We start from the raw sequence: 243,793 nt of genomic DNA on the forward strand, positions 1-243,793 counted from the left end.
GTTGTGCAGGATGCCGAGTTTGTGCAAATCTGGGATGTTTTTTTAAGTGAAAATAGATCGACGCGCACATGGGCAAAGCCAATGTGGTGCGCAAGGCCGAGTTTGTGCGCGATGCCAAGTTTGTGGAATTCTGGGATTTTTTTTAAGTGAAAATAGTTCGATGTGCACATGAGCAAAGACAGTGTGGTGCGCAATGCCGCGTTTGCGCGCGATGGCGAATTTGTGCAATTCTGGGATGTTTTTTTATGTGAAAAGAGATCAATGTGCACATGGGCAAAGCCAATGTGGTGCGCAAAGCCAATGTGGTGCGCACTGCCGAGTTTGTGCAATTCTGGGATGTTTTCTTAAGTGAAAATAGATCGATGTGCACATGGGCAAAGCCAATGTGGTACGCTATGCCGAGTTTGAGCAACTCTGGGATGTTTTCTTTAAGTGAAAATAGATAAATGAACACATGGACACCGAGTTTGTGGAATTCTTTGATGTTTTTCGACCGAATACTGATCGTTGTGTAAAAGGCAAAACAAGGTTGTGCGTAATGCCGAGCAGTAATGTAACTTTATTTATGTGCAATGTTTAACATATCCTTTGTGTATTTTAAATTTGTATTGTTGTTTTAATTGTGAATTATATTTAAGACATCATTTTTCATTTAAATTGTATTTTTAATTTTTTGGTTTTTATACGTTTATAACGCTTTCCGACTTACGACATATATCGATAGTCCGACGATCTACTCAACAGTAGCAAAACTGTAAACTTTAACACTTGAAGTAACGTTTAGCTCATATTTTAATACGTAGTGTTTGGTATCGTAATTGCACTTGATAATATGAGTTCATTGATAATATGTGTGTGTGTGCGTATGTGAAGCATTGCTTAGTGTTTCAAGTTTGTAGTATTTATTTTATTATATTATTTTCTTTCATTCTGAGAATTTAGATTTATTTATTTATTAATGCGTAGAATTCTAGTATGCTTACACAGAATAAGGCGTGATTTAGGAATTTTAGAAACTGATATGAAAGCTGTGTAATGATGTTCATATGCAATAAAAAATATTTTTCTTTTTTTTTATTAATGTAAAGTTTAAAATTTTTAGAAAATAATGAAAATTGTTTAATTATTGGTATGTAAGGAATTATGTCGTTACGTAGCAAGAAGGTTATTTCTAAAAATGATAAAATTGAAATGTTCCACAATATGAATTTAAATTAAAATATTTTTTTATTTGTATAAATGCTTTAGTAAAAATCTTTGAAAATATTGAATCTCTACAAGTATTAGAGACGGCGACGTTATTTGTCGTTTTAATAACTGGTAGAATTCGCTTACTGTTTCATCGTAATTTTAAATGTAAACAAATTATTATACTTATTATCAGTAACGCCTAAGCTTAAATGTTATAAATGTAAATTAAAAGTAAAGAATTTGATATTAATTTACAATAATAAACAATTTATTGTTGTTATTTTTAAGAGAAAATAGAATGTGTGCGTAGTGTAAATGCGAGACTACATTGTGACGTCACATGCTTAGTCCCACCCATTTATGGACGTCACACTGCTCCGCCTACTGAACTTTGTTGATGCAGCCTATTCTGCCAAACGTACTAACATTGAAACATCCTATATTTGAAGAAGTCAGTTGCAACTATTGTTGTCATCTTTTTTTAATTAGATTGCAGTTTCTAAATATCCGTACTCTGTATTGTAACGTCACTGAACTTCCGGAATGGAAGACATTAAGACAGGTTGTCTTTTCAGATTTATTTTAAAACTTAGGTGAATTTTAGGTTATAATCAGGTCTGAATTAGTATGCAAAAACAATGTTACAGTAATATTGCTTCAAAAGGGAAAGACAAAGTTCCCGTACACAAGACTCGCCTTACTTCAACGGCATCGTTAGACGATACTTCATTCTTCTTTTGCAAAGCGAGAAATGGATACACCCAGCAGGAATGCGATCCAAACAAGCCTCCTTCGAATACTTTCACATACCCAGCCTCGAGAAAGCTGGAAGGGTTTGGTTTATGTGATTACAGCAAAACCTCGAGAGCTATCTACCCTAAGGGAAGGGATACCTTTATAGAGGATTTTTCAGGGAACTAGCTACACAAACACGTTACACATGGGGAAAACCATTAAAACGCCCATGCAGCTAGTCGCGTTTGCAGGATTCGAACCTCGGATCGAACTACCAGTATTCAGCGACGAAATTCCGCTCGGCCGCTGGACTCTACCCCGATGAGAATAAGAAATTTGCTAATTTCGAACACGATATTTATCATTACTGACTTATTACTGAATTGCTACCATAAGTCAGTAATTTCTAAACCATATGCTGAAAAACTAATGGAAATGCAAATAAAAAGGATTTGTAAAAACGCAGAATAGGCTGCACCAATAAAGTTCAGTAGGCGGAGCAGTGTGACGTCCATAAATGGGTGGGACTAAGCATGTGACGTCACAATGTAGTCTCGCATTTACACTACGCATACATTCTATTTTCTCTTAAAAATAACAACAATAAATTGTTTATTATTGTAAATTAATATCAAATTCTTTACTTTTAATTTACATTTATAACATTTAAGCTTAGGCGTTACTGATAATAAGTATAATAATTTGTTTACATTTAAAATTACGATGAAACAGTAAGCGAATTCTACCAGTTATTAAAACGACAAATAACGTCGCCGTCTCTAATACTTGTAGAGATTCAATATTTTCAAAGATTTTTACTAAAGCATTTATACAAATAAAAAAATATTTTAATTTAAATTCATATTGTGGAACATTTCAATTTTATCATTTTTAGAAATAACCTTCTTGCTACGTAACGACATAATTCCTTACATACCAATAATTAAACAATTTTCATTATTTTCTAAAAATTTTAAACTTTACATTAATAAAAAAAAAGAAAAATATTTTTTATTGCATATGAACATCATTACACAGCTTTCATATCAGTTTCTAAAATTCCTAAATCACGCCTTATTTTGTGTAAGCATACTAGAATTCTACGCATTAATAAATAAATAAATCTAAATTCTCAGAATGAAAGAAAATAATATAATAAAATAAATACTACAAACTTGAAACACTAAGCAATGCTTCACATACGCACACACACACATATTATCAATGAACTCATATTATCAAGTGCAATTACGATACCAAACACTACGTATTAAAATATGAGCTAAACGTTACTTCAAGGGATAAAGTTTACAGTTTTGCTACTGTTGAGTAGATCGTCGTCGTCGGACTATCGATATACAGTGTCACAAAAGTGATGGGACACTTGTGCTTTACAAAAGGAAACTGCAATAAAATAAATTTAAAAAACATGTAAAATTTTTTGTGGGTGTGTTTCATACTTAAATTTAGTAACAATTATTACATAACATACATTTTCTCAAAATATTAAAATATTAGTTTAATAAAAATACAATTGTTTAGAACGGAGCAGAAAATGGCTCACTTAAGTGATGGGACACTTACTTTTCCATCAAATATTTATCGAAAAATTTTACTTTTTAAAAGGTTTTAATATTTTGTTGGATTTCCTTTACTTTTAAAACATGATTTAATCTTCTTGGTATGGATTCAATTAATGTTTTTGTGATTTCTGGAGTGATTTTACCCCATTCTTCTTGAAGCACCGATTTTAATTGTTGTTTTGAAGAAATGGTGTGTTTGCGAATTCTTGATTCCAATTCTTGCCAAATATTCTCTATGGGATTTAATTGTGGAGATTGGGGGGGGGGTGTTTTTATTATTTCAGGACAGTTATACAACAGCCAGAGTCTAACGTTCAAAGCACTGTGTTTGGGGTCATTGTCCTGGTAGAATTTAAAATCGTTATGAAGGTTCAATTTTCGTGCTGAAGATTTCAAATTTTGATTTAAAATGTCAATATAGTTGTACTGATCCATTATACTGTCAATAAAAACAAGATTACCAACTCCAGCGAACGGCATACACCCCCATACCATAACTCCTCCTCCACCATGTTTTACTGTTGGCACCAAGTTCTGTTTGTGAAATTCTTCCCTGGGTTTTCTCCACACCAAGATTCTACCGTCAGAACCAAATATATTAAATTTACTCTCATCAGCAAATATAACTTCATTCCAGTAATCTGAATTCTTATTTATGTTGGATTTTGCGAAAGCCAGTCTGAGTTTACTATTCTTTTCACTTACAAAGAATTTTTTCCTGGCTGCACTACCGTGATATCCAGTAGATCGAATTACTCTTCTAATAGTCTCAGAATTAACAATTACTCCATATAATGCTTGTAAATCAGCAGCAACTTTAGGAGCACTCATTCTTGGATTTTTTTTTAAATATTTCGAACGATAATTCGCTTTATTCCATTGGATAGCTTTGATGGTCGGCAATGTCTTCTTTTATCCTGAATCATATGATTCTTTTTATATCGTTTAATGATATTGAAAACTATTGAATGACTGAAGTTAACTGTTTCAGTAGTTTCTCTAATAGACTTTCCACGTTTAATATGCAAATTCATAACTAATTTTCGAATTCCAGGCAAAGTTTCTTTTCGTTTAGCATTTATGGCTGCACAGAACTAAAAAACACAAAAATTCCAAAACAAACTGGAGAGAAATACTGTAGACGATTTTATAAATTATTGGCAATTGCTTTTGAGTAAAAATAAATACCCCAAAAGATATTTTTATTGCTTACTTCAGACGATTTTTGTTGCATAGTACGTAGTGTCCCATCACTTAAGTGAGCCATTTTCTGCTCCGTTCTAAACACTTTTATTTTTATTAAATTAATATTTTAATATTTTGAGAAAATGTATGTTATGTAATAATTGTTACTAAATTTAAGTATGAAACACACCCACAAAAAATTTTACATGTTTTTTAAATTTATTTTATTGCAGTTCCCTTTTGTAAAGCACAAGTGTCCCATCACTTTTTTGAGACACTGTATATCGTAAGTCGGAAAGCGTTATAAACCTATCAAAACCAAAAAATTAAAAATACAATTTAAATGAAAAATGTCTTAAATATAATTCACAATTAAAACAACAATACAAATTTAAAATACACAAAGGATATGTTAAACATTGCACATAAATAAAGTTACATTACTGCTCGGCATTACGCACAACCTTGTTTTGCCTTTTACACAAGGATAAGTATTCGCTCGAAAAACATCAAAGAATTCCACAAACTCGGTGTCCATGTGTTCATTTATCTATTTTCACTTAAAGAAAAATCAGAGAATTGCTCAAACTCGGCATTGCGCAACACATTGGCTTTGCCCATGTGCACATCGACCTATTTTCACTTAAAAAAACATCCCAGAATTGCACAAACTCGGCATTGCGCACCACATTGGCTTTGCCCATGTGCACATCAATCTATTTTCACTAAAAAAAATCCCAGAATTGCACAAACTCGGCATTGCGCACCACATTGGCTTTGCCCATGTGCACATCGAACTATTTTCACTTAAAAAAAAATCCCAGAATTGCACAAACTTGGCATCGCGCAGAAACTCGGCATTGCGTACCACATTGGCTTTATCCATGTGCACATCGATCTATTTTCACTTAAAAAACATGCCAGAGTTGCACACACTCGGCATTGCGCACCACACTGGCTTTGCCCATGTGCACATCGATTTATTTCCACTTAAAAAATCATCCCAGAATTGCACAAACTCGGCATCGCGCACAACCTCAGCATTGCGCACCACATTGGCTTTGCCCATGTGAACATCGATCTATTTTACTTAAAAAAATATGACATTAAATAAATTCTTCATTGCTTATATACTCAGAAATCTGCTTCCACTTAAAGAAATCAGTGAATTGCACAAACTCGCGCGGAACCAACTCCATTGATTCGAGTTGCAAAAAATGTTACCAGAAAAATGATACAAAACAAAAATAAAACTGCCAGAATAAAGCAACTACCGAACCTCCAAACTGCCATATTAAGAAAAGCACCCAATATTTTACTCAAGTCAATATTAATAAATGAAACTTACCTTCAGTCCCTTCCTTTTGCAGAATATATGGCTGTGATCTCACTGAGAAATATTCGCCTCAGTTGGCTGGCGTCGGATTTCTTGTGTTTCTCCAAATATATTCCTCAAGATAGGAATCAAACTGTTATTTTGCCTTACTAGAGCCACGGGAACTTCTTTTGATTGCCGCCCAAGTTCCTTGAATACTATTTGTATGCGCACCTGTTTCTGTATCTTTAAAACTCAAACTATGATTGACTTAAACCGCGGATACCCTTCGAACTCGAGACAGTCGTAAGCTTTCCAACAATCGGATATAACATTCGATCCTGGTAAAACATTCTCTTTAATGATTTCTAGCAATGTTTCGGCACCTCTGTTTTCAACAACTCTAAAGACTCATTTATCTGTGCCTCTCTCAACCAAACCCAAAACCCATCTTCCTTCTACTCTTTTCCCTCTATAATACTTTTGCTTCCCAAACTTGCTTTCGTCGAATTCGACAATGACACCTTCCCCACCCAACATCACATTCTCCTTCAAACATAACTCCATGCATACTTCCCTACAAAAACGTTTCCAATCTGTCACCGTTACGTAATTCCGTTCGTATACTATCATTCCCGCACTTACCCAACCACATATAGGTAACTCGCAAAACATCACACATCAAACATGCTCAACACATGCTCAATTTACTCTTCGCAAACCAGGAGTTCTTTCGAACAGACCTTGAAATTCGATGCCTACATTCGCCTCCAGTTACTCTGCACATCCACTCAAAACTGTCTATACGGTTTTTTCGCTCTACTAGTTTCATATTTGTTCCACAAATCTGGCACTTATACGATATTGCAATCAAACCTTTGTCCATACACCACTCAATAACGCTTTTTTTATCTCTTCGCTCCAACTGATAAAAAAAATCCAGATTCAGCTACTCATCCATTCTGCAGTAAGCACCGAATTAGACACACTCGTCAATAATCAAAACATTCTTTAAGCAAAAAAATTCTTTTCTATATTTTCAGAAGATACGATTATAATTTTTAATTCATGCATTCAATATTTTCAATCGTTTCCTAATGATCGTTTTCAATCGTTTGGTATCTTAATAATACATTTGTGAGAGATAATTCGTTGCATTAAATGCTAACATTACCACACAACACACAAAAGTAGATTTGTAATTTAAAAAATCTCGCGCAGAACATTATAAACCTACCATTTCAACTCAGTTAAAATATAATTCAAGTTTTCTTTAAATACGAAGCTATAGCATACTTATACAGTGTCTCAAAAAAGTGATGGGACACTTGTGCTTTACAAAAGGAAACTGCAATAAAATAAATTTAAAAGACATGTAAAAATTTTTGTGGGTGTGTTTCATACTTAAATTTAGTAACAATTGTTACATAACATACATTTTCTCAAAATATTAAAATATTAATTTAATAAAAATAAAATTGTTTAGAACGGTGCAGAAAATGGCTCACTTAAGTGGTGGGACACTTACTTTTCCATCAAATATTTATCCAAAAATTTTACTTTTTAAAAGGTTTTAATATTTTTTGGATTTCCTTTTACTTTTAAAACATGATTTAATCTTCTTGGGATGGATTCGACTAATTTTTTTTTGTGATTTCTGGAGTGATTTTACACTATTCTTCTTGAAGCACCGATTTTAATTGTTGTTTTGAAGAAATGGTGTGTTTGCGAATTCTTGATTCCAATTCTTGCCAAATTATTCTCTATGAGATTTAATTGTGGAGATTGGGGGGGGGGGTGTTTTTATTATTTCAGGACAGTTATACAGCAGCCAGAGTCAAACGTTCAAAGCACTGTGCTTGGGGTCATTGTCCTGGTAGAATTTAAAATCGTTATGAAGGTTTAATTTTCGTGCTGAAGATTTCAAATTTTGATTTAAAATGTCAATATACTTGTACTGATCCATTATACTGTCAATAAAAACAAGATTACCAACTCCAGCGGACGACATACACCCCCATACCATAACTGCTCCTCCACCATGTTTTACTGTTGGCACCAAGTTCTGTTTGCGAAATTCTTCTCTGGGTTTTCTCCACACCAAGATTCTACCGTCAGAACCAAATATAACTTCATTCCAGTAATCAGAATTCTTATTTATGTTGGATTTTGCGAAAGCCAGTCTGAGTTTTCTATTCTTTTCACTTACGAAGAATTTTTTCCTGGCTGCTCTACCGTGATATCCAGTAGATCGAATTACTCTTCTAATAGTCTCAGAATTAACAATTACTCCATATAATGCTTGTAAATCAGCAGCAACTTTAGGAGCACTCATTCTTGGATTTTTTTTAAATATTTCGAACGATAATTCGCTTTATTCCATTGGATAGCTTTGATGGTCGGCAATGTCTTCTTTTATCCTGAATCATATGATTCTTTTTATATCGTTTAATGATATTGAAAACTATTGAATGACTGAAGTTAACTGTTTCAGTAGTTTCTCTAATAGACTTTCCACGTTTAATATGCAAATTCATAACTAATTTTCGAATTCCAGGCAAAGTTTCTTTTCGTTTAGCATTTATGGCTGCACAGAACTAAAAAACACAAAAATTCCAAAACAAACTGGAGAGAAATACTGTAGACGATTTTATAAATTATTGGCAATTGCTTTTGAGTAAAAATAAATACCCCAAAAGATATTTTTATTGCTTACTTCAGACGATTTTTGTTGCATAATACGTAGTGTCCCATCACTTAAGTGAGCCATTTTCTGCTCCGTTCTAAACACTTTTATTTTTATTAAATTAATATTTTAATATTTTGAGAAAATGTATGTTATGTAATAATTGTTACTAAATTTAAGTATGAAACACACCCACAAAAAATTTTACATGTTTTTTAAATTTATTTTATTGCAGTTCCCTTTTGTAAAGCACAAGTGTCCCATCACTTTTTTGAGACACTGTATATCGTAAGTCGGAAAGCGTTATAAACCTATCAAAACCAAAAAATTAAAAATACAATTTAAATGAAAAATGTCTTAAATATAATTCACAATTAAAACAACAATACAAATTTAAAATACACAAAGGATATGTTAAACATTGCACATAAATAAAGTTACATTACTGCTCGGCATTACGCACAACCTTGTTTTGCCTTTTACACAAGGATAAGTATTCGCTCGAAAAACATCAAAGAATTCCACAAACTCGGTGTCCATGTGTTCATTTATCTATTTTCACTTAAAGAAAAATCAGAGAATTGCTCAAACTCGGCATTGCGCAACACATTGGCTTTGCCCATGTGCACATCGACCTATTTTCACTTAAAAAAACATCCCAGAATTGCACAAACTCGGCATTGCGCACCACATTGGCTTTGCCCATGTGCACATCAATCTATTTTCACTAAAAAAAATCCCAGAATTGCACAAACTCGGCATTGCGCACCACATTGGCTTTGCCCATGTGCACATCGAACTATTTTCACTTAAAAAAAAATCCCAGAATTGCACAAACTTGGCATCGCGCAGAAACTCGGCATTGCGTACCACATTGGCTTTATCCATGTGCACATCGATCTATTTTCACTTAAAAAACATGCCAGAGTTGCACACACTCGGCATTGCGCACCACACTGGCTTTGCCCATGTGCACATCGATTTATTTCCACTTAAAAAATCATCCCAGAATTGCACAAACTCGGCATCGCGCACAACCTCAGCATTGCGCACCACATTGGCTTTGCCCATGTGAACATCGATCTATTTTACTTAAAAAAATATGACATTAAATAAATTCTTCATTGCTTATATACTCAGAAATCTGCTTCCACTTAAAGAAATCAGTGAATTGCACAAACTCGCGCGGAACCAACTCCATTGATTCGAGTTGCAAAAAATGTTACCAGAAAAATGATACAAAACAAAAATAAAACTGCCAGAATAAAGCAACTACCGAACCTCCAAACTGCCATATTAAGAAAAGCACCCAGTATTTTACTCAAGTCAATATTAATAAATGAAACTTACCTTCAGTCCCTTCCTTTTGCAGAATATATGGCTGTGATCTCACTGAGAAATATTCGCCTCAGTTGGCTGGCGTCGGATTTCTTGTGTTTCTCCAAATATATTCCTCAAGATAGGAATCAAACTGTTATTTTGCCTTATTAGAGCCACGGGAACTTCTTTTGATTGCCGCCCAAGTTCCTTGAATACTATTTGTATGCGCACCTGTTTCTGTATCTTTAAAACTCAAACTATGATTGACTTAAACCGCGGATACCCTTCGAACTCGAGACAGTCGTAAGCTTTCCAACAATCGGATATAACATTCGATCCTGGTAAAACATTCTCTTTAATGATTTCTAGCAATGTTTCGGCACCTCTGTTTTCAACAACTCTAAAGACTCATTTATCTGTGCCTCTCTCAACCAAACCCAAAACCCATCTTCCTTCTACTCTTTTCCCTCTATAATACTTTTGCTTCCCAAACTTGCTTTCGTCGAATTCGACAATGACACCTTCCCCACCCAACATCACATTCTCCTTCAAACATAACTCCATGCATACTTCCCTACAAAAACGTTTCCAATCTGTCACCGTTACGTAATTCCGTTCGTATACTATCATTCCCGCACTTACCCAACCACATATAGGTAACTCGCAAAACATCACACATCAAACATGCTCAACACATGCTCAATTTACTCTTCGCAAACCAGGAGTTCTTTCGAACAGACCTTGAAATTCGATGCCTACATTCGCCTCCAGTTACTCTGCACATCCACTCAAAACTGTCTATACGGTTTTTTCGCTCTACTAGTTTCATATTTGTTCCACAAATCTGGCACTTATACGATATTGCAATCAAACCTTTGTCCATACACCACTCAATAACGCTTTTTTTATCTCTTCGCTCCAACTGATAAAAAAAATCCAGATTCAGCTACTCATCCATTCTGCAGTAAGCACCGAATTAGACACACTCGTCAATAATCAAAACATTCTTTAAGCAAAAAAATTCTTTTCTGTATTTTCAGAAGATACGGTTATAATTTTTAATTCATGCATTCAATATTTTCAATCGTTTCCTAATGATCGTTTTCAATCGTTTGGTATCTTAATAATACATTTGTGAGAGATAATTCGTTGCATTAAATGCTAACATTACCACACAACACACAAAAGTAGATTTGTAATTTAAAAAATCTCGCGCAGAACATTATAAACCTACCATTTCAACTCAGTTAAAATATAATTCAAGTTTTCTTTAAATACGAAGCTATAGCATACTTATACAGTGTCTCAAAAAAGTGATGGGACACTTGTGCTTTACAAAAGGAAACTGCAATAAAATAAATTTAAATGACATGTAAAAATTTTTGTGGGTGTGTTTCATACTTAAATTTAGTAACAATTGTTACATAACATACATTTTCTCAAAATATTAAAATATTAATTTAATAAAAATAAAATTGTTTAGAACGGTGCAGAAAATGGCTCACTTAAGTGGTGGGACACTTACTTTTCCATCAAATATTTATCCAAAAATTTTACTTTTTAAAAGGTTTTAATATATTTTGGATTTCCTTTTACTTTTAAAACATGATTTAATCTTCTTGGGATGGATTCGACTAATTTTTTTTTTGTGATTTCTGGAGTGATTTTACACTATTCTTCTTGAAGCACCGATTTTAATTGTTGTTTTGAAGAAATGGTGTGTTTGCGAATTCTTGATTCCAATTCTTGCCAAATTATTCTCTATGAGATTTAATTGTGGAGATTGGGGGGGGGTGTTTTTATTATTTCAGGACAGTTATACAGCAGCCAGAGTCAAACGTTCAAAGCACTGTGCTTGGGGTCATTGTCCTGGTAGAATTTAAAATCGTTATGAAGGTTTAATTTTCGTGCTGAAGATTTCAAATTTTGATTTAAAATGTCAATATACTTGTACTGATCCATTATACTGTCAATAAAAACAAGATTACCAACTCCAGCGGACGACATACACCCCCATACCATAACTCCTCCTCCACCATGTTTTACTGTTGGCACCAAGTTCTGTTTGCGAAATTCTTCTCTGGGTTTTCTCCACACCAAGATTCTACCGTCAGAACCAAATATAACTTCATTCCAGTAATCAGAATTCTTATTTATGTTGGATTTTGCGAAAGCCAGTCTGAGTTTTCTATTCTTTTCACTTACGAAGAATTTTTTCCTGGCTGCTCTACCGTGATATCCAGTAGATCGAATTACTCTTCTAATAGTCTCAGAATTAACAATTACTCCATATAATGCTTGTAAATCAGCAGCAACTTTAGGAGCACTCATTCTTGGATTTTTTTTAAATATTTCGAACGATAATTCGCTTTATTCCATTGGATAGCTTTGATGGTCGGCAATGTCTTCTTTTATCCTGAATCATATGATTCTTTTTATATCGTTTAATGATATTGAAAACTATTGAATGACTGAAGTTAACTGTTTCAGTAGTTTCTCTAATAGACTTTCCACGTTTAATATGCAAATTCATAACTAATTTTCGAATTCCAGGCAAAGTTTCTTTTCGTTTAGCATTTATGGCTGCACAGAACTAAAAAACACAAAAATTCCAAAACAAACTGGAGAGAAATACTGTAGACGATTTTATAAATTATTGGCAATTGCTTTTGAGTAAAAATAAATACCCCAAAAGATATTTTTATTGCTTACTTCAGACGACTTTTGTTGCATAATACGTAGTGTCCCATCACTTAAGTGAGCCATTTTCTGTTCCGTTCTAAACACTTTTATTTTTATTAAATTAATATTTTAATATTTTGAGAAAATGTATGTTATGTAATAATTGTTACTAAATTTAAGTATGAAACACACCCACAAAAAATTTTACATGTTTTTTAAATTTATTTTATTGCAGTTCCCTTTTGTAAAGCACAAGTGTCCCATCACTTTTTTGAGACACTGTATATCGTAAGTCGGAAAGCGTTATAAACCTATCAAAACCAAAAAATTAAAAATACAATTTAAATGAAAAATGTCTTAAATATAATTCACAATTAAAACAACAATACAAATTTAAAATACACAAAGGATATGTTAAACATTGCACATAAATAAAGTTACATTACTGCTCGGCATTACGCACAACCTTGTTTTGCCTTTTACACAAGGATAAGTATTCGCTCGAAAAACATCAAAGAATTCCACAAACTCGGTGTCCATGTGTTCATTTATCTATTTTCACTTAAAGAAAAATCAGAGAATTGCTCAAACTCGGCATTGCGCAACACATTGGCTTTGCCCATGTGCACATCGACCTATTTTCACTTAAAAAAACATCCCAGAATTGCACAAACTCGGCATTGCGCACCACATTGGCTTTGCCCATGTGCACATCAATCTATTTTCACTAAAAAAAATCCCAGAATTGCACAAACTCGGCATTGCGCACCACATTGGCTTTGCCCATGTGCACATCGAACTATTTTCACTTAAAAAAAAATCCCAGAATTGCACAAACTTGGCATCGCGCAGAAACTCGGCATTGCGTACCACATTGGCTTTATCCATGTGCACATCGATCTATTTTCACTTAAAACACATGCCAGAGTTGCACACACTCGGCATTGCGCACCACACTGGCTTTGCCCATGTGCACATCGATTTATTTCCACTTAAAAAATCATCCCAGAATTGCACAAACTCGGCATCGCGCACAACCTCAGCATTGCGCACCACATTGGCTTTGCCCATGTGAACATCGATCTATTTTACTTAAAAAAATATGACATTAAATAAATTCTTCATTGCTTATATACTCAGAAATCTGCTTCCACTTAAAGAAATCAGTGAATTGCACAAACTCGCGCGGAACCAACTCCATTGATTCGAGTTGCAAAAAATGTTACCAGAAAAATGATACAAAACAAAAATAAAACTGCCAGAATAAAGCAACTACCGAACCTCCAAACTGCCATATTAAGAAAAGCACCCAGTATTTTACTCAAGTCAATATTAATAAATGAAACTTACCTTCAGTCCCTTCCTTTTGCAGAATATATGGCTGTGATCTCACTGAGAAATATTCGCCTCAGTTGGCTGGCGTCGGATTTCTTGTGTTTCTCCAAATATATTCCTCAAGATAGGAATCAAACTGTTATTTTGCCTTATTAGAGCCACGGGAACTTCTTTTGATTGCCGCCCAAGTTCCTTGAATACTATTTGTATGCGCACCTGTTTCTGTATCTTTAAAACTCAAACTATGATTGACTTAAACCGCGGATACCCTTCGAACTCGAGACAGTCGTAAGCTTTCCAACAATCGGATATAACATTCGATCCTGGTAAAACATTCTCTTTAATGATTTCTAGCAATGTTTCGGCACCTCTGTTTTCAACAACTCTAAAGACTCATTTATCTGTGCCTCTCTCAACCAAACCCAAAACCCATCTTCCTTCTACTCTTTTCCCTCTATAATACTTTTGCTTCCCAAACTTGCTTTCGTCGAATTCGACAATGACACCTTCCCCACCCAACATCACATTCTCCTTCAAACATAACTCCATGCATACTTCCCTACAAAAACGTTTCCAATCTGTCACCGTTACGTAATTCCGTTCGTATACTATCATTCCCGCACTTACCCAACCACATATAGGTAACTCGCAAAACATCACACATCAAACATGCTCAACACATGCTCAATTTACTCTTCGCAAACCAGGAGTTCTTTCGAACAGACCTTGAAATTCGATGCCTACATTCGCCTCCAGTTACTCTGCACATCCACTCAAAACTGTCTATACGGTTTTTTCGCTCTACTAGTTTCATATTTGTTCCACAAATCTGGCACTTATACGATATTGCAATCAAACCTTTGTCCATACACCACTCAATAACGCTTTTTTTATCTCTTCGCTCCAACTGATAAAAAAAATCCAGATTCAGCTACTCATCCATTCTGCAGTAAGCACCGAATTAGACACACTCGTCAATAATCAAAACATTCTTTAAGCAAAAAAATTCTTTTCTGTATTTTCAGAAGATACGGTTATAATTTTTAATTCATGCATTCAATATTTTCAATCGTTTCCTAATGATCGTTTTCAATCGTTTGGTATCTTAATAATACATTTGTGAGAGATAATTCGTTGCATTAAATGCTAACATTACCACACAACACACAAAAGTAGATTTGTAATTTAAAAAATCTCGCGCAGAACATTATAAACCTACCATTTCAACTCAGTTAAAATATAATTCAAGTTTTCTTTAAATACGAAGCTATAGCATACTTATACAGTGTCTCAAAAAAGTGATGGGACACTTGTGCTTTACAAAAGGAAACTGCAATAAAATAAATTTAAATGACATGTAAAAATTTTTGTGGGTGTGTTTCATACTTAAATTTAGTAACAATTGTTACATAACATACATTTTCTCAAAATATTAAAATATTAATTTAATAAAAATAAAATTGTTTAGAACGGTGCAGAAAATGGCTCACTTAAGTGGTGGGACACTTACTTTTCCATCAAATATTTATCCAAAAATTTTACTTTTTAAAAGGTTTTAATATATTTTGGATTTCCTTTTACTTTTAAAACATGATTTAATCTTCTTGGGATGGATTCGACTAATTTTTTTTTTGTGATTTCTGGAGTGATTTTACACTATTCTTCTTGAAGCACCGATTTTAATTGTTGTTTTGAAGAAATGGTGTGTTTGCGAATTCTTGATTCCAATTCTTGCCAAATTATTCTCTATGAGATTTAATTGTGGAGATTGGGGGGGGGTGTTTTTATTATTTCAGGACAGTTATACAGCAGCCAGAGTCAAACGTTCAAAGCACTGTGCTTGGGGTCATTGTCCTGGTAGAATTTAAAATCGTTATGAAGGTTTAATTTTCGTGCTGAAGATTTCAAATTTTGATTTAAAATGTCAATATACTTGTACTGATCCATTATACTGTCAATAAAAACAAGATTACCAACTCCAGCGGACGACATACACCCCCATACCATAACTCCTCCTCCACCATGTTTTACTGTTGGCACCAAGTTCTGTTTGCGAAATTCTTCTCTGGGTTTTCTCCACACCAAGATTCTACCGTCAGAACCAAATATAACTTCATTCCAGTAATCAGAATTCTTATTTATGTTGGATTTTGCGAAAGCCAGTCTGAGTTTTCTATTCTTTTCACTTACGAAGAATTTTTTCCTGGCTGCTCTACCGTGATATCCAGTAGATCGAATTACTCTTCTAATAGTCTCAGAATTAACAATTACTCCATATAATGCTTGTAAATCAGCAGCAACTTTAGGAGCACTCATTCTTGGATTTTTTTTAAATATTTCGAACGATAATTCGCTTTATTCCATTGGATAGCTTTGATGGTCGGCAATGTCTTCTTTTATCCTGAATCATATGATTCTTTTTATATCGTTTAATGATATTGAAAACTATTGAATGACTGAAGTTAACTGTTTCAGTAGTTTCTCTAATAGACTTTCCACGTTTAATATGCAAATTCATAACTAATTTTCGAATTCCAGGCAAAGTTTCTTTTCGTTTAGCATTTATGGCTGCACAGAACTAAAAAACACAAAAATTCCAAAACAAACTGGAGAGAAATACTGTAGACGATTTTATAAATTATTGGCAATTGCTTTTGAGTAAAAATAAATACCCCAAAAGATATTTTTATTGCTTACTTCAGACGACTTTTGTTGCATAATACGTAGTGTCCCATCACTTAAGTGAGCCATTTTCTGTTCCGTTCTAAACACTTTTATTTTTATTAAATTAATATTTTAATATTTTGAGAAAATGTATGTTATGTAATAATTGTTACTAAATTTAAGTATGAAACACACCCACAAAAAATTTTACATGTTTTTTAAATTTATTTTATTGCAGTTCCCTTTTGTAAAGCACAAGTGTCCCATCACTTTTTTGAGACACTGTATATCGTAAGTCGGAAAGCGTTATAAACCTATCAAAACCAAAAAATTAAAAATACAATTTAAATGAAAAATGTCTTAAATATAATTCACAATTAAAACAACAATACAAATTTAAAATACACAAAGGATATGTTAAACATTGCACATAAATAAAGTTACATTACTGCTCGGCATTACGCACAACCTTGTTTTGCCTTTTACACAAGGATAAGTATTCGCTCGAAAAACATCAAAGAATTCCACAAACTCGGTGTCCATGTGTTCATTTATCTATTTTCACTTAAAGAAAAATCAGAGAATTGCTCAAACTCGGCATTGCGCAACACATTGGCTTTGCCCATGTGCACATCGACCTATTTTCACTTAAAAAAACATCCCAGAATTGCACAAACTCGGCATTGCGCACCACATTGGCTTTGCCCATGTGCACATCAATCTATTTTCACTAAAAAAAATCCCAGAATTGCACAAACTCGGCATTGCGCACCACATTGGCTTTGCCCATGTGCACATCGAACTATTTTCACTTAAAAAAAAATCCCAGAATTGCACAAACTTGGCATCGCGCAGAAACTCGGCATTGCGTACCACATTGGCTTTATCCATGTGCACATCGATCTATTTTCACTTAAAACACATGCCAGAGTTGCACACACTCGGCATTGCGCACCACACTGGCTTTGCCCATGTGCACATCGATTTATTTCCACTTAAAAAATCATCCCAGAATTGCACAAACTCGGCATCGCGCACAACCTCAGCATTGCGCACCACATTGGCTTTGCCCATGTGAACATCGATCTATTTTACTTAAAAAAATATGACATTAAATAAATTCTTCATTGCTTATATACTCAGAAATCTGCTTCCACTTAAAGAAATCAGTGAATTGCACAAACTCGCGCGGAACCAACTCCATTGATTCGAGTTGCAAAAAATGTTACCAGAAAAATGATACAAAACAAAAATAAAACTGCCAGAATAAAGCAACTACCGAACCTCCAAACTGCCATATTAAGAAAAGCACCCAGTATTTTACTCAAGTCAATATTAATGAATGAAACTTACCTTCAGTCCCTTCCTTTTGCAGAATATATGGCTGTGATCTCACTGAGAAATATTCGCCTCAGTTGGCTGGCGTCGGATTTCTTGTGTTTCTCCAAATATATTCCTCAAGATAGGAATCAAACTGTTATTTTGCCTTATTAGAGCCACGGGAACTTCTTTTGATTGCCGCCCAAGTTCCTTGAATACTATTTGTATGCGCACCTGTTTCTGTATCTTTAAAACTCAAACTATGATTGACTTAAACCGCGGATACCCTTCGAACTCGAGACAGTCGTAAGCTTTCCAACAATCGGATATAACATTCGATCCTGGTAAAACATTCTCTTTAATGATTTCTAGCAATGTTTCGGCACCTCTGTTTTCAACAACTCTAAAGACTCATTTATCTGTGCCTCTCTCAACCAAACCCAAAACCCATCTTCCTTCTACTCTTTTCCCTCTATAATACTTTTGCTTCCCAAACTTGCTTTCGTCGAATTCGACAATGACACCTTCCCCACCCAACATCACATTCTCCTTCAAACATAACTCCATGCATACTTCCCTACAAAAACGTTTCCAATCTGTCACCGTTACGTAATTCCGTTCGTATACTATCATTCCCGCACTTACCCAACCACATATAGGTAACTCGCAAAACATCACACATCAAACATGCTCAACACATGCTCAATTTACTCTTCGCAAACCAGGAGTTCTTTCGAACAGACCTTGAAATTCGATGCCTACATTCGCCTCCAGTTACTCTGCACATCCACTCAAAACTGTCTATACGGTTTTTTCGCTCTACTAGTTTCATATTTGTTCCACAAATCTGGCACTTATACGATATTGCAATCAAACCTTTGTCCATACACCACTCAATAACGCTTTTTTTATCTCTTCGCTCCAACTGATAAAAAAAATCCAGATTCAGCTACTCATCCATTCTGCAGTAAGCACCGAATTAGACACACTCGTCAATAATCAAAACATTCTTTAAGCAAAAAAATTCTTTTCTGTATTTTCAGAAGATACGGTTATAATTTTTAATTCATGCATTCAATATTTTCAATCGTTTCCTAATGATCGTTTTCAATCGTTTGGTATCTTAATAATACATTTGTGAGAGATAATTCGTTGCATTAAATGCTAACATTACCACACAACACACAAAAGTAGATTTGTAATTTAAAAAATCTCGCGCAGAACATTATAAACCTACCATTTCAACTCAGTTAAAATATAATTCAAGTTTTCTTTAAATACGAAGCTATAGCATACTTATACAGTGTCTCAAAAAAGTGATGGGACACTTGTGCTTTACAAAAGGAAACTGCAATAAAATAAATTTAAAAGACATGTAAAAATTTTTGTGGGTGTGTTTCATACTTAAATTTAGTAACAATTGTTACATAACATACATTTTCTCAAAATATTAAAATATTAATTTAATAAAAATAAAATTGTTTAGAACGGTGCAGAAAATGGCTCACTTAAGTGGTGGGACACTTACTTTTCCATCAAATATTTATCCAAAAATTTTACTTTTTAAAAGGTTTTAATATATTTTGGATTTCCTTTTACTTTTAAAACATGATTTAATCTTCTTGGGATGGATTCGACTAATTTTTTTTTTGTGATTTCTGGAGTGATTTTACACTATTCTTCTTGAAGCACCGATTTTAATTGTTGTTTTGAAGAAATGGTGTGTTTGCGAATTCTTGATTCCAATTCTTGCCAAATTATTCTCTATGAGATTTAATTGTGGAGATTGGGGGGGGGTGTTTTTATTATTTCAGGACAGTTATACAGCAGCCAGAGTCAAACGTTCAAAGCACTGTGCTTGGGGTCATTGTCCTGGTAGAATTTAAAATCGTTATGAAGGTTTAATTTTCGTGCTGAAGATTTCAAATTTTGATTTAAAATGTCAATATACTTGTACTGATCCATTATACTGTCAATAAAAACAAGATTACCAACTCCAGCGGACGACATACACCCCCATACCATAACTCCTCCTCCACCATGTTTTACTGTTGGCACCAAGTTCTGTTTGCGAAATTCTTCTCTGGGTTTTCTCCACACCAAGATTCTACCGTCAGAACCAAATATAACTTCATTCCAGTAATCAGAATTCTTATTTATGTTGGATTTTGCGAAAGCCAGTCTGAGTTTTCTATTCTTTTCACTTACGAAGAATTTTTTCCTGGCTGCTCTACCGTGATATCCAGTAGATCGAATTACTCTTCTAATAGTCTCAGAATTAACAATTACTCCATATAATGCTTGTAAATCAGCAGCAACTTTAGGAGCACTCATTCTTGGATTTTTTTTTAAATATTTCGAACGATAATTCGCTTTATTCCATTGGATAGCTTTGATGGTCGGCAATGTCTTCTTTTATCCTGAATCATATGATTCTTTTTATATCGTTTAATGATATTGAAAACTATTGAATGACTGAAGTTAACTGTTTCAGTAGTTTCTCTAATAGACTTTCCACGTTTAATATGCAAATTCATAACTAATTTTCGAATTCCAGGCAAAGTTTCTTTTCGTTTAGCATTTATGGCTGCACAGAACTAAAAAACACAAAAATTCCAAAACAAACTGGAGAGAAATACTGTAGACGATTTTATAAATTATTGGCAATTGCTTTTGAGTAAAAATAAATACCCCAAAAGATATTTTTATTGCTTACTTCAGACGATTTTTGTTGCATAGTACGTAGCGTCCCATCACTTAAGTGAGCCATTTTCTGCTCCGTTCTAAACACTTTTATTTTTATTAAATTAATATTTTAATATTTTGAGAAAATGTATGTTATGTAATAATTGTTACTAAATTTAAGTATGAAACACACCCACAAAAAAGTTTACATGTTTTTTAAATTTATTTAATTGCAGTTTCCTTTTGTAAAGCACAAGTGTCCCATCACTTTTTTGAGACACTGTAACTTGCTTTGAAGAAGAGGCGTAAGCAATATTACGTCATAAAAAGGCGTGTCCAAGCATAAGAGAAGTAAACACAGCATCGACTGATGCAGCCTATTCTGCGATTTAGCCGTACTTTTATTTAGACGTAAACTTCTTAACCGATCAAGTTCTTCCTTTAACCTCTACCTTCAGATACAGAATACACTTCGTGCTCTCTACCTTCAGATACAGCATACATGATTTTCTCTTGTCACTTTTCCAGAGAAGAAAAAAAAAAGGGTTAAAATAAATGAACAAACAAACAGGAAGAACGCTAAAACAATAATCGTATCGTATTCCGAAAAATCTGTTTCATACTGTCCGCTGCAGTTGCAGTCAAACTGCCAGCAAAATAAGTACACGTAATCAAAAAATTTCTTAAATATAAATGCTTTATTTTAAAAAACCTCAAAAATTACTTTAAAATTTATTTTGTGAAAAAAGGTGTTCCGAAATACCAGAAGGAACTAAACGAAGATTCATCATTTCGCTTTTAATCATGAAACAGTAATTTGCGTTTTAACGCTAAGAACATATTCAACCAATTGCAAATACGTTTTCCAACCATGAAAAAAAATTTAAGCACGCTAAATTGAGAGATGCCACTATGTGCAAAATAAGACTTGAAAATAAATAAATGAATATAAGGCTATTTATGCAAATTAAAAATATTCTGCTTGATTACCACACTGTCAAAATTTTAACATATCGCTCTTTCCGTGTTCCTATAAGAAAATATCCATGTTTATTGAAGAGAAATGCATCATTACATACCACGTGACCCATTACTTAGAACATAATTTAAGCGAGATGAAAATTAAACAAACTTGTTAAATCTCGTGCACTTAAAGTGTAAACAAAGCGATATTATTTTCTAAAGTATCAGAAACTATTTAGCGGGCAACTCTGAAGCATTAATTATCGAAGTCTTGAATGAAATTCCGTGATACAACTTGCGAAACGAAGAGAAGTAAAGACATTAGTAATTTCCAAACTTAAATTAGACTATAGATATTAATTAAGCTTGCAAATCTTCCCATGCAGATAAATGAATTTCACCTTTCTTTTGGTTCTTATTTTGTCCGGGTTGGCGTTTTACTATGTGCGTAAAAAGTATATTCAGATCAAGAAAAAATGGCAACAATCTACTCAGTGTAATAATTGTGAAATGATTGAGACTGCGCCGGAAGTTTCAAAAGGGCAAGAAAAGAAACTTCCAGTTATGGATTTTCAAATGCTTAAGACACATAAGAAAGAGAATATTAAATGCATTCCTTAATTCTAAACAATCTAAAAGAAGAAAAAAAACAGCGTGCAATTTTACAGAGGAGGACTTATGATACTGCAGATTACTTTAAAATGGATTTCAAATTACAATGTTTTTGAAACTCAAGAAATACCTAAGTACGACATGGATTTTATATTTAACTAGTACTCAAAACGGATATTAAGATTCAATAAGATAAGTAATTAAAAACTGAAGGTGGACAAATTCCATACCAAGAACAGTATTAGAATGCTTTGTTAAGTTAGCATTAACCAAGTTTAAATAAATAAAAAAAGGAATACTAGTGAATATTTTTATAGCTAAATTTAGATTTTAAATTATATTTAATTTGCAATATTCAGATAAGATAAAAAAAATCTACGTCTACTACTGCTCATTATTTAATACTATTAAGAATATTTATAAAGAATGTATTCATTATTCGAAGAATTTGGTTAATATTTTGTTCAATAAATGACATAAAATTCTGAAAAATGTGAAGTTTAAATATCTGTAAGACATAGCTTGTAATACACAGATCTTTAATATTTTGTCATGTTATTCTATATAATACAAAATTAAGTTGATTTAGAAAGAATTACATATAGAATTGATAAAGATTACACTTCATATACTTTAGCTTCAATGGCATTTTTCATGATTTTAAAAATCACTGAAACTTTCTGTGTGAAATGAAGGACAGAATTACAGTTTTCTACAATAATACAGATGGTACCAAACGCATTGCTTGCAAAATTTGGCGATTTTTTGTCTGGCACTATCAAATAGGCGATTTGGGGACATTTTGTTTCGTATGGCAACCCAATCAGCTTAGACCGTTTTTATTTGTATTTTGTTTGTTTATTTTTCTTATTTCTGCCATGCTTTTCGTCAAAGTTTTTTTTTTACATTTTCACTAAATTTTTTAACGTTGCTTCCCTTGTTTCGAACGGTAAGCGCACTTGTTTTTATATTGTTTTGATTATTTAGGTTTTTTTTTTTTTTTTTTTTTTTTTTTTTTGTTTACATTTCGCATTTTAAGAAGTCTGCGAAAACAGGGTTTTCTCGTTTTTTCCCAAAAATTTGGCGGTAACTCTTCGTCAATGCAGTGCCTCTCGCACATTTGTTCCTCTGCAATTTATTACAGCGATCTGATAACTATTCCATCTTTCTCTTAGGAAAAACCTTAGTAATCTCCAAATGTACGTATAAAAGGATACTTTTGCCGATAGCTGGTGACATCTGGACATGAAGAACAAGAAGTTTCCTATTTCTTTATTGAAGCAAATTATCATATTTCATTAACTATTATGTTTATAGCTTCGCCATATACGTATTTAATCAGAAATACGTATTTCATCAGAAATTAACCTAGTATTCCCAAACTGAAAATTATCCAAAATAATGAGAAAAATGGCACTTGTGTACTATCGCAATTATCTTAGTAGAAGTATTCAAATTTTCAGAAACTGTCAAACTCTAGCAACCATGCGCATAACCATTTTTCCGACAACCATGCTCATAACAATCGTTTCACTCAAGCAAAGCCGCTATCTTTGTATGAGCTCTATTTTGTTGTATTTCCACCTTCCAACGTTGATATTTTTTGCCTTAAACTTATTTTTAAAATGTGAGTTTGTGGATTTCGCCAGCAATGGAAGATACTCTAGTAAAATTTCGGCACTAACACAGAATTTTGCTGGAAATGAGTTTTCTAGATAGCCGATGTTGTCGAAGATTGCATAAAACCGAGTCTGCAATTCTGTGATTTTTTTTAATGAAAACAGATCGCTGTGTACTTCGGGAGAAGAATAACGAAAAAAAAAAGTTTTGGAGAAGAATGTAAGTTTTTTTATTTTTTTTTAATGTATGACATAATCCTTATTTAATAATTCAAATCTGTATTCTAAATTGTTCAAGTTCGTTTCCTTTTCCTATGCTGATATTGTTTACCATACTTCCATAAATATCGATAGTTTGGAAATCTCTAAAAAAGGCGCGAAAACCACTAGCTTGCACATGCAAAGTAACTTTTATATTTTCATCCTTAAAAATCGCCGAATTGCGCCAAGATGGTTGTGATAGTACGTAAATACCACAAAACCTCCCAGAAGCCATAGCAGCTGCAATTTCAGACCCAAAATATTAACCCCTTACTAGCAAATAAACTAACCATTCCATTTAAATTACAAATAATCCTCATCCTTTATCACATGAAGTTGAATAAAAAATTAAAAATGATTTATTAATTTTAGTTTTTCCGTGGTAATAATACTATCAAATATAGTTTATAACACAAAAAATGAAACTGTATTAGTGGTATTCTATACTAATTAGGGTACTTATGTATTATCGCAATTACCTTAGCAGAAGCCGCCAAAGTTTCAGAATACGCCAAAGTCTGTTAATTACGCGCATAATAATTATTCAAACCATGTGCCTGACAATTATTCAGTTTTCAATATCGCCATTTCCTTATGCGTTCTTTTTGCTGTATTGCAAGGTTCCAACGTCTTTTATAGAAAAATTGTAATTATTGTTTGTCACGATTTTAAAATTCGGGCTTTTGGAATTTTCCTATAATAGAAGAAATAGAAAAGAATTTTATGCGATAAAATTCGAATATTTTCTCAAAATGATCACTACGAAATTTCTGCCACAATAGAAACAAAACCCCGTTTGCAGCTATATTTACTGCCTGTTTCGAGGAGATAAATATTAGGTGAAACGTAAAATATTTATGTATGTAATATATATTTTTTTACAATAGAAGTAATTGTTCTTTTTCTTCCGAAAATTCGCCAAACTGCGCGAAGTTAACCAACTTTGACAATAAGTACCTTAATTAGTTTGTTATAATTGTGATGAATGATACATATTTGAAATACCAGATATTAAAAAAAAGTCACTGTTCACTGTCATGACAGAAAATGCTTTTGAAAAATGTAAATAGGTTTGTTCCAAGTGAGATAACATTAATGAAAAAAATTAATAAATCTTAAGTTATTATATTATGTTTATACGGAATTTTTCCGTATTGCCGGCGCAGGCGATAAAGTTGCAAAAAATGGTACAACCGATGCCAAACGGAATATCCTCGCTCGTAACCTTTTACGCCTCATTTTCAAAACAAATCGCAGCCATTTCTTATCAGACTGATTTTTTCTATCAATACTGGCATACAATTACATACCAGATAGTCCCATTTTATACCCTAAGGTTATTCGCGGTAATTAAGTCACTTAGGATGCAATTACTATGATGGGGAAAATATAGAAAAGGCAAAGTTAAATTTATCAATTCTAATGAGAATGCACTAGTGAAGTAAAGCACTGCGGTTCACACATAATTTCAGAGTAAGCAATTTGTACGAATTCAAATAATTTTTGTAGTTAAACTTGTATTCCAAATTAAGATTTAACTTGAAGTTAATGTGGTACATAATTTGGAACTTTGCGGTTATACTGGCTTTCAGCAGGAAATTAAAGTCCTGCTCTTGCCAGTTCCTGATGTGATCCCATATGGGGCCTGACAGAGTTGAAACCTTAAAGAAATTTTCTCTCGTGGAAGTAGAAGTGTGCTGGAGAGAGAAAAAGAAGCACTTTGCTCCTATACTGCTACATCTTGGATGGAATCCGCCAAGCAGAGGCTTGAGAAAGAAACTTCGGATGACCTGTGTAGGATAGCCCGAATACTAACTGTTCATTCGTCGGAGCCAGTCACGTGGGAAGTCACCCTCCCAGAAACTGACCCCGATCGATGCTGATTAAAAACCCGAAAATTGGAACATAGAATTCTGAACTCAAGAGGTGGGCGGCAAATGGGCGGAGGTTTTTGTCTTCAGCCAGGATTTCGTAGATAAGAATGTCCGTGAAATTAGCGGGATTCACATTGATAATATTATTTAAAAAGTTCTTGTTTATTCTGCTGAGGTAATCCTGAATAGTATCTATTTTCAAGTCGGTGTGGAGAGTCCTATTCCGAACATAGTAAGGAGCTTTTGTGATGATTCTTAGCACCTTATTTTGAAGCACTTGGAGTTTGCTAATTTCGTTTGCTTTGTAGTTTGCCCAGGCTGGGGAAGCATACGTGAGAATGGGTCGGATTACTGTTTCATAAATCCTCTTTTTCCGTCTGAGGGTGAGGTTTTCATTCTTTAGGAGAGGGAAAAGCCTGAAAATGATCCCGTGTGCTTTTCCGCTTACTCTAAGCATATGATCCTTCCAATTGTAGTTCTTGTTAAGGGTAACTCCCAGGTAATTAGCTTTATCAACTGTAGGGATGATTTTTCCAAAAAGTATAACCTCAGTTCTGACCCGCTTCCTCTGTCTGCGATTTCGAATGAGTAGAATCTTGGACTTTTCTCGCTGAATGCACGTTTTCCAGCGACTGCACCACCCCTCAATAGCAGGGATTTTCGCCTGAATTCTTGACAAGGCATACTCTGGGTTTAGAGACTTGGTGGCTATCGCTGTATCATCAGCGTAGCTGGCTGCGAGAACATTTGTATCCTCGGAAAAGCAAGGGAAATCTTTCGTATAGATGATGTAAAAAAGCTGGCCTAAAATTGACCCTTGAGGAATACCTGCGTAAATATTTTTGACACATGAAGTTGCATTTCCAACTCCAACGGTGCAAGTTCTATTTTCAAGGAAGGACTTGATAATGAGTATCAGATTTCTGGGGAAACCGAGATGAATTAGCTTATAGATTAGCCCTGGATGCCAGACGCAGTCAAAAGCCTTTGCCACGTCTAGCATCAGGATAGCAACACTCATTCTGTTCTGCATAGCGCCGATGAATTCCGTGAGCCTGACTAACTGCGTTGTGGTCGAAAGTCCTTTCCGGAAACCGTGCTGGTGATCAACGAGAAAGTCCAAGTTTTCTTGCATTCTGAGATAAATAATACGTTCCAGGATCTTGCTTATGGAGGACAGCAGGCTGATGGGTCTAAAGTTTGCCGGGTAATTCTGTGTTTTTCCTGGCTTAGGAATCATCAGGATGCTTGCTTGCTTCCAGAAAAGCGGGAAATAATTTTGATACAAACATGCATTGAGAATGTCTGTTAATTTGCATACGGTCTTAAAAGGCATGTTTTTCAGCATCTGGTTCGTGATCTTGTCCTTTCCTGGAGCTTTCTTTAATTTAAGTCCCTTAATATTGTTCTGCACTTCGTGCGTCGTGGTTAGTTTGATAGAAGGTTCCATAGAAGGGGAGTGCAGCCATTGATCGTTAAGGTAATGAACTTGAATGTCCGAACTATGATCTGAGGGGAAGGAATTTGGAATGAACTGTTTAGAAAGGTGTTCCGCAAAAAGTTCCGCTTTGTCTTGATCGGAGTAAGAAAATCCGTTATCGCATTTAAGCGGTTTTCTGGCAGAGCAGGGGCGTTTTAGTGTCCTTGTATGACGCCAGATGGCGCCAGGTTCGTCGTTGATCTTTTCCATCTGATCCTGCCATAAGCTAGAACGATGGTCGTGAATCTTTTGCTTGATTTTCCTATTAAGCCTGTTAATTTGAGTTTTGATAGCAGGATCCCAGGTGAGATTAAATACGCGAATATTGGCAGGAAGAGTGTGCTCATGTCTGACGCGGTCAACCTCAGTCGTAGCTAGGGACTTAGCAGAATGCAGGTACGAAGTAAAGTCTGTTTTAGCACGTTTAATATCCGAAGTGCTTTGTAACGAGTCACAATTAAAATCAGTGGTCATCAAAGTATTATGATAAAGATTCCAATCAGTATGCTTGGTAGGTTCTTAGCATTTTCCACTCCAAGGTAAGCAAGCACAGGTACATGATCAGAAGACATGTCACATGTTACCGTAATAGCCATAGGAATATTGAACGTCGTAATAAAAATATCCAGAATGTCAGGCCGATGGTTGAGTATACGAGTATTTGGCCTATAGGTAGGCTCATCCGGCACATGCAGAAAGACAGGGTAATTACACACAAAATCATGCACTATGCGTCCATTATAATTCGAGTTGCGGCATCCCCAGTCGAGATGCTTGGCGTTTAAATCGCCACCTAGAAAGGTGGGGGAGTCTGAGTTAATAAGTCTATCCAGAATTTCAGCACTGAGCTTGTTCCCAGGGCGGTTATACACCGCACAGAAAGTGACATCCCCAATGTTGGGTAGATTGACCATCACTTTAACACTTTCCATTCCATCACAATTTTCTGCACTTTTCAGATATGAATCAAATGTCCTTTTAATATAAATGAGCACTCCGCCACCACGGTGGTGGAGTCTGTCACTACGGTAGCTGAAATAATTGGCTATCCTTAAGGAGTGCGAAGGGTTAGCATGGGTTTCTGTAATTAAGCAGATGTCTACGTCATTTTGCTGGATAAATTCATGAAGTTCCGGTATCTTGAAGGTAGCGTTCTGCGCGTTCCAAAGCAGGATCTTAACAGGAGAACTTTGCCGGGAGGTGGGATTATCCATGGTTGGGGGAAGCTGGCCTGACTGTGTCCTCTATCATAGAGGCGGTAGGAAGTGCCTTCGCTACATCAGCAAAAATAGAGATGGTTGTTGTGAGCTTTTGAATTACCGCATTAGCTTCGTCGAGCTTTGCTTGAAGCTCACTGAATTGTGGGAAGGTTGCTTGTGGCGCCATCTGTGGGGGAGTAGCATTACTATTGTTGACTACTCTATCTGCATATGATATGCCTTTTTGCACAAAGGATGAGCGAGGCTTGGGGTAGAACGAACAACCTTTAAAACTGGCAGTATGAGGAAGTCCGCAATGACAGCACTTTGGTGGCACATCCTTGGGCTTCGTGCAGTCACGAGACTCATGCCCCTGACCACATTTGACACACCGCGGTGCGTGACGGCATTGGCTTGTTTCGTGAGCGTGGTAAAAGTCTTGGCATCGGAAGCACTGCGTGATACCGCGTCTAACTCTGTATCTTTCAACTGTTATCTTTAGCCTCATAAGATACTTTAGATTATTAAAAATGTCCTTGGTTTTCTCATTCCTTTCTAGCAAGATCAGGAATAGAGGCATGGGGGCAATTTCAAGACCTTTTCGGCGAGACATTTGTACAACCTTTTTAACAGCGTATCCTTCTGCAATGAGAGCATCTTGGATATCCGTAACTGGGATGTCAATCGGAAGGCTACGAATGACGACTTTGATGTTTTTGTCTTCAGCAAGCTGATATGAATGAAATTTAATCTTTTTGTCGTCAAGGAGGTCCTTGATGTTACGATAAGTCTCACTGGAATTGACTTTGATTTCAAATTCATCTACGGCTTTCATCTTTGCATTAAATTCACTGTAGCCGGAGTTATCCAATAGATCAGTAATATCCTTCCATTTCCAGTTTGAATCCTTAATGACAATCGGCGGAAGCTTCGAACTTCTTTTCGGAAACTTAAATTCTTCAGATACATCAGCATCACTTATTTGCCCAGCCGGGCACGTGACGTCATCTGTATTTCCGATAGGCCGCACCATGCTTTCCGTCAGGGACGTACTTGCAGCCGGCTTCTCGGAGGATTCACTAGATGGCGCCACTTTAGCGTGGCTACTGGTCGCTACTTTAGATGGGTTTGTGGAGAAGATTTCATTCGGCTTTTTGGATGAATCATCAGCTTTTGCAGCCCTCGTTTTCATCCTGCGTTTTACTGCAACATCGCCTTGGGTAGTTGAGTGAGTACTGCGTTCAGTACCATGGGTATGAGCTTTTTCGGGAGGAAGCTGAGTTAGCACATGGTATTTGTTTTTCAAATCCAATTCGGCTGACTTTTCAGGGCTGAGCGGCCGTTTAACACTGTGGCTGGGGGAAATCCATTCCATGCTTGAATCCACATCGTTAAAATGGTTAGACTCAGATTGAGAGGCCAAATCTCTTTTCGTGTTATGTATTATATCCATAAATCTGTTCAGGAATGCCAATTCAACTTGCTCATAGGAAATCAGACTATCATTCCTGGAAGTCAGTGCATGAAAGCGATCCACAATTTGCTGAATAATTGACATTTTCCAGATCAAGTCCAAGTCAAAAAAATTAGAGCTAGGCAAGAAATAGGGCACGCAAAGACCTTTTACAGTCCCCAGAACACAAGGTTCAACGGGAATAAACCTTCTGTATGTGCCAACAAGTGCAGAAATATGCGAGCAGTTAACAGAGTAACGGCAATCAAGAGCGAGGAAAAACTCACCACCGAATCAAATAGCCCCCTAACTACCAGTACATAATTACTGAGAGAATAGACTTCTATAGCGTGGTTTACGTGACATGAGATCACTTGGGGTCACGTGATACGAACCGGCGAATCAGGATGTTGAACCATAAAAGCATAGTAAATTCTCAAATTAATGTCTTTTTACAAATTTATTGTCTTTATTTACTGGCTTTATACAAAATTTCAAACGATATTAAAATGTTTATGCCTTCAAAATAAACAATTCTTAAGAACTAACATTTGTTAACATTTTTTATGTGTATACTGTATGGTGTCGCCAATAAAGTCTGCTTGGCGAGATTTACGCCGGCGAAACGGAAAAGTACCGTACCATTTGAAGTTATTACACTAAAATTCAAGAGAATTAGGCAAATCTAAAAAGATGTCGAGATATTTTGTTCTCATGAATATGTGTTTGTTCTCATAATATGTGTTTAAGAGTGTATATAAATAGCTATATTTCAACTGAAACTAATCACTAATAAAAGATTAACTGGTACTTATGCTCTAATTAGTTGAATAGTAATTGACTCATCAGATCTTTTGTATTCAAAAGTTAACTAGTCACGCATTTGTTAAAAATTAAATAAAAACTAATACTGTATAATTATATCTCACAGCATTGTGCTTGCATACTGAAACAACGCTTATAAACAAAAATAAAAATAGGAGTTTGCGCAGACGATCCGCCTGCTTCAACAGCTGGATCTACGTTGCTTTTACTTCCAAGATAATAGATCTTTTTATATGTGTCTGGAACATATTTCATTTAAAAGCAACTGTGTAAAACATTTCCCATAATATTTACTGCATTTACCATGAATTTTCAGCATTTGCAAAAATTCCCCTTAGATTTATTTAATTGCAAAAATTTTGTAATTATTGAATTATTTGTATTTAGAAAATTAAAAAAAGAGAAATGTTTATGCAAAAGATGTTATGAAACATAGTAGTATAGTAAAGAGCAAAAAGTAGCTTTTAAAAGAATTATATGATATATTATTTTTTAAATTTTACACAACAAAGGTTACTATACAACTTCTATTTCTTGCATATTTTTCGCCCTATATATTAATGCTGGTAACTTTAACATACCATTAAGAATGCCATTAAGAACTTCTGCCCAAATATTGCTTGCACTCTCTATCATTAAATACTTTTTATGTATAATGAATGTAATATCACTGTTCAATTTTCTTCAAACTAATCTTTTTTTTTTTTTTTTTTTTTTTTAATATTATTCCGTGTGTTAGCCGATCAATGTGTCCAACTTTATTTTCAGCTGCGTCAATTTTGCTTTCTATAACCTCGAATTTGTTTTCTATTACGCAGGTAATTTCTCTTTTCATTTTCTCTTGACTTGCTTCAATCGTTTCTTAAACAGCCTTCATTTCTTTTTTAACGGAAATCTTCCACCATTCCTGACCTGATTCCATCTCTTCTTTAAGCGGTTTCATCTTTGCTTTAATAGAATCTTTCATGTCTTCTTTAAATGATGCTTGGTCAGCTGCTAACTTTTCTTGGAATGCAGCAAAAGCAACGATGAGCTGCCTCAATTGTTCTTCCATCGCTCTAGGCATTCAAATCCCACTTCTTACACCAAAAAGTGTAGCGTACGTGCAGGTTCGTTATAAATCGAATGCACAAGTCCGATGAAAAATAAATAAAATTTATTATTACTACAACAAATAAAACAAAATGCTTAAATTTCCTCAGATATTCGTACAATACTGCAATATTTCACAGTAGTTATATTTTAAATTCCTAAAGTGATCAACAGAACTTAATCAAAACAGAGAAAGCTAATCCGCGAACTCCCTATAATCATTATCAGCAATAAGTAAACAACTGAACTGAGATGTTTTCCTTCCGCTTTTTATAAGCTTTTTAAATGTGCATGAGAATATTCTGGTATTTTCTCGATTTTCCCCGAAAAGCAAAAGCGCGCAATTACGAGCTATTTATTTATTAAGTGCGCGTGCTCTTGTATTTTTAATTTTTACCGCGTAGCTTTCTCTTCAAATGAGTCTCGTGCTGCATTGTATGGTAATATAAAAAAATTTTAATTAATTCTACTTAAAAACAGCTAATTCAATACAGAAACTGTAACGATACATATTTTAAAAAAGGATGCCTAGTAAAAGTTTATTTTGCTTTGAATAAAATGTCACCTTTAGTATTCTGAATTCCTCTGTACCAATTAATTTTGATTCTTGTCACTCAGATCATTCATTATAATTTATATCAATTCAAATAATTTTCCTGTTTTACTAGATGTTCCAAATGGGAAACGAATTCTCATGACTCAACAATTTTGGAATGATGGCATATTTAAAAAAACAACCAGATTTCATGATACAGTGACTTAAAATTATCATCATTATGAATATTATCCTGATACACCTCTAAGGTGAAGTCTAAACCAACTTCCCATGGGGTGGGAAGGCATTTCTTCCATAGTTTATTAATTTTATCTATAGTCTAATAGTATTAATTTTATCTAAGCCTGTCGTCCGTATATTTTTAAAATAAAAGGACGGATAATGAGATCATAATAAATGATAAATTTAACTTTATTCTTTCCATAATAAATGATAAATTTAACTTTATTACTAGTAAATCAAACCAAAAAAGTAGCTAAAACTGCTACAGCTGTTTACATTTTGATGTAATTTACCTCATAAAAAAAAAAAAAAAAAAGGGAATTCTGTTTTAATGACAGAGCTATGTCTAGATATTTTTTTCATTTGAAACAATGAGGTGAATAAGCAGCCCTATATGCAATGTAAGATGTCCAGCCATTCAGGAGCACCGAGAGAAAAGAAATATATATACACAGTGCAAATTACTATACCCATGCATTCCTACATTCATTAAATGTAGCTATTTCAAACTAAAATACCGTAGGTGTTAGCAGCAGATCTCAAACTTTTCTCCCATATACACACCTTTTACCACTGCTAGATACTCATTTCCTCCTCCCCTGCTTTCCACAGCTTGAAAAATACATATACATTTATCTAAATCCAGATAACTTTTTCAAAAACCATTTTTTGTGGTTTTTTTCAAAAAAAGATTAATTATGCCGTAGTAAACAGCAATCATCGTTTGATCAAGTAGAGTTCGACAGAGGAAGAATAGTGGCGTACCGAGGGTGTGGATTATCTTTCAAGGAAATTGGTAGTCGTGTTGGACGAAACCAAACAACTGTAATGCGGATATGTGACTGTTGGATGCAGGAGGGTAGGGCGGACAGACGTGTTCGATCGCATCCACCTCAGTGCACCACTTCCCGTGATGACAGGAGCATTGTGCGCATAGCAGTGGCGGATCGCTCAGTCACATCACGAACCATATCACAGCACATTCTGTCTGTAACGCATCATCCGGGTGGAACGCGAAGCTGTGTGGTAAATTCTTCGACTCGCGTTTGTTTACTTCGGCGAAGTGCTACGTGTTAAAGTGCGGGTTTGGTGTTTAGTTTGAGCTTGGTAAAAGTATAGTTTAAGCAAGTAGTTTAAGCAAGGAGGTTAGAATAGAAGGAGGGAGGGTTCGCGGTTTCCTCCACTATCGGGGAATGAAACTCCGCCGAACAAGCGGCGTCCATGTTTGTGAATTCAAAACATTGCATTACGGCAGTGACATGTACGTGTTTCTAACTTGTTCCGTGCATTTATTTTCCAGTAAAAATATGTTAAATTTATAATGAAATCCCTCGCTATTGTTGAATTTTTGTTTTAAAGTAATAAAGATGATATCCATAATTTACTATGTATAGCAAATTATTAAGAAATAGTTCGAAATCTAAATGCATGCGCATAACATTAAAGCCTTTAAAAAATGATGTTTCTGTATATTTCACGGATTTTCTTAGGTTAGAAAATAAATCTTAATAAAATAAAACAGATTTATGTGAATTCATTGATTTCAGTTTATACGCATTTCATATTTATTAATCTCAAAGAAACTGCCTTTAATTAAGTTGAATTACAGAAATACACCTATATAAGTTTTTGGATACATCTTTCCACATGTTCAATTGTGTAAATATTTTACTTAATTTTATCACTATACTGCCCAGAAATTTGTAAGTTTATGCAAATAATTTTTAACAACAGAACAGTTTATCTTAACTTAAAAAAATGAATAATAATTAATATATAAAGAAAAGCATTGCTTTATTTAACAACTTTACAATTAATAAAAATAGTAGCAATTGATTTCTTACTTTTCATGAAAGTTATAAAACGAATTAACTAAAACGTTCAAATTATACAATTTAAATCCTACCATATAGCATTGTATCTTAAGGAACGAAGATACCAGCTATAAACAGAAACATTAAAATGTATTTAATATATTTTGATTATAGTTATATTAAATAACCTATTTTAAGTCCTTTTTTTTCACATCTGGAAAGAAAACCACATGACATTGTGATATTTTTTGACATAGTTGTCATATTACATAAAAAAAGAAAATTAATACTTACGTGTGAAAAATAATGCCCGGAATTTTTTTCGAGAATCTAAATGTGCATCCATATGCAATACAAGCTGACATGTTTCAAAAAGAAAAGAAAAAAAATGTTGCAATGACAGACTTCCTTGCACAAGTCACGGTGATAACAGGAAGATGGCCGCCAAGCTTCACCGTTTGAGTTGAACCTTCCCTCCTTCTATTCTAACCTCCTTGAGTTTAAGGTACCCCTTGGCGAAACTTGGCGATTTTTGGCGGTACATGGATACCGATTTTGTGCAATTCTTTGACTTGCTATTTTGGCTTGCGAAGCGCCGATTTTTGCTACACAAAGCTAAAATAACAAGACAAACAATTGCACAAACTCGGTATCCATGTACACATCGACTTATTTTCACTTTTAAAAAAAACCCCGAATTGCACAAAAATGGCATTACGCACTCCTTTATCCATGTACACGTTGACCTATTTTCCTATTTTCAATTTTAAAAAAATCCCCGAATTGCACAAAAATGGCATTGCGCACTCTTTTAACTTTATCCATGTACACGTCGACCTGCTTTCCCTTAAAAAAATATCAGAATTGCACAAACTTGCATTGCGCCCTCCCTTTACTTTGTCCATGCACACATCGATATATTTTTACTTAAAAAGTCAAAGGAGCACCAAATTCTACAATATAGGCAAACAAAAAATACATAATCTCAATAAAATACATTTTAAACCAAACAATAAAATAACATAAAAAAGGAAAAACATGTCATACATTTAAGCACTACCAAAAGCAAATATTCACTTACCATGATTTTCGAGTTCGCTTCATACACCTAGAGCCACGTAAAAACCAAAATATCAATCATACTCAAATGACTTTTTTCAAACCAGGTACTCTTTCTGATCAAACGCTTCACATAGTGACCATCTGATTTACAAACCCATTCAAATCCATCTAATCGGTTTTTTACGTTCGACTAGACGCATATCCTTCCTACATACAGGACACTTATAATGGCTACTAAGTAAACCTTCATTTACACACCAGTCAATTAAGGCTCTTTGACAATTAAAGCTCTTTTAACTTTATCCATGTACACGTCGACCTGTTTTCCCTTAAAAAAATATCAGAATTGCACAAACTTGCATTGCGCCCTCCCTTTACTTTGTCCATGCACATATCGATATATTTTTACTTAAAAAGTCAAAGGAGCACCAAATTCTACAATATAGGCAAACAAAAAATACATAATCTCAATAAAATACATTTTAAACCAAACAATAAAATAACATAAAAAAGGAAAAACATGTCATACATTTAAGCACTACCAAAAGCAAATATTCACTTACCATGATTTTCGAGTTCGCTTCATACACCTAGAGCCACGTAAAAACCAAAATATCAATCATACTCAAATGACTTTTTTCAAACCAGGTACTCTTTCTGATCAAACGCTTCACATAGTGACCATCTGATTTACAAACCCATTCAAATCCATCTAATCGGTTTTTTACGTTCGACTAGACGCATATCCTTCCTACATACAGGACACTTATAATGGCTACTAAGTAAACCTTCATTTACACACCAGTCAATTAAAGCTCTTTTTCCCTTTCGCTCCAAATCGTACAGAAACTTCAAATTAATCTTACTACATTCGGCCATTCTACCGTCTAAAGAATCAAACCAACACACACCACAAAAACGTTTACAAAACATCCCATGGTTCAAAATTTCCCAGAATCATGCATCCTATTACGTTACAATTACCATAAATGAAACAACAACTTGGCGATAAATCAAACAACAACTTCGCCATAATACAAGGGTACCTTAAAATCTACTCTACCCTTGCGCTTTAAATAAAGCTAAAAACAGATTTTTTGTTCTCCTGGTTTGGTGTTTTCAGAGAAGATTCAGATAGGAGAATTTTCCTTTTTATTTTTTTTCGCTCAGACGCAATTGTGATGAAGAAAGATGGAATAGAGCTCTGACCTGGACTGTCAGTACAAACCGCCCATATCGTCAGAACGTTTATTAAAAATTTGTCATAAAAAGGAGTAAGAAATTACACTGTTTTTCTTAAAGGTATAGAGAAAAATATTAAGGTAAACAACGCTAAAATTTTGAAAGATGAAATACCCAGCAAAGTGGCTTTAGTTAAAAATATTGACTTCATTAAAATTATAAGAGATGGAAGGCTTCTAATAAATACCTCAGTGGCAGAATGTGCATGGCAAATTTTAAACATATCTGAATTGCATAATGTAAAGGTCTCACCGATGCTTGCCATGTCTGAACTGACAAGCAAATTTCTTCTATCATCCATTCCAGTAGAAGTTGAGCTCTCGGAGCTAGCTAACGAGCTGAATCATAATAACGAGATTTAAGTATTAAATTTAAGAAGATTTTTAGCGAAACGTTCAGACAGTAATAAGAAATCTTCAGAAAGAGTACTCGTTACTATTGCAGGATACCACTTACCAGAATATGTAAAAATATGGCTGACAAGACATAGGATCACAAGGTCCTACGATAATCCAAGGCAATATCCTCAATGTCTGAGGTTTGGTCACGGGATAAGAAGCTGTAGAGGATTAGTAAGATGCAGCAAATGTAGCGAAAATCACACCAGGGCACAGTGCCAGAGTGTGCAGATCAAGTGCGCGTTGTGCAGTAACTCACATGAAGCATCCTCGAAGAATTGTCCCAAATACATCGAAGAGGGCAATATTCTCAAATATAGTGCTGACCATTAATGTTACCGTAGTAGAAGCAAGGCAGGCTGTAGCAAACAAAAGTTCTTATGCGAAGGTGGCAGGAACTCAGGTGTCAATTCCTGCAAAGGAAGATTTCCTGAAAATCATGACTCCAATAATAGCTGCGCTGCAAGGATCTTTTGAAAGTGCGTTAAAACAGCAGGCTGACTACTTCGAAAAAATCTTAGCAGGATTGGATCAAAAGTATGAAAGCATGTTCAACAAGCTCGATACAAATGTGAGCGAGATATCAGAATGCACTAGAGATAAGCATATTGGGAAAAGAGCTCTTGAGTCCGACAGTGACCTGGACTTGGATGAGCATAATACGAAAGTAGTAAGAAGTAAGGACAGGTGACGGAGGACGGGGACGCCTGATGTTTAACAGAGGTAAACAGGCATATGTCCCGCGCCCTTCCCTATCTAGTGGCAGCAACTCCCAGGAGCCTCATGAGGCCACCTCGGGAGTTTATTGAAGAATTTTACGTAATTGTACATGGCCATACAGAGGCGTCTTAAGAATACATTAGTTTTGATCGATAGGCGAATGATTTGTTACATCTTAGTTTGTTAGACACTGTTAGACACTAATTACAGCATATACATACACATACAAGTACATACACTTGCACATATAAAGATACATACAAAACACTTGTAAAACACATATAACAGCACATATATAACACATATAAAAGCACATATATAACACATATAAAACATGTAAGCACATTATAGAATAATAGAAATTAGATACTAGTTTGCACACATTTATACAAGTAAAACACATACTTATAATGAAACATAATTAAGCTAATATATAGTATACACTTACACTAAAGACACATACAGATCACATGTAAAATGCACATATAAACATACATAAAACATGCAGGCACACTGTAGAATATTAAATTTTGTTATTAGATGGTATAGTAATTACAGATGAAACTTTACGCTGTAGAATACATTATGCAATACATTATATCAGGTACACAATACTTATTTAATTTGAATAGATATGCAGTGCTTTTTATATACATAATGCTTACAGAATTGATACACAATGTAAAAACAGATGCACTATGCTTGTAAAGCATTAGTAATTAGAAATTATACTGCGCATAATTGTACAAACGAAATAAGACACTATACTACTATATACAACACAGTTATGGTGTACAATTATGCAAACACAATTATACTAACGTATTAAAACACAGAATAAAACACCATACTACGATACATAGCACAATTGTGCACAATTATATAAACACAATTTTACTAACAGATTTAAAAAAAAACTATATTGTATACACACAATTATAGTACGCAGCACCATGCATGCTATGTTGCCAAGCTATATATTTCTATGCGAAGCTATGAGATTATACAGGTAATGCAGATACAATATTGATAGATATAGATGAATTATACATTATGCATATGTCAGATACAGTGCAGATATAATACACATAGTTTGAGTAATACAGATATGATGTGCAGGCAATAACTGTAGTGGAGACACTATGTTATAGAATGCGCGGAGCTTATTTTATATTATATTAGATTCACAGTTTTTATTGGATTAAAGTAGGTACACAATACTTCTTATATACACATTGCTCACAGAACAAATGCACAGTGCAAAGTCAGATACACAACAGGTTGTAAGGTATTGCAGGTAATGCACACGCAATGTAGATAGTTGCATAGTAATTATATGCTTTATATACAGCAGATACTGTGCAGAATTTGACAAATTCAGTGCAGAATAAGGTGCATATATATTGCAGATAATTTGTATAACGCGTTTATGTAATACAGTACTGGCAATGACTGTAGGAGAAACACTATGTTGTAGAATACACAGTGCATATTAGTATTGTAATAGATACATGATGCTTGTTGTATACACAATACTTACAGAATGGTTACACAATGCAAAGTCGGATACACATTTGTTTTACACTGTTCAGTTAAGCATGGACTAGCATGGACATACAAATAGTAGCCTGTGATTAGTCAGTGTTGAGCTCTGTACACTGTTGATAAGTTCTGTACACGATTTGTAAGGGCGTTTCACTTACTCTGCGCACAGTACCTTATACACTGATATATAACTTGCAGTTGTTGTAATAACTGTGGTTATTCCAGTAAATACTTCTATAGATATTTCAGTGGTTGTAACTACTACAGAGACACAATGCAGGTAGCAGTCTGTTCATAGTCAGTAGTTTGCTCTATACGCCGTAAGTGAGTACTGTACGCAGTAAGCAGCTATGTCTGCAGTTATGTTACAGTGCAGTTATGTTACAGTGGAGTTATGTTATAAGCGCAGCACATAATTTAAACATATCGTAAGTTGCATTCAGCTGATTGTCAGTGTAAGAGACTGTCAGAATTCTGTTGATGATTTGGTAGTAAAAGCTGACTGTAGTTGCTTTATGAGACGCTATAATTGACGCTAGTTTGGTTAGCAGATATCTTGCCCTAGGGCGTTGACCTGCCTAATTATTTGGCAGATCTTTTTGACCGCTGGTGGGTGCTTAATGATGAATCGTTTATATGATTCTATATTTGTGGCTGGGAGTGGTAGGTGAAAGCTGGACGTAAGGCTGCATTCAAATATGTAGTGGTCGGGGGAGCCAGTTGCCCCACAGACGCATATATCTGTCATCGAAATTGCATGTCTCTGAAAATAGGATGGAAATGGGCCGTGCCCCGTGATATAGTTTGTCAAGGGTGCAATGGCCTGGAGACGTTCGTTATCTACTATTGGGTAGAATCCATGTGTCCTTCTTCCTATATCACAGTTATCCCACTCCTGTTGCCCCTGTTCTTCTTAGTTCTCTTAGCGTTCGCTTTAAATACGAAGTCGGAATTGGAGTTGTCACCTCTTGCGCATCGTTGTTGAGTGCCGCCTCGTTTGCTAACTGGTCGGCCATCTCGTTACCCTCTATGCCATCGTGTCCTTTCACCCACATTAGTTTGATCTGTGTTTGTATATTGTTACGCAGGAGCTGTTGTATTGCTATAATTGTGGGTGAGGAATGGTGGTGATTCATGATTGCCTGTAGCACTGACATGCTGTCTGTGTGAATTTCGGTTGCTGCTAGATTAATGTCCTGAGCATACTGAATTGCAGCTGCTATTGCCACAGCTTCTGCTTGGAAAATGCTGTTGTGGGTAGCGAGATGGCCTTTCCATTTGCTTTCCACTCGGTCATTTTTGAAGTGAACGAAGGCGCATCCCACTCCATTGTCATGCTTTGATCCGTCGGTGTAGAATCGTGAGTTCACATGTGGAGTTTCTCTGAGAGGCGTTGGATGTTGTGCTGTCACAACATGGATGCCTTTACTTTTGTGTGCCGAATGCACATACTGCACATTCCTCCCTGGTAATTCATACTGTGTTGTATAGAAGGCGGTGCCAGCAAAGTTGGCATCTTGTTTTATCACCTTGTTTTAGGCGCTCATATGCAGCTTCTATGCTGGCCTTTATGTGCAGGGGTGTTAGTCCTGCAAGGACCGTTATTGCACTTGATGCCGTTGTCCTATATGCCCTACTTATGTTTAGAGAAAATGGCCGTTGTATTGTTGTCAGGAGTTTGATCTTGCGACTGCTCATTTGTTGCACCTGTATAGCCGATGCGTAAAGAACAATTCTCTCCGCTACCGTTAGATATAGCAGTTTCTGGATGTGAGGGTTTTGCCCCCAGTTGCTTCCCTGGAATTGTCTGGCTTTCTTAGCTATATTTGTTGTCTTGACTCTGATGTCTTGAAGGTGGGGCAGCCATGTGAGACCCTGATCCCATGTAACTCCGAGATACTTTATGGTTTTTGAGATCTTTAGATTTCGTCCCAGCAATTTTATACACGGCCGTCGCGTTGGATTAGTTCTTGGTCGTGAAGAAGTAAGGACAAGAAGACCCATTCTAAATCAGAACCTATAACAAGGGAATCCTGCATTCAAAGCAAGTATGACATGAGCAAACCAAAAACGTCTGGCCAAGGTTAGAAACCGGGATTTTATTCATAAAATGAGTTTTTTCCCCTGCTTCTTTCTTTGTTTTTCTCATCTAGTTCTATGGGACTTACGTTTTGTTCATAGAATGCAAGAAGCATCTTTAACAAAAGAAACTTTATCATTAGCAGGAAAGAATTCTTCTGCGATGTTTTAATTATTCAGGAGACCTGGCTTTCTAGTTTAGACGATTTTTGCTTATCCGATAAAGTTATTTTTCGCAAAGATAGATTAAGCTCCAACCAAGGCGGGGGCCTGATGATTGCCATCAAGAAACAATGGGCAAGCTTATTTGTACAAGATAGCAGTTATGATTTAGCGGGAGGAGAAATTATGAGAGTAGATCTTCGAGCAAATAATTCCGATATTCCAGTGATCAATGTCTACCTTCCCAATGGCCATTTCAGCGTGAAAGAGTGGGATAAAGTTCTGGCTACGTTGCCCGGCAAGTTTATTATCTTAGAAGACTTCAACTGTCACAACCCGGCTTGGGGTCAAGCAGGCTTTCAGCAGGGGTAGAGTGCTTTTGGAGTGGTGTAATAACAACATCCTTTGCATTTTAAATACAGGGAAGCCCACTCATGTAAGTCCTGGAGGAATTGAATCCTGCATTGACATCGCTTCGTGCTCAGCCGAGCTTCATGGTCAATTAAAATGGGAAGTTTCTTCTGATCCCTTCAGCAGTGACCACTACCCTATAAAAATTAAGTTCGCAAATGATAACAACGCCTTTGCTGCTGGCAACCAGAGAATAATCGTTCACTGTGACTACAGAAAGCAATGACAGAATCAGGGCTTTACACCCAAAAGAAAGGAACCTGGAAAATTTCAACCGCATCTTGAGCGCCACGAAAAAGGAGAACCTAAAAAAATTGCGATTCAACACAAAAACAGCCCATGGTGGGACACAGAATGAAACTTCAATCTTGGCCAGAAAAGGAAATGTCTAAGATTCGCTAAAGCTCATCTTTCAAGAGGTTACTGGATCTCTTACAAGAAATGGAATGCTTACCTTCAGAGGGTCATTAAAATCAAGAGAAGGCTGTATTGGGAAAAATTTGTAGTCATACCAGAAAGGATGGCAATTTATTTAGGATAGTTAAAAATATTCAAAATAAAAAAAATCAGGTTCAGTTCTCAAACAATATCTTAAAGTACCAGAACGGCTACGCCTGGTCAGCTGAAGAGCAAAGTGTAGTATTTGCTAAGTACTATTCAAGTTTCACTATTCAAAAGTTCATTCCCCTGGATTTTAGTGACGAAGAGAGTAGCCGTATTAATAACCCCTTCTCAGGTTCTGAACTCGATAAAGCTATCAGCTATAGAGGAGCCTCAAAAACTCAGCTCCGGGACAAGATCACTTTACAAGATATGCTATCACTGTTTTAGCTGATGATTGCAAGCAAGCGCTCCTTGAGGCCTGCAACAAGTCATGGAATTCGGGTCTGATCCCTAAGAATTGGAAAGAAGCTATTGTTATTCCGTTTTTGAAACTTGGGGGCGACAGTGCGCTGGTTTCCAGTTACAGACCAATTTCTTTAACGCAAATTCTTGCCAAATGTGGAGATATTTGTAATCGCATTCTTACTGGTTAAAAGGAATATAGCTTTCTGTCACGTCCGAAACATTCGTTAGCTTTCTGCCAGGTCCGAGTTATTCTGAAACTTAATCCCATTCTATATGTTTCTTTTGATTGGTTATTTATTGTTTCTTGTTTATGATTTGTTAAACCATGATCTGTTATAAAGTTATATATATGACCTCTGTAACCGCTTATGGCTGCTAGTGCTTGTACTTACTTATTTCTGCTTGCATGTTTATCTCTGAATATCTCGGTAATAAATATTTGCTTTGCGAACCACGGCATTTTCTATGTTTAACAGCAGAGCGTGGTTCCTTCAAAAGTTAGAATTCGCTGATAGTTCCCTAATTGAACCTTCAGTGTAATAATTTATCGTTCGCGTGATTTTGATTTGGTGTTTCGTGAATGATGGCTTTCTCCGGAGGTGAAAGGGGAAACTTTTGGTGTAGCGCCATTTGACGGTGTTAATAACTTTACTGTTTGATGTCGAAGAGTTCGAGCAGTATTTACGGCAAGGGAATTGGATACATTTTTGGAAACAGAAGCAGTTGCGGACAGAGTTGCAGATGTTTTGAAATCAAAAAAGGCTTATGCCTTAATACTTCCGCTTCTAAGTGACAATGTTATTGCTTCTGTTCAACGTGAAGACACGGCATGTAAAATATGGAAGAAACTACAAGCTACGTATAGCGCTAAAGGTGCAGTGAGTCAAATTTTAACGCGTAAACGTCTAGCTACCATAAAGGAAATCCAAGGATGTGTCAATGAGACAGCATATTGACAGCATAATGAACCTGGTGAGTAGTCTACGCGTCTCTGGCTCTGAAGTTAGTGACTTTGATATTATTATTTACATTTTAATGTCTTTGTCAAAAGAATATGAAAATATTAAGGCAGCTCTAGAGAATCAGCCAAGCAATAATTTGAGTTTAGATTTTGTTACAGGTAGACTTATTGATTGTGAATCTCTTATGTTTGATTATAAAAATGAAAATAAGTATTCTAAAACAAATACAGATAACTCTGTTTTTATTAGTGCTCGTAAAGACTTGTTTTGTACTTATTGTAAAAGAAAAGGACATTCTGTTAAATTTTGTAGGAAAAAGAACTGCGTCTGTCATAACTGTGGGAAAACTGGTCATTTTAAAAGTGAATGTTTTGATAATTCTAAAACGCAGGCAAATTCAAATAGTAATAAGTATGCATCCCCTGCAATATCTTTTATGGCTGGAAATCTTGTGCATGATCAATTTATTATTGATTCTGGTGAAACTTCTCATATGTCTTCGCACAAGGAATTGTTTACCTCAATTAAGCCTAAGACTGGACCTGTTAAGTGCGCGTCGGTTTTAGAAATGGAAGGCATTGGTGATATTTGCTGTAAAACTAAGAATGGTGTTGAAATAATGTTAAAAGATGTTCTTTACGTTCCCAAATTAAACGGACAATTACAATAATTTCTGTTAAAAATATTGAAGCAGCAGGTTTGAGTGTAATTTTTAAAAATGAAATAGTTTATATTGAAAATAAAAACAAGAGTTTTCGTTTTGGAGACTTAGACAAATGCGGACAATATTTTAGTGATTTTTCACCAAATTTATTTACAGCTTTAGCAGTAAAGAATGATGATTTATGGCACAGAAGGTTAGGACACTGCTGTGATCAAAAATTAAAACTAATGAATCTTCCTGTAAAAGAATCCTTTTGTGAAGTATGTGTTCGTGCCAAACAAAGTTCTTTGCCTATAGGAAAGGGTCCTCGCATAAAAGAATCCAAACCGCTTATAACTATACACACTGATATATGTGGTCCAATAGAACCTCAAACACTCCATGGAGAAAGGTATTTCATGACTATAATTGATGACTATTCGAGATTTATGGAAATCAGACTGCTCAAATGAAAAAGTGACATTGCTAATGAACTCAAGCTATTCTTTAAATTGAATCCAACTGTTACAAAACTGCGCTGTGACAATGCGAAAGAATATGTCAGTGGAGAATTGCATGAAGTTGCTAAAAGAGCAGGTGTAAAAATAGATCCTGAACCTCCCTATACACCTTTTCTAAATGGTGTTGCTGAACGAGCAAATAGAACTGTACTGGAAAAGGCTAGAGCAATGATACTTGAGGCAAAATTACCAAAATTCCTTTGGGGTGAAGCAGTACTTACGGCTGCTTACATAAATAATCGACTCCCAAATAGTTCAATTGACAATCGTGTTCCTTATTTTTTGAAGTATGGTGAAGATCCTGATTTAACAAACATTCGTGCATTTGTGTATTTGGCTGTGATGCTTATACTCTAGTGCCACCATCGCAAAGAAAGAAACTAGATGAATATTCTGTCAGAATGATATTTGTAGGTTATTCCACAATGGGATATCGTTTAATGATTCCGGAAACAAGACGCATCATTGTTTCCAGAAATGTTAAATTTAACGAAGAAAAGAAGAAAGTAGAAAATCAAAAATATATTCCCGAGAGTTCTGATTTGAGTGAAAATGACAATGATGACATTAAAAATGAAGACAAATCAATTTCAGACACTGATAACGGCGAATGAAATCCTGCAAATAAGAAGGAGGAACAAAGAAAATCTTCAAGAGAAAAGAAACAGCCAGTTAGGTATCCTGATCCTGAGATTTACCAAGTAATGTTTGCACAAGACACTCTGACATTTGAAGATACTGTAAATCTACCACAAGTAGAACAAGAACCATGGAAAACAGCTATGGATGAGGAAAAGAAATCTATGGAAGATAACGACGTCTGGGATCTACAAAGTTTACCCCCTGATAAAAGAGCTATTGTGGTGATGGCGATAAAGAGCGCGCCTTGCGCCCTCCGATAAGTGTGGCAACCCTAGAGGAGAAGTTTCTTACGAGTAGCGAGCAGAGCGAAACAGGCAGGCTGTCGGGGAATGTGCGCGAAGTTCCGAAATAAAGCTTAATTTTTATTGTGCACCATGTCTTGTTAATATTTATATTAATGCAGCAAGAACATAATCTGTGATATGGAATTCGAGGATTGGTGGTAAAACATATAGGAAAACACCATAATGGTAACCCGGACTGTGTTAAATCAAGCCGTATGAACAGTTCTCAAGCACTTTCGGTTTTGACTACAAGCCATCACTCAAGATCTCCAAACCAGAAGTAATGGATTACATTGGTTTTCATCCTCCGAATCACAGATGAGTAGTAATTATAGATCATTTTATAATTCTGTTTTCTACTTATCATTTAATTTCATTTTCTTTAGTTAAATTTTTGCTTTTATTTTGGCTTAAAAACCTTGCACAATGTCTGATGTTCATGCCGTCCAAATTCCGGTTTATAACCGATCAGACCCATCTTTATGGTTTATTATGTGTGAAAGAACCTTTGCTCTTGCCACCCCCAAACCTATCACAGATCCATTACTAAATATAATTATGTAGTTGCTCATCTTCCTCCAGATATTGCATCAATAGTACGGGATTTACTTATGAAACCAGACCCTATTGATCCATATACAAAGCTCAAAACTGAGTTAATAAATCGTTCAGGAGAATCTTCTCAGCAAGAAATTCGCCAATTATTATCTGGAGAAGAATTAGGCTCTCGAAAACCTTCCGATTTGCTTAGAAATATGAAACGTCGAGCAGAATCTTTAAATGTTCCTGATAACTTAATGTTAGAATTATTCCTTCAACGTTTGCCTTCGACTGTTCAGTCTATTTTGGCTGCGGTTTCCAATTTAACTGTAGATAAAGCCGCAGAAATTGCCGACAGAATTTTAGAAGTAAATCCAACCCCAGGGACTTGCGCCGTTTCTCGCACAGTCGCTCAGTCTCTTGAGGATAAATTATTTAAACAAATAGAAAAATGAAACAAACGTATTGATCGCATTTCTCTTTCTCGTGGTCGCTCGCCAAATCGCGGAGATCGCAATAAGGAAAGAAGCAATTCCAAAAGGAGAGATTATTCTGTTTGCTGGTATCATAGACGTTTTGGGAAAAAGTGTAGAGATGACAAATGTACAAAACCTTGTTCATGGCAGGAAAACGAAACCAGCAAAGAATAGAGGCGACTTATTCTTTGCCTCAAGTTTCACGTCGCCTGTTCGTTCGTGACCGTAGAACAAACCTTTCATTCTTGGTCGATACCGGCTCTGACGTGTCCTTACTTCCAGCAAATAATTCTCAAAAACGGAATTCGTCCCAACAAACACTTTTCGCTGCTAATTCTTCTACTATTCATGTTTATGGTCAAAAAGCACTTTCTTTGGATTTCAAATTAAGACGACAGTTTACATGGACTTTTCTTATAGCAAATGTTAGTACACCCATTCTTGGAGCAGATTTTCTCCATTTCTTTGAATTGGTGCCTGATCTCAGAAACAAATGTCTCAAAGATTTAAAAACGCATTTTAAAACCGTCGGTTGCGTGAAAAATGCAAGCATTTATTCAGTAAAAACTGTATTTAGTGATACACGATATCACAAAATTTTAAAAGAATTTCCTTCAGTTACTAGATTACCAGATCCTAACCAACCTGTTAAACATAACACCGTTCATTATATCATAACTAAAGGTCCACCTGTGGTTGCAAAACCTCGTCGGTTAGCTCCAGATCGCTTAAAAATAGCAAAACAAGAATTTCAAACTATGATGCAATTGGGGCATTTGAGACCTTCGAGCAGCAATTATGCATCCCCACTTCACATGGTTCCAAAAAAGGGAAGTCTGGAATGCAGACCTGTAGGAGATTATCGAGCATTGAACGCTCAAGCAATAAAAGACAAATACCCTATTCCATGCTTAGCCGATTTTACTGCTGCATTGCACGGTAGTAAAATTTTTAGTCATGTTGACCTGATTAAGGCATACCATCAAATACCAATTAACCCAGCCGACATCCACAAAAACCGCCATATGCACACCATTCGGTTTATTCGAAAGTACCCGTATGCAATTCGGCTTATGCAATGCATCCGCGACTTTTCAACGTTTGATAGATGAAGTCACGCGGGATTTAGAAGGTGTTTACGCTTTCGTCGATGACTTGCTCATAGCCTCTAAAGATTCTGAGAAACATTGCAGGCATTTGAAAGCTTTATTTTCCAAACTTAAACATATTATAAGGAATATGGACTTTGCATAAATGTTTCAAAATGCACCTCTGGTCAAACGTCTATTGATTTCTTAGGTTTTCACCTTAGTGAAAACGGAATTGAACCTCTTCCTGACAAAGTCAAATGTATTTTAGATTTTGCTCAACCTACCACTCTCACTCAGCTTTGCCGATTTTTAGGCATGTTTAACTTTTACAGATGTTTCATACCTAAAGCAGCACATATTCTTTCTGTTAGAATTGTTAGAAGGCTATATGAATAAAAAGAAATCTCGTTCGCATGTTCAGGATTCATCCCCACAATTAAATTGTAACGAGAATGCTGAACAAGCCTTTATTGCTGCAAAAAATGCCATTGCTCAGGCTACCCTTTTGAGACACCCTATTCCCGGAGCCCAGCTAAGCATCTGGGTAGATGCCTCAGACGTCGCAATAGGCGGCACACTTATGCAGTTGTCTCAACAAACATGGGAACCTATAGCATTTTTCTCTATGAAACTCAATAAAAGTCAACAGAAATGGTCCGCGTACGATAGGGAATTATTTTCTATTTATTCTGCAATTAAGAAATTCCGACACATGTTAGAGGGCAGAAATTTTATAATTTATACGGATCAAAAACCGTTAATATACGCTTTTAAACAGAACCCTCATAAATGTTCACCTCGACAATTGCGACATTTAGATTTTATTTCTCAGTACTCTACTGATATTAGGCATGTGCAAGGTTCAAAAAACGTCGTTGCTGACGCTCTTTCAAGAATCGAAATTGATTCCATAACAAAATCTCCATTTTTGGATTTAAAAAAATTTTCGGAAGCTCAAGGGCATGATCCGGAGGTACAAGACATTCTCAAAAACAACACATCATCTTTGAAACTGGAATTTAAACCGTGCCAGTATTCTGATGGTAATATTCTTTGTGATATATCAACGGACATTCCCCGCCCATTTGTTCCGAATTCCTTTCGCAGACTTATCTTTAATCATCTGCATAATCTGTCACATCCAGGAATTGCAGCTACTACGAAGCTTATTTGTCCTCATTATGTGTGGCCCGATATGAAACGTCATATCAAAAATTGGGTGAAATCCTGTGAATCTTGCCAAAAATCGAAAATTACTAGGCATACTAAAGCACCACTGGGCACATTCTCTCTTCCTGATGCTCGTTTTTCAGAAATCCATATGGATATCTCCATCAGAAGGAAACGTGTACCTTTTGACTCTAATAGATAGATTCTCCAGATGGCCTGAAGCTATTTCCATCCCGGATATGAAAACGGAAACCATTTGCAGAGCCGTCTTCAACTCGTTTTGGCTGCCCATCGATCATAACAACAGACCAAGGCTCTTAAATGAGATCCGCACTTTTTTCAGAATTTACGCGCATTTTGGGTACGAACAGAATCACAACAGCCTATCATCCAATGTCCAACGGCATTGTTGAACGATTTCATCGACATTTAAAATCTTCACTCAAGGCTCACGAGACCAATAACTGGACTGAAACACTACCAGTTGTTATGCTTGGTATTCGGACAGCCGTAAAGGAAGATCTACAGTCATCTTGTGCTGAACTGGTGTACGGCACAACTCTCAAGCTGCCTAGTGATATGATAACGTCATCTAAGTTATCTCCGTATGACACACAATTTATCACGAATCTTCGGCATAGAATGCAACAATTGAATCCAATAGCAACATCTGCACATTGCCGAGAAAAATGTTACGTAAGTGCTACCTTAAAGTCGTGTACGCATGTATACTTACGTGTCGATCGAGTAAAGCCACCTCTGTGCCAACCATATACAGGTCCGCATAAAGTCCTTTCTAGAACGAACAAAACTTTCACAGTTGATATTAACGGTCTGAAATCTACTGTGTCTATAGACCGTGTGAAACCAGCCTATTTGCTTTCGGACTCTAATTTGCCTGAACTGAAAACAAATAAAGACTTAAAGACAGTTCAGCAGAATAAATCTGCAAACGAACTCTCTAAGACACAAACTGTCACCAGATCGGGAAGACATGTTCACTTCCCTAAGAAACTTGCTTCTTACATAACAATTTAAAACATTTTTTTTTTTAAATTCATATCTTAACATATTTCTTGTTATTTCATGTTTATTATATGTGTCAGTACCTTGTTATATATTGAATTGCATTTTGATCTTTTTCAATTTTATATTCTAATTTTGTAATCATGTAAAAAATACCTGACAGTACGGATCCTCTGAGATAATTTCATAACCTATGTCGTTCCTTTGAATAGCCATTAAAGGAACTCAGGGGAAATTCTGTGGTGATGGCGATAAGGAGCGCGCCTTGCGCCCTCCGATAAGTGTGGCAACCCTAGAGGAGAAGTTTCTTACGAGTAGCGAGCAGAGCGAAGCAGGCAGGCTGTCGGAGAATGTGCGCGAAGTTCCGAAATAAAGCTTAATTTTTATTGTGCACTATGTCTTGTTAATATTTATATTAATGCAGCAAGAACATAATCTGTGATATCGAATTCGAGGATTGGTGGTAAAACATATAGGAAAACACCATACTATTTCCTGCAAATGGGTTCTACGTAAAAAACGAGAGGGAACTTACAAAGCGAGGCTTGTTGCTCGTGGCTTTATGCAAAAGGAAGGCGTAGAATATACAGAGACGTTTTCTCCAGTGATTAGTATGTGCTCTTTACGTTTAATCCTGGTAATTATCAATAATGAAGGTCTGCAAACCTTTACTTTAGATGTCAATACAGCTTTCTTAAACGGTAAGTTAGATGAGGTCATCTACATGGACCAGCCAAAAGGATATGATGATATGAGTGATAAGAAATGTTAACTTGAAAAGAGTTTATATGGTCTTAAACAGTCTCCTCGACAATGGTATGAGAAATTTCTTAATTTTGTTATTAAATTAGATTTTAAGCAATTGGACTCTGAACCATGTATTTTTATCAGAAATTTAAATTGTAAGAAAGTAATTATGGCTCTTTATGTGGATGACTTATTAATTGCAGGTTTAGATGTAAAAGAAACAAATATTATAATATCATTGTTGTCTAGTGAATTTCAAATGTCAAAATCTGAAATTGTCTCAGAATTTTTGATTAGACTAAAATCTGAGTCTGGTTGTTTATATTTAGATCAGAAACCATATATTGAAAAATTACTTGATAAATTTAAAATGTCTGATTGTGAAACAGCCCAAACTCCCATTGAACCAAAATCTACAGCAGCTGATTTTCAGAAAGGAAATGCATTTCATGGCCCATACAAAGAATTAATTGGATCTTTACTTTACTTAGCATATATCACAAGGCCAGATATTATTTTTGCTGTAAATTGCTTAAGCCAACTGCAGGAGCATCCTACTGATGTTGCCTGTTGTGCTCTAAAAAGAATTCTTAAGTACTTAAAAACACCTTAAATTTAAAATTGATATACAAAAAGGGTGATTTGGAAAGGGCAAACTTGTGTTTGTATGTAGATGCAGATTGGGGGGGGAGATACTCAAGATAGGAAATCAATTACTGGTTACTTTATAATGTTTTCAAACTGTTCTATTATGTGGTGCTGTAACAAACAAAAGTGTATTGCACTTTCATCAACAGAAGCTGAAATAATTGCTTTATGTAAAGGTATTCAAGTTGTTTTATGGATAAAAAAATGTAGTAAATAAAATTTCCAGTGTTAAAAATGTTTATATTTTTGAGGATAACCAGTCATGTATCAAAAGTATTGTTAATAAAAACTTTTCAGGTAGGTTGAAACATATAGATATAAAATTAAAGTTCACTCGTAAGACTGTTAATGAAAATAATATTCGAATTGAATATGTACAGTCAGGTTTACAAATTGCAGATATGTTAACTAAGGCTTTGTCCAAAACAAAATTTTATGAACTGTTATCATTGAGCTGTTTAAAAATTGTGTAATTCTTTTATGTTTTGTATAATGTGCGATTAAGAGGGAGTGTTGAGATATTTGTAATCGCATTCTTACTGGTTAAAAGGAATATAGCTTTCTGTCACGTCCGAAACATTCATTAGCTTTCTGCCAGGTCCGAGTTATTCTGAAACTTAATCCCATTCTGTATGTTTCTTTTGATTGGTTATTTATTGTGTCTTGTTTATGATTTGTTAAACCATGATCTGTTATAAAGTTATATATATGACCTCTGCAACCGCTTATGGCTGCTAGTGCTTGTACTTACTTGTTTCTGCTTGCATGTCTATCTCTGCATATCTCGGTAATAAATATTTGCTTTGCGAACCACGGCATTTTCTATGTTTAACACCAAAGTAATGGAAAGGATGATTCTCAATAGATTACTTTAGTACTTCCGAGGATCCAGCAAAGTAAAACTCTCAAATATGCATTACGGCTTTATTCCGAATAGAAGTTGTCTGGTCCTGCTTAATAAATTGTTCAGTAGTATCCTGCACCACAGGAAGCAATGGAAAGTTGTTCAGCTGGTGGCCCTTGATCTCAAAGCTGCATTTGATTCAGTTTGGCATGATGGCCTGCTCTATAAAATCGTGCAATTCGGTGTTAAAGGGAATAGTATCCTGTGGATTGCCAATTTCTTAAACCAGAGAACTATTTGAGTAAAGTGGAAAGGGGTCCTTTCAAGAAGCTGTGAACTAATCAGCGGTGTCCCTCAGGGCTGCATTTTGTCTCCTATTTTCTTCACAATTTTCATGCAAGATATCTATGAAATTATGCCGGCTGATGTCGATTGCTACGTGTATGCGGACGACATACTCCTCTACAGTGCAGATACCTCGTCTCTCAAGGTAGTTGGTAATTTGCAGCGTGCTCTGTTCAAAGAGCATAGATGGGCTAAAGAGTGGAACTTATGCATTTCCCCAGAGAAAAGTAAATCGATTATTTTCGGCGGGACAAGGAGTAGTGAAGAGAATCTATTGAACCTTGATGGTGTTAGCATCCCTACGGAAGATCACATTAAAATTTTGGGCATGTGGTTTGATAGTAAATTGAGCTGGAACGTCCAAGTTAATAAAATAGTACCGAAACTGGAAAGAATGATGAATGCTTTTAAATTCATCGCGAGCCCAAGGTGGGGTGCCAGAAAAGTGGATCTCGTTAATATTGCAAATGCTACATAAAGAGGAAGAATAGAATATGGCAGCTGTCTCCTCATGTCTACCTCTCAACAAAATAAGAAAAAGCTCGAAATAGTTTATAATTACCCCTTAAGACTGGCAATAGGGTCGCCTATCAGCACCCCTCTCCCGTTGTCATATGTTGAAGCAGAGGTTTTCGCCTTAGATACGAGAAGATGCATCTCCGCTATGAAGTTCCTAATAAAGAATATCCCTCTGTCAGCAGCCTCTCCCATTGCGGAAAATCTGAAAAATTGTTTGAAAAAATGCAAGTATAAATAGAGCATAATACGTAAGCCCATTAGCCAGTGTGTTAAAGATAAGCTAGGCAATCTCGATCTAGATTTCAGTAAGTGTATTACTTTTAACAATGAACTAGATTTTTCTGAAGAAGTTAAGTGTTGTTTCAAAACTAATGAGTATGAGTTCCAGAATAAAAATCTTTCAGATGTGGAGATACAGCAATTTTTCCGTTCCATTATTAATGATTACGTGAATCAAGGTTTTAAAATCTACGCTACAGATGCTTCCAAGTCCGATACAGGAGTTGGCATTGCGGCTGTATATCGTACCGCGGCAATTGTCAGTCAGCGCATAGACAATAGAAGCTCCATCTTTTCAGCTGAGGCTTGGGCCATTTGTAAGTTCCTTCAGATACTGAATCCTAACGATAAGATTGCTGTCCTTACAGATAGCAAATCTGTAGTCAGCGCGTTGAGCAGTGTTCATAGGAGATCCAACTCTCTCATTCATAAGCTCTTCGAACGGATTAAGTCTTTCCATCACCTCACAGTCATCTGGGTTCCTGGCCATAAGGGTATAGGGTTCAATGAAAGAGCGGATAAAGTTGCGAAAAGAAGAAATATGAATAACTCTGGGGATATTTCAGCAGAGGATGCGTGTAGGTTCATCGAGAATACTATTAAGGAAGAGCAAGTCGACAGCTGGCGAACTTCTTACACCGGCCGCAGATTCAGCTACTGTGATGTTCACTGTGAGTGGAGTAAAGGTTTAAACATCGATAGGAAAATGGAAGTTGTAATTAGTAAAATAAGATTGCAAAATGTTGGACACGACTCAACTGTTGTACAGGTATCGTAGAGCGAATTCGCCATTTTGTGACTCATGTTATACGATTGACAGTACAGAACATGCAGTCATTCACTGCAGAAAGTACGATAGCACCAGAAACATTATGCTCAAGAAGATGAAAATCAGCAATATTGACCTCTTAGCTGATCTTTGAAATCATTGTAATAAAAAACCTTGGAGATATTATTTCCTAGGCAAATTTGTCATCATATACATCTTAAAGAATTCTTAAGCACTTTTAGTGTAAGGGTTTGGTTTTCTGACCGACGTTCCCCCCCCTGGAATTGGAGGGAATGCGTCCTTGTGGTTTAACTTGTAAATAACTTTATTTTGAGTTGGAGCAGAAGGCGCCAAAGGGAAGCCAAGCTTCAAGAAGAAGAACGCATCATCCAGTGTCTGCGCGTACCATTCGACGCCGTTTACAGCAGAGGGGTCTGTCCGCGAGACGTCCATTGCTTCGTCTACCCTTGACGCAGAACCACAGACGTCTTCACCACCAATGGTGCGATGAAAGAAGGATGTGGAGGGTAGAATGGAAAGAAATTGTCTTTACTGACGAGTCACGCTTCTGTCTGCAACACCAAGATGGTCGGATTCTAGTCTCGAAACACCGTAGAGAGAAGGATGCTGAACAGCTGCGTTATGCACCGCCACACTGGTCCTGCACCGGGTATTATAGGATGAGGTGATATTGGATATCACTCTCGCACTCCTGTAATACGCATTGCCGGTATTTTAAACAGCCAGCGCTACATCTCCGAGGTGTTTGAGCCAGTTGTCTTTCCTTATCTTCAGGGCTTGCCCACAGCCATATTTCAACAGAATAATGCACGACCACACGTGGCACGCATTGTCCAAGGGTTCTTCGTCAATCACCAGATTGAATTGCTTCCCTGGCCGTCTCGCTCTCCGGATCTTTCACCGATAGAAAACATGTGATCCATGGTTGCTGAACAATTGACCCAGATTACATTCCAAGCTGCCACACCAGATCAACTTTGGAAACGTGTGGAAGCTGCTTGGTCTGCTGTACCCCAACAACAAAGTCTTCTTGAATCAATGCCGAGGAATGTGGCTGCGGTGATCTCCAACAATGGCGGCTACTCTAGCTACTGATTCCGGAAGGAATCACATTTCACAAAAGTCTATAAACTTAATCATTTGATACTTGGTCAACATGTTATCTACTAAATAAATTTTGTTGTGATATCTCTTGTCTTTCTTGGTGTTGCAATTTGGGTGGCCAGCAGTATAAATTTTTAATTGATTTGTTTCAAAATGCTCTTATTTTTAACTTTACTGATTTTTCATTTGATGTCTTATCTTTCAATATCTTTTCAGTTATTTGTCAATCCAGTTCTTTAGATGCTTATCATGTTTTAAACTGAGTTAAAGAAGGAATATAATTAGCTTGATCATTTCATCAAATAATGTCTTCTCACCTTTGTGCAGTCCAGGTATACTGGCCATTTTATCATGTCCTTGATCTTGAACATAAATGTTAAAGTCATCTTTCTCTAACTTACAAACAATTTCACTTGCTAAATTATTATTTGTTTTCTCTTTTATTTCTATAAAACGAATAAAATTTCCTTCAAGTGTAGAGGATTTTTTTTTATGTAGCCATATTTAATAAACTGATATAGTTGTTCCAGATATAGAACATGGTGTACAATCAAAAATGAAAAAAAAAATATTTAGTTTTTTTTCACATTAAAAAAATCGAATCAAATGTGGCTAATTAATGTTGACCGAGATAAAATTTTCCTAAACATAAATAGGCACTATTTCGTTTTGAGGACCGTAAAAAAAACTGCAGCAAAAATGTATGCGCAAAAGCGCCAAATCTAGCGTATACGCTGATTAGATAGTTCCATATTTCTTAGGCCGCCGTTGAAATACTACTTTAATTTTTAAATTCTTTTTTGATAACGCTGTGGATTTAATAATTTGGGAATTGCCCAGTGACGAAAAGTTTGCAACAGAATTTTTTCAAAGGCATCATTCATCATAGAAAATTATGTTTGAACCACCAACGACATGAAATAATGCTTTAGCGATAACTGGGTAGCCACTCAGTTATGTGTTATATATGTTGACTCGTCAAACATAGATAAATTACTGTTTATTTATAAGATTAAATAAGATTACTTATACATAAGAGAGACATTGATGCTAAATGGTTGGCGGCAAGTGACGAGAATGTCACGCAGCGCAAATACCGTGCACTTGCCTAGCTAGTCAGGTTAGAGGCACTGCCATCTATCGGCAAGCAAAGTAATTAATATCTAACATGCCCTTTTTATTTATAGAACAAGACTAGTGCATGTTGTACAATAATTATTTTACATCATTACTTACTTAGCAGTTAACTTAACAAAACATTTTGACATTAAATTATTACTTGACAGTTGACTTAACAGAGAACATAGCAAAATTACATACCTGGATGACTCACTTAAATCTTTAAAATTGTGACTTACTAATTAAACTGATATTTTAGAGTTCTGAACAGTTCATTATATTCCATAATTAGTCTATAAATAAAGTATAAGTTTTTAACATCAATAAGTTCTAATTGTCTCTATATCGAAGAGGTTTTATTCTATTTCTACTTGATCGTCTTAGTCCAGGAAATGTTAAGACGATCTGGTTCAGTTGACACATTTCCTGGAATTTGAGAATGTTTAGTAGAATCACTTTTCTGTTCCTTAGGTGGATCATGCCTATCATTACCTACAGCAACAGGTTGATCCAGTGTTGATTTATCAAGTCCAAACAAATCTTCTGCTGTTCTGTTCCACTCTGTCATTTCACACGTAGACTGGTCTTTACGAATGTGATGTCGGTTTCTCCTATACACAGTTCCATCATTTGCTTTTATGACATAAGATCTTGGTCACACGTCACACACGTAACGTTCTGGTCACACGTAACACATCCAACTTCAGTACTACAGTTTACCGTTAACCTTCATCGGTTTGCCTTCCACCACACTTTAAATCATGTCATCCGACTAAACAAAAGTTAGCTTCATTTTATTCCTATGTTTTCCGTGCTCTTCAAGTTTGCTCCTCCAAACTAGCCCTTGATGAAGAACTAAATCATTTAAAAGCAATAGCTATTGACAGGGGCTTTTCACCCAACATTATTAATCAAGCAGTTAAAAAATTCTCATCTCAACACACTAAAAGCCACACTCTTATTTTAGGAGATTATAAAATTCTGTTGTCATTCCCTTCTTTCCATCAATTAGCTATAAAGTTGCACATATTTTGCAGAAATTTAACTTTCGGGTTGTTTATTCTCCCATCAATAAAATTCCAACTTCTATACTCAAGGACCCCATTCCGGATATGAATTCCTGGGGTATTTATAGGATTCCTTGCCAGTGTGGTTTAATTTACATTGGCCAAACTAAGAGGAGCCTTAAAATTTCGCGTCAAAGAACATGAGGCATATGTTAGAAAAAAGGAAACACAGAAGTCTTCTGTTGCTCAACATTGTTGGTCCGAAAACCACACTTTCAATTTTTCTGCTGCCAAAATTATTCAAAAAACATCTTCCATTGGAGAACTGGATTTTCTAGAGGCATTTCACATTCATAAAAATCTTTCTGTTCTAGTTAATGATCCTAATTCCAATCCAAATTTGCCTTCGGCTTTTAGAGAAATTATGTTTTAGTTCTGGTTTCGCCAACAGATGGCGCCACTTGCTTATTCTTGTCCAGGCTTTCTTATCTTATCTAATCATTATTTCCTATCTTGTTCATTTGCGGTTTTGCAGCTGAAGATGATGGTTCGGTATAACGATCGAAACTAGTCCTGTGAAAGTTTTGCGGGTATAACGCTGATTTTTGTTGTTTGACTTCTGAATTAGTATTTATTCGGCGTGTTATTGTGTATTAATTATAAGATCTTGGTTGAGGACCTGTCTTCATGATCATACCCTGTTTCCAAGGCTCTAATTTTCCATTTAAACCACACTTTATCATTTTCATGAAGTTTTGGAAGCTGGGTTGCGTGTTTATTGGCATATTTCTTTCGCACCATCTGCCTTTTTTTTAATGCTCTACTTGCATCTTTTATTTGAAATTTTGGTTGCAATGCTTTAGGATGTGATGGCAGAAAAGATCTCAATCTTCTTCCCATTAATAATTCAGCCGGGGATGGCAAATCTTTGCAGGTTGAATTCTATAATCTAGCAAAACAAATCCAGTAAACCAAGCTGCAGCTTTGCTCAGAGACTTCTTGAGAGTTTGGACAGATTTTTCAATCTGCCCATTTGCTCTAGGAAAATGTTGTGATGTTATGTTATGCATAACACCCCATTCTTCAAAAAATTTCCGCAATGCTTCCGAGTTGTATGGTGGTCCCCCATCAGTGATGAGCTTCTCTGGTATTCCATGTGTTGCAAAAATGGACTTCATAACGGTCATTACAGCTTGTGCAGTTATACTTTTAAGTGGTTTCAGCTCTACATATTTTGAAAAGTAGTCTATCATTAACAGATAATGTTGTCCTTTCAGGTAAAAGAAATCACAGGCAACTTTTTGCCAGGGTCTCTCTGGTAGATCACAGTCTAAAAGGACTTCTTTCTGATTAGCCTGTTGATATTTCTGACATATCGCACATTTAGAAACATATTCTTCCACATCTTTGTTGATGTTCGTCCAGTAAAAATATTCTCTAGCTTTACTAGAAACTATACCTTTGTGAGACACAGTTTTTTCATAATATCTTTTCTAAGATATGCTGGCACAACTAGTCGTTGTCCTCGACAAATTATCCCATCCTTTGTTGTATAAAGCTCTTCTTTGCAATGCCAGTAAGGTTGTGCTGCTGGCCTTGTTTTGCTTCTTTCTGGCCATCCATTTTTGATATGAAATAAAACATCTTGCAATTCAGGGTCCTTTCCCGCCATTTTGTTGGAGAGGCTTGTGTTAATAGACTTACATTAACAGTAGGTTCTTGACTGAAGGTATCAACACTTGACTGCTCTGGACAGGGCATTAGCTATTAGCAATTCTTTTCCTGGGACATATTCCAGTTTCAAATCATACCTGTTCAGTTTGAGGAGCATGCGCTGAAGACGAGGTGAGATTGTATCATAAGGTTTCTTACTAAGGCCTAGTAATGGTTTGTGATCAGTCTGCACAGTTATATGTCTTCCGTACGTATAGTAGTTGAAATGTTCTAACCTATATACAACTGCTAAGAGTTCTTTTTCAATCTGCGCATACCTTTGCTGCGTTTCTGTCAATGATGCTGATCCAAAAGCCACAGGTTGGTTATTTTGTAGGAGAACCGCTCCAATTCCATATTTACTGGCGTCTACTGACACAGTTACAGGTTTGCTTCATCAAAATACTGTAAACATGGGGCTTGCACAATCATCTGTTTTAGGTGCTCATAGTCTCTTTGGATGTTTTCATCCCATAACCATTCGCTATCTTTTCTCAAAAGTTGCCTTAACGAATGAATTAGACTTGACAACTGAGGAGTGAATTTTGCTAAGTATGTCACTATTCCTAGAAATCATTGCAAGTCTTCCCGACCTTTTGGTTCTGCAAACTTTTCAATTGCTTGGACCTTCTTTGGATCAGGTGCAATGCCTTTATCAGACAGTACATGTCCTAAATAAGTCAGAGGTCCGAAATAGCTGTGTCTTCTCGATGTTAAATTCTAGATTAGCACTTCTGGCTATCGTCAGTGTCTTCCGCAACAACTTGCAATGTTCTTCGACAGACGACAATCCTAGGGCTAAATCATCAAAATATGGATCTATCTCGTTTTCATTGCTAAAAATCTCCTCCATGGCCCGTTGAAATTCCTCAGGTGCATTGCTCAGACCAAAATGAAGAACCACAAATCTGAATCTTCTTCTAAATGTTGTCAAGTATGATGACTCCTCATCAAGCGGTAGTTGCCAAAATCCATTCTTGGCATCCAAAATGGTAAATATTTTACATCCTTGGAGTTTTGTCATAAGGGCTTCTGCTGTAGGGATTGGATAATGAGGTCTTTGAATAGCCTTTGATCTTTTTTTAGCTGCCTTGGATCTAAACAAATTCTCAATTTCTTTGGCGTATTTATCACAATTATGTTGCTCACCCATTCTGTAGGCTCATCAACTTTTGCTATGATGCCAGATTCAACCATTCTGTTTAGCTCCTGCTTTACTTTTTCATGCAAAGCAAGTGGCACTTTACGTGGTGCTGCAACATGGGGTGCGACATTTTCTTTTATTTTTATCTTTACTGTGCGATTTAGTTTTCCCACACCGGTAAACACATCTGCAAATCCCTGCATCACTTGCTTTGGTGTCTCTTCATTTTGTTTCTTTTCCTGCTTGATTTGATACACTCTGTTGTGTAGTTTGAAGAAAAAGGCTAGAGGGCGCTGTTGCTCGCTTAGTTGTAAGAGAATAAAGTTTGTTCATGTTGAAGGCGGCGGCCTAAGAATACGCTCTGTATATAGTAATTAAAATATTGTCAAAAATGAAAAAGTGTTAAAATTAATGAACTCACTGAACCACCATCATCTGACGTTGGAGATGCACATAATTATTAAATGGTGCATCGGCGTAAGGAATTAAGGCTTTGTGAAGATTTTAGGTGTTCGATCCAAGTGTTTCGATTTCAATGGATATTTCATACTCGAGGGACAATGGAATTCCAAATAAAGGTAGGGAAAGCTTAAATTAATTATTTAGTGATTATTTGTAGTAAATTAGTAAGTATTTATTATTGCTGTCGTGGGTGTATTTAAATTAAATAAAATGGAAGAAAAGTTAGATAGATTGAAACGTAAACGTTCCACATTGAGATCGTCTGTTACTAGGTTAATTAAAGTGATTGAAGATAAATTAAAAGTTGAAGGGGAGGAAAATTCGATTAAAGAATTACGAGAATTGTTTGAATTATTAACCGAAAAGAAAAATAATTTGAGAACGCTTGATGATGAAATACAAGAGTTAATTGATGTTAACTTAATTGAAGAAGATTGTAGTATAAGCGAAGAATACAATGACAAATGTATAATTGCTTGTAGTCAAATTAAGCAGTTTCTAGGTGCGGTTACCGCAGTACCGCCAGCGAGGAATCCCCAAAGTTCTGATTTAAACCAGTCGAGTGGTAATGGAATTTTGCATGTAAGTTCCAGTTCTAGTGGGAGTAGTACGCTGAAATTACCATAATTAATGATTGATAAATTTTGGGGAGACCCCAAACAATGGAATGAATTTTGGAATAGTTTCGAAAATTCGATACATAAAAACGAAACGCTTTCAAAAATACAAAAATTTGTATACTTAAAAACATTCTTAACGGGACAAGCTTCGAATGTTGTGCCAGGCTTTGAGTTAACAGAAAGTAATTATGATAGTTGTGTAGCATTACTAAAGGACAGATATGGTCGAAAAGACCTGATCATTAATTCATTCATGAATAAAATTCTAAATTTAGAAGCCGTTAAAAATTCTGCTAACGTAAAGGCTTTACGTAAATTATATGACGAATTAGAAGTTTCGATTCGTAATTTGGAAACTTTAGAAGTAACTTCTGGCTCATATGGACATTTATTAATTCCAATATTATTAAAATTAATTCCGGACGATTTAGTTTTGGAATTTAATCGGCAAAGAGGATCGAAAGATAAAGTTGAAGTTTCTGAATTAACACAATTTATTAAAACGGAAATAGAATGCAGGGAAGTTTCAAATCTAGTATTAAGCGAAAGGAAAAATCCTGTGCCTCCGCGAGTCGATCAATCAAAATATGAAACTAGAAAATATGTAAAAAATACACCCACGGCTGCATTTCATACTGCAGTTAACCGAAAATGCATCTTTTGTGATAATTTGCACGAGTCATTTAAACGCGAAGTGAATGTTTCTGATAAATTAAAGAAACTAAGATCCGAAAACCGCTGCTTTTCTTGTTTTAAAAAATTCCATAGATCAGAAAGGTGCAGAAATAAAACTAAATGTAATAAATGTGGCGGTATATATCACAATGAATCGATTTGTACTAATAAATCCCTTGTAAACAAAAAGTTGGAACAAGGTTATTCCAAAAATGAAACTTAATCTCTGACTTTGAATTCTGAGGAAAGAAATAAAGTTCAAAACTTAAAATTGATTGCTTCTGTTCCTCAATGTGATAATAATAATGACTGTAATGGCAGGGAAATATTATTACAAACTTGTACAGTTTATGCTTGTTCTAAGTATAAATCAAAATTAACTAGATTAATTCTTGATCAAGGCAGTCACAGATCCTTTATAACGAAAAAATTGGCCGACCATTTAAAACTTACTCCAATCCGTTATGAAAGACTTTCTGTTTATTCATTTGGTGCGACGAAGGCAATGAATCATTCCTATCCGGTCGTTGAAATCGAAATTCAGAATTGGAAACAAAATAATAAAATAAAAATTGAATGTTTGAACTCGGATGTTATTTCCTCGGCGTCCATCAGTGTGCCTAGTAAACAAATTGCAGACTTCATGGAGCATATGGGGTTGCAGATCGCCGATTGCGCAAGAAAAAATAACATAGATGTTGAGATATTAATTGGAGGGGATGAATTCTGGAATGTAGTTTATTCTGAAAGAATTAAAATATCTGAAGGGTTGTACGCAGTCAGTTCTGTGTTTGGTTGGGTTGCCGCAGGAATCGAGAAAAATAAAACAAACAAAAATTGTTCTGAAAATTTAGCGGTAATGACAAACACTGTTGTGTTGAAAGATTTAAAAGGTTTTTGGGAATTAGAACATATGGGAATTAATGATTCTGATGATTATTCCGATATTGACTGCGAAATAGTATACCAGTTTGACAGAAATTTGCAGTTAAAAAACGGAAGATATCAGGCAAATTTAATCTGGAAATACAGTCCGAATAATTTAGGAAATAATTTTGAGGTAGCTAAGAAACGATTCGCAAACCTTCACAATAAACTAAGTAAAACTCCGGAGATTTTTCGGGAATATAAAAATATAATTGAGAACCAGATATTAGAAGGAATTGTGGAGGAATGTCCAAATAATGATACAAATTTGGGATATTTTATGCCGCACCGAGCAGTGACCTAGTGAAACTACTAAGGTAAGAATTGTGTACGATGCTAGCTCAAGGACAGAGGACAGGAATTCGTTAAATGACTGCCTTGAATCGGGACCTAATCTAAATCCAAATATACTAGACATTATGTTAAATTTTCGTAAGTTTAAGATAGCGTTTTGTGGAGACGTTGAAAAAGCCTTTTTGATGATAGGAATTGCTGAAGGTGATAGAAAATTTCTAAAATTTCTTTGGTTTAATGAAAATAATGACTCCTTTAAGATTATGCAAATGTGTCGCGTAGTTTTCGGTTTGACTATATCTCCTTTCATTTTGGCCGCCACTATAAAATATCACATTCGAAAATATAAAGATAAAATGCCGGACAGTTTCCAAATGTTAAATTCTTCTGTCTATGTCGATGACCTATATTTTGGAGCAGGAACGGTTGACGATGCATATCGGTTATCTGTAGATGCGGTTAATATATTTAAGGATGCTGGGATGAATTTCAGAAAATTAAGAACTAATTCTAAAGCATTAAACGATTTATGGGTCTCAGATGGGATTAAGGAATCAGACAACAAATTAACTAGTGAATCGAATTTCTTAGGCATGATTTGGAATTCCATTGAAGACGATATAAAGTTAAATTTAAAAAATTTAATTGACTTTTCTACTGGAAACGATTTTGCTACAAAAAGGAAACTTTTGCAAAGCATCGCCCAAATATACGATCCATTTGGATTTATTGCACCCTTTGTTATTCGGGCAAAAATTATTATGCAAGAAATCTAGTGTTCCGGTTCTGACTGGGATGAGGTCCTTCCTGCAGAGATTAAGGACAAATTCAACATTTGGCGGGAGGAACTTAATGATTTAACTGAAATATCGATACAGAGAAATTTCTTTGATGACGATCCAATCAATATAAGCCTTCACCTATTTTCGGACGCTAGTCCTAAAGCATATGGGGCCATCTCATATTTCAGATATTGTACGAGTGATTCTAAAATTAAAACTTCCTTTATCATGTCGAAATGCAGAGTTGCACCTTTAAGAGCAATCACGCTTCCTCGTTTAGAGTTAATGGGAGCACTCATGGCTGCTCGAATGTATAAATATTTGAAAAAATTGTTTGGTGATTTAATTGAGGATGTTTATTTTTGGAGTGATTCCGAAATCGCCATTACTTGGTTTAAAGGTTCGCCAAATAATTGGAAACCATTTATCGCCAATCGTGTTACAGAAATACAGAGTATATGCAACAAAAAATTGTGGAACCATTGCGAAGGGAAACAAAATCCTTCCGATTTACTAACTCGAGGAATTAGTGCTCAGTCACTAATTAAGAATGATTTGTGGTGGCATGGGCCACACTGGTTACGTTTTCCTATTGAAAACTTTCCAAAACAAAAGAAATTAAAACCAAATTCAGAATCGTTGGAGTTAAGAAAAAGTATTATTTTGACTGCACCTGTAATTAACAATGAATCCCCAATTTTGCATATAGAAAAATTCAGTTCTTTAGGAAAATTACTTCGAATTACTGCCTATGTATTTAGATTTATTGGCAGGCTTCGGAAAAGGTCTACAGAGAATGGACCTTTAAGTGCTTTTGAGATTAAAGCAGCTGAACATTATTGGGTAAAAATTACGCAACGAGAATCGTATCAAGCGGAAATAATTAAGTTATCAAATAAAAAATCAATTCTCGATTCTTCCATCTACTCCCTTAATCCAAGGCTTGATGAGGAGGGAATTCTTCGGTTGAAAGGTCGCATTCAATTTACAGACTGTCACGAGAATTTAAAACATCCTATTCTATTACCCTCAAAATGCAAGTTTACCGAGTTGATCATCATGGACTCGCATGAAAGGGTATTCCATGCTGGAGTTAATTCGACACTAACTCAGATCAGAGACAAATATTGGATCATTAAGGGAAGACAGCGTGTTAAGACTATCATCAGAAAATGTGTGATATGCAAACGATATAGTGCTCGTCCTGGGGTACAGGATATCGCTTCACTTCCTCCAGACAGAATTCAAGAGTCGCCTCCATTTGCTGTGACCGGGTTGGACTTCGCCGGTCCATTTTTTACGAAAGACAGGCAAGGTAAAGTTTACATGCTGTTGTTAACGTGTGCGGTCACTCGTGCCTTACATATAGAGATAGTAACTGATCTCAGCACTGAAAGTTTTTTGCTAGCTTTCCGAAGATTTTTAGCTCGCCGAGGACTGTGTACCACCGTGTACTCCGATAATGCCAAGACTTTTAAAAGAGCTGATAAAGAACTAAAATATATTTTTAAAACTTTGAGTGACTCATCTGTGAAAGAATTATTTTCTGCTAGAGGCATAAATTGGAAATTTATTATTGAGAGGGGTCCATGGTGGGGAGGGTTTTGGGAGCGTATGGTACGAACCATAAAATCCAGCTTGCGAAAAATTATTGGTCGATCATCCCTTACTGTGAAAGAGCTTGAAACAGTGCTCATTGAAATCGAGGCAATGATTAATTGTAGACCAATTACCTACGTATTTACCGATCCCAATGAACCTTCTCCACTAACACCCTCTCATTTTCTGGTTGGTAGACGATTGTTATCCCTGCCTGCTAATAAAATAACATCAAATAATTTGATTGGGTCAAGAAATTCAATTATTAAACGATATAAATACCATCAAGATATTTTAAATCATTTTTGGAAGCGTTGGAGATCAGAGTATCTTTTTAATCTGAGATCTGCCAATATTTGTCCTCCACACTCTAACGCATCTCAGTTTAAAATCAACGATATTGTCTTGATTCATGACGACAAACATCCCAGAAATCTTTGGACAATAGGTAAAATTTTGGAATTAATGCCAGGCAGAGATGGTAAAATAAGATCTTGCATAATTAAAACACCTACTGATACCTTAAAAAGGCCTATACAATTGTTATATAATATGGAACTTAACTAATGTTTGTATTTTGTATTTTTAGGTTTTATTCTCCTGACCTTGCTGATAGGTATCACTTAATGTTTTGTAAAATTTTATGTGCTTATAATTATGTATGCATGTGTTATATTTAACCATTTCCCCAGGATTTATTGTCGAAATATTAATTGAATATTCTAGAATATATTATTGAAAGATGAACTCTCCACCGAATTCAGGTGGGGAGTGTTGTGTAATTTGAAGAAAAAGGCTAGAGGGCGCTGTTGCTCGCTTAGTTGTAAGAGAATAAAGTTTGTTCATGTTGAAGGCGGCGGCCTAAGAATACGCTCTGTATATAGTAATTAAAATATTGTCAAAAATGAAAAAGTGTTAAAATTAGTGAACTCACTGAACCACCATCATCTGACGTTGGAGATGCACATAATTATTATACACTCTTTCAATCAGACCCAAGTCTTGGCAAGCCTGATCACCCAAAATAGGAGATGATTCCAGTGTGGTTACCAGAAATTTGAGAGTTTTTGTCAATTTTTTAGTTTTACATGTAAGGTAGCACTCACCTAATATCAGTACTTGGTTGTCACTATAATCCAGTACTGTTTGTTTACTTTTTTAATTATTGGTTTCTCACTCCACTTTAACAATTCACTCTTGGGTATAATGTTAACATGAGCTCCAGTATCTAATTTGAAGTTCACTTCGTTCTTATTTACAGTGATCTTTTGGTACCAGACTGATGCTTTATTTGAATCCACCGCGTCAACAGTTTTTACTTTCCCTAGGTAAATAAAATCCGAATTGCTATCTTCCGTACGTTCAACGGCGTGCACTCTCTGTTTTGGATTGGCGCGACACATTTTCGCACAGTGAGTTTTCCCACCGCACTTTCGGCAGACCGTTCCGAACGCGGCGCACTTCTTTAGCTCATGTTTTCTTCCACATCACTTGCACTCTTTTACTTGCGTTATCTGTATGGGATTTGATCGATGTTTGTTTTTCTGAGGGCGTCTACGGATATTTTCTTCTCGTTCATTTGAGTGGCTTGTGCTTTGCTATGTTCCGCTGTCTTGCATTCACTGATGATATTCTGCAGCGTCTTTTTCGCTCTATTTGTCTCTCGTATTAGCCGTTTTTGTAACGCTTTATCTGGGATGCCTTGCACTATTTTATCACGAAGCATTCTATCTTGCGCTTGCCCATAGTTGCAATCTACTATTGCACATCGTAGCCTTGAGTAAAAGTACGTGAATTTCTCTCCTTTCTCTTGCTTTATTTCGAGAAACTTGAATGATACATAAACCTCATTCTGATAATCTGCAAAATATTTGTCGAATTCTTGTAGCACTTGTTTCAAGGACACTTCACTACTGTCCGCTTCTGGCTTCAAATCTAACGATCGATTGCTTTTTTATTTCGTCACCACAAACATGTCGAAAAAGCGCAGTTTCTGGGCTTTCCGACTCTTGGCTATACCTTAATGCCTCGATATAGTCCTTGAAGTCTTCCTTCCAGTGTCTCCAAGCTTCAGAAGGGTTCGATCCAGCGTCAAACGGTGACAACGTGGGCAGGTTATGCGCCATTTTTGATTCCAAGTTTTTCAAATGCACGTAACCCTTAAAATATTAATTTATGCATTAAATTCGTGAACATGGTTTACTCTGACACCATGTTATATATGTTTACTCGTCAAACATAGATAAATTACTGTTTATTTATAAGATTAAATAAGATTAGTTATACATAAGAGAGACATTGATGCTACATGGTTGGCGGCAAGTGACGAGAATGTCACGCAGCGCAAATACCGTGCACTTGCCTAGCTAGTCAGGTTAGAGGCACTGCCATCTATCGGCAAGCAAAGTAATTAATATCTAACATTATGTTTAGCCTTTTTTTTTATATAAATTATAATAATGATTTGAAATAGTTACTTACTCTTATGCTTCCATTAAGTTACGTTTATCCTTTCTTATATAAATAAATTATAATCATAAAAAAGTATTATATGAAATTAACCTTTTATCTAAATTAAAACAATAATCTTGGATACTTATTTACTATTAGTATACTTTTCTTGCGTTAGGGTTGCCGCAATTATTTTTGGCAGCACTGGCATCAACAATAGTCTGGCGATTTTTTAGGGTTCTCAAAACGGAATAGTACCCATAAATATATATCTTAGTTTAATTATAAAAATTAAAAAATAAAGAAATATAATGATTCACTTTTAAAAACTTTTAGTAATAATACTTACTGTAAAAACAACATTGTTATGAGAAATAAAGTAACAAAACTAATCTGTCAAAGCCTAACAAGCATATATATCTTTTTGCAGAAAATTTTCTAGTGCATATTGTCTCTAAAAGATATTGTCCTTTACTTTAATAATTATGGTTGCTATATGATATTTGGAATAATTTACTGCCACAGCTAATTTATTAATGTCCTAAAATTCATAATAACTCTTAATTTACACTAATAATCCCATGTAGATATCACAGCACTAATGCAAACTGAACATGATTTTTATACTGAAACTATTTGTCTTCCTTAAAATTATCCAAGTATGTTTCTATTGTGATTTCAAATTCATTTAAATGCAATGAATTTTACAGCTTCTTCATTTTCCTTTTTTCCATTTTTAATATTGATCAACAAATAATCTTTCTCAATATGATTAAATCCAACTTTAAATTTTCATTTTAAGAGACCATGTAACAAGCTGACTCCAAAAGTTTTGTTTAGTGACTGCTAAATAATAAGTTCTATGGTCCTTTTTTTCCCATTAATATCCTCTTCACAAGTGGCAGACTAGTTAATACTGGCCACTTACCATGGTACAGTTCATAACAAATGTACAGGCTGTGTATTTTTCGTTAATATTTCCTAAATGTAACTTGAATATGAAACTGCTAAGAATATCATGAAAACATGTCTCAAAAAGCTGGCCCCCACCAATGTCAGAGTGATAAAATCTGCTAAATGCTGGAGTTCAACCTGGGTTCAATTCTAGGCGAATGGCTTATTATGTGGCTGGTTTCCATGGTTTCTTCCATGTAACAAGTTTATAAGTCAGTTTTTCTCAGCAAGTCCTTTACAAAAACATCTCACACCCTTAAGCAGATAGCCCTCATGTGCTTTATTCAGATAATCTAACCAACCTAACCTTCCTAAAGCAGACAGCCTCGTGTATTTTACTATAATTGGTTTATTGACCAATCTTTAACATTCATAACCTTTTTATCAGTCAAATGAATTTTTATTGAAAGAAAGGCTTATCTGAGTTTGAACAGAAATGTATATGCCAACTACCTTTAATTTAAACAGGCAAACATACTGGTTGACAGATAAAAAAAATCATAGGTTATGGTCAGTGGCGTAATTAGAACTCTTGGACCTCTATGCAAAAATTTTTCCTGGGCCCCCCTCAATAAATTTAATGTGCTTAAAAATAAAAATTAAAATTTTTAAAAAGTTAAAAAAAATCAAGGATTTCATGAGCCAGTGTTTTTATGATGAATTTTATTACATCTGGATTATTTGTTAAAAAATAAAAGCACATCCTTAGGGAGCCAGTTGAAAGGTACGTAACATGAAGAAAGAATAAAAAGGAAAATATTTTCCCTTGATCAACTGTGAAATTTGCTTTAGTCTGGTTATTTGATATCAGATGATTTTAATCCGTCATTTAAGACTTTTTGTGTGCGTGCGAGAGACAGATTTTTCTCTCCTTTCACTGAGATACATACTGATAATAAATGAATAAGTCTATATAAAAAAAAGGAACATGTCACGTAAGGTATAGCATTAAGAAAAGTAAGAAAGCTTAGTTTTACGGAGATTTTTTATATAAAATCCAATAGGTTTTACATACAAATATGTCTTGAATTTTTATATAAAATCTGCACCAATCTAAGTTTTTTCGCTTAATTTAGCAAACTGAAATAACTGGTTATGTTATAAAACATTGAAAATAATATATTCTGCGAAAATAGAAGAGAAACACGCCGAGTGAAACAAAATTAGTAACACAATAACCTTAAGTTTGGTGTAGATTTATGTTAGGATCTCAAACAATTTCTAGGGCAAGCAGGTTTAGGTCCCTCTTCGTCAGAAGTAAAGAAATCTATAAGATTGAAGAATACTCATATTTTTCAATTACGCCAAAATATGTGTAAATATTTATTTTTGAATGATTTTTTTTACCAGGGTAACAACTTTTATTTTATAATATTAGCTTTAATTTTATGAAAGCTCCTTGCCTTCATTTCCGAAAACTCTCGAACATAGTCAGAAAGATTAATTTCTTTAGGTGTATCTTGCTCTATAGAAATTAGAGCAAGATTTGTCAGCCTAGTCTCCGTCATAGAAGATCTTAAACAAGTTTGTATGTATTTTAATTTTGAAAAATACTCTCCACTTGCAACTGTTATAGGAAAGGACAGCAAAATTCGAAGTTCCACTCCAGTATATTTGGAAAACATTCAAGATTTTATACATATTCTAAAATAACAAGGGGCTCCGCTCCAGGAACGATGTATTTTGACAGATCTTCCAGTTCATCACAAAGTTCCGAAGCGTTCAGATTACTCGAATGTTTATTTGTGAGTTTCAATTTCTAGTCTTTGCGTCTATTCAAAAGTTCTCTGAAAGATGTTTGAGGGTTCCTACGTCGTACAGGAAACTGTACCGTATTATGCTCTGTATTCCCGAGTAAGTTCAAATCTTTCTTCTACAGAACGAATAGCAATGTCTAACGTGTAGAAATACAGTTCTACTTTAAATTCCTCTTCCAACACTTAGTATGTTTTCATATGAAGCCTCGTACCCAAACAATCTACGTCGCCTTAGGGTATGATGGACGGGCTAAAGGAAGGGTAGATTCCTAATGTTTCTGCCATTTAATTTTCTTCGGAGATGAAATCTATTAAATTATTATTATCACTTCTACAACTTTCTAAATATGTTTTCTCATTCTGCAGAGCTCCGACAGCTGACTGCAGATTCGTCTTTATACTTTGCAGAATTTACTCGCGTGGTTTACATGAATATCATGCCAAATAGCAACTGAGACGAGAAATTTTAAATTTTGTCTGCCAAGGATGACGCCGAATGCCATAAGAAACTAGAATAAATATTTTTAGCAAGCTATAATAGTACAGAATAAATTTCCTTCACAAATAAAAAAAAGTAAAATGTAAACAATGATTTGTGTTAATCTTTATTTACTTTTTGTTAATGCCTTTAAAAAATTTTTCAGAATTTGTAAAAATTAGCTCTTTCTGTAACATTATTTTATTGGCAATAAAACACTGAATAAGATGAAAATAAAAGAATAAGAGCAAGTAACTTAAAAAATTTCTACTTAATTAACCAAACAGACAAAATATTCTGCTTCTGTGCTATGATTCGGGGGAGGAAGCGCTATATAAGTTATCCATGAAATAAATAAATAATGAAAAGAAAATGAATAATCAAGCCAGAAAAGAGACAAGTGTAAAGCCAGTGAGAAACTTACTGCAAGTAAACGGCTAGAGGGGCAAATTTAGTTCATACGAAATTTACAAAAAAATCTGAAAGCCTTCAGGTTTTACGTTACGCCCAAAGGGGCATTTTTTTAAAGTTTCGTTTGCTACTTTTATTTATTAAATATCATGTTCTTCCCGCTTAAACCATTAAATTAAATTCAACAGCAATATCGCATGAGCATATCTTTAGAATTTCCGATACACAGTCTTGCGCACTAGCGATATTTTTTTTTTTTCTCTTTTGCACAAAATTTCCATTGCTTCCTTTGAAATCGTTGAGTTTCTTAATCAAAAACACGTTAAAGAGTTATAAAATATGAAATCGATAATAAAACAAATTTCAAATTCCAAGTTCGGGCTTCCAGATGCCCATATTTGGTGCAAGATTACATGATTCAAAATTGGATGGCTCTAGGTACCGTTGTTTTACCCCAATTCGAGAAATATAGATACGTTTATACAGATTTTTCATTATTTAATTTCTTTAAATATAACACAGGGCTGTAATATTTAGTGGCAACAATTTGAAAAGTGACACGATATTTATAGTGAACCAACGCAAAATGCCAAAACGAAATTAATAGCCTTTTTGGGCTAAAAATTTAGAACTTTTAGTGTGAAAAATCTAGCGCAAATGTAGCTAAGATTGATCAAATTTAAATTTTTACAATTTATTGTTTATACTATCAGGAGAGAGTAATATGCTTGTGAAAAAGATTATTGCAACCAGTATAAATATTCAACGAATAAAAATTAAGCAAAATAAATTCATTTTTTAGTCCAAAAAAGGTGCAATTTACTCCGTCGGACTATTATTTTCGTTTCGGCATTTTGCGTTGGTTCACCATAAATGTCCGATTTACTTTTCAAATTGTTGCCACCCAATATTATCGCCCTGTGTTATATTTAATGAAATTAAATAAGGAAGAATCTGCCTAAACGTATCTATATTTCTTGCATTGGGATAAAACAACGGTACCTAGAGCCATTCAATTTTGAATAACGTACGTTTCCACCCGAATATGGGCATCTGGAAGCCCAAATTTGGAATTTGTTTTATTATCTATTTCATATTGTGTAAAACTTTAACGAATTTTTGATTAACAAACTCACCGATTTAAAAGTGAGCAGTGACAACACTCTACGAGGAAAAAAAATCGCGTGGTACTGTGTATCGGAAATTCTAAAGATATGCTGATTTTAAAATTATTTTTCGACACTGCTGTTAAACTGAGTTTTATGGTTTAAGTGTAAAAAACATGATATTTAATAAATAAAGGTAACTCACAAAACGTTAAAAAAATGCCCCTTTAAACGTAATTTAAAATCTGAAACCTTTCAGATTTTTATCTGAATTAATGCTATATAAAATTTTTAACTCATTTTATTTTTTAAATGTTTTTATTATATTAATTTCCTGAACTAAAATCTGGAAGGATTAATGTAAAAATTCATTATAATAAGTTTCTGATTAACTAGCTTCTGTAATGTATGTAGTTTCTGTGTGATTAATCTTTGCCGAGATAATCCGAAAAACATACAATTATTTAGAGGTTAAAATTATGCACATTGATATTTATTAAACCTGGGCTTAATTTAAGAACTAAAGGTGTCAGAGTCCTACTGTAAGCCATCAAGAACAGTGAATGAAAAATGATTATAAATTAAACAAATAAAACAAGGAATAATTAAAATCAAATAAAATGTAAAATTAAAAGGTATGTTTTAATTTTAAAACTTATGGTATATAAAGAAATAATAAGCAAATCGTAAAACTTATATGAATATTGAAACAAATGAAAAGTAAGAAAATTAGTAAGATAGGATGCGAAAGACGAAAGAAAGATATTGAATACACACATATACATGCAAATACACACATTTACATAATATACACACATATACAAGCAAAAACATATCTCGGGCAATTTGGAATTTATATTTTGTTGACTTTTACGCCTGTTATCGAATTTAATATTGCTTAATATTTAGAGTTTAGTTTTTCTAATCATTTTAAAATTCAAGGATAATGCAAATTTAGAGTATACAAAAAAAAAAAAAAAACACTTTAATTTAATGATAAAAGAATGGATTGGATTGGATTATTTAATTATGGCAAAGCACACGAGGGCTATCTGCCTAAAGGAAGGGATGCCTTCGTGGAGGACGTTTTAAGGGAAACTGGCTCGTATACAGTATACATGTTACACATGGGGAAAACCACGAAAACGCCCATGCAGCCAGCCCGTTTGCGGGATTCGAACCTCGGACCGAACTACCAGTGTTCAGCGTCTTTACCGCTCGGCCGTTGGTGGGCAATAAAAGAATGAAAGGACATAAGAAAAATTTGTATTTTAGGCAGAATTACAGCTATAAAAACCGAAGATAATGGAATTACAGATATTTAAACATACATAAGCACAAAAATTGACAATTAATAATAATCTTAATATTAATGTATTGCATTACTTTCCTGTCAATTACAATTTAAGTGCAGTATAGTTTTCATTGTTTCTAAGCCGTATAATTAAATTCTCAAATAAGAATGTTTCAAAAATATTTTAAATGTATGCAATAAAACACGAAAAGCATTAATATCAATAAAGTTTTCAATAATTTTAGGCACTTATTTCGTTTGTTAAATGCATTGTTTATGTTTGGATTATTGGAGTTCAGATTTCCCGATGAATTTGCAGTTCGAAGACATTAGACGTTAGAAATACATATCAAGAACTTTAAAAAAAAATTCATGTTTGCATCATCTCTTAGACAATATACACAGAATATGTGAACTATTTCATCTGCAATCTTTACTCCTGAAAAACAACTTCTGTTTCGAATTCATACATATCCTTATCAGAATACCTTTATTCAAGCCAAGAGTAATTCGTTTAACAGATGTTTTGTAAAATTAAGCCACAGGACAATAAATGATATTATTGCATATCAATCGACATAATGGACATCATTTTAAAATTCAAGGATAGTGCAAATTTAGAGTATACAGAAAAAAACACTTTAATTTAATGATAAAAGAATGGATTGGATTGGATTATTTAATTATGGCAAAGCACACGAGGGCTATCTGCCTAAAGGAAGGGATGCCTTCGTGGAGGACGTTTTAAGGAAAACTGGCTCGTATACATGTTAAATTAAAGTTACGTTATTCAAATGTTAAACACATTAAATTAAAGTTTAACACTATTTAGTTTCTATGAATTATCATGATTATTCTTTTTATTCATATGTTTTATTGTTTTTTCCAAGTGTTTCGAAAGCGTGTAGAGAAAATTCTCGTACATTTCAGATTCAATTTTTTGATTTTATATGAATTTTAATGTCTTAAATGAAAATTTAATTGATTCTTTTTACGGTTTTATATCTCAAATGAATTAGGACAACGAAATATGATTTCAAAACGTATTAATCGACTATGTATTATGAAGCTTTAATTCATTTTCTCCTGATGAGTTCTGAATTAGAGTTTCAGTAAAAGGAGAATAATTTTTATAATTTTGTATGTTTTCCCTTTAGCATTTTTATTTTTCGAGTTTGTGCTACTATGAATTCTTATTTTAAATTTGTTTAGATATTGTGTTAAACCTTTTATACACGGTTGCAGTTATTTATAGCGTCAAGGAATTGCCTTCCTTTGATTCCAATTTAATTTTAACTTTAGATGCTTTAAGTTTATTTTACTTCAATCCTGCAGCTATAGCGCAGGACAAGTTTAAAAAAATTTGTTTTTTATTGTTAGCCTGTCATCATGTTTCTTAATGTATGGAAACATATATTTATATTTCATATTTATCATAAAAATATTTCATGTTAATATAACAATACATTATTAATATTGGAAGACATTTGCATTGTTAATAGTGATAAGTTTGGATTTTTAGGTAAATGGATTAAAAGTTTAGTTAAATTTAATTTTTAGTAAATTTGAAATTATAAGAATTTAGTTTATGTAATATTACAAATCAATAACTTACCTTTATAATGAAGAATTATATTTGAGATCCCTTTCAAATTTAATTTTAAAGAAAACTTCTTTATGCTCTCGATGTAGTGATGTAGACCAGAGAAATGTCATTAGAATACGAGCAAGTTCAGTTTATTGTTCTGAGTCATCAGCCAATTACAAGTATACTGAAGATAGCATTTCACACTTCAACGCAGCTGTTTAGCAAAGAAAGGGTTTTCAGTTTAGCACTGAAAATCTCCACCATAAATTTCCAGTGTCTTCCCAAGTTGCTTCTGTTTCGACAGTAAAACTTTCATCTAAGATTTTACTGTAAAGATGCCCACTTTCCTTTCTAAAAAGCTGAAACATCTGTCTTTTTTTTTTTTTTTTTTTTTTTCAGTCAAATTCTACTATTATTATTGTCATATTCCAATGACACATAATAATGACCTGCAATATCTTTTAGCATTTCCTCTGTACTATAAATGTATTTCAGTTAATGTATAATTATTAAATATTTAACAGTAAAAATTATGGATATTCTAATAATTTTAGGAAATTCTTCCACAAGTTTAGGATGAAATAATAAACAAATTTTATTGACCTGTATCCAAAGAGCTTTCAAGATGACTGTGTAATGTGTGAAATGGAAATTTTAAAATTAAGCCTTCCAAGTTTCAAGTTCCCAAAAATGTTTAATAATTTGTAGTTAAACTTATTGACACTAAAGTATATTTGAAGATGAGTACTCTGTCGCATAGATTCTAAAATTAGCATAAATAAATACTTGTTTAGGAAACAAGTATAAAGTTTCTTCATAATTACTAAAAATAAAGTTGTATGAAACAAGTTTTGCACACTTCTTAGAGAAATGCGAAAAACATCATTTAATGAAAATAGTTTTTTTTTTTACCCCAGATGGATCAAAAAGCAAAAATCAGTCAGGAAAGCAAAAATCACGATATATTTTAGGAGCATTAATATTTTTGATTATTGTTATCTTTTTTATTTACATCTTAAAACAACTATTTCTGGCTCAGAAATTAATTACATCAGATTTCCAGTTTTTATATTGCTTATAAATTAAGCCGTATCATTTTTATCTTAAAAATTAATTTATTAATGACAAAAATATGAAAAATACATATAATGTATGGGAACATATATTAACGGAATCTATTTATGTCTTAGAAAAGCTATGCAGTGGTGCCAAAATGAAAGAGAATAATGCGAAAAGGGATTTCATGAGTGAAAATCGCATCATTTTCCACTAAAACGTTTTAACTAATTTTTTTTAATTGCAAAAATTATTGAAATATTGCAATAAAAGTGGGAGAATTCTTTTCCATTCGTCTGTGTAGTGAAAAATGTATTGAAATTTGTGTTCTTTCAGATGTTGAAATGCAACTTAAAACTATTAGGTCCAACGCTGCCATTGATATGCTTAATATTTTCAGTAATTAATTTATCGAAATTTACGAAGTAGTATATACTTTTAGTTGTACGATGTCATTTTGATTATCATTATTATATTATTATTGATGATTTCACGTACTGAATGCTCTGTACAAAGTAAAAGTAGAATAAAAATTAAAATAAATTAAAAGCAAAAGTGTAAATTTTAAAGTTTCATTTCAAATAACAGCCCACTAGCGGCTGAGCGGTAAAGTCGCTGAACACTGGTAGTTCGGTCCGAGGTTCGAATCCCACGAACGGACTGGCTGCATGGGCGTTTTCATGGTTTTCTCCATGTGTAATGTGTATACGAGCCAGTTTCCCTTAGAAAGTTCTCCACGAAGGCATTCCTTTCCTTAGGTAGATAGGTAGATACAATCAGACACACACACACTTTTTAATTTCAAATAACGATTAGAAAGTACTCCACGAAGGCGTTCTTCCCCTTGGGCAAATATTCCTCGAGTGCTTTATTATTATATAATAATTCAATTCAGTTCCGTTTAAATAACATACAAATTATTGTGCATTACTGAATTCTAGGCTTAAATGTTTCACGTTGTTAAAATGAATTGTAATTTATTATATTTTTCAAACGAAGGGAAATTAAAATATTTCTTTCAAAACAAATTTAATATCTTCAGAATTATCTTTTACATATTAGTGTGAATTTTTGGTAGCTGAGTAATTTACAGGCTAAGAAACACCACAGCTATTCTCTTTCCTAAAGCAAATCAATTTACGAGTTCTATGCCTTCAGATTTTATTCTCATTTAGGAATTCTAAAGAATTCTTAACCTGCACTTTATATGCAATGTGAGAATATTTTGTAAATTTTGATATGAAAAATAGGATAAATATTGATTTACTCATTATTTCAAGTAAAAATATTCATCCATTCCATTTCCTCTCCCCATAAGTGAAGAAGTCATGAATTTCGATAAATTTAAGGAAAAAAAATTAACTGGAATATTTGCCACTTAATGTTTAAGCAACCAGAATGAAACTGTGTTCTTTGTTGAAACACAGCAAAACCCATTGAATTGGGATTGCAAAGGGAGTTGTTAGTTTTGTCGCATAAAACATGCCCCTTTTTCTTTGACTTTGAATTCATTCAAAGATTCCTAAGAAAATGGAAATCTCTCTTTTCTAAATGTGGTGTCATAAATTCTTTGCATTTCCTGGACGAGGACACCATTTCGACATGTGGGTGGGGCAAAGTCCTTTCATGCCACGACTGCTCAACTTACGTCAATGATTTCGTGTCCTTAAGAAATGAAAGCACACATTCTGGAGTTAGCAACTGATACTTACGAATGATTTTCCCCTCCAGATTATTAGTCTAAAATAGAGAAAAAAATTGATCCGCCTTTAACTTTGCCATTTTGGAATGTTTCATACTTCTAAAACCAAAATTTTCCCGTCCTTATACCCCGCCTTCTGCTGCAACTGCACCGTCGTTTTTTACATTGTGAGAACCATACATTCAAACATTCTAGGTAACATTGTTTCGTCATAGTGCGAGAAATATACATACATGTATGCAGATTCTTCCTTATTTAATTTTTTAAAAAATAGTACAGGGTGAAATTATTTGGTGGCAACAATTTGAAAAGTGATACGCCGTTTATAGTGAATGAACGCAATACATGTTATATTAAATTGTAAAAATCATTCACATTAATAAATTCAATTTAAAGCTTAATATTAGTCCTGATTTTTGAACTTGGGTTTAATGGAAGTGCTAGTAACAGATTCAATATATGAACAAAATTAAACGCTTCGGAATGACATATTATGAAAATTTCGAACTGCAAATAATATACCATGTTTCCTCTTAATTTGCAAAGGTCATTCGAAATTAAGTACAAGAATCCTGTTTAGTTACTTCTTTATTTATACTTAGAAAATGTGTCTATTAATTATTCAATCATAATAACAAAGTATATAGAAATAAATTAATATACAAAATAATTATACTATAATAAATTGTTACAAATAATTTCCACTTCCACCCCCTGTTGAATTGGGATTGCAAAGGGAGAAACCTTTCCTTCAGGGGGTTGCCTTTAAAAATTTTCAGGTAAGAAACTAAGAAATACAAAGGAACTTTTCCTATTTTCTGCTGACTCCTATGCCTGAACTGAGGTAGGTCACAAAGTTGCTATTTCATAGTCGAATGACGGAATATTAACTTTTGCAAACACTGAATTTAACTGTTTCATGTGCTTCCAAGGGCCCCTTTTCTGCGTCTTATACGGAGCTGCATTACTGCACCATATAGGAAGAGGGCCCTTAGCATTACCTTAAAATTACTCATTTTAATTTAATTGTAATCTAATTTTAAAAACTTAAAAGAAGACGAATTCTATTATGTTAAAATAAGAATTCATAGTAGTACAACCTCTAAAAATAAAAATGAAAAGCGAAAAAGAAAAAAATACTTTTAAGTTTAAATATGTAAATGTAGTTCAGCAGGACATTTAAGGGCCCCCTAAACCTTCGGGCCCCTATGCGACGGCATTCCTTGCATACCCTTATTTACGCCACTGGTTATGGTTCTCATCATATGTGTATAATACAATTTTAAAATGAATCAGATTTAATGAAGTTTCATTTGTTATCTTTACTTTTAGCTGGTCTCATCACTTAGCTTTTGCAAATATAATATGTCTTTGTAACTCAATTTTATTCACAGCAATAAAGTAATTTGTCACACTTGTTCTGGCTACTTTTAATGTTTTAATTCTCCCCTTCCCTTTTTTTAAATCAACAACTTTAACAAACTGGTTTGATTGCCTTTCTTCATGTTTCAATCTTTCAAAAACTGTGCTTCTTAAAATTTCTTTACAAGAATCATATTTTTTATATGCATTATCTTCAACGGATTGAATCTACCACTTATAAACATGTTATTTTACATCATTATCAGTTATATTAAAAAAAGGCAGAATGATTTTTCTTAAAAATTTAAACCACCTTATTTCTTAGATACTAAACAATTCATTTTATTGTTTCGTTATAAACAGCAAAACAATTCAAAAACCAGAAGTCATATCTTACCTTATATGCATATCTTTCAGCCTTTACGAAGAATGATGCGGATTGCTGATTCATTTAATTCATTCCATAATGTGTGTAATTGCTTCAGAAATAACTGTAAGGCCAACAGTACAGTTCTGGTGCAGATTAAAGATGAATAGAAGAAGATAAAACTTCGAACTGTGCATCTTGCTAAACGGCAAATTTTGCACAGAAAATGAGGTGTTTACATTTCATTTTCAAATAACTTTGTTTAGACTTTCAGTTCTATTACAAGGGCCTTTGAGTATTAGGTCTTCAAAAACTGCAAGGGGTTACATCACCACCTATTTTCAGTTAGTGCACTTTGAAAAGCTTACTATGGTGATGCAGTAAGAGCTATATTAGAAATTAAAGAAAGATGGTCAAAAATTACTAATATCATTAGCAAGGCCTTTTTTAGATAAGTTTAGTCTTGGCAGCTTAATATGTTAGCATAAACAAGTGTAAATTAATTTCAATGAGGTATTCCAACAATAAATTTTAATGTAGCACTGCAATGTGAAAGCTAAACACTTTTGAGAATAAATTATTATTATTAATTCCTTTCTTAATTCATCTGCAGTTTTATAACATAAAATTCTTTTGCTACTTCTTGATGTGTTCCAAAACTGAAAGTTAATAATCATAATTTCTTTTTTAAAATGAATTTTGAAATTTTCATAGCTAATTCGGCATCTTTTCTAGCTATTCACCTGAGGCTGATGAAGCAGAATGGTTGTCCATCTCATTTTAGCCATTCTTTAACATATGACAGGACTTTATGTAAATCTAAATGATATAAAATTTACTTTTAAATTTAAAATTGCTGCAGCATATGGGTTGGGAAACACTGATGCAAGAGATATTTCAAAATGGTAAATAATTATCCCTTTCAAAAATTAACATTTTCCAGTGCCTTTATTATTGAAACTGCATCCTCATTATGCTTAAACATTTCTTTTCCAAATTTTTAGTACAGAGAAATAACAAATTTTTAGTAATTTTCAATGCACAGAGGACATTCATGGGACCACTTTTTAAGCATTAGCGAAGATCAGACTGTACTTTAACACAGTATATAATTTAACAGTAAGTGTTAAATCAGATATACTACGGAATATGACTGTACTGTAATATAGCATCTAATTTAACAGTAAGCATTAAATCAGATATATTACAGAAGTATGACTGTACTGTAATACAGCATCTAATTTATCAGTAAGTGTTAAATCAGATATATTGCAACAGGGTTTCTTAAACTTTTTGGTATGGGGAACCCACAAAATTTATGTAAATTTTGGGGACCCCCCCCCATAAACATTGCACAAGTCCAACACACGTGTGAGTAAATCTGTCAGTTTCTTCACTTGTAATGTAACATATTGTTGCAATTTTAGGTCATTTACTTTAATTTTTAAAGTAAAATGAATGTTTCTATTGTATAAAAATGCATCGAAACATTTTCGTTTCTTATTCGTCTGTATTGTCTTTATCTATTTTCAGATGCATTATGTGAAAATATTGTGAAAGTAATGTTGCATCGCAGTAACTCAAATTTAAATTAATAAACATTAAAAATACAACATTTGTGAGTGGAATGTAAATCTTGAACTTTTATTCAGCGGTTTCAACTTCAGAACACAATACAGCAAAAGGCAAAGTGTGAAATTTACAGTTAGCATTTACAAGAATACAAAAAATCAAAATGTGAGCTGCGCAATGTGAAATAAGATTTCACAAACAAGCAGATGATCTGATGGTCAAAATAATCTGTATTGTCTTATCTTTATCTATTTTCAGATACATTATGAGAAAATATTTGGTAATCGTAAAATTATTATTATAAGTCAAATATCAAAATTGCTAGAATTTTTGGCGAGCTCCCGCTACAGGTGCAGCGATCCCTAGTGCAACCCACAATTTAAGAAACTCTGTACTACGATAATGCATTTATATAGCTGTTCAACGAGGACAGTTATATATATATGTTCAACAATACCTACAATAATATCTTTAATTAAGTACATATATATGCATCTTGAAATGTGTCTAAATTATAGAGCTAATATATGAGAAGGAAGGAAGTCCAGACAAAATGGCCGTGGCATTTTAGAATTATAGTTAAAAAAAATTGCTTCCGTTTTCATTTCTTTCTGCCCACCAGCAGCTGAGCAATAAAGTCACTGAACACAGGCACTTCATTCCAAGGTTCAAATCCCATAAAGGAGCTGGCTGCAAGAGCATTCTCGTAGTTTTCCCATGTGTAACGTGTATACGAGCTAGTTTCCCTCAGAAAATCCTTCACGAAGGCATCCCTCAACTTAGGCAGATAGCTCTCAAGACTTTGCCGTAATAACATAAACAAACATTTCTTTCTGTTTTCAAAAGCAGGGGGATAGGGTCTGGATTCAGGACCAAATCTTTGACCACTTGGCAGGGTAAAGTGTTTATTATGCCAAATCATAAACTTCATTAAAAAATTTAGGATGACAGCAGTAGCATGTAATGAAATGGGGAAAAAACAAATTTTGACATAATCTTTATATTTTTTTAATAAATTTCATATCACTGTGAATATAAATCAATTCTGAGGAAAAAAAAATGTAATGCAAAAATTTATTTTTACATAACATATTACATAATCTTCTGTATATATTATAAGGCAAATTATTTTAAAATTACAAATGCGATACACATTTATTTGCAAAATCAACCACTTATTACATTTTTTTTTTTTTTCCCCCTGTTAAGGAGGCTTGGCCCTCTATGCTAAAGTTTGCCTTTTTGCTATTTTTCTAATATTTTCTGCTATAGAAGCTGATGAATCTCCACTTAAACTGTTACTGAAGTTTTTGAATCTAAACAGAAAAATAGATAAATAATGCAAAAGTAATTAAAAGTTTAGAGTTTTATATATATCTGCACTGTAGTAACAATTTTATTCTTTAATAATGAAGAACATGCAATAAAATGTTTTAGAACACATATAACATCCAAAATTCTGTTTAACCAAAATCAGTTTCTTTTATTTTTAATTCTAATCTAACATTAGTAATTACAAGTTAGTTCACAGAAAAGAACAGTAAATGATAAATGAAATAATATGAATTAATTTGTTCCACTATTATCAACAAGACTGAATGTTATTTAATATGCTGTTATATTTTTTAAAATCATAAATTTTGTTTATAAGGAATAAGATTTAACTATATTTTTAACAGAAATATGAATTTACATTTGTTTAAATTGAAAAAATTATTTTAAGTTATTTTCCTTACTTTTTATTATATTTCAAAAGATTTAATTTAATGCTAAAGTTTACTACTTTAATAACTATGAAATTTTTTAGGTTAAAATAACTCACAGAATAATGATTATTGAAATTATGATTTATTATGGAGTTCTGTAGATAAACTATCGAAACTAGTCCTGCAAAATTTACAAATATTATACTGATTCTTGTTGTTTGACCTTCTCCAATAATTATGCATTAATTAGAGGTAAAACTCATTATCCTCTAAATAAAATGTATAAAAGTTTGAGTTAAATATGAGTTAAAATAACACATCAAATAATTATTATTCAGGTACTGTCAAAATGCTGGAAGTTATGCCATAATTAAAATAGACCTCACTGACAAAGAATTTATGAACTTAAAATTTTTAGGAATGTGTATTCCTTTTTACTGTTAGAATTGGAACATTTATATCTGATAAATTTTACTATTTCTGTATCAAAGCTTTTTTAATTTGAAGCTAGCCTGCACTTTAAAATGAAAAAATTTAGTTACTTTTAAATCTGATATATATATATATAAGTTTAAGTTATTTGTAGATAATCTTGAGAACAAAAGGAATAAAGAAATAAAGGATTAAAAAAAACTTACATAGTTTCATAACGTTTCATTTCTTCTTCAGAAACTGAAGGCTTCATTTCACTTGCTGCATCATCAAGATGTCTCTGACTAATATGAACATTTAACATAGCACTGTGCCTGCGTGGCTGTTGCTTCATTATACCTAAATAATTCTCTTTTATAATATCGACCTAAAAGGGGACATAGAACATTTATGCTTCATGAATTATATCACAGATATGTTTCAATAAATAAAATTTAAATGCTCATTAAAATAAATAACATTTACTAAGATACACAATTAAAATTTACATACAAAATATATTTTGCTAACCATTTAAAAGACATACAAAAAAAGAGTACAGTCAAAAGTCGTTAATCCGGACTCATCGGGACTTCGGCGATTTCGGATTATAGATCATCAGTTTAAATCTGGTAAGATGGCATGCAGAAATTACAAAATTAAAAATATGAAACCATAATTTATGAAATAAAGAACAATTATGATCTAAAGGGTATCAAAATTTACAAAAAGAAAAAGCTTAATATTTATTTGTTTACTTTATTAAACATTTCTTTCAATGTAAGTTGTTTCATTTCATGTGATAATACTTTCTCTTTAATTCTATTAAACAGACATAATTTCTTGTTTAGTTACAAAGTTCCACTGTTCAAGTCCTATAATTGCTGTGTCGAGAATACCGACTAATTTGTCAATAAAAATTTTTTCGTTTTCAATAACCTCTGTTACTTTCTTCACTATCGGAAGCGAATTATAATGACGAGGAACTTGTTTTAAATCATATCAAAGACGGAGTACATCGAGATGAAATATTACATTTAGTAAGGAATTATGAGCCAAATAAAATAAAAACATCTGCCCTGAAGATAAGGATAGTGCTGACAGATCAACTTCCAATTCATTGCGTGCCGCGGCATTCCCCCCGCCGAGCAGCGTGAAATTGATAAACAGATTTCGGATTTCGAAACATACTTTCGCTTTAGATCCTTTACATATTAGCAAATATATATCGGAAATTCTATTTGATATAATTGAAAGTTCAAGTTTACTTTTAAAAAATTGCTCTAACAGTCTGCAAAAAATAATAAGCCGGATCCAATTCGAAGATTAAGAAACAACGCAATCTGCAACATTAACTGAATTAGATATTTTTAGCTTAGCTTATACCGTCCATTATACATTAAACGCGCATGCGTAAACGTTTTATGCGCACGCGCACACACATATGCGCAGCCGTAAAGGACTGAATGTTATTTGAATGTTATTTGAATGACTGAATGTTATTCAATACGACGCATGCGCAGAAAGTTTGTAGCTTTGAGGTCCGGATTATAGATCACTCCGGATTATGGGTGTCCGAATTAACGACATTTGACTGTACACATTAGATGACTTTTCATTTATTTCAACAAAAGGAGTTTAAAGGCATATTAAAAAAGCAAATTTATATTATTATGATTATTAAGTTCAACACTTAATTGATATATTGGACTACATAGAATTAAAAAAAATATTTTTACAGAGAATTTTAAAACAATTCTATATTCATAAAATTTTGTCAACCTAAGCAAAATTAAAGGTATTAGTTGTTCAAACTGTGAGCAAAGAACCAATAACAAAAAATTAAAATGATGGAAATACAATTTATTATCGTAAATTGAAAATAAATTGTATTTCATTGAAAATAATTTTTTTGCATTTATTCATGCATAATAAACACATTACAAATCAAGAAATAAATTTGTGTTTGGATAAAATTAAAGTCTTTCTGATAACTAATTATATTTGGCACCATCGGATTATCCACCCAACCCTGCAACAAAGTACCAATCATTGGTGACTAATTTTTGTCAAACTCATTTGTGAAAAATAGTAGCCATTTTAAAAAATAACAGTGCACTGAAAATTACATAAAACAGCAACAAATTAACAAAAATTTAAAATTCAAGAAAAGCTTGTAATAAAACACTGAAAATTGCATACAGCAGAAATAAATTAGCTAAATTAAAAAAAAAAAAAAAAAAAAAAACCACCCATAATGAAACACTGAAAATTACATAAAATAGCAGCAAATTAATTAAATTAAAAATGGAAAAAAAATCTATAACAAAAGCTTAACTTTTTCTCCTGCTTCTCTCCCACTGACTTGTTTTAACTTAAAAAATATCGAAGAATTTGCACAAATTTGAAAAAAGTTACTATTACAAAAAAAAAGGGGGAAGAGAAGGAATGGCACAAAATGAAAAAAAGCTATTATCACAACCACCTGAGAGCAGTTGATAAACTACCTTCCCACTCTTCTCCCATGTATATATCAGCCTATTTTAGCCATCTGGCAACCATTCATGAATTGCCAGATGAAAACATTTTCATAGCATTTCTTGGCTGCCTACTTTTGGACACAGTGCACTGCCCAGTAATTCAGAGAGTACCACTAATTTCTTCAGCAATTTACTGGTAAACAAAAATCCATTCTTCTTCCCTTGTTATTAAATAGACACAACTATACTCATTTTATAAAAGTTTCGCAATGGCAAAAACAAGAAGAAATTTTACCTTTTTCTGACATAAATTGGAAAAACTTTAAATTAAAAAAAATTCCTCGCTTTTGTTTATAAAGAGTTGATTTCTAATCTAATTTATATACTATGTACCTAATTTCCTTTGAGCAGGTTATACCTTCAAAACTGCAGCAATATATATATTCATCATCATATTATCAAAAAAAATTAATTTCAAAGTTTTCATAAACTTTAATTTTGTAATAATATATTCTCATTTTATTAACTTTTTTTAAATTATTTTTGTAATTCATTGAAATATACTTCAGAAATATGGCTCTGTTGATCATGTTTTCAACTGCTTTTTAAAGACAAAAAAATTATCAAATATTCTTTAATATTATGAGAATTTTGTTTATTTTTGTACTAAATTTACTTCTGTTTCAACTTGCTTTCTAAATTATGATTCAATTGCTTTTAAGCATTTCAAATGTTTCCCAAGGTATCATTCAGTTGCTTTTAATTTGTGCCTCCAGTAAGAACATTTTTCAAATTTGGTTGATAATTATTCTTTATATATTATCTCTTTATCAATGATTTAATTTTCACAGCATTTTGCATAACATATATATATACATATACGCGTGTTATAAAAGATATTATCTGAAAAGCAAACACTGGACAACATGATGTTTTCTACCATAATAAACATCGATGCATTCCTGGGCATTGAGTGGCTACCAGACACGTCGGCAGGTTGGACGTCCTGTATTATTGGACAGGTTTCACTGGCTCAAAATTTACTTAAAAATTCATTAATATTCTGATTGCAATATTGAACAAAACATCAATATCGAGACAGCAAATGGTGTAAAACTGTTTTGTGACAAAGAAATACAGTTATATATGGAAACTAAATAATTTGTTCATACACGTGAAGGGAAAAAATATAATTTTGTAGAACTTAAATTTCTGACATAATGGATAACAGGTGCTTGAAATGAAACACAAATACAAATAATAATAATAATAAAACTGCAGCTTAATCTAAATGGCATACATCCTGCACAATCTTTTTTCCTTCTTCTTGAGATGGTGCTGTCAATCCTGCTTCTACAGTGTGCATGTATATAATTTTACCACTAGAAACAGAATATTCTCTTTCAGCAGCACCTCTTGAATATCGTCCTGGGAAAAAAAAAAAAAAAAAAAAAAAAAAAAAAACAGTAAAGTTACCGCAGTTCATTCATTTTGAATGATTTGGTATTAAATCGTTACTAGATAATTAGATAAATTATAATTATGAGAACCGTTATCTATTTTTATATTAACTTGAACAAAGAAAATTAAAACAAATAACTATGACATTTATGCAAATAAATTAAAAAAATACAAACATGATAAGTGCCAAAAAAAAAAGTTAAAATTATAAAAAATTGATAATCTTACTTGTTGCAAAACTCTCAGTTTCATGCAATGCCTTTAAATGAGCAGTATAAAGTAATGCTTGTAAATCCGCACCAGAAAAATGTTCAGTTTTAGATGCAATGCACTTAAAATCAACTTCTTCCAAAGGTAGTTTTGATGATAAACATAATAATATTTCCTCTCTTTCTTCCTGTAAATATATGCAACCTTAGTAATGCGAAATTAAATAGCAAAACATGGAAATAATGAAACAAAAAAAATTATGACTGAATTAATAACAAAATATTTGTATTATAAACATTATTCCAACAATGAAAAATTTCTACAACAGAAGCTGAAATCTTATTATAAATCAGATGCTGCAGAGAGTTACATATAGATACATACATTAATATTGAAGAATCAGAATAATATAAACAGCAGTAATGGGAAGTACAAACTATAGCAGAATACATCCAAACTAAATACAGTACAAAGTCTGTAATCCAGACTTGTCAGGACTTCGGCGATTACAGATTATAGATGATCAATTTAAATCTGGTAAGATGGCATGCAGAAATTATACAATTAAAAATATAAAACCTTAATTTATGAAATAAAGAGCATTTACGATCTAAAGGGTATCAAAATAAAAAAATAAAAAAAAAAAAAAACAACTTAATATTTATTTGTTTACTTTATTAAACATTTCTTTCAATATAGGTTGTTTAAGTTGCTTCGTTTTTTGCGCTAATACTTTCTCTTTAATTCTATAAACAAACATAATTTCTTTTTCAGTTACAAAGTTCCACTGTTCAAGTCCTGTAATTGCTGTGTTGAGAGTACTGACTAACTTGTCAATCGAAATTTTTTCGATTTCAATAACCTCTCTGTCACTTTCTTCATTATTGGAAGCGGTATTTTCTGGATCTAGAACTATACTACAGATTTCGCCGTACGTTAATTGACTGCTGATTGGGGCATCGTCGTCGCAATGAAAAACTTCTGTTATATCATCTTCATTTATTACCACTTCTCCACATTTCTTTACAAAATCCAATAACTGCCAAATTTCACCTTTAATTTGCGATGCCCGTAAACATCAAATTCGTGGCTATCATCTTCATCGTCCTCACCATGACATATGGTAGCTGGCCATAAATTATGCCAAGCATTTTTTAACGTATCTGGAGACACATCCTCCCGTGATCTTGCGATGCTCCACACAGAAGATTTTATAGTCTTTCCGTTGTTCAAGAAATTTAACATAGATTTTAAAAATGCTACTTTATATTTTCATTTCAGCATGTGCATTATTCCCATATCTATAGGCTATATCTGAGAGATTGGTTGATTATTTGCATTGCATTGATTGTTACATATTTGCTTTGGTTGATTATTTGCATTTGGCAATGCAATTTCTGCCTCCTATGTAAACTGCACATTTTAATTCCCCTTTTATATTTGTACCTTTTCTTTCAGCATTTGTTGCTTATTTTTTTAAGCTCAAGTGTATTAAAATCAGTTCAAGACATATGAAGTTATTTATTCTAAATCTCATACATGATGATATAATGAATGCAGAAAATATCAATTATTACCACTTAGATAAAAAAAAATAAATGAAAAAATTAATTTAATTCTAATAATCAAGATATAAACTTTATGTGAATAAACTTATTACTTCATTTGGAAGAGGGCAAAGTAAACATTTATCCAATCGACCAGGCCTAAGCAGAGCAGGATCAATTAATTCTGGACGATTTGTAGCTGCAATAACATGGACACCTGGTAGTAAAAACAAAGTAAAAATTAAATATCTCTGAAGAACAATTATTTGTTAATAAATAATTATGGAGTCACCCTGCTTAGTATGGTAGCTAATGAAATTAACTACCATATTACTGGGTCTAGCTTTGAACTCCAGATAAGGTATGGATATCTACTAATGTATACTGTTTCATCAGTATGGGGGCACTTAAAAGACAATGAAACAAAAGTCCACTCGAAAAGCTGATAGTTGGGGAAATGGAATACAGGGCCCTTTCCTTGAAATTTCCATCCCCAAAATGTTTTTGATAAAAATAGGGACAGAGATGACTAAGTCATACCTCACCAATCAGGACTTTGGCCAAAAACATAACACTCTTTTGTATCATCCATGAGATTCATCCCTCGTTATATATTCACTGGAAGGTGGCTTAATAACTGTGTATGGGTACTAATTACGAAAGAACTGAATTATCTATAAATTTCAATACTCAATTACAATTACAGTAGAAGTCCAGAAATCCACAAAGCTTGGGACCAGAGGTTCTTCGGATTTCAGGACAGAAAAGATAAAGCATAATATTCGGACTAAAAGTGCAAAATAAAAAAGGCGTATTAGATACATTTAATCAAATTATATACATTATTGCAATAATTTATTATATCCATTAAATTATTATTACATATATTAATTGATTATATGTATACAGCATCAAGGTTTGTCGATTTCGCCTCATGCAAAGATTTCCGGTTTCGGATTCCGGTGTTAGAATCACTGTTGCTGTAAAATTTCAACAGCTTTTCTTTATTTTTTCGCATATCATACACAATCATGTCGCAATTCCATACGATTCTGCTATAAACCGAGGAGTAGCACCTGCCTCCATCTTTTGCAGAGTTTGCACTTTTTGCGTTACCGTCAATGCAACGTGTTTATGTTTTTCAACGTTTCAAGCAGTAAAATCATGAGTGCATTTCTTATCTGTAATTGTATTAAAAAGGGCTGAAATTTAAAATATTCTTAATTTATCAACAAAATATCCGGATAAAAAAAAGGTAGCACTAAACAATCTCGTGAAATAACAAAGCTTAGAAAATACAATGTGAATCGTGAACTTGAACGAAGAGTTGAGTGAATTGTCTGCTTTTTTACTTCGATGCAGATTAGAGGAAAAAAACTTTTATCTTATTTTTTTAAACTTTTTTTATGCCAATAATTTGGTATTTCCGTTATGACTCATTGTTATTCAATTATGACGTCATTATTCAGTAAGTACTTTTTCTTCGATATTTCGTACTCAATGTTGCGGTTTCTGGAACCTATGAACTGAATGTTCATACTCTGAGAGGAAATGCGGATTTTTGATATTTGACTGTACCTGTTTTTCTCATAAATCATATTAGATTTGAAAGTTACAGAAATGCTATAAATTTTGCAGTTAGTATTTTTCAGATGAAAATCAGATAAAAAGCTATGAGTTCTGAAAAGCTTTTTCCTTCCTTTTACGAAGTGAAAAGGAAGTACTGTAATTGCAAAAAATTTCGAGTATCATATTTCAACGAAAATATTCATTTTGACTGCTACTGACACTCTGTTACATGGCTCAGTGATCTCAGTTTTTTTATTCTTATATGTTTGTAAATTGTGCATTTTTTGCTTCAAAAATGATTGAATTATATTGTTCTTATCTTCCATTAAGGTTTTTATACCCTTTAGTAAATCTGCATGCAATAATTGTAGAATTATCAACAATTTAAAAGTTGTTTAAGTGTGGCTAATCCTAACAGGGTTCATAGCCACACTTTAGTTTAAAAAATAAGCACCTATAAGCACTTTTCAAGCACATTTTAAGAAAAAAATAAGCACCTGTCTAATTACATTAGACACAACTGCATAACCTTAAAAATTAGACTTGTAAATTAAAATATGGGAAATGCAGTATTTATTAAGAGAGAAAAAGCATTACCTCAACCATGGAAAATAATTACTTTTTTTTTTTAATTTTAAATAACAGTTCAATTTACAAAACTAGTTTACAATGAGAGAAAAAAAACTATGCAGAACTAAACTATATTACAAAATTTAATGATGAAATTTCAGTTCAAAATAGAGAAAATAAGTAATAATAAGGCATATTTATTGTATTCGCTTGGAACCTAATAATAAATACAAATTATTTTTCCACTCATGGATATTTAAATAATTTAAATCTAAATTCTGAACATTTTCTAAATTTTCATTGTATATCAGTTTTATCTTAACAGATATTGCAAGCAAAGTAATTTAAGTAAACAAGAGAGACATTTCTGAAATCAGAAGACAGAAATTTGCTTCATGCAGTCATCCTTTAACAGTAAAAGCTTAACTAACCCGTATACTTGGAAATTAACGAATATTCGGACAGTCGAGCGTAACTTGAAAAAGAGGAGCGGAGGGGTAGACTGTAGCCGCTCTTTAGATTTTTCCGCTAAATAAATGCTTTTGACATTTCAATATGTGCATCATATAAAAATAAAACAATGGAACTGAAAAATATTCTGCTTAGCAAGCACAGTAAAACTCTTTTAAGTGTTCGTAAACAAATCTCGGACAGAACATCAAAATTAATTATCTCTGCAAAATATTGCAAACGTTATTGTGCAATACGTGCGCAGTAATTCTTCCCTACGTGATATTACGCAATCAGAATTAACAGCTACCGGTATTGGGAGAATAAAGAACTAAATAACTGGGGTGTTTTTCATTCTAATTTTCAACAGACGGCGTTAAATTTCCGGAACAGAATCATTCTTTGCTTGGGTTGGTAGACCGCAAAACTTTTAGTCCTATTCAATCCAGATTGGAAAGTGACAAAAAAAAAAAAAAAAAAAAAAAGAAGGTTCGTTGCTTGTTTTGCAGCGAACTGTAACAATTTCAATATTCGAGATTTTGCGGAGAAAGGGGAGAACCTCCCAATTTTCATACTGTATAATGTATTGGCCAAAAAAATGAAATTATTTCGACTATTCGATTACTTTCCTTTTATTTAAGCCATTCCTAATATTATTCCTTAGAAAGCTAATCTGTGTTAAAACACAACCATTTTTGGAAATTTACTATACTTCAGCAGTTACTGCAACTATGTTATTATAAACATTCATACATATGCTCATAATATAAGCATAACGATCATAATAAACACGAATATGAACTGACCAAGCGGAACGAGAATGCAAATTATTAAGATCTTGATAGAAATTCAAACGTGTGTAGTATTTGGGTGGGAGGAAAAGAATGCTGAATGTACCGGAATTTTCTACTGCTTTCGCAATTCTTTGACCAATAGAACGACGGGCACCTGTCTGTACTCTTCGTGCACACCAAAGGTTATGTTAATGCAGAAAAAGGGGGAAAAGCTATTTTCGGGAATATGATTCACCATTTGACATTCCATATTAAGAAGAAAGGTTGTTTATTTAGTTTTGGCTTTGGTACGGGAAAAATAGCACATTCATTAAAAAAAAAAAGCACTAAAAACAAAAAATAAGGGCTTTAAAGAAAAAGTAAGCACCTATAAGGGCCTTTATATTTTATTTTCAAATATAAGGACTTATAAGCACTTATAAGGACCGCTACGAACCCTGCCTAATTATTTTTACTATCCTAATTATTTTAATTTCAAAGCTGTTTAAGTGCGGTTAAGTTTTTAAATAACATGGCGGCCATATTTGTTTACATTTGAAACTTAGCAGAATAGTGGATTTGTTGCCAATCTAGAGAAAGTAAGCTTTGCAACAACAAAGATATAAGGCCTTTTTTTATTATTATGAATTAAATAATGCTTAATCCATTCTGGAATTTATTTGAGAAAATAAGTGTTTAAGATTCAGTTCATAATTTTTTTATAGATATTTTGAATTTTTATGTATTTTTGCCTTGTCGTGAGGTGAGAACTGAATTAATCGAATGAGAAATACTGAATCATCTGTGAAAATCTGTTTCTTTTCTCTCTCTCTTCTTTTTTAAATTTCTTTTATACATTATTTTAGATTTATTATAGTATTGATTAGAACATGTGGCAACGATTAGATAATTCTTCAGATGATATAAATTTTGTGCATTCTGAGTTAAAAAATGATTTAAATGTAGTGCTACTAAATGAACCTAGGTCCAGAGTTTTGCTATGTTAAACAAATATAGTTATTAAATGAGTGTGAACTGTCTGTGACTCAACTGTCTGTGAAAAACTGTTTCTTTTTTGTTTTGTTTGCTTAATTTCTTTTATACATCATACTAGCTTTATTATAGTATTTGAACAGAACATGTGGCAATGATTAGATAATTCTTTAAATGATATAAATTTTGTGCATTGAGTTATAATATGAACGAAATATAATACTGTTAAGTGAACCTAGTGCCAGAGTGTTGCTATGGTATTCTATTGTGGTTTATGCGCTGTCGGCGAAGTAGATTTAATTCAATCCAATATGTTTAAATGAAATGAAAAAAAAAAAAAAAAAGTGTATAATTTAATGTTCTATACAAGGAAGTCATGTGGTGCACATATCAGATTTTTTTAAAAAAGTACTTAGCCAAAAATAATTAATAAAATATGGACTTAGACATAAAAAATTAAATTATAATTAAATCACAGATTTTTCACACTGTTTACAGCATCAAAATAGGTCTAACGCTACATTCATATAAAATGGAAATTATCAAAAGAACTGTAAAGTTATACTTAATTTCAATCAAATGAATTTTTAATCAATCGCAGTTTAAATGTGAAATAATAGATACGAGATGCCCATTAATCTAAACTCAAGTTGCCCATTAATATTGGTAAAATTTGATATTTGGTGCAATTTACGAAAAGACATTTGGATAATTTTATGAGAATATAAACTGAAAGAACAATCAAGATAAAAATTATTAGCAGTGGGAAATTTATTAGCTGCAAATTTTTTGACAAAATTTATGTTCCTTAATAGGAAATGTCAAACCCTTTTTAATCAGACAATGATTTTTTAACAAAACAAAGAATGCTATTTATCTATGAGAAAGAAATAGAGGATTTGTGTGAGAATTGCATACCGCAGAAATAGATAGGTCTAATGCTACAAAATTTGGCATGCCATCTAGACAGTGAAATTATGCACTTCACAATTATTACTATCATTACATTTTTTTTTAATTTCCAAAATTTCCTTTAGGTTTTTTTTTTCTTCTTTTTGTTAATTTATTATTATTTAAAAGCGATTTTTCACTCATATATTACTGCCTAATGAAAAAATTACTAACCTTATAAATAAAATTTCATTGTTTGCACGATAAAATAAAGTGAAAAAAAGTCTGATATGTACACCACATGACTCCCTTGTATGGAATGTTAAATTACATGCATTTTTCCTGCATTTCATTTAAACTTATTGAATTGAATTAAATCTACTTTGTTGATAGCACATAAGCCACAACAGAATAAATGTGCTTTTTAAAATTCACTATATTTATTTACCATTGCAATACTCTGGTGTTAGGTTCACTTAAAGGCATTATTACACTCATTCATTTTGTAACTCAAAATGCACAAAAACTATATCATCTGAAGAATTATCTTATTGTTGCCACATGCTCTATTCAAATACTATGATAAATCTAAAACAATGTATAAAAGAAATTAAACAAATAAAATATAAACAGTTTTCCACAGACAACTCAGCACTGATTACCTAATGCGCATGCACTAATCATAAACATTTACAAGCATGCATTTTATTACAAAAATTAGGCTTACCTGCACTTAAACAACTTTTAAATTATTGATAATTCTACAACTATAACATGCAGGTTAACTAAAAGCATAAAAACCTTAACAGGAAGATAAGAACAATGTAATTCAATTATTTTTAAAGCAAAAAATGCACAATTTACAAACATATACTAAGAAACTGAGCTCACTGAGCTGAGTAACACAGCAGATATATATATATATATACTTTTAGTGCGGCCGATTGCAACCAAAAAAGGAGGTTCACATCTACATGTTATAGCAGTCCCACAAACAAAATTTCAATGTTCTGAGGCTATTCGTTTTCGAGTTATGGGAGATACATATATAAATACATATGTGCATATGTACATACATACAGACGCCAGAAAAAAGTCCATTTTAAATCAGTTTTATAATTTGTTTGGGGAAAAAGAGTCTTTTTGTGTCCTTATGCAGAGATGTCATCCAAGAACATCGTTAAATTGCATTCGATAGCGACCAAAATAGATATTTTTGTTGAAATATGGTACCCGGAATTTTTTGTGATTACAATACTTCTTTTACTTTGTACAAGGATGTAAAAAGTGAAAAAAAAATCATTTAAGCGTAGATCATTCGCAATCTCAATTGCGATTTACTGATATTTGGAAGTGTTTTTATTATTATTATTATTATTATTAACAACTATTACACATCTACTACTGTAAACATAAAAAAATTATATTCTTTAAATCTTTGGCAGATTTAAAACAAACTCTACACCTACCTTAACAAGAATAATGATATATATCTAGCATTTTTTAAAATCCTCCTCTTTCCCAAAAATATCACCATTAATACCTTAAACAAGGGAATCGTTCTTCATAATCTAATTTACATAATATGTAATCTATGCCTGGAAGCTGTTTCCACGTATAGTTATATGGTTTTGGTAATATTCATGACCACAACAATATATATTAACTCTTTTCCCTTGCAATGAAAAGTTACTTACAAAATATTAAGCTTACCATTTATATGCCATTTTATATATATATAATTTTACTGTTACATATAGCATTATTTTTCCATAAACAGATTTTTCTGTTTAGAACCTCATTTCTTTTTATTAATTTCAGTTAGCAAGGTTCAACAACCTGATAAATATTTAAAAAAATATAATTTTTATCCATTAGAAATTTAAATTGTTGCATTTTTGTATATAGTTCAAAGATGTAGGCCGCAGGAATGCAAGAGCACATCTCCTGGCTAATGGCCGTGATTAACGAAAGACTTGAATGTAAGTGCACATATAATGATTTCAACATCATCTTGCTTTAACAAAGTTGTTGATTGTCTTAGACAGTCACTGAAAAGAAGCCTTCCACTTAAAAACATGAAGCTTTGAATTCTTCTGGAGATATGTCTAATCGTGGTGTAAGAACAAATATTTAAATATCAGCCTTGCTCCCTCACACACACACACACACACACACACACACACACACAAAAAAAAAAAAAAAAAAAAAAAAAAAAAAAAAAAAAAAAACCACATTCTTCACTCTTCTATCAGAAATCCATTTACATATGATGGCTTCTAGTTCTTCTGCTTCTTAGGATTCCTTTAATCTATCTGCTGATAGAGATTATTGTATTTTCAAATTATTCAGAGAACTAACTTGTCTTTGCAGAAAGGTGTAAAATTCTTGCATAAGGAGTCCTCTATCATTATTTTATTGACTTGATGGCACAGCTCCTTTTTTATTCTCTCCTTGTTTAGGTTTCAAGATACTACTCCCTTTAAATCTATCATTAAATCAAGTGTTAATTAAAGATTTACAACACAGAATGGAAAGAAAAAAAAAAAAAAACTCTTAAGACTGACGAACCACACACAAGTAATAAAAAACTGCAGGCACAAAATTCCAAAAATGTTTTATTATTTCACATAAGTGTATTCAATATATACATTACAACACACAAAGATTCTAAACACTCAAAACTATGTTTGTTCTTTATCAAATGTGCCTGCATTCTGATTGGTAATTTGGCATTAAGTCTGATTGACAATCTTAACTAGAGTTTATCTTACAAGCATCTTGGAAAATCTTGCTAGACCTTATTTCCAGAAAACACAGCACCACTGTAAAACAGGGGTGGTCAATCAGCAGCCATCAATCAGCCTGCCCAGCTGCAAAATGCACTAAATTTTTTTCAAAAATGAAATTCACAAAAATCACAGTCAGTCTTAACTGACAAAAAACTGTAACATCAATTACGATGTGCAAATACAAGTACTGAGATCAACCAACTTGGGAAAAAAAATGGAAGAAAAGAGAAACAAATAGCACACTAATTATAGTTAAACATAGATAACTGACTGACTGATAAACATAAAATGACCGATTGATTTATGTATAGTTATAAATGCTTAACTGAATAATGAATGTTTAACCAAAACAATAATATATATTGTTTTGAATTTTTCAACTAAAAAATTTATATATATATACAGATACAGTCTGAGATCCAGACTCACCGGTACTTCCACGATTCCAGACTTTTCTGGTTATTAGATCACCAGTTTATATCTAGTACGATGGCACGTGGAAATAATAAAATTAAAAATATGAAATCGTGATGTGGCCCACCAGAATGTGGCCCACCAGAATAAAATACATTTCCAAAGTGACCACAGTCTTTTGGGTTGGAAAGGCTTGCTATAAAATATGTTTCAACTGTACTTTTAATTAATTTACATCTTATTTTTTATATTATATTTCTCCTAAGCTAACAGCTTGAAATCTATTATCTAATTACTTGAAAATTAATTTAAAAAAATCAGTTCTGTACTGTTACAGTATTATAAAAATAAAGTACAAACTATTTTTATTCCTACTAAAAAATTTACAACTAGAAAATTAACAAAATTAAATAATTTGAACTCCTATTCTTACCTTCTAAAGTTTCCACACCATCTAACTGTGTTAGAAGCTGATTTACAACACGGTCTGTAACTCCAGTACTATCATGTCCACGCCTATGAAAAAATTAGTCCAATATGTAAAAATACAATATTTTGCAAGATGTAAAATAATCAAAAAGTAGTTTACATATTCAAGTTTTTTCTTTGTGATACGGGTAGCACTGAGATCAATTATGAGAGTTCATTGTAAATAAATGAAAAGTTCATTATATATAAAAGGCATTCAAAATCTGGTACCTTTCTACTTTATAAGTTGTAACAGGCATCAAAATTATGTTAGGTAAATGGATGATTAGAGCACATAATCTTTTGGGTATACACCTTATGACTATAATCTTTAATTTTGCTTAAGTTTTCAAATCAGATGAATATGTGATACATTGTAGCTAAAATTTTCTCTCAAAAATTATCTTGATATATTCAGATTTTTGGCCACCTTTACTCTTTAAGCAGCTCTAATGTGTGATGTCGATACAAATACATTGCTTATAGATGATTATTTCTCTATTCTAGGAAATCTGAATTGGCAGTTGCAGCTCAAAAATGAACTACGATGGTCATTATAAGTGGTAGAAGAAATTTCAGACCAAAATTTGGGCATAAAAGTTTGTAGAGATCTGTTGATGGTAGATTCAAATCACAGCAATATCTCTGGTTTTATGTGCCAATTTTGCACTTTTCCATTAAAGCAATACCATGCATTTGTGCCATATATTGGGACATTATTTTGGTACTCAGTGTCTGGAATAATAAAATGATAACAGTGATTTACTCTGATATATTCCAAATTCCAAACAGTGAAATTTATTGCAGTTTTTTTTATTTTTTTCCCTATCAGGATCAACTTTATTAAGTTACATAAAAGGAGAATCTTATATGAACACCATACTTTCTTATCTCCCACCAACCGATATACATAGATAAGGGACATAATGTTATTGGTCAAAAAAATTTAAGAGTTTTCCACAAATAATGAATTAGGGTCCCCACAACACATTTTTACTATTTTTAGAATGATGTCTGTCTGTGCATGACAATTTTTTCATCCAATTTAACTCTTATATAAAACTTTCAATTTTCTGTATTTAAGCTTTCTATTTTCACAAAGAGTATTATTAGATTTTTGATAAAATTGGATAACTGGAAGTGTCACTTTTACTTGAAGCCTCAAAGCTAAAAAAAACATGTATGAATCTGATGGCAGCACTCTGCATTATTACCTTCTGCCAGCCTAAATATATAGATAAGGGATATTATGTCCAAAAATTCAACAGTGATTCATGTTTGTTGATGATGAATCATATTTGTTTTGGGTCCAAATATAAATTGCCGAGTTTTCAGTCACTAAGCATAAATTTTAGTGAATTCATGAATCAATAAATAAGTACGACTTTTAGAAAATGATTTTTCAGTATATAAGGCCAGGACACACTTTTACTATTATCTCCAAAATATATTTAGCCCCAAAAATCTTTCTACACTGATGTCTGTGTGCCTATATTTATGTGATGATTTTTTCAGCCATAATTAGTACTTCACGAAACTTTCAAAAATTTTCATTTTCTGTATTTAAGCTTTCTGCATTCATATATAGAGTTAATTTTCTGTTAAATTGGACAAACTGGAAGTAGTACTTTACTCAAAGCCCATAACATTTTTTAATGAATGAATGAAAAACTATATTAAAATATATTATAAAACTTTTCTATTTTAATATTTAAGGTTTTATATTAATGGAAACAACATATTAGATTTTGGCTCAAACTGATAAATTGGAAGTGATACTTTACTTGAAGCTCTGAACTCTCTCAAATTTGGTATTTAAAATAGGCATGACATTGAGATATATCAGATTTATAATCATTAAATGTAGTTTTGGAATTATGCTGAATGCAATGAGAAAAACTTATTATGAAGAAAAGCTCTCGATATGAAACAATTAAATGTAATAGCCTCAATCCTCAACTTTTTGTTTGTTTCACTTTTATGTCGAATCACTTTTCAAATAACAGAATACTGCCATTAAATAATACTACTAATATTATTACTCTAATTTTAAAGAAATAATATAGCAAATATAAATGATATAGTAAATATAAAAAGAAATGTATGGCTACATCTAACACTCTATCAAGAATTCTAAAGATATGTTGTTTTTAAAAATTTTGTGTTTCTTTCTTAAATCACAGATTTGTAAATCCAAAACACTATATGACCTGAGGATATGCTACGACTGATGCGATATTTTCAAATTAAAGCATGAGAACTGATGTGCACATGAGCATATACAGTTATCATTATCCACTGCAGGAGAGAAGTGAATGATAAAAAATTAGTAGTGTTGTTCATAATTAACTTTATGCTGTAAAGTTTATTAACAAATTAGATTTAATTTACTAAACAGAAGTGGTAGTTTACTTAAAGCTTATTGTTCTTCTGCTGGTGGAAAGTTATGTGCTGGCTACATTAGATTTTTTTTCGGGGGAGTAACAATTAAAGAATGTAACTTTTCCCCACACTGCATTGCAGACATTTTACAACACTAACAACAGCTACAATGGTTCTTGCTTCATTTGCTGCAGTTTTTTGGACATGAATGCTTACTATTCATTAATGTTTTTTATAACTTGACCACAGCATTAGTATATAGTAAAGTTTTTAACAACCTTTTATCTTACTATAGTATTGTGAGGGATGTTAGTTAAGATGAAAACCGATAAAATAACATGGAAGCTTTACCTATAAGGATATTCTGGGGCTATTATTGCCATGCTTTATCATATAGAATAAAGAAATAAGAAGGCATTAACAGTTCACTTATATCAGTTTAATAGGTTATTATTTTTTTAATGAAAGAATAAAGTTTAGGTAAAATATATCTTGATCAATCATGATATTCAAAATTCCCCAACAAATAGGATTTTCTACGCATCATCCACCTATATAAATTTTTAATACTGTAACATATTTCAAAATATTCTGTTCTCCCAATTTTGGAATTACAGTGTCATTCAGTGTCCTAAATTATGCTCGATATATATTACCCTAAAGTCTAAAATTAAAGAATGTTGGCTCTCAATGGATAGCCATCAGGAATAAATAAAAATAGATAAACAAATTAATGATTAATGAAGTTACAAGCAAAGAATAATAAAAACTAAATTAAATGTTAAAGAATACATAACAACAATATGCTAAGTTGGAGATTAATAAATAAATTATAAATTAAAATAATGTTTCATACAAGCTATTGGGTGCACAAATAGGTTTTGAGTCTTTTTTTTTTTTTTTTTTGTTTTTTTGGTAACTTTGAAGCTTTATTCAAAGAAGTTGGAAGAATGTATTTTATTCAAAGCATCGTCCATCATTAGCTACAACTTTTCCCTCATCTTTCAGGTAGCATACAGATTCCACATTAAAAAAATTTCTTGTCTTTTGAGGCAATCCAAGAACCGACCCAATTTTTGGCTTCTTCGTATGAAGTGAATTGCTGCTTGGCCAAGTCATGAGTCATCGACCGGAACAAGTGGAAGTCAGAAGGAGCAATGTCTGGTGAATATGACGGGTAAGGTAGGACATCCCACTAAAGACCCTCTAAAGGGGAGGTTTTCTTGACAACTTCTGCAGCATGTGGGCAAGTGTTGTCATGCTGAAAGATCACTTTATCATGTATTTTGGCATATTGGAGGCATTTGAGCTTCAATGCTCAGCTCATTTGCAGCAACTGTTGTTTGTAATGTTTCCCAGTGATGTTTCCGTAAGGCTGGAGGTTTTCATAACAGATCACTCCGAGCTGATTCCACTAGATGCACAACATTAGCTTCTTGCTATGAATATTTGGATTGGCCATTTGAAGTTGATGCATGGCTGGGCTTACCACAAGATTTTCTGTGGTTTGGGTTGTCGCAGTAGGTCTATTTTTTGTCCTAAGTCCCAATTCGATGGAAAACCCCCTTCCAATTTTACCTTTGGAGCAGTTGTTTGCACATTAAAAAATGTGGTTTGATGTCTCTTGGGTTGAGTTCATACGGAACTCAATTTCCTTGTTTTTGCACCATACCCATGGCCTAAGACACTTTGAAATCACTTTGGAGTCACTCCCAAGGTTTTGGCGAGCTCCTCTTGAGTTTGGCATGAATTTTGATCCAATAACCCCTCTAACTCAGCACCTTCAAACTTTACTGGTTGCATGTTTTTATTGGTGGAGCATGTGCCCCATATGCTTCACACAACAATCGATGTCCATCAGCTGCACTTTTCTTTAAACTAAAACAAAAAAGAATCATTTCCTGCAAATTTTGTTTTGTTGGTACAAAGGTTGACATAGGTAAAACACAAAAAACATTTGTTGTTTACACTTCAGCGAAATGAAACACACTGATTTTTAGATGGAAATGTTGACGTTTTAACATGATTATAGTTACAAGATTGTCCAATAAGATTTAATACTAGTAACGCCATCTCATGTAAATCCCTCAATGCTTATTTGTTCGCCCAATATATATATGAAACACTGAAACAACTGAAAAGAAAAGAAATTAATGAGATAAGGAGAATAAAAGAAATGAATACAGTTTTAAGAGCACTTTTCCATGGGTGGATAAAACTGCTTCTTTATTTTAACTTCTAATCCATGAAACACTAGAAAAATAATTACTATCATTTTGGCAGTTTTAGATTTATTTTGAGCCTTGCAACTTTTATTTGTGGGCTCAGGCTGCTGAAGTTTATATATATATATATATATATATATTACTTTCGAACTTAAGATGATATATACACACACACTTTTACAAAACTTTATTTAACTGGAAATAGGGATTAAAATGCATCCTATACCTATTTAGTCTAAAGCTGTCATTTTGGTAGAATTGTGGAAAGCAGCTTATATGTTTAAAACAAAACCCATAAATATTTTACTGTGTAAATAAATACTTCACAATATGAAGAAGTTGCAAAGGATGGCATGTTACACACATCTACAATTGGCTAATATATTTTTAGCATCAAATATACATTATTGAAATCTGGTAGAATAATGCCAAAAAGAAAACTGAAATGTTACAAATTTATTACAGCTTTTTATAAATGAACCAATGGGAATAATAACAAAAAAAAAATTATTGACATAGAAGCTCGTCATCAACTTCAAAATTACAATATCACTAGATCAGATCAAAACATTTTTAGTAGTTTGTACACTCTAAGAGTATGTTTTATCAAACTCTTGAATAGACAATGCTAAGAAACTGCCCAAAAAAGGGCATTTCCTAAATCTACAAAAAATGCCGCCGATATTCATTATAAAACAGCTAGAAACTATTCAATAATAGCAGGAAATCACAGATGACCAGTTCATGCATTCTATATTTTAAATTTGCCTGAAATCAATATCTGGATTGTGTACAAATAAGGTTATGGGAAGCACATTTCCTAAGAGAGCATTTTTTACTGCAAACTTCCAAAAAATTTTCATGAAAACATATAACTAATAAGTGAATTCTATGGTGCATGTTACAAGTTTCTGGTTTGGACTCAAAATAAAATTTTCATGCACAATGCTAAGTTAAAAATGCAGTAAAAACAGTGAAGAATCATTCTTCTAAATTTAAAATACAAAACCATTATTTGCAAAAATATGTTATTATATTGCATTCTTGATTTTAACCCTTTGTTGCTCAGTGTTCCACTACATAAAACACCCAAATTGAATCGCTTATGAGACCATTATATTCAACCGTAAATGGATAAAAATGCCTTTATAATATACTTCAAACTTCTCTTTTTAAATAGTAGATGGCAGCATATCGCAAGGAGACCCAGAATTTTCATTTATGATGTGTTATTAAAATCCACTTATTTTCTAGTAATTCTCTATATTTTTTGTGACATAAAAAAAAATTTGTTTGAAAAAAAAAAATTCCGTATAATTTTGATGGCTGTACTCTATATTATTTGTTATATATTTTTTACATTTTTCATACAAAAAGCATGTGCAGAATCATTAAATAACATGGGGTGTTCCATTAGCGGGAACACTGCGCCTTTAGCGATCTCATGCTATTACGCATCAGAACATCTGTCTTAGGAGAAAACATCTGTTGTATATGTTTTCTATTTACATTGTTTTGGGAAAATGAATTCAAACAAAGCAGTCTTGAGGGGTGAGGTGTATTTTGTGCTATGAAAGCCCTAATACGGGTATCTTGAAATTTTTGTGATTAGTTTTCAGGCGGGAATTTTATCAGTAGCTTGAGTCATCTTTATTTAGCGGAGCTGCGCGAATTATTTTGCTATCACTTTTTAGTCTCATTCCCGTTTATTTACAATAATAGTGTAGATATTTTTTGTATATATATCTTAAAGCTTATTTTGCTTTATTGTTAATATTAATTGCAGTTAATTTTGTATTATTAAATTTCCATAAATTTCTCTTTTTTCTTTCTTTTTACTTGGAATTCTAAACATATTGTTGCACGGAACAGAAGCCGCACAAAACAAGTTTTTTGTTCAAAACTTGCAAAGTTGGTTTGTGCTTCCATCAAAAAGATGTGACACGCTTTGAAAATTTCATGAAGCTATGAAATCGAAAAATTTGTAAATATTTTTGTATATAGGGCTTGTGTATATACATATATTTATCTCATTTATCCATATATATTCAAGAATATTGTATATATCCAGAAAACCATGTATACAGCCATAATACATTGTTTTTTCATTACTATACATAAACTTCTACTAATTTCCGTGCTTCACTGCAATGCTCGCTTAGTCGCGCTTTTAAGAGCTCTGGTGGTGCAGTGTTCCACCTCATGGAACACCCACGAAATTGAAACGGTAATTTCAATTTTTACAAAATTTTATCTGTACACTCCTTTAGGACTAGATAGACTGCATACAACTTTTCTTGTTGAAATACCGACTTTAAAGTGTAGTGCACCACAAAGGGTTAATTCAATCTGTTAAAATCATGGCTTTAGACCTTTTAGTAATGGAAAAAATCCAATCTTTCTAAGGTTAAATCCTTCTTGACTTGCTCCTCTTCCAGAAATGATTGCATTTAAACAGGTTCCTTCCACCTTTCTGCAAAGTCCGTAATCTGGACTTGTCAGGACTTCAGCAATTAGGGTTTTTTCCAGATTATAGATCATGAATTTAAATCTGGTAAGATGGCATGCAGAAATTATACAATTAAAAATATGAAACCGTAATTTATGAAATAAAGAGCAATTATGATCTAAAGGGTATCAAAATTTACAAAAAGCTTAATATTTATTTGTTTACTTTATTAAACATTTCTTTCAATGTAAGTTGTTTAAGTTGCTTTATTTTTTTGTGCTAATACTTTCTCTTTAATTCTATAAACAGACATAATTTCTTGTTCAGTTGCAAAGTTCCACTGTTCAAGTCCTGTAATTGCTGTGTCGAGAATACAGACTAACTTGTCAATTGAAATTTTTTCGTTTTCAATAACCTCTCTGTCACTTTCTTCACTATCAGAAGCAGTATTTTCTGGATCTAGAATCATACTACAGATTTCGCCGTCCATTAATTGATTGATGATTGGGGCATTATCATCACAATGAAAAACATCTGTTATAGCATCTTCATTTATTACCGCTTCTCCACATTTCTTCACAAAATCCAATAACTGGAAAATTTTAACTTTAGTTTGCGATGTCCAAAAACCTTCAAATTCGTGGCTATCATCTTCATCGTCCTCACCATGAAATATGGCAGCTGGCTATAAATGATGCTAAGCATTTTTTTTAATGTATCTGGAGACACATCCTCCCAATGTGCATGCACATGCGTAAATGTGCATTAACGCGCATGCATAAAGCATACAAAAAAAAAAAAAAGTTTGTGGCTTTGAGGTCCGGATTATAGATCATTCCGGATAATGGACATCCGAATTACGGACTTTTTACTGTATACTGTTCATTTCAAAGTTAGGTTTGGTTTAATTTGGCAAAGCACATGGGGGCTATCTGCCTTACAGAAGAGATGCCATCATAGAGGATTTTCTAAGGGAAATTGACTCATATTGACATAAAACATGGGAAAAACCATGAAAACACTCATGCAGCCTTACTGTTCACTGGGATTCAAGTCCTGGTTGAATTAACAGTGTTCAGATAATTTGCACTCAGCCACTAGTGGGCCTGATTTTCTCAAGGAAAGTGAAGCATGTATTCAGTAGCCAGTATCGATATGAGCTTTACTACTTTCAAAAAGAAATGTTGCACCATGAACAGAATTTTCTAATAATAATAATATGATTCAATGCAACAAACCACAGGGATTCATCTCATTCAGAGCTTTGGTTGGAATTCATCAGGGGCATCCCCCCCCCAAAAAAGAGGCAGAGAGACGGAGTTTCATAAATGCAGTCATTGCATATAGAAAGCAATACACAGAGTAAAGCGAAAACAAACATAACCCCATCTGTGGAGGAAAATATTACTGATATGTAAAAAAGTAAGATATAAAAATTTTGAAAGCAATTTTAAAAACTGGAGTGAAATTCCTTCATTTAAAGAAGAAAATTTGTGAAAGTCTTCAGAGGAAATTCAATTTACCAGCTGAAGAAGAATTTTAGATAACTTTTATAGAAAGAAAATAAATTGTTATTAAGTGCTCAGCTAGGACTAGCTATTGGAGATTAAACAGCAAGGAATTAATTCCTCAATTCCAGCAAGTGTAAATTGGAATTTTCAAAGTTCTCTCCTGAACTGGAGCAATAGTAAACAGTGATTTAATATCAGAAGAAATGATAATTGAGCACTGGGGAGAAATACTATTTCCCATTACTTTCTAATGTTCCAAAATGTTCTAATGCAATCAAAAGTTCACTTTAATCACATTATGACACTCTTTTATTTTTAAAAAGTAAAAAATGTTAGTCAGACTGCATGTAAAATTTGAGCTACGTATGGACAAAGTGCTGTTTCTGATGACATAGTTTGAAGGTGATTTGAGAAACTTAAGGGCGGAAATTTCCTACTCGAAAATGATACTCACTTCAGACAAGCATCCTCAGTAAACAAGAATGTATGAAAAATCCATGTTATACAGGTCATGAACTATCAGAAAGATTAAATGATTAAAAAAGTACAGCACATAATCATTTGAAGAAGACTGGGTACGTAAGCTGCTACAATATAAAGATACCCTTTACTTTATTCAAGTAAGAATAGCAGAATATGCTTGCTCAGAATTGGCATCTGATTCTTTGCTCAAAAGAAATAAAGAAGCTCTTTTATCAAAAAGGCTCATTGCTGGAGATCACGAGTGAATACTATATACTATTGTTATATGAAAAATATGATTAGATAAGACAAAACAACATTCTTTAATAATATCAGAAGGGTTGCATTCAAAAAACAAAAGTAATGCTTTGTATATAGTAGGGCTATACAGGAATTGTACACTATGAATTTTTGTCACTAAATCAGACAATAAATTCAAAAAGATACTGTTCCCAAATTGCAGTTTTAAATGCAAAAGCTGAAGCAAAGTAGCCATAACTGAGCCGTCAGTGTTGTTTTCCACCATGACAATCATCAACCCCACATTTTGATTAATATCAGATAAAGCCTTATTGGATATGGATGGGATATTTTGTGTCGCCCCCCCCCATATTCACTAGACCTTACCCTCTTCAGATTTTCATCTCTTCATGTCACTTTTAAATTCTCTGAACAGTTCAGAATTTACTTCTTTACAGACTGTAAAACAGCGCCTCGATAACTTCTTTATGAATAAACCTAATGACCAGAAATTTTACAACTTTTGCACAGCTTCATTTGTATTTATCACAAAAAGAAAAAAGCAGAACTTTACAGATGAATCAATACATTACAAATTTTAAAAAATCATTTAATTTTTATGTCGAGGAATGCATATCTTGCATTAAAAATAAATAAATAAAAATAAAAGGTGGGGAGATCTCCTGCAGATAATCTAACTATCAAATTTTTAGTTAGAAACCTAATTACAATTCTGACTGTGGTTCTGCAAACATTATTCACAAATCTTATTAATTTAGTGAACTGTATTTCCTTGAAAGCTTTTCAAATAAATTTATCTTCTTAAGTTAATGGCACTAATTCTAATCCAATTCTTCCTACCATTTTCAAAATTCTAACATTTAACTTAGCTTTTTCGCATTCCGAAATTATTTTTCTCAATGATTGGTCCTATATTCATTTTTGCTCAGCTCAACAATTGCTTTCCATAGAAAATGGTTGCTACTATTTCCACCACTGCAAAATTATAATTCCTCAAAAAGCAAAGCCTATGTCTAAACTCACTCAAAATCAATACAATCTCAAGACCTACATCAAACTGTTACATTTTTGGCTAATTTTATATCATGGTTTCATTTACTTCTCCAGAACTCTAGGTTATATCATTTCATTAACATTTACAGTAGTTTTTTTTCTATGCTTAAAATAGCTTAATTTCAAAAACGTTCTACGAATTTCTGGCTTGTGTAATATTTCAATATTACACAAGCCAGAAACAAATTTATTGCTTAAAACTTCATTTAAATCATTCCAAACTCATTAAATTATAATTCCTTCATTAGTTTCAATGCAAACTCGAAATTTTCATCAATATATACCTGTTTTGGTGTTGTTATTTTTTTTTTTGTTATTAGTAACTTTTCCAATTTACAGTTATTTTTTTAAGACGCATTTTATCTTATTATGTAATTTCAAAAAAGATTTTATGGAAAACATTCTTAGAAGAAAAAAGTGATAATTTCAATTCTGTGAAAAATTTATCCTTAGACTACACTTAAGCCAGTTCAGTGTAACGCTGGATTCTGCCCAAATTAACATATAAAATTTCTTAAAAATTTACACCTTTTCAGACCATTTAGGTTTAAAAATATTTGCTGTCAGTTTTTCTGTATATAAAAATGCTCATAGTGAATAAACTTTAGAGTTTTTAGCAAATGATCATCACTTATAATACTCAATACACTGACTACACATTATACACAAGAGAATTTAACATAAAGATGTGATACAAAGAATCTCCAGGCATGCTTCTGACACTGAAGTAACACTGCAGTTTGAAATATAAAATCAAAATTGAAAAAAAATTGAAAATAGCAAGTATTAGGAAATATAAGCATATTTAATAAATAAAAACTCCAAACATAAAATATGATTAAACTGATATATAAATCGTATTTAAGAATTATAAAAAAGGGGGGAAGACACTCTTGATCAAAATCACGGTTAACTTTAAATATGTCCATTAAAAAATGAAATCGGAACATAATTTAAATGCTTATAAATTAATTAAATATGATTTAAATGATATTTATAATATTAAAGCTAATAATAAAATGTACTTGTTAAACACAATGAGCAAAATATTAAAAGATTTTGTCTGATTTCATTTAATTTTTCTCTAAAATATTTAAAAATGCTTTATAAATTCAGCAAGTTCTTTACAATTAAAAAAAGCCTCGACATCAAGTCGCAAGACTGCATTTTAGCCTATTAATCTTTAGTATTAAAAACGTCTTAACATTAAGTTGAAAGACAGTTTTTAGTTTATTTAACTTAAGCATATAAAAATAAGTCATTAAAAATTCAAATTAATATTTTTTTCATGATAAAAATTACCTTGGTGCTATAGAATCAAATTCATCAAAAAACAATATACAAGGTCTTGCAGCTGAAGCCCTGAAAATAAAATTAAATCCTTTTACAATAAATTTTACTGCATAACATAAAATATTTAATACAAAAGAAACATTGGTACTGACCTTTTGAAAACATCTCTAACAGCTTGTTCACTAGCACCAATATATTTTGATAACAGTTCTGGACCCTTCAAGGGAAGAAAAGAAAAATAAATAAATAACTTTATAAAGAAAGCAAATATAAATTTCCTTAAATTATAGCAACTACATTCATTTTTTGATTAATAATCCTGAGCTGAATATGCCACATCAATCAGTAAAGGATGTATACTATTACTACTCTTTCAATATGAAGTTTTTCTACTACTGAATTTTTAATTTTCTGAACATATGTAATTTTTAAAGGCTAACAAAATCTTTACTTTTCTTTATAAACACTATATTAGAAAAGTTTAACATATATTTTTTCATATTTAATACTTCTAAATCCCCCCCCCCCTCAAAAAAAAGGTAAGCTTTGATGAATTATTAGTTTGAAGTTAAGGAAATTACATTATTCTATAATGCATGAAACAAAAATACATTTTAATTACATCCTACTATTAAGTGGATTTAAAATTCACTACAATTATGTAATTAAATCTGTTTTATATAGAATGTTATGAAAAAGTTAGTGTTTATGGATTCTTGTAACGAGTCCATAAACACTAACCTTTTCACTATCCAACAGTTCTGCACTATAAGATGAAATACAAAGAGATATATGAAACATTTACAATTTTAGTTTTTTTTCCCAATCTCTTTTCTGAAACTATGAAAAATGATAAAATAATGATATTTCTAAAATATTTGAGTTGACCGTTTTTTTTTTTTTTTTTTTTTTTTTTGGCAAACAAATTTATTTTGTTGGTGTCTGCAAATTACAGCCATGAAAGAAAAAAAGAACACTTCTAAAAATTGTAGGTTATTTTAAAAATTGAAATTAAACTACATAAAATGTACTTGTGTGCCTTAAAAAGCAATTTAAAAAAATTCTCAATTTGCTGAATTTCACATACCCAGAAACATATGGCATGAAAATATTTTCTTTATGAAATCATAAACTTTTAAATTAATTTGGAAACTCTTCATAATCTGTAATTCCAAAGAAACAATTTTTCAAACATAAAATTTATTCAAATGAATTTTTTTTAATTATTTCAGTGCAACATTTTTAGGACAATATGTTTACTCAATCGATTTGATAATCTTAATCTTTTGATGTTTCATTCAAGGACACTTCCTCCTTTTCAAATTTAGTTTATTCAGTGCCAAACTTCTTGCTGAGTTTCTTGCACATTAAAATTTTTTAAATCTTCAACCACATTTCAATTTTCACCTTTAAATACTTCTTATAGAATTTTAGAATATATCCAATAGCATTCTTTTTAGTTGTATTTCATGAGCAATGTTTCTAATGCTTTCTTCTTTGTACAATCCTCCATTAGTGATGAATGGTAACTAAACCCTTACAATGTCTATAAGGCTGTAGAGACATTAGGCCAATTGGAAAAGCCGGAGAGATGAAAAATGAGCAAACACCTTCGCCGGGAATCGAACCACAGACCTCTGGAATACCGGCCCAGTGTGCAGAACCACTACACCACAAAGGCATACTAGGAAAGCAGAAGAAATACATTATACACTCCCCTTTTTAAAGGGCAACTAGGGTTTTAGAGGACCTAGTCGCAAATTTGGGTGTGGAGAATCATTATCCACAACCCTTTTAGTTCGTCCGCCACTGTAGAGACATTATATATATTTTTGGTAGCAGGAAAAATTAAAAATAGCAACCGCCTTTGCCGGGAATCGAATCACGGATTTCTGGTATACCGGCTCAGCGTGCAGAACCACTACACCACGCTAGGAAAGTAGGAGAAATACCTTATAAGGTATTCATTCTAAAATGTACTGTTATACATTTCTGTAAATATTTTAATACTTGCAGTGTTCAATTGAATGAGACTGCATTCTTATTTTTGTATATTGTTATAACATTTTATATCATTTTTACTTACGTACTTGTTGTACTTTAATCATTTTAGGGTGCATTTTTGCATAACTGAATTTGTGTCCATGTAGTTTATAAATAAGAGCTTATTTCTTGTATAGAATTGTAGATCTTGTTATTCAGATCAGAGTCCAATGATGCTTAAATTGTAAAAATAACCCAGGTAGAATCAAAGATGATGTACAAAATTCTCCTGAAGGCTTTGCATTTTGCAGCTGATACTTTACACTTATGCACCATTAAATTATCTGAGCCAGCTTGTAGTGCAGTATTTAGCTGTGTAGTCTCAAGTCAACATACAAAGTTTAATGATCGATGTTTGAAGTTATTTAACTGTTCTTCCTGCAGTATGATCCAAGCCCTGTTTTATTGAAAGTTCATTTTAATATAAGTTGCTTAAAACCTTTGTAAATCTTTTCATTCTATTTTAGACAGCAATAATTTACTACATGTCTAAGGTTACAAGCATTCCCAGCTACAAAAAAAAAAAAAAAAAAAAAAAAAAAATGCAGTAACTAGACTACGTATAACCTTCTAATACTAAGTTTAAATTTTTCTACCTCATTTTCTTTTGCAATGCATTTGTATTATTCCAAATTAATAAAACAATAAGGAATTGACAGCTTAAATGAAGAATTAAACCCAGTTTTAACTATTATACAAATAAAGAAATCAAAGTAAAATTAAGCATGAAATTTATTGTTGACTGCAGTCCTATGGCTTATTTTTGCTAAGCTTCCCATCTTATTTCTTTGCATTTTTAAAATTAAACAGCACAATTATATTCCTCCTAATAATCTAATTTTTAATTAAAATGTATTCTTGAAGTTATAGAATGCATTCTTATTTTATTTAGTAAATATAGATGCATGAATAACTCAAACTGCTACTTATAATGACTATTTGGATATCACTTATTTTACTAATACACGAGCAGTCAATTCAGTACTATTACAGTGCAAAAAATTGTTTAAATAATACTATTACATCAGATCAAGAAAAATTTACTTTAATGCTAATGAAGTTGAGACCACATTTATTTGCAATTACACCAGCAAGAAGAGTTTTTCCAGTTCCAGGAGCACCATATAATAAAATATTTGTTTGACGTTTCAATGAGTAATCCTTGAAAAGCTGTGTATACTGAAAGATGAAAGACACAAAATACATCTACTATTATATTAATTAAAAGTATACTAATATACAACTATTACCTATTAGCAAACAGTCACATTTTAAACTAATACAACAAACTTAAAGAAACAAACATTTAGGAACAGTTCAAACTGAACATGAAAAAAGCACACATACAAATGATGGGAAAAGTTAAACAAACTACAATTAACAACTATTTTTATGAATTCATCTCCATTGTCTGTTAGCACAAACAAGCACTTTAATTGCATGAAACAAAACAAAATAATAATAATAAATATGGGACAATAATGGAATTCAAAGTTTGTAAAAAGTTACCATTAAATAGATTATTTACATATTAAAGACTATAAAACATACATCCAAAAGTAGCAATTTATCTTAATAAAAAGATTCGCAGACTCATGATCTGTATTGATAATAAAAAGAGAGCATCAACATGTAAACACAAAATGCTCAATAACTTCAATACTAAATTGCTTCTTCAATGAAAATATATTAAAAGTTTGATGTATTTTTGTTTTGTTTGTATATTTCTATGATAAAAATTACCATTAAACTTACCATGCTGAATTTTCTAAAAATTTCTTTATATCACAAAAATCAGCATTGATTATAGGCATTGGCAGATTAAGCAGCTGTGGATTACTAGAATTCTACCCTACTTTGTTTGTACGTGTAGTTCAAAGTATGTGTAGCAAAATACAATAAGAAAAGGAGAAGAAAAACAACAGCGTTGAAGACAGTCCTTAGGGATATAAAAAAAATAACCGCAACAGAATCAGAAATGCAACAAATCAGAAAGGCAGCATTTCTTAGACAGATAATGCCACCAGATCTTGTTCTTGCAACTATCTGTTAAATGTCATCAATCTATGCAAAGTGAATTGTCCTCAATGCTGATTTGTGAATGTTCCTGTTTGCTGGATTTTTTTTTAAAGTATACTACTGTAATATCACTCTGGTCTTCTTGTTGCCTCATAGAGAAATTATCCACACTTCTTTGTATTTTTAAATGTTTATTACGCACACAAAAGTAAACATGATCACTAAAACTACACTACTAATAACTGAGATATGTACATTAATTAATACAATGTAATTTCGTTTTCACTAATGACTCCCATGAGTCTTCCCTTTCCTGACCTTTCTCTATCTGTCCCTCCTAGAATATTAAACTTTTGACACCTCTCAGATTGAGAGTTAGCACTCTCAATGCATCTCGTTAGTTGACGTAACCCATACGTCATAACTACCATAAAGAAAAGAAAGTAACAATGAAATTTTGTTTTTCATTTGTGAAAATTGTAACTCTGGCTGTTGTTATGCTTTGAGAAAATTGTAAGTGTACAAATGGTTTTCCATATTCAGAAATGGCACCATATCAAATGAAGGCTGTTATGACTAAAACTTTCATTCACAAATAAGAATGAGAAAAATATTAGTAATGTGCAACAGGCTGCAAACGAAGATCACTGAAAACCATTCATACGATTTCTGAAGAAAAACTCTTCCCCTAACGATTCTTAGGGGAAAACCATATTATATTTGTATTGCATTCATGTTACTTGCCAAATCTTCCTGCTCAGAGATAATCTTTTTTCTCTTTCCATTAATAAAAACAGTTTTAAAAAAGGGGGTGGAATCTTTTTTTAAAAAATGCGTTGAGGTTCAAGAAATGTTTCTTATCTCAACTGATAATATTTTGTGTCAAAAAATCTAGAATTGCTTCCATGTTTCCAGTAGCCTGGAAAAAGTGGAAATACGGGCCTGGAAACATGGGAAAACTATTCAGAAAAGTGTCCTGATGTTGCTGGAAAATGGTTTGAAAAGCATAAAATTTTGATAGTCTGCTTGGTTTATTTGATTATGGCAAACCACATCAAGTCCAAAGGCTATCTGCATAAAGGGAAGGTGATTTGTCATTTATGTAATTATGGCAAAGCCACAAGAGCTATCTGCCTAAGGTAAGAGATGCCTTTGTGGAGAATTTTCTAAAGGAAACTGACTCGTATACATGTTACACATAGGTGAAAACATCCATGCAGCCAATCTGTTCGCAGAATTCGAACCCTGGACCGAACTACCAGTGTACAGCGACTTTACTGCTTGGCCACTCGTGGGCCCACCCAAAGGGAAGAATACCTTGATGGAGAACTTTCTAAGGGAAAGTGACTCATATTCATGTTACAAATAGTGAAAACCATGAAAATGTTCATGCAACAAGCCCATTCACAGGGATTTGAACCAAAGACAAACTACCAGTGTTCAACAACTTTACTACTTGCCCAATAGTGGGCATGCAAATAAAAGTTAACGGCATGCATAGTGAGTTTGAATATTATTTGAATGCTGTAGCTATCAATAAGTAAAAAATCAATTAAGTGTTAAAACTCTTACCTCTCCAAAGTTTATACAAGACAAGATATCCAAAACAAGTAAATGATGATGCATTTTATTTGCCAATGATAGAAAAAAGTGAGAGAGAGAAACAAGCACTAATGTAATTTACAACGTCCATCCACAAACTGATTATCATAAAAGTAGGGAGCGTTCTTTTTTGGTGGGGGGAAGGAATTCTAGATAGTACTACCTGGCCACTGGTCTATTTTTTTAATCAAAACTGGGGAGGATTCGCAGTTCATCGCTACTCATTTGGACGAGAAATTCTGCATGGAAAATGCAAGTGTGAATAATGGCTTCAAAATAATTCTTGTTAGTTTTGGCTACCTCCCTTGCAATTATATAATACACCAAGCGTATACATTGTGAATCTGAGCAAGTGGGCATAACTTTAGCAGGTGATAGAAGGCAGCTGTACGAGCAATATTCGTCATAGAATGCATGGTCAGAATGTAAATGGCAAGCTGCTATGTGGTATGGTAAATGGTATAAAAGAATTAGTCATCACACCTAATGGCATTTTCTAATGTGGATTGTCAAAAGGATGGCTGGTTATACAAACCATGAAATTTCCAGGACGATGGATTGGTGGAGGTGATTCCATAGATAGGCCACCAAGATCATCAGATCTCTTGTATTTGGACTTTTTCCTGTGGAGCCACATAAAAAGCCTAATCTACGTGTGCCCTGTTGAAACCGATGCGGATCTAGTCACCAGGATCACATTGTTGCCGGCAATATTTGGGAAAAGCTTGTGTCTTTGCAAATGTGCGTCAGTCCCTATTCTGCAGGTGTGAAGGCAGCATTTCAGCTGGCGGAAGGTCTTTTGAGCAATTTCTTTGAACATGTACATCAGTTACATTCCTGTTAATAAAATGTTTTCTGAATTATCTCCTCTCATTTTTGTGTTAATTCTTTAAAAGTGACAGTGGAAAACTACCCTTATACTTCTCACCACTTGAGTTCAACCATACATTCTATGATGAATATTGCTCACATAGCTGCCTTAAACCACCCCCTAAAGTTTTGTCCACTTGTTCATATTCACCCTGTATACATGCTTTAAATACATAATACAGCAGCATTGTGAAAAAGAGGGAAGAAATACCCAATTTAAATATGACTATTTAAAATATTTTAATGAGACAAAGCATTTAAAATATAATAATAAGACCTAGAAAAGGAACAACAGCAATTGGAAAAAAGGTTAAAGTCAGAAGAGCTATTTTAGCAACTGAAAAACACTATGACTTAAATTAAATTAAATAGTAAGTTCACTTATTAATTAAGTAAAATAATAAATTTTGAGCAAGCAAGGAGGGGGCGGGAAATCTTGACCTTTTAATTTTAAAATTTTTTATAAAGCAAAAACGTTTCTTTAGCTACCGAAAAGTGATTACTTCACATAAAGATATATATAATAGCAAAATATACTTATACAAAGTATAAAATAATGAAAATGAACTTAATTTAAAAGATTTCCCATATTAATCAGTTAAAACTTGTATCTGTATATTTGTACTAACAAAAGGAAACAAATTACTTAAATTCATGCATTACCTTAATAGGCCATGTAATTATTTGTTGCACAACTTTTTTAACCTCTTTTAAACCACCAACATCAGACCATCCTTTTTGATCTTGTACTTGAAGTGGAATGTCACGCAGAGATGATGGCACATAACCTTCTAGAGCTTTCTCAAAATCTTTCAAACAAAGTGCAACCTCTGGGCTTTCAGTGGAAGTTTCAGATCCTAATAAAGTAACAACAATTATGGAAAAACTGTAGCTTTCAAGGATGTTCAACTGATAGCAGAACAAAATAAAAAATGACAACAAAATAAAATTCCATTCTCAAATATATAAACATCTTATGTCAAATTAAATAAAAGTTTAGAAACAGCTAAAATTTCTGAAAACCTTTGATATATTGTCAGCACTATACCAAAAGCATGTATCTACCAGTTATTTACAAAAACTCCATTTAAAGCAAATCTTATGTTTTTCACACAACACTTCTCAGATGTATTCTTAGATAGATATAATAGATATTCCCAATATATATATATATATATATATATTGGGCATATGGAACCAGTGGTTCTCAACCTTTTGACTAATGTGTACCATCTAAGCAAAAATTTCAAAACTTTAGCACCACTACAACATTTTACAAAGATTGTTTTTCTGTTTCTCAATAGCAATATTTAAAAATATATATATTTTGCCATTTCAACAGTCTGTTGGCTATTTGTATAAAATATGCACATATAAAAAAATTAGATTAAAAATTGGTTACCATTTTAATTATCAAAATTTACTTATAATACTTTAATTATAAAATGTAGTACAAAATTTGGGCCTGTTTAAGAGAGATGTTTCTTTATATCTGGTCTTATTTAACTTAGCTTTAACCGTAAATTAAGATCCACTTTTAATTTTGTTACGTTGTAAGTAAAAATTTCAAAACTTTAGCATCATTACAACATTTTACAAAAAGCGTTTTTTAGTTTCTCAATAGAAATATTAAAAAAATATATATTTTGCCATTTCAACAGTCTGTTTGCTATTTGTATAAAATATGCATATATAAAAAAATTAGATTAAAAATTGGTTACCATTTTAATTATCAAAATTGTTTCTTTATGTCTTTTTTTTTTTTCACTTAGCTTTAACCGGAAATTAAGATCCACTTTTAATTTTGTTCTGTATTTATTTTTAAAATATAACATGAAGAAAATCCTTTTTCACACAAATAGGTTGTGCAAAGAAAAGAGGCAATCAAAATTTCATAGCTTTATTTGAAATGCCTTTAAATTTATTTATTTATTTATTTATTTTTTCGATCACAGAAAATTTCTAACAATTGTTCTTTTTTTTGTAAAATTTCTGGTACATTTGAATAAAATGGATTTCTGATCCAAAGTGTATTTCATAATCATCGGGAAAACACATGTTGCAATTATTTATCAATGAAAAACAAAGATTTTTAATGTCGGACGCAAATTCATCTTTTATTTTCAAATTATTTTCAGTTGCAAAACGTTTTAAAAGTGGTAAAAAACTTAAAATATTATTACTCAGTTCTTTGATTATTAGCTTGAGTTTTTATCATTGTATTTATTTTCTCTCTAATGGTAAACAAATTAACACTTTGTCTTCGTAATCCTAAATTTAATTCATTTAACTTTCCAGAAATATAAGTTAAATATGCTAAACCCACCAATTTTAATTCACTAAATAAACAATTTTGCAATTCAAATTTTGAAATACAGAGGAAAATTGGAATTTCTGACTGAAGTTTAAATAGACGATTTAAAACTTTTTCTCTAGATAACCACCTTACTTCAGAATATAACAAAAGTGTTTCATATTCACTGCCCATTTCTTAGAATAAAATGGCAAATATTCTTGAATTTAAAGACTTTTAATAGAATTAACAATTTTCACAGCTTAATTCAAAACAAATTTCAAGTTTTGGGGAATTGTTTTGGCTACTAAAGCTTCACAATGAATAGACCAGAGAGAAAATTTAGTTTCAGGTGCGACTTTCTTTATTTGAGAAATAACACTAGAATGTTTTTGTGATAAAGCCATTGCATATGGTAATGCAGTTATTCCAAGGAATATCATTCTCAGACATAAAATTGTCAATTACTCTGAAAATTTCATTTGCAGTTGCTCTCTCATGAACAGATTCATAAAATAAATACTCTTCGGCAATTCGTTTATCTTCTTCGAAACGTATGTAAACTAATAATTGAACAAAATTCGTTATGTCAGTACTTTCATCCAATTGCAATGCGAAATACTCACTGTGTTCTATTTTTGAATAACTATCTCTTTTACGGAATTTAGTCAACTAACTGTATCATTTGATAAAGGAATATTATTAAGTTCATTGGTGCCTTTTTCGTTGAATAATATTAAAAAGGTAATTGAGCTGCTCGTAACATAAGGTTTTCTCCCATAGTGTGAGCCTGCCCAGTCTTGGCTATTCTTAGGCTTACTAGGTAATTAGATTCCTAAGCTTTCTCACTTTAAATGACAAAACCTTTCATTACTTTATTTACTATTTTCAAGTTCCGATAATTTCCTCTTAAAATATTATTCAGATTTATCCTTCAAATTGGCATGCTTAGATTTAAGATGCCTTTTAAGAAACGATCGTTTTATATTTTGATTGGATAACAGTTCACCGCAAACAACACATTGAGATAGCGGATCCATTTCATCTCCATTCCAAGTAAATCCCTAATGATAAATAACTTTCATTATATTTTCTATAAATAGTTTTTCTTTTCTTTTCAATATTCTTAATGCTAGATGATTGCCTGGATCCACCTGCTGTGAATAATCACTTTTCTTAATAAATCCTAGCCGTTTTTCTATTCTGAAAATCTAGGTTCGTTTTATTATTTTTTCACAAATATTTAAATGCACAATATATTACGAGTTCTTCAAATACAAACGACGATATTCTCAAATCGCGTCGAAACACAAGGAATGCAAAGCAACAAGACAAAATACCTGCTTTCAGAGACAGCAAATTGATGTAAAAAATTATTCTAATTGAAAAGAGCAATATGAGGTGGAAATGGTGGTGGCATAAAATGTAGATATACTAATAAATCCATCAATTCTAAAAGAATTAACGAGGTACTATTATCTTTTTATAGGAACTTATTTTTATTTCCTATTAAATACAACGTCCACTTCTGTTACTCTTTATTGAGATTGCGGATCCAGTTCATTTCCATTCCAAGTAAATCCCTAATGATAAATAACTTTCATTATATTTTCTATAAACAATTTTTCTTTCCTTTTCAAAATTCTTAATGCTAGTAGATTGTCCTGGATCCACCTCCTGTGAATACAGTCAAAAGTCGTTAATTCGGACACACATGATCCGGACCTCAAAGCTACAAACTTCTGCGCATGCATCGCGTTGACGCATGTGCGTAAGACCTTTACGGCTGCGAATTTGCGTCTGCGTAAAATACGTTTACAAATGCGCATTTAATGTATAATGGACAGTATAAGCTAAGCTAAAATTATCTAATTATCTATTTCAGTTAATGTTGAAGATTGCGTTGTTCCTTAATCTTTGAATTGGATCCTGCTTATTATTTTTTGCAGACTATTAGAGCAATTTTATAAAAGTAAGCTTGAACTTTCGATATGTCAAATAGAATTCTAATATGTAAAGGATTTGCAAAGCAAAAATATGTTTCGGAGTCTATTAAACAAAAAGTGGAATTGCTGCAAAAAATGGATAAAGGCATATCCTTTGTTTATCTAAACTTTAACGTTTGTTTATCTACACTCTGTTTAACGCCACGGTACCAATGAATTGGAAGTTGATCTGTCAGCACTATCCTTATCTTCAGGGCAGATGTTCTTATTTTATTTGGCTTATAATTGCTTACTAAATGTAGTGTTTCATCTCGATGTACTCCGTCTTTGATATGATTTAAATCAAATGCCTCGTCATTATAATTCGCTTCCGATAGCGAAGAAAGTGACAGAGGTTATTGAAAACGAAAAAATTTCGATTGACAAATTAGTCGGCATTCTCGACACAGCAAGTACAGGACTTGAACAGCGGAACTTTGTAACTGAACAAGAAATTATGTCTGTTTATAGAATTAAAGAGAATGTATTATCACATAAAAAACGAAGTAACTTAAACAACTTACATTGAAAGAAATGTTTAATAAAGTAAACAAATAAATATTAAGCTTTTTTTTTTTCTAAATTTTGATACCCTTTAGATCATAATTGTTCTTTATTTCGTAAATTACAGTTTCATATTTTTAATTTTATAATTTCTGCATGCCATTTTACCAGATTTAAACTGATGATCTATAATCCGGAAAAATCAATAATCCGGAATCGCCGAAGTCCCGACGAGTCCAGATTAACGACTTTTGACTGTAATCACTTTTCTTAATAAATCCTAGCCGTTTTTCTATACTGAAAATCTAGGTTCGTTTTATTATTTTTTCACAAATATTTAAATGCACAATATATTACGAGTTCTTCAAATACAAACGACGATATTCTCAAATCGCGTCGAAACACAAGGAATGCAAAGCAACAAGACAAAATACCTGCTTTCAGAGACAGCAAATTGATGTAAAAAATTATTCTAATTGAAAAGAGCAATATGAGGTGGAAATGGTGGTGGCATAAAATGTAGACATACTAATAAGTCGATCAATTCTAAAAGAATTAATGAGGTACTATTATGTTTTTATAGGAACTTATTTTTATTTCCTATTAAATACAATGTCCACTTCTATTACTCCTTTTAAAAACATCATTTATGACAAATTTTACTATGTGTGTGGTTAAAAGAATATTTGTGAATATAAAAACTGATAATATTGCTAAAGTCTATGAGCCACTGTTGACCTTGAACAGTTTGGGCGATGGTTCAAAGCTTTTCCTTGTGTTTGCACTTCCCCAATCTACAGCAAAGCTCTCTATGTTAGAAGAATGACCATCTGACTTAAAATTTGACTGAGCTCTCCCTCAATCTTCCAGAAATGAACTTCTCGCATTCTCATCAACATCAAATTTTCCTGCTGAAACATCAATTGTTGTTTTCATTCATCCAAAAAGTATTCTTTGCAATCAATGACACTGTGCTTTTTCATTTGGTCCAAAATCATTAAGTCAGAAGTAAAATTCATTCAATGACCTAACAGTTCTTAGTTTTTTTGAACAATCTCCTGAATTTTTTCACAGTCACCTTAAATCATTTGAGAAGAACAATTTTATATGAGCATAATTCTGAAATTTTTCCTCCAGTTCACTAGCAATCAGCTTAGATACCTCTAATGATAAAGTTCCAAGAAGATGAGTTACCTATAAGTTTCCTTCAAATTTCAACAGTTTCATTCGTCACAGAAATATACCGACATCATCTTCTTCTGGCCTTAAACTTAGCAAAATCTTCTGACATTCAAATTTAGGTGCAAGGCTTTGGACAGGAACACGCTTTCGTTCCTCTTAAATTTCCAGGCTCAAACATAACTTTCTTAGCATATTTCTGATTTTTCCATTCTTCTTCCTGCTCATACCATTGATACTCATCTTCAGTACAACTTGACGTTATGGTCTGGAGATAATTTTTCACACAGCTATCATCTATCTTAAATTCATTCGAGTTAACTATTAACTCTTTCATCTCTAACATTTTAACTTCACTATTTATCATTAGTCTAAGTTCTGAGGCCAGCCTTTCTGGCTTTCCCAAGAATAAATATACAAAACAAGAACATTTGTTTAAGCATCGATTTATGGTATTCCATTGCAATTCAATATCCCATACTCAAAAACTGGCTCCTTGAATTAAAATCTTAAGAACAAAATATTGTTTCGCTGTTGCCAGTGTATCACACCAAAAAAAGAAGGGGAAAAAAAATAAATAAAAATAAAAGCTCATGCGACTTGTTACAATTACAGTTTTTTGAAAGAATTACATTTAAATATTTACATACATACAGAGTACTCTGAGAATTTGAGGTTATAGTATAACATCTCCATGTGTTCACCATTAAAGATCTAAAAAATTAATTGCATTTAAAAATAAAGAAAAATTATACAATATTTCGCTCCTCTTCTGAAATAGAAAATAACCACTACTTTTGTCAACTCACAGAATTAAACTTTTACTGCTGAATAACATTAAAAATTAATTCAAACAGAATTTTATTTTTAAAGCTTCATTTGTTTCTATAATTCTTCTTTGAATGTAAAACACTATAAATATGTGAAAATATATATATAAAAATTAACATTTGAACAAATTTAAAAAAAAAATTGAGTCTTGAAACAAAAATTTTATCATAATCATTAGATTTTACTTTAAATGATAGTGTGTATAAGTAGAGTTAAAAATTTCGCAAGTAACTTAACATAATAGTAAAAATCCACTTTATTCATGATACTTTTGATTATAAAAATAACAGTTGATACAAAATAACACTATAAAGACCAGACAAAATGACTTTCTAAATGGCTAATTTAATGCAGTAAACTAATGTAAACACTTTACTACGAACAAAGATAATGAAAGGGCTTATTATTGATTGGTAAACACTTCCATTTATATCACATAAAATTGTATTAAAACTGAAAACGATAAAATGTCAAGATGTTATAAAAAGAATTTTAAGACAATTAATACAAAATTCAAATTAAGAGAAAATTTCATGAAAGTCTAAAATAATAACTTACCCCTCCTTACCCACGCAGCATGTGTTGCTCGATCCACTAACATATCTAAATCCTGTGCAACAAAACCTTCAGTTCTTTGTACAATTTTTGGCCAGGGTATATGAGTAACATTTGTGCTAATAACATGAAGTTTACTACGGATTAGAGAACATAAAATGTCTTCTCTCTGCTCCTATATTAAAAAAAAAAAAAAAAAAAAAAAGGAAAGGGGGGAGATCAGGCTAAAATTAATATGAAAATATTTGTTACAGAAAGATATGAATTCGAAACCTTACATAAGTTTCTGTTTTAATTAATTTAAACATTAAAACAGGAATACTCCTCCAAAAGTCAGTCAGAAAAGTGCAGGTACTAAATCTCATGCTTTCCATGTTAGTATGATATTAGTATTGTACACTGCACCAAAAAAACCAAAAAAATTAAGACAGTTCTGTATCTCTCGTTCTACTGGGCCGATTGATGAAATTCAAATTGGGTTTTGTATGTCTCGAAAGCACGACTTAGGATATATATTAGATTTATATACAGCATTATTCTAACATAAGTATTTTGATAAAAAATTGCACTTTTTCTGAAATAACATATCAATTTTTTTTTTCTATACTTCGATTCTACAACTCAAATTATGCCTACATATTAAATTTTGTAATTTTTGGTGAGAAATTTATAGAGATGTTTAAGAATTTATCTTGGCAAATTTTTTTCAGTTTGTGCCAAGAATAATTCATTTGCAGGAATTCTGAATTTATAGTAACCTACTTTCTTTCTTGTTTTTTCCGTTGATGCATGAGAGCGATAAAGGTCCATCATTCCTACTTTCAAATTATTTTAAAGAGCATAAACCACATTTTCGTTCTTATCACTTATATTAAATACGACAAATTTCAAAGCATGCTAAGATGTAAATTCATTTATATCTTAGGAAATTTTGAATGAATATCTCTAATTTTTTGCAGATAAGCTTAGAAATACATCTATTTTAAGATGATGTTAATTTTATAGGTTACAGTCAAAAGTCGTTAATCCGGACTTGTCGGGACTTCGGCGATTCCGGATTATAGATCATCAGTTTAAATCTGGTAGGATGACATGCAGAAATTATAAAATTGAAAATATGAAACCATAATTTATGAAATAAAGAACAATTATGATCTAAAGGGTATCAAAATTTACAAAAAAAAAAAGCTTAATATTTATTTGCTTACTTTATTAAACATTTCTTTCAATGTAAGTTGTTTAAGTTGCTTCGTTTTTTATGTGATAATACATTCTCTTTAATTCTATACACAGACATAATTTCTTGTTCAGTTACAAAGTTCCGCTGTTCAAGTCCTATAATTGCTGTATCGAGAATGCCGACTAATTTGTCAATTGAAATTTTTTCGTTTTCAATAACCTCTGTCACTTTCTTCACTATCGGAAGCGAACTACAATGACGAGGAACTTGTTTTAAATCATATCAAAGACGGAGTACACCGAGATGAAATACTACATTTAGTAAGGAATTATTAACCAAATAAAATAAAAACATCTGCCTTGAAGATAAGGATAGTGCTGACAGATCAACTTCCAATTCATTGCGCGCCGCAGCGTTAAAGATAAACAAAGTTTAGATAAACAAAGGATATGCCTTTATCCATTTTTTTGCAGCAATTCCACTTTTTGTTTAATGGACTTCAAAACATACTTTCGTTTTGTATATCTTTTACATATTAGTAAATATATATCAGAAATTCTATTTGACATAATCGAAAGTTCAAGCTTACTTTTATAAAATTGCTCTAACAGTCTGCAAAAAATAATAAGCTGAATCCAATTCGAAGGAACAACGCAATCTGCAACATTAACTGAATTAGATAATTTTAGCTTAGCTTATACCGTCCGTTATACATTAAACGCGCATTCGTAAACGTATTTTGCGCATGCGCACACGCATATTCGCAGACGTATAGGTCTTATGCGTCAACGCGACGCATGCGCATAAAGTTTGTAGCTTTGAGGTCTGGATTATAGATCATTCCGGATTATGGGTGTCCAAATTAACGACTTTTGACTGTATTATAATACAAAAAAATTTTCGAAAAATTTATAAAAAATATTTTTAAATAGAAGTTTTTAAAAATAAACAATAAAAAATGTGCAAATTATATTTGGATAAAGCCTAAATTTCGAATTCTGGAAGAAGGAATCAAATAAATTTAATGCATAAAGAGATATTAACAAATATATATCAAATTCAATTAACATTAAGGCGCTAAAATTTTGAGAGCTAATTTTTAAAAAACTACTTGTGCGATTTTCACAAAACTTGGCAATTTGTTATAATTTGAGTCGTAGAATCGAAATATGGTAAAACATTGGCATATTATTACAGAAAAAGTCTGATTTTTTGTCAAAATACCTATATTAGAACAATGCTTTATATAAATCTAATATATATTTTAAGTCACGCTTTCGAGACATGAAAAACACAAGTTGAATTTTGTCAATTGGCCCAGTAGAACGGGAGATATAGAACTGCCCCCCTTTTTTTTGCACAGTGTACATACGTAACACAATTATGTTAATAAAAGAAAGATTTTCTTCTACAAAGGCATATCTTCAAAAATATGAAGCTTTTTAAGAATTTAAATACGAAGTACATATATGACATTTAAGTAAGAGGTACTCACAGTAGAGTATTTTAGTAATATGATTCAGGTAAAATTTGTACAATAACAAAATTTTTAGTGGAACATTTATGCCCCATTTCTGATAAGTCATTAAATACAGAAAATTTTCTGCATGTTTCATTATAATTAATATGAGGATATGAAATAATAAAAAGTAAAGAAAATTGCAGTAATAATATCTTATTTGTGAATATACAGATAAATATGAACTTTCACATTTTATAGTAGTGGTATTAATAAAATTATAAATGCACACCGCGATAAAATTTTTAAAATGTGAAGACACTTTTTAGCCTTATTTTCAGGAGAGATATTTCAGTCAAAAATATCAGTGCTTTATTTACAATTCAAATCTAAGCTCATCTGCATGGTAGGAAGTTTTGACAAATTTTCATACTGAAGTTGGTAACATACTTGGTTAATTTTCCTTTAATTTGAGATAAACTGTAGACCAGCGATTCTCAACTGACTGTATGCATACCACTGGAGGTATACAAAAGAAAAATAGGTGGTATGCACAGAAACAAAGTAATTTTAACTATTAAGTTCAAAAATTAAATATCCTACAACATAAAACACATATAATAATAAAGCATAAAATAAAAGGAATAATAAAAAAAATCTAATAATGAAATAATGAACTTGTGAAAATAAAGATAGAGTAAGGACTTTTGTGGATACAGTGTATATATACACATGTGTATGTGTTTGTAAGCGCGTGCATACATAAAATTGTCATTTGAAGAAAAAATTGCATTTTAAATGGCATTCCTCTACAGGAAAATATCTTATGAAAATTAGCTGCTATATGTAGAAATAACTTCATCCCCAAAGCAAAACAAAATGTTAAATCTAACAAGCATTAAAATTATAAAAACTTATCCCAAACAACAAAAAATACCTGACTGACAATCTCAATAAATGCAGTGAAATTTCTCACAGCAAAAATTTACCACAGGAGACCACCTCTGAAAATGGCTAACACATTTTAAAACAGTAATAAACAACAATACTGGTATTTATGGTAGCTAATGGTAATTACCTTTGCAAATTCTTCATTGCATCTTTAAAATAACCATCACCACACACACACACACACACACACACACACACAAAAAAAAAAAAAAAAAAAGTTTGAAAAGATAGGTAGATAGATTTCTTATAGAGGTTTCACTGTATCTGAAGCTAGATTATTATTAATATTCACTCCTTTCACTAATGAGGTTAATTGCTCGTCTTCCAAAAAGTGGAATTTTAGTGAATATTCATCAGCAATAAACCAAACTAATTTTATTTTGATTAATGCCCAATTTTTTAAAAATTAACTGAAAAAGATTTTTGGATATTACTAAGTTACACTGACCAAGAAAAAAGTTTTTAAATACATCACAGTTCTTGCCTATGGATAGGTTTATTATTAATATGGAACACTTAGCATTAAAAAATGAGCTATTTTTCAAGAAATTGGGATAAAATAAATTAATACTGCAATAGAAAAAGAAAATTTAATATAACATTATTGTTAGTGGTACACAGATACATTTTTTAATGTGACAGTGTAATTCTTACATGTTAAATTACATCTTGGATTTTCTAGTACTATCACAGCCGAAGTTTAAAACTGGTCTTAAAAATTTTCTGTATTTAATTACCTTAAAGCTAAAGAGATCAGATTCCAAAATTGTGTGAGACAGTCCTGCATTTCAATGCAGCATCTTGCTTCAGAAAATATCCCACATTTTGCCAACATTTCTTAATTTTGTAAATATAATTAATTGAAACAAACTTCATTAGTGTCACTCCATATATGTATATATATTAGGGTACTACAAGATGCAAAAACACTTTACAAAGAATTCCCAGATTTCTAATCCAGCTTCATTTCACAGCTGAAAACAATCAGTAAAATTATCTTATGAAGAATTTCACATAGATTACATTCTAAAAATATTTAAACACATGGAAAAAAACTTAATTTATAGGAGAAAATATTCTCAAAGAATAATTATCTGATACCAAATAATTCAAAAACATATTCTACATGGATAGATATGAAATGCCTTAAACAGCTGTCCAAGTGTAAAACTAAGCAAAATGGAACATAATTTTTAACATAATCAGAATGATCATGTTTCTTTTGAATCTAATATAATACTAATAATTGAATTCTGTTTATTGGAAACAACCACTTCAGGATGTCAAACTCATATTTTCAGATGCTTTTATCTTTTAAATGACATTTTTAAAAAAAAAATTAATTGAGCAAAATTAACAATCATATCTAAAAAGGGGCAGTATTTCAGAGAACACAAACATTGGTATTAAATATCATTCACAGTCATATTATCTAAGGTGACCTTCTTCAAAGAACACAGAAATCATTTTGAACTTCAGGGTCTGTTTGAATTGTACCACTTTAACATGTAAGTTATTGGAAAAATCCAGCTACTAGCTGTTGCAAATAAAATTAAGCTGCACAGAAAAATGTTTCTCTCTCCCCTTTAAAGTCATTGAAATTTTCTGTCTTATACTGGTTTCAGAAAAATCTAGTCACTTTTATACGATATGCATGGTATTATGCAGTACCACGCATAAAATTTGCCCATCCTTTCTGGGGGGGGGAGGAGGAGATTTTCCAAAGATTTTTATTGTTTTGTTCAGTTTGTTGAAAACAGATTGTATTTAAAGGCTAATTTTCATATTAAACTAATTTTTAATAACTTATTATTTATACATACTGGAGAAGGAGGCTGTATTTCAATAATGCTATCAAAAACATGCCTCCCTTTAGTACGCATTATAGCAGGATGAAGAGAGTGAGTTGACTGGGCAGTGACAATGACTACTATTTTCCCATCACTCTGAAAAATTCTGTTCAGCAAATGAAGAAATGCTGAAAAACAAAGTTTTCCTATTATGTATAAAAAAATCTCAATAACACATATATTAACATATGACAAGCACATATAAGTTATATGAATACAGTACAAAGTCCATAATCTGGATGCCCATTATCTATAATCAGAAGACTGTTAGAGCAATTTTATAAAATTAAGCTTGAACTTTCGAATACATCAAAAAGAGTTTCCAATTCTGGAGCTGCCAAAGCATCGACAAAGCGAAAGCATGTTTCAATGTCCATTAAATAAAAAGTGGAATTGCTGCAAAAAATGGATAAAGGCATATCCGTCTCAAAATTATGCGAAGAGTTTGGCATTGGAAAGTCAACTGTATATGACATAAGAAAAAAGAAAAAGGAACTTTTTTAATTTTTTGTGGATTCCGACACCCCACTTGCAATGAATAATAGAAAAAGGGTTCGTTATGCTAAAAGTGACGATCATGACAAAGTGATGATTGAATGGGTCAGACAGCGTCGCAGCGAGGGCATGCCATTGACGGGTCCAATGCTAATGAATTAAAGAGAAAGTATTAGCACAAAAAATGAAGCAACTCAAACAACTTACATTGAAAGAAATGTTTAATAGCGTACACAAATAAATATTAAGCTTTTTTTATTTATTTATTTATTTATTTTGTAAATTTTGATACCCTTTAGATCATAATTGCTCTTTATTTTATAAATTATGGTTTCATATTTTTAATTGTATAATTTCTGCATGCCATCTTACCAGATTTAAATTGATGATCTATAATCTGGAAAAAACCCTAATCTGGAATCACCGAAGTCCCGACAAGTCCGAATTACGGACTTTGTACTGTACAATCAAATACTAATTCACAGATTTACAAGATAAAAATTTAAGAAGCAGTATTCTTCATTCAGTTTTAAATTCATTAATAAATCAATTAAGATTTTAATCAAAAGCCTGAAGAAATTAATAAATGAAATGAAAACAAGTAAACAGAGGGTGTACTATGATGGTATACACCATAGATGAAATAAATTATTTAATTTTTATAAAAAATAGAAAAAAAAGTATTAAAGATTTTACCAATTTCAGATTTGATCAAAAATACTTCTCAGTTTTTAAAGACAATATTTCCATACCTTTATAACATCTTAATGCAAGAAAAACAAAAAAAATTTCAAACTATCTACTTATATCAATCTGGCCGCCCAAATGCTATAGTGGTTGAGGGAGCTGACTACAATACAAAAGGGCCCAGGTTCAAATCCTGAGAAGTCATAGTTGCATTTGTCCCCTCATAGGATGCAAAAGTGGGTCACCTATTAGGTGCCTCCATTATAAAGTGGCCTCCTCTTCTGGTCTTAGTATTGGCCAATGTCTATGGACATTTTGGACCCACCATTGGGAGGGATATCAATCTCAATTAAATACAATTTGCTAGACAGTTACTTCACAAATTGTGCAAAAATACTTTATATCAAAAGCAATGCATGCATATGTGTCTATGAGTTATTAACCAAGTTATTATAGCTTGAAACTTCCTTTGAGAAAATGCTGATTGAACAAAAAACAAAAAAAAAAAAAAAAAACTGTTAATGAAAGAAAATTAAGGAGGTGGGGTAAAATCAGTCCATGCATATATCTAGGACAGAGTGTTGAGTGATGCAGTGCTGCTAAGCTTTCAGAGCCAAATGGAGTGTGGTACATCCAGAGTATGTTACCTTGACAGTGGTTTGGTAGTAATCCACCAAGCAGATGTCTTTTTTAAAGGACTTGGCATTACAATTAATAAAAAAAATATTGAACAAAAATTAGATATTAATACTTTACTGAGAAGCTTTTGTACTGCATGCAAAAGAAGAGCAGAAGTTTCAACAAATAATTTAAATGAATATATGAAATTCAAAGCAGCAAAAACAAAGTATAAAAGATCTGATGAATGCTCTCGAGCCAAGCACAGAAGAATGCTAATGCAATATTTAAAATGTGAAAACTTTTTGTGAAGAACACGTGAATGCACTTTGTTCAAAATGAAAACAGGTAAAATAAGCATTGTGTATTAGATATGCAATAAAACTTAGAGGTATGATGTTTATTTTTTTTATTATTTTCATTTATCTTAATTTTAACTCTCTATATACTTATTTCGGAAATTGAATTTTGTAACCCAAGTATTATGCACATATTATAAAAGAAAACCAGGTTTAAAACTAAATAAAACTATTTTACCGTATTTTAAACATTGGGATATGTGATATCCCTTGTGCCCACTCCAGTAACTTTTCTTGATGTGCCTTCCACTGAGTTAACTGTCTTGAATATCAGAAGATGAATATAATACTTTATATCCTTATCATGCTAGATATTTTATTCGCATGCCATTTTATTTTACTATCTGACAAGTATCTGTATTTTTGCAGTCTGGCATAAATCCACATGGTATTTTATGTAATTTGTATTATTATGTATTTTTATGCAATTTTATATAATTGGCATATTTTCTAAGAAATTTTATTTTGCCCATTTAAAGATGTACAGGATTTTGTTTATTATCTTTTGATTCTGTCCACCAGTGTATTTAATTTGCAATCAAGAATACTAAAAAGTTGCCAAGAGCAATAAAAAAAAGCATGTAGCAAATGGAAATATAAAAATATTAGTGAAATAGTTTGCTATGAAGTAAATGATATGATGCTATGAAGATAGTTTGCTATGAAGTAAATGATATGATGCTATGAAGATAGTTTGCTATGAAGTAAATGAGATTTTTATGTTACCAAAAAAGAAATAAACATTAAAACTCATAAACCTGCTCTTTCAGAAACTGAAAATTGTATTGACAGGGTTCATAGCCACATTTTAGTTAAAAAAATAAGCACCTATAAGCACTTTTCAAGCACATTTTAAGGAAAAAATAAGCACCTGTCTAATTACATTATACACAACTGCATAACCTTAAAAGAAAAATTAGACTTGTAATTTAAAATATAATGCAGTATTTATTAAGAGAATGAGCATTACCTCAATGGAAAACAATTAACTTTTTTTTTAATTTTAATAATTAATAGCAATGCAGTATTTATTAAGAGAATGAGCATTACCTCAATGGAAAACAATTAACTTTTTTTTTAATTTTAAATGACAGTTCAATTTACAGAATTAGTTTACAATGAAAGGGAAAAAAAGACGACGCAGAACTAAACTATATTACAAAATTTAATGGTGATATTTCAGTTGAAAATATAGAAAATAAATAATAATAAGCCATATTAATTGTATTCGTTTGGCATCTAATAATAAATACAATTTATTTTTCCACTCATATTAATATTTAAATAATTTAACTTAAATCAAAATTCTGAACATTTTCTAAATTTTCATTGCATAACAGTTTTCCCTTAACATATATCCCAAGCAAAGTAATTTAAGTAAAAAAGAGGCACATTTCTGAAATCAGAAGACGGGAAATTGCTTCATTCAGTCATCCTTTAACAGTAAAAGCTTAACTAACTAGCATACTCGGATATTCCCGAATTTTCCGGATAGTAACTGGAAAAGAGGAGTGGAGGAGATTGTAGCCGTTCTTTAGATTTAAATTTAGGCTAAATAAATGATTTTGACATTTCGATATGTGCATCATATAAAAACCAAAGCAACTGAGAAATATTCTGCTTAGAAAGCACAGTAAAACTCTTTTAAGTGTTCATAAACAAATCTCAGACTGAACATCAAAATTAATTATCAATGCAAAATACCGCAAACGTTATTGCGCAATACGTGCGGCGTAATTCTTCCATATGTGATATTACGCAATTGGAATCAACACCTGTCGGTATTCGGAGAAAGAAGAACTAAATAAAGGAAAAGAAAGACTTACTAATCTGGGGTGTTTCTGATTCTAATTTTCAACAGACTGTATTAAATTTCCGGAATAGAATCAATCTTGGCTTGGATTGAGTAGACCGCAAAAACTTTTAGTCCTATTCAATCCAGATTGGACAGTGACAAAAAAAAAAAAAAAAAAAAAAAAGTCCGCTGCTTCAATATTAGAGATTTTGCGGAGAAACTCCCAACCTCCGTACTGTATAATGTATTGGCAAAGAAAATGAAATTATTTTGACTATTCGATTACTTTCCTTTTATTTAAGCCATTCCGAATATTATTCCTTAGAAAGCTAATGTGTGTAAAAACACACCCATTTTTGGAAGTTTATCCATACTTCAGCAGTTAGTGCAATTATATTATTATAAATATTCATAAATATGCTCATAATATAAGCATAAGGATCATAAAAAACACGAATATGAACTGACCACGCGGAATGAGAATGCAAATTTATTAAAATCTTGATAGAAATTCAAACGTGTGTAGTATTTGGGTGGGAGGAAAAAAATACCGAGTGTACCGGAATTTTCTACGTTTTCGCAATTCTTTGGCCAATAGAACACGACGTGCACCTGTCTGTACTCTCGCGCGCACCATAGGTTACCTTAATGCAGAGGAAGGGGGGGAAGCAATTTTCGGGAGTACGATTCACCATCTGACGTTGCATATAAGGAAAAAAAGTTGTTTATTTAGTTTCGGCTTTGGTACGGGGAAAAAATGAGCGTTCATTAAAAACAAAGAATTAAAAAAAGCACTAAAAGCAAAAAATAAGCACTAAAAACAAAAAAATAAGGGCTTTAAAGAAACAGTAAGCACCTATAAGGGCCTTTATATTTTATTTTCAAATATAAGGGCTTATAAGCACTTTCAAATATAAGGACAGCTACGAACCCTGATTGAGATTAAAGATAAAAATGCAAACAAAATTACTTTGAACTATATTAGCAGCATAGATTCCCTCAGGACTAATTTCTTGTTCATAAGATGCAGCACAGCTTGCAATGCAATCTAAATTTTCAAACACTATAGCTGAAGGCTGATAGTAGAGAGCTTCTGACGTATCATCATCCCACATTTTACTTATGGTGTCAATGCGCTTACCTGAAAAAGAATACAAAATATCAATAACATTTTTTGTTTTCTTAAAGGTAGCAAAATTAAGTTTGCCTTTATAAAAATAATACTTAGTGAAGGAATAATTATTCTTTTAATTTTGCATATAATGCGTGCTGCATTTACATGCAGATAAGGTGAACTTTTTTAATTCAAAATTTAAATAGTAATAATTAGCATTACTATAAGTGAGATAATGAATAATTTACTATTTTTAATTATTGTATAGTAATTTACTATCCTTAATTATTCCATTCAACAATGAACTCTAAATAACATTACATGATTTTGTTCAAAATTTGTGATGAACATGTAGGTCTCTCTCTCACTCCTTCAATAAATTCTAAGATTTTTATTTATTTATTTGTTATTTTCCCATTAAGGGAACTCAATTCTTGCTCCTTTTTTTTCCTTCTCCCCCCCTTCTTTTTTGGTTCTGCCATATCATGAGTTTGATTTGACTTTTCTGCCTATAACTGCCTTTACAAACATTATGCACATAACCACATTTTTAATTTGATCAGACTTTTTTTAAAAGCAACAGATTTCCTGATTTGGAATTTGCCAAGAAATGAAGAGGCAGCTATCCCTTTTTTTTTCAATATATATTCTTCAAAAACAAAGACTGCGTCCAAATGATCAGTTCATGAAATTAAAATGTGATTCAAAGCCGTAATGACTACCGAGCCTCCGTTCAAGCTGGGGGATAAAATGGTGTTCTGAATATAAACATTGTTTGTTGAATCATGCATATTTTTCACTATTGCAATACCATTCAGTTACTTGTCTTGTTTGGAATTAATGTCAATTTAGTTGTTAATTAAAGCTTGCTTTAAATCGCAAAACAATGGTTGATTCAAATAATTACACGAGAGAGGTATGTGCCAAATCCTTCTTATCTCATTCTAATATTAAATCAATGAACACAACAAAATTGTTGAAACTGATGAAAGTTTATTTATAAAAGAAATATATATATAAGTGTGTATGTGTGCGTGGTGTAGTACTTGCAAATAAAGAATATTTGGAAAGAAATAAACTAGTAAAACTTTACATATGATGTCTGGCTGAGGAAAAAGATAATGAATAATCAAATATCTTACCTCATGTACTACATAGTTCATTATAAAGGAATTGCACAAAAATATTTTCTAAATACTTCAACACAAAGCAATGTTTACGAATACAATAAATATACAAGTTGAATAATTAAAAATTTCTACTTGGGTTATGGAGAAGATTGCCTTCATGAAGAACTTTCTAATGGAGAATAGCTTATATTCACATTATAGAACATGAAAACCATGAAAACCGACCATACAGCCAAGGCATTCACCTCAGAATTATCAATTCAATTGCAAAATAATGTGAAGATGCATACATTTTATGCACAACACATGAAAAGTTCGTAGGTATGCAATACAAATATTTTTCAATACAATACACACTGAAGAGCCTAAACATTATGACCACCTACTCAATAATGTGGTTGGTAACATATGCAAAACATTGGCATGGATGCCACAAGTTCTTGATAGATGACTGGAGACAGGTTGTGCCAAATGTCTAAGTAGCAATCATGCAGAGAGATATTCCAACATGGCTGTGTTTGAGCTCTGAGCTGCCATTCCATGACATCCTAAATGTTACATCGGGTTAAGATCTGGTGAGTTAGTGGCCAGAACATTAACTGGGATTTATCCTCATGCTCCTCAAACCAATCCAACACAATTTGAGCCTTGTGACTGCCCATGAGAATGTCTCCCAAAGAATAATACTGCCACCACCAACCTGTGTATGACCTGCTGTACAGGAAAGGAACAACTATTTGCATAGAAGACAATGTATGCTGAAAAGACCATTGACATAATGAATGAGATATTGTGATTCATCCAACCAGGCAACTGTCTCCCACTTATAGCTATAGGTCCAGTCTTGATGTTCCTGGGCCCACTGTAAGTGTAGTTGACAATGGCGCTTGGTCAACAGAGACACACAAGTGCTACATCTGCTGCACAGTGTTCACTGAAGTGTATGCTCCGAAACACTTGCACTTGAACATGCATTGTATTAGGCTGTCAGGTGCCGATTTTGCTGTACCAAGAGGGACATCCTTTGATGATGAGTGGATGTCTGACAACTTGGCATCTACTGCTAGTTTCAACATCATTTATCCACTCTGCATAAAAACTAATACTGGCATACTGTGAAAAAAACCTACCAGTCATGCAGTTTCAGAGATACTTGTTCCAAGTGTTTGGGCCATTACAATCTACCCTCTATCAAATTTTTTTAGATCAGCAGCCTTTCCTATCATTTGCAAAAGTAAGTGCAAGAAGGATTCCTTACCTTCTCCAAGCAGCAGTTAAATACCATTCCAACTTAATCATGTACCCTCCACGCCATCCAGACGAGTTCATAAAAAAATGTGGGGATGGTCATAATGTTTTGGCTCGTGACTGTAAACTGCATTTTAATGCATCTCATACCACAAATAAACTTAAAAGTACAATTTGAAAATAGACATAAAACAGAATTATTATACTGATACAACGTATGAAACAAATTTTATGTCAGATCAAAGTTTTATTTTATACCACAATTTTTATTTCTTTCATACATAATTCTGCATATAAGTTAATAAACATCATTACCTTTTAGTGGTAAACAGTTTATGATTTGCACGAAAACATGATATGGCTCTTTGATTAATACTTTACATAATGCTTTTGTTAAAGTAGTTTTTCCAATGCCTTTGGGACCACATATTAGTATACAGCCATGAAATGTGAAAGGAAGGTAAGATATACAAGACACTGGCCTCAGTTTTAACCAAAATTCAATATCTTGCAATGCTCGATTTGCAAGTTCAGTAACTCCACTGAAAGTAAATTAGAACATCAGAAATATATCAATTCCATCAATTAAAAAAGTGTATATAGTGATTAAAAACATTTTTTAAAAGTACAGTAGCTTTTTATTTTATGTGCCAAAAGATTAGAATATTTATCTACATAGGCTAGTGAAACAGACTGAGAATGACATGTATACATATAAGATCTATATTTACAGAAAACTGCCCACAGAGATATTTTTTAAACACTTCTTTATTATACAATAACCAAATTAAAATAAATTTTCCCACTTTCATAATTTTGTAAACTTTGCAACACATTGAAAATTCATATCAATCTTTTATTATTACGATTGGATCTTCCACAAGATAAATCCACACACAAACATAAAAGAAAAAAAGAAAAAAAAAAAAAAAACTTTTCTGGGCGAAAGATTCAATTCATGTTGCACATAAAGAGAACAAACATTAATGGAGATGTTCCTGTTTCAAAGAATCAAAGTAAGATGCAACTAGGAATTTTCAGCAACTTTGTCAACTATCAGTTACGAGGCTGTAAATTAAATTAGAAATGGAACCATTTAATCTGCTGTACATTTAATTTTGCCAGAACTTATCACAGCTGTGCAAAATCAGATGATAAAAAGATCCCCAAAAATGAACTAAATAAATAATTCTACAAAATGACAGTAAAAAGACATGAGGTATTTTTAAGTTCTAATTTTATTCATTTACGAAGACTTTTGGCCTTTACATTTATTAAACAGATCAATCACTTTAAAAAGAAAGAAACTGAAAAAATTCAAGATGATGAAAAAACCAATTCAGAAGTTAAACAACAAAAATCAGCGTTATATTTACAAAATTTTCACAGGACTAGTTTCGATGGTTTTACCGAACCACCATCTTCAGCTGCAAAACCGCAAATGAACCAGATAGGAAAAATGATTAGATAAGATAAGAAAGCCTGGACAAGAATAAGCAAGTGGCGCCATCTGTTGGTGAAACCAGAACTAAAACATAATTTCTTTAAAGGCCGAAGGCAAATTTGGATTGGAATTAGGATCGTTAACTAGAACAGAAAGATTTTTATGAATGTGAAATGCCACTAGAAAATCCAGTTCTCCAATGGAAGATGTTTTTTGAATAATTTTGGCAGCAGAAAAACTGAAAGTGTGGTTTTCGGACCAACAATGTTGAGCAACAGAAGACTTCTGTGTTTCCTTTTTTCTAACATATGCCTCATGTTCCTTGATGCGAAATTTTAAGGCTCTCTTAGTTTGGCCAATATAAATTAAACCACACTGGCAAGGAATCCTATAAATACCCCAGGAATTCATATCCGGAATGGGGTCCTTGAGTATGGAACTCGGAATTTTATTGATGGGAGAATAAACAACCCGAAAGTTAAATTTCTGCAAAATATGTGCAACTTTATAGCTAATTGATGGAAAGAAGGGAATGACAACAGAATTTTTATAATCTCCTAAAACAAGAGTGTGCCTTTTAGTGTGTTGAGATGAGAATTTTTTAACTGCTTGATTAATAATGTTGGGTGGAAAGCCCCTGTCAATAGCTATTGCTTTTAAATAATTTAGTTCTTCATCAAGGGCTAGTTTGGAGGAGCAAACTTGAAGAGCACGGAAAACATAGGAATAAAATGAAGCTAACTTTTGTTTAGTCGGATGACATGATTTAAAGTGTGGTGGAAGGCAAACCGATGAAGGTTTACGGTAAACCGTAGTACTGAATTTGGATGTGTTACGTGTGACCAGAATGTCGAGAAACGGAAGAGAATTGCAAGTCTCAAGTTCAAAAGTGAACTGAATAGCAGGATCAATAGAATTCATTGTTGAAAGAACTTTATTTAAATCATCTTTATTACCTTCAAACAGAGTAAAAGTATCATCTACGTAGCGGAACCATGCCGGGAAGTTTAAAGTTTCAAACAATTTTGATTCATAATAATGCATGTAGATATCAGCCAGGATGGGACTGAGGGGGCTTCCCATGACTAATCCCTCAGTTTGCTTGTAATATTTATTTTGAAAAACAAAATGTGTTTGTTTCAAACAGAGTTGAGTGAGAGAAATTAGCTCATCGATTTCGATGCAAGAGAAATGAAATTCGCGAAGTCTGGTTTCTAGACATCTTAATGCACCCTCCACTGGGACATTGGTGAATAATGATTTTACATCAAAAGAAACCATGAGTAAATTACTAGGAGAAATGTTTTTAACTTTTTTTACAAACTCTATTGAATTTTTTATGGTGTAAATGTTATTGTCTAATAGAGTTGAAAATCTAGAAACTAAATATTTAGCTAATGGATACGAGGCAGTACCTAAATTTGATACAATAGGGCGGAAAGGAATACCACTTTTATGAATTTTGGGAAGAGCATATAATCTGGCACAATTCGCAACAGATGGGATAAGTGAATGTTTTAAGTTGCCTGAAATGATTTGCGAAGATTTGATCGCAGTTTTTATTTTTGACAAGTCCGAAGGTGAAGGATCTTTAGGGATCGGATTATATGGTCCTTCGCTTAAGAGTTTAGTGACACCATCGATGTAAATGTTCCTATCCATGACGACTATCTGGCCACCTTTGTCGGCCTTTGAAATAATAATATCCGGGTTAGAATGAATTTCACGCAATGTAGCTCTTTCTCTCGCAGTTAGATTTGGTTTCAAAGATTTATTATTGAATTTCACATTATGATCGATAAGATGCCTAATCATTTCTTTCTGTGAATCTGAAACTTTACTGAACTTGAAAGCTTTTTCGATAGGAGCCAAAATCTTTGGAATCGAGGGTTTACAGGTTTGTGAGAATTTAAAATTATATTTTAGAATTCTCTCTTGTTCTTCTGAAAGACTAACATTAGAAATATTTACTATTGGCTTGATGTTTACAATGGGAAGACTTTTTGAACTACTTGAACTGGAAGATTGTAAAAGAAGTTTTTCGAATTTAACTGCAAGGGTGTTTTTATGACGGTTAACTGCATTCTCCATTCTAGACCAAGACTTTTGTTCAAGGGCAGTGAATTTTGGATATGATTTAGCGAGTTCCAGATGAAGCTTATAGAGTTCACGTTCAATTTTGGACAATTGTTGATGTGTATCCCTTATGACGGACCGAAGTAAGGCAAGCTTGCAATTTAACAGAATTCTTGAAACGCGACTCGAAGGTTTTTGATTAGATTTGATTTGAATAAAATTGGGGATCAATTTTTTACATTTACATTTAAGTAAAAAGTTTAGATGATTCAGGAATTTTTGCCGTTTCAGGCGTAATTTAGTGAAACAATTAACGGATGAAGGCATGATAAACAATACAGAAAATCAAACTAAATTAACTAAACAATAATAAAGCACACACAAAACAGCAGAAAAATCCCTCACTGAAATTAATAGAAAACTAATCGTTTGTAAGCAAAATGCATGAAATCAGACAAGCAAAGCACAATATCCAAATATACAAAATATAAACATAACTTGAAAATTGCAAAAAAGTACTTACCGAAACTCATGCAATCACAAAATGGCGGCCACACCACGTGCAAAAAAGAAAGCAAAAAATAAGCCTGTTTGGGGCTTCTATAATTAAGACACAACAACACGCCGAATAAATACCAATTCAGAAGTTAAACAACAAAAATCAGCGTTATATTTACAAAATTTTCACAGGACTAGTTTAGATGGTTTTACCGAACCACCATCTTCAGCTGCAAAACCGCAAATGAACCAGATAGGAAAAATGACTAGATAAGATAAGAAAGCCTGGACAAGAATAAGCAAGTGGTGCCTTCTGTTGGTGAAACCAGAACTAAAACATAATTTCTTTAAAGGCCGAAGGCAAATTTGGATTGGAATTAGGATCGTTAACTAGAACAAAGATTTTTATGAATGTGAAATGCCTCTAGAAAATCCAGTTCTCCAATGGAAGATGTTTTTTGAATAATTTTGGCAGCAGAAAAACTGAAAGTGTGGTTTTCGGACCAACAATGTTGAGCAACAGAAGACTTCTGTGTTTCCTTTTTTCTAACATATGCCTCATGTTCCTTGACACGAAATTTTAAGGCTCTCTTAGTTTGGCCAATGTAAATTAAACCACACTGGCAAGGAATCCTATAAATACCCCAGGAATTCATATCCGGAATGGGGTCCTTGAGTATGGAACTCGGAATTTTATTGATGGGAGAATAAACAACCCGAAAGTTAAATTTCTGCAAAATATGTGCAACTTTATAGCTAATTGATGGAAAGAAGGGAATGACAACAGAATTTTTATAATCTCCTAAAACAAGAGTGTGCCTTTTAGTGTGTTGAGATGAGAATTTTTTAACTGCTTGATTAATAATGTTGGGTGTAAATGCCCGTTACGGGCGTTTTTTTAAAATGTTTTGTGTGTTACCTTTATTTATTAAATATCTTGTTCTTCAAGCTTAAACCATAAAATTCAATTCAGGATAATCACAAAATATTTAAAACAGCATATCTTTAGAATTTCTGACACGCAGTCTCGCATGCTGGAGATAAAAATGCTTTTTTGCCATTGCAAAAATAAAATTGATGAAAATGCTTTTTTGCCATTGCAAAATGTTGCCATTGCTCGCTTTGAAATCACTGAGTTTCTTAACCAAAAACTCATAAATGTTTTACAAAATACGAAATAGATAATAAAAAACAAATTCCAGATACGGACTTCCAGATGCTCATTTTTGGGTGGAAACATATGTTATTCAAAATTTTATGATTCTAGGTATTGTTTTTTTATCACAATGCAAGAAACATACATACATTTATGCAGATTCTTCTTAATTATTTAATTTCTTTAAATATAATACAGGGTCTAATATTTGGAGGCAACAATTTAAAACGTGATTTGCCATTTATAGTGAATCAACACAAAATGCCAAAACAAAATTAATAGCCCTTCTGGGGAAATTGTCCCTTTGAGCTAAAAATTGAAGTATATTTATATCACATTTTTATAACAGTGAGATGATGATCATATGATGTAAATGAATTGTATATTTATTAAAAATTTAGGTACGGATTCAAAAAGTATGGGGAAGAATTCCTACAGCAGATAAAGTAATCTTGGAGCCTATATTATCTGATGATTCACAAGTATTGGTATGGTTAATATTAGGTCCTTTTCAAATTTTATATAGATTTTTTATCTTTTATTGTTTAGTTTTTATGTTATAATTTTTGCAATGCTAAAGCAAAATTTAGTTTGGAAGTTTAGTTTTTGCCTTTTGTGATTTTTTAAAGCAGAAGTATTTTTGTCAGTAAAATATTCGAGTAGTATTTAGAAAAAAAAAAAACTACGTAAAAAAAAGTCTGAAAGCTTTCAGATTTTATATATGTACAAAGGGGCATTATTTTAACATTCTGTGTGTTACCTTTATTTATTAAATGTGATGATTATGATGATTTATTTATTAAATGTGATGATTATCATGATTTATTTATTAAATATCATGATTATCATTATAGTGAATCAATGTAAAATGCCAAAACGAAATTAATAGCCCTTCTGGGCAAACTGACCTTTTGGGCTAATAAAGGGCAAGCAAAAAAAAAAAAAAAAAAGAGAGGAGAAATACAAGAGAATGTAAACATGTATCTTTTGTAAGAATTATGTGTTCAAACAAGTTTGTTTGATGTAAATGCATGCTTAAATATTAGACTATATTATTTATAAGGTGCGCTTTTATTCATTTTCTGAAATTCTTTAATAATTCATATTTGTGAGCTAAATATATCATGGTACACTATTAGGATATTTATATGCATGTTTACTTATTGTCCTGTTTATCTACCATTTTATATCTTAATCAGTTATCTATTCATTTGTTAAATTGAAGCCACCTAGGAAGAAGACATGCAATTGGTGTACATTTGAAATAAAACTCAAAATATAATTTTAAATACGGTAAAGCCAGAAAAAAATGCCAAATTCCATACGCGAAAAAATTCTGGATAGCTGAGTGTATAAAAATTGAAATTCAGTGTAGAAAATCCAAATGAATAAAGAAATTTACAATCTAAAATGATAAAAATGGTCACCTTCTTTGTTAGCAACTTTAATATCAAAAACCTGCACTTAAAATTACCGTAATTTCCGGAAGAAACGGCACTGCATTTACATGTTTCAAATTAAAATTTTTCAGTGGGTGTGACATATTTGCTTAGGTGAATTTTTAAAAAAAAATTCCTATGAAGTCATTGTGCATAGTTTGAATGACCTTGACATTGTACATAGATTGGTGCTGTTCCCACACAAAAGACCACTCGGTTGCGTTCTGCAATTTTTATTTTATTTACATTCTTTCCCTTGAACGGACCTACGTGCCTTATTCACCCTAAATGGGATCTGAGAGCAATAACATTCTTCCTTCTTTCAAATCAGCGTTCTCATCAGTTTGGATATTCTCTCTTTTTTGCCATTCGATGAATCTTCTAGGACCCATCCTCTCCCAACCCTTGCCTTTTCCAGTGTAAATCTACTGCAACTTTTTTCAAAGACAGACACCACATGCATTGCAATAACGAATTCTGATGTACTGCATGAATCACTTTTTTTGGCATTCTGCCAGATACAGATCTCATCAGTTTGGGTACAAGTACTTGTTGGATAGTTTTTAAGAAGGGAATGGAAAATTTTTGAAAATGGCACCTAAACAGCACAGAAGCTATACTGCTGGTTTTAAGCTTAATATAATTTCATGTGCTGAACAAATTGGAAATAGAGCAGCAGTTCGAGAGTTTGAAATGGACGAGAGATGCATTCGATGTTCGAGAACTGAAAAAGAACTTGAAAATATGCCACAACAGAAAAGAGCTAAAAGCTTGCAAACTGGATAAAGGAGCAACAAGGAAAGAGAATGGCAATTTTGACTGTAAAAATTTGCTTACAAGCAAAATTTATGCCAAAACAAATTAACATAAATGATTTCAAAGGAGAACCTTGCTGGTGTAGCAGATTTATGAAAAGAAAAAATATTTTCGTGCGTTCTAGAACAACAGTTGGGCAACAATTACCAATGGACAGGCACAATAAAAAGGAATTTTTTCTAAAATATGTGAGAGATATTATTGACAAAAAAAATTTCATCACAGATAATAAATATGGATGAAACGCCGTTAGCTTTTGACTCTCCTGCAAACAGAGCTGTTGATGAAACTGGTGCAAAAATTGTATCTGTGGTTACGACAAAGCATGAAATGTCACGGAGATCTGTGTTAGCACAACTTGTGCCTCAAAAGGTGACAAGGTAAAGCCGATGATCATTTTTAAAAGAAAAACTATTCCGAAGGGAGATTTTCCTAATGGCGTAATTATTTATGCAAACGATAATGGATGGATGTATGAAACAATCATGCATGAGTGGCTACAAAAAGCTTGGCAGTGTCGTAAGGGATCTCTTTTCCAACCAAAAAGGTCATTGATAATGGATTCCATGCATGCTCATTTACTTGAGTCAGTGAAAACCAGATGTACCATAGCAATAATTCCTGGTGGTTTGACAAAAATCTTACAACCATTAGATGTCTCAGGTAATAAATCCTTCAAAGCTGAAGTCCGGAAACGGTGGGAGTGTTGGATGAGTGAAGGATTGCATACGTATACCAAAAGCAGCAAAATGCACACAGCATCTTATGAAGAAGTTGCAAAGTGGGTAGGAAGTGCATGGAAATCAGTGAAAACATAGTCAACAGGGTTGCCACTCAAACAGGAGAATGAAATTCCCTGACTTTTCCAGGTATGTTTCGAAAAAATTCCAGTCTATCCACGTAATGTACGTTGGCTGTGCTAAGAGGTAAATTAATTATGGTGTTACTTGTACTGTGTAGCGAATTCACTTAATTATTCAATAAATCCCAGAGGACATTTATTCTTAACTATTCTTGGTACACTTTGTTTGATAATTTTGTTTACTTTTCTGCTTAAAAAACTTAATAAAATTTAAGATATATACATTGGATAACAACTGTGCATTTTATTTAATTATTACTCATGATCATCCCCAGTTCAACACGAGGCTAATCCGGTTCTTGTAAATCACAACGCAATGCTAAAAGTTAGGTTAGATTTTAGGTAAATCTAATTTGTGTGAGGTGTATTCTTAAAAGGCACCTTAACACTTGAAAACACAAATATAATTATAACAGGAGTTGTTTTCTCCACTGAAGATTGAGATTAGAATTTGGAATAAAATAAGGCTTTTTTTGCAAACATTCTGCAGCTAAACGAAAGAAAGAAATCTATTTAATGATATTTTTTTACTAAATTGAGGTATTTTATATTTATTTTACTAAATTGAGATATTTTATATTTTTATTTTCCGCAGCATACATACGGAAAAAATATGTGCATTAAATTTCGTGATGTCATCATACTGCTAGAATTCATTTCAGGATTATGCCAGAGAAAATTTCCTGAAATTCGGAAATATTATTTACTAATGATAAATAAATTTAGAGGGAAGAAGCAACATTAAATGATATGAATAACATAAAAATAAAGATAATTACTTAAAAATTTAATTAGAATAATCAACGATATTTTAGCGAATATAGTTATATTGCATGGTTATCCTAGATGATTGATTACTATTTTTTTATTTTACTGCAAAACGACAAGGTATTTATTTAAAAAAAAAAAAAAAAGAAGAAGATTTTGCAGTAAAATCTTAATATACGATACGGCCACGGAGTATAAAACGGCCTTCGCATGATTTTGAAAATTGTCGCCAAGAAGAAACTGACCCGTTTACTGCTCATCATCATGTCGCCAAATCCGGCTGTACCATACATGGAGATTATTCTGACCAAAAAACGTCTATGTAAAAAGCAGAGGGAAAATTTGCCAAGGGATTAGAAGACGGAACGGCCAGAATTTCCCTCTCCACGATGTGTACAGGAAATTGAGAAACACGTGTTAAAAAGAAATGTTCTTAGACAAAAAAGAAAACTATGAAAATCCGTCTTTAAATTATTGCGAAAAATCCAAGAAACGTTTTATCAAAGAACGTTTTTTCTTGGATTTTTTGCAATAACTTTAAAAACGGATTTTCGTAGATTTTTTCCTCCCTCAAAATAACTAATCCATGAATTAATTTACTTGCGCCAAAAAATATTTTCTTTTCCTTTAAAGACATTTTAAACGATATTCATTTTATGAACTCTTGATAACGTGACCTTCGAACTTCGACACCGGTTTCGAGCTTTGGCGACAGATATATCGCGCATGCACGGCTATTTCCCGCTATGATGGAACCAAGCCACGTCTGTTGCAGAGAGGTTTTCGTTTTTACAATACATATTTTTTTAATTCTAACCTTCATGGTACCGTATACTAGGATTAAACCCATTTTGTTTCATACGTGAACAGGTACTTTCTTTAGTTCATGCACTGCACATGCGATTCTCGAGGTTACTGGAAACCAAAAGTTGCGGGAAACTTGCTTTGCCTTTCTATCAATCAAATAAAGACAATCAAATTGGAGCTGCGAAAATTGACTCTATGCCAGCTGCCTGAATGACACTCACGTGATACACAATTCGCCAAAAAAATGATCTCTTCCAACATCGGCCCAAAACTCGCCTTTTTTTGGCGGAATCATTTATGAAATTCCGACTTTTCCAGATTTTGACTAAAAGACTTAAATTCCCTGACTTTTCCCTGAATTTTTTGGTCAATTTCCGAATTCCGACTTTTTCCGGTTTTCCAGGTAGCGTGGCAACCCTGAGTCAATAATACCAGTGTTCAAAGAAGCTGAAATTATATCCTTAGATAAAGAGACTGTACAGCAAGAGGATGAATGTGATGATCTGGAAGACTTAGATCAGGGTTTACTAAATCTTTTTAACTCAGATAGTGAAGAATCAGATTTTGATGGCTTCATTTGATGTACAGTTTGCTGTAATTCCTTTGTAAGTAAAATTAAATTTTCTTTTGTCATCCAAATTTAATATCTCGTTGTTGCAACATTTTTTATAATATACTATGAGTATGACGAATATGGACTTGTTTAGTGGATAAATATAAGTATATTCGTGAACATAAATATATTTTCAACATTCCTTACCTTTAATTTTTGAGTTATAGTTTCATGCCATGCATTTTAACTGATATGTCATATATCAGGACATAGGTCAAGATTTTGCATCTATACGGCTCATGACGATGTCATGCACTATTTAATCTATTGCCACGTTTCTGCGTAATTTTAATTTTTTCTGCCATTTTTCTCAAGTGCACCGTTTACACTGATGTGGCCTTTCTTCCGGAAATTACGGTATATAAGACTTTTTTAGGGGGGAGATGCATTTCAGACGTAAAAGTCAACAGATATTATAGGCCTTAAACATAAAAGTAAAACATCTCATCTGATTATGAAAACCCGCTGAACATGAAAGTTGACTGAGATGTCATCAATCTTCCACCGGTTGTTCCAGCAGACATCTAATGAAGCAGATAACTCACATAGACTTCAACTACTATAGATTCTCCATAGTTTCTAAGGAAATTCATGAAGCTTTTCAAAAAACTACGAATATATAAAAAACTAAGTATAAAAAACTACGAATTTTACAGAAACAGGGTAGTAGAACCAGGACGCAAAATGGAACCAACTAATTCATCTGATAATTGGCTGAATACTCGGTGTCATCATATATCTCGTGTTAAGTGCATTACTGGTTTTGAAGAATAGCCAATCGTTACCAAAGAACATCTTAACAATACATATTCTTTGCCCCGCATTCTCATTGTACGTACTGTTCATTGCTGCTGTTATAGGGCTTGTTTAGCTTGCCTTCAGCTCCTTTGTTTAGATTACGGCAAGAGCGCAGCATGTGACTTGTGAGCTGTGATTCAGCTGGAAGTTTTTTGTTAATTATGCTGCCTCAAATAAAGAAGCTAAAATTATCAAAGCAGAAATTTAAAGATTCACATTCTTCAGAATTTCCATGCATTAAAGCAGGGTTTCTTAAACTATCGGTCACGACCTGCAGCAGGGGCGGTCGGTAAAAATTTTAGCAGTTTTGGTATTTCTTTAACTTATTATAATAATTTTACAATTACCAAATATTTTTAGTCAAAAAGGGGCTTTGTACCTGAAGGACTATTGTTTTCATTTTGCGATTTTGTGTTGGTTCACTATAAATATCCGTTTCACTTCTCAAACTGTTGGCACCAAATGTTAGAGTACTGCATTATATTTGAAGATTTTTCATTATTTGAAGAAATTAAATAATGAAAAATCTGCATAAATGTATGTATATTTTTTGCATTGTGATAAAACAACTGTACATAGAGCCATGGAATTTTGAATGATGCAATCCTACTGCGAATATGGTCATGTGGATGGCCAAATTTAAAATTTGGAATTTGTTTTATTATCGATTTCATATCTTGTAAATCTTTAATGAATTTTCGATTAACAAACTCAAGGATTTCAAAGCAAGCAATGGCAACGTTGTACAGAAAAATCATTTTTATCTCCAGCGTGTGAGACAGTGTATCAGAAATTCAAAAGATATCCTCAATTTAAAACTATTTTGCGATATTTTGCTCTTGAATTGAATTTTAAGTGCAAAGAATGTGATATTTAATAAATAAAGGTAACAGACAAAATGTTAAAACAACGCTCCTTTGGACATACTTTAAAAACTGAAACCTTTTATATTTTTATTTGTGATTTTATTTATTACACAATGTATCTGAAAATAGATAAAGATAAGACAATACAGGCAGTGAAAAAAATGAAAACGTCTCAACACATTCTTTTTATAATATAAACATTCATTTTCCTTGCTTTGAATGTGACGCTGTTATTTTGTCTTAAAATTTTCACATTGTTCCATGTCTTAAAATTAGAAATTAAAATTAACAACCTAAAACTGCAATTATTACATTATATTCCAGTGCAAGTGAAAAAATTGACAGTTTCACGCACATGTGTGTCGGATTTGCACAATATTTATGGGGTCCCACAAAATTTTTGTAAATATTATGGGGTCCTCGGGGTCACGAAAAAAATCTCAGTGATAAAAAGGGGTCATAACTGAAAAAAGTTTAAGAAACCCTGGATTAAAGCATTCAAAATTTCTGTGAATCATGCACATTGCAGTGTATGCAAGACAATTTCCGGACCTTGTATGCAACAGACTTCTCAGTTGCACATGGCGGAAAAGATGAGTATAAATGGCATGCTTTTCAAAAGCATAAAGAACTTGGCACTGTAAAATCTAAAGAAATAACAAATTTCCTAATAAAAGATGATGAAACAGGTGATATAAAAGCCGAATGCTATTTTCTTCAATTTTTAATTGAACATAATCTACCGATTTTCGTTTTGGATCATTCCAAACAGCTTTTCAAAGAAATGTTTCCTGACTCTGCCATAGCAAAAAACTTTAGCTGCAGCCATACCAAAACTATTGCTATCGTGAAAACGCTTGCAGAAAGTACTGTTGCCGATATTATGAAATCAGTGTGCAATACATATTTTTTTTTAAATACTGATGGAAGTAATGATAACAAACTGTACCCTTTGATTATAACATATTATAGTAGTGATAATTACTTCATTGATTTCTATTTTAAAATGCACAAATAATACCGGAGAAGGTATTTTTAATTGTATAAATGAAAACTTTAAAAGCAAAGGTTTAGAAGAATTGCTTATCATTTCAGAACTGTGTTATTGAAAAACATTATCAAAATCAGAACTTAAGCATGCTACATATAAATTTTTGCATTTGTAAATTATAAATTATAAATACTTATATATATGTATTATTCTTGGTTATTTAAATTTTTTAAAATTTTATTTCCCTGTGAAAATCAAATCCAGAATAAAGATATATGATTTCTGGATTCTGATTTTTTCTATGATTAATAGTGATTTAAAATACTTGCTTTAATCATATATTAGTATATTTAGTGATAAACATGGCTTGAGGAGTTAAATGAAAATTTCTAATTAAATGCGCATATAATTCACAAGAAATAATTTTCATTATTCAGTTTTATATGTATATGGATTTTAAATGTAATAAAATTGATTGCAATTAATGATTAATTAAAAATTAATTAATGGTTAATTACAACATGCATTACATGTGCATTTTCAAAGTTGTAAAAATATCATTTGTGCGTCGACTACTGACAAGTTTTGCTGCAGGTTGGAGTCTATGAATTCATCACATAAACAAATTACAGATATAGCATATAAAAATTTAAATCACTTATTACAATTATTTTTCCTGATGCATTGCCATTATTTATTCGTTTTTAGATACTCACATCATATCTTTTTTAATACCTAGAACATCTAACTTAAATTGCCCTACTGCATGAAATGAGGCCCCAAATATTAATCATTGTTTCAAAATGTGATGAAAAAACAGAACTCGTATCCTTCTTTAAAAAAATTAAACTGCGTCATCAAGAATTAATTGGGTTTACATAAAACCAAGGTGAAATTTTTATGGTTGCGTTGTGAAATTGTGCTTATCCATTTTTGGCACTAAATCACACTATTTGCAGGCCCGGATTTGGATTTGAGAAGATCCTAAGTAGTTTCAGATATGGGGCCCTTTATGAGGGATATGAGTCAATTTTTTTTATATGGGTTTATGGTACAATTTTTGAAGGTTGCCAGAAGAAAGCTGGGGGGAGGGTCCTAAGCTATAGCTTGTGCAGCTTACACATAAATCTGGCACTGACTATTTGGCAATAACATGTATGTGCTAATAATAATGTAACAAACTCTAAATGGTGTCATAAATCTCCCACTTCATTTTTTGAAGAAAATACTTATTTCTAAAATTCTAAAATATTCCACTTACTTGAATGTCAGATAGTTGGGCTTTTACTGTAAAATGATTGCCAATTTAGAATCTTCCACTTAAATCATTATATTTTAGGCTACACGTTTTATGGCTATACAGATTTAATTTTTGCCTCAAGTGAAAGGAAAATTTCATAAAAAAAGAGAAGAAAAGGATGGAGGGCCACTTCAAAAATTTTCCAGCCAAAAAAAAAAAAAAAAAAAAAAAAAACTCTACAGTAATATTCTGTTTTTTCCCTTGAATCACACAGTTCAAAAATTAATCCAGCCTGATAAAAGCTTTCCTTGTTAAAAAAAGCAAGCACCAGGGATGCTTCAACCCTTTTTGTGGGAAAGTTGAGGTCCTGAATTTTCATTGCATGAGTCCAAGAATTCTAGTTATGCCACTGGGAAAAAGATAATAGTACTTCTAAAATTTAAATGCATTATTATTTACATTTTAAATATAATAATGATTTCCCATTCTTTTCCTAATTTAATGCTCCTTGTTTAAAATCCAGTTTGGTTTATCTTTGGCCAGCTTATATAATATCTCTTTATAGTTCACTTGCTTTGGGTTTACTTTATCTAGAGCCAACCCTGTATAAACAACTCGTGAATTACTTATTTTAATTTGGTAATTTCTTTTTCCAGTCCACCAAACAATAACTTGATTACAATTTATTATTACACATATGAATATTTAAATTAATTCATCACACACAGATAAATATAAATTATTTCATAAAATAAATTTTTAGAAAATAATACTCTAAATAAAGAATAAATTCTAAGCATACTGTTCCCATTAAGGTTTTAAAAAGATGCTTTAATATATAACTAAAATATTACAATACATATATTAAAATAAGAGTGCAGTCCTTATAAAGCAAATTCATTTACCCTAAATCTTCCAGAGATAAGCCAGATATCCACTGATATAAGCCATCAGGTTTATTCAAATATGGGCGATCAACAGAAAGTGAAAAGCACATTGGTTCTCCAATTTTAAGTCTATTGTTCATACATAAACTAAGCATGTATTTATAATTAATATAACAATATGCAGGTTCTTTATTTAAATTTTTAAGAGATGAATCATCTGAAGAAATATAAGGTGATAGCTCATTATTACTTTCAAAACTAATGAAAAAATCCCTTTCATAACCTGAAATGAAAAATAATTTAAAAACAGAACCACTCCAAAATAAAATAACTGTAACAGCAAAATATAAGAACTTACATAATACACCTAAAATTGTGTTTGTAATATTCATTTGAATTGTTAAACTACTACAATACAATTTAAAGACATATGAAACAAATTTCAAAATTAACAGTTCACTTTCATAAAGTCTTAGATTAGTTCATAAAGTCATCAATAAGTTTTAGACACAGTATATAAGGTAGGCCATAAGTTTTTGTGCTTTTAGAAATAAAATTTTAAAAGTAAGGTTATTATATAAAGCTTTTATTTAAATAAATATATCCAGAAATTTATATTTGGCTACAATAAAAGTTTCCCGCCAAAAAATTTTCTTAATAAAGTTACAAAAAAAACTCCATCAAAGTAGTACACTTAATGCAGGTAGTAATCACCACCCAAATCTATGATTTCTGCCAACATTTTGGCAGTTTTTCAAAGCCTTCAGCCGAGAAACATGGTGCCGTAAGTTCAAGAACAGATTAACCTCATTTTGGACATCCTGTGCAGAATGCACCAGCAAGATGTACCTGCAGGTGTAAAAAAAGGTAGAAGTCTGAAAGAGCGATGTGAAGGTTACATGATAGGTGTGGCGAAAGATCCCATTCGAGTCCGTACAGACACCAGCTGGTGAATGCAAACACATGTGGTTTTCATTATTTTGATGGAATATTACCATTTTACACCAGAACTCAGTTCGACGTTCAGGGGCAGGGCAAAGAAAAGTGTACTGAGCACCAGAACTACGTCAGTGACTTTTAAAGGTATTGCTCCGCCGCACTACTGTACCCACTGGGCATTTGGTTTTCATTGGGAGCAGACCAACCCCTTTCTGGCCTGTGTTGTTGAAGTAAATCCGCTTTTCATCACAAGTGACGATCCAGTCCAGAATTTTGTCCTTGCATTGATATTCGAGCAGATTAGTGCAGGCCCAAATACATGTGTCCTTATCTGCTTGAGTCAGCTCATGTGGCATTCAGGGACTGAACATAAAGTTTATGCCATGAACAGTGCGACTAATGGACATGGCACTAACGTCTAACTCCCTAGTAAGCTCTCAAATGGTTGCATACTGATCTTCTTCCACAAGTTCCCTCAGGTGGATCTCATAGAAGTAGAAGTGAAAGTGGAAGTAAATAATGGTTTTAATCTGGTAGCGTGATAATTTCATTTTAGACACACTGTACTTAATGATATGTTTTACAAATTTCACAACATAGTCTCTTTCTTTCAAATGCCAAAAATCTTTTAACAAAATATGATTAAACACATCAACATGAACAGTTTGTGCGGACTATATTTGCGGTGGCGGGGAAACTTTCATTACAACCTGACATTTTAAAAATAATACTGTCAAGATGTCCACTCTCATGTTTACGACACTTCTGCAACTGTAGGTGCACAGTGTGTAGAATCTGAAAAACATACTAACACATGGTGCATGAAATTGAGGCTGTTCCATCAGGGATATTTTGCTTCAAATGTTTATTGTTGTCAGCTTATTACTGCATACATGATTTTTGAGATGGGGGGGGGGACAAAAAAATATTTGAAAGCTTTCAGATTTTACAAAGGGGCCTTTTAAAAAAAAAAAAAAAAAAATGTTTTGTGTGTTACCTTTATTTATTAAATACCATGTTCTTTGCACTTAAACCATAAAATTTAGTTCAACAGCAATATCGCAAAATAGTTTTAAATTGAGCATATCTTTAGAATTTCCGATACACGATATCGCATGCTGGAGATGAAATTCCCCCCCAATACAGTATTGCTATTGCTCGCTTTGAAATCATTGGGTTTCTTAACCAAAAACTCATAAATACTTTACAAAATATGAAATAGATAATAAAACAAATTTCAAATTCCAAATTAGAACTTCCAGATGCCTATATTCAATGGAAGATTATATTATTCAAAATTTGATGGCTCTAGGTATCGTTGTTTTATCACAATGCCAGAAACATACATAAAATTATGCAGATTCTTCATTATTTAATTTCTTTAAATAAAACAAAGGGTGATAATATTTGGTGGCAGCAATTTGAAAAGTGAACCGAAAGTTAAAGTTTTCACGGCAAAATGCCAAAACGAAATTACTAGCCCTTCTGGGCTAAAAATCAAACTGAGAAAGGTCACAACTTCTTAGCAATGTCATTTATATGAAAAATCAGTTTACAGGAGAACACGTTTTTACTTCTTTGTACGAAGTATAAAGGAAGTATCGCAACTGTGAAAAATTTTCGGGTATCATATTGCAACAAAAATATCCATTTTAACCACTATCAAATGTAAATTAATAATATTTTTGCTTGACATCTGCATGTAAGGACAGAATAAAGGACACTTTTTTGCTCAAACAATTATAAAACTGATTTTAAATAGATTCTGAAGATTTCGTGGCGTCTGTATGTACATATGTATCTCCCATAACTCAAAAACGAGTAGCACCAGAAAGTTGAAATTTTGTATATAGGACTGCTATAACATGTACATCTCTTATTTTGGTTGCAATCAGCCGCACCAAAAGTATATAAATATATGTACAGGGTTATCCAAATTAAACTTCCCCAACTCAGAGGCCTGTGCAGAGTGTTGTATGGGTCATAATGTGATGAAATTTTAAAAACAGACACTTCAGATCATGCGCTCGAGATTTATTACACAAAAAAAAATTAGTACAAGAAGTTGCCGATAGGTGGCGCTGTAACACTAGTAATGTGCATATTGCAGCAACGTGATTTGCAGAAATAAAGCTTCTGCGCAACATATCCAAAAGATGAGCCCTACAAAAGTGGAAGACAGGCCTTGCACAGGCAGTTGTTTCCAGCTCGCTGATGCACAATGGCGACTTTGAAAGACAAAGCTCTGTTAGTGAAATTTTTCTACCAGAATGATGAGAACTCCTGTGCTGCGATAAGAGCATTCCATCGGCTGAAGATCTTACACTGAGGACCAATGACACCATGCACTCTACAAGACATGATGAAAAAGTTCGAAAGAACGGGACAGCTGCGAATTTTACCAGGTAGAGAACGACAGGTTGTGGAATCCGCACATGTAGATGTTGCTTTGGCGGCCGTGGACCCCACTAGCCAATCGCCCCATGGTGTTGTCAGTGCGCCAAATGTTTTTTGTGCTGTTGATATGCCCTATACGACCGTCTGGCATGTGATGCTTCAAATCCTCGGTTATTTTCCTTACAAAATCCATAGTCGTCATCAGCTGTCCGACGGGGATCCTGTAGTTCGGGAAACATTTGCGTTGCAGTTCCTTGCCAGAATGGAAGTCGATGCTGCTTGGCCGTGGAACATCCTTTGGATGGATGAGGCCCATTTTCACCTGAATGGTCAAGTGAATACGCACAACTGCCGCATTTGGGCAAGTGAAAACCCACGCGCAATCCATCAAGTGCCTTTGAACCCTCCAAAGGTTACAGTTTGGTGCGGTTTCACTGCAACATTCGTCATTGGGCCTTATTTTTTTGAAGAGGTGACTCCAACAGGGTTCAAAACCTGCTCTGTCACAGGAAAACGGTATCAGGACATGTTGACATTGTGATCTCTGAACTGCAACAACGTGGCCGCCTCCAGGACACGATATTTATGCAGAATGGTGCACCTCCCCATATTCTTCGTGGCGTTCAACAGGTGTTACGGGCAACTTTTACCGATGCATGTGTGATCAGCCGCTTTTTCCCTACATCTTGGCCTCCCCGCTCGCCTGATCTCATGCCATGCGACTTTTGGTTATGGGGATTCTTAACTTAAAGGATCGGGTCTACCAAGAACACCCAGCAATCTTGGCACATTTGAAAGATGCAATTATTCGAGATGTTCGTGGAATTAATGTGGACTTACTGCATTCTGCTGTGGAACACACTGCTTTGCAAATGGAAAGAGTTGTGGAGAACCACAGCACACATATAGAACATCTGTAGAATGTCTTGTTGATCTGCAGTGCCACCTATCGGCAACTTCTTGTACTAATTTTTTTTGTTTAATAAATCTCGAGTGCATGATCTGAAATGTCTGTTTTTAAAATTTCATCACATTATGACCCATACAACACTCTGCACAGGCCTCTGAGTTGGGGAAGTTTAATTTGGATAACCCTGTATATATGTATATATTCACTCTCTTACTCGGCTCAGTGAGCTCAGTTTCTTTATTCTTTTATGTTTGTAAATTGTGCATTTTTTTTTTTTTTTGCTTTAAAAATGATTGAATTATGTTGTTCTTAGCTTCTGGTTAAGGTTTTATGCCTTTACTTAACCTGCATGTTATAGTTGTAGAATTATCAACAATTTACAAGTTATTTAAGTGCGGCTATGCCTAATTTTTTCCCCCTATAGCAGCCATATTTGTTTACATTTGAAACTTAGCAGAATACTCAATTTGCTGCCAGTCTAGAGAAACTGAATTTTGTAACATCTTCTTTTATTATTTTGAATTTAAACTATGCTTAATCCATTCTGGACTCAACATTTAAGTTATTAAATTATCTCATACATTGACTCGGCTAAGCATCCACAAGAAATTAATCAGTTTCTACGCCTTCAGTGTCTTTTTGCTGAGTGAGACCAAAAGTAAACTTCCAGTTTTGTACACTGAAAAATCTGTTTTCTTGCCTGCTGACCAAATTGCTTGTTTTTGCATTTAAAATGTAATTTTAATTGAAAATTTTTTTATTTTTTATTTTTTAACTGTATTTGGTGTTTTATGTTTTTCGACATCTTTAAATTTTTAATGAAGATAGTTTGCGTTTTTATTATTATTGGCTTACCGCGAAGTGAGAGCTGGATTAATTGAATGAGAAATACATCTCTATTGAAATTCAATGAAATAATGTTTCATATTAGGAGCAAATACTGTCACCAGTCTGTTTCGGACAGAGGAGAATGTTTACGAGTAGCGCATACACATTAGGTAAGCAGCGCTGAATCATCTGTGAAAAACTTTTTATTTTTTATTTGTTTAATTTCTTTTTATACATCGTTTTAGATTTATTATAGTATTTGAACAGAACATGTGGCAACAATTAGATAATTCTTCAGATGACATAATTTTTTTGCATTCTGAATCCTAAAATGAATGAGATGTAATGCTGTTAAGTGAACCCAGCACCAGAGTAATCGCTATGGTAAATAAATATAGTGAACTTCAAAAAGTGCATTTATTCTATTGTGGTTTATGCGCTATCGACGAAGTAGATTAAATTCAATAAGTTTAAATGAAGTGCAGGAACAAATGCATATAATTTAATATTCCATACAAAGAAGGTTATTAGGTTAGGTTATTTAATTACGGCAAAGCCTCGAGGGCTATCTGCATAAGGGGAGGGATGCCTTCGAGGAGGACCTTCTAAGGGAAAGTGGCTCATATACACGTTTACACATGGGGAAGACCACGAAAACACCCATGCAGGCAGGCCGTTTGCTGGATTCGAATCTCGGACTGAACTACCAGTGTTCAGCGACTTTACCGCTCCGCCGCTGGTGGGCTTCCATGCAAAGAAGTCATGTGGTGTACACATCAGAATTTTTAAGCAGAAGTACACACATGTTTGAAGTATGGCAACTGACAACATTAAGTTACGTCCATATCCTCATGACACAGCATTCATATTTTTGCAGTTGTGGTGATAAAAAAATCCTACTATTCCTTTAAGAATTGTGATGCCACAAAATGAAAAGAAAGAATGTCAAATCGTAAGTTAGCTCAAATCTTTTATCATCAGAAACTGGTAATAAAACATCTAGTTTAGTAGTTTGATTTTCATTAAGCGAATCGCTATACTTTTAAGTTTTTGAAGTTTTATTTCTTTAAATGAGTTGCTTAACTTGTTTAAGATGAAAAGCTAAGTGAGAAGTTACCCAGAAAGTGACTGGTTACCTAGAAAAAAGGTGCAAAATAATTCTTTACTTGAAGAATTATTTTCTCTCAAATCTGATTATTTGTACATTGATCAGTATATTTTAAAAGAAAACTTTTATAACTATGATTTTATTTTGTTGAACGTAAGCCACACAACTTATTTAAGAAAAGCAAAATAAAAAGAATTGATTTGTCATCTAGAAAGATACAAAATAATTCTTTACCAGAAGAAGGAAATATTTACAATACACGTGAAATTAGAAGAATTTTAAAAACTTGTGATTTGAAGAGAATTTTAAAAACTACCTTTCAATAACATAAGAAAATCATCTGAGGCAATAAAATATGATTTACATGAATGTGATGTACAGATAAGGGCCAGGATTGTTCTATGCAGACTTCCAAAACAATGAAACATCACAAGAAAACTGAAGAAGATCAGTTGCTTAATGTAACTATGAAGCATTGAACTAGTGTTATGTTTTGTGCACATGTAATAACAAATGGCATGAGAAGAATCTGAATAAAAATAGCATTTTAAACAGCAGGAAATACATCAGTGATGTATTAGAGTCAAAATTAATACCAATGACTTGTGAAGTCTTTTGTGATAAAAAGACACTCTTGTTTCAATATAATTCTTCACTTATGTATTAATATAATTCTACACTTATGTACTTCTTAATGTAACTATAAAGCATTGAACTAGTGTTATGTTGTGAGCACATGTAATAACAAAAGGCATGAGAAGAATCTGCATAAAAATAGCATTTTAAACAGCAGGAAATACATCAGTGATGTATTAGAGTCAAAATTAATACCAATGACTTGTGAAGTCTTTTGTGATAAAAAGACCCTCTTATTTCAATATAATTCTACACTTTGCCATTCAGTGGAAGAAGCAGTTTCAAAGAAATGTTGTTGCTAGAATGGCTAGGCAAAAGCCCTGGTTTTATTGATGGAAAATATTTATTTAATGGCAAAGATTATGACGGCCATCTGCCTAAGGGGAGAGATGCTTTTGAAGCTCACACAAAATCATAAATCTGCCTTGGGGAATCATGAGTCATTTTTTTTTATTTAACAAAATTATTAAGAACACAGCATTTTAATGCACATTACTAAATAAGAGATAACATCAGTAAGTATAGACTGTTCTTTTGTTATGTACATTTAAAATTTACCAAAAATTACTATAAGAAAATCCTAAAATAAGTAAATGATACAAATTATATATTTCCTCATGCTGCCTTTACATCATACAGGGACAAAAGTTCATTGGCTGACATTCAATAAAACTTGCAAAAAACACATACCTGAACATAAAAGACGAATCAAAGTTCCTTCTGAAAGAATAAAAATTGAACTTTCTTTCACATTCTGATACATATTATTCTCAAACCAGACCCGAAACCTTTCACTGATTTCTTTTGATATATCATAAGGCTGGAAAGAAATGAAATCTTCAAAAAAATTGTCTAAACTGAAACTTGAATGAAAAGAAATCATTCATTCAAGCACATGGTTTCTAAAATGCATGTTTTAAAAAAAATATACAAACACATAAGAACTTTATACAGGAGAAAAATCTTTAATTTAATTTCTGTTAATAAAAAAATTAGTGAGATTTTTTCATATCTCATAAACATAGCATATCTCTCTTTTTTTTTTTTTTTTTTTTTTTTTTTTTTTTGTATTTTAAATCAAAGACTGAAAATACTGTGCTATAAAATATCACTACACAACACATTTCAAAATGGATCTTAGAGAAATTATTATTATTGCTAAAAGAAACAGTGTAAAAATATGTTATTCTCCCAGGTATACAAAGGTTACAGGTATATAAATACTTGAATTCTACAGCTGTAACAAAATTTCCTGTAACTATTTGATTATTTTTAAATGCATAGTTATTGTTTACAAAGGCACATATATATAAGTATGATCTGACAATTAAATAAGAAGCTGAATTTCCCCTATACAAATTCTTTACATTATACCCACCAATACAATACCTGCCTTTTGTTGCCTGCCTTTGCCTTCCTCACCAACCACAGACAACATATACTAGTTCAGACATTTATTAACTTAACAGTTTCCACTAATTTGTTTTATACTGCTAATAATTTTAAAAAAACATATCCTAAAATACAAAACCACTGAAACATACAAACCACATGATGCATGAGATTTTTTTTCCCCCCCTAAAGTTGCAAAGATTTTCACTTGATAAACCCTGCCTAACCAGGATTAAGTACAGTCTTCTCTTGAATTACATGGCAGGTAAAGGCTAAATCTTATATACTATCAGCACTGGATGTTGAATTTTTCAGACGTGTGGCCAAAATTTTAAACTGCCACCATCTATCCTCCTTTAAGTTTCTCTTCAGTTTTTTCCTTTAATAAACACAGATGCAGGGTAATATTTGAGATAAAACATAAAATCCATTTTATACTAAGAAATTCTTTATATGCCCCCTTTTTTTGTTATAAAGAAACATGTATAGCAAAAGTTACATGATTGAAAATGTGCACAACCTCCTCCTACAGTAGAAAAAGATACCCCACCTGACTCCCCTTCTTAGGGAAGTCATTTCTTCAGCGAGTTTACATTCGGATTCAAGCAAAAGTGCCTATAATCCTCCAGTCCTCATCACCATCTATTTTTCTGTGACAGAGGAATTGGCCAACCCAGCTTTTCACCATTCCATACTCATTGCATACAAAAAATTGGCTGTCACGGAAAGGTTAGTACTCATACTTCTTATTTCACTAGTAATTTAAGTTGTTACCTGTCCTTTAATAAAGTATAACTGAATTAGTAATGAAAATTAAATCTTTCCTCTGTGGGCCTTATTATTTGCAAATAAATCTACAGCATCATTATAATTTGATGTGTTATATGATTTTCGATTACAGGAATAACAAGACATAATAAATGTTTCTGACTCATCAATGATAGCAGATAGTTTTTGATAAGTTTTCATTTTCTATAACTTTGCTCACAGCTTGCGAATGTGGTTAGAAGCATACAGTAAATCTGCAATGCAACACAAATATTGTAAAAGGCATCCTGCAAATCATAGGTGTAGAGCTGTTGCAAGAGGTAGAAAGCACTGGCTTTTTTTATATCCACAAAAAATAGTAGAGCTTGTTCTTTAAAAATGGGAAGTTCATGGCAGAACTAAAATGTGTTTAGGTCTTGTTCATATTTTCGTGCAAGATCTGCTGCATTCTTTCTTTAGCTGACGTATTCAATATTTCAATATTTGACAACCACTGAGAAATGCAAAATTTGAATTTATTATGTTAGTACTGTTAACCCTTTTAATTTTTGTTGATTTTTTACTCACAGTGAATACTTTCTATTAAGGAAAGTTATCAGACTTAAACAATAACAATTACCATGAAACTCCAAGGACGGTCAAGCAAGGAAGCAAAAAACAAAGGCAATATCTGGCATTTATTTCAAAACCATTGATAACCTCCAGAACAAAACATAGTTGATGATGAGCTCACCTGCAGCCCCAGACTACCAAATAAAATGTATTTGTGAATTATGAGGTTTCTGCATGATAGAATGCCTTCCTGAAAAGTGATATGTATGTCACAGTCATACAACAATAATTATCCATTGAGCAGTGTAACTACACAGCATTTGACTGCTCACAAGACTTAGGGAGTAATAAGTATGTAACGGCTTATGATCCTCAGGTTGTAATATGAATAACAACAACACAGGAGATGCAGTAGCACTCAAAGGATGAAATAAAGTATATTGACAAGTGCTTTATTTGGCAAATGTTCACCTTATCAGAGCAAATGAAATCCTTAGCAAAACTGCTAGAAAATTAGAGATAATGCTGAAAAGAATTATTTTATTAAAGAATTTCATTATTAAATTGAATATTAATTATTAATATTTAAAAGAATTTAATTCAATTAAAGAAGTGCAGAAAATTATAGACTCCAACTTGTGTAGCTAAGGCCATTATTACTTACTCAAGGTATGTGTATCAACTTCATGAAGCTCTGCATCCTTCATTCACTATACCAGGGTTTCTTAAACTGTGGGTTGCCAAAAATTTTAGCAGTTTTGATATTTCTTTAACTTATCATAATAATTTTATAATTATCAAATAGTTTTACACAATGTATCTGAAAATAGATAAAGATAAGACAATTCAAACAAAGAAAAAAACGAAAATGTTTCGACGCATTCTTTTCATAATATAAACATTCATTTTCCTTGCTTTGCATGTGAAGCTGTAATTTCGTGTGTTACTTATTTAGAATCTTCATATTGTTCTATGTCTTAAAATTAGAAATTAAAGTTAATGACCTAAAAGTACAATAGTATATTACAGTACAAGTGAAAAAATTGACAGTTTCACTCACACATGTGTCAGATTTACGCAATACTTATGGGGTCCCACAAAACTTTTGTAAATATTGCGGGTCGCCATAAGTATTGCGTCGCGTCCTGGGGTCGCGAAAAAATGTCACTGATAAAAAGGAGTCGCGACTGAAAAAAGTTTAAGAAACCCTGCATTATACCATGCCGTGGTATGGTATAAGTATATAACATATTCAAATTAGGCTGGAATACATGATTAAAATGAGATTATCTCTACTGATGACAGAATCCTTCAAACCTCACATATATATTACACTTGCCATTTATGGCTAGAAATACTGTGAATGCAACCACAATTTACTTAGCTCTGGGAATTATAAGTGATAGTGAAGTACTGCACTTTGCATGTGTTGTTTATGCTTGATTATACCTAAAAGTTTTGCAGCAACTGTCGTTAGGAAATCCAGCAGCTTTCTTTGTACGTAGACCCCTTTTGGTTCAAAATTATTTTAATCTTTTATCAAAGTGGCCATCTTAAAGAAGTGATGCTTAATGCTGACATTAATTTACATTTAAAAAAATACTGATTGATGGCTTTACAGGATATTTGCTTTTACGAGTGAGTGAGAAAAGAAGGATTAAGAATGTGTTCTGAGATAAAGGAAACCATTGTTTTCTGTTAGTTTTCCAGATTTTCACAGATATGAGGACATGGAAGTATATCAAACTAACACATGGTGAGTATGTACAAAACTATGCTCATCTGAAATCAAATCATTGATTGCCTGATATTTTATATAAAGTGAATGCTACTTTTTCCCACTGGTGATTCATCATTTGTAAAATGGGATAAGCTCTGGAGCACATTTCACAAATGAAAAATTAACTAAGCTGTAATTTCATAGGATTTTAAATCCCTAAAAAAAAAACTATTTGATATTCTTCAAGCAAAGAAAATTTAAATAAACCCATTCCTACATGGAATTTTTATTCAAGATTTAGATTTTTGAATTAAGACTACTGAATTTTGAGACAGTGATCTTGAAATTTTGGGAGAATAATCAGTCCTTACAAATCACTTCCAATTAAAAAAAAAAAAAGAAAACTTTGATTTGTCCTATACTTTGAATGCTTACTTTATTACAATACACATGATATAAAACAAAGTTCCAGTATAAAATAAACAACAAGGAAACATTTAAAACAGTGAAACAAGCAATAAATCAAAAATAAAATTCAAAATCACTTACCAGAGGGGTAGCAGGATGCAACACAAGCATACTTAAAGGCACTGGTTTATTAGAAACTGCTTTAATATGTGCAAGTGATGAAACTTTCAAGTTTAATGCCATTCTTAATTTTTTAGGAACAAGAATTAAATTTTTGGTATAAAAGAAGCTCATAGGAAGACCAAATTCATCTTCTTCACTAGATTGCATTACCATTACTATAACACACACAGAATCAAAAGTACTTTTTCTCTTGTCCTTTGTGGAAGTATCACTTTGAGATTTCTTCTTTTCAGTTTTTTGGGTGTCAGCATTCGACTTAGATTGCAAATCTAAGTCTTTTTCTGATTTAGCAGAATTTGCTTCATTATCTTTTGCTTTCTTCTTGTCAAGAGGAAATGGTAATTTCTGTAACACAGCAACAAAGCAGGGAGGTATTTTTGACACACCAGAAATATCAGCGTATGTACTTGCATTTATGAAAACTATAGTAGATTGCATAATCTCTGGCAAATCCTGCTTTTGTGAATGCTCAAAAGGCACAACACGCAAAGAGGCTTCAAAATTCAAAGGCACAAAATTATCATGGATTTTGGTCCCTAAATTTTTTTTATAAGTTTTATCTTCAGAAGAACCCCACGGCCAAAATCTGTAGTTTTTATCATCTTCAGTAATTTCAAAATTAAGTTCCACATCCAAGTTCATTCGTAAAAAATCAAACTGCAAATGATCAGGCTTCTTGTTTAATCTCTGAACTTTTTCAGAAATGTTTCCATGCAATTTAACATGTACAGCAGTTTTTTCTGTTAGATATGCCACACTTACTTTGGGCTCAATATCCACTAAAACATAAAGAGAAAATAAATAAATAAATAATAATTAAGAAAACATACAGGTAAAAATTCAAATATTAAAAATACCAAAAATGAAATAAAAACTGATTTCTTATACTAGTTTACAGTACTAGAGACTGTAAAGAAAAAGTGTGCACACTTTTCTTTACAGTACTCAAAACAAAAATAGAACAAAAATAGAATCTATTCTCCCAATTTAATTATTAATTTCTGAATTTTTCCCCTAAATGCTTAAACAGACATGTCATTCAAACAAAAAGATATGGCCAACTAATTAACAATTTACTTGATTATTAAGCTGATATTAAAAAAAAACCTTCCCCCCCAACAAAATATTTTTTTTATTTTTAAATATACACAGCATTATTTTATCAGAAAATGGAGGAAGCTGGAAGTTTATTAAATAAATAGAAAAGTGATATTTTTGCAAATATGTTATTTTCATATATAAAGCTCAGATTCCAGATTCCAGTTAAGAAAATTTATTAATAGATAATGATGGAATAATATTTTTGCAACTTTAAAAAGGTATTTGTAATAATGATTAGAGTTAATTAACCAGACTATATTTCACTTAAGTTTATAAATTTAAAAAAATGAAAAATACCCAATTGTAAATTATGTGCATAGTAAATTAGATGTTTGGTCAAACAAAAATATTTCTAAATCTACTACATATTCCTGAAGTAAATATTCATAATTTTAAATTACGAATATTTATATGAAGAAGAAACTAAAATTTTTAAATTATAAAGTTTTGCATAAAATAGTAAATTATTTTAACTCCATACAAAAACAAGATATGTATATAAATACATAAGAACTAATTAAAATATAATTATGCATCATTCACGAATATAAGATTATGAATACACATATTTGTAAGTACAATGAAATCTTGGGTCACAAATGCCTCTCATATGAATAAATTTTCTAAACACAATATGTCTTGGATGAGGAATACTGTTTCGAATAATGAACATGCAAGCTGGCAGCAAATGATTTTAGAGGTGTTTTGAGAGCTCTCAAGCAGAATTAATATTCAGAAACTTCAAGAAAAATCACTTTAATAATTTCCATTGCTTAACTCTTTGGCAAAGTTTAGAAGGAAGTACACTGCAAAAAGAAAATGGGATAGTTCTATATCTCCCATTGTATTGGGCTAATTGACAGAATTCAGACTGCATTTTCTAAGTCTCAAAAGCATGACTTGGGATATACATTACACTTATATACAGCATTGTTCTAACATAGGTATTTTGACACAAAATCGAAGTTTTTCTGAAATGACATGCCATTTTTTTTTCCATATTTCAATTCTATGACTCAAATTATGTCCAAATAGTAAATTTTGTAAAATTTGGTGTGGAATTTATGGAGAAATTTAAAAATTTTAAAAACTCAGTGGCGCAAACAGTTCTAATGGGCCAAGGCCTGCAGTGCCCCGAAATCTGCTTTCTTGATCGTGGGCCACAGGGTGCATAAGCATACACCCTGAACAAGTGGTCAGCTTGTCGCAGGACCCTCAGTGTTTAGTTTCCAAGTGAACTTGGTACTCATTTTATCGACCCAAAGGATGAAAATCAAGGGATGAAAGGCTGAGTTGACCTTGACCAGCCTGGGGTTCGAACCCCGGACCTGTGGTGCTGCTGCGTGATGCACTAGCCACTGCACCACCGGGCCTCAATTTAAAAATTTATCTTGCCCCATTTGTTTCAGTTTGAGCCAAGAGTAATTCAGTTGGCAAACTTCTTAATTTATAGCAACCTATTTTCCTTTCCTTTTTTTCATTGCCCACAAGCGGGCAATATACTAATATTTTAACCAAATAGCATTTATTTCAGTCAGATAAAGTACGCACTGCTAAACGTACTACACAGCCTCATTACAAAAATAAAAATTGCTACATCAATATAATTTTAGACAGAAAGCACACATGACTTTAACATAACTGACACATTTAAATTTTCATAGCATGTATTAGAAAAAGGAGTTTTTGAAAATAATGGACATACTTAACAGATTCAATTTTGATTTTGCTATTGACAGGGAAACAGGTAATAATATGCTATATATTTTGAATGAACATCTTGATTTTCAAAACTGAGTAAAACAGTTTAAGATCTGCAAAAAAATTGTTCAATTGAAGATAAAAATAGTAAATGATAAATTCAGGATTTTGAACAACAGAATTCCAAGAGAAAGGGGATGAATTGTTGGTTTCAATCAAGATGATGGTGCACTGGTGACATAAGTTTCAAAATTATTTGGATATTGAGACATACTGCATCTAAAGACACGATGTTGTCCTTACAGTCCTACAGACAACAAAGAGCATTGGTTAATTCAATATATTAGCCAGGTATGTCCAACAGGTTAATTAAATATGGCATAGCTCATAATCTTATCATGATGACTTTCTGCTTAACACTAGAATTACGGTGGTCTTCATATACCTAGAATTACGGCGGGTGTCATTTTGACCCCTTGATAAGATATCTGCATATTTCTCTATATGATATAATATATTTGTGAAAAAGAAATTAAAATAACGCAAATTATGACAACTACAGTTTATTTTAAAGAATTTAGACACTTTGCATGTATGTAGTCAAATAATGAACAAGCATTTAAATATTTCCATCGGAAAATGTAATTTTTTTTTTCACTTTCAATAGCTTACATTTCAGAAACACGGGAAATAAAATGTATAAATATTTACGCAAATTTTTCCAAAAAAAAAAAAGTGGTTTTTAATCCAAATATTAAAGTTTTTTAAAACAAATTTTTGCTATAAAGAGTACATAGAAATAGAAATATATAGAAATATTTTATTTACAGATAATATATTGTGTACAATATCCACATAAATATTTATTACAGCTGTCACAAATATTAGAAGTTTTGTTACCTTTGCATTTACTTACTTGACATTTCTCACTTTTTCTTTTTTTTGATTCTACTGAATCTCGTCCATCCACAAAGCCACTTGAAGAGAGAACAAATTTGTTTTTACTAGATATACTATATTCTTCTCTTAGTTCTTCTGCCAAACCAAATGCAATAGAAAATTCCTTTTTGCTGATATAAACTTTTGTAACTTCCTTACACAGAATCCACGCATTTATGCCTACTAAGTCCAAAATATTGTAGAGTACATGTACTGGCCAACGGCGTGATGGTACTTTCATGGAGTACTTTCTTGCCATTTGATCCAAAACATCTACCCCGAATTTCGTAGAATTGTAAAACTGTATTACATCAGGAACCTTCTCTTCATTAGATTCAAATTCAACTGATGAATGGAGTGTACTTAACAAAATATTGTTTTTCTTCCTTTTACCTTTATATGATGTGTTATATACTCGTGTTTCATCACAACTGAAGAAAAAAGTTTATTTCTTACATTTTTTAAACTAAGGGGAATTTTTCTTTTTGCACGATTCCAACATGACTCAATTCTTTTGATTTTAGGGATTTCGCAAGTTTTACTGATGTAAAGAAACTGTCTGTAGTTATATTTCGGCCAGTAATTTTTGTAAGGAGCAACTAAACGATTTACTACGTTCTCTCCTAAACTTTGATCACTTAGTCTCATTTCATCTTTTCCTAAATATGGAAATCCATTTAATAAGTATTTTGTCCTAATGTCTACTGCTAGCCAAAATTTCATTCTGAATTTATCAGGCTTGTTAGACATACACTCCAAAAAACGGCATCTTGTTTTTGTAGGGAATAACTGCTCATCAATCGTAATGTTTTCATTTGGGTTTGTAGCAAAGCTTAGAGTTTTCTATAAAAGTATTCCATACCTCGGATATTAGTGCAAATTTATCACACTGCAAACGTGAAGACCTTGTTAGTTTATTATCAAAAAGAAGAAATTTCATAATTTCCAGAAACCTATCTCTACTCATAGTTTTACAAAAAAAAAAAACTTTGGTCCTCAAGTCTTGGACCACAAACTAAGAATTGGTAAGCCCTTTGCGGCTAATGTCCCCTTTACGTGCAACAACGTGATGAATGCTTCCAGTTCTCCTAATAAAATGGCTACTCATTATGAAGTTTACGCTTGACTTCAGCATCAGTACACTCCTTTATGACACGTAAAAGTTTTCCATTTATTATTAACTTCCACGCACTAAGAGCTTTACCAGAACAAATGTGACGTTTAGCATAGGATGTTGGTCCTGCATTTTCTCGCAAGATATTTTGCAAGGGTCGCTGACCAGAAGTATTTGAAGTATTTTCTACTTTCCATACAGTTTTATCACTAGCAATTTCTTTACAAGTGTTAGTTTGAATTATGTTGAATTTCATATTCCCTTTTGAACGTCTACTAGTTCACGCTTTGGCATTCTTAGGTACAGCAGAATTTGAACTCGTAGAAACAAATCCATTTGTACTTTCACTTGAGCGTGAGATATTGCCTCAGATGATATGAGGATGATATTGCCTGTTACTCTCTATAATAAATTCAGAATCACAAGATGTTTCATCTCCATCTTTATCTGTAGAATTATTTTCGATTTCAGAACCGGAATCGGCATCAGATAATTCTTGCATCAGTTTCATGATTTCTTCATGCGTTAGTCCTTTTCTATGCGCCATTACTACGTCACTATAATAAATTCATGTAAATAGAATAAAATTTTCCACTAAAACCTGTTATGAATAATAAACAAAATATCTATGAAAAATCTACAAATGTTCAGCTCGTAATAATCTCTTTTTTCTGTTTTCTTTCCACAAAGAAAAGTATTGCACATATTTCAAATCATGTGACTGGCAGATGTGAAACTACGCAGACCCACCATATTCTTTTCCTTTGTTTGTATTTTGTTTAGTAGGTGCAAATAAAAATAGTTTACAGAAGTAATAGTGTTCAGATAATACAATGGAATGTATTCACATTTCTTTTCTCTCAAAGGGGTCAAAATGACACCTGCTGTATTTATAGGTATAATCATTTGTTAGGACTAAAATAAAAACACGATTTTCTTGAAATCTTTATTATTTCATAAATCACAATGATTTAGGAAAAGTCGAGAAAAGATTAAGATATCTTAAAAAGCGAAAAAAAAAAAAAGAGCTGTCAGAAATAAAAGTTAGCTAGGAGTCAAAATGACCCCTTTCATAATTCTAGTGTTAAGGGGAAGGAATGCCTTCATGAAGAACTTTCTAAGGGAAAATGGCTTGTATTCGCATTATACAAGCTGAAAAACCACAGAAACTAGCCATGCAACCAGCCCGTTTACCTGAAATCAAACTTCTAGCATTAAGCGGTCTTAACCACTACTGGTGGGATCCTACATAAATTTCATTGCACGCTATTTATATGTCTAGAAAGATACAGTGTTCAACATAAGCAGCATTTACAATTAAAAACACTACAATATTTACAATGCTTTATAATCAGAAATGAATAAACATATACTATAAAAAATAATTGTAAAGAATATAAAGGATGAACTTACAGACTTTTACATAAAATGATACTTGATTAACCCACAAAGGAAATTCTTCATTTGGGAAAACAACACGAATTTGATCCAACAGAACATTTTCAATATGTGAAGCATTTAATTCCTAATAAAAGTTAAATGTTACATCAGAAACACTAAGTGATAATAGTTTTCAGTCTTTACAATTATTTATAAAAATTATATTAAAATACACATATACAATAATAAAAATGTCCTATTACAAACACTACCCACACACACACAAAAGGGGATCGTGATATCATGTTTCAGAATCCAATGGTTGTTTTCGCTTTGTCCCTGAGGGACTATTGTTTTCGTTTTGCAATTTTGCGTCAAATTATTCTGAATGTCCGTTTCACTTTTCAAACTGTTGCCACCAAATATTAGAGCCCTGTATTATATTTGAAGAAATTAAATAATGAAGAATCTTCATAAATGCATGTATGTTTCTCACATTGTGATAAAACAATGGTACCTAAAAAGCCATCAAATTTTGAATGACGTAATCCTACTGCGAATATGGGCATCTGGAAGACCAAATTTGAAATTTGCTTTATTATCAATTTCATATTTTGTAAAACTTTAATGAATTTTTGATTAACAAACTCAAGGATTTCAAAGCGAGCAAAGGCAATGTTGTACAGAAAAAACATTTTTATCTCCAGCGTGAGACTGTGTATCGGAAATTCAAAAGATATGCTCAATTTAAAACTATTTTGCGATATTGCTCTTGAATTGAATTTTATAATTTAAGTGCAAAAGAACGTGACATTTAATAAATGAATGTAACACACAAAATTTTAAAAAATACCCCTTTGGACGTAATTAAAATCTGAAACCTTTCAGGTGTTTTTTTTGGGGGGGTGTAAAGTAAAAATTAATACAGTCAAAAGTCGTTAATCCGGACTCGTCGGGACTTCGGCAATTCCGGATTATCGATTTTTCCGGATTATAGATCATCAGTTTAAATCTGGTAAAATGGCATGCAGAAATTATAAAATTAAAAATATGAGACCGTAATTTACGAAATAAAGAACAATTATGATCTAAAGGGTATCAAAATTTACAAAAAAAAAAAAAAAAAAAAAGCTTAATATTTATTTGTTTACTTTATTAAACATTTCTTTCAATGTAAGTTGTTTAAGTTGCTTCGTTTTTTATGTGATAATACATTCTCTTTAATTCCATAAACAGACATAATTTCTTGTTCAGTTGCAAAGTTCCGATGTTCAAGTCCTTTAATTGCTGTGCCGAGTCAAATAGAATTTTTGATTCTGGAGCTCCCAAAGGATCGTACAAAACGAAAGTATGTTTCGATGTCCATTAAACAAAAAGTGGAATTGCTGCAAAAAATGGATAAAGACATGAAGAATGTGACAGAGAGGTTAGTGAAAACGAAATTTTTTCGTTTTCAATAACCTCTGTTACTTTCTTCGCTATCGGAAGCGAATTATAATGACGAGGCATTTGATTTAAATCATATCAAAGACGGAGTACATCGAGAGGGAATACCACATTTAGTAAGCAATTATAAGCCAAATAAAATGAAAACATCTGCTCTTAAGATAAGGATAGTGTTGAAAGATCAACTTCCAATTCATTGCGGTCCGGTCCCTGGCGTTAAAGATAAACAAACGTTAAAGTTTAGATAAACAAAGGATATGCCTTTATCCATTTTTTGCAGCAATTCCACTTTTTGTTTAATGGACTCCGAAAGATACTTTCGCTTTGTATATCCTTTACATATTAGTAAATATATATCGGAAATTCTATTTGAAATAATCGAAAGTTCAAGCTTACTTTTATAAAATTGCTCTAACAGTCTGCAAAAAATAATAAGCCGGATCCAATTCGAAGATTAAGGAACAATGCAATCTGCAACATTAACTGAAATAGATAATTAGATAATTTTAACTTAGCTTATCCCGTCCGTTATACATTAAACGCGCATTCGTAAACGTATTTTGCGCACGCGCAAATTCGCAGCCGTAAAGATCTTACGCGCATGCGTCAACGTGACGCATGCACAGAAAGTTTGTAGCTTTGAGGTCCGGATTATGGGTGTCCGAATTAACGACTTTAACTGTAATTCTTTTTAGAAGTAAATCTTTTTTGATACATTAACAAACAATAGAACATTCTGCAGAGCAGTGAAATACATAACTTAATTTTTCAAGAAATTATTTGTTCAAAGAAATTTTAAAGGATTAAACCTCCAATTAAAATGTATAAAGACCATAAATACCTGTGTGACTAGATTCTTTCTGAATGAGATTTATCTTGCAATATTAAACTCATATAAACAAGCCTCTGTTTATTTAATTGTAATACTTTATGTAATAACAAAATTTCATTTCCTTAGCAAATACAAAGGAGGATGTAGAAACAAGAAAGTAAGTAAAAACAAATTTAAAATACAACAATATACAGAGCACACATTTCTGTAATGATTTTGTTTTTCTCCATGAATATGAATTTAAATATTAATTTTAAAATATAAACATGACTGGCATCAAATTGGGATAAGGTTTAATAATTGTCTGCAGCATTTAAAATATTCTTTTCTTTAAAATATCACTGAAAAATAAACAATGGAATGAAGGCTATATTTTTGCACTGTCCGAAGAGAAATACTGTTATTCAATTATTTAAAAAGACACGCAAAGCATGGTTTTAATATTTCTATACGTAAAATTAGCGCCATAATTAATATGAAAGGAAAAAACTGTCAAAGTTTATATATGGCTGGGAAAAAGGTAAAAAATTTATACCCAACAAAGGTACGTACAGCTTTTAATAAATCTAAAGTCGCATCTCATATATTAAAGGAAAACCCAGCCCCCCCCCCAAGAGAGCTATTGTAAAATTTTTAAATATCTCTGCAGGAGCTGTGAACAAAACTATAAAATCTGATTTAAATCTAATCAAAGTAAAAAAAAAAAAAATATGATGCTCATCATGTAATGCCGAAACATGTTCCTCAACGAGAGCCTATGTGTAGACTGCTGTATGAAAATTATTTGGAAGGTGAAAAATGGAAATATATAGTTACAATTGATGAGGCTTGGATATACTTGTTGGTTCAGAGAAAACAAGGAAAGTTTTTCTAAAGAATTTATGGTTAATACTGGATTTTGTTATAATGGAAAAATTAAAATAAGGAAAGTAGAAAAAATGTCAAAATTTATTCAGATTACTATCAGAAATATTGTTAACACCTATTTTTAGAGAAGAAATTCCATTTCTTTATCCAAACAATCTTCATTGTGTTAAGTTCCATCAGGATAAGGTTTCAAGCCATACCTCTAAATCTGCGGTTTAATTTTTTTAAAAAATGAGAAATAAAACCAGAATTGAAGCTACTCCCTTTTAATGCACCCAGTGCTTAAATTGTGCCGGAGCCCACCGGAGCTCGGCTCCGGTGCTTCTCTATTTTTAAGATATATTACAAATCTGGCCAAGGCGCACAGGAGCTCTAAATAAGATGAGCTCCGGCATTTCTTTTTATAAAACTAAACCACAATTTAAAGGGAAAAAAATGAGAATTCGTAACGTTTTAGTTTAACAATAAGAAGACCTTGCAATACTCTTATTTCCCTAAATACGAACTCATGAGAACATGAGACGGTCAAGTAAAGTCCCTTCACTCACATGCGAAAACCTTTCCCTTTAAGAAAAGCAATAAATTTGGGGGAGTTTGTTTAGGAACGCCTAAATTTCTCGCCATGCCATTGTATCTCGTGTATTGTTATCGATGCTTACAGTTAGTTATCCTTGCAGGAAGGAAAATTTGTGTTCTTAAATGTGCGTTAAGTGACAGCGAGTACAATAAGAGTAAAATGCTGAGATAAACTGCTCAAGCACATCCTATACATCGTCTTTCCCACAGTATCCACTAATGGGGGAGGGGGAAGCGTAACCAGCAACTTTACATTTAGGAGTCCGATTCAGGACTTATTTACCCCTGACACCCATCTGCTTAATGGCTATAATTATATCAACCATGGAGGTAAGAAACTTCCTACCTCCATGATATCAACAAAAAGCAGCCGTCAAGGAGAACGTTCTCTCTCACCGAGATTTCCCTCATTTTTTGTTCCACCCACTCATACCCTAATTCCGTTTTGCACTGGAATTTTCATCAGCTATACTTTAAGTATATTTAATTTTTTGTGATGATAAAAGAACTCCCTTACCCCCTACGATCAAAACCTAAATTGGGCAGGAACCCACCGGATCTCGGCTCCGATGCTTCTTAGTTTTTGTAATAAATCATACATCTAGCCTGAACGCACCGGAACCCTGAATAAGAAGGCTGCTGCACTTCTTTTATGCAATTGAATAACAATTTCAGTAGAAATTTTATCTCGAAAATTTTATTTGAACAATAAAATTATATTAAAAATTGCGTATTAAATTTCAATTTATCTCTTTACATTTTATTTAATTTTAATTAGTTAATTACTTCAATCTTTAATTATTTCAATAAATAAAAATTAATTATCTAATAATTATAAATTAAATTATAATTAATTAACTATCTAATAATTATCAATTAAATTGTAATTAATGAAGTTTATAATAATTATTGATTAAATAACAATTTATAAACACTAATTAATTTGTTAATAATTAACTATTTAATTTTAAAATTATTAATGAGTTTAATAGTCATTTTATTTATTTATTTACTCTTGTTCCTCTCTGCTCATGGTCTTCCATAGGGCTCTGGCACTTCTAATCTTAGAAATTAAGCCCTGAATGCATCCCACGGAAGTCCCTTGATGTGTCTCCTATGGAATATTGTGCATTTGGACTTTAAAAACAAGCTCTTTAAAAATCAGAAAACATTGGATGGACTCTGGAAGATTGTGAAGGAAGAGTGGAGTAAAATTAACCTTGATGGCTTTCAGAAAAGGACTTTGATCTTGGAAATCAATATGATAGTTCAACAAAGGGGATATAAGACTGAACATGTTAGAAAATAAAATTCTCACAAAAAGTCCAATTTTTGTGTCAAAATACCTATGTTAGAACAATGCTATATATAAATCTAATATATATCCTAAGTTGTGCTTTCGAGACACGAAAAACGCATTTTGAATTTTGTCAATTGGCCCAGTAGAACTTTTTTTTTTTTTTTTCCTTTCTTTCTTGTGCAGTGTACATAATTCTTGTCAAGTTGCCCTAAATCTGTATAACTTTTCAAAAATTAAAATCATACTTTTCAACAATCATTCATAATTTTAATCATTAATTTTAGAAAAAATCTCATGTAAATTTTCATAAAGCACTTTTTAGCCACTTTCAATTACATCTGGTTATAATTTATATTATTTCTTCTTACAACTGCATCAGCTTTCCATGTGTCAGTTTCGAAACAATGAACAATGAATGTCAAAACCTCTTCATCCTTATCTTTGTCAATTTTTATAAACTCAGCTTCCTAAATTAAAGTCACAACTGCTAGGTTTACTGTTATTGGTTGGCAGTCTTCAAATTATTGCACACACCTTCAAGGCATAGTTATTTCTAGATGTTACTTCTGTGATTCTTGCCAATTCAGAAATACTAGCAAAAGTTTATAATTTTTACATTGCAGAAGCAATAAGTTGTTCAGGTATGGCTCCATTTGACATTACAAGAAACATAACCTCACAGCCACTGTCAAGGGATTTTGGAGGCTTACAGACAAATGCACTTATGCCGAAGAGAGTGTTCTGATAATGGGAAAAAGCCAAGGCACAGACAAACAAAGCCCATTGTTATGACACATACAGATACATGTGGCACAATTACACAAGCAGGTATGAATTATTTCAGAACTACAGTAGACAGTTTCTGACATTTTATCAAGGTTTAAAGAAAAGCAGTATTGTAGATGAACTGTATTCTTTATACTGTAAGTCTTTCTTTAAGTCAAATCCTTCAGTAAAGAAAATCAGATGTGGTAATACTAAAGCAGTAAGCTACTTAAATTTGCCATTAAACTTGGTATTATAATAAATCCAGTTCCTCAGTGTACTACATCTTTAAATGGTGTTGATATATAAACATTAAACTGAAATTTATTTGCAATAGTGTGAATGCACATAATATCAAAACTGAGTATAGTATAACTGTTCTGAAACAAAATCTTTACTTACGCATAAACTGAATAAATATATTTATCTTTAAGTGGCTTAAAGGTATCTTTAATTTTTTTAAATATGATTAAGAAATACATTATATTTAGTTTTATAGCCATATTTAATTCTATAGCTTTATTTCAGTTAGCAAGTAACATGTAAAATTAGTTTTATAGCCATATTTAATTCTATAGCTTTATTTCAGTTAGCAAGTAACATGTAAAATATGTTTATACATTCTAACTTACTTTTAAATTCATAACCTAACTGAAACTGTGACTGGTGGATTTAGTGAGCTATTGACATATATAAATAAGGATACAGTTAGCACAGCTTTTGATGGTAGTGGTTGTAGTTATTTGTTGCATGTATATTCGACATTTCTTGCATACTTCTGATGTTATCTAGTTTCTTGTTTTATAGTTTTCCTTACATATTTAAATAAATCTTATATGATCTTATGCAAAACCTATGATTTATCCTTCAACATTTACTCAAGTTGATAGCAATGCAAAAATAAAAACAAAATTGCAAGTAATCATTCTGAATTAAAAAAGAGTATAGAGCAAAGGATTTTAAACATGGTAGAGAATTTTATTCCTACAATTTAGCAGTAGTAAAAACAGCATTAGCATTAAGCACACAGGAATACATATGAGCGGTTCAAATTTCAGAAATGAACAACAATGCAAAATTAAATTTAACTGGGGCAAACTAGTTTTAGAAATAGTTTGAGACAAGCACACAAAGACAAATGTCTTGGTCTCAGATGGATTCTACATTCTTGATGAAAGAATAAATCTTGCAGTTCACCATTAACAACAGAGGATTAAGAAGCATAATTTTTCTAGACAGTAAAAATAACTGATGAGACATCACTCCTGCATTTTCGCTCCCTTATAAAGTCTATAGCAAACACCTAAATACAATCTTCCTTCTGACAAAAAAAAAAAATGTGCCAACCCAGTTGGAAAGATGGCAATAATGATTTTTTTATTATAAACAAGTGACCTATCAATATACTATTTCTCTAAAAATTACCATTAATGTTACAATCTATATCGAGAAAGTAATATGAACTGATAAGAAATGGAAACCATCAAGGTGTCCAACCAAGTAACACTCAGTTTCTCATGAAATGCTATATTACAATTAACACATGCCACAACCTGCTAATAATTATGACCTTACCCCCATGAATTTTTGTTCGTTACTACATCAAAGAAGAAGCTCCACAGAAGAAAATTCAAATCAAATACTATTCAGCTGTACTACAATTATACAGGTTTCACTGAAACAACTTCCACAAAATGCCTTCCCACATACTTTGAAAACTTGGCTGAGTAACAGGTCCACTGCTTATCACATGAAGGCAGCTATTTTGCAAAAGAAAAAGATTTTTTGGTAATGATGCAGTATGCAATTTACTACTCTTCTTCTTCAATGGCTCGACAGCCCAGGGTGGGACTAGCCTTCTCCAGACATCTCTGCTTTTGACAACTATTTTCCAGTTTTTGACCTTTAGAATGTTCAGGTCATTTTCAACACAATCGATTCATTTCACCGGGGGGTCTACCCTGAGGTCTGGTTCCCATGGGCCATGCTAGAAGGACTTTCTTACAACACTGATCTTCATGCATTCTGGTCAGATGATCAGCCCATTTAAGTTCCTGTAGTTTGAAGAATTTTACTATATCAGGTATTCCTATAGATCTTTTATAACTCTAAATTAGAACATCTTCTCCATGATCCATTCACACGGACTCCAACAAGAATGCAATGCAATAATCTTCTCTCAAAAATCCCCCAAAGCTTCTGCATTATGTATGGTCAGTGCCCTAGCTTCCGATGCACAAGTCAAAACAGATCTTATATAACTCTTTTAAAAAAGCAATTTAATTCTTAACTTGAGAAAGCTGGATTTTAAACAGCTTTTCAGGGCATGAAAACATCTATTTGCAGCAGAGATTCTTTCAAGTATTTCAAAAGTTATCCATTTTTACAATTCATCCCTGCTCCCAGATAAGTGAAACTGTAGACTTTTGCAAACATATAGCTACTAACTTCTAAATAACTAAGCAATAAATCATATTTTAAACAAGTCATATATTTTGTTTTATTTTCGTTAACAGAAAGGTTAAATCTTTTTGCACTTTTTCCAATGCCATGAATGCCTGTTTAAAAGCAGGAACAGTACGAGCAAAAGTGCAAATATCATGTACATTAAGTCAGTAACTGAATAGTCTTCTAAAAATTTTTTCCTCTAGCACCGATCCTAGAATCTCTAATAACTTTTTTGAGTTCAGTTATAAACAGGAGGTATGCTAATGCAGCCCCCTGTCTCACTCCATTCTTGACCTCAAATTCCATTAAGACCACCTTATACACAAATTTGTATCTTTGTTTCCTTAAGAGTCAAAGCACCAGTGCAACAAGTTTTTGTGCAATATTTAGTTCATGCATCGCTTCGATAAGAAACTCCCTATTAATGTAATCATACACAGTTCTGAAATCAATAAAAAGATTGTGTGTTTCGATTACATATTCATTATTTTTCAAAAATCAGCCTTAGGTTGAAAATTAGCTGCACTGATAATTGATTATCGCACTATCAACATATGCTTGTTAAAAAGAATAGTTGAAAGTATTTTATAGGATGTGCACTAATTCTTTTATATCTATTACTTTTAGTCAGTTAGTTATTTCTTACATGCCACTAAAAAATACTGTTTTTAAATATGAACACAAATAATTAAGAATACATAACTGAAAATGATCCTAATAATTTACTATTAATTTTTATTATTAATTAATAGTAATAAATATATTATATTTATTATATTAAATTTTGGTTAGAGTAGATTGAAGGATGCCCCTTGTATTATCGCCAAGTTGTCATTTCATTTATGATAACCTGAGCAGTTGAATGTCATGGAAACCCTATTATGATGTAATCAGCTGTCATAAATTTTGAATGATGGGAAGAAGATTTGTAATGGTTTGTGGTGTGTTTTGGTTAGGAAGTACATTGCTTGTTTTGTGACTTAGACGGTAGAATGGCTGAATGTGGCAAGATTAATTTGAAGTTTTTGTACGATTTGAAACGAAAGGGGAAAGAAAAGCACATTAATTGACTGGTGTGTAAATGAAGGATTACTTGAAGGAAATGCGTACAGTTGAACGTCGAAGCATATCGGCACCACAGAGGATATTTTTCACTCTTATTTTTGTGAATTTATGTGGCGATGCCGATATACGGATTTTAGTTCAAATAATTTTAGGAAGTTTTTGGATGCTGTTAAGGAATTTTGTCTGCCACAGACTGAAGAACTCAAATTTCTAAAAAAGGTAAGTGGATATTTGCTTTGTGTAGTGCTTAGATGCATAAGATGAATTTCCTTTTTTATGATATTTTATTGTTCGATTTAAAATGTAGTTTATTCAGATTATGTATTTTTTGTTTGGCTCAACTGTAGAATTGGGTGTGCCTTTGACTTCTTTTGTAAAAATAAATCAATGTGTACATGGACAAAGTCATGGGAGTGCACAATGCCAAGTTTCTGCAATTCTCTAATGATTTTCTTTAAGTGAAAATAGGTTAATGTGTGCATGGATAAAGTCAAGGGAGTGCGCAATGGCAAGTTTGTGCAATTCTCTGAGTTTTTTTTAAGTGAAAATAGGTTGATGTGTACATGGATATTGAATTTGTGCAATTCTTTAGTATTTTGTCTTGTACTAAGTTTGTGCAATTCCTTGTTATTTTGTCTTATACCAAGTTTGTGCAATTCTTTGTCTTGTTGGTGATTTTTGGTGCAAAAATCGCCACTACACAAAGCCAAAATAACAAGTCAAAGAATTGCACAAGCTCGGTATCCATGTACCACCAAAAATCGCCAATTTTTGCCACAGGGCACCTGTAAATATATTTTACCTAAATTTTTATTTCTATTGAATTTAAATTCTTTCGAATTACATAAAACTAAATCCAGAGTGATCTAAAAGAGCTGTGCGCAATTAAAAATACATAAATGAAAATTATTCCATTAATAATCCATTCAATTTTTTATTCCACTGAATTTAAATTTCAAAAGCTTCATAATTCTACAATAATAAAACAAAACAGAATAATCATAAATACAATTCAATAGCTTTCATATTTAAATTAGCAATAAAATGGCGGGAAAAAGAAATGATTGAAACTACAAAAAATTTAGAGATGCCAAATGTGATAGATTGCATACCCATTTTTTTGCTGTGCATACATTTCTCGACATTTTGTGATTTTACTTTCATTTTTTTATGAAATGCCTTATATAAAATGCTTTTAAAATAATATACTTAAAACTAACTTTAACTTCTAATCTAAGTCAATTATAAACAACAGTACTATAACAGGAGAATGATTACATTTTCATTACTTAGTTACATGGTTAAATTAGGCTACATAGGGTTATTGACCACACGTAGTTAAATTAGGTTATTCAGTTATGGCAAAACATATGAGGCTATTTACCTAAGGGAAGCTATGCCTTTATGGAGGCCTTAAAAACTAGCTTACATTCATGCTACCATGAAAATCAGCCATGGAGTTAACCTGTTCACCTGAGTTCAAACTACCTATATTCAACAGTCTCAATCACTCAGAAACAGGCAGAACCATTTCATGACTTCAAAAAAGCATTTTAATTAGCAATAATACAGAATGAAAATCATGAATTTTCCACAAATGTCAATGAATTTTTAACAAATTTCAACAAAATCTGAAAGAAGTGTTCAAACTGGTAGTATAAACTTTTATCATTTTTTAAGCATCTGTTCAGTTAAAAAACTCAGCTTTCAATAAAATGCTAACAATTTTTAAGAGGAAATACATTCGATTCTGCTTTTATATAGTGAGCAGATCATTAAAAAATTAAAAACGGCAAAAGAGAAAAAAGTGTAAAAAAGCACAGTACATATGAAAACATTCGTTAGAAGAAAACGCTGGATAAACAATATGCTGCTTGCAAGTGTAACGAAGATTCTAGATCAAAGTCGAATCACTCATAATCCAAAATGAGATGCATGGCCTGGAGGGTTTTACATAAATTTTAATTAAACTTAATATTTACATATATACAATGTAGGCTAAAATGCCTGAATCGAATATTAAGGCTCAAAAAGCAAGAACTGAATAGTTCCATCAAAGAATCTAAATCGAATTATACTGCATAGTGCACCGAATTCTACCTTTGAGAAGAATAAAATTTCAAGTTACGTGTTCAGAAGGGAAAGGTTAAGTAAGCCAATAGATGGACATCTAATGCCATCTCTTGGCGATATCAAAGAGTATTCCTTAACACACTTCCCACCTGAACTCTGACAAGAGTTCATCTAACTCAGTTATACACACAATCAAGTACATAAATCACTATTCTATAAAAATATTAAAAATACCAATTAGTCAAACACTTCAATTACAAAACGGGTTATACACAACATGTATCAAATAATAAATATTACAACTAATATATGAACTAAATTTGTTAAAATATTTTCAACTTAACAAACTTAACTAACGATATTCAATTTAATCATTAATAGAAAAAAAGAAAAAAGAAAAATGCACAACAAAAAAAATCAAACGAAGTTCAATTTTTTTTTTTAAATTTGGAATTGCTTTTATTATCTATTACATATTTTGTAATGAATTTATGAGTTTCTGATTAACCCTCTGAGCGGTGCAGGATTTTAGATCTGTCATGAAGACCGGTATTTAAACAGCATTTATTAATTGAGTTTCTAAATTACTTATTTTAGTCTGTATTTTCATAAACATACATTCATTAAAATGATATTTCCATTATTAAAGACCGTTAGAAAGCAAAATATCTTAAATTATAAGCTAATATATGATAAGTATCAAAACTTATGGTGACTGGATAAAGCCGCTCACAACGGTCAGAGGGTTAAGAAACTCAACGATTTCAAAGCGAGAAATGGCAACACTGTATGGGGGGGGGACATTATCTCTAATGCGCAAGACTGTGTATCGGAAATTCTAAAGATATGCTCTTTTAAATATTTTATGATAATGCTGAATTGAATTTTATGGTTTAAGTGCAAACAACATGATATTTAATAAATAAAGGTAACACACAAAACATTTTTAAAAAATGCCCGTTCGGGCATAATATAAAATTTGAAAGCTTTCAGATTTATTTTTATGTACTTTTTTTCTTAAATACTGCTCAAAGAGTATTTTACTGCCAAAAATACTTCTATTTTAAAAAATCACAAAAAGCAAAAACTAAACTTACAAACTAAATTTTGCTTTAGCATTTACAAAACATGTTCCTGAAAAAAAAAAATAGATAAAAACTAAACATAACAATACAAGAAAAAAATATATATATAATTTGAAAAGGGCCTAATATTAGCCATACCAATATTTGCGAATCATCAGATAATATGGGCTCCAAGATTACTTTATCTGCTGTAGGAATTGTTCGCCATACTTTTTCAATCCATACCTAAATTTTTAATAAATATACGATTCATTTACATCATACAATCATCATTAAAAATTAACATTACATGTGACAGTATTAAGTTTACATGTAAAAGTAAATACAGTAAATTAAGTTTACATGTGACAGTGACTTATTAAAATTACTGCTCATGATATATTAAAAGTTTGTAATTTAAATGCCTTAGTAATAATAAAATAGCAAACACAGATCTGCATTTGCTTTCACTGGAATTTTAATTCTGAAACATAATTGTTTTCCTTCTTGCAAAGCTTTCAAATATTAACTGATTTAAAACAAATAATATTCTTCACTTAAAAATCACAAATAAAAGACTATTGAAAAAAATATGTTCTATCATAAACTCTTCCCATTAAAACACAAACTAACTAAAGCACATCTAAATAAGGCATAAATTTGGGACTCCAGTGTTATTATTATTGTGCAAAGTAAGCTTATTAATGTGGATTATTTTGTATTAATTTATCCCAAAGGTGCAATTTTGAGAGTAGTTACCCCTCTATAAGTTCCAAAATTTCATGGAGAGTTTATAATCCTGTATGCTTAGGGGGACCGGCTCTTAAACACCTTCTTTTAGCAAGAATATCTACCTTTGATTTTTGTAATTATTAAAATATCACCATAACCATTAAGTAAAACACCACAACTTTTCATAAGGTTTTGTACAAAGGATGAAATGACATAGTTGCTCACACTAAAATATGGGGGGGGGGGAATTAGTTTTCATGATGTTTCCACATGCATGACAGCGCCATTTCAAAAGAATTCTAAATTGATTTAAATTCACTTCACAGTTTATGATTTAGATTACTGAACTATTTCTAATGAGTCTGATGTAAAAAGATATTTAAAACTTTATGCTCTTCAACTAATTTAATAATTTTCTTGCACTTTTATACAGAAAAAATTCTGAATAGAATCGCTTTTATTCATTACAATACTTTTAAATATAATTAAAAGTAAATATTAATAATTAATACTGTGAAGCAAATACTACTGTGAAGTAAATCCAATAAAGCCCCATATAATGATGCAAAAGAAAATTAAATACAAACACTAAATGATTAAACATTCGTTAAATCTTCATAAAATTTCTGCTATTTCCTACAAATTATGACAGTTAAAAAATCAAATAAAATTAACAAGAAATTTACATTGAAAATCATTAGGGGTGGAAGAAGTTTCATTACTTCAGGGAACATTTTCCTTAGTAAAGGCTACATATTAAAAACCAGGAGATTCTGTTACCTATCAGGGTACCTGAAGATACAATGAAAAACTGGAAGAGTTATCATCTATGAAATGGATAATAATCAGATGATTCCTGGATAATTTTCCTTGCACATCTTGGTGGCTTGTGTTAAATTCATACTAATCAAACAACTTCATTTAGAGCACAATTTAAATACAGTAAAACAGGGGGTTTTACTGTATTTAAATTGTGTAAAGGGGTTACGCGAACTCACTTTAGGAGAACACTTGGTTAACATGAACAAAATTCCAATCACGGCAATGATGTATATGATGGTGTTATAGGAAATTTTATCAGTTCATGCAAATTTCAGTTAACATAAATAATGAAATGTTTTCTAGTCCGTTGCATGGTTAGATTTTTATCATTTAATACAAACTTTCAAAGTTTTTTTTTTTTTTTTTTTTCCTGGTGTCTCTTGGCTAGAACCGGATTTAGAAATGTCCTGTCCTATTTAATTGAAAACCTTATAAAATACAATGTACTCTTTAAAACACAGCCAGCATGAGCAACACTGCTCAACAATGGTAATCACTGCATCAATGATAGAGCAGAGCCAAAATGAGCACAAGTATACAGTGACAGCAATCTTTTACTATGAACTGCATCAAATTTTATGACTCATTTTTTTTTTTTCCCTTCAATCAGGAACATCTTTGTGTGTTGCCTTGGAGATTTTACTTGTCAATCAATGAAAGCTATTAGGTAATGGTCACGGACACTTAACCGACACCAGTTAGCCGACAAGACATTTAGCTGACAGGGACACTTCGCTGACAAGGACAGTTAGCCGACATGACATTAAGCCGACAATGAGTCTTGCTCTTCCCAATACTTTTAGATTTCTAATACTTTTACATTTCATTACTACTTTGCTCAACACATCACACTGCATTCATTCCTGTATAAAGTCGTTTCGCTCCTCCCACTAATGAAATTTCCTTTCCCTGTCAGGAAGTAGCGTGATTCGCCCTACTTCACGCCACACTGGAACTACTTTTTTATCTAAAATGCCATTTACAACCTCAGAATGCTATTTACAGGTTAGGCATCGCATATTTATTAATCTTGGATAGCAGGCTCGGGCACAAGAATTCGTACCTTGTGGTCTGCGGCCAGCTAACAGAAGTAGGTTTGGTTTATGTAATTACAGCAAAGCCAGAGGGCTATCTGCCTAAGAGGAGGACTTTCTAAGGAAAACTGCCTTGTATAATTGGGAAAATCACGAAAACACCCATGCAGCCTGTCCGTTCACGGGATTTGAAATTCGGACCGAACTGCCAATGTTCAATAACTTTACCTTTCGGCAACTGCTGGGCCTAACAGAAATAGAATGACCGTTTTACTTAATATATAACCAGTCTCTTCCAATGAATATTGCCTTTTTAGGCTAGAACTTTATAAATCCATTCAGAAAAATAGGCACCAAAAATTTCCCTATTACCATGTAGCTAAAACAAAAATAAGAAAGAGAAGGAATTAAAGAGGAAAAAATTAAAATTAATGAAAAGTGAAATGAAAATTTATACAACTTTAACAGATATTGAGAAAGGGTTAGAGTTGACTTTAGGGTACCCTTTGTATTATCGCGATGTAGTTGTTTCATTTATCGCCAAGTTGTTGTTTCCTTTATTGCGACGTTGTTGTATCATTTATGGCAACCTGAGTACCATGTAGCTAAAACGGATGTTTTAGATGTTACGGAAGTACATCTAAAACATCCGTTTACCATGTATGCTGAGTACCATGTAGCTAAAACGGATGTTTAAATGTTACGGAAACCCTATTATGATCTAATCATTTGCATTATTCCGGGAAATTTTGAATCATGGGATGTTTTGCAAGGGCTTTTGTGGTGTGTATTGCTTAGGAAGTACATTGCTTGATCATTGTTTAGACGGTACAATAGCTGAATGTAGTAAGATTAATTTGAAGTTTCTGTACGATTTGGAACGAAAGGGGAAAAGTGCATTAATTGACTGGTGTATAAATGAAGGTTTACTTAATGTATAAATGAAGGTTATAAATGAAGGTTGCATTTTCTGGACAGTCCGGCACTATGTAGTATACTTTTGACTCTTATTTTTGTGAATTTACGTGGCAATGTTGATACACGGATTCTAGTTCAGATAATTTTAGGAAGTTTTTAGACGCTGTTAAGGAATTTTGCGTGCCACAGACTGAAGATGAACGAATTTCTAAATATGTGGATATTTGCTTTGTGTAGTGCTTAAATGCATAAAATGTTTTTCCTTTTTGATGTTATTTTATTGTTTGGTTTAAAATGTAGTTTACTGAGATTTTGTATTTTTTGTTTGCCTCTACTGTAGAATTGCGTGCTCCTTTGACCTTTTAAGTGAAAATATATCGATGTGTACATGAACAAACTCCAGGGAGTGCGTAAGGCATAGTTTGTGCAATTCTCTGATTTTTTTTAAGTGAAAAATAGGTCGATGTGTACATGGATAAAGTCAAGGGAGTGTGCAATGCCATTTTTGTGCAATTATGGGATTTTTTTTTTTTTTTTTTCCAGTGAAAATAGGTCGATGTGTACATGGATACCGACCGAGTTTGTGCAATTCTTTGACTTGTTATTTTGGCTTGCATTTTTGGCACAAAAATCGCCGCTAAGCAAGCCAAAATAACAAGGTCCCATTTTATAAGCAAAACATAAAACAATATAACATATTATATTGAAAATTACACATCACAACTTTCAAAACAGAGTACATAATATTATCTAGTTACATGACTGATCTAGTTAAATCTAGCATCGATAGATTGCACCACATTACGGTGACCTTTCAGGATGTCTCGCATTGCTCCGCCCTGCTTGGTGCCCCTCCTTCTGCACATTCCTCCGATTTCTCTTCCAAGATTTTCCCACATCCAGAATTTCATATCAGCAATGTTTTCGATATATGAAGAGTGAAAATGTAGTTTGTGCAGAAATGTATTCAGTTATGAATGAAATAAAACCTTCAAGAATATTTTACTTCTAAATTAAACATAATCACCAGTTTAGTGCTATAAACATTAACTTAAGTAAGTACTTTCAGCAAGAGGCATGGTCAATAAAATGTTACAGAATTTTTATCTCAAATGTGGTGGAATGAACAGCCCATTCATTATACAGGTCAATAATTTATACCTGTGCTTGTCTTAAAAATTCACTTTTTTTAATTGTTTCTAATAACAATATATATTTCGAAACTAACCCTTCTCAACCATGTTTCTATAAAAAAATATAATTCAAGAATAACAATAATTTGTATTGCATTATTCAGATTTTTCATGACAGGGAAAGGAAATTTCATTAGTGGGAGGAGCGAAAAAGGGAAAGAATGTAACATGATGTATTGAGTAAAATAGTAATCAAACATAAAGGTATTAGAAATTTGTAAGCATTTGGAAGAGGAATTATTATTGGAAAATTAATATCATTAAGTAAACTAGAAAAATTATTAATGATGTGAAAGTGTTCAAAGAAACCCAGATTATTAAATGAAGAAGCTTTACGGATAATTTTTGAAGATCCCAAATGTAATTAAGTGATCACCGTACTTAGCTAAAATAAAATTCTTTTTTCCTTTTGAAATTTAATTCATATTCCCTGATGAGAAATTTCAGCGCTTTTTTAATTTGGTCGATAAACATCAAACAGCACGATACATATCAAACAATGCTTAATTAAACAAATAAATTATCCCAATGATTAAAAGCACATACGAGATCTTTAAGAATCGAAAAATGAATTTTACTAATAGGTGAAAAAATAACTTAAATATTGAACTTATGGATAAGTTGAGACATTTTGTAATTCATGATAAGTTTAAATAATTATTGTATACGTGTCAGCTTAACATCACTATCGGCTTAGTGTCCTGCTGGCTAAATGTTTTGACACTTTAAGTGTCCCGTAGCTAAATGTCCTCACAGCTAACTCTCTGTGTCGGCCAATTGTCCTGTCGGCTAAGCGTCCTTGTCAGCTAACTGTCCAAGTCAGCTAAATGGCCTGTCGGCTAAGTGCCCAAGTCAGCTAAGTGTCCGTGTCGGCTAAATGTCCTGTCGGTTAACTGTCCCATTGGCTAAGTGTCACGGACCCATTAGGTAATCCAAACTCCAGAGTGTACATTTAAATCCTGTGTAAGGATTGGTTATTTGTATGTCATACACAACCTTCTCGCAAGTTTAGAATCAGTCATCTCTTGGAGTTTTATAATGTAATGATTTAAAATGAACACCTATGTATTTTTATCCGAGGTGCAGTTGCACTCCCAGAAAACAATATTTCTGTGTAATATACTCATAACAGCAATTTGGTGACTATTTTTGTATTATAACCTAGGTCTGTTAAATGACTCAGATGCAAAGTCCTCATATGGCGATATAATTTCAAATTAGTTTGCAATTAACTCCCAAGGCAGCCTTTTGCAACTACAGAGTATTTATGCCTCTAGGTAGGTGAAGGGGATGGGACAAAAACCTGTTTACCTCAGTTAGACACAAGGTGTCTCCACACTCTGTGATTTGTTACTTGTAATAGCCCTAGCATCACTGACATTAATATCATAATCAACACAGAATGTGCATTTTTAACACTGCCTAAATGAAAGGTAGCATCATATCCCTTTCTTTTCAAAGCAAGTTTTCCAGTATGCACAATGGGCACTATGTAATTAACAGGGAAACTACAAATATCTATCATTTATGAATTTCAAATAATTACACAACTGTTGAACTAACAGACAACTGATTAACATATTTGCCAGCATATAAGATGCACCCCTTTTTATGCACATTTTGAACAATAAAACTTTATTACTGATCGTTACAATGAAGTTACAGTATTTTAAATATAAATTAATACTTTTTGCACATACCAAATCTATCTGGGAAAGAACACCTTTTAAGCTTCTTCGTCAAAACCCAGACACTCATTTCCAGAGCTAAATGAAGAATGACTTGAAACCTCTTCTATATCAGCATCCGAGTCCTCATACAACAAATTGTCCTCTCTACCTTCCAGTGCATTACTAATGCCACACTTCTTAACTGATTTACCCACTTTCTCTGTTTTCACAGCATCCCACTGAAGCTTTGACCTATCCAAAATCGTGTAACTCCGAACAGAAGAAATTTCCAGAAATTAATTTAATCAAAAACTAAGTACCTATGTATAAGACGCACCCTGTTTTTCAGACTTATTTTCAAAGAAAACGTGTGTCTTATACACCGGAAAATACAGTAAACAATAATTTATATATAATTTCTTATAAGTTACTAGCGATTACTATAAAAAATTGAAATACAATGGCATTCTAATTTGAATTTCTGGATCTGATTAACTCGGATTTTAGAAAGAGACAGAGTCTAAATTCGTCTGGGAAAATACAAATGAAAAAAATTAATGCAGAAACATTTCTTATTTAACATGTAAAGGTGTAATTTACTGTTTTATGTGACATTTCAATATATCTCCCAAACTATCAAAAAAGCTGCTGACATGCGAAAAGAAGGTTTAGTACTTTGCAGCACTGTGATGAACTGGGATGGTTTCCATTAGCGTTATATACATTGAAAAGCATATATGCAGTAAAAGCACAATGAGAAGCACCACTGTTATAGTGCTTTAAATTCTTCTTTTGTTGCTAAGATTTGAGTAAGAAGTTTGCAGGTAAAATAACAGGTAATTAATTTCCTGAAATGTCAGTCTGGGAGATGTGATAGATGATTGACATGAGTAATTACCAAACTCTGAGATTTTCAACTATATTTCAGCAGTTAATTTGAATTTCATTTATTTATCTATTTAGTTTTGTCCCCCTCCTTCTTTTGAGAAATTTAGGAGAATTAAAAGGGTAGGTTTCAAAGACCACTTGTGATCTTCCCTCTATATGGTTGCAAGTACACATAACAATAAATATGTAGCAGAGAAAATTCTCTAATTAATCTCGATTAATGTTTCATAAAACCTTATGTTTAAAAGTTATATCACTAAGTAATTGAATTAATGTACTTTACACAATCACCAAAATGAACTTTTTATGTACACAATTTAGTGATTTAAGCATAGCATAAAGTGCAGCATTTCAAGTTGATAAAGGGACTAAAGCACTACAAGTGCTCTAAATTTTTATTTTATCTGGTAGAAAATGTCAGAAAATTATTTGGATTTTCTTGGAAAAGCGAAAATGTTTTAAACTGAATATTAAAATTCTAGTTCTATAAACTAGATTCTTATTATGAAAATATTTCAAATTATAAATTACCAGCTATGCACGATATATTGGTATATTTAAAAAAAAAATATTTGGCATAAAATTGCTGAACTTATTTCTTAAAATTATTTCTTCTCTTATTCAAAAATATTTATTTTGTTTCTTGCAGCAAATAATTGACTTAACTAAAGACTATTTCTACTAGATAAGAAGAGAGAAAGTTAATAATGTTGTTCAGTAAAAATTTTCATTTTGTGATACTTCTATAGCATAACTTTTAAATTTCAAAATTCAGTATACACATGTATTTTGAATAAGATTTGTATTTGAGCATCTTCGTTCATTAATATCCAAGATCATATATATTGCAGCTCTGTGGTTCTATAAGCCATGCTGGCTTAGTCAAATTTTTAGTGTCTTGGAAGCAAACATTAAAATCTATTTTCAAATTTTGCAAGTAGCTTGTATATAAAAAATATATCATCTTAGGAAGCACTATATCCTCCCTTTTTCTAGGGTTGTAATTTTCTTGTGTTCCTGCATTTTACTTTTTATACTGCACTTTTTGCATAAAATATTTATGTATTTTAAATAAGTATTACTGATTCTTAAGATATATTAAATAATTTTTGTGTATTTTTCCTTTACATTTATTTTATATAATTTCTTCCTACTATACATGATATAGCTTTGTATTAATAAACAACTAATCATCAGTTTTACAATATTCATTTTGGGGGGGAGGTAATCAGTGAGATATTTATTATGCCAATCAATAGCACATGCATATTTGGCTTTCGAGGCCTTGACAATTGAGCCTCTTTAAAATTTCATCGCCCAGGGGGTCAATTACCAACCCTGTCGGAAGCCCTGAATCTAACGTAAAAGAAATCGGTCTCCTCCAAGATGAAGTCATAGGTAAAACATGAGCATTGCAACTAAATTCTTACCTAATTTGGAAATGTGGTTTGGTATAAGTGATCATAATACTAGTAATCCAGTATGTTATTTTGGGTTAAATGGTGCAAAATTACTTAAAATATTTTTGGTAAATAACCTGCATCAATATGATGCATATTTTCCCACCCCCCTACCACTGATACATGCAAAGCATATATATTAACTTATATTTAATCAAATTCCTATTGCTTTCCCTGTGAAAGATATAATATCCAGTCACTTTAGCTATTATAAAATGTAATTACATCTACCTACGTGTTGATCCTTGCGAATTCTCACACAGGCTTGAAGATTAACACAACCAGGGGAAGGGTGTAAAAGATTATTTTATTGAACTCGAATAACACAGACTTACATGCTTATAAACATAGATACAACCACAGAGACTTACATGATTATAAACATAGACCACTTGAAGTGAAAACTTAAAAGATAATGAAACACTAAATTTAAAGGTGAGTAATGCAACATTACACAATTAAAATTAAGGTAACAGGCTGACTCAGAACTAACACCAGCAGAATAATAAGTCAGTGGCAAGAATGGGTAGCTGATATTAACAGCTGGAAGAAAATAGCAACATGTGCTCACAATAGCTACATCATGCTCTGTCTAACCTTCTCGCTCCAATAGTTTAACCTGTTGAAAATATGACCTATTGTAACCCTTTTTCTGCATCATCTCTCCTCCTTGAAATAATTCTAATTTTTACATGAGGTTTAGTTTTAATTTTAAAGGCATATAGCAATTACTTCTTTCTTTTCCACTGCCACTGTTTGTATTAAGAATGGACTGTTCCAGCCTAATTAAGATGCAAAAACGAAACTCGAGGTTACGTCATCTGGAAAGCTGAGTCGTGCCGACAGCTAATTGGCTACTGTGAGATGACGTCATGCCTACTTCATGCATAAATATCTCGAAAAAGGCTTAACCCTTCTTGTTCCTGTTTTCATGGCTCCTGGTGTGCTGTTCCAGCGCTCATTGGAAGACGTTATTGCGATGCGTGTCGTCCAGCGATAAGTTAATGCACATTTTTAGCATATTGAAGCTGAGACATCTTCATTTCTATTCCTCCTTCTACCCTTCCCCACATCATGGAATGTGCCAATAGGAAGTCATTTGACTTTTTCTTTTATAACTGGGCTTTTGTGCTACGTGGCAGCGTTTTCATAAAATTTACGACATGCGCGTGGTCGTGTTTTAAAATTCGGAAAATATTTTTTTTCTCAAATATTTTGTAACTTTGAGTTATTAATTGTTGTGCATTATTTTAATTTGAATACATTTGGTTCTGTAAATTTTATATCAGTTTTCATGGCAAAAATTATATGTGCAACCAGCTGATTTTGCTCGGATTCTTCAAGAATTATCTGATGAAGAAAAGGAACACAAGGAAACCTTTGGATGGGAGAACAATAGCGATTTCCATTTCTTATTTTCTTTCTATTCCTTATTTTATTTTATTTATATTTTTTAGAAATAAATAAAAACATTAAAGTCAGTTTAAAGTGCATTTTTGTAACCAGTAAGAAGTAAATTTCCTTGCAGAAGTAAGTAATGCTAAACTTACTTTTTTTCCTACCAAGTTGTTTTCTTTTTATTGTCTATACTTGTCTTTGGTGAATATTAAAATTATCTTTGATTTTAAAATATAATTATTAAATAATAAATTAAAAATTTTCTATAATAAAATACATCATTGCATTTCCATCTCACTCACATAAGAACTTAAAAATAATTTACTTATATTTGAATGTGATATCATTTGTATTTTGCAATAAGATTAATATTTTATTTCTTAACAAATTTATTATCAATATTCACTCATTTCTGTCGTTTATTGTGCCAAAAACGGTAAAATAACGGATATCGTAAAAAATATGACGAGCGCGTACTCATGTAAAATTGCAAAGCGCGCGTGCTGGAGGGTTAAATACTTTTGTTTACCCTAACCAAGGTTGCCATTCAAACGGGAAAATGAAATTCCCTGACTTTTCCAGGTGCGTCTTAAGAAAATTCCAGTCCATCCACATAATGCACATTAGCTGTGCTAAGAGATAAATTAATTATGAACACTTGAACACACAAAAATTTGCCAATTACATATGACTCATATATATATTACATATGACTTATAGTATATAATTCCCAAAGCATTATTATTATAACTATAATAGGAGTTGTTTTCTCCACTGAAGATTGAGATTAGAATCTGCCCGATCTGGATTTAAAAATGTCTTTTTTTGCAGACATTTTGCAGCTAAACGAAAGAAAAATCTATTTAATGATATTTTTAAATAAATTCAGGTATTTTATATTTATTTAGTAGCATACATTAACAAAAAAATATGTGCATTAAATTTCGTGATGGTATGTCATCATACTGCTAGAATTTATGCCAGAGAAAATTTCCTGAAATTATTTACTACTAAATAACAAATAAATTTAGAGAGAAGAAGCAACATCAAATGACACTAACATTTAAAGATAATTATTTAAAAATTGAATTAGAATAATCGATATTTTGGCGAATATAGTTACAATAAATGGTTAGCCTAGATGACTGATTACTATTTTTTTATTTTACTGCAAAATGACAAATAAGGCATTTATTAAAAAAAGGAGGGTTAAAATGATTTTGCGGTAAAATCCTAGTATACGCCATGATCTTGGAACTGAAGTGTCTGGTATGCAAATGTAAGAGAATAACACTTCTCTGACTCCAATGGAACCAATATTTTATTCCTTACGATGTTATAGATTCTTATTCATAAGATTTATTTACATTTTACATGCACGTAGCATCGCGTGACAAAAACTCGAAGTTTGTTTACTTCGTTCTTCGCGGAGACTAGAAGGTGTTGCCATTCCGCTTTAACTAAATTTAATTAAAAACTTGACGGAACTGAAGTGACACTACACACCCCTTCCTAATGACAGCGATTATGGAAGATAATCTTTAAAGTGACTGGGGAACTTCACATGTCTGCCGGTTCTAGTAGTCTTAGTTTCATGATGATTTTCTGAATTTTCTTCAGTGTTCTTGAGTGCAGGTGTTTCCCTAAGTTCCGCTTTCTTGGAATGGAAGTTTTGAAAAGGAATATCAGAATCTTGCACTAGGAAACATGGCTTTAGTCTGTCTATTGAAACTTTTTTAACTTTTCCTTGGATTTCAATATCGAAGTACTTATCCTTTCTTGCTCTTACAGGATACGGTCCAAGATAGACAGGCTGTAGCGACGAATTATTAATGTTGTTGTATAGGAATATGTGAGAACAGTTGGAAAGATGTTTAGAAACAAAGACTGTTCTATTTCCATGGGTGGTAGTAGAACTTGGCTTCATAGCTCTTATTATTTTCTGAAGATTTTGAGAAAATTCAGACTGTTTAATATGAGGTACTGTTGAAAAGAATTCACACCAGGTAATGCTAAAGGGGTTCCGTATACAAGTTCTGCGGATGAGCAACCTAGGTCTTCCTTGATGGCAGATCTTATGCCTAAAAGAACGAAAGGCAATGCTTCCAGCCATGATTTAGATTCGAGTAGATGACATTTGAGACTTGCTTTTAAAGTTCGGTGTTGTCTTTCGATCAGGCCATTTGCCTGTGGATGGTACACAGTTGTAGTGTTTGTATGAAAATCAAGATATTTTCCTAAAGCTTGAAAAAGTTGGCTAGCAAATGGCCGACCTTGGTCAGATGTTATGCGATTCAGAATTCCAAAGCGTGAAAACCAAGTATAAATCAAAGCTTTAGCAATAGATTCTGCTGATTGATGTTCTAACGGTACCGCTTCGACCCATCGTGTATAACGATCGATGATGGTTAGAAGGTATTTGAATCCTTTGCAAGGAGGTAGCGGACCCACCAGATCTATGTTTAAATGCTGGAATCTGTGTGGAGGTACTTTGAATTCTGCCAAAGATGACTGCGTATGTCTGTGAACTTTAGATCTTTGGCAAGATAAACATGCTCTAGTCCATAGTTGGCAGTCTTTATTCATATTGGGCCATATGAAACGTCGTGTTATCAATTTTATCGTGGATCTTATTCCAGGATGAGATAAATTATGGATTGAAGAAAATATTTTCTGCCGAAACTTTGCAGGAATGTATGGTCGATTATAATTTGTAGAAGTATCACAGTAAATTTTCTTGTCGCAGTCCGGTATAGGGATCTGTAGGATTTTTAAGTATGGGTTGTTTTTTAGTGTCTCCAAGTCGTCATCTTCTTGACAGTCTACTATAGTTTGCAAGTCTATTGCAGATGGTACAGAAATGGTGTCTATGCGAGAGAGAGCGTCAGCGACGGTATTTTCATGCCCTTGCATGAATCAGATATCGGTTGAGAACTGGCCTATATATGATAGTTGTCTAGCTTGTCGTGGCGAAGCTTTTTCCAAATTTTGTTGGAAGGCAAATGTTAGTGGTTTGTGATCCATGTATATTGCAAAAGTTCGCCCTTCTAAGATGTATTTGAAATGTTTTACTGCTATATAGATGGCTAAGAGTTCTCTGTCATAGGCACTATATTTTTGTTGTGCTAATGTCAAATTTCGGGAAAAGAAACTTAAGGGTTGTTTTGCATTATTCACAATCTGATGTAAAACAGCTCCAATGGCAGTATCGGAAGCATCAGTTGTTAGCGATATTTCAGCCTTTTCGGATGGGTGAGTTAAGTTTGTGGCATGAATAAGTGCATCTTTTAAGATCTGGAAGGCGTTTCTTGTTTCTGCCATCCAGGTTATTTCTTTTCTGCAGTTCTTTTTAATACCACTGAGCATTGTTGTTAAAGGTTGTTGTAGTTTTGCACAATTTGGTATGAATCTGTGATAAAAATTCACCATACCTAAAAATCGTCTTAAACTAGTAAATGACTTTGGTTCTGGGAAATTTTTGATGGCATCAACTTTCGTTGAAAGAGGTTCAAGTCCTTCAGCTGACACTTCGAATCCCAGGAATGCAAGTTTTGTTTGACCAAATTTACACTTTGCTGCATTAATACACAGGCCATATTTGTTTAGTCTCTCAAGGACTGCTCGTAGATGTTTTTGGTGAGTTTCTTCATCTGGAGAGGCTATTAGAATGTCATCCAAATAGCAAAACACGAATTCTAGTCCATTCAACACACTGTTCATGAAACGTTGGAACGTTTGGGCCGCATTTCGTAGGCCGAACGTCATCAATGGGAACTCGAATAAGCAAGCCAAAGGGAGTGAGAATGGCCGTTTTCGGTATATCTTCTTCGCGAACTGGAATTTGTTGGTACGCTCTAATGAGGTCTATGGATGAGAAAACGTTTTTTCCAGCTAAAATGGAACTGCAATCTGTTAAAAATGGGAGAGGGTATCTATCAGGAATCGTGACGTTGTTTAACGCTCGATAGTCTCCACAAGGTCTCCAATCACCTGATTTCTTCATAGCGAGATGTAGTGGGCTCGACCAGTTACTTTTGGATGGCCTGCATAAACCCATTTGGAGCATAAATTCAAACTCTTTTTTAACCGCTTTAAGTTTCTCACCTGACAGTCTCCTGGCTTTAGCAAAAACTGGTGGACCTCCGGTTTCGATATAATGTTCGATGTTATGATTTTTAACTTTATTATTAACTACATTCATTTTTAACAAATCCGGAAAATCGTTAATGATATGTTTATATGGATCATTTACGGCATTTAAAATCGGAATATTATTGTTATTTTGAAAACAAGGAGTTCCATTGGTTGTTAAGAATGTAGTACCATCAATCAACTTGCGATTTTTAGAATCTACCAAAAGGTTAAAATTTGCAAGAAAATCCATGCCTATTATCGGTTTGTTTACGTCCGCAATTACAAAAGGCCATGTGAATGATCGTCTAAGTCCAAGATCAAGCTTGAGTAATTTTTGGCCATATGTTTTAATTTTCGTACCATTTGCAGCAAAGAGTTCTAATTTTGAGATTTTTTTTTATCTGCAGGTAAGGGAGGAATGACAGAAATTTCTGCCCCGGTATCTATTAAAAATTGGGTAGCTGTTTCTTTGTCGCTGATGAAAAGACGACTCAGCTGCACCCCTTGTTCCTCCGTCGTCAATGAGAGATGGGGAGCTGGTTTTCCAGACTATTTGTCTGTGATGTTGATGAGTAGTTGCAGGGTTGTTTACACTTAAATGACTTATCACCGAATTTTTTATGATAGTAACAAATATCACTAGATCTGTTACCACTGTAACTCCTATCTCGTGATTTGGATCAGTTACGACAATAGGGACGACTGTGGCGTTGCTTGTTTAAAGCAGAAACTTGTAAGCTAAGTTCACTAACCTGTTTTTGTAAACTTTCAATCACTTCTGTTTTTACCGTTATGGATGATGCAGCAGCTATTTGGGAAGTAACAGGGTTTAATTCCCAAATCTTATCGGCCATTGTAGCCACTTTTGACAAATCTTCACTACTAACAGATATAATGCTACGCATATTAACGGGTAAACGTTGTAGCCACAATGTTTTTAGGAAAGTCTCTGTTACTTTATCGCCAGCCAAATTACGCATCTCACATAGCAATTGAGATGGCTTTTTGTCACCCAGTTCTAACTCACTCAATAATTTTTGGGTTTTTTGAGTCTCTGAATCAGCATATAATGAAATTAGTCTATTTTTAATTGCCTGATATTTATTATCTTGTGGTGGACTTAGCAAAATATCAGATACCTGTGACAAAATATTGGGTTCAATTGAACTTATAACATAATCATATTTTGTTTGATCTGCACTAATTTTTGCATTTCTAAATTGTGCTTCTAGTTGAATAAACCATATTTTAGGATCTGGCTTCCAAAAAAGAGGAACTTTAACGCTTACCTTGGCGACAGATGGAGTTGTTGCTTTAATTTCGGTTTCGTCTTTGTCAGCCATTGTAGAATTCGATCACGCCGGGATACACCAGTGAAGTATGCAAATGTAAGAGAATAACACTTCTCTGACTCCAATGGAACCAATATTTTATTCCTTACAATGTTATAGATTCTTATTCATAAGATTTATTTACATTTTACATGCACGTAGCATCGCGTGACAAAAACTCGAAGTTTGTTTACTTTGTTCTTCGTGGAGAATAGAAGGTGTTGCCATTCCGCTTTAACTAAATTTAATTAAAAACTTGACGGAACTGAAGCGACACTACAGGCACGATTTTGAAAATTGTCGCCAACACCAAAATGACCCATTTCCTGCTCATCATAATATCCCAAGCCCACCAGCGGCCGAGCGGTAAAGTCGCTGAACACTGGTAGTTCGGTCCGAGGTTCGAATCCCGCGAACGGGCTGGCTGCATGGGTGTTTTCATGGTTTTCCCCATGTGTAACGTGTATACGAGCCAGTTTCCCTTAGAAAGTCCTCCACGAAGGCATCCCTCTCCTTAGGCAGATAGCCCTAGTGTGCTTTGCCATAATTAAATACACACCATAATATTCCCAAATCTCATGTATACGGTACATGGAGGCTATTTTAAACTTCATGGTATACTAGGATTAAACAGATTTTATTTTATACGAGAATACGTATTTTCCTTAGTTCAACATGCACTGCATGGGAGTTCTCAATACTTGAGGTTACTGGAAACCAAAAGTTGCTGGAAACTTGTTTTGCCTTTCTAAATGACAATCTGATTTAAGCTGCGAAAATTGACTCTATGCCAGCTGGCCGAATTATGCTCATGCGATACATAATTCGCCAAGAAAGCGATCGTTTCCAATGTCGGCGCAAAACTCATTTTTTTGTCGGGAATAGCTGTATGAAATTCCCAACTTTTCCAGATTTTGACTAAAATATTTAAATTTCCTGACTTACCCCTGAATTTTTTGGTCAATTTTCGAATTCCCTGACTTTTTCCGATTTTCCAGGTAATGTGGCAACCCTGCCTAACTCATTTACATCCTGGTGAGGAAACATGAGGGATATAAGAGAAATTTAGAATAACTATTAGTCAAAATAAAGCCTGGTGGCGCAGCAGCTAGCACACCGCGCAGCAGCAGCACAGGTCCGGGGTTCGATTCCCAGGCTGGGCAAGGTCGACTCAGCTGTTCATCCCTTGATTTCCATCACTTGCGTCAATAAAATGTGTACCAAGTTCGCTTAGGGACTAAACACTGGGGGTCCTGCGACAAGCTGACCACTTGTTCAGGGCATATGCTTATGCACTCCGCGGCCCATGGTCAAGAAAGCAGATTCCGAGCACTGCAGGCCTTGGCCTATTAGGGCTGTTACACCACTAAGGTTAGTTTAGTTTTAGTTTGTTATCAAAATAAACAAAAGCCTGTATCCGTCCTTGGCAGAATTTATCTATTGCCACTAAACGGTCTTAAATGTCCTTGATAAAGATAATTAAATTCTAATCCTAACCTTGAGTCAACCTTCACAATTTTTTTTATTCCTGATATTAATTTATTATACAAAAGAATTTCTGCATTCCATTACATACACAGCCTTCTTCTTACAATTGTTTCCTCTAGTCTTCTTCCACACCTTTCAAAGTAAAATAGTTAGGAAAAGTTCTCATACATTTAATACAGTTACATAACTTTTAAAAGTTTTACACAGTTAGATTTATTTTCATTTAATACCAGATGGGGGAACTTTTGCTCATCCCAATCTTTCCAAATTTTAAATCTTTTGCCTGCTCTCCAACAAGGTGCACTAATATGAGAGTGTGTGTTTATGTAAAAAGTGTTCCATGTTCCTGTCTAACCGACATCTTACAAGTTAGAATTTAGACATACAAGACCTCAATTATACCCTTCATTCAATTCTCAGCCCTGAGGTGCTAATTCTAGTGAAAAATTAACTTGGTATTGGCTGCTCAAGAGCCTAACATTAATTTTCATGCATTCTCAAGCTAATTTTTATTTTTACCATATATCCTACTATTAACTTTTTCATGCACACATCTGTTTCCATTTACAAACACCCAAAAATACTTTCAGCATTAACGCATATCCTCCCAAGAGGAACATTTGATGGACCCTTAGTCGTTGATGTAGTATGCTGCTGCCCTCCGTGTTCATCAGCTATTTTCTTTTACTGTATGACGCTCTTTTTTTTTCCCCCCTAAGCCATCTTCTTCCGTCCTTGACTAAGGCTTGTAGTTGCTGGCCACTTCTGGGCTCTAGCCATCAATGTTTCTTTATTCTGTGCTTGAACTGGTTGTTAGATGCATCATGCTATTCTTGCAAAATATTAAGCTGCAAATTGGCTGGGATAGCCGGTTTTAATTCATTATTCTCATTTGTTGGCTTAGCATAAAATAAGAGATTATCAATTATCACAGAATTTGCTGCTTTGTTTCTACTGACCAGTCATTGGATGTTCAAAATTTTCCAGATCTTTTAAATATACATAGATATGACTAAATTCTGGAACAGTTTGTAATTTGGCAATGATTTCATGACAGTTCAAGATTTTCGACGTTTATATAGAACCTTGCCCTCTTTGTCTAATTTTATTCATTTTATTCAAGGCATCGGCCACAACATTGTCTTTTCTGGGTGTATGTTTAATTTTTAAACTGTATTCTTGTAATTTTAAGGCCCATCTGATTAACTGCGAAGACAAACTTTTTCCTGGAGTATAATCGACCCACAGCAACATGATCCGAATGTACAGTCATTGGTGCCTTGCGGAAATATGCTTTAAATTCAGGTATCATTAAAAGTACAGGCAAAGCAGTCGCAGACACTTAACCAATACCAGTTAGCTGACAGGGACAAGTGGCCGACATAGACACTTAGCCAACATGGACACTTAGCAGACAGGACACATAACTGTCAACACATTTAGTCAACAGGACACTAAGCCGACAGTGACGTTTAACTGACACATACTCGATAATTATTCAAACTTATTATCAATTACAAAATTTCTCGATTTCTCCATTAAGTTCAATATTTCAGTTATTTTTTCATTATCAGTAAAATTCATTTTTCGATTCTTAAAGATCTCATATGTGCTTTTAATTTTTGCGTTAATTTAGCATTGTTTGATATGTATCGTGTCGTTTAGTGTATACTGGCCAAATTGAAAAAGCGCTGAAATTTCTCGTCGGGGAATATGAATTAAATTTCAAAAGGAAAAAAGAATTTTTTTTTAGCTAAGTACGGCGATCACTTAATTACATTTGGGATATTCAAAAATTATCCGTAAAGCTTCTTCATTTAATAATCTGGGTTCCTTTGAACACTTTCACATCATTAATAATTTTTCTTGTTTACTTAATGATATTAATTTTCCAATCTCACTCTTCCAAATTTCTAATACCTTTACATTTCATTACTACTTTACTCATTACTTTTCATCACATCATGTTACATTCTTTCCCTTACAAAACCGTTTGGCTCCTCCCACTAATAAAATTTTCATTCCCTGTCATGAAACTTCTGAATAATGCAATAAAAATTATTGTTATTCTTGAATTATACTTTTTTATAGAAACATATGGTGGTGACGGTTAGTTTAGCAAATATATTTTATTTTGTTATTAAAAATTTTAAAAAGTGAATTTTTAAGTCAAGCAAGCATAAAATATACATTTATATTTTTTCAGCATTTTATTATGTTCTAAGTTGTTTATAAATCTATCTTCCTTGAAGTTTATATTACTACACTGAAATAAAATGTTTGTTTTAAAATGTGTGAAGTCATTTAAAACAATTCTGGCTGTGATATAGCAATGCAATATTCACTTACAGTGGCATGTACCCTTGCAGGTATCCTGTCAATTGATAATTTCAGCTTCATATCTTCAGAGCCATGCTTTTTACTGCTTTTATATACGCCAGTTTATTAAGTCTGCATTAATGAACTGACATTATCAACATCAGATCTACCAGGAAACAGCAGATTACCATGTTATTGGTTTAAAAAACTTTCTTTAGAACTTAATTTTTACGGTTTTCCCTTACCAAATTCACAGCAGCAAATAAATATTTATCAAATGATGCCACATTTATTGCTTTTTAATTAGTTTTATAATTTTACAAAACTTCTGTAGCATTGTAGGGTGTCCCTTATTTTGCATAACAAATTTACTTTAAGTACCTTTCCTGAACTCCTAAAATTTTTCATCTCTCTTATTTCAGCAGCATTTGCTTCTATTGAGTTCTTCTATTCCAGGAAAAGAATTGGCGGTCAACTTAGCGTTTTCGATCATATCCAATATCCTTCCTCATCTCAGCAGCTTCATTCTGCTAGCAGTAATCATGACCGTAGCAGCTTTCAGTTGCACTTGAACTTTAAACATAATTTACATATATATTCAAAGATACTCAGAATTCTGACAGCAGTTGTTGCAAGCTGTAGGTTTATAGAGACTTACTTACAGCTACATCAATAAAATAAATTATTTTTTACATTTAAAGTATATCATAGATCACTAAATCACTCACAAAGCAATGGCTAAAGCAGTAATCATGCAACAAGAAGCTCAAAACAGCTGCACAACTCTGAACCAAACTAATTACTGACTAACTCCAAAGGCAACCAATATTCATGTCATCACTGAGAGGAACAATGAAATTTTTCCAAAAGCTTTTAGAAAAATCACTCCTAAAGCTCTGAAGGTGTGTTTTATAGAAACACCCAGAATGTCTGATTTCATAATGAATACAACTTGTAGTAGTTCAATAAATCTGCATTATGGCAGTAGAAGTTGGAAAATCTCAACCACTTGGTTTGAATTGCAAGGAAACATTGTGACTTAGAATTAATTAACTTATTATAAAATGTAAGTAAACCTAGATCCAAACTACTCTCTAAGTGATTCTCAGTGTACATAATTAGATCTGATACTATTCTCCAAGTGATTGTCAAAAGATATTATTATAACATAAGTAGCTTTGCATCTAAATATAAAATACAGCAAATTTATGTATTGGCATCAAATGAATAAAACATGCTATCAAACTCTGGTTTTTAACTATTTCAATGTAGTACAGTCAAAAGTCGTTAATTCGGACACCCATAATCTGGAATGATCTATAATCCGGACCTCAAAAATACAAACTTTCTGCGCATGCGTCAACGATTAATGCGTTGACGCATGCGCATAATACGCTTACACATGCGCATTTAATGTATAACGGACGGTATAAGCTAAGCTAAAATTATCTAATTATCTATTTCAGTTAATGTTGCAGATTGCGTTGTTCCTTAATCTTCGAATCGGATCCGGCTTATTATTTTTTGAAGACTGTTAGAGCAATTTTATAAAAGTAAGCTTGAACTTTTGATTATTGAAAACAGAATTTCCAATATATATTTACTAATATGTAAAGGATCTACAAAGTGAAAGTATGTTTCGAAGTCCATTAAACAAAAAGTGGAATTGCTGCAAAAAATGGATAAAGGCATAATCCTTTGTTTATCTAACTGTTCCGAAATCTGTTTATTAATTTCACGTTGCTCTGCGGTAAGGGGGGGGGGTGCCACGGCGCGCAATGAATTGGAATTTGATCTGTCAGCACTATCCTTATCTTCAGGGCAGATGTTTTTATTTTATTTGGCTTATAATTCCTTACTAAATGTAGTATTTCATCTGGATGTACTCCTTTGATATGATTTAAATCAAATTCCTCATCATTATAATTCGCTTCCGATAGTGAAGAAAGTGACACAGAAGTTATTGAAAAGGAAAAAATTTCGATTGACAAATTAGTCGGTATTCTCGACACAGCAATTATAGGACTTCAACAGCGGAACTTTGTAACTGAAGAAGAAATTATGTCTGTTTATAGAATTAAAGAGAAAGTATTATCACATAAAAAGAAGCAACTTAAACAACTTACATTGAAAAAAATGTTTAATAAAGTAAACAAATAAATATTAAGCTTTTTTTTTGTAAATTTTGATACTCTTTAGCTCATAATTGCTCTTTATTTCATAAATTACAGTTTCATATTTTTAATTTTATAATTTCTGCATGCCATCTTACTAGATTTAAAGTGATGATCTAAAATCCGGAAAAATCGATAATCCGGAATCGCCGAAGTCCCGACGAGTCCAGATTAACGACTTTTGACTGTATATTCTGAAGGCTGTAGGTTTATAAAGATTTATTTAAAGCTACATCAATAAAATAAATTATTTTTTACATTTAAAGTATATCATAGATCACTAAATCATTCACAAAGCAAAGGCTAAAGCAGTAATCTTGCAACAAGAAGCTGCACAACTCTGAACCAAACTAATTACTGACTAACTCCAAAGGCAACCAATATTCATGTCATCACTGAGAGGGAAGATGAAATTTTTCCAAAAGCTTTTAGAAAAATCACTCCTAAAGCTCTGAAGGTGTGTTTTATAGAAACACCCAGAATGTCTGATTTCACAATCAATATAACTTGTAGTAGTTCAATAAATCACTGTAGTTTGTTACTTAAAAATACACACTTCGTGGTCTTAGTGACTCTCCCTCATTTATGATCATAGTACGTGTCATCATCACTCAGCAAAGGAATAAAATAGCAATTAGGATAGATTTCAGATTAGAAATTTGGATTTTTCATAGCAGGTATTACCATGGTTATGAAACATAATTTGGGGAGGCATGGCCTTGAAGTGTTTATTTTAAAGTAACAGATTATTGTTAGGTGCTTAAAATAAATGAACAAATGTATATTTTAAAAATAATATAAAAAATAAGTATTGCTACTACCTGATCATTAATTTTAAGATGATACTTCTTGGCAAACCTCTGATTTAAAAAGACACAGTTTTGCTGACTACCCAATAAGCTTCTTGAGCAGGAAACATACAAATTAAAAGAATCTGTTGAAACAAGAAAGACCTGACATTCTTCCTATTGAGGAAAAAATAATAAGTCAACTGCAGGCAAATTAAATACATAAAAACGCATATCTGTGTAAACATCAAAAAAGAATATACATGTACAGACTAGCAATTCTGCAAACAAAAGAAATGAATCAATTATTGCGACCTAAAATTATGAGCATATGCAATATATAACAGAGTGGGGAAATATAACTACTAAGAAAAACAGCATAAACTGCAACAGAAGCTGTTTCTTTTTATTAGATACATACAAACGCAAAATACACAGTAGTGTGCAAATTAATTTGAAAAAGAATGTATTTTCACATGATTTGATTTCTGAGTTTGGCAGTCCTAATTTACAGTTGATATTTAACTGTGATTAGACTTAACTGTTTACTGCTTTGTACCAAATTCCTTTTACATTATTCATTGTTTTTCTCTTTTTTTTTTTTTTTTTTTTTTTTTTAAAAAAAAAGCTGCATTTCACGTTTTAAATAAATAAATCAGGTTGTTTTTAGTTTCTGACATTTTTAGTATCACAGAAATAAAAAAATAAGGTTTAAAATCACTCATCAGTGATCAAAATGCATGTAGGAGGAAAAAGTTGTGTCAAAGTCATAATACCTATACTGCAGAGCTATGAAAGACTTATCATTTGGTCAGATGAGTCTTGCTTCACACTGTTTTTGACTTCTAGGAAAGTTTACATCTGGTGAACGCCGTCTCAAGCATATAATAGAGACTGTTCTGCTGCCAATAGTGAAACATGGCAGGGGTTCAGTCATGGTATAGGGAGCCATATGGTGGCATTCCATGGGACCAATCACTACTGTACAAGGCCACATGACTATTCTGGCTGATCACACACATCCAAATGAAAAAATTTTGTTTCCCAATGGTGATGTCGTATTCCAAGACAATAAAGCTCCTGTTCACTCAGCTCACACTGGTTTTCTGAGTATGAGAGTGAACTTTCACATCTACCATGGCCACACAGTCACCAGATATCAATATTATTGAGTCTTTCAAGGCTATCTATTCTGGTCTGAGAAGACGGCCAGCTGTTTTGAAAGCCAACGTTCTTCCTGCACTGTATTAGTCACAGCAATATGTTTTTATTTCAGTTTTTCCATATTTTTGTTCAACCCTTGTTCATACTAATCAACAGAAAAATTGCCATTTATTAAACTCATCTCTGCCGCTTATTAGACTCAAACTGGCTAAAGACCGACATTTCAGTGCCAAACCATCTCACTTATACCTATCAAAGTTTTCTGTATTTCATGCAATGACGACCATATCTTTATCATTCAGGTATGTAATGCTTCATTAAAATGGGTTTGAAAAAAATTTTCAAATCCATCAGTCTCTGTATCTCTGAGACACTATTTTTACAGCTTTTTGTTCACACAGGACTTCAGAGGGACAGACTAAATCTAAAGGTTACTATATCTTATCTAAAGGTTACTAAAAGCAATCATCTAGAGTAGAGGCACTGTTAATGAGTAAAATTTCCTTCTCAAATACCAGCTGATAGTAGGTGGAATTGCAACTTTCGTATCACATCTTTTAAGGTTTCTACATTCAAAATCTCCCCTTTGGGAGAGAAACATTATGTTCACAGAGAGTTAGTTATAAAAAAAGTTTTCGAAATTATTCTAAGCATTACCATATATTATGAGTCTTGGAAAGAAGGTGATAATTGTAGGCTGGAATAAAAGCAATGAAAGCATTGGCCATGTTTGTAACCACGAAGTTGGAAATTGACTAAGTGGGCTAATGACGATCTTTCTGCTGGCTATAAATGTAGATTTTAAAATTTGAATAAATCACTGGAAGTAACATTTTTTCAATCTGTTGCATTCTTAGCTTGTAACATGTCAAAAATGCCAAGCAAAAAGATTTAAGCCTGAAAGAAAAGAAGAAATTAAAATGCTTTAATGTTCTTGATAACTACACCCAAAGAAAAACTACATTTAAACTGGGAATTTCCAAATTACGCTGCACCAATACTTAAACCATGAATTATAATTAATGAAGAATTAATAAAAAATACAAATGTCTCAAGAAAACACACACATACAAAAAGAGATAAAATCGAAAGACCTTAAAATTGCTTTTGTAGAATGGTTTCAAGCTATAAAACTAAAATTTCTTCCGATTTCTAGCACTTTTCTCACTAATTTGCTAAGTGCTAGGAGAGAGTTTCATATCAACTAAGAGATGGCTCAAACGTGAAATCCAACAGTGTTTATGAGTGTCATAGTGAGAAGAAATCAGCAGATCATTGTGCAGCTCATAACTGGATAAAAGATGTTTCACTTGGGTGGAATGGCTTGTAAATGAATACAAGCCACATGAAATTTAGAACATAAACAAAACTACACCGCATTACAGAACATACATTAAAATAATTAAAAGTAATACAGCAGCTGGTTTAAGAAATAGATGGAATAAGTTACTGTGTAACTGATATGCAATATGGACCCAAAAATTAAGAAAACACTGGTTACTAACAAATGCAGAAAACCTCAATATCTGAAAGGAGTTTAGAATTTACTCCTGACCTACCATAGCAACAAGGAAAAGAGGTACTTTTCCCGTTTCTTTTTCTTCCTTTCTTCTATTTATTTATTTATTAAAAGGTACAGTGAAGTGAGAAGTGTAAAAAAATACTAATTAGATAACTATGCAGCAACACACACCGAAAGATCTGTTTCTGAAGTCAACTATTCTACCTGCAACTTCCCGCAAAAACAACTTCTATAATTCAACCTTTAATTTTTGGGTATTATATAAAAGCTGTTCAGTAAATGATGAAAATAATTGAATTTTGTGAAAATGCAAGGATTTTAAAGGAGATAAGTAAGTTGATATCTCTGCAACAGAGCATTGTATTATAGTCAATGCTGGGGATTAATCTCTAAAATCAGATAAAAACTTTTTTAAACAAGTGGTTTTTATGTAGAGGAAGCCTCAGAGGAATTACAAACTACAGCTAATTTTCACACATTAGAGAGGGAAGTTATGAAGATTCATTTTCAGAATAAGTATCAATTTACAACAAAACTGACTATAAAAGTTGTAAAAGAACAGTAGAAACTGACAGCAAAAACATTGCAGAAAAAAGTGCTGATGTGCCATCATCAATAAAAGCACTACAAATTCAAAGAAAAACTCTTGAACTGAAAGATGCCGAATAAAACAGCTACGAATAGTTTTGAGAAATTAAGAATATAATTGAGAAACTGCTGTTCACCAATAAGTTGTTTGTAACAGATAAAATATAAAACATAATTATAAAAATATTTTATGTAGAAAGAAAACAAAAAGTGAATTTCAAAACTGCATAAAAAGCTTGATTTTCAATTTTTTTCAATCAGGTGAAAGTCTATTCAGGCTCCTAAGCTATCCTAGTCCACGTATTCAGGCTCTATCCTTTATGTGTCATGTTGAAAAATTTGAAACCAATTCAGCAATTAATCTTAATTATTAAGAATGCTAACTTTGATAAGCTTAGCATTCTTAATAATTAGGATAAATTGCTGAATTAATTGTTAGATATTATTTTACTTGAAAAGTTAACAATTATGAAATTTAGAATTATGAACTTTTTCAACCACTATTTTCAACACACACATCGCCATTTATTACACTCTGCTGCTTAATAAACTCAAATACGTTTGGAATAGAACTGATTTTAATAAGTGGTAGGTACTGTACTACAACATGGATGCAAAACCCACAGCTCACGACGCACATATGGCTAGCAGTGGACATCTAATCGCTTCTCTATCTCGCGAAGTTAAGTGGAGAGAGGGTAAAGGAAAAGATGGATTTAAGTTATGTCACGCACTTAAAAGTGCAACCAATCAAACCTCTTAACTCTATGAAGACCAAACTGCCCCACACGGCCGTTCATTCAGACGACCACAACCACCTGAAATGGCCAAGATTGTAATCTTGTTTTCTTCCCTCCTCCAAGGTATGCAATAGCAGGTGCAGTTTTCCCAAACACATTGTATCAGTTAAAGTAGACAGCTTGTCCTACGAGGTTTGTTTGTGGTTTCTTATTTTTAGGTTACGCGTAACAATTCATTGTTGATTCTTTTTTGGTACAGCATGCTTTTAAGCTTTAATCAAAATGCATAAATATCACAAAGTTTTAACAAGAAATTGAGGCTATTCTTTTTAATGATACAGGTGAGTCAGATTTGGAATCAGAAGACAGTGATAAGAAAGAAATAGAAAATGAAATAAATGATAATGAAGAAGAAACATTTATAGCAGAAGATGAAGATTAGCAAACAACAAATCTAAAAGTAGATGTTTCAGAAAATTGTAATGAAAATCCAGTAACAAACCGGTCTACTATTGTTAACAATGATGCCATCATTTTGTCCCATTTAACAGCGTTTTGAGACCAATTCATAATTTACCTGTCGATGCTTCACCTTTACAATATGTAAAGTTGTTTCTTACAGATGAAATTTGTGAATTAATTCTCATAAATACACTGCTCGACATTGAAAATGCAACACCAAGAAGGAGCTATCAGAAATTTATGCAAATTTTAGAGTAGACGCACGTCACGAGCACTGTGCATCGGCTATGGCAAACATGTTTGGAACAAGGAAATGTGGGATGAACGGGGTTCATACACATTTCCTTACATGAAAATTAAGGACTTTTAAGGACCATCAAAGAAAAAATTAAGGACCTATCAGCAAACAAAAAATGAATAGAATAAAGCAATTATCCATACAACCGACTTCATGCTTGTAATTCCACTTTAAGAAACTAACAGAAGTGTGTATTATGCACTATTATTAAATTCAATTTAATACTTACCATAAAACAATTTTGAAAATTAAACTAACTCCCTACAAGTTATAAAGTAGATAACATTAAATCAGGAACATAATTTCTTGAAAAACATGTATAAGTGTATTTTACACTAATAACAGTCACTATTTTAGAGATTTATATGATTATTATTTAACTTATTTGATATTTATTTAAACACAGTCAACTACTATTATAATCACAATGTAAGAATATTATGCAGATTAAAATAACTGATTTGTAAATATACAATTTATTTCCTTGGTTTTTTGAAAGATACTAGAATAATAAACTGTACAATAAAAGATACAAAACATTTGTGCTTTTTTTAAATCTGAAATCTTTTCAGCTATTTTAACATCTAATTTATTTATGTCTATTTCCTTTTCTTTAACTATTCTTCTAAGTTCATTTGCTTTGATAAACAAATCAATGTTCTTGCTGGTCTCAGCTTCATTTGCTAAAGCATCTACTTCTTCATTACTATCTTTAATGTCCCTTTGAAGAAATTTTTTCTTCTGCTTCATATAATCAATTTCTTCCTCAATAATATTTCTTTTCCTCTTTGAATTTTCAGATTTAGTTAAAGATTTTTGTTCTTCTAAATACTGAACTTCTAAATAATGAACTCCACTTCTTGCAGAAGCTGCTGCTGATCTCATTTCTTTATTAATTTCAATATTAAGAACACCTCCAGAAAATTTTATGTTATCAAATACTGTGCATTGAAAAACGTATGATGAGTCACTTAAATTTTCAATTTCAATTGCTTTATTTACAGAGAAGCCCCTTTCCACAGAGGTCTGTTCATGTGACAAGATGGGAATACTTGTCATAGCGAATACTTGAATAGTGAAAATATACATTTTTTACTGTATATATATAATTTATTTCCTAAACAATATTGATTAATTGATTATATTATCTCCTAAATTTAATTAAAGTAGAATTATTTTAAAAGAGTGAATCCATACTGGTAAGTTATATTTTGAAAGATGTACAGTACAAAGTCCGAGATCCGGACATCCAATATCTGGAATGATCTAAAATCCAGACCTCAAAGCCACCACCAACCAATTTTTTAGGGCTTTTTTGAAGGGAAGGGTATGCTTTACGCACACGCACTGGTTTTTTTTTTTTTTTTTTTCATCATAAAAAAAACATGTCGGAAATCCCGATTCTTAATCTCAGTTTGGCGCTAAATAAAATATCTCATTATTGAAGAAATAATTATTTTAGCATAAATTTGTGTGATTAGTAACTTGACTCCATAGCTGCGTATCTGCTTGGCATAATCTCAAACTGAAACATTTGTTAATTTTACACCAACTAATATTTTATATCCTTGATGCCGAAATCGCGAATCATTATTTATTGTATTTTGCTTTCATCACTGCATGTTTATCAACGGATGGCAACTTGAGTGATGAATCATGCAGCGACGCCAAATAACAGAGTATTATCCGATTACAGATTTAAGTTTAATGCGCTAAAATGTTGACAAGGGGAGATTTAGGAGAAATTTCTTTCCTTATGCTAAAAATAGATTTTGTTAATGATACTCATAGAACAAACGATTATATTTAGTGCTATTTGAATTAAGAATAATTGATTTGTTATTCACATAAAGCCAGAACCAGCGCCAGAGCTCGCATGGCCGCACCAGGCGGCAGAATTTAGCGAAGTTAAACAGAAGTTTTTCATTGCGATGACAATGCCCAATCATCAATCAATTAACGGAGGGCGAAATCTGTAGTATGGTTCTAAATTCAGAAAATACAGCTACTGATAGTGAAGAAAGTAACAAGGTTACTGAATGAGAAAAAATTTTGATTGACAAGTTATTCGGAATTCTCGACACAGCAATTAAACGACTTGAACAATGGAACTTAATAACTGAACAAGAAATTATATGTCTATAGTATTAGTCTAAAGTATTAGCAGAGAAAACAAATCAAACAACTCACATTGAAAGAAATGTTTAATAAAGTAAACATATAAATATTAAGCTCTTTTCTTTTCTAAATTTTGATACCCTTTAAATCATAAATGTTTCATTATTTCATAATTTCAATTTTATAATTTCTACGTGCCATCTTAGTAGATTTAAAATGATCTAATATCCGGAAAAATCTCAAATCTGGGATCGCCGAAGTACCGATGAGTCCAGACCTCGGACTTTGTACTGTATAAATAAATAAATAAATAAATATATAATATGGAAAGTATATTTTCAATTAAACTTCTACCCAATAACTTTAGTAATTCATGAAAGTTAATTTTGCGTCTAGTTAATTCAGGAAAATTAGTTTCAATTAGTTGTTTTCAACTTTAAAAATATTAAAAAATTTTTAATTAGTTAGTTATTTTCAACTAATAATTGCATCGCCATTAGCAAAAATTATGCATTACTATCAACAACATAGGTTTAAACCAAATACTTAATTGTCTATTGAAGCTTCAAAACGTATTTCCGAACTTCACTTTTTCTCGGCTAGCATTACCGAATTTGCCCTTGGCGACCTAAAGTCGAAATGGAGCCAACAGATTTCCCGCAAAATCAATAACAGACCCTCTGCAGAAATAAACTCATAATCCTGATATCCCATACATATAGTATGTGCAAAAGAGAATAAACTCTGCAGAAGGTGATAAAAAATTAATTTATGGCTTAATTGAAACAAACACAGAAATTGAGCTAAGCAAAACCGTGTAAAAACAAATTGAAATGATAAAACGAAACTTAATTAATTTTCATGTGAATTTTCAGCGCTGACTCTCCCATTCTAGATATTTCAATTTGTTTCCAACAAAGACCACATTTAAGGATTGCCATCCATCAATATCCAGTCTTTGTAGTCAGCTTGATGAAGCCACAGTTTATTGAAAATGCACTTTCCAGGCATCTCGTTCCTATTGGCGTCAGAAGGGTTGTGGGCTTCCAGGTTGGGATTGCTCTAATTTTGGCAAATATTTTCAGAATCCCCCCCTTTTTTTTCTTGAGCACCTTCAGCATCACTTTCACCTCTTAAAGAACTTCCGGCTTCACGCTTTCGTCACAATCTGCCTAAATTTATGGATAACACCTGTTTTGAAAGATTGGGTGAATAGCCAATCAGACACCGATACTTTCGTTCGGGTAGCTTATTTTTTTTTTTTTTTTTTTTTTTTATCGTTTGCAACACAAATCCGCCAACAGATTGGTTAAGAGCCATGTAATTTTAATTCCATATTCATGAGAAATCGGAATTCACACTTAGAATGGCAATCATTAGAAATGATAAGTCAAATGACCAAAATTAAGGACCGTTTATTCATTTTGGCCAAAATTAAGGACTTTTAAGGACCAAAAATCATTTTTGAAAAAATTAAGGACTTTTAAGGACCGTACGAACTTTGGATGAAGGAGGGGTGCAGGTGCAGGTGCAGCCAGAGTGGCGTTAGCATGAGTAGATCGACGCATCTGCCGACAAACTGTGGTGGTCCCGCGAGTCACTTGTACAGCGATTCTGCAATGTGTGCATGACACTCTGGATGTTCCCGTGTCGACCAGAACCATTTACCGTCAATTGATTGAACGTGGCTTGCACTTATGGTGTCCGTTAAGAAGACTACCATTGACCCCACAGAATAGATGCCAACGTTTAGAATGGTGCCAGACTGGAGCGATACGGATGACAGAATGGCGAAACGTCGTGTTCTCAGATGAGTCAAGCTTCTGTTTATCCAGTGACAGTTGCCGCATACATGTGTGGCAAGATGTGGAGACAAATCTAATCCGGCAGTAACTGTGGAACGCCCCACCGCGCAACAATGTGGCATAATTGTTTGGGGCGCTATTGCCTACGATTCCAGGTCAACTCTAGTTCGTATTCAGAGCACTATGACGAACCAACGATACTTGGATAATGTACTGCGGCTGGTGGTATTCCTCTACCTTCAGGGGCTGCCTAATGCAACTTTTCAGCAGGATAACACCCGACCGCACAGTGCTTGCATCTGCCAACATGCTCTGCAAGGTATACAGATGCTTCCTTGGCCACCGTACTCTCCTGACCTGTCACCAATCGAGCATGTGTGGGATGTGATTGGATGCCATTTGCAGACTCTGCCCCTGCCTCGTTCAGAAGGCGAACTGTGGCAAATGGTTGAAAGGGAATGGAGAGCCATCCCTCAGGACACCATTTGCACTCTTATTGACTCTATGCCTAGACGTGTTTCTTTGTGCATCGCTGTCCATGGTGGTCCTATATCCTACTAAGCCGACGCCATTCTCGCTCTGTATTCTGACTATCATTTTGAAATAAAGATCACTTATTGCTGCTTGCTGACTCTGTCTTCTTTCCAAATTTCATCACTTTCTGACCATTTCTTCTTGGTGTTGCATTTTTAATGTCGAGCAGTGTACAAATAAATATGCTGAATTCTGTGCAAGAAAGCGTGGCACTGTTGATCGTCAATGGGAAAAAATTTCATCTATAAAAGAAACATGGGCATTCATTAGAGCCCTTCTTATAATGAGTATTGTAAAATTACCAAGCATAAGTGATTATTGGTTAAATAATGCAATGTTTGGAAATGAAATGGTGAAGAAATGAAGAGATTTTTGGAAATCAAGCATTATTTTCATTTGTCAAATAGGGAAACTGAAGTTAAAAACAGCGAAAATAACTTTATGTATGCAAAAAATTTACAGCCCGTTATTTCATATTTAGCAACAAATTTCAGCAACATTTTGCGCCTTATGCTGAAGTATCAATTGATGAAGCGCTAATTAAATTTAAAGGTAGATTAGGGATCGTGCAATATATGCCTATGAAACCATTAAAAATATGGATACTCTGCACATCTCACTTAAAATATATTTACAACTTTTTAGTTTTAGAAGTCACTAATTAGCCAATCCTAAAGTGACCGAAGTAGCTATGACTTCAAATTAGAATTGATTAAAGAACCACATCTCAAAATTCGTTTCGAAAATGAACCTCAGGCATATTTTCGCCCAGTGCATTTCATAATCACAAACGTCAAAAAATTAAAGGTTATAAACGCACTTGTGTTCGATGTAAAGAATTAGGAAAAAAGAAAAACTCAGAGAGAGATATTGAAAGTTCTTAGGAGTGAGATATTTACAGAATGTGCTTGTGCAAATCATGCTTTTAGGCTTCGATTTTCAGTTACTAAAACACGCTTTTCAGGGCCATACAATTTCAAGTACAGTTCTGTTATCAGAACCGGATTCAGAAATGTATGTATGGATGTGTGTGTTCATGCATGCATGTTTATATGTAAGTACAAATCTATGTGTGTAATGTATTGGTGATGCCAACCAACAAGATGTATAGAGGGCGATAACTCTCAATCTCGGAGGCGCCAAAATTTTAGTTTCCAAGAGGGAGACCTACAGAGAGGTCATAGATAATGAGAAGGTGGAACTACTCTGATACGCACCCTCAAGTCGCCAAATATTTTTGGCGAGAAACTTTATGCTGCCATATTACTACCTAAATTTTTTGTCAACATTTCGAACTTTAAGCCTAAAATGTCTCCAAAAACACGGTTTTCGCACATGCAAAAACTACGTTTTGAACACACGATTTAAGCTAAAAGTCCGAAACAAAAAAAAATTTTAGATAGCAAAAACGTAAAGTTTCTAATTAAAAATGTTTGACAAGAATTCATGTACACAGCGACATGTTTTAACTTAAAAAAACATCTACGAATGGCACACTGTAGGCAACGAACGAATCTACGAATTACACACACCTCGCTTTAATAAATTAACATACCAACAATAAATTTCAAAGAATACCATATACACAGCGTTCTGTTTCAACTTTTAAAAAAATCTACGAATTGCACAATCTACACTAAAAACAAATCAAGAAAATAAACTAAAATAAATTTCAGACAATTCAAAAAACAATAAAAACGGAAATTCATACAAAAAACAATGAATATAACATTCTACAAAATAAAAACAACAAAATAAAATGCACTTACCATAATGAAAGCTTCTTTTAAAAGCAGAAATATCTTTCCCCCCTATCTTCTCAGATACAGAGCATACAAAGTCCAAAATACATTCATTAATAAAATTTCGCCAGTCACACAACGTCTGTGAAGAAAACTTCCACGATTTTGCTATATCACATGCCTTCCTACGATTCAAAATTTCGAAAGTAACAATAAAAACTTCCTCCAATGTTAACTTGCTACACGAAAACAAAGATCTAAACCTTAAACTCCACTGACACCCACATACTTTATTAGCAACAATTTTACTGCAAACCCACACAAGTCTATCAGAAACACCATTTTTCGTCCGAGTTTTCATATCAGCTCCGCATTTCGGACACGTCAAACTCCGTTTTAAAAGTCCCGACTCCCACAGAAATTCCAAAAATACACTACGATCCCCATAAATACATCTGTGAACAAAAGACTCGTTAACAACTCCAACATTGTACCTTTTCATACTAAATTTACTCTGCACACAATCTAAAATACGCGGCTGAAACCTTCCCACCACGTCTTTCATCGCAACATAGGCCATTTCAAAAACACACGCTACACGAACAAACTAGCAATTAAACTACTCCACCAAAAGATTTTTCAACGTCGACATGGTTGCCATACAACACACAATCTCGCCAAAAACCAGCGAAAAACACATATCTCCACATTTGGTGAAATTAAGGCATTTATCAGAGTTGTACCGAAAAGGCTCATGGGAGCCCTAAATCAAAATGAAATTAACTTGTATTCCTTAATGTAAATATTCCAATTATTAGTATTATAGTTTTAGTATTTAGTTTTGTGTGAGTGCAATAAATGTTAAAAATACAAGAAGGTGGATTCATTTCTCTATGAGGCGGTGTAAGAAGAAAGGGGTGATATTATAATATTTGGTACTTTTCTGTTTTGCCGGCGCAAGCGATAAAGTTGCCAACAACCATGGTACAACCGATGCCAAACGGAATATTCTCGCTGGTAACCTCTTACGCCTCATTTTCAAAACAAGTCGCAGCTTTTTCCTATCAGATTGATTCTTTCTTTCAATACTGGCACATAATTTTATAGAATTTTTATCAGCTAGTTCAGTTTTATGTCTAAGGCCATTTTCGGTAAATAAATCAATTAGGATGCAATCATAGCGCTTACCCGAAGCCGAAACTATAGAAAAGGTAAAGTCAAGGGTCAAATTCATTAATTCAATGAGAATGCATTAGCGAAGTAAAGCACTGCAGTTTTACATAATTTCTGAGTAAGCTATTCGTACGAATTGAAATATTTCTTGCATTTAAACTTGTGTTCCAAATTAAGATTTAATTGAATCTTAATTGATTGATCTTAATTGATGAAATTAATGTAGAATGTAGATAATTACTGAGAGCATTAGATTTTTGTACAGTTGTTTACGTGAGATGAGATCGCTTGGGGTCACGTGATATGAACTGGCGAATCAGGATGTTGAACCATGAAAACATAGTAAATTCTTAAATTAATGTCTTTTTATAATTTTACTGTCTTTATTTATTGGCTTTTTATAAAATTTTAAGCGATATTAAAATGTTTATGCCTTCAAAAAAAGAATTCTTAGAACTAACATTTTTTTAATATTTTTTATGTGTATACTGTATGTTGGCCCCAATAAAGTCTGCTTGGCGAGATTTGCGCCGGCGAAACGGAAAAGTACCTAATATTTATATACATGTACAAATGTATGTCTATATATACATAGACACATATATGCATATACATACACACATGGATACACTCTTCTGATCCAGTTCCAATTACAAAACAGTACGCAATTTTAAAAAAAGGTGAAAACATTATTGCATCATCACAAAAACATGTATAAATATGCAATGAACAGCAATATGTGGTTGATCTTTACATTATGGTAACTTGGCGTTTTTTGGCGAAAATTTGGCGACCAACTCTCCTACAGCAACCCTCTATTTTTTTTTTTTTCCCCCGCCGCCATTTTGTCTTCACGAAGTAAAGACATGTTTCTTTTCTTTTTACCTACTGAACACTTCTTCCAACAATCTACTAGCCGAATTACACTTATGCTAGAAATTTTATCTAACAAAACTGCTTAATCATGACAAATATTCACTGCAAAATTGGGAAAAAGTGCACAATACCATACTCCTTACGTGTTTTTCAAAATAACACATACACACAAACCATGTACACGCCGACTTATTTTTACTTAAAAAATCATCCCAGAATTGCAGAAAAATGGCATTGCGCACACTCTTCACTATATCCATGTACACTGCTTTTTTCTCATAATTTACAAAAATTTCACGAAAATACATGACAATTTTCTCAATCTTTAAACCCGGTAAAACGAACATATGTGAAATTACCTGATCGCGAAAAAGTATTTACACTTTCCAAATATGAACATTTCCACATATAAAATAAATAAAATATCCAAAAACGTTTACCTCTAAATCATCTATTACATTATACACGTCACCAACGAATTCATACCACAAGCATTACAAATACTTAGTATCAAATATTTAAATTATTTCCATGCACGTTTACTTCAACTTAAACGTATACCAAATTCCTACAAACATAAAATTCACAAAATAACTATCATTTAATTAAAATATCAGTAAACCATGTACACGCCGACTTATTTTTACTTAAAAAAAATCCCAGAATTGCACAAAAATGGCATTGCGCACACTCTTCACTATATCCATGTACACTGCTTTTTTCTCATAAATTAGAAAAATTTCACGAAAATACATGACAATTTTCTCAATCTTTAAACCCAGTAAAAAGAACATATATGAAATTACCTGATCGCGAAAAATTATTTACCCTTTCCAAATATGAACATTTCCACATATAAAATAAATAAAATATCCAAAAACTTTTACCTCTAAATCATCTATTACATTATACACATCACCAACGAATTCATACCACAACCATTACAAATACTTAGTGTCAGATATTTAAATTATTTCCATGCACGTTTACTTCAACTAAAACGTATACCAAATTCCTACAAACATAAAATTCACAAAATAACTATCATTTAATTAAAATATAATTAAATTCAAAAACACTACTTAAAATATAAATGAGCACATACATTAAATTAATACATACATAAATATCCATTTCGAATTCACTTTAGTTACGGCCATGGGATCCAAAAATTCACGAACACTGTTTCACACAACACAGAATAAAACCAAATACAAAATTTCCAGATTTTTTCCCGATTTCCCCCCTTTTCCGATTAAAGAACCGTAATTCGTCCATTAATATCACATGACATATCCCATGATCTCTCATTTCCCTCACGCAAAATAATGCATAATCGGAACTGAGTACTGCTAACATTATTACCAAAGTCCCAGGTAGTAACCTTTATCGCCTCCAAAATGTCGCCAAACTACCAGTTACCATATTGTAAAGATCAACCCAATATGTATATAAACTTAGACACATTTATGCATGCAACACATTTATGTAGGCATATATCAACCTACAGATTTATATGAGTGATAATATACACAAACATATTTACCTATAACATATGCAGAAATAATAATACCCATATATAACTAAATAAATGAATACATGGAAAAACAATGACATTTATAAATGCGCTTTGAAACTCATATAATAAATAAAATCATAAAAGAAAACTATAAACTAAGGTTTATTCCTCACAAAGATGGGATCAAACAACGGATCAATAAATGCAAAGATCCTCTTTATTTTTGGAAAAGGAAAAACATAGTCAAATAAAATAAAACGGAAAAAATAACACATTAATTTAATTAAAAAATACCAACTTAACGTGCAAAGAAAGTACATGATGTGAAATCCTAATTCTCCATTCAATAGAAAAAACAAGAAATTTCTGTAAAAATAAAAATTAAAAAAAAAGAAAATTATTTACTTATACAATCAAAATCAAAAGTCTTTAATCTGGACTCGTCGGGACATCGGCAATTCTGGGTTATCGGTTTTTCCGGATTATAGATCATCAGTTTAAATCTGGCAAGATGGCATGCAGAAATTATAAAATTAAAAATATGAAACCGTAATTTATGAAATAAAGAGCAATTATGATCTAAATGGTATCAAAATTTACAAAAAAAAAAAAAAAAAAAAAAAAAAAAAAGTTAATATTTATTTGTTTACTTTATTAAACATTTCTTTCAATGCACGCATGCGTAAAGCATACATTATGCATAGTTGAAATTAGAAAATTGCAACCAGAAAACTATTTATGGGTATTCGTGATATTTATAATGACGAGGAATTTGATTTAAATCATATCAAAGATGGAGTACATCAAGATGAAACACTACATTTAGTAAAGAATTATAAGCCGAATAAAATAAAAACATCTGCCCTGACGATACGGATAGTGCTGACAGATCAAATTCCAGTTCAATGCGCGCCGCTACGTTCCCCCCACCCTCCGCACACAGCAGTGTGAAATTGATAAACAGATTTCGGAATGGTTAGAGGAACAAATGATATGCCTTTATCATTTTTGCAGCAATTCCACTTTTTGTTTGATGGACATCGGAACATGCTTTCGCTTCATAGATCCTTTGGCAGCTCCAGAATCGGAAATTCTTTTTGACATAATCAAAAGTTCAAGCTTACATTTATAAAATTGCTCTAACAGTCTGCAAAAAAATAATAAGCTGGATCCAATTAGAAGATTAAGGAACAACGCAATCTGCAACATTAACTAAAATAGATAATTTTAGCTTAGCTTATACCGTCCATTATACATTAAACGTGCATGCATAAAGGTATGATGCGCATGTGATGCGTTTACGCATGTGCAGAAAGTTTGTAGCTTTGAGGTCCAAATTATAGATCATTCCGGATTATGGACGTCCGGATTAAAGACTTTTGACTGCATTATATTCATCACGGGGTGTTAGGATAGCCTACTGTATATGGCAAAGTACAAGAGGTATCTGCTTGAGGAATGGCAAAGGCATGGGCACGATTTTTCCAACAGAAACTGGCTCGTATTTACATTACACATGATAATAATAATATACATATTTTGTTTAGTGGGTTCATTTTTATACCCTTTTTAAAAACCAAGAAATATTTTGGTACTTAGCAGAATTATGATCAAATATCTACTCTTTAAACTACAGCTATTTTATCATAAATTTTAAACAGCAATAAAATTTCTGTTTAAAAATTTAAGGATTATATTTATTTTTAATCAATTTACTCTTTCGTATAAAAATAACAGAAGTAAACAAAATCTCAGTCGCGATCATAACAAAGCCAGAGAGGCTTGTTGGTCAGACCTTCAGAACAGGTTTATAAAGAACAGGGTCAAAGGCTAATGAAATCTTTGTTAGAAAGTAGAAAGGACGTAATTCGAAATCTTTACACCTATTTTTGCGTTAATGGATGTAGAGGGGAGGAAACTGCTGTGAAACTGGAAAAGTATTTCAGGCGGTTCCGTATTTTAAGGACACAAGTTAGCGAAGGCTTTGGATTTCAAAGAGTTAAAGCTAGATTTTCTTCAGGGGGTTTTGAGCTAACATGCTGTTTTATACTGGACTTGGCACAGCAACATTGCTCTCAATATTTACAGGTCATCATTGACATCAAGGTAGGTTACTTCAGATATAACTGAAGGCTGCATTTTCCTTTACTGATCCTTATGAGTACTTTTGCCACAAAATGTCTAGCTATTTTACAGCACTATCTTTACCCTCTCGCCTAGGATGACTATAGCTATGACTATATCTGCGGACTAAGTTATGACTATGAAGCTATGATTGAAGTAACTGATTTTGTTGCTTCATACAAGTATAAAAAATATTTGCTCCTTCTATGCATGTTAATCATTAGTTTTAATTGATATTAATGATTTCATAGTTATCCTAATCATGTCATCATATGAGCCAGGAAAAAAAAAATGTACAGTCAAAAGTCTTTAATCCGGACTCGTCGGGACTTCAGCGATTCCGGATTATCGATTTTTCCGGATTATAGATCATCAGTTTAAATCTGGTAAGATGGCATGCAGAAATTATAAAATTAAAAATATGAAACCGTAATTTATAAAATAATGAGCAATTATGATCTAAAGGGTATCAAAATTTACCAAAAAAGAAGCCTAATATTTATTTGTTTACTTCATTAAACATTTCTTTCAATGTGCGGATGCGTAAAACATACCTTACGCATAGCCGAAATTAGAAAATTGCAACCAGAAAACTATTTGATTTGTATTCATGATATTTATAATGACGAGGAATTTGATTTAAATCATATCAAAGACGGAGTACATCGAAATTAAACACTACATTTAGTAAGGAATTATAAGCCGAATAAAATAAAAACATCTGCTCTGAAGATAATGATAGTGTTGACAAATCAACTTCCAGTTCATTGCGCACCGCAACGCCCCCCCCCCTCCGCGCAGAGCAGCGTGAAATTGATAAACAGATTTCGGAACAGTTAGATAAACAAAGAATATGCCTTTATCCATTTTTTGTAGCAATTCGTTTTTTGTTTGATGGACATCGAAACATACTTTCGTTTTCTAGATCCTTTGGGAGCTCCAGCATCGGAAATTCTATTTGACATAATCGAAAGTTCAAGCTTACTTTTAGAAAATTGCTCTTACAGTCTGCAAAAAATAATAAGCCGGATCCAATTCGAAGATTAAGGAACAACGCAATCATCAACATTAACTGAAATAGATAATTAGATAATTTTAGCTTATACCGTCCGTTATACATTAAACGCGCACGCGAAAACGTATTCTGCACTTGCGCAGACGCATATGCGCAGTCGCAAATGTCTAGGGCGCACGAATAAAACGCCTATGCGCATGCGTCAATGCGGCGCATGCGTCAATGCGGCGCATGCGCAGAAAGATTTTAGCTTTGAGGTCCGGATTATAGATCATTCCGGATTATGGGTGTCCGAATTAACGACTTTTGACTGTATTTCGTATTATAATAGGAAGAGAAATATTTGTTAATTTTAAGAACAAATGCATTTGTTTGATTTATGGTTCTACAGTTTATATTGGAAAACAAAACAAAAAGCAGTACAGAATGACATTTTACAACAGTTCGTAAAAAATAACATATTAACAGCAAATAATTAATTGTTGTTTGACTTCTGAATCAATATTAACAGCAATCGACGAAAATGTAAAATGAAAGACTTGAAAAGTACAATTGTTGCTCAACAATTAATATTTACCGACTCTACAAATAAAATTAAAGTTGCTATGATTACATCATTTAAAGTTGCACATATGCTTGCAATTTACAAAAAACCTCAGTACTCTTCTGTTATCAGGACTGGATTCAGAAATGTATGTATGGATGGATGGATTGATGTGTTAGTGTTTGCATGTTGAATGTATGTGTGTGTATACATATATATGCATGCACATGATTGTATGTGTGTGTGTATACATATATGTGTACATATGCATACATTTCTGAATTCGATCCTGATAACAGAACAGTGCCAAAACCCAGGACAGGATGGCGACATAATTAAAGAAGCAATGCTTGCTGCATTGGAGATTTTATTTCAAGAAGCTAAACATAAGAGTGAAATTGTGTCACTTCTAGAATAAAAGCTATGTCTCAAAATGTCAGGAGATAGATATTAAAAAATGCATTTTCTTAAGTTTATGATGTGATGAATTATCAGACAGATGCGATGTACACTGTGAAAAAAAGGGGGGACAGTTCTACATCTCCTGTTCTACTGGGCCGATTGACGAAATTCAACTTACGTTTTTCATGTCTCGAAAGCATGACTAAGGATATGTATTAGATTTATATATAGTTTTGTTCTAATCTAGATATTTTGACACAAATCGGACTTTTTGTGAAATGACATGCCAACTTTGTTTCATATTTTGATACTACGACTAAAATTATGCCAAAATGCGAAGTCTTGTAAAAATTGTACGAGTAGTTTTAAAAAAATTAGCTCTCAAAATTTTAGCTCCTCAATGTTAATTGGTTGGTTGTTTTATTGACTTTTAATGGCACAAAACCTTGAAGGTTATTATGCAGCAGACGAATGGTGAATAAAATCCAAAATGAACAAACGCACTGTATCAGATGAATTGTTGAAATGAACCTGTAATGCTGATGAAGGCATGGAGAAATGACTTTATAAAATGCTCTAGCAAAAGGTACAGCAGAATAAAAGGAAAAAACTTCAAATCATATGGTAAAAAGAGATGTCTTTTAAAAATGTTATGAGGTGTATGTGAGGGTTTCTTCCAATGAGATCTGATAAATTAACATTCATAGAGTTAAAATGATATTCACATTTTTGACTAAAAGCAGGACAACAGGTTAAAATGTGATTGACTGAAACAGGAACATTGCAAGTGCCATAAATAGGCTCATTATCTCTTTTCAAGAGATACTGATGTGTCAATCTGCAGTGACCAATTCGTAGGCGAGTCAGCAGTACACCCTCCTTTCAATTCCCTCTCGACTCCCAATACTCCAAATTGGGTTTTACCTGCCTTGATTTGTTAAGTGTCTGGCATTCCCAGAGCTCTTCCACCTGGACAAGATCTTTGTACTGATGTAATTCAGTATGTCTGTAAGAGGGACATTTTCAGAGGTAATATTAGCACACTGTGCTGCGACATCGGCGAGTTCATTGCCTTTGATGCCAGCATGTCCAAGCACCCAGCAGTACGTAATAGAATGCGTTTCCCAAACGAAGGTGTGCCTTTAAAATTTCTAAGACCAAAGGGTGGCTAGTATTTGTATTTATTGATTCAAGTGTACTCAGAGAGTCAGAGTAGATGATGAACTTTCTGCTATTCTGCTTAGAGAAACAAATTAAGGAATTCAAAATGGGAAACATTTCTGCAGAAAAGACAGATGCAGCCTTATGAAGTTTACTACTCTCGATTTCCTTATAACAAAAGCTGCCCCGGCATGATCATGATTCTTTGAGCCACCAGTAAAAATTGCTTTATAAGTATAATGACTGCTTTTATGCTCTAGGAAAATTTGTTGATATTGAGCATCATTGGTACTGATCTTCTTAAGTTCCCCAAAAATGTTAGTAGGTAAATATTCACTTCTTGCCAGGGGGCAATACCGAAAAAGTTAAAGGTTTTTCAATGCAGATCTTTTAGGTTGAATTCTTCAATCAGTGAGTGAATGCAAAGATCAAAAAGTGGGATTCATGAAGGATGTGCTTGGTAGATACACCAGTACTGATCAGATGTCATGAGTCGGACACGATGTTCGGCTTGTGGCATTACTTTATAATGAAGATCAATGGACAGCTGCTTGCATATGAATTCCAGAGATGGTTCAAAATAGATGACACATAAACTTTGGACTGGAGATGTTCTGAAAGCTCCACAGCAAATCCGTAGCGCTTAGTGGTGGACTGGATCTAATTTCAGTAGCACAGAAGGTCTTGCTGATCCATAGATAACACAGCCATAGTCAAGTTTGGAATTAAAGCTCTATAAATGTGGACCATAGAACAACGTTCTGCTCCTTATGAAGTATTGGCCAGGACTTTGAATGTGTTGAGAGCTTTTGCTTCTGACTCAACGCGGATCAAAGAGCCGTCACAAGATGCAGCTCTGAACCAGGATGTAGATTTCTTTTGCGATAGAAATGCACGCAGACAATCTTCTAGCTAGTAAATTTAAAACCATTATTGTTGACCACTTTATGATTTTGTTTAGAGCAATTTGTAGTTGTCTCTCAAAGTATGTCATATCTTGACCGTGACAACAGATCAACATATAGGGAAACATGAACTGTGGGAGGAAATTCTTTTAAAATGGAATTAATTTTTAGGCTGAAAAGAGTAACACCGAGCACTGAACCTTGGGGTACACCTTCTTGTTGTACAAATACTTGAGAACCAATCTTAACTTGGAAAGTGCGGTCCTTCAGAAAGTTTTGAATGAAGATGGGTAAATTACCTCGCAACTCAGTGCTGTAAAGGTCATGAAGAGTTCCATGCCGCCAAGTTCTATCGTATGATTTTCCATGTCAAAAAAAGATTGAAACCACGTTATTTCTTTTCACAAATGTATTGCGTACTGCAGTTTCTAAAAATAGGGCATTGTCAAGTGAAGATCTTCCCTTACGGAAACCATTTTGGTAAGGCGATAGGCAATGATTAGTCTCCAGACAGTAGTTGAGACAGTTATTTATAATTTGTTCCATAATCTTGCAAAGGCAGTTAGTGCGCGCGATGGGGCAGTAATTTAAAAGATTTTTGGGATCCTTGCCGGGTTTGCAATAGGGATTACAAAGGCCCTGCACCAGACAGTTGGAAAATTTTTTTCTTTGCATATCTTATTATAAAGCGAGAAGGACCACTAGAGATTCATAGGGCATGCTTACCACTGTAAAAGTGGGTTTTTAATAATGAACTTCTTAAAATCAAAGTTTAGATCCAGGATAACAAACAACAAACTTCCGAATGACTTGAAGAATTTAGCCATAAAACTATATGTACCAAAGTATAATAAACTCACAGAAGATGTACAGTGTCAAGTTTCACCATTAAAATATGCTTTTCTTGTATTTAAGCCTCTGGCCGGCCCTAGTTTACGCCAAAAAACCACAAATTTTTCAAAACTAGCATGAGAAAGAATTATTTCTTGATTGTAATGTCAAAAAGCCCCTGGTACTTTATACCTGCATTTACGTACTTTTAATATATTGCCTTAATTTCTGAGACATATTTTACAATATAAGTATATACACATTCTTACTGGCATCACAAAAAAATATTCTGAGCCCCATATATATATATATATAACCTTGTGGGTCAGAGGGTTAGTTTGTATCTTATTGAATTTTTAATAATCAGTAACATAAAGAGTACATAATTATATTTTTCTTTAACATATTATACTACATATTTTTATAATTTATTTATAATATCTGTTTATGACTAGAATATTAAAAACGAAATATATAATTGTGGCTAACAAAAACTTTTAAACGCTAAATTGGCACAAGTCAAGTTAAAAGTTAGGCACTATTGTGCTGCACCAATAGAGGAAAACAGAACTAAAAAGGATTTAAATATTCACAAATATTTATAACAATATGCTAATTCTTTGGTAGACTTAAAAAATAAATTATTTCATGTTACATTTAATTAGGCACATTTAAAATAAGAAAATAAAAGAAATTTGGCAATGAAATAAACAGCATAAATATACATACATTATGAGACAGCCAAGTTTTTGGCACTTTAATGAAACAGTTCTTCTCGGTGGAATGCTGTAAAGTAGCTACTAGGACAGACATAGCTAAATAAATTTGTTACCGCTATTCCACAGACTGCTGTAAATAGAAAATACTAATTACTTTCTTTATCTATGTGTCTTAAAATAATACAATAAACTCTTCTATTTAAAATAATTCGTATTTAATGCTCTAACTCAATGTTCGCAAAATCGCAGCCCATGAAGCAATTTTACGCAGCCCATGCATTTTAATTATGCATTTGTTGCAAATACAGTGTCACAAAGATTTCAAATAAAAAATTAGTTGTTTGAAGTCCAAGTTTACGTTATTTTCATTGCGATTAAAAATTAACACAAATAATCCATTAGAAAATCAGTACTTTTCTGTTTCACCGGAGCAAACCTAGCCAAGCAGACTTTACTGATGACAACATACAGTATTGAAGTTAAATCTTAATTTGAAATACAAGTTTAAATGCAAGAATTATTTCAATTCGTACTAATAGCTTAAAGTTTTGTCCGACTTGGACAGAAATACATGAATGTATGCATATATATTTGGATGGATGTGTTCATATATGTATGTATGTATGTATGCACCTCTGAGTGTGTGTATGTACAAACACATATATACACATACCAGGGCTGTGGAGTCGGAATCAGGCAGATTTTGAGGTAAAAGGAGTCGGAGCTGGAGTTGCTAAAAACAGGTTGACTCCGACTCCAGTTTTCGTCAGACAGTCTGAATTTAAAATGAAATTAAAATGAATTGAAAAAAATAATGACAAACTGAGTTGTCATTTTTATTTATGGACTGCATACAATAATAAATAGTTATTTTCTATTTTAATGACCTATTAAGAAATAAATATAAGGAAGGAGGATGGATGTGATATTTGCCATTAGTGATTAAACCAATTCATTTAGTTACAAATCTCACTGGTAAATTTAGGTAAGCAGCAATAGCAGCAAGAACTCCTACAATTGATGCCAGTCTTAGGAAGTGAGCAGGAAAAAGAGCAATTATTGATCAAGCAATAGAATCAAGAAATACATATTTGATATTAAAGAGATTTCTAGAATTAAGAACTTTTTTCAGGAGATGTAGATAACCCTAACGTTTCACTAACAAAAAGAGCAGAATTGGAAACTCTTCTTTATATACTGTATATAGCCACAAAAAAGCTGCAATCTGAAGAATTGATAAGAGGTGAGAATGGGATGCTTGTTCTTTCTGAAATGAAGGGTTTATTGCAGAAGGAATCATTTCTTCAATGATAAAAAGAGAAACTAGTTTGCTAGACAATGAGATCTTGCTGGGTTCAATATATGGAGATCCGAAACACCGAAATCTCTTTGATGAACAAATTAAAAAGGCAAAGAAAGTTATCTATGAACTTTCATTAAGAAGGAAATTATTCTCAGAATAATTGGAGAATTCGAATCAGGACAGTCAAACTGCAGACATTGCAATTGAGTCTCTATTATCCTTTTCCACTGATGAATTAGATTTTGAGAAATATTTTTGGATAATATTGAAAAGGTTAAGGCAAAGCAATGAAAATAAAAAACAAGAGCCTTTAGATATAAAAATGAAAAAATACAAACAAGATTTCTACACTGCCTTTAAAGAAGTAGAGAAATATGATTGCACTTGCAAGACACCTCTTTTAGAACTTATAAAAATCTATCCTGAAAAGTTAAAAAAAACTAGTCCTTACAGTAACAGCTCTTCCTCCTACTCAAGTTAGTGTGGAAAGACTCTTCTCAGCTCTGAAGTTTATCAAATCGGATCTATGGCCCTCTAACAAAGTAAATTTTATCGAAGCTATACTTTTTTTTAGAAATAACCAATGCCATTTTTTCCATTTCATTATAAATGCTAATTAATATAAATAATTTGCTATGCCATCATTTTTTTTTCTGTAGCATCTGTTACTTCTTTTATATTAAAAACATAAGCTGTAACCCATGTGTATATGTTTACATATATATAAGGGAGTCGAGTCGGAGTCATTAAAATTCCAGGAGTCCGGAGTTTCCCGACGCCACAGCCCTGGCACATACACACACAAATGCATACATACATATATTTCTGAATTAGGTCCTGATAACTGAAGAGTTTATCTTAAATAACATAATTCATTCATTAGAATATGACCTGGATTATCATTTAAATTTTAGTTTTCCCAAGGATAGGATGTGCAAATTCCTCATTCTATGGATCTTCTAAGAGATTTCAAATTCCAGAACTCAAATCTTGGAACTTTTTTAGTCATTCAAATTTACTACATGAAAACTGGAACTGAAATTTATATTCATTCAGTATGCATTATGTTATATTTAAAACCATTTAAGACAGAAATGTGTTCTTCCACAACTAGTTTGAATATTTAATCAAAACTTTGAAAAAGTTGCTTTTAGTGCTAAGTTGTACACAAATCAATGAATCTGAAGCAGTATTTTCCTCCAGATGGATAACAGGACCTAGTAATACATGATTGTGGGAAATGTTTAGATTAGCAGGATGTTGTAGGAAATTGTTTCTCTGATATAGGCTTTAGAATCCTTTTGCAACCGTGCTTTATTTTTTTTATCACACAATCTCTCACTGTCTTTGTTTTCCAGACAAAAAGATCAAGTTGGTGGTACAGAAAAACTTGGAGGGGGAAAACAACAACTAACAATAAGATAACAAAAGTTTCACTTGCAGGAAGTTAGTTTCCTGGAAATTGTAAAATTCTAAACATGAGTCTTAAGCTTGTAAACTGGAGTGACCATATAAGTAAAACTGTTATTTCAGACCTGATACTATATATGATAACTTGAAATATTTAAATGGCATACTTTAAGTTAAGATTTCAAAAATTTAGAACTACATGCTGGGTGAGCTTATGAGGTTTAACTGCACTTAATAACAATTCTTCTTCAGTCATTTTCTTTCTGACAATTCCACATTTTATTCAAATATTAATTATAACATATTTTTTTAAGGATATATAAATCTATAGCTGATACAGCATAAATATATTGTTTTCCTGTCTTTCCAAAGCTCAAATTTTGATTTCATTTCACTGGAACTTTTTCTCATTTCTTCATCACAATATATTCCTTTCTTAGATATTGCTCTGGCACGAAATTACTTGCAGTTCTCTCATTTTTGTGATAGTAAATTAGTCTTATAGATGATAACATCAAAACACATTGCTTTTGAATCAATTCCCAGAAATTAAATTTGCTGTTCTTCAAAACGATATACATATTCATTGAAAACATCATTAAAACTACAGAAAAACCTTTCAACTGAGTTACGCCTTCTAGGTTTCTTAGCCAAAATCAGTATTTCTAAGTTGTACTTTATTACATCATATCCATTGAAGTTTTATTTTACAGCTTTATCCCTACAATAAGTTCAGTTTTGAAACAGTTTCTGAATTACTATGATGTATACAGTATGTCAGGTTTTTTTGCAGCAATCTAAATCATCTGAATTATTTTTATTGAATAATCTGTACTAGAAATATTTTTTAAATCGATAACTTCCTTTTTTAAAACTTGATTTATTAATTAATTTTGTTTCAAAAAGCCTAAAATTAGGGAGGGATTGAAACAACTTGAGAAGCAACTAATTAAAACCACTGCGATCTGTGGCATTATATGTATATATGCCACAGATTTCATGTTTGGTTTTAGTTTCACCTGTTGCACAAAAATAAAAATTAATTGCTTGCTTTGAATTAAAACGAAATTTAAACAGTTAACCATCATTTACAACATTAATGAAACTAAACATAATTTTTTCAAAAACTAATATGAATAAGTCAAAGGCAATAGGTACCTCCTATTTTGAAGTTACACAGCAGTTCAGCTCATTTCATAACACTAACTACCAACTAGATCTGAAAAATAAAAAAAATTACCGAGCAAATTTTAACAACTTGCGAAGGAGATGATTAAAATCGCTATGGATATACATATATATATATAATGCCACACATTCCCTTCAGTAGTTTCACTTTCAATTCTTGCATAAAAGTGTTATTTAATGCAGTTAATCATTATTTAAAAAATTAAATAACAGATTTAAGTCATAAATTAACAAAGATGAGATACATACATCTATTTAAATTATTTATGGAAGAAAAAATAAATTTCTGAAGAAAACAACTGAAGTTTCAATCGCCGACACAAAGTCTTAATACCCGTTTCATACTGGTCTATGAAAGAGTTGCCATTTAAATTATCATTTCAAAAACTTCTCAGTTATACATACAATATTCCAATGAAATACAATCAATTCGTAAATTTTTTATGCAATTTTTTTTACAACTAGAGGACCAATAGAATTTAGAAGCTTTTCCAAAACCCCGCGAGAAAATAAGAACTACAAGTGCAGAAATAAAGCTTCTACGCCTAAAGGAGGGGGGAGGAATAAAAAGACTAAATTTCAAGAAATAAATAAAATAAAATAAAATAAAGTCTAAAATCGGAAGCAAAGAATATTGTAATAGCAGCGAATCTGATTAAATTCTTCAAAGCAGAGTTCTTGCAAAAAACCTTGCAGAAGTTCAAAAATATGTACATGTAGGTAAGAAAATGAAAATAAATTGACATGTCGATTTAAAATCATTACAGCCTCATTAATAATACTGTGAAGCAAAAACTAATATAGAAAAAATGGAATGCAGACAATCGAATAATTTTCTTAAGATTTTAATGAACAATTAAGCACAATAAAATTACAACAGAAATGACACGATAGCCAGCTGTTACAATAATGTTACGAATTTGGTATTTAAAAAGCTAATGTTAGTTCAATTATAAATTAAATGGTTTTATTTCTCGCGCAGTGCAGCGCGTGACGAATATTAAAAGAAAGCTAAGCCGGCAAATTGAAAATACAAGAGCGCGTGCATTAAATAAATAAATATCTCTTTTTGATTTCGAGAAAGTACTGGAAAATTCTAGCGCGTGATTTTAAAATCTTATAAAAGGAGGAAAACATCTCAGTTTTTAGTAGTTACTTAGTTTGTTGTTGTTTAGAAAACTACTGTTGTTGATTGTAGCGAATTCGCGGATTAGCGTTCTTTAGCTGTTTTGAATTACGTTCTATTGGACATTTGAGTAGTTAAAATAAAACTACTGTGAGATATTGTAATACTGCATGATAATTTGAGAAAATTTAAGCATTTTTGTTGTGATAATAATAAATTTTTGTTCATTTTTCATCGGACTTGTGCATTCATTTCATAACGAACCCGTACGCACGCAACAATTTTTGGTGTCAGAAGTGGGATTTGAAAGCCAATAACAAGAGCGATGGAAGAATAATTGAGACAGCTCATTAGTGCTTTTGCTGCATTCCAAGAAAAGATGGAAGCTGGCCAAGCATCATTTAAAGAAGAGATGAAAGACTCTGTTAAAGCAGAGATTAGATCCGTTAAAGCAGAAATGAAATTGGGCCAGGAATCCGTTAAGGACGAAATGAAAGCCGTTCAAGCTGGTCAAGAAGAAATGAAAAGAGAAATTACTTGCATAATAGAAAATAAATTTGAAGCTATGGAAGGCAGAATTGACGCAGTTGAAAATAAAGTTGGACATATTGAAGAAAGAGTTTCTTCGGTGAAAGAAGAAATAGAAGAAAGAGTTTCTTCTGTAAAAGAACATATAGAAGGGAGAGTTTCTGCTGTGGAGGAACGAATTGAAGGAAGAGTTGATGCCGTCCAACACCAAATCGAACAACAAATTGATGAGAGAGTTTCTGCAGTTGCCAAAGAAATGGATACTTTAAAGAAATTCGTAGCGTCGGCAGGGAGCAGGAGTGATGATTTTAAATTCTTACCAATGCCTGCTCGTCCACCTCTGAAGCTATCCACATATGATGGGAAGACCTCCTGGCAGGTGTATAGGACACAATTTTCTATCGTGGCGGATGCGAATGGATGGGATTCCCAAGCTGTTTTGTCCCAAGAAATAGACGGCCAAGAACGTGTAGTAGCTTACTGGAGCAAGTGCCTGTCTAAACCGGAGAGGAATTACTGAGTCACAAGGAAAGAGTTGCTCGCCATACTCAAAGCTGTAGAACATTTCCGTCATTATCTATACGGGAGAAAATTCCTCCTCCGCACGGACCATGCCTCATTGGCCTGGTTTTTAAATTTCAAAAATCCTGAGGGTCAAATAGCCAGGTGTATACAGAGACTCCAAGAATATGACATCACTATCCGTCATCGTAAGGGATCATCACAAGGAAACGCCGACGCCCTGTCTAGAAGACCTTGCCAAGAAAGCTGCCGATATTGTTCCAGGGTGGAAGCGAAATACGAGTTGCTGACTCCGGTCGCAAGACAAATTACATCAACATCGGCTGATCGAGACCCGTGGAGTGATGGTGAAGTCAGGAAAGACCAGCTGGAAGACCGCAACATTAAACCCATACTTGATTTAATAGAGTCATCAAACAGAAAACCTACATGGCAGGACATTTCTATCTGTAGTCCTACAACAAAACAATACTGGGCACTCTGGGATTCACTTCACATTCGAAACGGCGTCTTATACCGGAAATTCGAGTCGGATGATGGGAAGACGTTCCGATGGCAACTCATACTTCCAAGATCCCGGATTCCTGATATCCTCAAAGAACTACATAACAGCCCTACAGGAGGTCACTTTGGAATTATGAAGACCTTACAGAGAGTTCGTGAGCGCTTTTACTGGAATAATGCAAAGAATGACGTGCAAAAGTGGTGCCGATCTTGCGATGCCTGTGCAGGTCGGAAAGGACCGAGGAAACGCAGCCGAGGCAGACTACAACGTTACAACGTAGGTGCGCCTTTTGAACGTATCGCCTTTGACATCCTGGGACCTCTGCCACGAACTGCTGATGGCAACAAATACATACTCGTTGTCATTGATTACTTCACCAAGTGGCCTGAAGCTTATCCTATTCCTGATCAAGAGGCAGTCACAGTAGCTGAGGTAATGATACAGCACTGGATTTCCAGGTTCGGAGTGCCTCTTCAGTTACATTCCGATCAGGGAAGGAATTTTGCCTCGGCAGTAATCAAAGAACTAAGCAAACTACTTGGCATTGACAAAACTCAAACGACGCCATTGGATCCCCAGTCGGACGGCATGGTAGAGAGGTTCAATCGAACCATCCTCAATAACCTCTCATTAGTGGTTTCCAGAAACCAACAGGACTGGGACAAGAAATTACCACTCTTTTTACTGCCTTACCGCAGTGCTGTCCACGAGACTACCGGCTATTCTCCATCACAGATTCTCTTCGGTCGTGACCTTCGTCTGCATTGTGATGTATTGTTTGGCCGCCGTCCGGATGCTCCTACATCGTCAGAGGAATATATTCAATTGAGAACAATCGAGACAGCTCATTAGTGCTTTTGCTGCATTCCAAGAAAAGATGGAAGCTGGCCAAGCATCATTTAAAGAAGAGATGAAAGACTCTGTTAAAGCAGAGATTAGATCCGTTAAAGCAGAAATGAAATTGGGCCAGGAATCCGTTAAGGACGAAATGAAAGCCGTTCAAGCTGGTCAAGAAGAAATGAAAAGAGAAATTACTTGCATAATAGAAAATAAATTTGAAGCTATGGAAGGCAGAATTGACGCAGTTGAAAATAAAGTTGGACATATTGAAGAAAGAGTTTCTTCGGTGAAAGAAGAAATAGAAGAAAGAGTTTCTTCTGTAAAAGAACATATAGAAGGGAGAGTTTCTGCTGTGGAGGAACGAATTGAAGGAAGAGTTGATGCCGTCCAACACCAAATCGAACAACAAATTGATGAGAGAGTTTCTGTAGTTGCCAAAGAAATGGATACTTTAAAGAAATTCGTAGCGTCGGCAGGGAGCAGGAGTGATGATTTTAAATTCTTACCAATGCCTGCTCGTCCACCTCTGAAGCTATCCACATATGATGGAAAGACCTCCTGGCAGGTGTATAAGACACAATTTTCTATCGTGGCGGATGCGAATGGATGGGATTCCCAAGCTAAGGCCTGTCATCTCGCCGCTTCTCTAAGAGCCGACACAGCGGATATCCTTCAGTCTCTTCCCGAAAACAAAAGGTTAGATTTCGAAGCTCTGTCCGGCGCCTTGGAGTTGCGCTTTGGGGAGAAGTGTTTAAAAGACTACAGCAGGCTCCAATTAAAATCTCGTCAACAGAAGCCTACCGAAACACTTCAGGAGCTCGCCGCGGATGTTGAAAGGCTGTCCCATCTCGCCTTTTCGGAATGCCCGACAGAAACAAGGGAAATCCGGTCCTTGCAATACTTTATCGACGGCATCCGAGATACTGAAATACAGAAAGCTCTACGAATGGCGGATGTAAAAGATTTAAATGTGCTCTAGTGTACGCCATGAAATTTGAGGCAGCCCAGCAAGCCACTCGTCGAGACCGCCACCCAGTCAGAGCTGCTCAAGTCCAGGAGCCAGGGGATCAAGTCACCGCTCAACTTGACGATTTAACTAGACAACTGAACGCCTTGAGACGGAATATTGGTGAGAAGAAACCGACCGTTAAGTGCTGGAACTGCGGTGCTGAAGGACACATACGACGAAACTGCAAAACACCCCAGGGTACTGATGTTAAGACCGCTTCTAACAAGCAGCAGGGAAGCTAATTAGTGGCCATCTCGCAGGGCGGAGGTTGCCAGATAATGAAAATCCCCCGTTTAAAGCGCTTCAGATTTCTGCAGTGAGAGGTGGCAGTAATGGACTTTTACATAATAGGACATATTAATGGAGATCCGTGCAATATGACTATAGATACAGGAGCCAACGTCACCATCATCCGAAAAGATTTGGCTCAACAACTAGGAAACAAACTTATCTGGACGCCGCCCTGCGTTACCCTCCAGACTGTGTCCGGTGAGAAGATCGACATCGACGGAAAATTAAATGTTAACATCACGTTTGGAAGTGCCGCTTACCATCACACGGCATATGTAGCAGAGATCACTGATTCTTGCATACTCGGATTGGACTTTCTAAGGAAATACAAATTTTCCTTGGATTTTAAAAATAACGAATTGCATTCTACATCTGAGGACATAGCGTTATTTCTCGTTAATGATGAAGAAGTTAAATCTGTCCATAAAATCATAGCACAAGACTATATTACAATACCGGCAAGAACAGAAATTTTACTTCCTGGATCCATAGCCGAAAATAGAAATTTCCGCTACGGCATGATAGAATATCCCAATAACTGTAACATTCCAAAAGGAGTATTAGTAGCCTCAACACTCGTTGTGGAAAAATCCCCCAAATGATTTATGTATCGCCGTTAGAGGGCGCTTCGCTTCTGAAAAGGAATGTTAGTTTTTAGTTTGCGACGTAGTTAGTTAGCAGTGAACCTTCGATGCAACGAAAGTTGCTTTGTAAATAAAATGATTATTTTTGTAGATTGTTGAAATATTTCACTTCATTTAGAATTAGAACCACCTTTCGCAATATGGCGCATCGGTGCCGAGAACCTTTGGCCAATTTAGAAGTTTGTGTTTTTTAATTTTGGATATCATTTTATGCGAAGACAGCCAAGGTAAGCCTGTATTTTCTATTTTTATATAATATGGAAGATCTTATTGCTAAACTGAAATCGAAACGAAAGGTATTGAGGACCGGAGTGTCCAAGATATTAAAGAAAATTGAAACCGAACTAAATAAAGATGATAGTAGTATAAATGTAAATGTATTAGAAGAAATTTTAGACCAGTTAAACGAAAAATCAAAATCCTTGAGCAATTTAGACGCTGAAATAGAACGAGAATTAAAAGTCGAAGAAGACGAATTTGAACTTGAAATCTCATCCGCTTTGGAATACGAAGAGAAAATTCAAGTGTGGCAGTTTAGAGGAAAGAAAAAATTGAAGGAGTTGAATAAGTTGGAAAATTCGGACAATGCAAATAGAGACATTTCTAATGAAACCGTTACAGAATCCCAAAACGAAAGTAACAAATTCACTCGTCTTCCAAAATTAACGATCTCTAAATTTTATGGTGATTCTTCGGATTGGTTAGAATTCATAGGTCAGTTCGAAAATGCGATTGATAAAAATCCGAATTTATCAAAAATAGAAAAATTAATTTACTTAAAAAGCTTTCTTGGTGGCTCAGCCGCCAAAGCTATTTCTGGTTTCGCTCTCATCGAAAATAATTACGAAGCTGCTCTTGAACTTTTTACGTTCCAGATTTGGTCAAAAGAACATCTTAATTAATTCGCATTTAGGACAACTCGTAAGTACTTCACCTGTTAAAAATCCTAATGATATAAACGGATTAAGAAAACTTCTAGATCACGCCGAAGTACAGATAAGAAATCTTGAAGCATTAAAAATAGACTGATACCTACGGAAATCTCTTAACGCCTTTAATTTTGAAATTACTTCCTAATGAATTCGTTCTTGATTATAGCCGAAAAATTAAAGACGAAAATTGGGATTTAAAAGGTTTGTTAGCCTTTTTGAGGAACGAAGTATTCAGTAGAGAACGCGCGGCTTCTGTTAATTATAATTCTAGAGAAAAATATTCGCGATTGGAAAAGCATTTGCCCTTCAAACATAAACATTCTCCAACCATAACGAGCAAGCCGTCTACAGTTGAGTTATTAGCGGCGTCATCCGAATCGCAGTGTCTGTTCTGCGGGAACACAAATCATAAATCTGCGGATTGCGAAATTTTAAGTGTAGAAAAGAAAAAGGAAATCTTAAAAAGTGAATCGCGGTGTTTTTTATGTTTAGGTCGGTTTCACCGGATCCAAAATTGTAAACAAAAAATAAACTGTGCCTTCTGCTTTAATAAACACTCGAAAGCCATTTGTTATTCATTCCATCAGAAAAAAGATAATGAAAAACCTAAAAAGAAAACGTCGGATTCGAGCGTTATTTCCGCTGTTTCGTCATATAATTCCGATGAAAATAGATCTAATAAAATATTATTACAAACGGCTTCTGCATTGATCCGAAATAATGATAAATCTGAAAATGTCAGAATTCTTTTTGATAATGGCTCAATGAGATCTTTCATAACTAAAGATGTATCTACTAAAATGGAACTTCCGATTGTTAGAAAAGAATCACTTTCTGTTTATTCCTTTGGTGATAAAAGTGCGTTAGAAAAAACCTTTAATGTTGTTAGAGCAAAACTAGAAAATGTAAACGATCCTAATCTTAATATATATATTGAGCTTCTTGAAACCGAAAATATATCCAATACTGTTATCTCTCCTCCAGATTTTAACTTTGCTAAGAAAAATAAAATTTTACAAAATCTACAATTAGCAGATTGTTGTAGAAAAAGTGACAAAATTGATATTCTCATAGGGGTAGATTTCTACTATTCTATAATTACTGGTAAAATTAAAAGAATTTCAAGAAATGTAGTAGCCACAGAATCTTTATTTGGGTGGTGTTTGCAGGGTAAAGTAAATAATGATCATAGTGAATTATTAACTATGAAAGTAATTGTAAATGAAAACTTGATATCAGATCAGTTACAACAGTTTTGGAAGCTAGAAAACTTGGGTTTGGAAAGTGATACTCAAAACGACAAAACTGTTGATTTAGAAATTATGAAATCTTTCGAATGTGATATCAGGTATAAGAACTGCAGATACCAAGTAAAATTACCTTGGAAACCGAATTCAAAACATTTAATGGAAGATAATAGGGATATAGCACTTGAAAGATTTAAGAAATTGAGTAACAAATTTAAAATTGATAACTCTTTGTTTGTTCAATACACAGAGGTTTTAAAGGATTACGAGTTAAAACATATTATTGAACCAGTTCAAGAAGACAATCAAAATGATAAAACCCTATTTTATTTACCTCATAGAGCAGTCATCAGAAATGATAGAGCAACAAGCAAACTAAGAATAGTTTATGATGCTTCAGCCCATAAACCAAAAACACTCTCTCTAAATGACTGTTTATATACTGGTCCGAACCTATATCCTGATATTTTTGATTTATTGATAAAATTTAGACAAAATTCGATAGCCTTTACAGCGGACATTACACAAGCATTCTTACAGATAGAGTTAAATGAAGAAGACAGGGACGTTACACGATTCTTTTGGAAAGATGATCCTAATGATAACAATGAAAGTTTGAAAACCTTTAGATTTACAAGAGTTTTGTTTGGAGTAAAATCTAGTCCCTTTCTTCTAGCTGCTACTATTAAGCATCACCTTAAAAAATATTCAGAAATATATCCTGAAACAGTAGAACTCTTAAAGAACTGCCTGTATGTTGATGACATTATTGGTGGTCAACAAAATTTAGAACAAGCCCTGAAAATAAGTTTAGAAATTGTGAACATTTTTAATGAAGATAGCATGTCACTACATAAGTGGCATACTAATTCCAAAGAACTCAAAGATATTTGGCATCGCAAAGAATTTTCGATGCAAGAATCTCCTGAAGTTGTCCCGATCAAAGTGTTAGGAATTAATTGGGATACGGATAATGATAATTTTTATTTTGACACTCAGCACTTGACAAATTTCATTTCCTCGTCAATCAACTCAAAACGTTTTCTATTGCAGACCGCAGGCCGTATTTTTGACCCTGTCGGATTTTATGGCCCTTTCACTATAAGAATAAAGTGTCTGATTCAGGAAATCTGGTCTGCCAAAATTGATTGGGACGATGAACTGCCACCTGATCTTAGTTATAAATGGAAAGCCTGGTACGAAGAAATTGAAGAACTGAACCACCTCAGAATTCCCCGCTACTATTTAGGAGGAATATTATATGCAGATGTGAAACAAATAGAACTCCATAGCTTTTCTGATGCTAGTTTGAAAGCTTATGGATGCGTGGTATATCTGAGAATAGTTTTGAACAATGGAACTTTTCAAACAGTTTTTGTTGCTTCCAAAAGTAGAGTTGCTCCTCTGAAGTCCCTTACACTTCCTAGATTGGAGCTTTTGGGTGCACTTTTATCCGCTAGATTGAGTGATAAAATAGCAAAATCTTTAAAATACGAAGTAATCCCCTTCCACTGGACTGATTCTCAAATAACATATTTTTGGATTTAGGGATCTCCCGAAAGATTTAAATCTTTCATCAAAAACAGAGTTTATGAAATTCAGAAACTAACTGAAAGCAATAATTGGCATTATTGCCGTGGGAAAGATAACCCATCCGACCTCATATCACGAGGAACTACTGTTGCTAATTTAAGAAATTGTTCACTTTGGTGGTTTGGACCAGAATGGTTGCAAAACAAACGTATAGACTGGCCAGTTCAACCGAAGTTTGACGTGGGAAACGATAAGCAACTAGAACTCCGTAGTAAGATATCTGTTTATGACGTTGTTGTGAAAAGAGATGATCAACTATTGGATATAACAAAATTCAGTAATGTGCTGAAATATCTCAGAATTATGGCATGGGTTAGACGTTTCGTTACTAAGGCAAGAAAACTGCCTGCTAATAGTGGAACACTAAGTGCTTTTGAAATTCAGGACACTGAAATTTTTTGTGTTCGTAAAGCCCAGATGGATTTCTTCACACCTGAAATTAAGGCTCTTCAATCTAACAAGTCAATTTCTCCAAGCTCTGATATATTCAGCTTGGCACCGTTTCTTGATGAAAATAAAATTCTTCGAATTAAGGGAAGATTAGAAGAAACCGAATATACAGTTGACGAGAAGCATCCAGTTCTTCCTAAAGATTCCAAATTTACTGAATTAATTGTAAAAAGTTGCATGCGGGAGTTGCAGCAACTTTAGCCAAACTAAGACAGAAATTTTGGATTCCTAAAGGCCGTCAGTTGGTAAAGAAAGTCTTAGGGAACTGTTTAATTTGTCGGAAATACGCAGTAAAACCAGCGAAACAAATGACAGCTCAGTTACCTAAAGATCGAATTGTTGAAACTCCACCTTTCTATGTTACAGGCGTGGATTTCACAGGTCCAGTTTACATCAGGTCTGGAAACGACATTCAGAAATCATACATCGTATTGTTTACGTGCGCTGTTACACGAGCGTTACATCTAGAACTCATTTCCAACATGTCTGCAAACAAATTCATTTTGGCTCTCAGACGTTTCATTTCGAGAAGAGGAAACTGTCGCACCTTTTATTCAGATAACGCGAAAACTTTCAAATATGCTGCCAAAGGTTTACAGTATTTTTACAGCATAATTAAAGGTACAGACTTTCAAAATTTTCTAGCAAATGAAGGCCTGACTTGGAAATTTATCGTCGAGCTTGCTCCATGGTGGGGAGCTTTTTATGAACGCCTTATGAAAACCATAAAGGAACCGTTGAAAAAGATATTAGGCAGAGCTCAATTGAATTTTGAAGAATTTATGACTGTGTTGACAGAGGTCGAAAATATTGTGAATAGACATCCTTTGACCTACGTTTACAACGATTTACATGAACCTGAACCGCTTGCACCGGCTGATTTTCTATTGATCGGACATAAGGATGAATATCCATACAACTTTGCTGAGATCCTGAATAACTCTCCAACAAGAAAGAGTCTAATAAAACGAAAAGAATATCATACAACACTTATAAAACAGTTCTGGAAAAAATGGAAAAATCAGTATCTCCTTGAGTTAAGAAATGCTCACTTCTTCAGTACACCAGAAGCCAAGAAAAATCTTAAAATTGGTGATATAGTTTTACTTGAAGGAACAACTAAATCTAAGTTCCTCTGGGATTTAGGTCGAGTAATTCAAGTCTTCAAAGGACGTGATGGTCTTGTGCGATCATGTGTGGTAAAAACTAAAAAAGGGGACCTTAAGAGACCTGTACAATTGATATACCCCCTTGAACTATCAGACTGAAAATGAACTAAATTTGTAACCTTTTAATTTTACTTCTTGTATTTCATATTCACTAACATTAATTTTAGATAATTAGTTTAGTTATTACTAATAATTTACTGTTTGTAATTTGAATTAATATTTATGTATTGAGTAACATTTGAGTTGATGCAGTTAACTATATTTGTTTATTTTATAGAATTTCCTTTTGCAGTTTATATTTACATCAGTTGAATGTATTTGATATGTAAGTTGCTTTCCTATATTTTATTGTTTGTATGCTCAAATAGTGATAATTTTTGCAGAAATTATCAGCTGGGGAGTGTGGAAAAATCCCCCAAATGATTTATGTATCGCCGTTAGAGGGCGCTTCGCTTCTGAAAAGGAATGTTAGTTTTCAATTTGCGACGTAGGTAGTTAGCAGTGAACCTTCGATGCAACGAAAGTTGCTTTGTAAATAAAATGATTATTTTTGTAGATTGTTGAAATATTTCACTTCATTTAGAATTAGAACCACCTTTCGCAATACTCGTCGACCTATCTAGAACGGTTATCCCGGTGAGAGTCGCCAATGTAACGGAAAAGTATAGAGTTATTAAGAAAGGTGAAGTGGTTGCAACATGTACTCCAGTAACCAGCGTTGAAAAAAAGAGTAACATCCCAGAATCCGTGTCCTCAGAGAGCATTACATCGGAGTTATTGCAGAATGCACAATTAAACGATAAAGAGAAAAATGCTGCCGATCGCGTCATTAAAGATCTTCAAGTTGTTTTCTCCCGCTCGTCTTCTGACGTGGGTCGAACTAGTTTGACACAACAAAGAATAGATACCGGCGATCATCCCCCGATCAAGCAACATCCAAGACGTCTACCGTTTGCTAAACAGGAAGAGGTACGAAAACTGTTAAAAGATATGGAAGAAGGCGATGTCATCGAGCCTTCAGCGAGTCCATGGGCATCTCCCATCGTTCTCGTCAGAAAGAAAGACGGCTCAACAAGATTTTGCGTTGACTATCGCCGGTTGAATGAGGTTACGAAGAAAGACAGTTACCCTCTTCCTAGAATTGATGACATTCTAGACACTCTTTCTGGAAGCAAGTGGTTCTCAACACTTGATTTAAAGAGTGGGTATTGGCAGGTAGAAATCCATCCTGATGACCGAGAAAAGACGGCATTTACTACGGGACAAGGACTTTGGCAGTTCAAAGTGATGCCGTTTGGACTGTGTAATGCGCCGGCAACATTCG

General features: G+C 32.9%; 1 protein-coding gene across 5 annotated transcripts; it reads right to left on the minus strand.

Annotated features, from left to right (window-relative positions):
• Positions 1-83,270: 83,270 nt before the first annotated feature.
• Positions 83,271-232,120, minus strand: LOC118201789 (peroxisomal ATPase PEX1-like). Of its 5 annotated transcripts, XM_085822231.1 has the most exons (23): positions 231,863-232,120; positions 231,584-231,644; positions 227,723-227,842; positions 205,504-205,647; positions 183,281-183,367; positions 170,719-170,830; positions 164,409-165,229; positions 160,118-160,247; positions 152,628-152,892; positions 137,664-137,890; positions 134,827-134,997; positions 129,876-130,030; positions 124,466-124,637; positions 117,779-117,972; positions 113,669-113,803; positions 110,734-110,798; positions 110,591-110,650; positions 98,911-98,993; positions 90,139-90,242; positions 88,497-88,665; positions 88,108-88,235; positions 84,555-84,715; positions 83,271-83,526 (listed from the first exon to the last, which is right to left on the minus strand). In XM_085822231.1, exons 3-23 carry the CDS (start codon positions 227,804-227,806, stop codon positions 83,433-83,435), a joined length of 3,561 nt encoding a protein of 1,186 aa, XP_085678357.1. In that variant the 5' UTR covers positions 227,807-227,842; positions 231,584-231,644; positions 231,863-232,120; the 3' UTR covers positions 83,271-83,432. The 5 variants fall into 5 exon arrangements, with proteins under 5 accessions (XP_085678357.1, XP_085678358.1, XP_085678360.1 ...); XM_085822232.1 differs by lacking the exon at positions 231,584-231,644; XM_085822234.1 differs by lacking the exon at positions 205,504-205,647.
• Between the last annotated feature and the right edge of the window lie 11,673 nt (positions 232,121-243,793).

The sequence above is a fragment of the Stegodyphus dumicola genome, chromosome 8 (genome assembly GCF_044657685.1).
Source record: "Stegodyphus dumicola isolate Sdum_Otavi_A_Nest chromosome 8, ASM4465768v1".
NCBI lineage: Eukaryota > Metazoa > Arthropoda > Arachnida > Araneae > Eresidae > Stegodyphus > Stegodyphus dumicola.

What these genes read in the sequence shown, in the direction of transcription:
- LOC118201789 (XM_085822232.1), bottom strand. Translation starts at nt 227,806, where the DNA reads ATGTCTGTCCTAGTAGCTACTTTACAGCATTCCACCGAGAAGAACTGT. An exon ending in AAACTTGGCTGTCTCATAAT is followed by an intron (nt 205,648 to 227,722) that starts GTATGTATATTT and finishes TTTCCTCAATAG; the next exon opens with GAAGAATGTCAGGTCTTTCT. An exon ending in ATCATTTTATGTAAAAGTCT is followed by an intron (nt 165,230 to 170,718) that starts GTAAGTTCATCC and finishes TTTATGTTTTAG; the next exon opens with TGGATATTGAGCCCAAAGTA.